The sequence below is a fragment of the Mirounga angustirostris genome, unplaced genomic scaffold (assembly GCF_029215605.1).
Source record: "Mirounga angustirostris isolate CCGP_5_RB_7025 unplaced genomic scaffold, mMirAng1.0.hap1 SCAF_15, whole genome shotgun sequence".
In the NCBI taxonomy this organism is placed as follows: Eukaryota; Metazoa; Chordata; class Mammalia; order Carnivora; family Phocidae; genus Mirounga; species Mirounga angustirostris.
The window spans coordinates 92,470,499-92,713,944 of NW_026991723.1; the positions used below are offsets into that span (position 1 = coordinate 92,470,499).

Here is a 243,446-nt window from a genome sequence, read left to right on the forward strand (position 1 = left end):
CGCACGTAAACTCAGCCACAACGCGTGAGGGGTGCGCGCCCTCCGCCTGGCTCCGGACGTTTCCAGCACCTCACAGAGTCCCGCCCGGACCCATTAGCAGTCACTTGCTACACCCCCACCCCCACCCCCACGAATCTTCTCTGTCTCTGAATTCGCCCGCTCTGGACATTTTCTATCAAGAGGATCGTATAACACGCGGCCTCCCGTGTCCGGTGGCTTTCAGCCAGAGTGACGTTCCCAGGCTGGTCCAGCCGTGGCGCGGGGCTCGTGCGCGTCACTCCGTGTTATGGTTGTGTGGTTTCCCATGGCACGGATGGGCCCCAGGTTTTTATCGGTTTATTCATTGATGGACATCTGGGCTGTTTCCACCGTTCGGTTCCTGTGCCACTCTGAACATTCGTGTCCAGGTATCTGGGTCCCTGTGTTCCGTTCCTCGGGTGCGCACCCACAAGTGGAGTCGCCGGGCCACGCGGTACCAGGCTGGTGCCCACGGCGGCGGCATCTTAGAGCCCCAGCAGCAGCCCGACGGCCTCGGTTTCTCCAAGGCCCCACGAGCACTTGTTAGTATCTGGTTTGTCTCGTTTTGTCGCCATCCGTGGGTGTAAGGTGGCATCTTACGTGGTTCTGATGAGATTTCCCCGGAGACCAATGATGCGTCTCTTCCTGTGCTGTTGACCAGATCACCCCATCACAGATGAGGGAGACGGCGTGCAGAGAGAGGCACTGAGTCACCTCTCGGCCCACAGCTGACGGCCACGGACATGGGGGGCAGAATGATGGCTGCCTTCAGGTTTGGGGGTGGGACAACCCTCAAGGATGGGGGACCCCTCTGGATAGGGGACCACTCAGCTTTGGGGGAAACTTCTGGGATGGCAGATCCCTCGGGGAGAGGAGACCCCTCAGGGAAGGGGATCCCTCTGGACAGGGGACCACTCAGCTTTGGGGGAACCTTCTGGGATGGGAGATCCCTCAGGGAGAGGAGACCCCTCAGGGAAGGGGATCCCTCTGGACAGGGGACCTCTCAGGTTTGGGGGAACCTTCTGGGATGGGAGATCCCTCAGGGAGAGGAGACCCCTCAGGGAAGGGGATCCCTCTGGACAGGGGACTTCTCAGGTTTGGGGGAACCTTCTGGGATGGGGACCTCTCAGGGACGGGGGACCGCTCTGGGTTGGGATCTTCCCAGACCAATCACCTTGAGCACATGACCTCCCCCAGCAGGTCCCCACGCTGCCTCCTGCCTGCCCACCCAAGGATGCAGACACTGGCTGGAGCGGGACAGGTGGGCTTGAGCCACTCCTGCCACCCTGTCTGGGTCCCCCACCCCAGCACCTGGCTCAGAGGACACCTAGACCTGGGTGGCCCGTTCATAAGTGGGGAGGATGCCAGAGCCCCCAGAACCTGTGAACACAAGCCCTGCTTCCCTCACAGCGACTGAGACCTACAAGTTTGGGAAGAAGGCATGCAGGCACAGAGCCGGGGGGTGGTGCAGTTCGGGGGCTGTTTCCTCTGCATCAGTGGGGTTAGCCCTCAAAACCTGAGGGAGGTGGTTTCGTCGCATCCCCAGCTTTGCCCAGCCCTTCATCGGAGCCTGTTCCCCTCACAGTGACCCTGGAAAGGAGGCCGTGATGCTGCTCTGTGCAGGCTCAGAGAGGTTGAGCCACTGCCCAAGGTCACACAGCTTCCCTCCCGCACCTAGCCAAGCCCCAGCTCCGCACCCGGACGTCAGCCCACAGCTCAGCCACCCCACACGTCACGTCCTGCAACGTGGCCGAGGTGGCGCACCCGGACGGTCCCTCGGGAACACGTGGAATTGAGGGCTCGAGGGCTGTGCCCCCTCCCCGGGGATGACCCCCACACCCACATCCACATGCACTCACGCACACGTGCGCACACCCACCCCACACGTGCACCCCTGACTCTGGGGTCTGTGGAACCTGTCGCTTCCTCTCAGGTTTGGCCGCAGACCCCATCCACGCGATGCCCCCCACGACAGCCGCTCCTTCGTCTCCCATTGGGTTCGGCCAAGAGGGGCTCCGCTGGTCAGGAGGGAATCTTTTTATGGTAAAAAATGAGCCTTGTTGCATCAGCTCCGGTGGGGGGGAGCCGCCCCCTCAGGTCGCCCCGGCAGACTGATGAAAATCCTGCTTTATGAAGCTGTGGCTCCCCCATTAATTAGGGGGAGGGGGCCCTCCACACCGCCGCGCACCTCGCCCACAGCGGCCAAAAGCTTGTCAACATTTTCCACGAAGAATGAAAATGTAAATAACTTTCAGATTATTCAATGTCACCAAGGTATGGAAAAAGGTCGCAATGCCGGGTGTCATTTATCTCGTTGTGGATTTAAAGAGCTTTTTTCTATTAAATTTCTTAAAATTAATGTTTTATGTTGCTCAGAGTAATTTGAACAATTATGGGCTTAAAAAATTGATCATTACAGCCCCTGGGATTTAGCGCTCCAGACTGATTCCTTTGAAAACCCATTGATTTATGGTCTCGCTACTCAACCAGGCAAGCCCCCAGGGTTTGGACCCCCTCCTGTCCACACCTGGGGGGGCCGATCCCCCAAGACAAGCCAGCTTGTGGGGGGCGAGGAGGGAGATGAGCAGGAGGGGGAGCAGGTGTGTCCTCCTCTCGGGGAGAGACTTGTCCTTGATTTGGGACTGTCCTTTGAACTTTTGCCTCTTGTGTGAATTTGATATTTAAAACGAGAGAAGACCCTCTATGTATTGGTCAATATTATTATTTATATTATTCACTCATTTACATTTGATAATGTAATACATCGCTGGGTTCAAAGGTTAACAAGTCCTACCCCCCGCTGAAAAAGGTTAGCAAGTTCAAATGGGTCCCGAATCCTCGACATGGTGTCCCCACCCGGGTGCCTCCCGGTCTGGTGGCACCCCTGGTGCCCACTGGCAATGTCGGTCAGGGTCCTGGGCAGAGCCTCCGGCCCTCCACACCCCTCCCCGCTGTGTGCCAGTCCCGGCGAGGACCCCGGAGTCCCCTCCTGGGGAGACGGGGACACCCACACATACCCGACGAGCGGGCTTCGTTGTGGCCTCGGGATGTGGAGCTGTGTTTCTGCCCGGGTGCTGCTCTGTCCAGATGGGGACACCGAGGCCAGAGAGGGTACGCGAGCGAGCACTGCAGGGCGGCTGTGCGTCTGATGGCCAAACACATCTGCTGGGTGCCTGCACATCTCGTGTGTCCCCTCCAGTGCACCGGCCAGGGTCTCATGCTTCCCACGCATGGGCTGGGCTGGGCCCCGAGGGGTCTCAGAGGCTGCCCACCCCCGGCCCGCCGCCCCCACTTGGCTCTGGGATTATCGATGCATCGCCAGCTGGAGCGAGCTCGGCGGGCAACTGCCAACAGGGCCCCGTGGGGACACTTAGCACTTTATTAACCTGTCAGCGCCTAAAAGGTCCCAGGCGGCCTGGGGGGAGGGGCTCAAGGCGGGAGGGGGGGTCAACTTGAGGATTTATACCCGCCCCCCCCCCCCCCCGAGGGCTGCCTGATCACACAGCATCCACCCCTGCACCGCCCGGTCCCGGATCGCAAATTGGACAGGGCTGCTTTCCTTTCCGGGGGCTCCCTATCCCCCGGGAGGAAGTGCGAGGTCAACCACTCCAGGACCCGGCCCCACCAGCCCCCGAGCCATCCCCCTCCCCCACCCCCGCGGGGGCCTGACCTTTGAGCACCATCCCCCAGGCCAATCCGGGACCGCTCATGCTTCCTGGCGCCACGCCTTTGCTCTCAGCGGGTGCTGTCTAATAATGGGCCACCGACCGGTCCGCCTGCTACAGGGCTGACTTCCTTGGTTGCAGCCCAGATGGAATGGCCTTGGGGCCCTTTCTCCCAGCCCCGAATCCCCTCCCAATGCCTCCCAATTCCCGGTCCCCAGGGCTGTCCTGAGTGCCTCTTGGATGTGGGGGCGTGTGAGCCTGGAGCTGCCGGCGACAATCCTCCCAGCCAGCTCCTAGAGAGCGCCCCTCCTCCCTCCCAGCGTCAGGAGGCTCATCCTCCCACCCGCCTCGGTGCCCCGACCGCCCCTCCAGGGAGCACTCACCGCCAGGGGCGAGGTGAGGCCCCAAGCACGGACTCTCTCCTTACATCTCCCCTTGGAGGGGCTGCTACGACTGTCTCCGCTTCACAGGAGGAAAACAGGGCTCAGAGGAGCAGCTCACTTGCCCAGAGTCACACAGCAAGTTAGCAGATGGCTAGGATCGGAATCCAAGTGGGCGAGAGCTCCGGGACCATGTGCCATGAATCTCCTGATCTGCTGACTCCAGCCACCCCCACCCCCACCCCCAGCCACTCCAGCCCCTGCCTCTCCCAGGGGCCGGCCTTCCCCCCAAGGCTGGGCAGGTGGTTTTCCCACCTCTCCTTCCGGTGTTCAGAAGTTTGGCCAAGATCCAGAGACAGAGGGGCCCGGTTCACAGCAGGTGCCATCCCTGACAAGGATGGCCTCCGGCTGTCAGGGAACCGCTCTCACCCCCAACGCCCCCCTGCGCCCGCGCATCCCCAGCCGCACTAAAGACCCGGACCTTCTAGACCGTCACTGACAAATTTATTGAAGTCTTGGAAAGAGCTGATGGTCAGAGAGTAAATAAAAAACACGCGACGTCCACAGAACCGACAGGTAGCTTGGGATGCAGGTTTGCGGGGGTGACTGGGCCTCACCCGCCGCCAGCCTCTGAGTCTGGGTCAGGCGGCGACACTGCGACCGGTGGAGGAGGCGGCCCAATCCTCAGGCAGTTAGAGCCAGCCCCGACAGGGAGGGCCCCAGGCTGTTTGGCAACGGAAATCGTCGGGCTGGGCGTGGCCTGGACTCGGAGGGCCTGGGGGCGGCTGTGATGGGGGAGGGGACGGAAACTTGGTGTCGACGCGGAGGGAGGTCCCCACGGCCTTAACGTGTCGCTCCTGGAGAAGGGCACCCAGGCAGTGGCGTCTCCTCCGACGGGTGGTAGAGTCCAGAACAGAAAGATCTAGAGCCAGCTCCCCCAGGGAAGACCCGAGAAGAGGCTCCCGGGGGAGGTGGGGGTTGGGACGAGAGGGACACGGGCGTGGTCTCTGCTCGGCGGCCTCCTGCCTGGACAGAAGAGGCCCATCTCTGACCTAAAGTGGGGCTCCATCAGGCGGATGGAGCTTGGAAAATAAAGGCATGGTTCGTACTGTGGTTTTCCATTTTAGAAAGTAAAGCATCCTCCAGCCTGGAGACTGGAGCGAGGCTGGAGTGAAGGTCCAGCCTGGGTGGGGGTGACACTTCGTGTCCAGAAACAGCAAGCGTCCAGTTAACTGGTCGATCAAGAGAGAAATCTGCTTGCAAGACAAGGCCTGCTGGGCGGCCCCCAGGCCGGCGGCCCCGTGCCCAAGGAGGAGAGAGGGCACGGACAGGAGCCGCTGGAGTCCCTCTGCTCCGAGGGAGGGGCGCCGGGTCGGGCGCTCTGTAGAAAGGAGCCCTCCTCTGAGGTCCTCATCGTGTCCCCGCTGCCGCCGCCCGTGCCACCTGCTTCCTGCAGAGGTCCAGGGCTTCGGGAGAGGAGGGGAGTGCCACTCCGGGCCACCCAGACAGGGGCAGTGCCGCTGCCCACACCCCTCATGTCCGCTGCTCAGTGGAGCCGGGGGCCTCGGTCAGAACTGGCCGTGGTCAACCTCGTCCAGCCAGGAGGCGGGGCTGGCAGGGAAGTCGGGGTAGCCCCCACTGCTCCCTGTGGACAGGTCGGAGCTGGGTCCGTTTCCTGCCAGCACCCTCATGGGCGGGGGCCCACCTGGGGCCCCCGCGGGCACCAGGCCCAAGCTGGCATCTGGGTATACTAAGCTGGAGAGAAGGGGCTGGGGGCCAGGGAGGCTCTGCAGGGCAGCTGGTGATGGGGGGACACCGTAGGGGCTGCCGGGGCGCAGCTCGCGGTACTGCTCTGGGCCGGCCAGGCCTCCGTGCTCCAGCGGGAAGCTGCCTGGGGCTCCCGCGGGCCTGCCCAAGGCCGGGGTGGGCTCCCCCAGGCTGCTGTAGAGGCCGTTGGCAGGGCCCATTTCGGCCATGGTTGGCTCATCTGCAATGGAAGCAGACAGCGCTGCTCAGTGCCCGCCCCCCTCCACCTCCTGCCCCCAGCGCCCCTCCTTCAGGGGTGACCTGCTCCCGCCGGCCACCGGATAGGCCAGCCCAAGCCTCTCCTGCTCTTAGAACTTACGCAGGGCTCTGCCTCTGTGCTTGTTGGGTTTGTTCAGCTCAGTCCCACCTGGTGTCTACGGAATGGTGGGATCCCCCGGCGGGATCAGGGCCAGCAACAGGCCAGTCAGGACCCAGGGTTGCAGGATAACCCCCAAGGCTGCCTTGGGAAGGGTGGCCAGCATTCCCATTTTGCAGACAACTCAACTGAGGCTCTGAGCGGCAGAGCGAGTAGCCTAAGGTCACAATGCAGCCAGAGAGTCTCTTGCACAAATTGTCTGAAGATAGGCATTAAGGGGTAAGTATGGGATCTCCCTGGTACCGGCGAATGAGATAATCAGATCCCACAGAGCAGGGGTGCCCCGCCCTCTCAGGCAGCCAGGACTTTTTATCACCTACCCCAAAACTGTGCTGCCCACTTTCCTAAAAATCATCGCAAGGGCCAGGAGCCACAGAGGTGGTCTGGACCCTTTCCCCGCCAGAAAGCCTGCGGAGGGACACGTGGGTCGTGGGGGCTGTCCTCCACCAGGGGAAGAGCTGAGCGCCCCAGGGGCCAAACCGGGCCTTGGGGACGGGGCACCGGAATCTAGGAACCGCTGAAAGGAAGGCTAGGGCAGCCCCGACTGGGAGATTCACACCCGCAGGCTCCCGGACCGCGGCGCCCTGCCCTCGGGGGCGGCCGCCCGCCGTACCCGCGAAGGAGACGTCGGCGTCGCTGTCCGGCCCCTCCTCCTGGACGCTGTCCTTGTCCGACTTGGGGCCGCCGCGGGCGCGCTTCATGCTGCGGAAGTACTGGCCCCAGCGCTGCCGGCCCGCGTCCTTCTTGAGCCGCTTTTCCTTGGCGCGGCGGTTCTGGAACCACACCTGCGGGGGGCGGGGGCGGGGGCGGGTGAGCGGCGGGCGGCCGGGCGGCGGGGCGCGGGGCGGGCGCGGGGCGCTGACCTGCACGACGCGCATGTCCAGGCCGGTCTCGGACGAGAGCTGCTCGCGCACGTGGCGCGCCGGCTTGGGCGACGTGTTGTAGGCGCTCTTGAGCGTCTCCAGCTGCTTGGCCGTGATGGTCGTGCGCGGCCGCTTGGCCGTGGCCTCCGCCTCTGCGCCGCGAGGGGTGGGGTGAGGCCGCGCCCCTCCGCCCCCGACGGCCCCCGCCCCGCCGGGGCGCGGCGCCGCGCTGCAGCGGGGGCGGAGGGGCGGCTGCGAGGCGGCCCGCTCCCCTCCCGCCTCCCCCGGCCTGCCCTTTGTTCTAAGGCTGTGGGTAGGGCCGGGTCTTCCCCGTCAAGGGTTTGGGGCGATAAGTCAACTCCACGCGTTTCAGACCAGCCTCCCTGCGTCCCGAGTGAGGAGGCCGCCAAGGCCCCGGAGCCAGGCGTCCCCGGAGGCGCTCCGGGGACCGTCCCCACCCGCCCGGCCCCCCGCCCGGAGGGAAGGCGCTTAGGTTCGCGCCCCTTATCGAGCGTGCTGCGGCGGGCGCTGGACGTGAGGATCCCTCAGCGCCCCTACGGGACGGACCCCAGCCCCATTTTGCAGACGGGGAAGGGAGAGTGCGTGGACTCTCCCACTGACCGCGCTGCTTGGCCGTCTCGTAATCCGCCTTGCACACGAGCCGGCTGTCTTCCATGAGGTAGAACTCGTCCCCCGTGGCCAGCTGCCGCTTGCACACGACGCAGGCGAAACAGTGCAGGTGGTACACGAAGTCCTGGGCGCGGCGCACCACCTGCGTGGGCGGGATGCCCAGCTGGCACGCGGAGCACTTGGTCCCGAATCGCCTGCGGGACGCACAGGGCGCGGCTCAGCACGGCGCTGGCGGTTCCTTCGCCCGGAGCGGGTTGGAGAGCGAGGAGCGCGGCGCTGCGCAGGGCGGCTCAGGAGGGAAGCTCACCCCGGCCCTGCCCCTATTCGCCGGCCGGGCAGCCCCCAAAGAGTCGCGCAGAACACCGAGAAGGGACCCAGAGGCCCTGGGGAGGAGCCCAGCCGCCCTGACCTTGGTGCCGGGTGGGGATGCTGGATCCTTGGGGCAGGTCCCTTAGACCCCAGAGGCTCGTGCCTGGAAAGCACCCCCTCCCCAGCATTAAGGGCAAAAACAAGACTGAAATTAAGAGGGAGTAAATCCAATCAAGTTCTGCAAACTTGGGGTTGTCTTTTTGAGTGACTGTTTCCATGATTTGCAAAATTAATTACTTGGAGAGAATTTAGCTGCTGCGCTGGGCCAGGCCTGGCTGCCCGTGGAGCTTCCCCCCACCCCAGGAGGGGCCCGCCTTGCAGGAGCAGACTGCGTGCGCCCCCGGCCTCCCCTCGAGAGCCCGCGGCCACGCTCACTTGAAGAAGTCGTCCTTGCAGTAGACGCTCTCCCCGCGGCTGAAGCAGCGCTCCGCCAGGGGCGTGTGGCAGTCCGTGCACTTGAGGCACTTGCTGTGCCAGTGGCGGTCCAGTGCCTTCAGGATGAAGCGGTCCAGGATGTGCTGGTCGCAGCCGGCGCACAGCGGGATCTCTGCAGGCCAAGGAGCCGCCGAGGTCAGGGGCACCGCACTGAGCGCAGCCCTGGAGTCCCCTTCCCACTCCAGTCCTCGGGACCCAGGGCTGCCACGGGAGACCCCCTTCCCTGCACAACCTCCTCCCCAGCTTGAGTGAGTGACCGCTTGGCTCCCAGATGTAGGGAGTGCATGGCACCGAAGTCCGCAGCCTGGCCCACAGCTGAAATTTGGGAAAACTGAAAAAGGTTTAGAAGTGTGCCCGTGAGCAGGAAGGGGCCCCGGCCATTCCATTCGGCCAGATACCGTCAACTGCAAAATGTTCCCAGTGAGCACGAAGGGTGCACGTTGAGCTCAGATGAAAACCCCACCCCAGGGGCTCTCTACCAGCCCCCAGAGGCAAGGCACATGTGGGTCCTGGGGTACCCACCCCCCAGTCTCCATTGTTTTTTTGCGCAATTAAGCATCCTTGCAGCTGGAGATCCCTTGTTGAAGCCTGGCTGCCCAGCCCCGCACAGGCACCCAGGTAAAAGCCGGTGTCCTCCCCATCTCTGGGAGCCCTCGCGGCTCCTTGTCCATGGACTGGACAACTGGATCGCTGTCACCACACTCAAATGTCGGTGCCTGACAAGAGTTACTCCGACACTTGGCTCTGCTACCGTGGGACTGCAGGCCTCTGGGGGAACGAGGCTGGGGAGACTCGAGGGGCAGCTTGTGGGAGGCACTGGCCCATGTGGGGCTTTGCAGGGTGCTCACGGGGTGAGTCTCCCTGTTGATTTAGAAAAGGTCTTCTGGAGAGGAGAGAGCCAGCAGCAGGAGCCTGCACAAACACTGCACCCACCTGGCCGTGCTCTCCTCCCCGCCAGAGACCCCTCCGGCTCCAGGCCGGCCCCGCAGTGGGTGGGAGGACCAGAGAAGGGCCTCCCTGGGTCCCAGGTTGAAAGAACCCTGATCGATCGACCTCCCTCGCGCAGCAGCAGGAAACTCACGAAGGACGCGGTCCCGCGTCGGACCAAACCACGGCCCCGGTGCCCGCGGAGCGTGGGGATCCGCCGCGGGTCCCAGGCCCCCTCGCGGGCGGCGACGGCCTAGAGCTGGTGGCTGGACAGGCCCGCGCGTGCGGATTCAGCACCGTGGCCCGGACAGCGCCCGGCGGAGTTGTCCCCTGCCCCGCGTCCTGCAAAAGCCGCCCCCGCCGCGCCCTGCGACCCGGGCCTTACGCTGCATGGCGACTCCAGCCTCGGTGGGGTCTCCTACCCTCAGCACCAGCGGGGCGCAGCGGAGCCTCGCGCCCGCCTGCTGCTCCAGGCCAGCTCTCCTGAGCGATCGCGATCGGAGCCCGCCTCCCCTCCCTCCCTCTCCCTCCGCCCTCCCACCCTTTCCTCCCAGCCCCTGTGGCCAACCCCTCCCAGGAACCGTCGGAAAAATAAATAAATAAGTAGGGGACGGAAGGGACCCCACAGCCTGGATGTAACCTCGTTCCCACCTGCTGGGTCCCTGCCACTCCCCACCCGGCCAGGCCCGCCTCCATCTCCATCCTGTGGTCCCGCGGGCGTCGAAGCCCAAGGAGAACATTGCCGATTGCTCTTCTTCAGGAACCAAAGCGCCTGGGGGGCGGGGGCAGGACTAGTGCAGCAGGGAAGCTGGGGTCTTTCCTGTAGACGGGTCCTGAGGACCAGCCTGGGAGTGGGCCAGTGAGCAGGTGCGTGTGGGTGCAGACGAGGAGACCTCAACTAGGGACATCTGCGAACGGGCTCCAGCTACACTCTGGCTCCTGCATCTGACTCTCTTCCCTGGAAAGTGTGGAGGGTCTGGGTGGGGTTGGCCCTCTCGGGGATCCTCTTGCCCGGTGTTCACTGGGCCGCACGGTTGCTCTCCACATACTCTCCTGATAAGGGAGAGGCTTTCCTAAATCGGTCCTGAGACCCCAAGGAGTCCCCGGCCTGAGCAGTGCGGGGCTGCAACCGCACAACCCACACGGCTCCAGGGGCCCCAACGCTGACTTGCTGCTGGGGCGCCCAGGTGGGGACGTGCTGGGCCCTTGCACCCACGCCCGCCCGGGTCCCCTGTCTCCCGCCACCTCCGTGGCCAAGCCCGGAAAGGAGCGAGGACCTCCGGGTCTCCCCGTGCAGCCGCTCAAGCCTGGGCACCCACCTCGGCGCAGATCCTCCCTTCGCGCCAGAAGCGCCAGCAGCAGGTCGCCGCCCGCCGACTCGCGGCCCGGGCCCAGCTCCCCGCGCGCCTCCATGGGTCCAGTCGCCTGGCGCCGCGGCTCTCCGGCCCCGAACTTTCCCAGGGCCCGGGGAGGCCACGGCTTCCGGGGCCCCAGGCCGGTGTCCGAGCTATTCCCCGCGCTGCTGGGCGCTGCGCCCGCGGGCCGCCCTGGGGCCCGGAGCCTCAGGCCGCGCGGAGGGCGGAGCGGCCGGGGGGCGGGGCCGCGGCGCGGGGCGGGGCCGGGGGGTCGCTGAGACACGCAGCGGGCGTCCGCCGGCTCCGCGCGCCTTTGCGAGGGGACTCGGGGTGCCCAGACGCCAGCCACCGAGTGCCGGGCCGAGGAGGGCGGGGACAGTAAGGGGAGAAGCCGGGCCAGGGCTGCCCGCGGGCGCTTACCCGGGCCCCGCAGCTTCCAGCCCCGCGCCGCGGGCCGCCGGCTGAGCCCTGGCCTCGGGCGTGCACGCGTGCGGGCAGGCTGGGGGTCCCTGGAGGACGGTCCGGGAGGGAGCCCCGTCCCACCGCCGCTTGAGAGCCGGGGCTGGGAGGCTTGGTGACGGCGAGAACGCGACCCGAGACCCAGACAGGGTGAGTGTGGCGTCCAAAGGCTCACAGCAAAGCCACCAGGAGCCAGACACGACCTCAGACCTCCTGGCTGTGACCAGCTTCTGGGCCCCACCGTGGGAACTGCCACCAGAATGGGCCAGAGAAGGGCGATTCTCAGCAGGTACACCCGGTGTCCTGGGCCCAGACACGCGGCCAGGACTCAGGTCAGGAAGGACACTTCCCTCCACACACCGGCTTGCACAGAATGCAGCTCCCACACCCGATTTTCCAGTATCTTGTTCCCAATCCAAAGGGTAAGCCCATAGGAACCACCCATGCTTGCACATAGAGAGACGCACCTACCCCAGGGCAGCTGCTCCTGCCCAGAGGGCACTACAGGCCAGCGCCACCCCCCCCCCAATAATTAAGAAACAGCAGTGTGGGGCCATTGCAGCATGGGGCATGGTGAGGGCAGGGGCGCCGGGCAGTGATGGGGGTGAGCAGGTTTCTGCCAGCCTCCAGGTCCCTCCACCTGGGAGAGTCCCATGGTGAAGGACAGTCGTCACCCTGCTCCTATCCTGGCCTCCATTCGCCTGGTCTGTGCACTTTACCAAGGAGGCAAGCCTGGAAGGATGTGGGCAGGAAAAACCCAGCGTCCTCCTGGATCCCAGCAGACCCAAAGCCATGGTTTTGAGCAAAGGCTCATGCCAAGCGCTGCACCCCTTCCCTGTACAGGACACTGCTACCCAGAGGACAGGGCAAGGTGCACAAGCCGGGGAGCCAAGTGGGTGCTGGGTGCCCTGGGATGTCAGCCGTGGAGTGTCAGCTGCCTAGAGAGACCATGTGGGGTTCGAGTGGGGAAGGGGCAGGCGGGCAGCGGGTCCAGGAGGTGGCGGCCCCACACGCTCAGCATCTGGCTGGCCTGCCAACAATGCCTCCATTATTTTCTAACGTCCATGGCGATCGAGTGGCCCTTGGGGAGGGCGGTTCAGGCGGGAGACCCGCCCAGGGGTTCCAGTTCTGCCCTGTTGGGCGGTGTGGGAGAGCTGAGGGGTGTGGGGTCTCTGGAGGAAACTGATGCCCCCCCACTCCTAGCTGTCCCTCCCCCCAGCAGTGTCTGCAAGACCCCTTCTGTTCTCGGGGCGCTCCACAACAGCCCACGGCCTCTGAAGCCATTACCGGGAACTTCAGGCCCTCTGCCCATGGGATCTGTCAGACTTGCATCCCTCGCTCCTGTTCCCATCTCTCATGGGTGCCACCGCCGTCCCCCCCCCCCCCCAGTGGTTTCTCCAAACTCTCTTCCTTTTTCTGCTGTGTCCCGGCTCCCTCTCTCCCCACTGTCCCTCTGCCTGACTCTGCCATCCTAGCCGTTTCTCCCCTTGGGGGTCGTCTTGCCCAGGCTGGAGGCCGATAGGTTCGCGGGGGCCCTTACCCCGAGTCCCACCGAAGCTGCAGACGGCAGCGGCCATGGGGGCCCCCGGCCGATCTCGGTCTCCCCTGAGCTCAGTTTCCAGCAGCATGGCGACCGCCAGGCCGGAGATGGAGTCCGAGTGGTCCAGGCCACCCTCTTCCCTCCTCCTCTGCAACCCCAGGAGGGCTCAGAACTCCCGCAAAGCCCGGGTGCCTCGGAACCGCGACCCTGTCTGTGTGGCTTGGCGCAGCGGGAGCCTCTGGGGCCGGGCGCTGTCCGCGGTGCTGAAGGAGTCTCCCAGCTGCCCACCTCCCCACCTCCCCAGGGCCCCCACCCCTCCCCACCTCTGGCGACCACGCCCACCACCCTGTTCCCCCAGCCCGCCTCCCCACCATCCCACCTCCCTAGGTCCGCAGTCGCTGTGCCTGCCTCCCCCTGCCCCGCCCACCTCCCCACCTCCCCAAGCTCCTTGTCCCCCACCCCCCTCCACCTCCCACCAACCCTGCCAGCCACTCTGTTCCCCCATCCCGCTTCCCCACACCCTGCCTCCCTAGGTCTGCAATTCCCCTACCTGCCTCCCCCTGCCCCTGCCCACCTCCCCAGCAACCCCACCACCCTGCCTGCCTTTCCCCCAGCCCCCTCCTCCTCACTTCCCCACCTCCCTAGATTTCCAGTCCCTCCACCAAGCCCCCCCATTCCCCCTACTCACTTCTCCTCAGGCCCTTGTCCGCAACCCCCCCACCCCCAGTCCCTCAGCCAGCCTCACCCCACCTTCCCTCCCTTTGCCGGGGCAGGCAGTTTCCACCTGCTGAGCTCCAGGCCAGCCCAAAGGCTTGGGAATTCGAAGCAAGCGGGTGCTCCACCCTGCCCTATAGGGCAGCATCCAGGACTCCGGCGGGTGGCCCCTCCAGCCCCCCTGGCCTCCAGCCGCGGCTCCCACGCATCTCTGGCTCTAGGTGTGACTCAGCACTCAACAGTTGCCGCTGTCCCAAGGGACCTGTTGCACGCACAACCTTCCCCAGATCTCCTGCTGCAGGCCACCCCCACACCCCCAGGGCAGCTGAGGAGGAGGGGCACGGGGGCGCCCCCTGCAGGAACCGCTCAGGACTGTGAGGGGTTACCAGATGGGGGACCTGCACCAACACCAGCACCACAAGGACCCGGAATGGTGGCATGGTCCGTGCCCTGCCCGGCTGGCACACCAGGGGGAGGAGGTTACCTACCAGCTTGCACATGGCCTGGCTGGGAAGGTGAATCCACATAAACCACAGCCAGCAGGTCCCTCAGAAGCCACACAGGACCCGAGTGCCCCGCCCCCAGCAAGACAAAACAAAAGGTAGAAGCAGAAGGAATCAAGAGTTCAGAATCCGAGGCAGCAAACAGGTATCGGGGGCCAAGCCCTGGCTAGGAGGCCATGCTGGGGTGTGCAGGTCCAGGACGGTAGGGGGTGGCCGCGGAGAGCTGTGTCCAGCACTGGGTGGGTCGGGGGCTCCCTTCACCAGGGCTCCCCTGGTGCATCGTGAAGTCGTGTGACTCATGCATCCATCCCCATCACATGTCATTGATCTACCCTGTGACATGTGTGAAGGCTGTGGTCCGGTGGCCGGCCCCCATCTAGATCAGCCCCAAGAAGATAATCTATAATTGATCTTCCATTTTTCACTTTCCACCTGACCCCTGGGCTGTCTTCCAAAAAGCCTCTGGTTCAATACAAGAAACCCCGGGATTTCAGATGCCCAGTCTGCAAACTCCAGAAGGGAAGGAGGGCTCCATTCTCTACCCTGACCCCCTATCACTGCTAGAGCGAGCTCACGTTATCAAAAGAATTACAGGCCTTCCAAATGTCAGATTTATTTATTTTAAAAATGTGCACATTATAGTTCACTTAAATACAAAATGTTCACTTTCCTTAAAGGTGAGAAATTTCAGACGTTTCCATGTCAATTCGCTTTTTAATCAAAATCCTTCCATTAAAAATAAATACACATTTAAATTACCGAACTATTCTATTCATTAGTCTCAATACTTACAACTTTAGAAAACAGACCTTAAACCTTGCCCAAAGGTAGTATCCAGTTCCTAGCAGGCCACTTGAGGCGTGTGGCCACGTTCATACCTGCACACGAGACACATGCCCTGTGGCCGCCTTGGCACACCACCCATCCCTGACTGCTCGTGGTCTAATGGAAACCCGGCCCCTCGGGGAGTCCCAGACTTGTCCCTCAAATAGTGGCGACCTCAAAGTGCAATATTATTATGAACCCCGAGAGGCTGTCCCGTGGGTTTTGTAGGTCACAGCATCCAGCGTTCTGCATCTTCATCCCGGTCCACACCGTGGGCAGAAACTTACTTTAGGGGAAGAAACACAGTGGACACGAACCAGAAGGCAGTTTCATTCATGGTGCTAAGTATTTCCCTTTGGATTCTGTGGGTGAATCTGGCCAGCTTTCAGGATGAGAGGAAACAAGACAGGGTCTTCAGTAACCCAGGTGCACAACCACCAACGAAGCACACAGGCTTCTAGGGGTTAAACATGTGAAAAATGAGAAGAAACCTCTGGAGACAGAGAAGCCACAGAAGCCAAAGCAGCTGAGGAGAGCCTGCAGACCGCACCCCATCACCCGTCCCTGTGCCCCATTCCCTGTCCCTCCGTCCCGTCTATCTCCCATCCCCTGCCCCTTGTCCCCATTCCCTGTTCCCTGTCCCGTCCCCCAACCTGTCCCCATCCCCAGCCCCCATTCCCTGTCCCCTACCCCCATTCCCTGTCCGACCCCCATTCCCCATTCCCTGTCCCTCATCCTGTCCCCCATCCCCCATCCCGTCCCCCCAGCCCCGTCCTCATCCCTTGTCCCTGGCCCTGTCCCCCATTCCCTGTCCCCCACCCCCTGTCCCCTGCCCCCCCTCCCATCTCCCCCACCGTCCCCCTGCAGGAGCTCAAGCTCCTGACAGCTCACCCACTGTCCCCACAGACACGCCCATGGTCAGTGGGAGTTCGTAAACACAGAGAACACGCTAGGCAAAGTGGAAAAGACTATTTACAACCATCCTCGTGACAGGAGCCCACAGACACCTCTGAGCTTGCAGACAAACCAACGGTCATGAAGGATCTCCATGAAAACGGCAGTTTGTTCATTTTGTTTGTTTACATCTCCAGAGGTAAATTTATCTCTAAATGATTTGGGTTTTACAAATAATGTGTTAAAATCATTAAATGGTAAAAAATCAATCACCAAAGCCTGGGGGACCAGGGCCCTGTGCCAGGACCCATCGTAAAACAGCTTCAGGAAAATGAAATTTGGAGTTTGGCCTTGAAGGTTCTGGCCGCTGCACACGTCGCCCCAGGGGGGCCACCGGACATCGCCGCGTCACTGGGCCCTCGGGTCCTAGCGTCTGCTTCGTTCAGCAGCAGGCCCTGCAGCTGCTGGACCACAGGACACAAAGGATGAAGGGGTCCTTGAGAGGTCCCCTGGGGACTCGGCTCCCAAGCCGTGGCCACCCCACAACCCTCCCCTGCGGGGCTCTGCCCTCAGTGCTGGGCACAGGCACTTGGGGACAGCGCGTGGTCACTGAGCACTCTCCTGCCACCAGATTCACAAAGGCACCGCCTCGGCCACCATCCTGTCCCCACCCCCCACAAACACGGCCCCCCACATGGCTCAGCAGTAGAGTTCCTTGCAATGCAGCAAAGCCACAGACCCTCCTCTCCCCTTCCTCCTGCTGCAGACGCAGCATCTGGAGTGAAAGCGGCCTGCAGAGCACGGAGGTGACGGAGGGGTCGTCCTTTGGTTCTGAGCTGCTTCAGCACCACGGGGATGCTCTCTTGCTTCAGCAGAAACAACCAAGCAGCTGAAAAGCACAAACACAAACGAATCTCTGAGAACCAGACTGGCTTCGAGGCGCGGCCGGGGGGTGAGGTGCGCTGGGGGCCGCGCTCCGGCGCCGCTGGGCTGAGGCTGGCTGCGTGAAATCGCCCGGTGGCCTCCCAGTGCACACAAGGGCTCGGTTGTTCTCGGAATCCTGAGCCAGGCTTGCAGAACGTGACGTGCGTCTAGAAACTCAGGATGAAGGCAGGCGGGAAAAGTTCTGTTCGTTTGGCTGGGACTCCCATTTTTTTAGACCTAGAAGAGTAAAAATACAGACATCTTTTGGCTGTTGGATCTATAAAGGCGTCCAGGGAGTACGCCAGGATAGCAGGTGGTCCCACGACGAAGGCTGGCTAGCCCTCCACAGGAAGACCACGTGTCCGACGAGGACTCGGAGCCCAAGACGCCAGTGGATGCGAAACCGGGTCTGACGTGTTTATAAAATCCCTGATCTTTTATTAAAGCTGCAGGTGATACGGTGGGGCTGTTTTCCCAAAGGCGCTTCTGTGGTCCCACGTGGGTCTACACGGACGGCCGGTGATGTCGGACTTTCCATCGCTTGGACCGCACTCGGAAGAAGAAGTACATCACCATCAGAAACAAGGAAGAGGCTACGTACAGCACGACGCAGAGGCTCATGTCCAGGCTGGAGAAGCCCATCCCGAGAAAGGGCACGGCCGCCTCGGCCTCCCTGCGGCCCTCAGCCCCGCTGGCACTCTGGAGTCTCCCATCCAGGCCGAGCTGCGACCCGTCTGGCAGGCGGGGTCTGGGAGGCAGCAAGCTGGGTGGACGGAGACTCTTGGCATGCTGTTCGCCCTGGGGCTTCTCTGGGGAGGCGAGGCCTCGCTCCCGCTCCCCGCCCTGGGGTGGGCCGCCTCCTTCGCTGGCGTCTCCCGGGTCCGCCGCATACGCGTCCACGAGATTGTCCCCGCTGTAGTGCCGCTTTAAGAACAGGAGCACCTGACCCTCATTCCAGCTGTGCAGGCCCTTGATCTCCTCGTGGCAGGCCGGGCAGAGGTCCGGGGTGGGCCACGGAACCTTCGGAAACTTGGGGTCCTCGCTCAGATGGCCTGGGACGGGGAGGGAGAGTAACAGTGGAGGGGGTCTCTGGTGACCTGACCGCCCCATGCCCCCCGGACACCTCCCCTGTCCACTCACCTGCACCGTGACCTCCCAGTGCTCCCGGGCTCATGCCCGTCCCTCCTGCACGGATGCCCGTCCCCCCAGCCCCCCACATAAATGTTTCTTCCCTGGCACCTCTGGCAGGGCCCCGTGGCCACGGCAAGGGAAGGGCCCACACTTGGATAGTGCCATCCACCTGGCCAGACCCCGCTCCCACCTGCAGCTACCCTGCCTCCCTGTGACCCCAAGGCCCCCTGCTTGACGTGCCCCTGCCCCTGCTTGTCCTCTCCCCTCTTAAGGTGCATCTGAGGTCCACGGCCACACAAACCCCATGAGGCTGGCTGTCCAGACGATTCCACAGCACTTCGGGCTTGTGTGGGCCCCTCCCAGACCTCCAAATCCCATCCAGAACTCTAGAAACGGTCCTGGGAGTGAGACCTGCCATGGGAACCCACGCAAAGCCAGCCCCGTCCTGCTCCGCGCACGCGAACCACATCCCACGGTCGACTCGGCCGGCACGACCGCTCCTCTCAACAGCCCCGACCCCCCGGCGCCCTGAGAGCTGCACGGCGGGTCAGCTCCGCACACGCAGACTTGGAGTCAGAGCACCCACATGTTGAAGGTTACATTCCTTCCTGCTCAGCGTCCCGTCACAAAGGCCGTTCCGTCATGGCCACCACCGGCCCGCCACAGGGGTCACGGCTGATACTTCTGTCCCCCTGCGTCAGTGCGTTCGCTCCTCTGGATGATGGAGCCAATGGAGCACCAGCCTGGGGAGCCCCCGGCCACCCACTCCGGGCACATGCCAGGACCCATCGCTTCTCTCATACCCGTGTGAGCGGCACCCCGCCTGGCCCCCCAGCTCCAGCCCTCTGCCACTAGACACGAGGACCACAGGGGCTCTGGGCACAGGAAATGCGCCACACCGCACTCCCAGAGTCCCCCGACCCGACTTGGGGTGCCTTGCCACCCTGAAAGTGCTTCTACGAGTAGACGTGGACAAAACCACGTGTCTGATGGGTGTGAACCAGTGGGGACGCTCTCCTCCGGCCCATGGGCACACAGCCGGGAGGGTGGGGCGGCGCCCGAGGCCCAGGCACCACCCACCAGGGTCTGCACCTGGCAAGATGTGGATGTGCCCACGCGGTGACCGAGAAGGAGCTGCCGGGGCCTGGTGTCACACACCACACACACAGCAAAGCCCAGGGCGGGTCTCTGCGGCCTCCATCCAGAGGCCGGGGGTGGGCCTGGGGGGATTGGGGGGTACAGAATCGAAGGATGGACACAATGACTCGGGCCACTGAAAGCCCCTTCCTGTTGCAGCGCAAGCCCGAGGGGGGCATGCGGGGCTCCTGGGCCGGGACCGCCTGGGGGGAGTCTTGCCCAGCGGTGCCGGAGCTGAGAGCTGCCGGGATAACCCCGTGGGTGCGGAATGCGGTGGGGGCGGGGGGGTGCACACCCGGAGGTGGAGGGTCTCGGAACTAGGGCCACGGTGGAAGCGGACAGCCACGGACGAACCCCCGGCAAGCAGAGGTGCCCTGGCCACGCAAGCTGAGCCACAGCAGCTCTGGGGCAAAAAAAACCCAATTTTCTTTAGTGCTTCAGTTGTAACATGTTTCCTAATACAGTGGATTAAATAAAAACCAATAGTTTATCGGTTTTTTCGACTCATCTCTATTAAGATTTATCCATCAGCAGAATTATTTTTAAGCCTAATTTCAATCTGCCAGTGATTTAGGAGCAGTTTGAATTAACTCTGAGGCGACAGACGTGCCCTATTTGGTTTTTAAACAAAACTACTTTGTGGGGTTTGGTTCACTGAGAGCAGACCGCAGCACCACCAACTCCCTCCTGGAGGCTGATCTACCCCAGTCTCTGCTGTCAAACGTCCGCGGGGGCCTGCAGGGGCTGCCTTCTTGGCAACCCTCCGGGCAGCCACCCACAGGCCCACTCTGCTGGCGCCCGCCTACACGGCCTCGCCCCCACGGCGCGGGCCCCCTGGACCCAGGCTTGGCCACCCCGGGGTGCTGCTGCTTACCAGCCAGGCGGTTATTGACTAAGTTGTGTTTTTTCCAAAGCCAGAGAATCGCTTGGTCTGCGGTTTTCACGGAATCCATGGATTCTTTAGCCATTTCCTCAAAATGCTCACTGCACTCCTTACAGCTGAAGAAGGTGTGAATGTACCTCCTGATGGTCTGCAGCACTGCTTGGGGGTCATCCTCCAAACCTGCAGAGCGACAGGGACAGACAGCGTCAGCACTGTGGGAGCGTGTCCGAGGGCCCTGGGGCTGGCGCTGGTATCGGGAGCCGGAACGGGCCAGGTGCCTGGCCCCGCACGCGCGGGACAGCCCTGCTTGTCTGCACGGGAAGGACACAGGGAGAAAGCAGCACCTCCCAGACGCCCCCTGTGTCCAGAAGGGGCAGCACTGTGTCCCCGGAGAGCACACCCATCGCCCACGTCCGGGCGCAGCACGCACTCCGGGGTGTGCACAAATACCTGGGAAAAACAGCCAGAAGCAACGAGACACCGGGGCTCCTTCCAGGAACGAGAGGGCAGCAGGCCGGCGAGGACCTACCTCCTCTGGAGAGGTTAACCCTCTCCATGAGCGGCAACTCTGGCATCGCCCAGCCACGCGGACCGTGTGCCCCGGAAGTGGGCACACAGACCACCAGGACACACGGTCTGCGTAAAGACACTGTGGATGCGGAGAACACGATCCTCCGAGGAAGCAGCCCCCATCTCACCAAATGAGGACCCTGAGAACAGCAAAAGGGGGGCGGGCACGGGGCTGGCGCCGGCGGCTCCCTTCAGACAGCTAATGCGGGGGATTGAGCCAACAAGCGAGAGACCATGAGATTAAAGCAGATTAAATGTTAGCATTAAAAGAAAGGCAGCAAAATAATTGGAAAAAAAAGACATGCTTTTGAGACGGAATCCGTCTTATCAAGAGCAGGCCCTCGCGGGCGATCTTTCTTCGCCGCTAGCTGTGGTTCCGCTCATGGAGGGCCAGGGCCCCGCTTCTGTCATTGACCTTGGCGGGCCTCACCGGGGTTGGCAGAAGCCCCAGCGGAACGGACGGCCACCGTCACCTCAGCTCGGCGCGTCTCTGAGGGCGGCAGGGGTCTCTGGGGGCGGCGGGCAGCGCGGGTCTGCACACGCAGTGAGGACATGCGGCTGGCCGGCCCTCCCGAGGCTCTCTGCCCTCCCCTCCCCGCCACCAGCTGCCACGCATCCCCGGGTAATCCTCCTTGTCTCTCCCCACCAAACTGCTGCAGCCCGGCCACCCTAATCTTTAGAGTGGACAAGAACCATAAACCCCTACCTGTGGGGGATTAGAGGACGCGGCAGCTTTTTAGTCGATGGGGTTTAAACACGCACTAAGGAGAGGAAAAACCTTCCAAGACCTAATCCAGCAGTGTCCATGTGACCTAGTTCTCTGGGCATGAGACGCACTCCTCGGATATGGCTCCAGCCTGCGCCCCAGAGATCTTCCTGACGGCATGCTCTGAGCCCCTGCAGGGCCCCCTGACCGGCCCCTCAGCAGAGCGCACCCCCCGCCTCCCCCCCAAGGTCCCCGAGACATGGACATCCACGTCACCCTGAGGAGAGCCGGGGTGGTGAAGATTTCCAGAGACAGCACGTGCCTCCTGCAGCGTGACTTTGCTGATTCTCCCAGCGCCAGGCCGACACTGTCCCCACCATGGATCCAGGGCGGGCAAGGCCCATTTGACCAATAGGCCGAGACACAAGATGCCGTGTGCCGGCTGGCTCTGCCTCAAGGTCCCTCCTGAGCGTGGGGCTGTGGGGAGCTGGGCTCACCCCGCAGGCTTCCTGCCTCCTGGGTCTCCCGCCACTCGGCGGGGTCGCCCGCACTGAATCCTGAGCACATAAAACCGGGTCTTTCAAGCCCCAGCGTTTGGTTTGGTTTGTTATGTAGCAAGAGATACTGCAGATTTCTGTCTTACTGGAAAGGATTTTGGGACTGTGGGAGTCCCTGCCTTTACTCAGTAGGATGATCCCTGCAGCTGCCCACTTGAAGTGGCAACTAAAAGGCAGGCGGTCGGGGTGCCCGGGTGGCTCAGTCGTTAAGCGACTGCCTTCGGCTCAGGTCATGATCCCGGGGTCCCGGGACCGAGCCCCTAATCGGGCTCCCTGCTCAGCGGGAAGCCTGCTTCTCCCTCTCCCTCTGCCTCTGCCCCTCCCCCTGCTTGTGCGCGCGCTCTCTCTCTCTGTGTATCAAATAAAAAAATAAAATCTTTAAAAATAAATTAAAAAATAAATAAAAGGTAGGCGATCCACCCCTGTCAGCCAGAGGCCATCTTCATAGGGGAAGTGCACATACAAGAGTCGGAAATGTATAAACACCCAGAACGGCTTTCGCGGCTTGTGTAGGACACAAAACATGACAATTCTGGTTTAGTGATTTCCTGATAATTAAAACTATTAAAGCCAACTTAATCTTTTGTAGCTTTTAACCTCTTGCGCAGGCGGACTCTGTGATGGTCCAGGTCGCAGCTCCGGCTAGCTCGGCTGGCTCGGCCCCTCCCCCAGCAGGCCGGGCTGGCGCGCACGTCACTTCAGCAGAAGTGACCGGCACCACACCAAGGACACGCCCACGGTGAGGAACTAAGAACGCCACTGGCCGACAGCCAGCAAGGCCGCGAACCCTGCCACCACCCCACGAGTGGTCAGGGGAGGGGGCTCTTCCCAGTGCAGACTTCCGATGAGACCCCAGCCTCGGCCGACACTGGGCCTGCAGGCTCGTGAGAGACCAGCAGCCGGGGACCCTGGTCCAGCCCCATCTGAGTCCCTGGCCCACAGACACTCAGAGAAAGCTAAGCTGTAGGGTTATTTGTTTTGCAACAACAGGTAACAGACATCTCCAAATATGCTTCACTTGTGCTCATGCTTTTGAAATAAAGAGAAACTCCTCGAGAGTGTGCCCTCGTTCTCTGACTCAGTCCCTGCAGGTCAGCCGCGCACAGGCTGGTGAGCTCCGAAGCTCGTAGCACCGTGTAAGAAAGATGCTCCCCTCCATGCTCCTTAGCCCGGGCCCCCCAGGTGACATGTCCCCTCCCACACAGCTGCTCACGACACCTGGCAGGCCCCGGCACGGTGAATGTGGCAGGTGGGCTTGGTGTGCCCTGGGCCCGCGCGGGGACAGTTTACCTGTGCTGTCCAGTGCCTCTGGATGGGTCCCAGCTTCAACGGTCAAAGTGTGGAACAATTTCCAGAGAGAACATGTGTAACCCCTGAACTCTGGTCGGCTTCCTTGACATCCAACCCACTTTATATGATTAATAAGGAATATTCCAGAAATCTGGGGGGGGGGAGGGAGAGAATAAAAGATAATTGAATTGTTTAAAATAGTTGATGAATGTTCTCTATCTTGACTGATTGCTGGTTACACAGTGTACATTTATCAAAACTTTGTCAACTGCACATCTTACTACGTGTATATGTAAATTCAATACCAAACAAATGAGAGAGCAGAGTCTCTATTTTACTGAAGGAGTTCTCCAAATAGGGGGATGTGGCCCGCGCCTCTCCTCTCCCCCTGCCCAGGGAGGGAAGGGTTTGTGTGTATCTGGATAAACGAGAGCTTTATTAAAGCATCAAGGATACCCTGGCCTCGTGCATTAGGGTCACTTAAACCAATCCCACCGGGGAAGAGTGAGGGAAAAAGCTCAAAGGTCCAGTGATTCTCAGCTGCAGCAGGCGCAGACCGCAACTGCATCTGTGGTGAGCTGAGGCCCCGACCCTCAGGAGCCACGTGCCTGTAGCCAAGCAGGTGCTTCCAACCAAGCCCACGCCCATGCCCTGCGTCTCCCCACAGGCTGGCCAGCACAGGGCTCGTCCACAGGGCCCGAAGTGCGTGGCTCCCAAAGATGTGCACGCAAACCCTGTACCCGAGGAGCCTGTGCTGGCCTCCAGCATGGGGGGCGGTCGGGGAGGTCAAGGTAAGCGCCCAGCACGTGTCTCTATGCTGCTGGGACGACGCGCCTGTCAGAGCGCCCGATGTGTGCCCGATATGTGCCCGCGCAGGGGCTTGCACGCCGCCCACAAAAGCATCCTGACCAGGAGGATGCCGAGAGCTCGGGCAGGAGGAAGGAGACCTGGCCTGGGGGGCCTCTGGCAGGGCCTCCATGCTTCTCATCGAGCACACAGTTTTATTAGCCTTTTTGGTGTAAGATTTGTGAGTTTACTACAAATTTAAGTAACACAAACGCCCGCGTGCCGCCACGCCCGCTCCGTGTCATGGCACGCCTCCTGTGGCCTTGGCAGACGGGGGCGGTGGAAACCACGGGGCGCAGCGCAGAGGGACACGGGCAGCTCCGCGCACGAGGTGCGTGCGGTGACGGTAGGCTGGGGCAAGTCCCCGAGCGGGAGGGAAAACAGGAGGGCTCCCAAGGACACGAACAGTGGCGCGCGGGGGGTGGGGGGGGGCAGGCTCACCCGCATCTTGTTGTTGACCAGGTCGAGGACGGCATTGTAGGGGATCCTGTCCAGGGGAAGGTTGGCCAGCCACTCCTGCAGCGTCTCCAGCAGCTTCTTGACCGGTGCCCGGCCGGGGAACAGCTAAGCAAGGAAGGACCCACGCTTGGAGACTGTTCGGGGAAATGCCACCCACGGCAGAGCCGTCCCTGGGGACCTAGGCCAGGTGGGGTCTGCCTGACACGGACCTACCGGGTCAGGGTGGGAGAGGCCCCAGGGGTCTCCCCTGGTACTGGTACTGGGGAGGTCTGTCCAGAGCAGAGTAGGGGGACGGGAGGGGCTGCAGCGGGCCCCCAGCGCGCACGGCCTCCCGCACCTCAGCCACCAGCTCGGCGCCCAGCCAGTGACGGCTTCCCAGTGACAGACGGCACGGCCCCGATGTGCCTTATTCATCACATTGTCAAGGGCTCTGCGGTCCGTTCTGAGAGCACCGCCTACTTAGCTATTCGGCGCCTCGAGGTAACGCACGCCCACCCCGCCTACTGCATGCAGCGCGCCCTCCGCCTCCCCCTCTGCGGTCTGACTGCACAGCTCTGTGGAGCAGGCACGTCCCACTGAGGCTTTTGTGCAGAAGTGTGCAATCTGCTGGTTAACTGAACGTCTGCGTCGGCCACGCAGCTGCGGCCCCTCGCAGCCCGGAGAAGCACCGGCTTGGCAACGCGGGGGGCGCGGCCCTTCTCCACGGCACTTGTCCTTGATGCTTCCCAGAGCTCAGAAGCCGGAGCGGAAGCCTGCTGGGGCGGGGACAGCACAGCTCCATGCCGTAGGACCCCGTGTCCCGACGTGCCAGCATCCAACTTCCAGTTTCAGCCAAGCTGTACAAAAACTGCTAATAATTTACGGTCATCTTGACCTACAGAGCTCTACGCCTAGCTGAGGTAGAGGACGAGGAGGAGCCAAGCGCGGAGAGCGCGTCTCTGATTCACTGAAGGCAGAGGAGGGAGGACTGCGGGGCTCTGAGCTGCGACCCGCACAACGGGCACACACCAGTCTACACAACCCCCTTTCTTCATTGGAAACCTATCACGTGACTCATTACTCCGAGTTCGGCCTCCTTCCTTCCATTTCAAAAGTCATAGAACACAAGTGTACAATGTACTATTGAAATGTTGAACAGGAATCACCGTATCAAGCCTCTCACCTGACGTAAGAGAAGGTATTTATTTTTAAAGATTTTATTTTTAAGTTATCTCTACGCCCAATGAGGGGCTCGAACCCACAACCCCAAGATCAAGAGCCCCAGGCTCCACCGACAGAGCCAGCCAGGCGCCCCAAGAGAAGTTCTTTAGAACAAAGCTTATCTTAGAGACAACAGGCACGGCTGTGGTGCCAGATGCAGGGGTAAAAGGCTCTGTCCTTGGGCCACTGTGACCGAGGTCTTCCCCGAGGTGAGAGTGCAGAGGGGCCCCAGGCACCCCCTGGGAAGAGGGATGACCTCCTGCTTCTGCTGCTCTGGCCAAAGGAAATAGTGAGCCTTGGATTCTTGGCCCCAGAGCTAAGAGTTCCTGGCAGAAAGGTAACCCGACCGCCTATCTCCCGACCAACGCTGACCTGCGAGCCACCACCGCTCTGCCCACCAGTGAAGGTGGGGGTGCCGCTGCCCTGGGTCCCGGCCGACCGGGCACACTGCACAGGGCTGGCTGCTGGGCGGCCTCCTCCCCCTCCGGCCGTGACCCCTTTTGGACGTCACGGTCCCAGCCCTGCCCTGACACCTTGTCCGGTCAGCCGGCAAGCAATGACTTGTGCTCTGCCATCCCCAGGCTCAGAATTGGGTGGGCGCCCGACAGGCACGTGGTGACAGGGACAAAGGGACCACAGAGTGGTCATCCAACTGAGGCCGGCTCCGTTCCCCGCAGATCCCCCAGGGCGGCCTCCTGGGCCCCCCCGCGGCGCACCTTGGCGAGGACAGTGACGAAGTCCTTGAGCGTGCGCAGCTCGGCCCCTGCCAGGGACTTGTGGGTGGCCAGCTCCACCCTCAGGAGGTAATGCAGCCCCGACTCCAGGTCCGCGGTGTAGAGTTTCGACCTGAGAGCAAAGACCGTGAAGTCCAGTGAGAACAGCTCCGTTGTGAACGTTCCTTTTCCTTGCACCCATCCCGAGGGAACACCACTCCCCACAGGACGACACCGACAATTCCCCAGCAGCCGACAGGTGTGTGTCTGAGTGAATCCCACCGCCACGGGGCCACGCACACGCCCGCGCATGCAGCCACGCCCCGGCCAGCGCAGGCCCAAAAGGAATACCTGCCTGTCAAATTCTCTCCAAACCACGATTTCGGGATTTTCTTCTTTGTTGGGTTTTTCAGGCAACGAAAGCAATTTTTTCCTCACATCCGGCAACGACTTCAAATAAGAGGAAAAAAACGATCGGAGGGGCTTCCCGCTGCGAGAAAGGGGGCCAGGTGTGGACGCAGGCCAGGGCGCCTCCGGGGGCCTGGCCCCCCTCCGTGGGTGTCTGAGCGCATGCCAGGCACCCAGGCGAGAACACTGAGGGGGCTTGTCCGGGCCCCCCAGCCCACCCATTCTTTGGCATTGGCTGCAGGTGCTGCGGGTGGGAGGGTGGGACACTGGCGGCGCAAGGACCCGAGGTACAGCGCAGTGAGCACCAGGAACAGGGTTCCTCCGACTAGGGTCCTCGGCCAGCCCGGCAGCCTCCGCCAGCTCGAGCGGGGCGTCGGCAGGCGCGTCGGGGGCTAGGGGGCCCTGGACTGGCTGGGGAGGAGCACGCACTCTGAGGGTATGTGAAGGCCATTACTGGGCACCTCCAAAGGAGTTCAGGGGTCACCAACAACATCCGGGGCTCATTCTAATTCCCAAATATCCACGTCATTTGAGGTGAAGAACTGCTACAGATGACACTTTCAATATAAAACAAGAACTTTCCTTCAGAACAAGTGGCATTTGTTCAGGGACACTCCGTCGAGGGTAACACCTGCTGTGACGTGATGTTGGCCAGAGCCCCGGGGGTGCAGGCCCTAATGAGCTCGCTCGCAGAGCGTGACATGAGTGACCCGATCCACAGAGGTCGCCATGCCTACCCTGGCTTTGGCTTCTTAAGAAGAGAGACATACCCAAGGGACTGGGGAGGCCACTTCCCAGCTGAGCCAGGAGCCCGGGGATGGACGAAGCGCATCCTGGCTGGGCTGTGTCCCAGCACACGGAGACTCGCCAAGAGCGGCCAAGTCATCACCGGCTACACCGGCACCTACAGGCAGGCAGGCAGGCCTTCTGCTCCCACAGGAGGCTGGGGCCACGGCAGACCCCACGGGCCTCAGGACCCTGTCTCACCTTCTTGCCTGTGGCCCTTCCCAACCATGCTTCAGGCTGTTCACTTTTTAGTGGCATTCGGTGGATGCAGATGGTGTCCAGGTGGGTTCTGCGGTCTTAACTGTGACGAGGTGCATGGCATCCAGCCCAGAGGAGGCTCCCACACTTGGAGGGGTTCCCCAGATCCCACCAGGTGTCGTAAACACTCCTGAAGCCAAATCACACTTACACGTTAATTAATCCACGCGTCCCATTTGGGTAAATCAAGTAACAGGAGGGAATGGAAGAAACGCCGAGTTTCTCCAGGAAGCCTTTGTCTGTGTTCAGCACTCTCTTCACCACAATGTTCTCATACGGAAGCAGGTCTAAGATCACCTGGGGAAGGAGAAAGCAATGTCACCTTCGCTGCGGGTGGCCGTGTCTCAGGAAGTGTTACCTTGACCAAGCGCAAAGCCGCATGAGCACAGAAAGCAGAGAAACAACGTCATCTGGAAGAAGCCATATTTATCTCCTCTCCAAGCCAGACTGACATTTACATCTTCATTTTTATTGCACTCTCAGGCAACTGAAGGCGATGCCTGGTGCAGGCCGTCACGACAGCCTCGCTTAGCAAGCTTACAGAGGATCATCTGTCAGTGAACCCGCTCCGTGCTTTCTGAGCCTGCACGCCCCCCACGCGCCACCTGGCCCTGAGCTGTCCCTCACACGCAAGGCTGTGCACCAGGCGGTGCCTGCCCCGCACATGACATGGGAGGCCAACGGCACCCCTGGACGGTGCCGCGGCCCCGGTCAACAGCTGATGAACCAGCAGGCTCCGGGCTGGCCGGCCCTTCCCTCGAGCGGCCCCTGTCCAGCTCTGCTTCTGCTGAAGGCACCGGATGGGGACATAGAAGGACCACAGGAGTGGCATCTCAGGAGCTACAACAGCGTGAGAGACGACCCTCGAGCCTGGCATGTGCCACCAAGACAATCAGGCGTGGAACCCGCACCTCTGACTCCTTTCAGCAACAGAATCAGCATGTCCTGAACAGGGGCGTTGCAGAAAGCGCACAGCACACGCCCCACACTCGAGCCGCGGCAGGGCGCCCTCCTGGGAAAGGCCACAGCCCCCCGCCCTGAGGAGCAGTCCCTGCTCAGGTCTGCGTGCAGAAGGGGGGCGTCACAGGTGAGAGAGGCAGCCTTGGGACGGCGTGGGAGGGTGTCACAGGGGAATGCCGGGTCCTGCTGCCGGGGGCTCCTCCTAGCGCCCCCCCAGAATCCTGGTCAGCCACAGAGAAGGTGGCATGACATCGCCACCCAACTTGGAGGGCCCGGGAGGCACGGTGAGGTGGTCGGGCTGCCAACATCTGCAGCCTGTGCCTGAGCGCGTACCAATGGGAGCTCCCGCCGGGAACACACAGCCTCCGGCCTTCACCCCCCGAGCTCCCAGAAGGGGGAGCACGGCTGGGAGGCAGGCAGCACGGTGAGGAGGAACAGCGGGGCACTGGGCATGGGCAGAGCGCGCAGCCCCGCCGGTCAGGTGCCTCCTCCCAGCTCTGAGGGGAGCTCCCGTCATCCAGGCCGGAGTCCGGTACCAGAGGCAGAGGCTTCAGACCCCACGCGTGAAACGAGAGCAGAACAAAGTTCCACCGCAGAAACGATGTTTTACAGAATCTTGGACTTGGCAAAAAAGTTGAGTGTTCCCAACACAGCCAAGAAAAAATCTTGATGGCGATGCTGATGTGTAAGAAATAGAGCCTCAAGGAAAAGAGGCAGCGTGCCCTGAAAGCTGGGTCTGGGGGACCCTCTCAGCCCCGGACTGAGGACGAGGCCGCGAGCCTGCCTGCTTCACCCTCGAGGCCCCTTCTCAGTCTTCTCTGCGAACCGGCCAATCCGCTGAGCGACACCACTACATCCCAAAAATTAACGGGAGCGAAACACGGGAACGCCACTGATCAGGAGGAAGCGGTCAGAACCACAGAGGAACCGAATCACAGCACACGGTGAGACGGGGCAAGACACGGACACGGTACCTCACGGCCGACATAGGAGCTGTTGCTCTCCAACAGGACGGCCACATAACGGCTATCACGGCTGTCCATGAGAGAAAGGACGTCACTGGGCCTTTTAAGAGAAACAAAGCGGCTTTTAGTGCTTCTGAGAACGGCGAGCTGGCCATCATATGCCAGCACCCACATCACTTAATGCAAATCCATATTTTACAACATTAAATTCAATTCCTAACATTCCCTTTTTCACGCAACTACGCACCGAACGGGGTCCAGAGGCGGGCAAGCAGGAGGCCTGTCTCCGTCCGTGTGGTTCTGCAGGAAGTCGATCATTGTCCGCCTCACGGTCTGCAGCTCTCGGTCGGGCCCTGCGGGGAGGCAAGCCGCCGTCACCGCTACGTCTGCTCTGCAGAGTGCCACCGCCCCAGGGCCCGGAGGGCACGGCACAGACTCGGCAGGAGGCACCGACAGCCATCAACAGACCACGGTGGGCGCACACGACAGACCACACGGCGACCAGTGTGGGAGCAAAGGGGCACCAGGAGCCAATCTCACACACACGGCGTGGAGACAGGAGGGAGCGCCTCGCTGCCATCTACGCCAAGTTCAAAACACGCCGGTGACCCTCATGGAGAACGGCCGTCACCGTGGACTGACCCGTAACACACTGGAGCCTGAGGTGGGCACTGGCTCCCCAGGGGGCTCGCTCATAAAATTCATTAGGTGAGCATGTGGTTTGTGACCTTCTCCAAATCTTTTTTGAGTAAAAAAGCTTACTTAAAAAAAAAGAGTTCACCATCAAATTTAACAAGGAAGGCAAAACACAGAATAAAAAGTCGTTGCCGAAACTACAAATGTTTGAGCTCTTCGAGGAAAGACAGGTCAGAGGTGCTGATGCAGATTTGCTGAAGCTGGGGTAGGGGCCCCACAGACCCCATTACGTGGGCTCTCTGGTCTCCTGAGACCACCTTTGCTTTAACGGGTTTATGAGGCGACTGTGACAGTAAAATATAAAGCTTGTCCTTACCTTTAAAATTTTCTCCAGTTGTAAAGTCCTTTGTAAATGCCTTGAAATACTAAGAGGAAAAACACAGAATAAGTAAGAAAGTCTGACTTGGTGTCTGTGCAAATGTTTAATCTTTAAGCAAGAAAACGGCCACCATCTTGAAGAGTGAGAGCTTTAGTTAATCTGCTCCAGAAAGTTCACGTTCACTGATAAGGAGCCGCACGTTTCTGTGCATGTCTGCAACATCAGTGTTTCTGAGCAGAACCGCCGGGGGTGGTTAGTACCCGTCGGAGTTCTGTCAGCTACGCTTCCTGACCCAACAGGGCTGGAAGCCAGGCCACGCAGTAGGCGCTTTCCCTGATTCTCGACATCAATACGCATCCTAACGGTCGGCTCGAGCGACACAAACCACTTACAGGGAGGGTGAGCTGAAGGAAAGAAACTATTAAAATTAAAAACCTTCTTCTCTAGAAGAGATGCTGAAGAAGCTGAGAACAGCAAACCAGGTGAAGATACTCTCAGTTCTCACAACTGAAAGAAAGGTCAGTGTCAAGGATGCGAACAGGACTCCTGTGAATCAGTTAAGAAAACTGCAAATACCCAAGAGCAAAATGGGCAAACGGAAGGAGCAGATGGGGTGACTCAGGGCCTGTGAACACAAGACATGGCCGCGGTCACACAAGGAGGCGTTCTTAGGGGACGGAAGCCGCAGCCAAGGGTGCTCTCTGAACACCTGCTCAGCACGAGAGAGAAGGCCCGGAGCTCACACCCAGCACAACACCCCGTGTGCGGCTAAAACAAAGTAAAGCTCAGACAAGAAAGCCGAGGATGAGCTACGCAAAACTCCGGAGGAGCATCACTGGGTGGGGCGGAGGCGTGGCTGCCACGGAGCCCAGCCACGTGAGTGGCTGGAAAGCATCGGGCTGCAAGCCACACAGAGCACAGGGTTTTAGGAAGACTGGGGGGCCAAGCGTCCTCAGAGGCTGCATGTTTTCTGGGATGTGAACACCGCCCTGAGGCACCCGTGTGCCCGCATGGGACCGAGAGTGCACACAGACCCCGTAGGCACTTCTTCAGAATCTTCTCAACACGTTTGTCTATTCTCTGCCCCCAGGGGAAGAAAGGGTAAAACCTGCCTGAAGCGCCGCCCACAGGCACCCGCCGGGTGTCACTCTGACAACCCGACCCACCACATACAGGGTGCGCCGACGGCACCGAGCCGGACACGGGCCACACACGCAGGGGGGTGGGAGGAGACCCCGGCCCGCGGCCCCGATGGCAGCTCCGAGCATGCCCACGCCCACCAGGTCTGCGGGCCGCAGAACTCACCCTCCTCTGCTGCGGCTGTGGGGTGGGGGCTGGGTGTGCACGTACAGCCCCCCCCACCCCGGCAACATGCACAGCCCAAGAGGGCGGAACGCGAGAGGTGACCCCGTGTAAATGAGTTCCTGCTAAGTCCCAAGTCACATGCCCCAGGAGTTACACATGCAGCGAATGTCGCGGGAAGGCGCCCCTCGGGTGGAAAGCGAGGAGAGACGGGGTGGGAGGAGAGCGGGCCTGCGGGAGAGGGCAGGGGTGCTCACCCGGAAGGTGGGGTAGAAGTGGATGTTGTAGGCTCGGCACACCTCGTGGTTCTCCTCCTCCGCGCAGTCCAGGGCGGCGACGCGGATGGCAGCAGCCCAGTCTGAAAAGCAGAAGCGCGACCCTCAGTGTGGGTCTGGGCCCACATCCACGCGGGCCACCAGCCCACGCCTCCCCCAGGTCATGGATCCAGCCCTCGCGTGCACAGAGCGTTCCTGCGTCAGGCTGGGAGAGGGGGGCAAAGCCTCCACGGGCTGGAGGTGTCTCCCATCACGGACAACACGGCGGACGGACTTCTGCTGAGGGTGCAAGCCTAAGGAGGGTGCTTTCTAACGGGGCACGGCCCTGCCGGACGGAAGCCGCCGTGCTGGCCTTGTGCAGGGCTGCCGAGAGCGCGCCTGCAGATGGAGAGGCCGGCCCTGCATGCGTAGCAACAACACTCCCGGGCACTCGCGCCAACAAGAACCCAAGGCCGCAGCGTCCGAGCCGCGGTCTTTCTGGGAAGTGGTTTCTACTTTCCCTGGATGCCTCCGCCAGACCCTTGAATGTGGTCTCTGGTCCTGGGAGTAGAACTGGAGCAGTTTTAAATATGTATTTTGCCTATCTTTGGTTTTCTCGTGGGAACGTCACCACATGTGAGTATCACGAGGTCACACCAGCTCCGGCCAGGTGGCCTGCTCCCAGAACTGCCCTGCTGCCAGGTCACAGCCGGCGGTGGCCACGGTCACACTGAGTCTCACACACACACACACGCTCTACTCAGGGTTCGCATCTCCCTAAGTTCCACTGGTCAGGAGGCTGCGACTGGCGGTGTGTCTTCTCATCTACTGCTCCGCGACCCCCCGCACTCCCTGTCGAAGACCCTGGGTACCCCCACCGTCGGGGCTGTGCTGACGGCACCTCTGTGTCCCATCTCCTGCAACCTGTGTGCACCTGCATGGTGACTCGAGCCTGATGCTCTGGGGAGATGGCTTCTCAGCTGCTGTTGTGGGTCGGTGACCTCTGGCTCGCTCCCTTCTTCCCGACAGCCCCCCCCCCACCGAACGTGGGCGGCATGTCATCTCACCCCTGCATCATGTATGGACGGGACACTCGTGCACAGAGGAGCCTAGCTCACGGCAACCCTGAGGCGCGGTGCACACAGGGAGACAAGCGCGTGGCTTGGCCCTGTGGTCACCAGTCTCAAAGGCACGCCTTCCCCAGTACCTTGCTCCATTTCCCTAGGATGTTCCGGTTGATACCGCTGAACATCTCCTGGCTGCTCGGGGGGCACCTGGGAAGCAGGACCGAGGAGCGCAGCCGCACCACACTCACTGCCGAGGAGCCCCAGGCGGGACCCAGGCGCTCCAGACACTGGCCTGGAGGCACAGGGCCGCCCGCGGGTGGGCGGGTCCGCTCCTGGTCTCCTGCGCCAAGGGAGCGTGTGTGTATCTCACTGAGACCCCGAGGAGGCCCTGTGCTGCCGTGGGTCTCACAGGACACCACCAGTCCAAAGCAGTAAGCTGGTTAAAAAGCACATCACGCAAGTTTGCCCTGGGTACTGGCTATGGAGGCCTGGAACTTCAGAGGTTCCGTTAAACACGTGCCTGGGAGGAGAGAAGACACTGGCCCTGACGAGATCCCGTACCACCCGAGTACTCTTAGACATGGCAAAGCCCATAGCGGCCAGTTTCCCATCTAACACACCACTTGTGCTAAAAGATCCTCGCCTTCCTCCTCTGTCCTTACAAAAACATTTACCAATATCAACACGATGGGAAGAATCAAGTGGAAAAAAGCCGCAGCTGGCTTTCACCACCAATGACCAAATACTGTTCGGCTCACGTTGCTTCCCTGAAACCAATTCCTGTCCCGGGGCCATTTCAGATGGCTCGAAACAAGAATCACGGAACCTTCCTGAACCACAGGTCACATCTTTCTGGAGTCTCGAATTACATGGAACTACGGAAGAACAGTTAATACTCTCATCCAATTAGTGCAGCAGATGGCCCAGAGCATGCAGCTCAGCGCGGTGCCAGCAACGCCCTCCACGGTGGCGGCCCCAACCCTGCACGCCGCCCCCTCCATGGCGGTGGCCCCCCACCCTGCACACGATGCCCTCCATGGTGGCCCCCCACCCTGCACGCCGCCCCCTCCATGGCGGTGCCCCCCCCTGCACACGATGCCCTCCATGGTGGCCCCCCACCCTGCACACGGCACCCTCCACCCTGCATGCGGTGCCCTCCATGGTGGTGGCCCCCATCCTGCACACGGCACCCTCCTTGGCGGCGGCCCCCCCACCCTCCACATGGCGCCTCCCACGGCGGTTTCCACTGCCCTGCTGGGGGAGCCTTCCCCAGCCTGTCATCCTCGCTTCTCTTCCCATTCATCTTGCCAAAACGCCTCCTGTTTGCTACCTTGTCCCTGTCTCACAAACACAGGGTTTCACTGTTTACTGGGAATTTCCATGACACATTGTCATTTCATGCTTAAGAAAACAAAAGCACCCACTGCCCAGAAAAAGTATGTAAGAAAATGAAGAACTGCCCTAAGGGCTAACACTGAGCATTTGGTAGAATCAATGAATAATCAAGCCAGACCAGGAACAGGGGAAAAAAACGGAAAGAAGGCACTCCAAGATGTTCGCTGTGGTTTGGTTTTCATGGTGGGACTTGGTCTGACTTCTTTGTTTTTCAGATTCTTCTTACTAAGTGTGTCTCACGCACAAAAGCGAATGCATCCCCCGCCCCCCGCGCGCACCCTGCGGCACTTGGGCTCTGCTCGGTTTCCACCCTCCTGGAGTCCCCGATGTCCAGAGGCTCCAAACAGCACTCTGCAGAACAGACACCACAGGTCACGATGCTGCAGGGGACGGTGATCCTGACCAACCCAAGACCACGGCGGCACCAGCCACACTTTAATAACCCTCCCGAGTCTGACACGGCGCGAGAGACAGCGTGAACATACTGGCTTCCCTCGTGGAGGCAAGAACGGCTGTCCGCCCTGCCGTCAACAACCCGCAACCCCCAAAGGCAGCATCGGGTGCTCCTATGCCCCCGAGAACCGGAGGCCGTCAGGCTGTCTGGCACCCATGCCCCAGGCTCAGACCGCAGCCCCAGATCAGAGTGAGGCCTCGAAAGCAGCTCTGCAGCCCCCTCCCCCGTGACTGTGTGACGCAGCCGTCACGTCCACGTGCCCAGCTCTGAGCACACGCAGGATAAAGTCTGTGTCCCCGGGCAGCCGCCAGCAGCCAGGCTCCCGCACCCCCTCCAGACCTACTGTGCTGACTGGGCTGCTTGCTTTCCAGGCAGAAACCCCCCCCGCCGCCCCGCTGGGCCCCAGTATCCACCAGCTGTTCCCACCTACCGTGTTCCCATGATGAGAAAGAAAACATTCTGATCAAGATTGAGCTATGTGATTCTTCAAATTCTAACCTTGTTGGAAAGGGCCCCACGGGGTGGCCTAGCCCTCGGCAAGGCATGCACATCTGCAGGCAAGATCACCTCCTGTGTGTCCTTGGAACCTTCCAGATGGAGCCCCTCACCGCACTTGTACCCTCATCTCTTCCTCATTCACTCCCCCCCTCCCCGCAAGCCAGAGACAGGTCCAAGCGCATTTCTGCCCCAGGACCTTTGCACCTGCTCTTCCTTGGGTGGAACACACTTTCCTCTGACTTGTACTTGCTGCTTTATTCATCGATTTCAACACAAATGTCACCTCCATAGGGAGGCCTGCCCTGATTCTCTGCCCAGGCACAGTTAAAATGGCAAGAAAAGCTCCCCACCGGTCTTGCTTCCAAAACAAAGTCAACTACACGGTACTTTACAAAGCTTTCTTACCAAATCATCTACTGCGGAAGTCTGCTGGGTGAAACAGGCAGGATGTTACAGATGAGGAGGCTGAGGGTCAGAGAGGCTAAGGAACCTGCCCACGGTTCAGAATCAGCTTGCACCACCGTGTCACAGGCACATGGCGCACACGCAACACGAGTGCGCCAACCTGTACATTCTCAAAGTGCTGCGAGGGGCGCCTGGGTGGCTCAGCTGGTAAGCGTCTGCCTTCGGCTCAGGTCATGATCCCGGGGTCCTGGGATCGAGCCCTGCGTCCGGCTCCCTGCTCAGTGGGGAGCCTGCTTCTCCCTCTCCCTCTGCCTGCTACTCCGTCTGTTTGTGCTCGCTCTCTCTCTTTCTCTCTGCCAAATAAATAAAATTAAAAAATAAAAGAGGGGGGCGCCTGGGTGGCTCAGTCGTTAAGTGTCTGCCTTCGGCTCAGGTCATGGTCCCGGGGTCCTGGGATCGAGCCCCACATCAGGCTCCCTGCTCGGCGGGAACCCTGCTTCTCCCTCTCCCGCTCCCCCTGCTTGTGTTCCCTCTCTCGCTGTCTCTCTCTGTCAAATAAATAAATAAAGTCTTAAAAAAGAGTGCTGCGAATGTCTCCCTTTATCCTACAAGCTCCAGAGGAAGACACTCCCTCCTTCAAATCCAGCCTGCTCCCAGCCATGCAGCGCACACACACGCTCCTCCAAACCCTGCATGGTCACGTGTGGAATGAAACCAACCACTTCATCAAACCACTTCCTCAACGAGCCTCTGCACGGTGTGTTTCCTTGTTAAACACATGGAAAACCAATTCCTTAGAAAAACAACTTATCTTTGTCTCGCCAACATATTTTCTACCGCCTCTCCACCCGACTGGGGCCCTCTCCGCCAGGCAGGAGCCATGTTCAGTGGGCGTGGAGCCCCCCCGAGCCACAGGTGTAGCCCAGCGGCGGCGCCCCATGCAGCGACACGGCACAAGGGCTCCTTCCCATTGCCGGCGCCCTTACGGCTCGCCCGGACGACAGGACGCCGTGTGCTCTACAGGGGCGGCCGCGTCACCTCTTGCATCCTGTGCCGGCCTCAATGTTCTGAAAGCACTCTGATCCATGCTACCCCATCTAAGCTTCATGCCCAAGCCTGCGATGTGCCCGTCACCACTCCTACTTTACAGGCGGGAGAACTGAGCGGCAAGGCCCCACAGGGTAAGTGCGGGGCACCCAGTGCTGCCTCCCTCGCCCTGGCCTCGGGGCCGCCCCAGCCCCAAGGAGCCCTCTGCCCGAGCCGTGCCACCCTTTGACTCGGAGACAGTAACTAGGAAATTGTTGCTTAGCGTCACAGAAGCACCGGGTGGCTAACGGTCCTCACCTCCTCTGCCCCTTCCTCTCCACGACATTCGTGACACAGTTAACCTGAGCACTGCTGTTCCAGCTGATCCCCGCGCAGGGTGAGCCACACTGCCGCTCGGCGCTGACGAGGCACCACCCCAGGGGAATGGGGGGAGTTCTCTGCCTGACAAAGGGGATGCCTGGGTGGAGAAGCAGGAGATGGCGCCGAGGCAGGCCGTGCTAGCGACGGGCACCGGCAACTGCAGCGCGCTGGGAGCCGTCCGGGGCAGAGGCCGCCTCCACCTGCCACGTGCCTCCACGTGGACGGCAGCCAGCTGGGACCCGGCCACAGCCCTGAGAGGACCCTGATGGCTCCCCACGGTCTTGGGAGCAAGGCCGTTCTCAACCAGTCCGGGCAGGCCCCCCGCTTTTCCTGGCCCCCCACCCCGCCCCCAACAGCCACACTACGCGTCCTCCTACGTTCTTCGTAGGTCACGTCCTGGCGAGTCCTGGCGTCTGCCCCCTTTACTGTGCTCGTCTCCATTGGCCTTCCAGGTGTCCCCAGGGTGGCCTGGCCTGTCCCAGCAGCAGCAGACACATCTGGAGCAGATAGATGGCAGGCAGTGCCGGATGACATGAGGACACCCGTCTGCAGGCTGATCCTGCAGCCCACATCCTGCTCTGCCTCTCACCAGGTTTGGAGGATCTGGGCAACTTATCAGTCTCGGTGCCTCAGGGCTCCGCCCATAAGACAGAGAGGCCAGATAACATCTCCCCTCTAAGGGGGCCCTGAGGACAGCCAGCCAGCCTCCCGCTCATGGCAAGGCTGGTAAGCGCCTGCTGCTAGAATGTGTTCTGAGCACTCACCAGCAGGGCAGCAGGGGACCCCCACGCTCACGCAGGCCAACAGCAAACTCCCAGTGACCCTCCTGGACGCTGGCGACTGACCAGGGTCCCAGAGGCAGGGATGGGAGGGGAGACAGCCCCAGGTGGAGACCAGCAGGCAGCGGGGGGGGGGCAGCCAGCATGAGCGGCTCTAGAGTCAGGGGCTGGGCCAGTCCTGCGAGGCTGCGGGTCTCGGGAGGGACTCAAACACACCTGCAGGGTGAGGAGTGAACATCACTCTGACCAGCAGTGTGGGCTCCTGGTGGCAGAGACCGCAGAGTGGTTGCCACCCCCCATCTTGGTGCCCACAAATACCCAGGCAAGGCAGCCTTCCTTGGGCTCTGGCAGCCACATTGAGCCAGGTCAACACAGCTCCTCTTCAGGTCAGTCTCCAGCCCAGCACCCGGATTCTGGGTAGACAGAGTGTCCTGACCCAGCCTGTACCCCACAGCTAGTCCAACGTTCACATTCGGCCACCACTCTCGGGCCCCACGGACTTTGGAGGAACTGGGCACAGGTCATCGGCACAGTAGCATCATTCCCCTCGAGGTCCCTGGGAATTAGGGCCAGGGTGGAGGGTGGCTGACCCATCACACGTTGAACCCGAGCCCTCCCCACACGCCCCACCCAGCCCAGGCAGTACACGTCCCCTGCCTACTTGCTGTCCCCACTCGGGTGTCCCAGGCACAACCTCCCAACCGCAATGGAAGGAGGCCTCTTGGTCCTGCACCTCCCTGCCCCCCGGAAGCGGGGAGCCAGCTGTCCTCCCAGGGGCACTGGCTGCTTTCCCAGGTGAGGAGCAGTCGGGGCAGCCGGGCTCGGGGGAAGCGCACGGTCTGGGCTGCAGATGCCGCCACAGGGAAACTGGAGGTGGCCCAGGCTGCAGTCACCAACTCTAGCTTTTCAGCCTCCAAAGCTCCTTCAACTTTCCCAAGCACCTGGGAGGTGGACCCCGCCTTTTGAAATAGGGCACAACTGCTGGTGGCTTAAGAATGAAAAAGATGAAGGAAAAAGGAAAGTCTTGGCTGCCCTGGGTTTTACCCCACCGCTTATCCTCATCACAACGGTGAAAGGGCCAGAGTTAGTGTTACCCAAGGAGAGTGGGCGCTGGGCGCGCCGGCCGCCGCCGCACTGTTCTGCAGGCGCTCCAAGAACACTGCAGGCCCAGGGGGCTTCCCTTTGCCGTCTCGAGACACCAGACGCTTGGTACCTTCGGCAGCGTGAGGGCTCCAGACCCTGCGTCCACCCGCGGCCAGTGTCAGGGCCTAATTTCCAAAAAGCTAGAGGCAGGACTCGTACAAACGCAGGGCAAACAGGCATCAAAGGTGTTCCCGGACTGAGCACGAAGGAGCAGGTCAGGGGCACACAGACGGAGCACCCGACCCACCAGGAACAGCCGCTCTGAGACAAAGCTGGCTAACGCCCAGGAGGGCAGGAAGCCCCTAACCACGGGGGTGCCCTTTTCCACCAGACAGGAACTCTCTGTTCCTCCACCAGATGAGGTGTATGAGTTACGCTGTAGCTTCTGAATCAGAGCCCTTAACCAACAGTGAGCACGCCGGGTCCAACACCAGTACGTCCCCCCGAAAACTAGCCCCTGGGGGAGCCCGTGACACCAGGCCGCGATGACAGGGGAGAGGACACGCCAGCTCTCTTTCTCCATAGTCCCAGGTTTTAAATAAAGTTTCATTAACAGCAGGATGTAGAAGAAAACTAGCCCAGCGTGGGAAGCGGCCCAGGGCAGGGACATCGGCTGTGTCCTGGAAACATACCGGCACCTGCCGTACCCCCAGGAGGGAAGACCTCTCACTTGGCGGGCTTTGACCAAAAACCATCCATCCAAAAATGCCATACTGCCTAGAACGCAGCCTTTCCTCCTGTTCACCAACTGGAAGGTCAACGCCGCGAACCTGTGCTGCTGTGGAAAGACAGGCGTCAGCGCCCCTACGGTTCTTCCCGCCGGATCTGCTGCCCCAGGTCCGTCAGCGCTCCCCGGAGGCGGCCAGCCCTGGTGGGGCTCGCTCGCATCGTCCAATCCGACCCTGGGCAGTCTCTGGCCCTCGGTTCTCCAGGGAGCAGCCAGAGATTTTTTAACATAGAAACCAGATCATATGACCGCCTGCTTAAAACCGCTCTTCCTTCCTGCTGTTCATCCAGCCTCCAAGCCTGGAGCCCCGGGCTCCACCTGCCGCCTGACCCGTCGGAACCTCCCCCGTTCTCCACCGGAGAGCCAGGACGGCTCCACGCAGTCCTCTGGACGCCTGCAGTCCTGCCTATCTCAGGGCCGTGGCACCGGCTGGGGCGTGCCCCTCATCTTCTGAGTGTCACATGCCACCCGAGGCCTTCCTCTGCCACCCGGTGCCAATCCAATCATTCAGTTTATTTTCCTAGGACTTATGACCTACAATTAGCCTCATTTTGTGTTTCTGTTCATGTCTGTCCCCTCCTCTGAGGCACAGGCTCCACCTGGATCTTCCCCGTCTTGTTCACTGTTTCTTGCACCTACCAGGGCCACATAGAATGTACTCAGGACAAGTTCCAGCATGCGGGATCAATGCAGGGCAGACTCTGCTTCTGTAGGGGGCACGCTGGAGCACGGACGGGGCGAGGACAGCGCCACACGCCAGCGCACAGAGGCAGCCGCCGGCCCCAGCTTCTCGGACAAGCTCCACTCCAGCCACAGCACGCCTGCCCGCCTGCTCGAACCCGGGCCGGCTGGCTGAGTGGAGGGGCGGGCTGACACCTCACCAGGCCTTTGTCCATCTTGGAAAGGAAGCCTGCCTGCGCTAGGCGGGAAGGCTTGTGAGGAAAGCAGATGAGGAAGAATTTCAGTTACAGAGACACCAGCAGTCACTGCGCTGGCAGATGGAGGCATTCATGGAAACACAAAAGAGACAGTCTATTTTATCAAATAAAATGCAAACTATTTCAAAGATTTAGCTTCAGGGTACTTGCCTCATTCAACTTGTGCCCTCCCCTCCTCCTGCCTTTCCCACCTGTCTAGATCCCACCATACAAAGGACAGAAACACTCTAAACCAAATGCAAATTGCCTGCTTGGGCAACAATGTCAGGCCACCCCCAACCAAACCCAGGGGTAAAGGGCACCAGCTGGGAGGCACAGTGGCCTCCAGGGGCATCCACAGAAGGAGTCTGCAAGCCACGCTCTGCTCTGCTCCCAAACCTGCCCATTTTCAGTACCACAGGCTTAAAAAAATACCTGTCAAAGACTTGAGCTTCTATGTAACAGCAAACTGAAATTTATTTCAAGTTTACCCTTCAAGCAACTCTATTCTTAATGTATAGGATTAAACCTCGTACCACTACTTGCCAAGTTCTAATAAAATATATTTATAAGTCTAATTTGTAGGCAAGCATCAATTTGTCCTAGAAAATGATTACAGTATGGAGTCATTCCCCTCCAGGGTTGAAGAGGGTGCAAGAAGAGGGTTGTCTGGAAGGTGGAGCTGCAAGGGGGGAGGGGTTCTCCCTCACAGTGAAGCCAGTGTGGTGAGGTTTGCATGTTCCCACCACCCAAGGTCGCTCTTCCACCCCCACCCCCACCCCTGCAGGTCCCTTCCTGCTTGAACAAGGTCTTTTTAGACAGGCTCCAAGTTCAAGTGCAAGTTTAAGCTATACAGGCCTGGGTAGGGGCGCCTGGGTGGCTCAGTCAGTTGAGTGTCCAACTCATGATCTCAGCTCAGGTCATGATCTCAGGGTTGTGAGTTCAAGCCCCGTGTTGGGCTCTGCGCTGGGCAAGGAGCCTACTTAAAAAAAAAAAAAGAAGATACATAAGGCTAGGTAGAAATTAAGCCCACATAGTGACGAGCAGAGGCCAGCACCAGTTATGTAGAAGTTATTGGAGGTGGCTGGAGAGTCCCAGCGTGCTTGGCTCAGGGTCTTCTCGGAGCGGAAGTGGGGTCTCTGTGGTGCTCCTAGCCTAGCGCTGGGTGCAGTGGGTTAAACCAGCTCTACACATAGTCGGGGCAGCCGTTCCAGAGCACCTGATGGGGCACAGCCGTCCCAGACGCAAGCGTCTCTCCTGGTGAACTGCTGAAGCCTCACAACACTGCCATGGAGAGAAGGAAAGCCCCGAGTCCCCCGGCTCCTCGCCCGTCTGGGCTCTCGCACTTGGAGTCACTGAGCTTGGCAGTGCCGCAGTGGGGCTCCTCTGGCCTCGGTCAGCACGGAGCCCGGGCCTCATGGGCATGTCTCACTTGGGCTAACCACAGCTACCTGGGCAGGGGGTGGGGGGCACAACAGGTTTTCCTGGGCCCCTAACAGGTGGACGTCACCCCTGCCTGCCTCCAATCCTCTGTCCACCCTCTCCAGAGTCCAGGCAGACTCCTGGCAGCCTCCCGGGGCTCCCCACCTTGCACACCCCTGCAGGCGCACTGACCAGTCACTCCTGCTGCCATCGGCACCCCTCCCCCATCAGCCACCATGCCCACCCACCCCCACCCCCTGCTCGAACATGGGCCCATGGGGAACACCAAGCGGTCCTAGCTCATCTCCAAGAGGCCTGCGGCCTAGCCAGGTGGGTGGGAAGACCAGACTAGGTGGTGAGTGAGGAGCTCAAGGGGGGCAAGCCAGAGTGGACTCTGGGCAGCAAGAACGAGCACCTGCCTCACGGCCGCCACACATTTAGCCGCGGGTCCTGGAGCCACACAGCCTGTCGCTCAGCTGTGTGACCCTGAGTGAATGACTCAGCCTCATGCGGCCTCCGGGCGTCACCATCCGCAACATGGGTCGCACCAACACCCACTTGCAGGACAGGAAGAGGAGGCGTGTGCTGGACGTGACTGCCCGCCAAGTCTCGGGCTCCCCTTCGAGCCTCACCTAGAATTCCAGGGGCCGTTACAGAAAATCTGCCCTGCTTCCACAAGACTGGAGTAAATGCGAGACCCGTAAGAACAGATGCTGAGGCCTCGGTGACCCTGACACGGACACTCCTGAGTTGACCAAAGTTTCTGCAGAGATACTTCAGAGATAGCTCAGGGGCGGCAAGAGGAGGTGGCATCACAAACTGAGCTAACACCACAGCTCCGGGCTAGATGATTTCCAGGAACACAGCAGGGCTTTGTTTTGCAAAGGATTTAGAAGTGACTGCCCTAAGCCAGATCCACATAAACACTAGAACAACATTTGGCTACGCTTAACAGTAGACCTTTTGTTTGTTAAGCCACCTTACAAGGAAAAACATTTATTTTCAAAATCTTGAAAATGTCAGCAAAGTGCTAAAGTTCAATCTAAATCTTTTAGAAAAACAAAGGTACCCCTAAGCTGTGCGTAGACAGGGCTTGCAGAGCTGGGAAGGAGGAGCCCCACTCTCTGCAGACCACCCCTCACTTCCTGTCCCTTCTGAGCAAATGCAGAGGCCCCTAAGGCAGCAATGGTGGAGGGACAGCAGGGGAGACAGAGGACCCCAGGCAATCTCACCAGGGAGCAGAGCCTGTCCCACTTTCCAGAAGACTTGAGATGGGGTGGAGGAGCGGTGCATTGGAAAAGCTGGACGGACACTCTCCATTTTAAAAGGGGTGGTGAGAGGCACCCAAGGGGGCCCACGCAGTGCAAGGTCTGTGTGCCCCAGGGACTGGACAGCCCAATTCACAAGTGACTGATGGGCCAAAGTAATGACAGGGGGAGGGAAGCCTGCGCTCACACGGGACCACAGGGAACAATGGGCATCTGCTCCCCTGTGGGTGGCAGAGGGGTGGGGGGAGGGTGCTTCTTCCCAGTGATTCCATGGGGAGTTGGCTGAAATCAGGCACAAAAAGGGCCCTGTGGTAGATCACGTGGTAAGCAAAGGCTTAGACTTAGCGGACTCCTTTCCTGAGGAATTCTTGTGTGTGGTGGACATCCACGAGGAAGAGTTCATATGCCGTGTTTCCTGGTGCTCTTGGCCACGAGCCTTTCCTTGCAGGTGTCTCGTAGGGCTGGTGTCCCTGAGAACAGTGACCCTGAAGACTTGGTGCTTGTGCTGACAGGATGCTGGACCCTGTGCCCAGTTTCTGACCCAGAGGGCCTGGGTTGGGGCTGACGTGTTTCTAACAAGTCCCCAGGTGACCTCTCTTTGGGGACCCCAAGTGGGCCACTCCTCCGTGCTGAGGGCTCTGCCCAGGTGCCCCGAAGCCGTCCCCACCCTCTTTCAGGCCACAGCTGCTTTTCACTTTCAGCCACATCTCCCTCCCATCTCAGGCCTTCTTCCTGCCCTGACTTGGACAGCGTCCAATCCTGTTAAGGTAACCTTATTTAGCTAATAGCTGAGTTAATCACACCATTAGGTATGGATTTTACCACTCTCATTTCTAGAAGAAACCTTCCTTCCAAGTTCCAGGGACAATCTTCCAGGCTCCTTACATGATGGTTCAACAGTAGAATAGTTTGCAACGTTCAACGTTCGAATGTGGTTTACCATATTTATGTTTCAGATACTAAACGAGAAAATCAAAATACGCACAAATTAGGCAACAAGTGTTTTGCCACAGATACCCGCATTTGCATTTGCATTTACATATCTGCTTCTGCCACTAAAAAACAAATGACAACTGAAAAGTTCTCTCTGTTATTAAAATGTTTGTTTGTTCCCAGAGCAAAGGCTTTAAGAGAACCTACTAAGGAGGGTGTGTCGACCTCCTCGGTTCCAAACACTGGCGGCTTAAGAAAACAAGAGATCAAAGAAAAAAGCCTTCAGAATCAGGAATCCCAACACCCTGAGATAAGAAAACACAGCTTAAAGATAATCATTTACAATTTTGCACAAAAACCGTATTTAGGCTTTTAAGAAGTTTATGAATCCGTCTGGTTATGAGAAAAAAATCACAACAGAGGAGGATATAAGACTTGGAAACAAAAGTGCAGGAAGAAAGTGTAGCAATTTGTTACCCTCCTGCCCACGGAAATACATACTTAGAGGTTAGCGGAGCACCAGCTAGACTCCGGCCAAACCTCAGTCTTGCTGAGGACAGCTCCGACGTCGGAGCCTTTGTCGTTCCATCTTAAAGCGCAGCCAGCCAGCTGGCGGGGAGGGTGACGCAGACGCCCCCCCGCCGCCCGCCCCCAACGCCCCCGAGCAGGCTGGCGAGGAACCTCGGGGCCGGTCACCAGTGGGCAGCAGGATCGTGTAGTTGGTGGAGGTGCGTCCAGGCACGCTCTGCAGGCCCTGGCCTGCCTCCAGCGCATCTGCATGGCTAAGCGGCCAGCTCCCTCTGAGCATCCGCCACATGGTCAGCTGCCCAGACCAGAAGGGGTGGCGGAGGGGGGCGTAAAGGGCGGGGGGCTCGGGAACGGAGTGGGGTGTGCGTCGGCCAACAGAAGCACAAAGGCCCGGCGGGGGCGCCCCCGCCCCGCCTGCGCGCGTCGGGCCGCAAGGGGGCTTCTGCCGGCCCTGCCCCGGGACCGCCCACCCGCCGGGCGCCCCGGGGCCGGCTGCGAGGCCGGGGCACGGGGGTCGCGCGCGGGCGCGCCTCACCTCGCACGTCCCCGGCCAGGGCCCGCCAGGTGGGCGCGTAGCCGATGCAGTGGCCGCACCACGAGGAGTAGAACTGCACGAGCCACGCGGCCGAGCTGTTGGCCGTGGCCCCGCGCACGCTGCCGCTGTCCAGCACCCACACGGCGTCCTCGCCCGCGCGGTACAGCCGCGCCGCGCCGCCCGCCGCGGGGCCCGCCGCCGCCGCCGCCAGCAGCACGAGCAGCGGGGGCAGCCGCCGGGCTCGGGCCGCCGCCGCCGCCGCCGCCGCCGGTGCCGGTGCCGGGGCTCCCTGGCTGCGCGCCGCCGCCGCCGCCGCCCCGGCCGCCGCCATGTTGGGAGTGCCGCGGCGCGCCTGACCTTTCACCCTGGCAACCGGCGTCCTGTGCGCCGCGCGCGCGCCCGGCCCCGCCCCCGAGCGCCCGTCGGGCCCCGCCCCCTCCGGGCTCGCGGGACTTAGCAGCTGGGAAGGTCCCGCGTCGCAAAGGCAGATCGGACGGGACGCTCAGGTTTACGAGCGCCTGGCTGCTGATCGGAAACTCACTTTTAACTGGGGGCCCTGGGCCTTTTCCGGAAGCCCCACCGGGGGCGCTGACCTTGACTTTTTTTTTTTTTTAAGATTATTTATTTATTTGACAGAGAGAGACGCAGCGAGAGAGGGAACACGAGCAGGGGGAGAGGGAGAGGGAGAAGCAGACTCCCCTCTGAGCAGGGAGCCCGATGCGGGGCTCGATCCCAGGACCCTGGGACCATGACCCGAGCCGAAGGCAGACGCTTAACGACTGAGCCACCCAGGCGCCCCTCTTTTTTTTTTTTAAGATTTTATTTATTTATTTGAAGAGAGAGACACAGCGAGAGAGGGAACACAAGCAGGGGGGGTGGGGGAGGGAGAAGCAGGCTCCCGCCGAGCAGGGAGCCTGATGCGGGGCTCAGTCCCAGGACCCCGGGATCAGGACCTGAGCCGAAGGCAGACGCCCACTGGTCGGTTTGGGGACTTTTCTATATAAGGCTGTGGCGCCAGGCCTCGGTGGGCATGGCGCTCTGTCCTAGCTTCCTGTGATCTGGGCCCATGGTTTAGCCTTACACACTCTATTTTCAACATTCTGTGTCTCCCAACGCCTGTAAAATGCCAGTCCCGAGTATCTGTCACCATTATGGTGTGGTTACACTGGTGACTGGATAGGGTTCCTACCTTGGTCCCCTAGGGGTGGTTTGCTGGGATGCAGATGGTGGGCATTGGTATCAAGAGCCAAATGTTGGTCCAAGGACGGGGGTATCCTCTATGAGGAGCTCCTCCATTCCTGACTTAAAGAGCGATAAGTAGTTGCTCAAATTTGCAAAAAAATGGAAGTGGTCCCTCAACGTGGAGTGAGTGAGAGGTTGGCCTGTGCCTTTGCCCATTCCGTGAAGTTGGCCGGGTCAGCCTTCCAGTTGTCTGGTGGGGATGGACTCCCACACAGCCAACAGTTCTGAGCACGGACTGGTGTGGCTGTGGAAGCTTTTAACAGGCGGAAGGCTGCCTTTTTGCTCCCAAATGTGGGTGCTGGGAGTTACACACAGACAGATGAGTCTGATGGGCAGAAGGCCAAGGCGGCCCGTAGGGCTAACGCTAGGAGAATAGAGGAGCAGGGGTGCCTGGGTGGCTCAGTTGGTTGGGCGTCCAACTCGTGGTTTCGGCTCAGGTCATGATCTCAGGGTCATGGGATCGAGCCCCATGTCAGGCTCTGCACTCGGTTGGGAGTCTGCTTGAAAGATTCTCTCCCTCTGCCCACCCCCCCCCAACTGGTGCACACGCTCACTCTCTCTCTCTCTCACACATAAATGAATACATAAATCTTAAAAAAGAAATAAAGGAGGAGCAAAACCACAGCTTCTGTCAGGGTTCCCACTCCTCGGGAGACACTGCATATAATCCTATGGCAAAGGTGAAAGGCAAGAAAGCACCTAAAGCCATGAATGACCAAGAAAAGCTAATAGTCATTACCTATCTGGCATCAAGGAAAGGTCTGGATTTTTCCTGAAAAGGAGCTTTAAATCTTTTAGAGGTTCATTTCCTTTGGAGGCAGCCCTATTCCCTGGAGTGTATTCCTAATCCTTAACAGGACCGTGGGCAGCAGAGTTGGCCGTGGAAGTCCTGTCTCCTGGGTGAGCTCCCTGTGGTGCCTTTTGAGGAGGTCCTTCGCTGTTCCTACCTTTCCTGCAGATGGTGGTTTCCAGGCACAGCGCAAATGGTATTGGATCCCCAGCACCTTGGAGACTCCTGGAGGGGCTGTTGTCACTTTGTAGGTTCCGTGGGATCCCAACCCGGGGAACTGTCACACTCTTTGTTACTTCCGAGGCTTGCTCTGCCCTACAGGGAGAGGCCTCTACCCGGTTAGTAAGGGTGTCTGTGCAGACTAGGAGAGAGCGGATTCCTCGAGATCTGAGCATGTGGGTGAAACCCATTTGCCAGGCCTCCCCAGGGTAGCTTCCCTTTAGCTGTATGCTGGCGGGGGCTCTTCTTCTAGTGCAAAAGATCTTGGTAGCCATTTTCAGGAGGCTGTCCAGAGTCTCCTCCGGTCCCCTAGGAGATTTTTGTAACTTTTTTCTAATGTCAGAAGTAGACTGGGCGAGGGGCACCTGGGTGGCTCAGTCGGTGAAGCCTCTGCCTTCCGCTCAGGTCATGATGTCAGGGTCCTGGGATTGAGTCCCGCGTCGGGCTCCCTGCTCAGGGGGGGTCGGCTTCTTCCTCTGCCTCTGTGCTCTCTCTCTCGATCTCTCTCAAGGAAATAAATAAAATCTCTCTATATAACGAAAAGAAGTAGACTGGGTGATAAATTTGTCCTTAAGAATAAGCTGCCCCCTGGGGCGCCTGGGTGGCTCAGTCGTTAAGCGTCTGCCTTTGGCTCAGGTTGTGATCCCAGGGTCCTGGGATCGAGCCCCACATTGGGCTCCCTGCTCCGCGGGAAGCCTGCTTCTCCCTCTCCTACTCCCCCTGCTCGTGTTCCCTCTCTCACTATGTCTCTCTCTGTCAAATAAATAAATAAAATCTTTAAAAAAAAAAAAGAATAAGCTGCCCCTGGTAATTATCAGGGTGTAGGTTGGTAAGTTTAATAGTTTAATCAGGGCCTCTCAGAACTTTTCCAATAAGTCTGAGGGGGTTCCTCTCCTTGCTTGACCTAAGAAAGCTGGGCATAATTAAGAGGTCTGTCACAAGTGTGCTTGAGACCCTCAGTAATGCATTGGAAGAAATGTCTGGCCCTCCATCTCCCTTCCTCAGTGACTCCCTCCCCCCCCATCGCCCCCCCGATCATTAGTCGGGACGGCCTGGCTCCCAGTGGGACGTGGAAGGGTGTCAGCCTCCTCTAGAGGTTCTCTTTCTTCTATTCCTTGTGTGGATTCTGCCCCTGGTCTCGGGCCTCCCCCGTCTGAGGGGAGCTCGGATGCAGCCTGGATTCCAAGGAGGGCTTGGGTTTCCCATTGTCCACTGCTCATCTCCATAAATCACAGCCACCCGTATGGCTGATCCTTTTCAGAGGTAGAGAGGGTCTGATTCAGGAGCATACTATCTCTCCAGGTAAGATGGAAGACCTGGCTGTCTTCTATGGGGACCTCAATATACTCATCAGGATCATCCAAACATTTTCCCATGTACTTTTTTATTTGCTTCAACTCCTGGAGCAAGAAGGTGTGGGAGACCCGCGCGGGGTTCCCTCTGTCATCGGGGGCTGTTCCTGCAAGGGGAGCAGAGAGGGGTGACAGGGTGCTTGAGGCTCTGGTTTGTATGGAGGGGGTGCGCTATGCTTTGGTGGAGCAGCTTCCTGTCTGTTTGGTCAAGATCTGACTTCTCCTTTTTATGTCCCTCCCTTGTTCCAATCTGTTGCACCACGGCCAGAGGGACTGGGTCGTTCACATATTTCTTATACGAGCCAGTGCTACCCCGAAGGGTGAAGAGAGCCCACGCATAGGAACCTCAGACCATTTGCCTTGTTTTTTGAACGGAAGAGGTCCAATTGCAGAATGGTGCCATGGTTCATGCTTCCCTCAGGAGGCCATTTTCTCCATCTTCCAGTTGGTTCTCGGGCCATGCACAGGTTCAGAGAATAGCAAGAATTTCTTTCGAGGGTCAGCTGTTGAGGATGCACTCCAGGCGATCGTGAGCTGTGGGGGGCGTATTCCCCATCTACCAAATAAGGAGGAACTCCTGGGCGCCCACAAGAGTCTCCAAATCTTGAGCGGGGCCTGAACAGGACGTCTCCTGCCACCGCGTCCCCTCCTATCTCTGCATCTAGGAGCAGGGTCGAGGCGTGTCTGGGTTGGAGACACTCTGCACCCGCGTGGCCTTTGTTTCCTGTGCCCTCCTTTTCCTCTTCCAGTGTTAGGGTTGGCCTGTGTGCAATGAGCCTCTCCCCACTAGATCCTCAGGTGCACAGTCCATGGCACTTCCCGGAGGGTATCTGCCAACCAATGCCACAAAATTATCATCGGCAGACTGAGTTCTCTCCCCGACTTAGAGCTCCGGATGAGAGCTCGGGGTGTGTGATCCGATTTAGGACCCCGCTCTGGTGGTGTTCCCTGGGGAGGCGAATCAGGGATGGCCCCGTTTGCCCCATCTGCATCCCCTCTCGGCTACCCTACCTGGAGACGTGCCTACGCCAATAACAGGAGCAAAACGCCACCTGCAGAGGGTGCAATGAGCCTTTGCCAGGCGGAAGACTGGAGGCGGAACCATGGGCCAGAAGGGGCCACAGGTGTCATCTATGGTCCCAGAGACGCCCCCATCTATCACCCAGTGCATGATCTCAGGAAAAAACTCAGGGTCAAAGGGATCCAGGGAAAAGCGGGGACCTGTTCACCATGGCTCGGGAAAGAGAGAGAGACTGAACTCTCCTCCAGGCACAGGCACTGGGGATTACAAGCGACCTCTGTTCCAAGGCTCCAGGCACCACAGGCCAAGGGGAGGAGAGAAAGCGAGGACATGGAGAGGAGATCGCTCTGCTCCGCACACTGCGCTCTCGGGATTCGCGTCCGCGGTCCCCTGGGTCGGGTCGCTGTTGTTCCTTTTGCTTTTGGATGCCACCGAGGAGTAGCCTTGGCCAGGAACCCTCAGGCGTCGGGAGGGGGCGCTCCTTCCCATCGAACAGCCTCCGAAGCCCTGACCCTGCACAGAGCCAACATTCCGCGCTCGGGGGACAGGACGATTCACACAGTCCAGGTCCAGCAAGCCTGATCTCAGCCTTCAGAACGGCGGCCGCGCGGGCTGACTGATTCCCGTTGTGTTCCAGCTCTCCAGAGCAACTTTTATAGGGTGGAGATGGCCCGAGAAGGGAAAGGAGGAGAAAAGAAAAAGTGCCTTTGTCGCGGTATTTCTCACCCTCCCTGCGATCCCAGACGAGCCCCCAGAGAATGTCCCCAGCGCCCAGCGAGCGTCCCCCGGATCCGTGTCCGAGGGCGCTGGGGGAAGGAGAGTCCCAGACAGGGCGGCAGCTTTACTGAGCAGAAAGAAGGGCTCCTGCCGGGGTGGGGGGCGGCGGGGGCAGCGCAGCCCGGCAGTGCCTGGTCCAGGGGTTTTAGGAGCCTTCTCTGGGCAGCAGCCCCTGGTGACCATTTTCCCACTGGTCAGTTTAGGGGCTTTTCTATGTAAGGCTGTGACGCCGGGACCCGGTGGGCATGGCGCTCTGTCCTAGATTCCTGTGATCCGGGCCCGTGGTTTAGCCTTACACACTCTATTTTCAACATTCTGTGTCTTCTTTAGGCCCCTTGGTGGACTCTTTGCCCAGTGGCTGTGTGTCCGGCTTTCGGCATACAGAGCCTGACCCACAGATGCTTGTTGGTGCAGCCTTGCTCACGCCCAGCTCCCTGATGACCTATCAATTCCTCAGCTCCTATCAATATGACTTTTTGCTTAATTCAACAGCAGACCTGGTTTTTAATTGCTATTTGTAATTGTTATGCATATCAACATTTTCTCTGAACTGTGGGACCAAAACAAAGAAGAAAGGAAGTGGGTCACCGAGCAGACACGAGTCAGCAACAGTCACTGGCCTGGTCAAATTCTTATGTTTCAGGCCTCTTGGCTCTTCTGCAGCCCAGGCAGAGGGAGGGCATGTGCAAAGGCCCTGAAGTAGAAGGGCAAGCACGTGGAAAGAACAGCTGGAGCAGAGTGAGCCAGGGGAAGAGAGGGAGCCCAGAACCAGCGGGGGGGAGGTCTGGGTGGGGCCTCACTAGTCAAGCTGCAGACTAGGGCCTGCTCAGGGCACCTCACAAACCTCACAGACCGGGCATTTACTGAACGGCAGACATTCGTTTCTCACTGTTCAGGAGGCTGGACGGTCCAGGTCAGGGTACGCAGGGTCAGCTTCCAGTGAGGCCCACTCCCTGGTTTGTGGATAGCCGGCCACCTTCCCGCCGTGTCCTCCTGGGGCCCTTCCTCTGTGTGTGCTCGTGGACAGAGGGAGAGCGAGCTCTCTGGAGCCTCTTCCCATGAGGGCACTAATACCAGGGTGGGGCCCCGCCCGCATGACCCCATCAAACCCTGACCATCTCCCAAAGCTACCTCCTAGCACCAGCACTCTGGGGGTTAAGGCTTCCACGTATGAATTCTGGGGAGACACAGTTCAGTCCACAGCAAACACCCAAAGCCACCTGGAGGGACTGTGCCCCTCCCTCCCCAGGGGCAAGTCCCACCGTCACAACTCTACCCTGGGGCCTGTGTGTCCCCATCCAGGCACTGAGGGAGCCAGAGGGGGGCTCTCTGGGGCAGCCAGTGGGGGTGCATGTGGCCCCACTGAGCGGCCTTTGGGGTTCTCCTGTTCCCTCCTCGGCCAGCAGGAGGCCAGTCACCTGCTCTGGGTGTGCTGGCCGAACCCCCCGTCCTGCTGTGGGGAGCCCTTTTCCTCAGGTCTCGTCAGACAAGTGGCAGCAGGGTGTCCCTCCCCACGGGGGCAAGACAGGCTGTGCCGCTGACACCGTGAGCCCCACTGGAGGCCAGTCAGAACGGCCGTGTAATACTTCACCCAAACCTGCTCTGGGGTGACATCAAGCCAGCCGTGGCCCCCGGCTTCGCCCAGCATGGAGAGACTGCACCACTTCAATGCACATGTCGATTGTAAAATGCAGCCAGATTCAGAAGCATTAAAACAAGGTGTGTGGGGGATTGTATCTTAGAATCCGAGAAATGGGCAGCATCGCAACCTCTGCTGGTTTTCCAGGCCCTGCTCCAAGTCCCACGACAGCCCCTGGCACCGCCCCCCCCCACCGGTCTGCAAGAGGCATCTGCCCTCCCTCCATGGGCGCGCAGGCCGGGCGACGGTGCTGCTGAGGTGGAAACACGCAGCTGAGGGTGATTGTCAGATCCTCCGACACAAGGATGCTCTCTGATTCCACAGGCTTTCGACAGTGGGGAGGCCTGCATCTCGGAGCTGATACAGTGAGGGATTGGTGTTCCTGTTTTACAGAGGGGGAAACTGAAGCCCGGGGCCAAGTACTGTGGTTAAGGGCACACGGCACAAATTCGACAGTGGGGGTCTCCAACCTGGGGGCCCCTGGGGCTCAGGAGGGGCCGGGCAAAGGCGCAGCTCCTTCCTGCTCCCAGGGCCGCCTGTGCAGCCGCATGGGCATGGGCCCCGGAGGGCAGAGCCGCTGAGCCTTTTCTGCACCCCACCGACAGGGCAGGCTCTGCACGGGGCAGAGAGAGGAACCCAGCTGCAGCCCAGACTCCGGAGCAGGCCCTGCCCTCCAGCTGTCGTTTGGTGTCCAGGCAGTGCTGCTCAGGAACACCACACATTCTCAGGAAAACTTCTAGAAGGAGGATTATTCCAGAGCACTGCCACGCACCAGGGACGGAGCCTGGTGGGGACAATCCTGCGTCCTCACAATAAGGAGAGCGGGGACGGTGGACATGGAGGCAGGGGGATGGGGGTCCCTGCCACGCACCCAGGAAGAGGTGGAGAGCAGGATTTGGGACGGACTCTGAGCATCACAGCGGCCCCGCTGGGCCATGTTACAGCCTGGGCGGACGCAGCTGTTGGACGGAGGGCCACGGGTGCAAGGGTGTGTGTGCACGTGCCCACGATCCTGTCCTTGTGCCCCAAACCTCTCGTCCCATTTGCAAACACCACCGCCTGCTCCCAGCTGTGCTCACGGGGACGTGGGAAGGCCATTGCTGGGGGCAAAGGTACGCTGTTGGGGGACAAATGGAGAGGAACAGCTTGGGGTTTGATGCCTGGCAGAGGGTGGGCCATGTGGGACTTGCAGACCTTCTTCTGGGGCCCAGATGCTGCCTGGGGAGCCGGCACGGACAAGTCTGACCTCCTCAACTGGGTTTGCTTGGGTGCTCATCCAACAGCCAGACAACCTGGCCCCGGTGGACCAGCTGCTCACTCACCTCCCACCCCAGGGGGCCAGGTGCCCCGGGCACAGGACAGCACCACCCTGAGGGCGCCGCAATGTTCTCCCGGAGCGCACGCAGCCATCGCTGCTCCACACCTGCCCTCCTGGCCCTTAGCTGTATTTTATAGGAGCGGCTGTTACGGCCACTCAGGGTAAGGGACGAAAAGGCCTCGTAAGCTGGTCTGGTGGTCTGGGATTTGAAGGACTGAAGGCACATTCGGGGGCATTTTATGCAGGAGGGTACGGTGCAGGGCAGCTGAAAGAGACAGATCACTGGAAAATTAAATGTGGGCTTTAACTGGGAAATAATCACTTCCTGTGAAAGATAATGACTTCTCTGGAGGCTGGTATCAAGATTTATCGGCCCACGAGGTTAGTAGGGACTGGAGCCAAGGCGCGTGAGGCCCTGGCAGCTGCAGTCCCGGTGTGGAATTTCGCCGGCTCAATAGACCCGAATGCTAGAGCCGCGCTCACACTCGTGGGGCCGGCTGAGACTGAGGGCATCGGACACCATCCACGGTGCTGAGCTGAACAATCCAAGTTACTGTAGAGCGCGGCTTCCCGCGGACCCCGCTGTCCTGGGCATGGCGTGTCTCCAGCCGGCACCTGGGGAAGGTCGTTCGGGAGGGTCCAGCTGGGAGCACAGCCACCCCACGGCGACCAGAAAGGGGGCGATCGAGTTTGAGGCAAATCTGCAGGGTTTTGATGCGGGAGATTTATTACCATGCCAAACGCGTGTGTGTAAAACACATAACTCCTCTCACACGGCCTCGTAAATCCAAAAGGGTCAGCAATAAATAGAGAAAAATAAAAAATTACAGACTAATTTGTTCAGAAAACTAGAAGGAAATCAATAAGAGAGCTGTAGCTCAGAAGCTGTTTGGAAACTGTGTCTACAGAGCGGAACACCTCCCCCCACCCCCCATCTAAGCCTCTCCTGGGCGAAGGCAGTGTGAAGTGTCTTAGCCCGTGCCTCCCCGAGCCCTGAGCCAGGATGAGCCAGCGTGTGACAAGGGTGGGTCTGGCCAGCAGCCAGCCTGGACGCGCGGCTGCCCCAGAGCTGGGGCCTGATGGAGGGCTGCCTGGAGGAGGCCCCTCTCCAGAGCTAGAAGGTGGAGGGTGCAGGCCGACCTCGGGGCTCTGCCAGGCCAGCTTTGGAGACATCTCCCACCTAACCTGCAAGTCGCAAAAATCTGGGTCTTCCCAGGGGTCCATAAATGCAGTCAAGCGGCTGAGTTCCTCTCTTAAAGCTGGGGAAGCCTGAGGCCCTGGATGGGAGGAGCCAAGTCCTGACGGATCAGCACCCTGCCAACACCCCTGAAGACCACCTGTGTCCCCGAGGGCTCATCCAACACTGACGGCCACCAGGGAAGGGGCTCTGGTGTCTTCCAGAAGGTGTCCTGAGTGCTCAGGGAGGCCTCGGCCCACCTACAGCCAGAGGACAGGCCGAGGCTTGGCCGGTGAGCTTTGGCCCTTGAGCAGGCCGCTCCTCTAATCTGCACAGGTGGGCTGCCCCACACGCAGGCCTGGGTGTCAGAAACCAGCAGAGCTGGGGGTGTGAGTGCAGATGTGCCCCCCGCCCACCTCCACCCCGGGCTCTCCCACGTCCCCAGAACCGCGCTCTCTCCCCTGGCCTTTCCGGATGGCTCTCCGTCCTGGCAGGTGGTCTCGCAGCCTGGCGCCCGGTTCAGCCTGGGAGCTGCTCCCCTCCCAGCTGCTCCAGACTGTTCTCTCTCAAATCCGTGACTTCCACATCCATCCTGGGCCAGCCGGCCTCCAGACACTTCCCACATAACCCTTCACCTTCCTGCCTCTTGAACTCTGTGGAACAGGGGCCCTTTCAGGTGCCTTCTGGAAGCAGTGGACCCAACATCCAGAAGAATGCAGAGCCCACTGCAGTTGACGTCATGCCAGCGCCTGGTCCTCGGCCTACCGTCGGGTGACCACCCTCACGGCCAGCGGCAGGTGGCTATTCTGAATGGCGGTTCTGCCCTCGGGGGTCCAGGCTTCCGGAGCCTCCCACATGTGCCAGCACATGCAGGCACAATGACACGGCAATGTCACGGGTCTGTGTGTCACCACAGGCCCTGCACTGTCTCCTCAGGAGTCTCATCTGTCTCGGGGACATGCCGGGTCAGCCTCGGGGACACGCCAGGTCTTCCATTAGCGGGCCACCGGCTGGGCCATCTCCGAGAGCACAGCCAGCGAGTCGCACAGGATCCTTCTGGTGAGCTGGCTGGAGACCAAATCCACCACCTCAGCTCTCTCCATGCCGGGTGCGTCCACCCAGCGGCCTGCGCCCAAAGCAGGAGCCGGGTCGCCCTGCCCGGTGCCAGACGGCCCCGTACCTCCAGCCGCCAACAACACTGGCAGACCCTCCCCGGCCTCGGAGGCCACTCTGGATGGGCTTGGGGGCTGCACTGGCAGCCTTGGGAGCCCCGCCACGGCATCACCTGCCCCCCCACACAAGGGGGACCCTAGCCAGCGAGCTGGCTCAGACCACTGGCTGCCCACAGCCTGGGCTCCCCCATCACAACACGATTCACCCAATTTGTCCCTAAGGCTTCCACCCTGTCTGCCCACCTCCAGGCAGAGCCCTGATTCCTGGGGCCCCGGGGACAGCGGCTCAGGCAGGCCCTCCTCAGACAAGGAGGGCAACTCCCCAGTTTTGATGGAGGCGTCCTCCCCGGGGGAGCCCAGCGAGCCCCCAGGAGACAGGGCATCTTCAGGTGGGGGAGGGAAGTCTTCTGAGTGGAGGCTGGTGGCGTTGGCCTCCCTCTCTGCTGGGAGGGTAGGAGGCAGAGGAGGGAGGCTGGCGTCCCTGTGGGTGGAGGATGGAAGGTCGGCACTGCCGTAGGACAGCACGTCGTCCACGGGGGACAGGATCTCAGGCAAGACCCCATTGGCCAGGGTGGAGCAGGCTTCCAGGGAGTCTCCCCTCCCCCTACACCCAGGCGCCCAGCCCTCGGGCGTCCGGGCTACCAGATCGCCAGCGTCCCTAGGAGGAGCCCGCAGGTTCACGGGGACTTCAGGCTCAGACCAGGCCTGTTGGGGTTTCCCGTCATTGGATAGTCTCAGGTCAGCGTCCCCGGGCCCCTGTGGGCAGCCATCTGAGGCCTGCAGAGGCCCAGTGTCTCCTCCTCCACCAAAATCCACCGCTTCGGATGCCAAGGACCCCGAGGGAGAGGAAAGGGGCAGGTCTAAGTCACTGGAGGAAGATTTGGATGGGAGTGCCATGCAGGCAGCCTCCCGTGACACCTGTTTGGCTCTTCCTGTATTTAATCCACTGATCAGGCTCCCACTGGTTCCAGAAGCTTCCTGCCCCTCCCCAAGGCCCAAGGAAGGAGGTGCAGAGCAGGGCGCCCCGCCACTTTCCAGGTGGGATGAGCCTCCCGCAGGGGAGGAGCGCCCCGAGGCTGGCTCAGCACCAGTGCCTGGCTCCAGCAGGTTCTCCTCGTCCCAGAGCTCGCTGGACGCCTCTGACAGCTCTGACCCTGACCTCGAAGAGGGGGCATCCGGGAGAGGCAGCAGCCAGCCTGCCTGCTGGGGGCCTCCGCCTGGCTCTGGGCCTCCTGCGTCCACGGGGGAGCCGCGCCGGGGACCGGCCCCGCTGCCCTCCACCCTCTCCCGGGCCACCTGCCCCCCGCCGTGGTGGAGCCCCCAGGAGTCCTGAGGAGAGAACTCCCCAGACCAGCCAGGGTCTGCGTCGGGGGAGTCGGGAGGGTCCCCAGCTTCCCAGTCTGACAGGGAAAGCTGTACCAGAGTGGCAGACACCTTCTGAAACCCCTGAAGAGAGCGGCAGGATGGCCCGCTCACAGAGGAGGAGGCACGGGACCCCAAGCAGCTCCGGGGAGCGGACTCAGACTCAGACTCGGGGCCCAGCTCCAGGGGGCTGCCCGCACGTGGGCTGGGTGGCGCGGGAGCTGCAGAGAGAGGGGGTTTGGGGGTGAGGCCCACAGTCCTCACACTCTGTCACCCCTGCGGCGAGGGCCAAGCGGCAGCCCGCACCCCACGGCCCCTAAGCCAGGGGCCCCAAACCAGAAAAGCCCAGACAGGCGGAAGAAATGCCCACAGCGTCAGCGCGGCTGAGCCCCCGACCACACCCAGCACCACACGGAAGGGAATCACGTCTGGACATGTCCAGCCTCAGAGCTGCCGCTGCCTGCAGAGACTGAGAGGCTGGCCCTGACTGAGGAGCCAGTCTTGGATGACCCTTAAGTGAGGATTTGCTGTTCCTTGTGCAAGGCGGGGCCTTTGCGGGGGGTGGGGGGGATCACCTGGAGCAGCGGTCGGCGGGGCGGCTTCCGGCCGAGAGAAGGGGTCGCAGGGGTCCTCCTGCCAACAGCTCTCTATCCTGCAGGCATATTTGTGGGCATGTCCTGGGGGCTCCCTGGAGAGGGCCCCATCCCCCCAGCCTCCTTCTCACAGCTCAGGGCCTCTGCAGGGCCTTCAACTACCTCATAAGCTTGACAACCGGCCTGCCAGGCATCTGCCCCACTAGGGAGGGACCGCCAGAGCACAGGACTCCCCGGGTGGGGGCAAGGGGCCCTGTGTTTAGGGGTTCTGGCCTCAGTCCCTGCTGGATCAGGTCTCTGGGGGTGTTGCCATCTGAGAGGCTTGGAGGCTCAGAGGCCCTGGAAGGGCCCCTCCTGCTGCCCCCACCCCTGGGTCTTGGGCCGATTCACCAGGTGACATCTTTGTTTCCACAGAGGGAGTCAGACTCAGGAGGGCATGGGGAGGGCTAGGGGTGCACAGGGGGCCCAGGCCAGGACAAGGGGCGCCAGGAGGGAGTGAGGATCTCTCCGGGAGAGGACAGGCATCTCCATGTCCCAGAGCCCTGACTCCTGCCCAAGGGTCCCGCCGGCCCAGGCAGCTCTCCAAACCTCACACCTCTGTTCCCCTGACGGCCAGCTTTCCATCTGCTGGACCTCTTCCCTGGGGCTGTTGGCAAAATCCAGCCCCAATTCCGACCCTGCTGGGCTCATGCTGCCTTCAGCCACCTGCTGGAAATGTGTTGGAAGACCACAGCCGGGTTGTGGCGTTGGTCCGTGGATAAAGCTGCTGTGCTCCTGTGACTCCAGTAAGGAACAAAGACCATCCCCTTAAAGATGGCCCTGGAGACCCCCTTTTACCAGATTACCCGCCCCCTGTGGACTCCAAAGACCCTTCAATGGACGAATCCACCTGGGAAGGGCCAAACAGGCCCCATCCCAACCAAACCCTCATCTGGTGGAAAGGGTGACACCCCCATCCAAAGCCACATGGTAGAACCCAACAAAGCAAGGCCAGGCCTCCACTCTGCCTGCAGAGGGTGCAGGGCCAAGCCTCGACTCACGCTGGCTTCCGGGGGGCTGCAGGGACCCCCTCTGCCCAGGGAGTGCCGGTCCTGGAGTTTCTGTGCACGGCTTTCCATCAGAGGCCGGGTCTTCTCCTCCGAGGACAAGGGCTGGGGGTTGGGCTGGGGGTCTCCTGTGAGGCAAAGGGACCGTGAGCATTGACGGGCACGGGCCGCAGGACGTGGACGGCACAGTGTCCAGGAATTCTGAAGCCACGTGAAACACTCAGCCTCGGGAAACGGGCCCACCACCTGAACTGGCCCCCGTAGAGAGAGGGGGAGACTGAGGACAGGGAGGAGCACCCCTCGCCGGACCACCCACACTGCCCAGACAGGCCCACTGAACCCAGACATGGAGGGAGAGGTGGGGGATGGCCCGGTCGCACTGCTCGGGCGAGGCTCGCCAGGATGCAGGCCTTTCTGACCTCAACCCGGTGCTGCCCCAAGTGGCTGGGCCCACTGACAGGATGACCGTTGGTCCTCGGCTGCCTTGCCTGGTTACCTTGGCTCACGGGGCTCTGGCTCTCCGCCAGCCGGCCCCCAGCGTCAGGCCAGCTGCGGGCCACAGGCGTGTCCTCTCCACACACCCGCCTTGGAAGCAGCTGGGGACTATCTGTGGCTGAAGTGGCCTGGGGCGGGGTCCCGTCCTCCTGCCTGGTGGGAAGGCTGCAAGGCAGTGAGTGCAGAGGGCCTGTGACCGTCTGTCCGGGCTGTGCCCTCCCCGGGTGATGAGCCCTGACCGGACACTCCCCGAGGGGGACAGCATGCGTCCAGGGCACAGCTGTGGACGGTGGCCGAGGGGGCAGTGCGCGGGGGAGGGAAAACAGGGCCCGGGCCCTGCCCACCAGGCATCTTCCCAAGTGGGGGCCATTGCCCCCAGATGGGGCCATTGCTGGGGGCTGACAGGGCACAGGGCTGGGGCGGGAGGGAGGTGTCTGTCCTCCAGCACAGGGTGTTCTGTCAAGATTTCTGCATGGAGACCGGCCACTGGACAGACCTGAGCTCTGGGATGCCCAGCAGGTCGGAGGCCTGGATGCCACACGCCCAGACCCACTGCCATGCTCTGGGCACACAGACCGGCATCAAGAACCCCCCTCCCCCATCATCACAGCCTCAAGGAGGCAGCTGGGGGGCAAGGCAGACCCCTGGACTGAAGGTCAGTGTGGTGCGGAGGCCTGCTGGGACACGGCCACCACTCTCTGGCTTGCTTTGCTTCTGTTCACTACAACTGGGCACAGCAGGCTGCCCCGCCAGGGTGGCCCCGAGCGTCTCCCCCGAGGCGGTCACACCCACATCGGGAGTGTGAACAGGGAGTGGGGTCATAGGGCCATCCCTAGTGCCTGTAATCTTGAGCCTTTTTGAAGGAGGAGACAACTCAGGGGCTGGAGCTCTGACTCTGGGGCAAGGCCTGGGAGGCAGCTGTCCACACCGGGGTGTCCCAGACACAGGCCCCTGCCTGGCCCCAGGAGCAAGGACGCAGAGGACAGAGCAAGGGGGCTGCTGCACCTAAGCCCATCACCCACCCCTCAGTGCCGCCTCGGGAGTAGGACAGGCTAAATAACCCGGAACGGGAGCCCCCTTGCCCGTTAAAAGGCTCATCGTCCCTCCCACCCCCTCCCCACACCCAGGGTCTCAGGCCAGGAGCCCTGGGGGGCGCTGAGTGAGGGGAGTGGCCCACGGGCACTAGCTCAAGGATGCACCTGGGCCCTGACCCACTCCGAGCTCTGCTGAGCTCCCCTTGTCGGAGCAAAAGAATGAAGTACCTCTGTTCTCTGCGTGGCGTGACCTCCAGCAAAAAGTCAAACATCTCTCTCAGTGAGGGAGAGAGTGGTTATAAAATCCGAAATTTTTCCTTCTTTGTACCCAGCTTCTCTGTTCCCTGACCCTCCAACAGTGACTATTGCCTCACTGGTGTGATGAGAAAAGCAAAGGAGGCCTCGCCCCCTAGGAGGACGGCTGGCTCCCACGGGGGCCCAGGCCTGCCCCCCGCCTGCGCTCACGGCCCCGCCCACACAGCCTTCCCAACGATCCCGGCTACAGGGAGGGTGCAGTCAGCCTGGAAGCCTCTTCAGAGATCCCCGGGCCTGGCAATCCATAGCAACGTGAAGGGTAGATCAGTCCATGCTGAGACTGATTTGAGATGGGCTCTCACAGGGAAGCCAAGTGGGGCTCATGGCTGGGCAGCTGAGTGGGCCATGACCCCCTTGTGCAGTGGAGGCCTACAAAAGGTCCCGCCACGTGGGAAGAGGGCTGCCGGAGGCGCCGGGGCTCCCACAGGCAGGCCGGGGTCCCTGTGAAGGCCGCTCCTGGCGGGGGACGATGAGCCCCTCCCGGCGTGGGGGCTGCCTCCTGCGTCCTCACCCCCAGACTGCTGTGATTAGTCTGCCTGGTGGGCCCACAGCCCTGGGGCCATTTTATTTAAGACAGAAGGGAAGGAGGCATTCCCAGTGTAGGGATGGACAACACTCCTGATGGGAAAAGTAGCTCCCTCTCCCGCACAGCAGGGCTCCGTGTCAGGTGGCACTGGGCATCGGTCGCCCCCGCCGCCCCCTCGGTGACTCAGCCTGGGCAGGGCCCCTCTCGTCGGCCAGGAGAGGCCCTTTTGCTGCAGAACGAAGCCAGCGGCCACGTGGCCAGCCTGTGAGAGAAGGCTCAGCCGCCTCAGCGGGCAGGACAGCCCCACGCCGGCCTTGGAGGGGCTCCTGGCAGCTGGGGGGGCCACACTGCCCCCGAGCAAGGCCCGTCTACTTGCTTTGTCTCACTGCTCCCTGCATAGCCCGGGGATGGTGGCAGCCCTGTCTCCGTTTCACAGATGAGGAAGCGGGCTCAGGAAGGGAGGGCACCCCAGGGCCACACCATAGCCAGCAGCCCCGCTAGGAACGAACCAGCGCTGTGCTCCTCCCGCTGGGCCAGGGCCGCTCTGGCCTCTGCCCACATCCCCATGGGCCAGCCAGCGGGAGCAGGGCCCCCTCGGGGTCCCCAGGGCCGCCCTCCCCTCAGCAGGGCTGAGAGGTGCAGGGCCCGGCAGCCATGAGCACAGGGGCCACTCAGCACGGGAAAGGCTTTTAATGGTGAGCATGGGGCCAGGACTGCCGGTGACAACTCACTGTTGGGCGCCTGGGCTCTCAGGGCTTCTCCAGAGGTTGGGGCTGGTGGGGCTGCCAGGCCCAGGTGGTGTCGAGGGGCACGAGGAGCCCTGTGCCGGCCCCTCCGTCTGAGCAGGCTTGACTTCGGGGCCAGACCTCTGAGAAATAGCACAAGGGAGCCGTGTGACACACACCTGTCTCACCTGCTCTCAGGCAAAGCAGGGGGCAGGCTTCACGTGGCGAGGCCGCTGGTCGCCCAGTGTGTGGTACTGAAGCAGGTGTTCTCAGCAGCTCAAACAGGTGGTTCTACCCTCCCAGCAGCCCTGCATCCTGTGCTAATCACCCCCAGACAGGTGCAGACATAAGGCCCAGGGCTGGGGATTCCTTGCCCGAGGCTGTCACCTGTCCTGCAGGTCGGCCTGGGGCAGGGCGCACACCACCCGGCTGCTCATCCCGCAGTGTGACTGCTAACCCATAGAACCCAGTTCATTCCATCCTCACCCCACCAGGTGAGGCCATCAACATCCCCATCTCGACAGAAGAGACGTGCAGGCTGGGGACGGCTGCCCCGCTCCGTGTCCACACAGCCTCGTCCATGGGACAGCTGGTGGGGATGGGGATTTGGAGCAAGGACACCCCTGCTGCTTGGGGTTCCCCAAGGGGCTGCCCCCCTAGGAGCCCAGGCCACCCTTCCTTCTTGCCTCAGCCGCCACCAGCCCTGGCCCCATCCCCAGCTCTAGTCTAACCCCCCCCCTCCACTGGGCTTCTCACCTCCACCCCCGGGCCTGGAAGGGTGGCTTCCCCTACCATGGGGGGTCTGGCTCCCCTTCCAGAGCCTGACGAGGGCTGCGGTATCCAGGAAACCTCCTTGGCCCCCGCAGGAGGTGGCCGCCCCTCCTGTCCTCCCGCTGCATCTCTCCCCAGGCCTTCCCCGCTGTGGGTCGCAGGCATATTGACGGGGGTCCTGCACTGTCCCACGGAGCAGCCAGGGGACAGGTGACAAGCCTCCAGCCTGGGGAGCGCGCCCACCTGAGGCGGCCTGGTTCGGGCCTCGAGCTCCTGCTGCAGGTGCGCCAGGGCCGTCTGCAGGCAGAGGATGTCCCTCTGATGCTGTAGGAGCAGCTTCCTCTCCTTGTGGGAGAACAGGTGAGTGTTCCGCAGGCATCGGATTTCTCTCTGAACCAGACAGAGGAGGCGTCAGCCAAACCCCCAACCCCACACAAAGAGACACCCACGTGATGAGCGGGAAAAAGGGGTGTCTGAGGGGGCAGCCCAGCTCCTGCGGGGCCTTCCCTGAGCCCCTCCAGGTGCCCTTCTCATCCTGCTCCAGCAAGTTCGCCCCCCATGGGTTTGGCCAACAGGAGGCTTAGCAGGAGGCGGGAGGGAAGGTAGGGTGTTGTTCCCTGGGCCCCCAGGGCTGGATTGGGGCAGGCTGGCTGCACCTCTGCCCTCCCCCACTCAGCCCTCCTTCTCTCCAGGCTCTGGGCACTGCCCCCACCCCCTGGACTCGTCCCTTCATTAAACTGTCCACAGGTGTCCTCTGGTCCCTGCTTTGTCTCTGAAGGCACACCCCTTGGCAGAGCCACCTGGTCCGGAGCACATGCTCGGGTCTTTGCACACCCACCCCGGGAGGGGGCAGCCTTTATAGGTCAGAAGAGGAAACTAAGGCTGGGCAGAGCTGGGCCCCCTGCTCAAGCCCCAGGGGTCAGGGGCTCAGACCACCTGGTTCACCACTTCATTGCCATGTGATAACTGGAGCCCCTTCTCAGCCCCCTTCACAGCTCACGGCCATGCTGTCACCCCATTTTTCTGTCTGGGTCTGCTCCCGTTGGCCCCTCTGCCTGGAATCCCCAAATCCCCCACCCCACCTCCTTGGCCCATACAGGCCGTCTGGAGGGAGGGTTTCTGTCAACCCAGCCCCACCCCTCACTGCCCCTCTGCGGGTCCCTGAACAAGGCAAGCCCCCTACACTGAGCCTCAGTTTCTTCATCTGCATAAAGGGGGCTAACATGGGTCCCACCACACAGCGGCCCCTGGACACTGGGCTCGGAGCACCTAGTGAGCCCCTCTGTGGTCGTGCACACCCCCCCTGGCCAGTGCCGGCCGCGCTGACGCTCCTGCAGCCCCTGCAGCAGACAATGCTGTCATTCTCCCGTTGGCGAGGCTCCAGGAGGCCACGGGGGCAGGACGGCAGGGCCACACGGCATCCAGGCCACGCTGCCCCCTCTGGCCACCGGATGCTCCCCTTGCACCACGGGGTCCTGAGCCCCCTGGGAGGGTGGTGACGGCTGGGGAATTATCATGGTGTGGTGCAGAATGCTCACACACCAGTCAGGAGCGCGGCAGGACCAACTCGGTGCTGGTCACCTGCCCACCCCTCGGGGCTGTGCTGGCCCTTACCTGCTCCTGCTCAAGGCTGCTGAGGGCCTGCAGCTGCCTCTCCACCAAGGCTGCCGGCACCGTGGGGCTCCCCTTGCTGCCCAGACACCTGAGGGAGGAGGCAGGACCCACTGCTCACCTGGCATCCACAGGTGGGTGTGGAAAACCGCAGACACGGCCAGCCCCGGCCAGTCATGTGGACCTGGGACAGCCCCCGCTCACAGCCGGGACAGGCTGGGGGAACCCGGGGGGCCTGGAGGCCCGGCCCGGGCTGTCACTCTTCCCACCTACTCTTCATGACCACTTTCGGGCCTGACAGACCGAGGGAGGGCAGCGCCTTGCACTCTGGAGCCCCAGCCCACCCAGAGGGTCCTTGGGGGGGGGGCACCATGGAACCGCACACGCACAGCCTGGCATGCTCTCCAACTGTCGGGAGGACCTTCGCTGGGGTATACTTTTTGGAAGCCAGTGAGGGACCATCAGGAAGCTCTCCATGCATCAAAATCAGTGCATCAAAATGCATGTCACGGACACAGCCCGCCCGCTCGCAGGCATTTACTTTAAGGGGAGTCTCTCCGCCTGTTCAGTGTAAGGACGCAGAGCGGGAGGCGGCTGGGGGGCCCAGCCCGGGCCGGCTACAGGAGCTGGGCGGCCAGCCCGAGCGGGACACCCTGCGAGTTGTGGCGGGCAGGGGCGCGCGGGAAGCTTTTCCTGACCCAGGGTGAAACTCAGGCTAGAGAACAGCACTTGGGTGAACTCCCAATGCGGGTCAGCAGCCATAAGCGTGTCTCCCTCAACAAGGCTGCTAAACAGGCGGGCTTCCCCGGGAGAGGCGGCACTGCGGGTGGTTTCAGTAAGTACGTATTTGTTCTTGGGGCTTCACTGCCTTAGCTAACTTCCCGCAAATACCCATCACTACCGGGATCGGTACAGTCCGTTCCCCGCAACGCGGTCCGGCCCGGGGCTCGGGGGCGGGGCCCGAACAGGGGGCGGGGCCGGGAGGCGGGAGGCGGGGCCCGAGCGGGGGCGGAACCGCGCGTGCGCTCACGCTCGCTGCTGCTCCAACCAGGCCAGCTCGGCGCACATCTTCTCCTCCAGCGCTTTCTCGCGCAGGCGCAGCAGCGCAGTCTGGTGCTGCGCGCGCAGCTCCTCCTCCCGCAGGCTCAGCTCCAGCATCTGGAGCGTGAAGTGGCCCGGGGCTCCGGCGGCGTCGGCGCTCCAGGGCCCCGCCAGGCTCCGCTGGGGCGGGGCACATCGAGCAGGCCACTCCTGGACCAGCTCGCTGGGTGGGAGCGGTGCCCAGCCCAGGGGTGGCCGCCGCCTCCAAGAAGCCCTCCTGGACTGCCCCGCCTCACTCATTCCCCCCCACCCCGTAGTGTCTCCTTTCTTGAGGCGGAGTACCCCCCTCCCAACTGTGAGCTCCCAAGGGCAGGGCGGGGTCCTGCTTGTCTTGGTCTCATGCCCAGCCCTGATCCAGGCTGAGCACTTGTTTGTGCCCAAGAGGGTTGGGGAAAGATGGCTGCCTGCCCTGAAATGTGCAGCCTGAAAGGTGGGGGCCAGCCTGCCTGAAGAACTTTGTTGAAATGCCTGCTCTCACCTACCGCCCCAGGCATGAGGAAGGGGCTTGGGCAGATGTCAGTGGGAAGGGTGGGTGATGCCTGTGGCAGGGAGTGCCTCCCGCAGCCCAGAATCTGCAGCAGAGACGCCCTGGGTGCAGGCTCTAGGAGACGTGGGCCTCAGCACTCAGCCCCTGATGGCCCAGGCAGGCAGCTGGAGGATTTGGGTCTGAAACATGCTGCCAGTGCCTCCCCTGGACCCCCCTCCCCAGGGCACCTCTCCCTGTACCTGGCGGGTGGGGTGGACCCGAGGGTAGAGCCTGGCCAGGGGCAGCTGGGAGGGAGCTTGGTCTGGTCCCACTTCCTGCGGGGGCTCTGAGGACAGAAAGCAGTTGGTGGTTGGGTCATGTGGGGGTTCCAGGGGCCTTTTCTCCAGGAGGGCCTCTCAAGGTAGGATGTCTGGGGTATTTAATACCCCCCACATACACAGCTTCACACCAGATCTTCACAAAGCCACACCAGGGGAATTTCACCATCTCCTTTGTCCCGATGCAAGGTTGTGTATGAACCCCCTGATCATATACAGGACAAGACCCAGGGTACAGGGGCCTCGGGGATGACTTAGTTCTGCTGCTTCACTTCCACAGAAGGAGAGACTGAGGCCCAGAGACAGAGAGTGACCCATCTGAGGTCTAGCACCAAGCAGGTGGGGTGACAGCAGAGCCCAAATTCCGGGCATGAGCAGCTCTCTTGCCACTGAGCACTGCTAGCTGTCCTTCAGTGCTGGGTGGGATGGAAAAAGGACTCTATAGTTTTAAAAAGTTCATTTGAGGACTTGTGCTTCCCACCAAGAGAGTAAAAGGGATTGGATTGTGGATTTATTGTCCCACTAAAAATAACTTTAAAATGCAACAAAACAAAAAAATGACACGTATATGGGTGCCTGGGTGGCTCAGTTGGTTAAGCGACTGCCTTCGGCTCAGGTCATGATCCTGGAGTCTCAGGATCGAGTCCCGCATCGGGCTTCCTGCTCAGCAGGGAGTCTGCTTCTCCTTCTGACCCTCCCCCCTCTCATGTGCTCTCTCTTCTCATTCTCTCTCTCAAATAAATAAATAAAATCTTTTAAAAAAATGACACATATACACATGTATACATATATAAATGTTCACACACACATACGAAGGAACAATTTTCCAGACACTGGACATCAGGCAATATAGCACAGTGATCCCTGAGAGACAGAAAACAGGTGAGACCCCTGATTGTCACAGCTTACTGCCTTGAGAATGTTTCCTAGGCTGCGGTGCAGGGAGGGGAAACTGAGGCAGAGCCTTGCAGACCCCTCGAAGAGAGGAGATGGAGCTGGGAGTCTAGAGAGACCCAGGCAGCTAAAACTCATGGAAGAAGGACCAGAAAGGAGAGAGCCACACAGGGAGAACCTGGAGATTTGGAGTGTCCCCCACAAGCCTTCTGTGGGAACCATGTGAGGAAGCTACCCGTGCTGGGGAGAGAAGCATCAGGAAGGAGCAGAAGGCCCAGAGTTGCACCTGTCTCCACTAGCCAGGCTGGAAAACCTCATGATCCATGGGTCTTAGGGCAGAGTCCACAGAAGCTCCTGCCTTGGTCCCAGACTGAGCCCTGCTTCATAGCCACCTGGCAATTATCAAAGCAACACCTGGAAGGATCCAGCTGCATCCAAGTAACTGTGTTCCAGAACAAAGCTCACAACTGTTTGTGGGAGCACATAAATATAGCACCCAACAAGGTAAAGTTCAAAGCGTCCAGCAGGCATGTGAAGAAGCAAGAAAGCATGACCTATAACGAGAGTAATCAATCAGTGAAACCGACCCAGATAGTAGAATGAGCCAGAGAAGGACTTTAAAAGCTTTTATAACTATATTCCCTATGTTTACTAAGTTAAGTAGAATCAGGGATGATATAAAAAAGTGTCCAAATGGAACTTTTAGAGATGAAAACCCAAATGCTTGAGAAGAAAAAGATGCTGAGTGGGATTAGTGACAAATCGGACACCGCAGAGGAGAGGAGTAATGAACTTGAAGGCACGGCAGTAGGAATTCTCCAAAAGGAAACACGGAAGAAAAAAAGAAACACACAGAAAGAACTGAAGGTGGACAAACGTCCAGGCGAGTGGAGGCAAGGTGAGGACACAGAAGACATGGTGGCCGGACATTCCCCAACACGACGAATACGATGCACCCGCAGGTACAAGGTTCACAACACACCCCGAGCACAAGAGACAGAAAGAGAAGCTACACCAAAACCCGTCATATCCAATAGCTCCAAAGCAGTAATGAAGAGAAAGCGGGAAAAGCGGCCAGAGATAAAAAGCGCCTCCTGCGTGGGAGAAGAGTGACCCCAGGTTTCTCGTCGCAAACAGGGCAAGCCAGAAGGCCAGGCAGCGTGTCAACTGGAAGGAAAAACATCCACCTGGAGTTCTACGTTCAGCAAAGGATATTTCAAAAACAAAGATGAAATGAGTTTGTCCTTAGGCTTTACAAAAGCTCAGAGAATGTGTGACCGGCACCACCAGAAATGCTAACGGAGATCCTTCAGGCAGAAGGACAGTGAAGCCAGAGACAGAATCGGGTTTACACCAACGAGATCGAGCATGGGAAATGGAGCTGTGCAGACACCTTCAGAGGGGACAGAGTGTTTCCAACAGTAAAGGAGACTCGTGGAGTTCCTGAACCGTGTAAGGTAGATGCCGACGGCAAGAACACAAAGCCCGGGAAAGGGAAGGAGAAGCACCGGGAGAGCCTGTCCGCAGGAGGAGGGGAGGCATGTGGCTGAAAGCCGGGCCCCTCTGCCTGCCCCAGGCGCGGGGTCGGACGCCTGCCGTGTGCGTGGTTTTGAGGACTCTCACCTGCAGAAGCTGACTTGTCCTCCTGACTCTGCTGTCCTTCCTGGGCACCCTGGGAGGGTGTGGCAGCGTCTCTGCCCAGGGCTGGCTGTGATCTGTGGGGGGAGAGTGCTGGAGACACAGCCCCAGCAGCCCCAGCCGCCCGCGCCTGTCCAAGGCGGCCGGCCCGCCCGCGGCTATGTTGGGAGGCTGTGGCCAGCCCCACCTGCGGCCCCACCTGGGTCTGGCGGTCGCGGTGTCCAGAGAGGTTGTCGGCTCCAGGACTCCACACACCCGTGGCCGCTCCGAAGCTGAAGCCGAAGCCGAAGCCGGTTCTGGCCCGGCCTGGGTGGAGGGTTTCTCCATAAGATGCTGCAAGAATAGGAAGGTGGGGTGTGTCGTGGAGGCCCCAACCTCAGAGGCCTCCTTTGTCCATCCTCCACATGGGGCTCACGGACCCCCTGCCCCCCAGACCGGGTTGGATGTGGCAGCGTGGGGGAGGGCGGCAGGTGCCGAGCAGACGCAGAGCAAGGCCGGGGCTGGAGCACCCCAGACTTGGGGGATCAGACGGCGGGAGCCACAGCCCTGCACCCCAGCTGCGGCAGCTACAAGCACTCAGCGGGTGTGACGCTGGGAACGAGGAGGGGCAGGGGAGAGCTGGAACCTGGGCGGGTGTGCGTGCTGCCCGCACACACAGGCGCATGTGTGTACCTGTATGTGCACATGCTCCCCGGGCTGGGGCACCCTCCTGGCAATGCCTCCCCAATGTACTGTGAGTACCTCCCAAAGTCCCCCAACCGAAGACACAGAGAAGGTTGACCACATCCAACCAGATCCCAGATGCCGGCCGCAGGGCCAGGTGCCATCTGTATTCCCCAGAACAGCGAGCGCAGGGGGCTGGGCAGAGGTGGTTCGGAGATGTGGGGCCCCTGCCCCTCCTGGCAGACCTGCCAGGGCTGTTGAGCGCCCTGCACACATCAGCTCGTGAGCTCCAACAGAGGGCCCAAGACTCAGGTGCCGACGCACCGGGACACAGGCTCAGGCGGTCATCTGTCCCCTCAGCCAGGTGCCCCCAGGTTAGTAGTGGGCCAAAACGTCCTGCTTCTGCTTTAAACTGAGCGTCTGTGTGTGGCCCGCTGAGCTGGCCTCTGGCAGGCAGCCATGCTGTCCTCTTCCAGGCTCCGGCAGGGCCCACGGTTCAGGTGGCACTGTGTCCTCTGCAACCTCCCCAACTTGACCTTCCACAAAGGCACGTGGCCCCCACGCAGCCAGAGAGCCAAATCCACCCAGGAGGGCCCCGGGCTCGGGTGGGCAGACGGGGTGGCACCGCCCCTTGGCCGGGAGTGGGGCATGCCTGGGAAGAGCCCTCGGGCCCTCAGGATGGGCCGGCTGACCTCCAGTTGGTGTTTGAAGAGCAGCTGGTCCAGGGCCTTCTGCGTCTCCCAGACCTCCAGCTCTGCCTGCTGCCGCAGAAGGGTCAGCACCCGTTCCTGTTTCTCCTGGTTCAGCTGCAGGGACGGCCCAAGCCTCAGGATTCCTGAGGGGGCCCACACGGCTGCCCCATGGCTCCCAAAAGCCCTGAGCCCCAGAGGGCAGGTGGTGCCCCACTTCTCGGAGGGATGCCCCCAAAGCCCCCCACTCAGGCCTCTCTGCTCAGCCTCTGGGGGGCGAGGGCTGCTCCCCGCTCACCCCAGCCAGGCAGGCCTACCGGGGACACAGCTGTCATCAGCCCGATAGGATGGGGGCAGGACACACCTGCAGGGACTTGAGAAAGCTTGGGGACTTCCAGGGGACGTTGGCAAGGTGCCTGGAGCGCTGACCTGCAGGAGCCACAGAGAAGGGGCAGCTGAGCGGCCTCAGCCCTCGGCCTGCAGGAGGGCAGGCGCCCGACTCCCAGCACGGCATCCAGGGAGGGCGGACGGGTGCAGCCTACGGCAGGGGGAGGCAGCTGGCTGCTGGGACTGCTCCACCTCAGCTCGGGGTTCGTGCTGCCTGACCCTCGGCCACACTCCCCCGGGAGCGATGCCCGAGTCTGCAGAGACATCGGGAGCCAAGCAGACAGACCTCCCCGGGTGACCTGGAACAAATCACTAGCCCTTCAGAGCCTCAGTGGGAAAACGAGGTGCCCCCCCCGCCCCCACTGGCGGTGAGAAGCCCGAGCACATGCGGGATGGACGGACGGCAGCTGCTGCCATGGAGTCACGGTCACAGCTGGGCAGGCCCCCAGGCGTCCCTGGGATTTCTGGGGCCGCTCCAGAGAATGAGCACGGAAAACTCAGCCTCCCCGCCAGGGTCAGGGAGTCCCCCAGGGCAGTGGAGGGGTCAGCTCGGGCTCTGCACACCATTGGTGCTCTGGGCCCCTCTGCGGCTGCCTCCATGGTTGGAGGGGTGGCTGGCTGCACCCTCCTTGGCCCGCCTCCCATCTTCTGGGCCTGGGCCTGGTAGGGGTGGGCAGAGGAGGGCGTGTGGGCTCCCTCCTGGGGCTGGTGCCCTCCTGGTGGCTCTTGTATGACCGTCGTGACTGGCCAGTGTGCAGGGAGAATGCCGTCCCCTGGATGGTGCTCCTCGTCCAGAGCAGAGTGGCCGGCTTTCCACGGCTCCAGCGGGAGCGGCTGTGGACCTCAGCGAAACCAGCCCCAGGGCATTTGCGCAGCACTGAGAAAACTCTGAAGCACCAAGGCGGGGGGAGAAGCAGGGGCTCCGGCCACCTGACGTGTGCTGAGCGTGGGGCAGCCCTTCCGTCCCGCCTCCACGGGGAATGGAGACCCACTGGGGAGAATGGCTTGAAGTGTCTCTTCTGAGCTGAAGTTCCCTCAAGAAGGAAACATCCTCCTCTGCTTTTGTTTTGTGGCCGCGGAGAGAAGCTGGAGCCAGAGAAGATGCCCAGGACCCCCCAGGCCCTGCCAGCCTGAGCGCCCACGGACCGTCCTGCGGGCACCCGGGAGGCTCGAAGGCTGGGGGAGGGGTGTTCCTCATCATCTCTGGCCCCACACGTCAGCACCCCAGACGGTCACCATGGAGACACGGGCTCCGTGGCCCTGAGCTCTGAGCTGTCCCCGAGGCGGGTGTGTCACGACAAGCGTGTTCTCAGTTATGAGGCTGAGCTCGGGGAATCAGGGCCTGAAGCTGGAAGGAGCTGACAGGACACCGCGCCCTGGGTGGGAGGGCCCCCAGCCCGGAGCTAAAGTCTCCCTGTCTGGCCTGACCGCCGGCCACCACGAGCACCACTGACATTAAATGAAAAGGAACTAAACCTAACACGCCCCCCTTCAGTCCTGCTGGCCCCGTTTCCCTGGCTCGACAGCCACCGTGGCTGACGGCTACCATACTGGATAGCCCAGAATCTAGAACATTCCCCTCCTTCCAGAAGGTCCCACCAGACAACATGGTCTCGAAAGTAAGTACTATCGAGTGATGCTGGTCTAGACGTTTGTCTACTGGACAGCGCTGCCCCCAGCAGGAAAAACTGGGTCCAAACCCCTGTTCTGCCACCGATTGGCTCAAGGTGATGGTGTCTCTTTGAACACCAGGCTCCTCCATAAGCAGGGGCATGAGGATGGGACCCCCCCAGGTCGCTGAGACCGGCGAGACCCACGTGTGCACACAGTCCCTGGCCCCGGCACTCAGGACGCTCAGGAGTGCTTCTCCTCCAGAGCAGAATGGCCCGGCTTTCCATGGGTCGAGCAGCTGGCTCACTCACTCTTGGCAAACATTTCCCAGGCACACGCACATGGTGGGCCGCGGCTGGAACTGCAGTGAGAGCCAGACCCTCAGGTGCTCACGGCCCACAGAGCAAGCTACGACCGGGTAAGCGGCAGGACCCGGCCCAGACCAAGTGTTATCTGGGAGGCTTCCTGGAGGAGGTGTCAGATGAAAGCCCAGCACACACACTCTGGGTGTGCTCGTTGCTTGGTCTCTGGCTACCTGAGATCCTGCTCTCAGCCACTCTAGGCGGGGGCAGCTCAGATTTCAAATGGGTCCTGGGGGCTGCCTGCAGCCTCAGGGTAAAGAGATCCTGCCAGAGAATTTCAGCACAGAGATAGGCCCTGCCCCACTGACAGTGTAAGGAGGGACACAGGAGGGACCAAGAAGCTGGGGTGAGCCTCCACCCCGTTGTCCATCCTGGTCCCGCCCTCCTGGAGAGACAGCCTGGAGGCCGAGCCAGGGAGAGGAGCAGGTTTTTCCGGAAGGCTCAGGTTCAGCCTGTGGAAGCTGCCGGGTCCCCTGGCCAACAGCTCCTCCTAGACCAGACTCCGAGGCTCCCGGAGGGCTATTCATGGACATGGCACGGGGCAGGGGACTGGGACAGCTCTGCCCTGTCTCCTTTCTCTGGAAGGCATGGCCAGTGTGGGGTGGGAGCCCTCAGGACCCCGAGGCCCCACAGCAGGTGGCATGGAGCCCCCTCTAACTCTGCCCAGCCCCTCGCCCAGCTGAGAGGGGCCTGCGGGGAGGGGCAGCTCTGCAGGAGGGCCTGTCCTTGCCCTGGAGCCCAGGCGACCCACTGACCACCGCCCCCCTGAATGAGTCCATGAGGAAGCTCACCCCTGGTTGTGGGAGTCCACAATGCAGCTATTTTGTCCTTCCAACCAGTGACTGATGGTTTTCCCCTTGGGATGCAGAGAGGGTCCCCTTCTCTGCCCTAGCTCCGCTCTCATGCCCCTCCCCGTGGGCTCCAGGCAGGGCTGCCTGCCCCCCGCAGATGTCGACCCCCCACATGGGCAGACACCACGCAGGGAGTGCAAGTGGGGGGGGGGCACGTGCGCCGGGCATCCCAGGAGGGCCGGAGGGACGGGGCACTGCTAACCAGCAGCAGTAAAAGTTGAGAGCCCCGCAGTGGCTGTCCTCAGAGACACGTGCCTTCTGCCTCAACTCCGAGCTTCACGTCACCCCATTCGACAGTCGAGAGGCGGGGGCCACCTGTGTTCTCCCAGCTTTCGGGAACATAAATCTGTGCCCCGGTTCCTGGGAGCCAGGACCCCAGGTGTGGAGGTGATGGACGGGGGGGCCATCTCCACTGTTCCCTGAAGCCACTGAAGCCAGTGCCTCCGGGGTCTTCACCCCAACCTCACTGCAGGGACGGCAGCGCTCACTCCTGCCGGAGCCTCTCAGGGGGGCCTCTGGTGCCGGGGCCCCCACCGTGGACGTCCCTCCCAAGAGCAAGGAGCCACTCCGGCTGCTCGGCCCTGCAGGCATGGTCAATGGGGCCGAGGACTAAAGAGAGGGCTGCCCACTCTGGAGGGAAGGCCAGAGCCTGACCCCCTTTGCAGGATCCTGGCCAGGAGGCAGCCACCCCCAAGCGACTAGGACTCACTCTTGACCCTCACAGCAGCCAGCCATCCCCCAGCTCAGCCAGCCTTCCAGAAGGGCAGCAGGGGATGGACCGAGTGCTGGCAACTGCATCCAAGCCCTAATCCCGGCTCATCCCTGGGTGCCCCTGGGCCTCCCACTGCCCCTCTCTGGGCCACACTTTCTGGGACTGGAAACACGGTGGAAACCTCTACCCGGAAGCTGGTCATGAATCCTTGTCACTTATCGCTCGGAACCTGACATGCTGTGTGCCCTGCCTTGAGCATCTTCTGTTGCCTCCCCCACTAAAAGCAGGTGCCTCCAGGGCTGGGCCTGATCTCGGGCACCAGGCGCAGCAGGTGCTCAGTGGATATAAGTTGTAAGAGCAGGAAGAGGAGCAAATAAATGAATTAGCAGGCTGCTAAGGCTCCTGGTGCCTCGGGAGATGGGGAGACGCGGGGCCAGGTGTGAGGCTCCCCAGCAGCCCCCACCACAGGCTGGAGAGTCCCCCAGAGCACGAGGCAGGGGAGGTGGGAGAGACTGGTCACAGGATGAGGATGGCACAGAACCCCACCCCCACCCCCAGGGGGCCGCCTTCTACACACATCCCCAGCCGCTGTGCCAGGACCCTCCAGCTGCCCCTCCCTGAGTGGAGCACCCCCACAGCCCACCCATCCCCTCAGCGCACCAGGCAGGGCACCGCCCCACGCACCCCTGCACCCCCCGCTCTGCACCAGCCCTGTGGTCCTGAGCAAGTCTCCTCATCTGAAACCCAGGACAAAACCCTTCAGAAGCAAAAGGAAAGGCAGAAGCCTGGGCCCGCGGGTGCTCGAGGAAGAGGTCCGGGAGCAGGGCCGCCAATGGCCCCCACTGGACCAAGTATCAGTCACAACAGAGGCATGGCAAGAGCACATAGCAAGCGGCTGGGTCCCGAAAGCCTCCAAAAAACTTTAATACTGATGCATGGACGCTCTCCACATAGAAAAGGATCTCTCTACACCCGCAGGACCGCGCGGGAGCATCAGGCAGTGGAGGGGGTCCCCAGCGGACCTCCCCGGCCACCCGGCCAGCCAGCCCAGGGCCCATCCGCAGGCTCGCCCTTACCGCAGCCTCGCGCGGTCCAGGGCGTGACCAAGCCCGCCGCCCCTCTGGCCGACGGCATCTCCTCCAGCTGCAGGGAGCCGCAGGTGGGGTCCAACATGGCCGGCACCCCGACTGAGCTAGGGGCACACAAACACACATGTGAGCAGAGTCGGGCAGGAATATTCATGCAGTCTGAGGCAGCTGCAGGGCTTGGGGGTGGTGACCCAGCTTCCCTCAGCCTGAACACGCAGCTCTCAGACCCACCAGGGCTCGGGCTGAAGCCAAGGACCAGAGGCCTAAGGGGGATGGGCCTGTGACCAGAGGACCAGGAGGGCAGCAGTGAGCAGGTGGCACCCACGGATGCCAACACCAGCAGTGTCCCCCAGCTTGGGGGGGCGTCATCTGTGAGCGGTAGCATGGGCTCTGCACTGGGACCCCGGGGACCAGCAGCCCTCGGGAGCTCAGACGGCTGAGCCTTGGCTTCCACCACCACTGCACTGGGACCAGAATGCCCCTTGCCTGGGAGCCCAGGCCTGCTCTGGGTCTGCTCCCGCGCCAGGCCCTTCAGGGGAAAACGGCCACTCTGGGAATGAGGGGCACAGAGCATGTTCTTCATCTCTGTCGTTCCCTCTACCATCTGCTAAGGGGCACTGCCCACCAGGCCCAGAATGGAGACATACCAGCCCTAACCCTCACCGCCACCTGCTCATGGCCCGAAACGCTGCCCCGTCCCACAGACGGAGCCTGAGCCGGCCAGGTGCCCGAGGACGCAGGGGTCACAGCCGGCCAGCTGGACTCGGAGGCCTGTCCCCGCTCAGGCCACCCTAAACCCCTGCCCTGAGGCTGGCCAGCACATGTCACTGGCAGGACTGGGAGGAAGGCGTCAGGCTGGGCCTTTCCCGAGACAGCGGTAGGCCAGGAGAGCCCCGCCCGGGACACGACCGTATGAACGGGGCGCCTGTGTCTGCAGTCACACAGCTCTGCCTCACATCACGTTTGTCCCCCTGGCGCACAGCGACTCAGGACTGCCTGAGTGACTAAGGACACACCCGCGGGCCGTGGAGACTGAACGGGGGGCATGGCCCTCCTCCAGCCACCCCAGGTGTTTGCGGAGCACCTGCTACGTGACCGCCCGGCCCCCGCCCCTGCAGCCCCTGGCCTTGCAGGGGAGACGGCTGGGAAGAGGGTCCTGGAAAGAGGGAGCAGCCCTGGGGAGGCAGTGGACGGGCTGGGGGCTGAATCCAGGTAGACCCCGGGATGGGGCGGGGGCTGCTGCGGGAGTGCGTGACCATCAGGGGACGGGAGGGGACAGGAGAGACCAGGTCGCTGCAGGGGCACTCAGCGGCTCTCCTTGAAGGGAATGCCCTCACAGCCATTGCTCAATAAGCCAGGATCGGCAAACACGTCCCATAAAGGGACACACGGCAAACATGTGGGCTTTGCAGGCCACCCAGCCTCTGCCACTGTGGACACGACTCGACTCTGCCGTGTGAGCAGGACTGCCACCCCCTCGCGTGAAGGATGAGCGTGGCTGGCTGCCCATCCAGCTTTGTCCGTGGACAGGCAGGGGCCCGCGGGCCCTGTGGACCTCGGGCCTAGACTTCCCAGGGCATTAGTTCTCAAACGATCCCAAGGACTGGCCTCGTGGACTAGGTCCAGGGGGACCGGGGTGGGCTGGGGACTCTGCATGTCTAACGAGTTCTCAGGGCACAGTCTGAGAGCACCAGACTAGAAAATGCCGGGAAGGAAGAACCTCCCACGAGCTATGTGATCCTGACATGTCACTGTGCTTCTCTGAGCCTCAGTGTTCCTGTCTGTAAAATGGGAATGAGAACACATCTCACAGAACGCTGATGGCACTGCCCAAGGTGCAGGAGGGCCCGCGGGTGGGGGCAGGAATCCCGCGGGGGCGTGCCCTCGCCCACCCTTCCTTCCCAAGAGGCTGGGCCCTTGGAGGGCGGAGCCGGCATCCTCACCGTGCTGTGCTGGGGACAGGCTGGGTCCCCAACCAGACGGAGCCCCACGGTCCCAGCAGGGAATGGACAGTGTGGGGCATGGTCCCACCCCAACTCAGAAACTGGCCTGAGAGGCATCAGGACGGGCCAGGCCCTGGGTCTGGAGAACTTGGGGGGCACCAGCTTGGGGCAGCGGAGGGAGGGCCACAAGCTAGATGAGGGGCACAGAGCTGCGAGCGGGGAGCAGCAACTGCTGTTTTGGAAGGGACAGGCCAGGCAGCTTTTCTGGACACAGAGGGGCCCGCAAAGCCCCTGGGTGCTGATCCCTGCACAGCAAGGCTGCTGGGTCGTCCAGGGCGCGACTCTGCACAGCCTGGTCAGAGCCGGGGGCGCCAGGAAGACGCAGCGCCCGGGTGTGGGGTCCCCTGGGCAGGAATGCCCGGCGGTGTGAGCTGCTGGGCCTGCGAGGCCCTGCCCGCCGTCCAGCAGGGGGACGCGCAGATGTGGGGTGTCCACCTGGAGCCTGGGCACCGGGTCAACCTCTGGGGAGTCTCCCCTCCCTGGCCTCTCCGGGTCTGGGACACAGGGGGTGGAGAACCAGCAGTCCAGCCCAATGCTGCCCCCTGCTGGCAGCCATCCTTCTGTTCCACCAACTGGACTCAAAGGGCCTGCATGAAGGGGCCCCCAAAGGCCTCAGGCCGTGCTGGGGAGGAAAGCCACGAGAAGGTGCAGGGTCTGTGGAGGGGTGGTCCTGAGCACCTAGACACGGGACACAGGACCTGGGGGGAGGACCCGCCGATCACACAGGCAAGTGTGGCAGACAGTGTCCAGCTGGGGCCGGGAGGCCGTGCAGAGGAGTGTGGGGAGGGGCGCATTTGGGGGCTGCCCCCCCATCAGCGGGGACCTTGGGTCAGGGGCCCACTGCCCACAGCCCAGCCGGAGTGGAGTCTCTGAGCCACCGTGTGGCCGGCGCCTGAGCCGGCAGGCCCTGACCCAGGTCGTGGGGCTTCTCGCGGTCGGGTCAGCAGCTGTGTCAGACCCAGACCCCTGGGCACCGGCTGTGCATTGCCGCTGGCTCGTGGCCTGGCCGGGGCGCGGGGGGTGTGGGGGGCGCGGGGGCTCACCGCCCGATGAAGGGGCCGAGGGCCTGGAAGGAAGCCGTGTTTCTTGCCAGCCTGTTATCCAGCTCCAAACGCCCGTCCTCAATGAAACCTTGGAGAGATGGACCCCAGGAGTTGGCAGGAGGGGAGGAACCCCTGGCGGGTGGGGGTGGGGACGGAGGGGGGCACCCCCAGCCCCCACGGCAAGAGGGGCCTGGTGGGCCGTGTCCACTTTCTCGCCCCTCTGTGGGAGGGCCTCACCCCTCCCCTCGCCAGGGCCAGGGTGCTGACAAGGTCTACAGCTGATGGAAGATTTAGCGCATGACCAGGCTCTGCCAGGACGGTCACCAACGTCCCCTCAGGCAGCCTGGACACCTGCCTTGGTATCGTCCTCATTATCTCCCCTTTAGGGAGAAGAAGCCGAACCCTGCCCCTCGGGGGCAGGGGTCCCCTTGGCCACTGGCGGGGCCGGTGGTCGCTCGCGGCCCGGGCCCCAGCCCTACCTCGGGGCTTGCTGTCGTAGTGGCCTCTTGGGCTGACGCTCTGTCGCCGCTCCCAGTCGGGGCTCCACGGCAGAGTCCCGCCATCCAGGAAGCAGGTAGGAGGGACCAGTGTCCTGGCCGGCAAGTCTGCCCAGTCCCAGGGGGCCCCTCTGCTCCTGTTGGGCACCAGGCCTCCAGAGCAGACCGGGGCTGTGGGCACGGTGCTGGGGCGTGAGAGCGACAGGTCTGAGACCGGGTCCCCGAGAGTGTCCGGTGCCTCCGACCTGTGCAGCTTGGCTGTGAGGATGTCAATCCGTTGCTTCAGGACGTTGGCCATGGTCTCCAGCGCCTGTAGCCGGGCCTCCTTGTGGCGGAAGTGCAGGGGCCCCGGTGTGCCCAGGTGCTCGCTCTCCTCGGGGTCCAGGTAGATGCACACGCCTGGGCGCGGGGGCCGGCTGGTCAGGTCCTGGAGCTTCCGCATGGGGGCACCATCCCAGACGTCCTGGGGGCCGTCCACCTCTAGAGTCTCAGTGCGATTCAAGGCTCTGTTCAAACACAGGCAGAAGCTGCAGGGAGAGAGGGCAGAGGGGGTCAGGTCCGGCACATGCGTCCTCTGCTGCGTGTTCAAAACACGTGTGTGCAGGGGTGAGCCTAGCGCAGCTTCTTTGAAGGAGCGCGTCCATTTACAGTGACTGTCTCTGGCCGGAGGGGTGGCTACGGGCCTCTATGCATGCAACAGGGACCACACACGGCCTGAGAAAGACCGAGTTCTGGGGTTTAACACCAAGAGCCTGGGCGACAAGAGAAAAAAAGAGCTCAACCAAAGTATTTCAAGATGCACAACTTGTGTGCATGGAAGGACACAGTCAACAGAGAAGGTGGCCTCCAGGAGGGGGGACATGATGGCAAACCCCAGATCTCATAAGGGTCAATGCCCAGACGTATGAGGAACACCTACAACTCAGCAACAACAAAAACACCACTTTTCCATAAAAAGGAAGGAATTCTGACACTGGCCACAACGTGGATGAACCTGAGAATGAGGGACCAGTCCCCAACGATGGACTCCCAGGAGGCCCGAGAGGAGTCAGATCCACACACATGGGGAGCAGGAGTGGGGGCGGGGGGATGGGAAGGAGGTTTAACAGGACAAAGTCCAGTGTGAGAAGATGACCACGTGCTGGGGACGGACAGAGGGTACGGTGCACAGCAGTGTGAACGCACGGACTGGCACTTAAAAGCAGTGAAGATGGTCAATCCATGTTATGTGTACTTCCCTACAATGTCTTTAAAATGTGGAGGGAGAGGGATGCCTGGGTGGCTCAGCCAGTGAAGCGTCTGTCTTCGGCTCAGGTCGTGGTCTCGGGGTCCTGCGATCGAGCCCCGCGTCGGGCTCCCTGCTCGGCGGGGAGCCTGCTTCTCCCTCTGCCTCTGCCCCTGCCCCCTGCTTATGCTCTCTCTGTCTCTCTCGGTCAAATAAACAAATACAATCTTCAAAAAAATAAAATACATAATCGTGAAAACAACGAAAACAAAAGAGAACAAAACAGAAAAGGAGTGTTGGCAGAGCACGGAGAGGCCGGCATCCTCCTCCGTTGCTGGGCGGGGGGATGCAAAATGATGCAGCCGGTGGGAAAACCACCTGACAGCTCCCCAAAAGTGAAACGCAAACTTCCCCTGTAGAGGTGCCCGGCGAATCCACTCCCACGTCCGTCACACGAGGTGGGTATTCAAACCATTCATTCACTGCAGCCCAGAGGGGGTGGCCCAGATGTCCACCAGCCGGCCGATGGACACAGCGTGTGGGGTGTCGTACCCCACAGTGTGACACTGTGGAGTCTTATTTGGCCGTGAAGAAGGAAGGAAGACCTGACAGCCACTGCAGCAAGGATGAACCCGGGGAACACACCCCAAGGAAGAAGCCAGACCCCAACGGCCACATCTGCGGGACTCCACTCATGGGAACAGTCCCCGCAGATGCCTCTGCGGAGGCAGAACGCAGGCGGGCTGCTGGGGAGCTGCTGAAGGGTATGGGGTTTGCTTCTGGGGTGCTGAAATGTTCTGTGAGCAGAGCGGGGGATGGCTCGATGCCCCTGCATCGAGCACTGTAAATGTGCTGTGGGAAGCGGCGCCCCCCGTGATCACCCGCTCTGGGCAGAGGGAGCCCCACCTAGCAACGGCAGCCCCCGCCGGCCTACCCACCTGCCCGGGGCCTCCTGGTCCCCCAGCACCATGCCGGAGGTCACCTTGCTCCACTCCAACACAGGCGACCCCAGGCTCCCAGGAGCTTCCAGGCCCTAAAGCAGAGGAGAGCACAGTGAGACCTCCGTCCCGGCCGGAAGACCCCGAGACGGCTCTCTTAGCCCCAGGACTAGCCCTGCCCTCTAGAGGGGCTCAGGCTGGACCCCATGGGGGCCCCCTCTCTAGGGCTGGGGCAGAGGCAGTGGGTCCCTCCTCCACCAGCCCCGGGGAGGCAGGCATCTGGGGCTGCCAGGAGCTCAGGGGCTGAGCTGGCTGGCACCGCGTCCTCACCCGGGCCCAGCTCCTACCCTGGATGGCGCACAATGCGGGAAAAAGGTCACAATGCCGGGGTTCGTCTGGGAGACCACAGGGACGGCTTTGCCGAGGACGGCCTCCCGCTGCTTCCTGTAGACTTCCTGCAGCCTCTGGTTCTTCAGCTCGAGCGCCCGCACGGCCGAGGCCTTCTCCTCCAGGGCCTGCCGCCGCCGTGCCAACGTCTTCTGGCGCATGAACTCCCGCAGCGCCTCGGTGCTGTAGCGGTGGCCCAGGGCCCCCCGGGGCTTCGGGCAGGGTGGTGGCACCCACTCCTCATCCTCCTTCCCCGGGGCACCCCTGGCGGGCCTCAGCCAGCCGTGCTCCACTCCGGAGGGCGGCAGGAGGGAGCCTCTGTCCTTGCACGGGGTGCTAGCGCCCTGCGTGAAGGAGGCGCTCTGGGACCGCTGGCCAGAAGGGCTCCAGGGTCTTCGGGCGGGGCTCTCCCAGTCTTCATGAGTGGCCCAGGTCCGCGGGGGCCTGGAGGCCTGCCCGGCCGAGGCGCTCCAGGGCCGCTGCGGCAGGGAGGTCAGCCTCTCAGGGGGGCTCCCGGGCCTCTGGAAGGAGGGGTTCCGTCCTGGGGCCGCTCTGGTCCGCTGGGGATAGGACTCCCACCCAGCCAGGGTGCTCCAGCGATGCCCAGTGGGGAAGCTGCCAGGCCTCTCTAAGGAGGAGCGCCTCCCCTCCATCCCTGCTTGAGGACTCTTGGAGAAGGAGCCCCGCACGTCTGGGGTGCTCCAGGGGCCCCACTGCCTCCTCCCCGCCGGGTCCTGCAGCCACAGCTTTGACCGCCCCAGCTCTGGCCCTCCCCTGGAGTGGCGGTGCCGGGCCAGCTCCAGCCCGGCCTGGATTTGCTGGCGGAGGTCTCTAAGGACGGCCATAGCGTTTTGGATGGTCATGGGCTGGTCGCAGGAAGCCAGGTTGGGTGCGTTGGCAGAGAGCTGCAGGTCACCTCGGAAGGAGGCTGGACTGGGCATCCGGGGGCAGACAGGGGAGCTCTCGGCAGCTCCAACTCTCTTGCTATCTCCTGCAGAGACAGGTGGTCACAGGTGTCAGGAGCCGTGGGGGCCCAGGAGGAGCAGAGCCCGCTCCCTGCCCCAGGCACCCTCAGCCCTGCTCCCAGGGAGCTCGCCCCTTGGCCCTTACAGGCATCATGGACTTGGACACTGCACCTCTGGGTGTGGGTGCCTCATATGGGTGACTCGACCTGGCACAGAGCCACCCACTCCGGACTTGGTGGAAACAGCACGACTGGGTGACGTGTGTCTCCTAGCGGAGCCCCTGCCGCTCCCATCCTGCATTCCCTACCATGGGAAAGCCTAGGTGGCCGTGCCCTGCCTCCCAGGAGCCTAAAACATGTCTCTCAGGGGCAGAAAACCTTTCTTTGGCTTTTAAATATAATGCTTTCTCCAAGTCCCGTCTGATGGCAGATCTGGAGGGCGTTGGACAGGCCGCTGGGGAGAGGTTGCTCCTGCACCCGACGCCACCACCTTCCCCTCCGCGCCCACCCCCTGATGCCCCAGCAGAGCAGGGAGGAGCACAGGCCGGGGTGCCAGCTACCTAATTCCGCGGTAGGGGCCTGGTCTCTTGAGGGAGCCTTGCTCTGGAGCCCGGGGAGGGCGGGACGGGGCCCAAGCAGGGCCCTCACCAGGGCTGGTCCTTTCCTCCAGGCGTAAACACCAACCAACTCAGAATCTTAAACAGAGAAAACGCACACACAGCGGAGCGGCCGGGGCCTTCCGAATGCGGGCCCAGACAAGGAGGTCTTTGGCCCCGGGGAGCCCACGGAGACTGCGTCACACGCTCCCAGAGGAGCTGGGGCGAGCCTCAGCCAGTGGCCAGCAAGAGGCAGGGCCGAGTCCCAGGATGACCCTGGCCGGTGACCTGACTTCTCTGACCCTGGGTAAACGGGGTAATAAAACCCGCTCCCCATGGCTTTGCCTGTAAAACCAAGGCCACGGGCCCAGGTGCACTGCACATCCTAGGTCAACGCCAGCCCACACTAGCAAGGACCGTAGTCATGAGGAGCCGCGAGTGGGAGGCTAATGCTACGCTGGCCTCTGCCCTGAGCCGGGGAAGGTCTTTGCTTTCTTGCTGCTGAGGCTCCGCCTACGAGGGGTCCCAGGGAGCACGGACACAAGCGCCCACCGCCTCCCAGCCACCAATGAGCTTTTGTTAACAAACGTTGTCGCATAAGAAACGTCATTTATCAAAGCTCTTACTTCATAATCCCAGATTACGCCCTCCAAATGCCAACACCAGCCCCACGGTCACTACAAACCAGGTTGCTGGCGGAGGCCAGAGCACCGGCCAAGCTTTAGCTCACGCACACACACGCAGACACAGAGACCCACGCATAGACTCAGACACACGCATACGCACACATGCACACAGACACACAGACACACAGACACACAGACACACACTGCATCTCCCCCAGGGCCAGCCCTGGGCAGGAAACTGGACCTCCCGGGCCAAGACCTGTCCTGCCTCCCACAAAGGGCCTTGTTTTTGCCAAGCAAGGGGCCTTACAGCAGGGACCATGCAGAAAGCCGACCCCTCGGGGCAGGCAGCCAACAGGGTCAGAGACCCCCACCACCGCCCAGACCCGGAGATAGTCACAGGCTGGAGCAGCGGCCCCAGGAAGGGGAGGGGGCTGCACAAAGCCACGCCCTTCATAGGCCACGCCTGTAGGAAGGACCTCGGCCGCTCCCCAAAGCCGAGGCCCCTGGGACACGACCCAAGGCTACACCACCTTGCAGTCTTGCCCTCCAGGACCTGTCCCCAAGGCCACCCCTCCACAAGCCACACCCCTCCAGCGAGGGCCCCTGAGGCCACGCCCTCCCACACCAGGCGCCTGGGACACCTGCAGGTAAGAGCCCGTCTAACTCTGGCTCTGTCGATGACTAGCTATGGGCCTTGGGGAGTGACTTTACTTGGTTTCCCCATCTGTGAGCACCGCCCCACGGGACCACAAACATGAAAGTGGTCACTCACTGCAGGGCTCGGGCCGGGAGGTGTCAGGATTCTGCTGGCTCCAGGCAGAGTCAAAGGCCAGGGCTGAGGCCGGCACTGCCCAGCTGGACACACTGGGGTCTTGAAAGGCACCAGTGGGGTTGGGCTCCCCAGCAAGGCTCCTCCGCCCTGGTCCCCCGACACGGCTGAACTGCACAAAATTGCCAACGTGGCTCCCTCCCTGGGGATACCACGCAGGGATTCTCCCCCTGCCCCCCGCCCCGGGCGAGAGGGCTGCCCGATGGCCAGGCCCCTCCATCACCGGTCGCTCATCCCCCATTAGCCCGCCAGAGGGGTCCGGGTCAATAAATGGGTCCTGATGGGCACATTTTTTTCTTCTGCCGAGCAGTTTAATGGCAATTAATTTTTTTACGAGAGGATTTTTAATCTGTGGAAATGGATGAAGTCCCCAAGTGCCCTGTCAGAGCCCCAGGGCCGACCTAATCTATGATAAAAAATGCAAAGTGAGGTGCTATAATCTGAAATTAAATATTGGGCTTCATTTTCCGTCGGCCCGGATGGATGAATATTTTATAACTATTGCGATTTAATTTTTTGTTAACTACAGCAAATTCCTAATTCATCCAATTCCCAAGTCCTGTGGCTCTGACCTCTGACCCCAAGCTCATCTCTCCTTAGCCCAGCTGTGACTTGGTCACTGACAGAAACTAATGGTCAAGTCCGTCAGGGTGACACGGTGGTTACGATGATGGATGCAGCCTGTGGCAAGCCCTCTGACCCAGTGTCGGGCAGAAAGCAGGTCATTTGTCAAGCGAGCCATTAAAATAAAGCTGAGGGGTAGGAGGAGACAACGATGCAGAAAACTGTGATATCTCGTGCCTTTTCCGTGGGCCTTCTGGAACCTTCTCCGTGGCTCCCAGCATCCCTCACTGTCAGGTTCGAGTGGAGGTTCTCTCTCCTCTCCAGTTGCTTCCTACCCTTGCTGAATAGATGTGTCTGCCCCAGCGGCCTGCGCTGCCCGCCTCCCTCAAGGGGCCCTGAAGCCAGCGTGGGGGAGGGAGACGGTCATGGTCCCGCCGGAGCCGGCGCTGCCCCCAGCGGAGGTGGTGGGTCTGAAGGCGCGGAGCAGAAAGACGGCGCCGGGCACGGGCAGAGCATGCGCCGCTGGGCTCTCTCGGGTGAGCCGCACAGGCCTGGAGCTCGCTCGCCCGCGTGGGCCTCTGTGAGCCTCAGCATCCCCACCTACAGGATGGGGGCCAGCCCGTCTGCGGCGGAGGAGGGCCGTGAGGGTGGCCGAGCTGGGGTCCGGGGCGTGCAGCTGCTCCGCCTCGTTCCCCACACACCACGCGGGGCCCTCCTGGGGACTGCTGGCTCCGGGGCAAGGGCGCGGCCACAAACCTATCCGGGCTGGACAGCTGGGTCTCCGCCGGACGCCGCCACCCCACCACCCGCCCAGGCCCCAGGGGAGAGACGCCCCGAGTAGAAATTCCTCCGGGACCTCAAGCCCGCCACCGTCCCCACATCTTCCTCGGACTCTCCTGGGACATGGTCGGCCAACGCGCCCCCTGCATGACGGCTCCATGTCCCCAAAGGGCTGGGAGACTGTGGACACGAGGCCAAAGGCCTTTGCTGCAACCAGGGCCTCAGTGAAGCAGGTGTTGTGGGTTTGCTGCTGGGGTCCAAATCCCAAACCAGGCAGATAGGGAAAGCCCTCCCTCCTGCAGAACCCCCCGCTGCTGAAGGCCGCTGCACGGCGGCTCCCCGGGAATGGCACAGACGCGCAGCAGACACATCTGTCCACCGGACCCTCGCAGCCGCCCTCCATCACTGCTGCGTCTTCACACGTGCGCGCAGGCTATAAATGTGTGTGAAGGCACGGTGAGTGAGCGGCCCTGTGTGCTTGGAGACCTTCGCAGTCTGGGGGCTCGGGGCTTTTGTGGGCTTTCCGTCCATCATGGGGGGTGGGCCCCCAGGGTCTGCGGTTCCCCGAGATGCGGACGCCAGCGCTGCCCTTCCCCCGTGCCCTGCAGACCCACCCCCCCTGCCCAAGCCCCTGCCGATCCCAGGTCCCCAGGCCCACAGCAGCCCAGGCCTCTGCTGTCCCCGGCACCAGAAACCATGCGCCAGAAAGCCGCGTGCCCACCTGGTGAGCTGGGTCACAGACGTTTACCCCCAGGACATGTCGTGGCCCCAAATGGGCAGACCTTACCTTTGTCTTTGGCGGCTCTTCTGGGGATGGGTGATCTGGGGGCCTTCTCCCTTTTGCAAGGACTACTTTGCATCCTTCTGGCTTTCTCCCGTGGAACTTCAGGGAGGGGAGAGGAGGAGGGAAGGTGAGCAGTCACATTCACGGGGATAGCCACGCTCGTGGACCCGGGCTCCTATGGAGCAAAGCACCTGTCCTGCCTGCTCCCTGGGTCTGTGCCAGAGCGGGTGGCTGAGTGCAGGGCCAGAGGGACACCCTGGACTGCCTGCCCCCCAGCAGGCCTGGGCCCGCCACACCCTCCTTCCGGGGCCCTGACTGGTCACAACTTCCCGGAGTGCCTGGGGCCGAGAGCCCCTGAGGACAGGAATGGCCTCCCAGCTGGGTCTGCCCTGCCCATCTCAGGCTGACCTGCAGCCCTTGTGTTGACTCAATGGGCTGTCAGGGAGCAGTGGCCAGCCAGGCTGGACAGGGGCCCAGCGGGGGGAGGTGGGATCAGAGTGAGGACCACAGGGGCTTTACATGGTGGGGTCCACCTGGCTGGACAGGAGGGGACATGGAGACCCCAAGGGGGTGGAGGTTGTCCGAGTCCCTTGGCAAGCACAGTGGGCCGGCAGGAGGGGACTAGCTTCCCGAGGCCCAGTGCTGTTTGGCCTCGGTGTCTCTGTCCACGGCCGGGGTGCAGCTGTGTTTGGGGAGCACCAAGAAGCCCACCAGCCAGTGCCGTGTGAGCAGGGCCAGCGGCGCTTGGAAAAGCCTGGCCCAAAAGGACTCTCCAGGCCTGGGCCGGTCCCTCCATCCTCGCTGCCTGGAACCTGCTGGCAGGAAGGGCCTCCAGCACCCTAATTCTGTAAGATCCACTGACACGAGGCCCTAGAGGAGTCAGACCCACAGACAAGGAGAGGGGGGCGGGGGCCAGGGGAGGGGACAGGTCTGTGTGTGACACAGAGCTCAGTCTGGGAAGATGACCATGTTATGGGGACAGACAGAGGGACGGCTGCACAACGGTGTGAACTCACGGACGCCCCTGAGCTGTGCACTTACTAGTGGTGAAGGTGGTAAATCTTATGTGTACCTTACCATAATTTAGACCTAGGCCCTGCCCCAAGCCTGCCTCCAGAGGGTTCTAACAGGAAGGATGAGACGTGGCGGTCAAGAATGGTGACCGATGACACTAGATGCTGTTGAGTCCCCGAGCGACTAGCGGCCAAATCCTGACCTTGGCTGAGGAGCCCCAGTGGCCTCCGTGGGGTGGGGGTGCTCGGGGACCTGAGGCCGTTGGGGTCCCCATGGGTGGAGGAGGAGAAGGGCAGGGTGATCGCGGTGAGCCACAGTGGGCCTGGGCACCTGGGTGGGGAGCGGCTTCCGCCCACGGCCAGGCCAGAGCTGGACGCTGCCGCCTGGGCTCGGACCGGCAGGCCCCTTGGCCCCGGCCTGCATCTGACTCCGCTCACACACCCAGCTGGGGCGGGACACGCGCCCGAAAGGTACCTGCGGCTGGTGCCCCAGGGGTCCCGGTCACATATTGACCCGACCTGACCTGCCTGGTGCCACTGCTGCCCCCTGGCCCCCCAAAGACCCCAGCAGCCTCAGGCATCCCGGGCAGCCTGACTTCTGCTCCCGAGCCCGTCCCCTTGCCCCACTCCGGGGCCTCCAAAACCTTGCTGGAATGAGGCTGCCCTTCTAGACTAGAGAGACGTCCTCCTCCCCGCTCCCCATCCTGCAAACAGTACTGGACTGCCAAAGCCCAAACCCACTGGGGCTCTCTGCTTAAAACCCTCCAAAGCAGTTCCCAGTGCCCATGGCCAGCAGTGCAATCCAGACTCTTTAAATGCTACCGCCCTCTGGCCCCCAAGCATGGCTCCTGTCTGCCTCTCCAACCTCACCCCTCCTATCTGTTGAGTGAAGGAGGAAGCCAAACCTTCCCTCAGCCCCTGGCCCCTTCCCACTGGCAAGAAGTCTGCCTACCCATGACCGAGCCCTTGGCACCTCCCAGGCCGGGGAAAGGCTCAGCCAGGCCCTGTGGCTGGTATGTGTCCACACAGTAAAGACGTCACCCATTCTGTGCAGGAGACCCCCTGCCCTTTGAGCCCCGGGCTGCCTTGCAGGGCCTGCCCACATTCCTTCCCTGAGGGGGAAGCAGAGGTTTAGAGGAGGTCCCGTTCTGGAGAATGGCAGGCCGGGTCCAAATCTGTGCCTAGCCCTTTCGTGGCGGGGGCCCTCTCTACTGTCCTCGTCTGAGTGGGATCATACTAGCGCCTGTCATATAGAGGGAGGGAAGCCGCAGTGTCCAGAACCGAGACGCGCTGACCGCCGCCTGAGGGTCCGGGCTGGGCTGCCAGGATGGCCAGCCGTGCAGCCCCTCACCTGAGGCCTGGCGCCGGGGCACCCCGGACGGCTCGCACCCCTGGCCGGGGATTGCCTTGTCTTCCACTCCACATGGAGCCACACTCAGGGCGCCTAAGCCTGGAGAGGAGCAAAAGGGGGCATCGTGAGGACAGCTTCCGGGAGGGGTTTCCAGGACAAGGCCCCCATGTAGCAGCCACTCAATAGCCTCCAAAACAGCACCTTTGACGGAGGCCCCAGGCCTGAGTGCCTCCCACGGGGCTGGAGGGGGGTTCATCGGCTTCCTGGCCTTCCTCCGGGGCTCTGACTTGGAGGCTCTGTAGAGGCGCGAGGCGCTGGACGGTGCGGAGGTGCCCAGGGAGGCGCAGCTGGCCTGCCACTGGGCCTGGGCCCGGATCTTGTCCCGCAGCTGCTCCAGCCGCGGGTTGCTCTCTCTGGGCTGCCGCCGGGGCCCCAGCACCTGGGGGGGCCTCTCCTTCCAGGGCCCGGGGGGAGATGTGCAGGACTCGTGGCCCCCAGAGGAGCCAGAGAGGCGGCCTGATGACACCGAGCTGTCCCCATCCTTGGCCTCCTCGCCTTCCGACCACACCGGGTGGCTGTGGACCTTCCCCCGGGCGCCTAGCTGCTCAGTGTGGTCGGACCAGGCCACGTGGGGAGCTCCCTGCAGGTCACCGGGCTGCTGGGAGGGCCTGGGCCACCTCAGGGCAGCCATGGCGTCATCCTCAGCCACAGGCGGACGGAGCCCGGATTCCCTGGGGACAGAGAAGCAGCCCATGAGTCTGGTGTGGAGACCTGGCTGTGCTGAGCAGAACATCTCAGACTGTGCGCCCCCCAGTACCCCTCCTGCTCCCTCACTCTCCTGTCTCAGGATGCCCATGACCGAGAAAGGTGCAGGGGGGCCAAGAAAACGCCCCCAGGCACGCCCCCTCTCCGATCGCTACCTCGAGCCTTGCAGGCAGTCACCACCATCAGCACAACTGACAGATGGGGAGACTGAGGCTCCGGAGAAGGCACGCAGCGGGGCACGCTGGCCCCCAAGTCCTCCGTCGTCACGCTGACCCGGATGCCCTCCCGGGGAAGGAGGCTGTCCCTCACAGGTCCCCGCCTGGCCCAGTGGGCAGGCACAGACACGTGCAGCCGCACAAACACTAGCTGGGTTGGCTCTAGCCCCTCAGGTGGCGGGTCTGCCCAGGGCCCTGAGGAGCCAGAGTGAGACGGGGAAGTGCCTCTGGTTATCTTTGGGGTGGGGCAGGATCATTTCTCCTGGGCCGGCAGCCAGCATCCCCATGAGCAAGGTCGACATGGCCACAGGGCCAGGTCGGGGGCAGAGCCCAGTGAGCTCCCAGTCACCACCTGCCTGGGGTCAGAAGGTGCTTTCACGGGGCAGCCCGCCGGCCTGCAGCCCGGTGTCCATCCTTGCTCAGGATGGGCTGGCCACTGCCGGCTGGTCACGGCCTAGCCCAGTCCCCTGGCCCACGATGGAAACCCTCAGGATAGTCGTGGAAACTGGGTGGGCATGGTGGGCTGCCGGGCTCTGGGCTCGCAACGGCCTGGGGGGACTTCCTAACGAGCTGCCCCGCAGCAGGGTGGGAGAGAATTCTGGGCGGCCTGTGACAGCATAATAACCCCATTGTCACTCAGCGACAGAGCCGAGGCCTTCGACTCCTGCTGGGGCCATGGACAGGCCCCCCACCATCCTCCCAGGGCATGGGAGCCTATAGCTGTGTGTGTGGTGAGTGGACTGGCCAGGGCTGGGGGCGGGCTCAGCCAGAGCCAGGGGGCCCAGTGCAGGGCTGGGGGCAGAGGTGGGGCTTGACCCCAGGCTCAAGCTTCAGTTCCGGACGGGGTCAGCCTGGGGGCCCCGGGAGAGAGGAGCCAGCCCGGACATGGTCCCAGCAGCTGGACGAGAGGTTCAGTGCTCCAGCCCGATGCCCACTGGGAACCATCTCCCAGGCCGCTGCCTTTGGCTCCTCGGGGTTGGTCAGGGGAAGCGGGCCCTGGCTTCTCATCTCTCCCTGGCAAATGCTCAGGGCACCCTTTGGCCCACGGACATACTAGCTGAAGATGCCTGAGCCCCAGGAGCCCCAGGCCTGCCTCCTTGGCCCTGCCCTCCTCAGAGAGCACCCCAGCCTGGTCCACCTGCAGTGGGGTCCTGTCACCTTCTCGCCGACCCTGGCAGGGCAGTATGGTGGGAAGGACTCGGACTCTGCAGTCAGCTGGCTCTGAGCTTGGCATGGTCCCCCGAGGAGGAGAGCTGCCCCTAGCCAGCTGAGTAACCTTGGGTGACCAGAGACCCCACCCTGCCCTGCCTCTGGGTATTGTGAGCTTCTGGTGAGTTCACTCCAGCAGGAGGGCGCTAAGCAGGGCGGCCCGTGTTCATGAGCAGTGGGATGGCTGAGCTGGCTATGAACCCTTCGTTTTCAGGATGCCTTAGAGAAAGGGGGTTTGCAGCAAAAGAGCTCCTAATTCCAGGCAGAATGGAGAGCCTCTATGAGGCTTATTCTAAGAGCCTGTCCTGGGAACCAGGGATGCCTGGAGCCAGCTGCCACTGGGACAGGACACGGGGCGGGGCCCTGAGCCCAACGGGGTCCTGGTCATAGGGACACGGCCCCACATTCAGCCACCAGCAGGAGAGAAGAGTCACCCCAGGGACAGGCCCTGCCTGGAATGTGAGGTGCTGCCCCTTCAACCCCAACAACCCACTTCTCCTGCAGTTGGGATGAGGGGAGGATGCATGTGCCTCAGACCACAGAGCCAGCAGAATCCCAAATCCAGCCTATGGCCCCAGGGCCCTCAACCACACCTGGTAGCCTAGACTGATGACACAGCTCTGCAGGCGGGTCCCCTTGCCAGTGGCACCGAGGCCACCATCCAGCTCTGGCCAGGAGTCCAGCCCTGCCCCAGCTTGCCTGCCCCACTGGGGACGTCGCCTGGTGAGGCCAAAATGCAGTGGGTCCCACCCCATGTTTCTTTATGGGATGTTTGTGAGGGGTCGGCATGGCAGAGGGCTGCCCCCGGGGTTTGGGAAAGCAGGCCCTTCCAGGAGAGCCACAGGGCACACGCGTGTTCCCGTGACGTGTTGGGGATACATGGGGCCTGCAGACGGCTTCTGCTACATGGGGGCTGGCAAGCTCGGGGGACATCACCAGGGGGTGACCACGGTGTCCCCCACACCACCCTTAGAGGCTAGACAACCGAGGAGACTCCCAGAGACAGCTCAGCCTTCCCTAGTTTACAGAGAGGCTCCCCATTCTGGAGCAGAACCCCCTGCAGCCTCCACTGAAGGACCCCGCGGTCACTGCAGCCCCCGGGCCTCCGCTGAAGGACCCCGCCTTGGCCAGGCCCTGGGGCGCCTACATCGGCTAAGGTCCTGGGGCGCATTCTCCCCAGCGTCCACCTGACGTCCTCAAGGACAGCGGGAGAGGGTCATCCTGAGCCGCGGCGGCCGGAGCCAAGCCCGCGTCTCTCTGGAGGTCAGCTGGTGGCCCCGGTTTCCCACGAGCAGGAAAGTGGTGGGTCCAGAGCCGTGGCCCTCCGCAGGAAGCAGCTGTTTCATAAACACGACAGAACAGCCGGCTGCCATACACCAGAGTCGATAAAAGCAAAATCGTGAAACGAGTGTGTGACGGTGTAAATAACCCCAGCGTCGCGGCAGCCCCGTGAGCTGTGATAAGCCCAGAGCCCCCTCCCTCTCCTCCTGCTCCACTGGCCGCACCCCGCAGGCCTGCTTTACCAGCCCCCCTCCAGACCGGCTCCCAATTGGGAGACGTGCTAGCCCCCGAGGCCTCTCCCTGCCCAGGACCCTCGATGGACCCCTGGCCCCAGCCCCCTGGCACCTACTGGGGCGACCACAGCTCTGTGAGCCGGGCCCCGGCCAGGGCCCCAAGCAGCAGTGTGGGTACCAGAGGCCACAGCGTGGGGTGGGGAACACCCGCACACAGGTCAGGCCCCCGCATCTCTACCCTAAGCAGAGGTAGGCCCAGCTGGAGGCTCCCCTGGCTGTGGCATGCACCCCCATCCTGACCCACCCCCCGCCTCCTCGCTGGCTCACAACCTACAAATGCCACCCCCACTGTGTCCTGGTGCCCACTCCTCTGCCCCCACCACGGGGGACTGGGGACAGCGGGGGGCCGGGCTGGCTCCCTGCCAGAGCCCCCAGCACGGCAAGGCCCTTTGTGGTTTTGTCTCCCTGGCAGCGGTCCTGTGGCCCAGGGTCCCGGCAGGGTCAGAAGCGGGGGCGGGTGGGGAGGGCCACAAGGGTGGGCTTCTTGGCCTGAGGCTTACTGTGGAGAGCAAGCTAAGCCTCCGCACGCCCCCCTGCCCGGCCCCTCGACATCCCAGGGGCCCGCTGCTGAGCTCAGGCAGGTTATTTGCTCATCAGTGAAGTGGGAAGAGCACCAGCCCCCACCTGGTAAGGTTTCTTCTTTGAGGGTCAGAGACACAGGGAACACAGAGGGCTCACGGGGTGGGGGGTAGCCTGGGGAGGGGGCTGACTGAGGAAGGAAAGCCAGCACACCTCTGCCCTCCCCCAGCCCACCCCGGAGCCTGGACCGCCAGCCCAGGTCCACACCACTGGCCCGTTCCGTGAGGCATCTGCCCAGTGCAGCCAGAAACCGGCTCACCAGGGCCCCTGCCCCTTGCCCCAGGGGGGTGGGGGGCAGGGGGGGCCTATCCACAGCGCCCACAGCCCACTGCACGGTGCAGACCATGCTACTGTCCTGGCCCGGGCACTGCGGGGCTGCTCCCATGGCCTGGGCTGCCTGGAGGGGTGGGGTGGGCAGAGCGGGCTGGGGGCCTTCCTCCAGGAGCAGCTTCTCACGGCTCGTCGCCCGGGCCCCCAGCCCCAAGCAGGTCGAGCAGGCTTGCGGACAGAGTCCGTGGACCGCGAAGGAGAAGGGCCCACCGTGCCCACAGCCCCGGGCCCCAGGGTTTGAGAGCAGAGACCGTGCCAGCCCCGCAGCTCGCACGGGCCTGGACGTGGCCGTGACACCGCTCAGCCTCCCGCTCAGACCCAGCCCCGGGCATTCGGTGGTCCCTCAGCGAGCACGCCCGAACCGGCCTGTACCCAGACCAGTCTGCAGCCGCCACACGCCCTGCCCGCACGCCGCCCAGCACCACGGGCCGGGGCGGGGGCTCGGAGGTCCAAAAGGAAGCACTTGGGAGGCTGACCCGGGCTCGGGTCATATCTGGGGAAATGATATGCAGGTGACAAGAGCGTCTGTCATATTGGGCCCTGCTGCACAAAAGCACACGCCTCCCGTCTGGTACACACCGGACAGACACACGGCACGCATGCACACGCGTGCACACCGCCCAGGTCTGCGGAGCGGGGCAAGCAGGGCCGGCCTGGGCTGCCGAAGGCTCTGTGTGGGAGTCTGGCCAGGGCGGTGTCCCCCAGTCTCTGCCGCCCACTTTGCCCCAACAGCCCCAGTGTCTCCACAGCCGCTCCCCAGAAGCTGATGGACTCCTGGAAGCTGGTCGGGCCCCCAGGGTGGCAGATGCGAGGGCGGGGACAAGGTGACACAGAGCCAGCGATTTGGGAAGACAGTTGGCCGTTGGGAGGAGGGCGCCATCAGGGAAGCCAGATGGAAGCCCTGGTGGGCGAGGTGGGGCAGAGATAAACCCCGCAGACCGGCCTCGAGCAGCGGGCTCTGCGGGCAGAGGAATGAAATGAAGGCTGTCCACACCCCCATGGCCTCTCGGCTCTGGCAAACCCCCCACCCCCGGCTACACAACCAAGACCCATGGCACCGCCGCCCATGAAACCCACTGCGCAGGGAACCCCGGAGCCACCATCCACTGCTGCCAAGAGGGTCTCACGGCCACACCCACAGAGAGGTCAGAAGGGAGCTCCGCCGGCCCCCAGGCCCTGCCACCTCCTCGTCCCCCCGCCCCGCACGGCCACCCTCAGGCCCGCTGGGTCACTTGTGGAGACCGCTTGGGGCACCTGCCAGGGGCCAGGCCCTGCGCCCAGGGCGTTCCCCAGGCAACCTGGGGCTCCTCCCCAAGCCGTGAGGAGGGCATTGTCACCTTGCCCACAGTCACACAACACAGAATAGACACCTGCCCTCAGCACCACCTCCTCCAAACCGGGAGCGAGCAGAGTAGACCGGGGACTCTGAGAAAGGACACCCCAGGGACCAAAACCATCTTCACACAGCTCAGAACAGTTAACTCAGGGCCAGGGGTCTCCTACCGCTGCCTCACCCTGCAACTGCACTCCTGGATGGGAGCCCTCCAGCAGGACCGGACGGCCTGAGGGGCCCTTTGTCCAGGGAGTTAGCTGGACGGGGTCCAGGCTGAGCCAGCCTCATTGTCAGATGATGGCCTTGCCAGGTGGAACCAATGCAGAACCACCCATCAGCCCAATCCGGGCGCTGGAAGAGTATTTATCACCCCCCGTACACACGGGGAAACTGAGGCACAGTTCATCAGGGGAGAGTCTAGGGCTGGCCTTACAGCAGCACCAGGGCCCAGAGGCAGGGCAGCTCGGGGGGTAGGGCTCGTGGGCATCGCACGCCCGGGCAGCCTGGCTTTGCCCCTGAGGAGCCCCCAAGCCCCCAGAGGCAGCCCCCAGGCAGGAAGACCCCTCCTCAGGCAGGACAGAGAAGGATGGCTACCCTGCACTCAGCCACGTCCATGGAAGAAGGAAAAGCTGTCCCCTTCCCAACCCGCCCGTGCCCCCACGCACCCTCCCCCAGGGTCCTGGGGCAGGCCAGCCGGGCTCAGGTAGGGCCCCCCAGGGTACTCACCAGCTGGCAGGCCCCAGACCTCCGTCTGCGGGGAGGGCGCCAGGCGGGGGCCGTGGCTCGAAGGCCCGCTGCCAGCAGAGCACAGACACGGGGCACTCTCACCTCCAGGTGCGCGGGAGGTCGGGCAGGAGGCTGGGACGCCTGCCCTGATGTTGCCAGAGAAACCCAGGCGTCCATCGTGCAGGCTCCTCCTCCGGGCTGGCTTCCGGGAACCCGGTGGGGGCGGGGGAGCAGAGCCTCACCTGCACATCCAGCCCACCTGGGCAGGGGACACACACCCGGGGCGCTCGTCCCCATGGCAGTGGGGGCAGGGCAGGAGGCGGGCAGGAGGCAGGTACGCTCTGGCAGGAAAGGAGGATCTCCAGAGCGGTCCAGAGCCGCTCCCTCTCAGCCCTCCTCCCCTGCTTTCTTTCTCTCTCTGCCCCCCAGGGACCACCCGGGGCTCCGGTGGTGCAGTCTGGCAGCTAGGAGCCGGGGGTGGGGGGGTGGGCCTGGAGGCAGACAGGGCCACCTGGCCCTTCAGAAGCACAGTGTCGGGGGTGGGGGTGGGATGGCTGAGACCCTTCAGGCTTCGAGACAGCGGGGAGGTGCCCAGTAGGGGGAGGCGGGAGGAGGCAGAGCCACTGGGAAGTCCAGTTACCAAACTCAAAACCTGAGAGTCTCCTGCCTCCTTGGAGCAGGTGCAGCTCCGGGAGGGCCCCCCGGGTACTCACCTTGGCAGTGGAGGGACAGGAGGGTCTTGGGGGATCCTGGCCATGCATTCTGTGCCTGGACCTGCGTGTGGGTCTTGGGCTTTGGTCGTTTGGCTAAGATCTGTGCCCGCACCCACCGTCCTTATGCGAGGTTTTCAACTGCAGGTGCATGTCGGTGTGTGGTCGAGGCTGTGCTGCCCACACCCCTTCCCAGCTCCAAACTCGCACCTGCAGGGGCCCGGGGAGCCTGGGAGTCCCGGGGCCAGGCGGGCCCCCTGATGGGAGTCAGGGTCCTCCCCAGTGCAGCTGACATGGCGCCTTCTCTCCATCATGGCCAGGGGACCCAGCCCCCCGTGGAGGTCCCCCAACCCTTGCCGTCCCTACCACCCCCCTACTCCCAGAAGCTAGGTCTTTCCCTCCCAAACAAACTCTAGTAAAAGTCTCCTTGCAAAAGATTCCTCTTGGTGTTCAGGAAATTCGGGTTTGGGGGCAGAGAAACTCAGAGCAGCCTGGTCTCTTAGAATCTGAGGGGTACACCTGCCCCCCAGAAGCGGTATGGGGGCAGCAGCCCCTCGGCCCTGGGGAGTTGCTGGGCACTGTCCTAAAAGATCCAGGCACTTGGCAAGGCCACCTTGGCCCACAGCTGGGCCTGCCAGGCAAGACCACGCCAGGGGGCAGCTGCATCCTGGGGCCCGAGGGTCGGGAGGGCCATGACCCCGCCTTCCTGACCAAGCTCTGCACACTGGCTGGGCCGCCTCAGCCACCACGGCCCAGAGATACCTGGCACCCGGAGGCGGGCGGTGGGTACCAGAAGGGACACACACACAGGCGGCCTTTGTCTGTGGATGTCCATGGCAACAGGGCAAGTCCAGCTGGCCTGAGGTGGCCGAGTTCTGTTACACAGCCCGAGCTGACTGAGACACATGCCTTCTAAAGTATAAGTCCTAGTGTGCAGCTGGGCCGCGAGCCCAGTCCTGGGCCTGGCACCGAGCACGGCCATCGCGAGCTGAGTCTGGCCGGGCCACCCGGGCAGCCCGCGTGAGACGTAAGAGTCTCAGGCAGAGCCGTGCTTGAGCCCGCGGTCCAGGCCCCACGGCACCCACCACTGTGGCACAGAGCCCTCAGCCTGGCCCTCCGGGGAGCCGGCACAGCCAGGCAGCTGAGAGGGGAGGGTGTGCCGAGCTTGGGTGCCGGATGGCCCCTGGGAGTCAAGCAGGAGCAGGTATGGCAGCACGACCCTCTAGCTTTGCCCCTGGCCACCCTTTGTGTGCAAGAGAGATGGCCGGAGGGCAGTGGCGGGTGGCCTCCCGGCCGGGTAGAACCTCAAAAGGAAAGGAGGTCTGGGCAGAGGCCCGTGGTGTGCGTGCAATGCACGAAGGTCTCCCTCTCCCTCAGTTTCCTGCCCACCAGCCAGCACCGGCCGAGAAGCGACCTGAAGCCGCTCAGACGCGGCCCCGCCCTGCCAGCTGGGGTCACCAGCTGCCTCGGTGCTGGCCTGGGGGGCAGTGGCCACATTGGCAGAGAGGGAGGCCACCTGTGGGCCCAGCACTGTGAACTCTTAGGGAGCAAGGTGGGTCAGCTTCCCTGCCTCCAAACGCCCAGCCTGCCAGCACCCAGGGCGGCGCTGAGCCCCTGAGCTGGGCACCAGGCGACTCCGCTGAGCCCCTTCGTTCCGAAGGACAGCGGCTCCTCCTCACAGGAGGGGGCTCAGGGCCTCAGCCAGCACCACCCCCTGGGGTTGCAGGCGTCCAACCCTCCAGCACGGGATCCCCTGTGACACCGCACCCACTCTCATCACAGCAAGGGAGGGCACAGCCGGAAGTGTCCGCCGGGCCAGACCCCTGTGAGGGAGGGCGCCTCGCCCAGGATCTCCTCGTGGGGCTGCGTCCCCAGCAGGAAGAACAGCTGGGCCTGGGGACCGAGGGCTGGGATCAAGGTCTCCCTCAGCCAGGGCCCCGCAGGCCCGGCCACACGGCAGTCTTCCCTGCCATCCGACAGGTGCCGGCCCCTGATGCACGTCGTGCACCCCAAACTCTGCCTTGGCCTCCGAGTCCGGAGAACCCGACCTGCCACAGGTGGGGCCAAGATCAAACTGGTCACTCTGAGGGACGGGCGGGCTGTGCACTCCAAACCTTTGGGGCTGGCCGGACCCTGAGAAGACCCCTCCATTCTCCGGCTTGGGAGGATGCGGAAGGAGGGGGCTCTGTAGGCACCCCCATTCCCTGGCTCTCTGCCTCTGTAGGGTGGGGGGCCCTCAGTCCGGACCTCCAGCTGTGGGGTGTCGCCTCCAGAATCCAGCCTCCCTGTCAGCTGCTTCCCTCCCTCTCCTGTCCTCTGTGTCTTTATGAGCTTATAACTTAACAAAGAAACTCATTACTGTCATTTCAATGGGGCTTCCAAGGGGATCAAAAGTAAATGCATGTGGTTGTTTGTCCCCAGTGGGTCCTCTCCCTAATTTCCCAATCAGCCTGGCTCTGAGCTCTGACCAGTCCCACAGGGAGAGGGAGGGACCCTGGAAGCCTGGGGTCCTGTGTCTGGGGAGGGAGGCCAAGGACTGGTCTCTCCTTCCTTCCTTCTGCTTCTCTTCTCGACTGTTCTGGGCCAGACGCTCTTTCCGGAAATGTCCGTGCTCCCTTCTCTGGAGGCTTGCAGTTTGGGGGACCAGAGTGGTAGGATGCCAGATGCCTTTGGGGCTGGGGCCTCCCTAGGGCCTCATGTGGACACCTGCTTTGCTACACGAAGCAGCTGCCCCCCGCCCCCCTCCGTGTACGGCAATCATTGCCCCTAGATGGATTAGGGTCACTGATGCAGGGGCCCCACACCACGCGGTGCACAGCGTCTCCAGCATCCCTCCCTCTCCTGCAGATCTGACCAGATGATTTGGAAATTAGGGAAAGGACCTGCTGTCCTTCTCCCAGGGCAACTGGGAAGAATCAAGCTGTGAAAAGAACCCCACCCTGAGGCCACAGAGGGCTGGAGAGGAGGCAGCCTGGCTGAGCTTCCGGCATAACCCGTGGGAGGAGGGGCCGCGAGGATGCAGGGTTTCCATGGCAACTGTAGCTGCGGGGAACCACAGGGCAGAGGCCCAGGGAACAGACCCCATGTGGGCGAGGGTGAGGGGGGTCAGGTGGGGGCCAGCAGGAGGTGTGGTCCCCCTCTCCTGCTTTCCTTGGGCTTCCTCTCTGCTGCTGGACAGACGGCCGGACATTGCAGGGGGACCCCACTGAGGCCGGCTCCTCCTGGCTGCCTTCCCAGCCGCCTGCCGCAAGTCCAGGCGTAGGTCTTGCTGACACAGGGAAGGGGTGCTCGGTGCTTCTTGAGATCGTCTGTGGTAGCTGCCCCCAGTCCCACTGTGCCCCGGAGAGCGGGCTGCCTCCTTGCTCGGCCCCAAGTCCTGTGCCCTCCACAGCTGCCCACCCTGCTTCCTCGTGCCAGGCGAGCCTGGCATGGCATCCTGCCCGCTGCCTTCCCTGAGCCCCCATCCTCACTGTGTAGTGGCCACGGGCCCCCTGAGCACCCCTCCGTTCTCCCCCCCAGCCCCGTGCCGCTGGAACATGCCACCCCTCCAGCCTGCCTGGCTGCCCAGGGCGTGGGTGGGGGTGACCGCGTGTGAGGGCAGAGGAAGGGCTGAAACTGGGGTCCTTCTTCCTTGACACCTGGCAGTAGGTGGGGCCTTCAGGGAGTCTGGCTTCCACAGAGAGGCAGGTGCAAGTGTGCATGGGGGGCTCCCGCAGCACTGAGGGGTCCCACGGGACCAGGCTTCCTCCTGGCTCTGTGACCACACCCCAGATGTGGCAGGTGGCACGCAGGTGGTGAGCGCCCAGCACTCAAGGGCCAAGGCTGGGGGGTGGGGGCGGAGAGGAGGTGGGTACCGAGGGTGGAGGCCCCTCCTGCAGGCCCACTGCAGCCACTTTTCCAGGTTCCCAGCTAGCAGGCCGGCCCAGTCCCTCAGGCTGGTGGCCTCAGAGGCCCCCAGGCCCCCTCTGGTCTTGCTGCCAAATGGAGCACCTGGGCCAGAGAGGCAGGCAAACGCCTAGCTCACTGGCCCCACACACGCAGTCTGTGCCCTAAGAGGGCCCTGCGTCTGCCCAGACCCCTGGGCCAGGCAGGAGGGGTCAGGCCAGGCGGTGGGAGAAGGTCAGTGCAGGAACGAGTTTCCCAGTGACAGCTGTCCCTTGCTGAGGGTGCGATGTGTTCTAGGCCCAGGCCAAGGGCAGCACTGTACCCTCCAGGCTTCCGTTTGAGAGAGGAGAGACACCCAGGGAAGGGCTGGGGCCCCAGCTTGTGAGTCACCGAGCTGGGCCTGGGCCCGCTTCCCAGCTTGTCCCCTGCTCCGGGGGCAACGTCCGCACGGGCCTGGGGCCTCCCAAGCTCCACACTGTCCCTGCATTCGAGACAGGCAGGGTCCCCGTGGACAGAGGTTTTCTCCCTCCCCGGGGAGCCCAGGTGCTCGGCTTCCATGGGACGGGGGGGCGAGGGGGCAGCAGAGTGTCCACCAGCGAGGGCCTGGTCAAGGAGCGGTGGTGCGGCCACGGACAGATGTCACCCAGCCCCGCCCCCAGTCATGTCTGCGCAAACCTCTCTGTGAGGCCTGGGAAGTGCTCGCGGGGCATGTTACGTGGCAGTGAGGCCACAAAACCAGGTGACCCGAGTCATGGAGCAACCACTGAAAGTAAACACCGGGAAGTGAGCGCGGCTGGGGCCCCCAAAAGACATGCACCTGGTGTAAATGTGACCCACTTTGGAAGAAAGGGTGAAGGACCTCAAGATGAGAGTGTCCCGGGGTCGGTGGTGCTGCATCCGATGGTCAGTCCTTCCAGAGAAGGGGACAGGCCTGTTGAGGACGGAGCAGAGGTGGAGGGGTGCCTGGAGTCCGAGGCGCCAGCACAGGCAAGGAGGACGCTCCCCCGGAGCCTCAGGGGGGAGTGCGGCTCTGGGGCCCCTTGACTCTTCAGGCCTCCAGCCCTGAGAGAGAACAGCGTTCTCATCTTAAGCCACCCGGCGTGTGCTCGTCTGGACAGTGGCCCCAGGAGAAAACACAGAGGGCTTCACCCCATCTCGGCAGAGCGCGGTGGGCACTCACAGCGCCTCACTCACTCTCCTCCCGTGCTCACCGCCCCACGGCCCCCGGGGTAAGTGCCAGCGGGTCAGCTTGGCCAAGGTCTCGGGGCAGAAGGGCTGGGGGTGGCTTTTAACCTCGGTGGCACTCCTGGAATGGGGAGCTGTGGGCAGAGAACGCCTAAAAGGGAAAAATCCTCTGCCTTTTCTATTTGCCTTCGGGGGCTTCCTTGGATTGATCTGGGGCAGGAGGTTTGCTTTCCTCATTCTGTCTGTTTAGACGCCCCCTTCCACCACACACCAGTGTGGGTACCCGGAGCCCCCAGACTATCCGCTGCAAGGGTCAGGCCTCCTTCTCTCTCCATCTCTCTGTCTCTGTCTCTGTCTCTGTGTCTCCCTATCTCACTGCGTCCCCCATCTGCCGGGCCAGGGGGGCACAGATAAGCAGGGGCAGGGTTTTCGTCACCGAAGCCGAGGCTGAGCCCGCACAGACCGACCTGCCGCAGGCAAGCGTGTCCCGCCTCACGTGGCTCCAGGGGTGTGAGCCGCAGGAATGCCACGTGGCCAGGTGTCACGGATGCCGTGGGTGGTGGACGGCCTCCCTCGGACCTCCAGCTATTTCCTGGGCACAAGTTCTCCTAGGGAGGCACTGGGCGCCGTGGGCGGGCAGAACGTTTCCTGCCAGCTCCCCACGGCACGAGCCTGTGACCCCATCCATCCCCACCCCCGGCAGACCCCACTTTCCGAGGACTTTTGAGGGGCCCGGGGAGAGAGGAAACGGCTGTGGGGTGACCCATGGGGACTTTGGGGCAACGGGGGAGGACACTCGCCCTGCAACTGTACGGGAGAGTAAGTTTCTTGTCAGGGTAATGAGATCATGGGGAACGCGGTAAATCTGAGAGATCTTACTTAAGCACGCGTGTATACCCGGTGTGTGTGTGTGTGTGTGTGTGTGTATGTCTTCTCCTTGTCTACCTCTGCGCTCTCTAGTTGGGAATCCATGGCAGAGGTTGGCCAGGAGCCTGCAGGCCCCGCGTTGGGCTTGGCTGCTCCGCCCGCAGCCCTGGCAGTGCTCCCAGCCCCCACCGGGCCCTGTGGGAGCCGCCTGGCTGCAGAGGTGGGAGCGGAAGGCAGGCGGGCCTGGGAGGCCATGCCAGCCACAGGGACATCCCCATCTACCCCCGGCCTCAGCCAACAGCTGGGGGGGCAGGGCGCGCCTTGGAGGTCACACACCTTGCTGAAGCCTGTATGCCCATCCTTTGTCCCTAGGACAGCTCCAGGCAGCCTGGATGGCCTCCGCCAGCCTGGCCTTCATCCCCGGCCCATGGGGAGCCTGGAGAGTCCACCAGGTCTCCCCACTTCCAGAGGCTCAGAAAGAACCCTGCAACTGTCCACTGTCATCTCCTGCCAAGCGTGTCCCAGGGACAGATCCAGGGTGCAGATCGAGGAAGGGGTAAGACAGAAAACCAGGGCTTGACGTCAGCTCCCCTGCAGCCCAGTCCGGAGGCCTGGGCCACCACTGCCCTGTCTGCTTACCTGTACAACAGGAGGGGCGTGCCGACGAGGCAGGATGCCAGGAAGGCTGAGTGGTGGAGGGCAGGCATGTGGCAGGTGCCCTCGGGTGCTCGTGGCACAGATGCTGACGCGTGCTGGCAGTAAAGCCTGGGCCCTCTGATTGCCGTGCGTCGGCTCTCGAGACCGGGTGCCTCCTAGATGGGGTCCAGCATTACCGTCTGTGCCTACCCATCGTGTTCCGTCCAAGGATGTGTCTGGACAGGAAATCGCTTTTCTTCCCTCTAATGCTCCTTTGGGAATGAGGCCCCTTAAGGATGGATGGATGGAGGGGGCGTGCTTGCGGCATCCCATGGGAGCACTCTGTCCGGCTGGTGCACCAGGCATCACAAAGTGGGGTGGCAGTTACGAGGCAGAATGTAAAGAGGTGCCTCCCCCACCCCAGGAGGCTGGGGAGGGTGAGCAGAGCGAATGGGGGGAGGCCAGGTGCAGCACCAGTGGGAGGCCGGTGGTGATGGAAGGATGGTGCCCTCCAGGAGCTCCTCCTGGCCCAGACCTGTCACCCAGGAGCCCCCTGCTCTCCATGGACCAGTGATGCGCTCCTTCTCACAGGTGGGGGCTATGTGGGCAATGCAGGTTGGGCTTGTTGCCTGGTCCCAGTCCTCATCACGTCCCACCTCCTTGCACGGGTTCTCTGGGCAGGAGAGAGTTGGGTCTCGACAGGGGAGACACACCTCCATCAGAGCAGCAGGGCTGTCCCGATCCAGCCAGGACCCAGGACCACCATCAGGGCCCAGTGGGGACCAGGCACACTTGCTCAGGCAGAGTGGCCCCAATGCCGGCGCTCCCCAAGCTCTTACAGTGTTCCAGGAACGGCGACTCGCAGCCTTCACGGCCCCTGCGGGACTGAGCCACTGAACCCTATTCACGGGTGGCAGAACCAGGGCTCAGAGAGGGAAAACAATTTGTGCCAGGTGACCTGGTGGGGGGCCTGTCAGCCTGAGCCGTTGGCCGGCTCAGCGCACAGCACCCCCAGAGGGTCCCAGCTCCCCCAGAAAGCTCTCATATAAAGCGGAGACTCTTCCAGCCCAGGGACCCCGGCTCCCCAGTCTGCCTGTTTCCAGGAAGGAAAACAAGATGCTTTCCCCACAGTGACCGCTACGGGGCCACACGTTTCTCCCTTATTCTGCCATTCACATCACATAACTCCGAGGGCCTTCTTGGCACCAGTCCCCTGGCCGCAGACCCAGGGGACCCATAGGGGCTAGCAGCCGTGGCCTCCTGAGGGCGCTGAGCTCAGGCCTGCCATAGGTGGGGCCCCAGACTTACAACGATGCCAGCTCTGGAGTCACCCCAAGGACACAGGCCTGGGGCTGTGGCAGATAAGGGTGGTAGCCCCGCCCACGCCCCCCCCCCCCCAGCCGGCAGCACAGCCACAGCAGGGAGCAAGGCCTTGCCCAGCTCCTGTGGTCATGGGGGAGGGCGAGTAGGATGGGCCGCCAGGCAGCCAGCGCTTGGGCACAGATGGTTCTCATTCCCGCTGCCTCTCTTCCGAAGGAAAAACAAACTAGCCCCAGGCCAAGAGGCCCTTTTTTATCTTCTGTTTATTTTTGTTGCCATTTGCCTTTGCCTGTGGGCTGCATTCTGCTGAGGGTCCTGCGGGGAGGCCCTGGCATTTCCCTGACCTTAGGGCAGCTCTCCTGGGAAAGTAGCCCACTTCCTGCTCCCAGAGTCGTCGCTGCCCTGTTGGGCCCCAGTGACTTTTCCAGGTTCTGGAGTCCTCTGGCTGCACCAGGAAGGCTGGGGCTGAGAACCACAGGACAGAACCAGGTGAGACCCAGGTGTGCCCTGCCCCCAACAGGCAGGTGCTGCCCTGGGGAAGCCCACAAAAGCCAAGAGTGGGTGGCCGAGAGCCCCAGGGCAAGCTCTCAGCAGGCAGGGCTCCCAGGCATTCACAGAGGGGTGGCTTCCGCACTGGGTGTGGGGGGCGTGGGGGGCATGGGGGGCGTGGGGGGTGTGGGCACAGTGTCCTTCCAGGTGTTCAGAGTCATCCACATTTCACCAATAAGACCAAGGTTGGGAGGGTGAGGTGGTCACCCCAGCTTTCAGGGGTGAGAAACAGCAGGGTGGGGAGCTCCCCAGGCCAGGCCACGCAGATCCCCTGGCCCCCTCTCCTCCCAGACCAGGGAAGTCACATGGGGGCACTTCGCACGGGGGGCCCAGGACGGTCGGGGGTTGCCATCAGCTCCCCAGGTGTCTCTGAAGTTGGCAGAGGGTCCTCCCCCACGGCCAGCACCCCACTGCCAGTCTGGAGAAGGGGGTGGGCATGTTGGGGCTGGAGATGAGGAGGGCAGGGGACCACCAAGGAGGGCTGGCCGCCTGCCAAATAAAGGCAAGGAGGCCTCATGGCCCCTCGTGTGGGGGTGGGGAGGCCGGCCGGGCTTCACTGCCACCCAGGCCCCTCGCGGGTCCCAGGAGAACCCGGCGGCCCAGCGGCCAAGCCGGCGCCCGCCCCCGCCCTCATGTCCGTCCCCCCCCCCCAGGGGGAGAGGGGGGCTGGGGGGCAGGGGGCGCGCCCTCTCAGAGGCCCCGCCCCCCTCCCCGGGCCGCGCGCAGTGGGGAGGGACCCGCGGCTCCGGCTCCAGCTCGGTCGCGCCCCCTCCCCGCGCGGGCGGCGGTGACATCACGGCCACGGCGGGAGGGGCGGCGCCCCGCGCGCATCACTTCCTCGGCGCCTCCCGCGGGCGGGCGGACAGACCGACGGACGGACGGACTGACGGTGGACGGCGGACGGCGGACGGGGGACAGGCGCAGGGTGGCGCGAGAGGGGGGGTGTGCGCCCCTGGCCTTCGGCGACCCCGGCCCCATGGCCTGCCCGGCCCCGCCCGCCGCCGACGAGCTGCCCGGCCCGGCCCGGCGCCTCTACTCCAGGTAGGCTGGGTGGACCGGCGGGGCCGGCGGGACGCGCGGGGACCCGCGGCCGGAGGCGGGAGGCCCTGAACAAAGGCTGCGGCGGGCGCGCAACGTGGCGGGGACGCTCCCTCCCTGCGGGCTGGGCTGGCGGCGGTGGAGGCGCGGGGGAGGAGGAGGGGGTGCTAGGGTCGGGGCGCCCGGGGTGGCGGGTGCTGGGGTGGGGGGCGCCCGCGGTGAAGGAGGGGATGCAGAGGAAGGGGGCACCCTGGTGGCGGGTGCGGGGGAGGAGGGGGCGCAGGGGTGGGGGTTACCGGGGGTGGGGGCCCTAGACCTCCTGAAGCTTGTGCCCTTCTGCGTCCAGGATTAGCGGGTGGCCAGGATGGTCGGCTGGGATGGGCTGCGGCGTGCTGGACCCCCCCTCAGCCCCCCCACTGCCCTGGGACAGGGGGAGGGAGACCTACAGCTTCACCAGCTGCGCTCCTGACAGCTGGGCCCCCTGGCATAGCAGGTGTGTGGAGGGGGGCTGCCAGGAGCTCCCTCCCAAGCCTGGCACCACCTCCCCATTGCCGCGGTCTGGGTTCTTGGGAGGCAGCATGGCTGAAGGGACTGGGTTTCGTCATGGGTGGGGCCTTGTCCCCCATGGGCCCACCATGAATCTGGGGTTCAGGGGACTGCAGGCTTGAATCTGGGTTGCAGAGCCAGCCAGCCAGTTGGGATGTGCCTGCCTAAAAGGGCACCTGCCTCCGGGCAGATTCGTGGATGATGCCTGCGGTCTGTGCTTTGTCAGAGATGACACCTGAACAGCATGCCCGCGCGTGCTGACTCTGGGCCTGTCGGTGTTGCGCACGGGGATGCCAGGTGCCCGAGCTGGGTGGGCACAAGGTCCTCCCGGGGGAATGGACTCTGCCAGGGATGCCAGGGGCCCAGTACAGTCAGCACGAGTGCCGGGCAGGGACAGGCCTGCCTGCCTCCAGGGCGCCTGACGGGTCCCCAGCTTGGATGGACATCATCATTCCTGGGACCTGGCGGCCTCTGCAGCTGCTGAGCCTTCAAGGGCCTAGCCTTGCCTGAGAGGATTCTCCAGCCCCGCTGGGCATCAGCAGCAAACCTCTGTTGCCCCCCCCCCCCGCCCCGCCCCACGTGCAGAATGAGGCCCTGGTGGCGAGTGAAAAGGAGGCCTTGCCGCTCCTCCCACCTTGGTCCCTGTGCCGCTGGTGAGAGACACAGCCCCCATTGTGTGGTCCCAGGATTGAGTGCCGAGCCCCCCGGCCTGGCTCCTGGGCCCCATGTAGGGGAGGGGTGTGCGGGGGGTTTGCTGGCAGCTGACGCTGGAGGCCTGCCCTAGAGGATCCCCTTCACAGCACCCTGGTGGGAAGGACAGGAGTTGACCCGGCAACTGTGTGTGTGTGTGCACGTGTGTGTAGGGGTGTCAGCCCTGGGAGGCCCTGCACAGCTGAGCATGGGGTCCCTATCGTGCTAGTCCACACCCACAGTCTCAACTTGGGAGTCTGGGGTGTGGGCCAGGGCTGGGGCCCAGCAGTAACACGCCAGACAGGACCCTGGCCTGGGGGAGCTGTCCTTGGCAGGGACAGAGCTCAGAGGGGATGCTGGGAGAGGCCCTGAGCCCAGCCTGGCCTCCTAGCAAGCTGAGAACTGAGTTGAGCTCGAAGGGGCAAGCCCGGCACGGATTTGGGGTGCGCAGCCCCAAGCCCTCCTGCGGGCCCATGAGGACACCCCGGGGGAGTTTGGCAGCCAGCTGTGGGCAGGGCGGGAAGGCAGGGGTGGGAGTCGGGGAGCCGTGTGTGGGAGCATCCTGGACGGACGGGGGCTGTTAGCTGGAGAGGAGGGGCCGCTTCCTCGGATCCAGCACCCTTGGGCCACGGCGGCTCGGGGCTGGAGGAAGCCGTCAGAAGGTCGTCCACCCCCTCGCACTCGGGCCAGGGAAGCCCACCTGTGGCCAGGCAGCCGAGGGGTGTGGGCAGCCCAGCACATGGGTGCCCCATGACAGGGTCCGTCTGGTTTGACCGCTCTGCAGATGGTTGTTTGGGGGAACCTCTGGGCCAGGGCCAGCCCACTCCCAGCAGCTCCCTTCCCGTGCCAAATTCCTGCCTGGTGACATGGGGGTCTGGGGACATGGGCTTGGAAGGCACATTGAGAGGGGCCTGAGCGTGAGTGTGCCCGTGGGCCCAACAAGTCCCTAGATGGGGCCCTGGGGAGGGGACCGGGTCGGGGAGGCAGAGGCAGATGGGGGCAGTTAATGCTCAGAACTCTCCTCTACTGCACGCGGGCCCACTCGCCTGGAGCAGGGGTTGGGGAGGGAGGGCCCGATGGGCCTGGGGGAGGAGGGTGCAGGGGGTGGGCAGGTGGCCAAGATGCCCCTGAAAGTGGGGAGGCCCTGGGGGGTCCTCTCCCCCTCCCCTTCAGGCCAGCAGCTGAGTGCTCCTGGAGTGGGTGGTGAGCACCCCCACCGGGGGGTGACCTGTTAGAGGTGTGCCCCAGAATAAGGTGGCCAGACAGGGGCATCCTCAGGAGCGGGACAGGCGCCCTGCCATCTCCCCATCCCCATGCAGCTCCTTCCACCATATCCCCAGGCACTGGCCGTGGCTGGGCGTCTGGGGAGTAATGACCTGGCCCCAGGGCTCCCTAGAAATGCAACCCCCGATGCCTTCCCAAACTAAGTGACACATATGTCCCTCCACCAGCGATTCCTGTTCCCACCATGCTCCCCGCCCTATGCTGTCCTGAAATCTCCTTGTGGAAGGGAGTCAGGATGGCTCTGCTTAGGGGGCAGCGGGATGGGGGTGAGCAGGGGTCCTGGAGCATCTGCTCGGTGGCCCAGACTGGGGGTGACATCCCTGGAGAGGGAGGACAGTGACTGCATTTAACAGAGAATGGGGCAAAGGGGGACACAGCCCCCGGTTAACCATGTGGGGTGGGATCTAGGGGCCTGGCTTGGAGACCAGCTAAAGTGGTCAGCACTAGAGGACTCCACAGAGGCTGGTAGGGCAGATGGATGAGGGCAGGAGCCTGATGGGGAGCAGGGCAGTTTGGTCCAAGTGAGGCTGGGCTGATGGCTTCTCCTGGGATACTGTGTTGGATGCCAAGGCCAGGCTGGAAGGGTGTGGGCATGATGTGGTGGCCAGAATAGTGAGGTTGGCCACTGGGGAGTCGATAACCATTTTATTAACCGGTAAGCCTGTGGGTGGACGACAGGATCTTGGCAGACGGTATCCTGTCTCCTGGCCACTGTGGTCTGGCCACTGGGAAAGCTGGCCTGGTGGGCCCCTGTGAGGAAGGGTACGCTGTGCAGTCCCAGCATCGGGGTGGATCCGTGCAGGGGGATGTGGCCCCACTGGGTGGGCCAGGCCTCCACAGACCCAACCCAGAGGTGTGGGGTCTGACCTCTCCTGGGAAGGTGGAGGACTACAGGTCAACAATGAAGCATCCATTTAGCCTGGATGACAAATCCCAGGTGGGGAGGCTACCCCTCCCAGGGTAAGGGTGGTGAGGCTGCCGGGAGCGGAGACCACAGCCCTGGGGGCCCTGCGAACTCTGGCCAGCCCAGCCCAGAGCTCCAGGGGGTCTTGTGCCCTGAGAGTGGAGCTCTTGGTGGCCCATGGGGTGGATAGGCCCCAGGCAGCCCTGCTGGGTGGATGTGTGGCCAGTGGGCAGGAAGGCCAGCTCCACACACTGGCCCTGGAGTTGGTAGCCCAGGGCGGCTGCAGACCAGTCCATCCCTGGTGTACGTGGGCACATGCCAGGCGACAGGTCTGCAGAGGTGCTGTCGGGACAGAAGCGCCAGAATCTTTTTCACTGAGCAGGGAAGTGGGCCTGGCCAGGCTGGGTAGGTCTCAGGAAAGACAAGAGACGGTAACCTGCCCTTCAGGCGGGCCCTGGGAGGCAGAGTAGGGGGCCTGGGATTGATCTGAGGGTGCAGGGTTTGGCGGTCCAGTGTGTTAAGAGGAGCCAGATAAAACGGAGGTGACCCAGGCCCGCCCTATACCTCTCAGCGGAGCTGTTCTGAGGGGTAGACAGGGGGCATCGGCCGAAGCCTCTGGGCAGGGAGCAAAGTACTCGGTCTGGACACTCTGGAGAGCAGGCAGCCTGGGACCAGATCCCCCCACCTCTGTCCTCACCTGCCTGGCCCCTCCTGAGACTCAGCCCTGCCAGACCCCTGCCCACACTGGGGGCAGGGCCTCCAGGGCTGATGCTGGCCTTGAGATCCTGTATCTGGGAGGCCTTCGCCCTGGGCCCCCCATCCTCCCTCTTGTTCTCGGGTTCCTCCATCTGCTCCAACTCCAGGTAGGTCCAGGGTCAGAGGGAACCCCAGAACTGCAGCCCCTTCCTCTTCCCGGGTCCAGAGCCGCACAGCCTTGGAACCCTCTGCCACCCAATGCCCGTTGCCGAGCTGGGCAAGTGGCCTGGCAGAGAGTCTCCCCCCCACCCCGACCCCCCCGGGCCCTGCCCTCCCTGCTGACGATGCTGATCCCCGGCTCTGAGCCGCCCTGATCCCTTGATCCACCTCAGTCCCCGGGAGGCCCTGCACAGCCTGCCCAAGGACCTGGGGTCTCTCGGAGCCTAGGACGCCAGAGCCTTTGGCCCACCACGCTGGGGTGGGCAGAGGCTGGGGAACCACGAGGCCGGTGCCTCCCCGGGACCAGCAGCCAAGGCGGGGCGGGTGTTGGCGGGCCAGGAGGGAGGCCTGGAGCCCCGCCATGCCGGCCGCCTCCACGGAGGGCCAGCCTGTGGCCCTGAGCTTGGCGGAGAAGGCCGTTTGCAAGGTGGTGTATGGCGCGCCCCGCCCCCGCCCCCTGCTGCTGCCCGTGGGCCTGGAGCTGTGGCTATATGTGCAGAAGATGCGTAACCTGCAGAGGAAGAGGTGCGGTGGGCACCCGGGCAGCTGGGAGCTGACCGGGGCGGGGGGCTGGAGGTCAAGGTGCGTGGGAGGCTCTCGGGTTCAGTAGAGGGGTGGGGCTGCCTGCGGCCTCTCCAGGGGGTGTCCTCCCGTTCCTGGGGCCTGGGTTAGACCCGCCCGTCTGTGACTCAGCATGGCTGCGCCGGACACCCCCTCAGCGGACCCCCCCGCCCCTGCCCACACCAGAATCCTCCTTTGCCGTGGGGTCCCGGCAGGAACACGGGGTCGGCGGCGGCCGCTCCCCAGTCGAACCTATCAGAGCCAGCAGGGCGAGCTCGGCTCCGGATGTGGCAGCATCACAAACCCCAGCCCCCGGTCCTGCCAAGTCACTGGGAGGAGAGGTCGGTCCCCCGCGTCAGACGGCGTGGTGCCCGGCTGGGCAAGGACAAGCAGGCCTTGATTAAGGAGCCCCATGCGTGGCAGTGGCCACGGGGGTGGCCTGCTGGGGCGCTCCCGCAGCGTGGCATCTGGATGGCTCTTCCCAGAGGGTGGTGGGCAGGAGGCCCGAGGCTCTGGCCCCCAGCTCTCGGAGAGGCCCCCCAAGCTCTGCTCAATTCTGGAGGAGGCAGGCAGGCCGGTGCCAGGTCCCAGAGCCCACCCCTCCCTGGAGGAGCGGCCCCGATGCTGGGGAGTCGAGGCTGGGCAAGGTGGGGGGCTTCCCCAGCAGAGAGCTCTGAGCCCGTGGGGTGTTGGGCGCTGGGCTCAGCGTCTCGGGGCTCTGGCTGCACCCCGGCCTGTTTGGTGTGTGGTGTTGGAAAGGTTTAAAGCGCCCGTGTTCTTGACAATGCAGGGGTGAAGTGGGCAGGGCACTGTGGTTTGTATCAAGGGGTGTTTGGTTAAATGGTTGAGAAGCACTACCATAGACAGGTTTGTTTGTTTGTATGTTTGTTTGTTGAGGGGAGATGTGCGTTCCCCCCTGTAACTGCCGATCCCTTCATGGCTCTAACACAGCCCAGAGGGGTGGGTGCCTTGGGGCACGAGGGCCGTTTGATGTGGACGTTTTCACTTTCCCGTAGGCTTTCCACGGACCCCAGTAATCGGGGTTGGCCCTCGGCCGTGCAGAGCGTGCCCCCCACTTTTCCAGGGCTGCGTGTAGGGTCACCTGCCAGGGTGCCCTCCAGCTTGGGACCCCACTCTCCCACCCCAGGGCAGGGCAACGGCCTTGAGCCTAGAACCCGTAGGACCAGCCGGAAGAGGGCGGAGGAGAAGACCGAGGCTCTGAGTGGTGATGTGGCCTGCCCAGAACCCCACAGCAGGGAGGGCCAGAACCAGGGCCAGCCTGATTGAATGACCCCCACACACGAGGCTCCCCTGACAGCCATGTGCTCGGGGCAGCTCGTCCAAGGCCCAGGGGCCCTGGGGTCGCCAGTGAGCAGGGCCCAGGCTAGCAGCTGGGGGGCCCAGACCCCACCTCAGGGGCCAAGCAGGGCCCAAGGGTAAGGGGCTGCTTCTTTGATGCCCCTGGCCCAAAGGTCGGGGCAGGAGGGGTTGGTGAGCCTCCGGTGAGGGTGCTGGTGGTCACGTGGGGCCCTGGGCCCTTGGAACTGGGCTGGGTTCATGGCCGGGGACCTGGAGCAGTTTCCCGGGGGTCGGGGTCGTCCTGGGATGTGGTCCTGTCTCGTCCTCCCGCGGTAGTGCCATGGGGGTGGGGGCTGCTGCTTGTCAGGGGGCCAGCTGAGCGCTCCTCAGCTCTCAGGGCTGGCTGACCCTTGGCTCGGACGCAGCCATGCCTCCCCCAAGAATGGGAGGCGAGGACAGAGGATGCCTGAGCCCGCAGTCCCCCATGGAGACCTTGGAGGGCGGGGGCGCACTCTAGGATGAGGGAGGGGTCAGGTCCTGCCCCTCTGGCCTTGGCCAGCTCTCCGAACCTCTCTGAGCCTCGGTTGTCCTTGGTGAGGCTCAGGGCCCGCAGCTGCTCTGGAGGACGGATGTGGCACCGGGCCCAGGGGTGGCCCTGACCCAGGCGCCTGAGATTTCTCGGGAGGCTGTGTTTGGAGCTTGGCCACCGTGGCCTGAGGGTCTTGCTGTGGTCACAGGCTCACACCTTTGCCGGGGGCTCCTGAGCCCTGGTAGCGAAGGGCGGGCAGTGAGGTTTGGGCACTGTGTGCGCAGGCGTGGCGTGGGTCACCGCCGTCCCAGGGCCTCGTGGTCCTCGTGACGACGGGGTGGGGAGCACGCGTCCCCTGCGTGACTGCATGAGGGGCGAGCTGTGACTTTTCTCCCCTCGCCCAGGATGGAGGCCTCATGCCTGGAGCTCGCCCTGGAGGGGGAGCGTCTCTGCAAGGCCGGGGACTTCAAGGCGGGCGCGGCCTTCTTTGAGGCTGCGGTGCAGGTGGGCACCGAGGACCTGAAGACGCTGAGTGCCATCTACAGCCAACTGGGCAATGCCTACTTCTACCTGAAGGAGTACGCCCGGGCGCTGGAGTACCACCGACATGACCTGCTGCTGGCCCGGTGAGTGCGGCCACCCTGCCTCAGCGAGCTCAGCTCCAAGGGACCCGAGTGGGTGCCCCGGGCCTGGGAGAAGGGCTGTGGTCCGTCTGTCTGCCTGTGTGTGGGCGTGGCTGTGGCCCGCTATCCCGAGTGTGTCCGCGCGCGTGGGCCTGCCTGAGAGAGAGTGGAGCTTCTTGGGGCTCCCGCCAGCCGTGCCCACAGGCCCTTCCCCGGCCGGCGAGCCCCAGATGGTGTCCTCAGCACCTGGACAGCTTGTTGAAACTTATTCACACAGCCGGGTCCCCACTTCTCCCCGGCTCTCCCTGTCTCCATCCGGGCACCTGCCCAAACCCAGAGAGCTGCAGGCTGGGCCCCGCAGAGAAGTGATACCAGCTGGGCTCCCTGCCGGGGGGCTGCCTGAGAGGGCCCTGCCCACCAGCCACAGGACCCCTGCCCAGCATTGCCCCAGTCAGCCCAGGGCTGGTCCTGCCAGGCCAACCCCACCCTTGCCTGGGCTCCCTGCTGGGCGCAATGTCCCGCTCACTGCTCCCTGCCCTCCAGGACCATCGGTGACCGCATGGGGGAGGCCAAGGCCAGCGGGAACCTGGGCAACACACTCAAGGTCCTGGGCCGCTTTGACGAGGCTGTCGTCTGCTGCCAGCGGCACCTGGACATCGCCCAGGAGCAGGGGGACAAGGTCGGTCAGCGGCTCCCTGGGGGGCGGGTGCTTCCTTCCCCCGTGGGAGGAAGATGGGAGGATGGCCCGGCCTGGCTGCCCAAGGTAGAGTCCCTAGCCCCCCATCTTCCGTGTCAGCCCTTCCTCTTACCGACCGCCCCGCGCTGGGCTCCAGAGGGACACCGGCTGGCGTGGCAGCTGGGGATGGAGCAGCTGTGGGCCCAGGCCTGTGCGGACACTTGACTGTCCTGCTCTGTGACCTCCCCCCGTGACGGGATGACTCGCCCCAAGTCACAGCTCAGGGGGGCCAGGCCCGGCTCGGAGCCCCTTCCTCCCCGCCCGGGTGGCAGAGACGAGAGGGTGCCCGCGCCAGGCGTGGTCGCACCTCCCCTGCTGAGTCAGTCACTCGGGGTGTCCTCGGAGAGAGGCCATCACCTGCGAGCTCCCCTCTCTGGGTCCTTGCCTCGGGGGCCGCAGGGACCAGGGCCAGTGAGCTCCTCGGGGGCCAGGTCTGCAGAGGGTCCCCCAACCTCGGTGCCACCCCCAGGTCGGGGAGGCGAGGGCGCTGTACAACATCGGCAACGTGTACCACGCCAAGGGCAAGCAGCTGTCGTGGACCGCCACGCAGGACCCTGGGCACCTGCCGCCCGACGTCCGGGAGCCACTGCGCAGAGCCTCCGAGTTCTATGAGTGAGTGGGCGGGCAGGGGTGCCAGAGAGCCAGCAGGCCACGGTGTGTCCACGCTTTCCGTAGCGCTTCCTGAGCCCCTGCTGCCGGCCGCAGGGTGGGGCAGCCGCCCCAGGCACAGAGCGCCCACATCTGGGCCCATCAGCTCTCCGCGGACCCCCCATATGGCGACAGCGGGTCAGCTCTCCTTCCCCACCCCCGACCTGCACCTGCCCTCAGCGTCTGGTGGGGTCCACCAAGCCCCCGGCGTCCCCCACACATCCGTCATCCACAGCAGCGTGGAGAAGCTGGCGTGGTGCTAGAAAGCATTGGGCTGCAAGAAGGCCGGGGACATCAGGCCGAGCGTCTGTTTGAGGGAGCCTCCTGGGGCAGGCGAGCCCCTGACTGAGCCTCGGAGCGCACACGGCACCCACTGGGGCGCGCCTCTGGGAGGAGCCGAGTGGAGGCCGCCGGCTCATCACCCCCTAGCCTGGGTGGGTGGGTGGTGGGTCACGGGGCCCCTGCTTCCCGTGCACTGAGAGGGACACGGCTCAGACAGATGCGACCCCCAGGAGGAATCTGTCCCTGGTGAAGGAGCTGGGCGACCGGGCGGCCCAGGGCAGGGCCTATGGCAACCTAGGCAACACCCACTACCTGCTGGGGAGCTTCATGGAGGCCACGGCCTTCCACAAGGAGGTGAGTGCGCCGCGGGGCTCCCCAGCCGCCTTGCTTGGTCTGCGCTTGGTGCGGGGTCCCGGGCTGCCCTCTCTGCACACGCAGACATTGGGCTGGCCGCCCTGGGTGGGGAGGCTGTGTCTGCCATCCGCCTAGGTTCCCGGGGCTGCTCTGTGACCACCCAGGCCTCCGGTCTGTGTCCTCAGCGCCTGGCCATTGCTAAGGAATTTGGAGACAAGGCGGCCGAGAGGAGGGCCTACAGCAACCTGGGGAACGCCCACATCTTCCTGGGGCGCTTTGACGTGGCCGCCGAGTACTACAAGTAGGCAGGCCTGCCCGCCCGCCCCCACCCGCCCAGCCCAGCCCGGGGGAGGGGGGCCACCTGGGCGCCAGCCTAAGGTCGGAGGTGAGCCTGACCTCCCAGCCTCCCCAGGGGCCAGGTGGGGGGTGTTCTGGGCCACCCCAGAAGGGCAGACTGACAAAGCCCATGTCCTGGGGCTGCCAGGGACAAGAACTACCATGCCCTTCACTCGGTAAGTGCCGGCAGAAGCCGCCGTGTGCCGGGGACACAGCTGGCCTTGGCCGAGGGCCTCCCAGGGCCAGCTGTTGGGGGAACCCCAGGGCTGTCTTTGCTCTCCACGATGGCTCTGGGGTGTCGGTATAATTGCTCTTATACGGACTCAGAGGGTAAAGACCACGTGGGCTCCTGGGCGTCCCTGGCTTGTGCTGGGATGCTCTGTGAGCCGTCTGCGTCCTGGCCTGAGTCGCAGAGACTGGGTCACCAGCCCCGGGTCCTGTGCTGAGCCCTGACATCCTGAGTCAGGACCCCGAGCTGGGGTGTGCTGTCCCCCGGTCCTCTGTGGAGATGCCCGTGGGACCCTGGGGCTGAGGTCACTGAGCAGGTGGACTGCATCCCCATCGCCCACTGTCCACCCCTCAGATGCGGGCCCCCAGAAAAGGGGGTGCTGGAAACCCTCCTCCTTGGGGCTGACCCTCTGCCCTCTCCGCAGGAAGACGCTGCAGCTGTCCCGGCAGCTCAAGGACCAGGCGGTGGAGGCGCAGGCCTGCTACAGCCTGGGGAACACGTACACGCTGCTGCAGGATTACGAGCGCGCGGCCGAGTACCACCTGCGCCACCTGCTCATTGCCCAGGAGCTGGCCGACAGGTGCGCGCGGCGGGGACGCGGGGGCACGGGGGGTTAGGCCTGGCCCCGGGGGCTCCAGACGGTCCTTGTGGCCTGAGCAAGGACCGCTGCCCTGCCGCTGACCTCCCTGCCGCTGACCGCCAAGCGCCTCTGTGCAGGGCGGCCCGCCTGGCCTCAGCCTCCCTCCGCTCCGGGGCCACACCGTCCACTGAGTGGGACCAGAAGAGACCGGGTGGGCGCTGGGCCGGCCGCTTGTGGCGACCCTGGGGTGGGCTGGCTGGGGGTCGGGCCCACGTCACCCGGTCCGTGGCCCCTTGAGCAGCCCTGTGTCTCCCCAACACATGGCCACACAGACAGGTGTGGGGTGGGCAGCGGCCGGGGCAGGGGCCTCAGAGCCGCGGGCCGTGCGCCCCTCGCAGGGTGCGGGGCGGAGAGGGCTGCCCGCGGGCCGCCCTGTCGGGAGGCTCGAAGTGGCCAGCCCTTTTGCTCTCGTGGGTGACGATGCTTTGGAACCAGATGGTGACGGCCGTGGATCATTGAGTGCGCCGAGCCCCTGGGCCTGCACTTGAGTGGTTACATTTACATTTACATTTTGTGATTTTTTCACCTTAATTAGAAGATTAATGACCTGAGGATCATTATGACCTGACCCCAAGGGTGGAGGGAGCCACGGGGGCAGGGGAGGGGGGAGCCTCACGGCTGGTAGGGGCCGAGTGAGGCCCCACCAGGAACTCCAGGCCCGCCCACCGCGCTCCTGTCAGGATGGGCCCGACCACCTGGAGGCTGGTGGGCAGGCTGGTGGGCCGCGGGCTGCACATGTGAACTCAGTTTCCCGCCATGGCAGAGTGGGCGAGGGCCGGGCGTGCTGGAGTTTGGGGAACGCCTACGTGTCCATGGGGAGCCCGGCACAGGCCCTGACTTTCGCCAAGAAACACCTGGAGATCTCCCAGGAGGTGAGCCCGGCCTGCCCTGCGGCCAGTCCCCAAGCACTGCCCAGCCCAGCTGAGACCAGGCCAGGTGCCTCTGTGCCCTCTGGCTCCTCCCTGGATGCTCCTCCATCCCTTCTAGGCTGTTGTGCTCTGGATGTGCCTTCAGAGGCCCGGTGGCGGCTTATCGGCTATAGCCGGGGGTGAGGGGCGGGGAGCAGGGGCCTGCTTTCCACCCGTAAAGCGTCAGCGTTCCCTGTGTGCGGGCCCACGATCAGGTCCTGTGTCCCTGATGCAACCGGGCCAGGCCAAGGTGGAAATGACCTGCCACAGGCAGCCCAGGAGCACAAAGGCCTGGCTGCCCCTGGGCTCTCCCCCTGGGAGCCCCCAGCTGGACACCTTCCTGGGGATGATAGGGTCTTCGAGGGCTGGTCCACCCAGGTTCCTCCTACTATGGTCAGATTGTCTCGGGTGGCCTCCAGCTTCCCAGTTCCTAGCCTGCCCCCTTCTTACCTCAGTCCCATCCTCCTTGGCCCCACTGATGTCACGTCCCCCCAGCACACGCCCAGTACCCTCCCAGACCCACCATAGCCCCATGCCTGTTGTGGGCAAGACCCATAGGAGCCCAGGTGGTGGGGCAACAGGGAAGCTTGTGTCAGGAGAGTCCCCACGGCCCCCTGAGCAGAGGCGGGGGCACGCCAGTGGCCCCAGGGCTCCACTCGAGGTTGGGCCGTGGCCTCCCACTATTCGGCTTGTTCTTGGGCAGTGCCCTCACTCCTCTGCAGCAGGGTCCTCCTGTTGAGCTGCTGCTCGGAGCTGGGGGCCTGGACGGGGCCGGAGGGGTGCATGGGAGGCTCCAGGGACTGAGAAAGGTGGAGTCTGGGGCAGGCCACCTGCTTTTGGGAGTGGCACAGGGCTGGCTGCCTGAGGCCCCAGGCATTCCTGGGGTGTGAGGGGGGCTACCTGGGGCCCATGTGGCCACCTTACCCAGGGACAAACACCCAGACTCCATCCCTGAGGCATAGTGAGGCCCGGTTCCCTTGGAGGCCCAGGGCTCAGGGCCAGTCTGCCGGAGCCTCCCAGCCCACCTGCCCACTAACCTGGCCCTGCTTGGCTGTAGATCGGGGACCGCAATGGGGAGCTCACGGCCCGCATGAACGTGGCGCAGCTGCAGCTGGTGCTGGGCCGGCTGACCAGCCCCGCGGCCACAGAGAAGCCGGACCTGGCTGGTTACGAGGCCCAAGGTAGGCTCTCGGGCTGGGTGTGGCAGGAGGGCCACCTGGGGTGCATGGGGTGCAGGCTCGTGCTTGGGCTTCTGGGTGCAGTTCGCCGGGAGGTGGACTCTGCCCCCAAGCAGGAGAATGTCGGACAGAGCTGCCCAGTAAGGGTGGTCCGTCCCTGGGGGTGTTTGCCTCGGCACCGCTGCTTGGCCCTGCTCCAGAGCGCCCAGTGGGGGTGCAAGGTGACCGGGTGTCCAGGGTGCTCAGGGCACCGACGGAGGGGCCCTGTTTCCCCGGGGTCAAGTCAGGAGTCAGGAGATTGGAAAGCATGGGGAGAAAAGCGTTCAGGGGCAGAGACGGTGTGGACAAAGGCGTGGCCTGAACGTGAGCTCTTCAGGCCTGTGCTTCCTGGTCTCTGGGGCAGTGAGGGCCTGTCGTCACCCTGAGCCCCGCTGGTTTATCACCTGGTGACACCATGGCCAACAAGGAGGACGAGGACAGGGCGCTCACTGCTCCCGTCTCGGTGCTCCACATGCTCCGGGCTGAGGGCTGGGCCGGGGGACCGGAGGGGGAGGCCGCATCAGCCAAGAGGCGGAGAGCCGTGCTCGGGGTGCTAAGCAGGTGAGGCCCGGGATGAGCCAAGGCAGCTCTAATGACCTCATTCGCGGGCTGCCGGTCGCCCCATACAGGTCAACATTGTTAGGCACACAGGGGCACGTGGGAACAGGATGTTCCTTGCAAAGCAAATGGATAAGTATGGGGTCCTGGGAGGGGGGCCGCCCTGAGCTGGCTTCCCAAGTGACTGTAGGTGGGTGTGGTGCAGGCTCCGAGCAGGGAGCTAGCTGCCCCCTCCCCGCCTGCACGGACCCCAACCTGTGGTTCTTGAGTTTGGGGGGAGTCACCCCAGTCCCCTCGTGGCTGTGTTCCCGGGGGTGCCTGCCCTGCCCCAGCCTCCAGAGCTTCAGGCCTGCTGAGGAGGAGGCCGGGGAAGAGGCTCCAGGTTGTGGTGGAGGGGCTGCAGGGTTTCCCTAATGCTGGGGGTTTCTAAGCCTGGCCTATCCCGGGAAATGGGGGGCATGTGTCACTCCCACTCGGGGTGAGGACAGGAGTGAAGGTGCAAAGCCCTCTGGGACCCCCAGTCACCCTATTTTGGGGTGCTGTGGCTGAAGGGGTGGGGGGGTGGAGGAGGGCTCCCCCTTCGCCCCCCCACCCTGCCCCAGGATGTATCGGACGGTGCCGACCCTTTGGGTGGTGTCTTTCTGAGGGTGGGCAGCTCTGCTTGGAGCCCCTGGCCCTGCGAGGCCCCCTCTGAGGAAGCCAGCAGCAAGTGGGGGCAAGGCTGGGCCGGGCTCCTGGAAAGGCTCCCACGGGGGCGCAGCCAGCCCCAGGTTCTCCTGCCATTTTCCCTTTTCTGAGCTGGGGAAAGGCAGGGCACATCACGGGTGAACGGCTGGGCTGTGCTGGGAACAAGGCAGCTTCTGTCCTCCCCAGGCCGGCTCTGCTGCCCTGCCCAGTGCCCAGACCTTTCCCAGCCAGGGCCCCCGGGAGTCCCCTCCCCGCCAGGCTGCCGCCGCCACACGGGCCGTTCTCCAGAGTGGCCCGCTCAGGCCATGGAGGCAGGTGTGCGGGCCCTGGGCCGCTCTGGGGGCCTTCAGGCCCTGGGGCTCCCTGAGTCTGGGCAGCCCTGGAGGAGACCCCCGCTCAGGTGAGCCTGGCAGGGGCAGGGCCTTGTGGCGGGGGCACCACAGGGCTCCTGCAAGGGCAGGTTCCGTGCATGCACACGGAGCGTGGGTGGTGGCCTGGCCCAGTTTCCAGAACTGACCCTTCGGGGTAGGGATGGGGCACTTGTGTGTGTACAGCCTGTCAGTTTGTGGGGGGCGCTGAAGGGGGCCAGGGGAGCACCGGGGCGGGGCCGCGGTGGGCGGGGCGTAGCTGGCTAGCCAGAGGCCAGGACCCAGCGGCTTTTCTTCCCTGTCCTGATGAAAACAAGAGCCCTTTATGCAGCTGGAGGACCCAGAGCCTGGCGCTGGCTGTGGCTCAGTTTGTGGGTTAACCTCACCAGCCTTGCAGGCCCCATCCCAACAGAGACCCCAGAGCGAGTCTGGGTGGACGTGGGCCCCTCCTGCCGCTGCTGCCTGGGTCTGGGTCAGTCCCCTGAGGTCTCCTGCTGTGCCATGCCCCTGCCCTCTCTGGTGAGGGGCCCAGGGTGGATGGGTTTGTCAGATGGAGATCCCACTGCACCCACCCGGGACGCGGAAGCATGATCAGTTCATAAGAGGATGGAGCCAGCCCTGAGCCCTGGGGAGCTGGGCCTGGCTATCTTCTGTCCCACAGGGTATGGGCCGTCCATGGACACTGCGTTTGGCCACCAAAGCGAGTTGGGATGTACAGAGTGAATGTCTGAGCCACAATTTCGGCTGCAGGCTCTGGCTCTGGCTTTGCCTAATCCTGGCTAGCTGACCCAGTGATTTGACCCAGCTGTGCCCCATGGTCCTGTCCTGGGAACTGGGCCCACTGGTTGTCCTGAGGATAGTGCCTGGCAGGGATGAGGGCACTCCCTGGGGAGGGCTGAAGATGTGGACGCCTCCCTGTCCCTCTGCGCACTCAGCACGCGGCCTGCAGCCCGCTTGCAGGCCAGGCCCCTGTGACACACAGCTGAAGACAGGCCGCCGGGGGTCCTAGCTGTCCTCATGTCTGTCCCTTCTCTGGCTGCTCCTGGCTCGACCTTCCGGAGCTTGCCAAGTGGGCCTGACCTCTCATGTCCTGACCCGGGCTCTGCCCCTCCAGGCCCCGTGACTGTGGCTGGCGGTCTCTTTTCTTGAGCCCCGGTATCCAGAGTCTTGGGAGGGCAGCGGGCATGACGGTGCCTGGGGAGCCACAGACAGGGCCCCGCATAATAAACAGGAAACTGCCTGCTCATCATCAGGGGGTGAGACCGGCCAAGGCGGCCAGAGGCGACGAGTGTGTGGCAAACAGTAGTGAACAGATAACACGCTACAGGTGTTTGGGAAGAAGGAACAGCCGTGAGGCTGGGTGTGAGTGTGCGTGGGCCGTGTGGGGCCGCCGTCTCCGTCAGCTCGGGCTGCGGAACGGAACACCGCAGAACAGGCGGCTTAAAAATATGGATATTTACTTCCGATGCTTCTGGAGGCTGGAGGTGTGAGAGCAGGGAGCCAGCGGGGTGGGGTCTGGGGTTGGAGGAAGCTCTGTGGTGTTTTCTTATAGGGGCACCCATCCCAACACTGGGGTCACCCTCATGACCTCGGCTCAACCCTGATCACCTCTCAAGGCCCTGCTTCCTAATGTCATCACGTTGCGGTTTGAGTCTTCAACGTGGAATGTGGGGGACACAAACATTTGGTCCATAGCAGTGACATCTGAGCAAAGACTTGGAAGGGGAGGGGGGAGTGAGCCTGAACTTAAATGGAGGACAGCAGTGCAAAGGTCCTGGGGCCTGGGTAAGCCTGGCTGGGAGGAGCAATGGGGGGGGGGCTCCTGTCCTGTGTAAGCCCCTCCCCATGCCAAGGGGCCCCTGCAGGGTGAACAGAAGAAGATCTAACTCAGGCCCTGCGGGCATCTTTCTGGCCCGCCCCAGCATGGACAGGGGGCAAAGAGAGCAGCAAGATGAGGAGGGGTCAGATTCTGGGTCTGTTTTGAAGGTGGAGCTGCTGGGATTTGGGAAGAGATTGAAGGCAGGAAGGAGCTGGGGGACACAGCCAAGCAGTTAGAAAGCGGGGTTGCCCGCCTAAGTGGGACAAGCTGCACATGGGAGGGGCACATCGCGAGCCTGTAGGGCAGAAATGATGACGAGGGTGCTGGTCAGACTCAGGCAGGAGTGGGGTGGTGCTCAGGGAAGTTTCCAGACCTTGCCCTCTGGGGTGGGAAGGACGGGCAGTGTGCCAGCGTTGCTGTGGGCTGAATGCCCCAGTGAGGGCAGCCCACGCTCCAGACAGAGGGTGCCTTTAGCCAGACTCAGAGGGCCATGAGGGGACCCACCCTGGAGCCGGACACACACTGGGTCTCAGAGGGGCATTTCAGCCTCCACCGCGGCCGGGGCCTGACTGTCCAGCCAGGCGGGGCCCAGCAGACAAGCTGGGGACATCGAATCAGGCCCCCGGCTATCAGGGAGCAGCCAAGGAAGGGGCCGTCAGCCGGCCCGTGGCGGGAGATGGAACCGGCTTGTTGCTGGCTGTGGTGAGTAAGGGGCCACGCACAGTGGCCTGCCCATCCTGACAGGGCCACTCGGCTGTCCCGGAACCGAGGTGCTCCTCCGTTACAGCCACAGCCGGGCGCCACCCCCAGGCACCAGTCGGTGTGGGACGGATCCTACTGTCCCTTCAGAGCTGCCCGTCTGCCGGGGTGGGCGGTCCACCCTGTCCAGTCCGGGGTGGATAGATGGTGTTCGGGTGGGTGCCCTTATGAGGAAACAAGCAGAGGGGACCCCCTCTCTGGGCCTGCTCCAGCTCCTTCGGCCGCATAACACGAGGCCAGGCTGCGTGCCCAGAGACGGTACTCCCTGGCTTGGCACCTGGGCAATGCCTGCTGGCCAGGGGCTGTGTGCGGGGGGCAGGGGCAGGCCTGGCACTGACCACAGCAGCCGAAAGGATGGGGGAGGGGCGGCGGACAGCCCCAGATCCTGGGCCCAAGGAGCCACTGGCCGCCGTCTCCTGGTCAGGCTGCTGCAGCTGTCCCCTCCCTGGACTCCCGGGACAGCCGCCACCGATGCCCTCCTCCTCCGATCACCGCTTTTCCACCCAAGGCCTCTAGAGAGTGGGGAACAGGGTGTGGCTTCCTCAGAACCCGGAGGCCAGGACAGGGAGAAGGGCTGGACACCTGCCCCGCTCGTAGGAAGCCCTAGGCGTTTGGTTTGCGCTGGTCTGAATGACGCCCGGAACCGGCCCCTCTCCCTCTGGGGACCGTGTCCTGGGCAGCAGGTGTGGGCCCAGGCTGGGGTCGGGGTGCCGTGCTGAGGGCTCGCTGCCGCTCTCCGCTGTGGGTGTCACGCGTGGAGCTCAGCGCCATGCTGGGGTGACCACGGGGGGCCAGCGTTCCTTGCCATGCAGGCTGCGGGCGTCCACAACACGCCAGGCCCTGTAAGATGCTTCCCACGCGTTCCCTCTGCATTGCCGGCGACAGGCCCGCGGCCCGGTCTGACCAGTCACTGAGCTTGAGGGAGGGTAGTGGGTCCAGGGTCCGGGGCTGCCAGGACAGGACCCCCGGAGCATCCGCGCACACCAGAGGCCTCGCTCGCTCTACCTGCCGCGCTTCCTTACCTCGCACAGCCCCACCCTTGCGCAAGGGCCCCTGGGGCACCCAGTGGGTGTGCAGCTGGAGGGGCGCTCGGCAGTGGGGGGACTGGGCTGTCCACGTGCGTGTTGGTTGAGGGGTGAACAGAGTGCCGTGGATCAGGGTCTGAGGCCCCATCTGCACGGAGGTAGGAAGGGCATTCCAGGAGAGGACTGCACGGAGGCCGGTGGGGAGGCCCCAGGCACGGGCAGGAGCTCAGACACTGGGCCTGTGGGGAGTACCAAGGCCAGACCCCGCCCAGGCCCTAGAGGGTCTGCCCCATCTCCACGCCTGACTGCTTGTCCAGTCGGGGGGTGCAAGGCCATGTAGACGCTGCGTCTGCCTCCCTCGGGGACCGTGAGATGGGAAGTTCCCCTGACAGCCCCCGGAGTGCAGGCTGACAGCCCGACTCTTCCCAGAGAGCCCTGGCCTGGGCCAGCCCACCACTCGGCCAGGGGTCAGTGCCAGGCTGACCGGGCCTGCTGTCTTCCAGGTGCCAGGCCCAAGAGGACACAGAGGCTGAGTGCAGAGACCTGGGGCCTGCTGAGGCTCCCCCTGGAGCGGGTGAGTGGGGCTCAGGGTGGGCAGCTGGGGCCCCTGGGGCCGGAGGGGCAGCCACCTGCCATTAGAAGTGGAGTGCGGCAGCGGGTTCCTGAGGCTGGGGCAGCGCTGGCCGAGCTGCCCCCACCCACCCCGGCTCTTATCTGTACCCATCCCCGCCATGGGAGACCAACGTGCCCTCTGCAGCCTGAGATGCTGGACCAGCCATCAGCCCCCAGAGAGGCCCCCACAAGGCCCTGTCCCCTCCCACTTCATCCCAGGGTCCCACCAGCTGTGTCCTTACACAGTGCAGACACCCCAAGCCCCACCCAGCCATAGTCCCCAATGTCCTGTCTGCTCCCTGCCCACTCAGACTCTGCCCCGGGGGGAGCAGCTAGGCCTCGGCAAACCCCCAGCCGACTGGAAGCTGGGCAGGGTAGGGCTCTGGGCCCACTCTCCACCTGCCAGAGGTGGGAGCTGTATAGCCCTGCGGGAGTGAGCTAACCTCTCTGAGCCTCTGGGTCCTCCAGTGGGGCTGGGTTCGGTCGGGGGTTCTGTTGGGGAACAAGGCTTGGGGCTGCCGTGGTCACTTGTTGCTCAGCGTGGGGCCAGCCCCTCCAGCACCCTGCCCTGCCTCTCCTCCCCCAGGCCCTCACCTCCTCCTGCCCCGACCCGAGTGCCGAGGTGTGTGTCTGTCGACAGGGCCCTGCATCCGCCAGCCCCCCTTAGGGTCCTGCGCCGGGGAGCTGACAGCCGCGCCCATGCCTGGCCTTCCTCCCCTCCCCAGGAGCAGAATGGAGACAGCCACCAGGTGGGGGAGTGGCGGGGGCCGGGCAGGGACGTGCTCCCTCTCCCCATGAGGAGCAGGAAGTACCAGGAGGGGCTGGAGGCTGCCGAGAGGCCCCGAGAGGGCAGCCACTCCCCGCTGGACAGCGCGGACGTCCGGGTGCAGGTGCCTCGCACGGTAGGCGACTTCTCGGGTGCCATCCTGTGCAGCAGCCCTGGGCCGGGCCGGGCCCCCCACCCCCCGGGCCGGAGCGCAGGGCATTCGGTGCAGAGACAGCCTGCCACAAGTTGCATCCGGCCTCGGCAAGGCCCAGGCCACAGAGAAACTGGACCGATCGGCCTCGCCGATGGGGGTCTGTAGCACAGCCTTGGGGGGCGCAGGCCCTCGGGCCCGGCCGCAGCCCTGTCCGGGTACACAGCATTCAGAGGTGGATGGACGGCCGGGGAGCTGGGGGAGGGACGGATGGGCTGGGGGTCGGATTCAGACCGGTGGGGCAGAGCGCCGGGGGCCTCCTTCCACAGGGGGACACTCGGCCAGGGGTCAGTGCCACCTGGCAGGTGTCCCCCTGTGGAAGCCGGCCAGGCTTTGGGAGGCCCGGCCGAGCCCAGGTTCAGAGGTCAGCCTAGAATCCCCCTTCCCCCTCATGCAGAACACCTGCGTCCAAATCTCTGGGAATTAGTCTAAAAACAGTTTCCTCTGAGGGCTTAATGAGCACCTTCCCAGCCTTTGAGGGGCGTGGGCGCCGTGCTGGGTATTCTTAGCCCCAGATGTCGCTGTGCACCCATCTTTCCCACGAGCCTGGGAGGGCCTCTGCCAACCCCGTCTGGCCCCGGCACGGCCCTCCAGCCTGCCAGTCGGGTGCCAGGGTCGGTGCCCGTGGAGTGAGATGACGAGAGGCCGCAGGAGAGTGGGGCTACTGCCCACACAGTGTGTTTGGGGCCCCCAGCCTTCAGTGCAGGGGCCTTGCCACCATCACACGGGGCTTTGGGGTCTGAGGTGTGGCTGGGTGAGGTCGAGAGCCCCGGGAGCTCCTCCTGGGGCAGGACATGGGGAGCAGGGCTGGACCCGCCCCAAAGGTCGGGGTCCACCCAGAAAGCACCTGGTAGGGGAGGGTCCCAAACGCCAGGGAGCCACAGCAGGCTTTGGAACAGGAAGGCCTTTTCCACGTGGTGACCTGGCCCTAGCCGCCGCGGCGGGGTGGGGGGTGCCTTCTGCCAAACGCGAATAGTAGCCAGCGCTCAGGCTTGCCACGCGTCATGCTTTTACAGCAGCCCCAAGAGGGGAAACTGAGGCACAGGGCAGTGAAGAAGGTGGCCTGAGGGCACCCATCTAGGAATGGTGGAGCTGGGGTTCCAAGGCCAGGGTCAGCTCCTGGAGCCCCAGCTCTGCCCCTCGGAGATGTAGCAGGGCTCCGGGCCATGGGGGCGCCTTTGGAGGAAATTCCTACGGCAGAGTGCCAAGGCTGGCCACAGCTGGAGGCCTGAACCCCAGTGGCAGGCTGGTCCCCCCGCCCTGAAGACACTGGCCCAGCTCCCCGCTGTCAGAACTGCGGGCCGGCCCTCCTCCCAGGGCTTTGAGCTCCCTGTAGGAGCGGGACCGAGAGGGCCCTGGGGGCTCCGCATCCCCGTCCCGTCCTCGCCTCCTGCCGAGGCTCCCAGCCAGTTCCCCCGACGCCCCAGTGTCGGCCCCACTGGGCCCCCCGCCAGCCTGAGGAGGGTTGTCCTGGGGGCCGGCCAGAGGCCAAGGCTCCACAGACCGCCCAGTGCAGGGAGGGACCCCGTGGCGAGTGGCAGGGGCAGGGAGGGCGCTGTGGGTGGTGGTGGCCGCATGGCCCGTGCCCGTGGGAGAGGCCAGCATCCTTCCGGCTCCTCGGGGGGCTGCGGTGGCCCCAGCCTCGGGAGTCAGGGCTGAAGAAAGAGGCCGCTTCTCCTGGGCTGACCCCGCTTTGGAAGGAAGCCGGGCCCCTGTCAGCAGGAACAGTGCTCCCCAGACAGGTTCCATCGCCCTCGGCCCTCTGGCCCGACCGCCCGCGGGCCGGAGCAGGAGCCCTCGCGCTGGAAATAGTCTCCGAGTGTTTACAGAGCGTGTGCGTGCGCCCGCCGGAGCGAGGGAGCGCTGTGGGGGGCCGGGGCGGGGATGGGCCCCCCCCCCCGGGCCTATTTAAGCCCTGAGCCGACAGGGACAGCACAGAAGCCACACGGCCGGGCTGGGGATACTGAGTAGCGCGCAGCGCCCAGCCCCTGCTGCTGGATCCAGCGTGAGTGTGGGGCCCCGGGCTCGGGGAGGCTCGGGGAGCGCTCGGCCGTGTGAAGCTGGACGGGGGCGGGGCATGGGGCGGAGTGGGGCTGTCGGGTGCGCCCCAGCACCTCTGCACCAGCCCGGCTGTCTCCCCCAGGCAGGCAGGGGTGCGAGGAGTTGGCGAGACCCAGGGCTGGAAGTCCTGCGGGCCAGAAGGAGCCAGAGTCAGGGGGCAAAGGAGAGGCTGGGACCCAGGGTGGCATCCTACACGAGGGGAGCAGGGCCTCACCCTGCACACCTGTGGCCTCAGCCCCACATCCCCCCCAAAACGAGGGAAGCCCCAGGCCTTCACCGGTGGCCCAGACAGCTCTGCTCTTGGGCCCTCTCTGCCCCCACCCCAGCTACAGGGGTGACGAGGCCAGGAGAAGCTTCTGGGCAAACAGCACCTACTTCAGCTCCTTGAGCCCCGAGCGCAGCGCAGGGGAGGTTGGAGGAGTGCTGGGTGCCCATGTGTCTAGAGAAGAGGAGCCCCAGGGCTACACCTTTTCCAGGAGGGGCCTGGCTCCATTCACCTGGCCCACAGTCCACCTGGGGTCCCCTGCAGTGGGTGGTGTTGTGCTTACCCCCACCCCTGGCTGAGCCTGGGGCCCCAAGTGACCAGTGAACAGCCCTTGACCTTCTGGGGAGGCACCTGCGCAGCCCCCACCAGAGCAGGGCTGATGCTCGGCCCTGACCACCCCACCAAGTGCAGCCCCACCCCCCCACCCCCACCAGGGCCCCTCTGCACTCAGCACCAGCTTTCAGTTCGCTCCGGGCTTTGCAGGACAGCAGAGCCCTGAGTTGGGGGGATCTTGAACTACCCCAGCCTTGGCTCTGGGCCTGCCCTGGGGGACAGGGGTGGGGTCCTCCGAACTGCCAGCTGCTAGCCCAGCTCACACATGGGCTGTGTCGGGACCACCCACTCAGCTGCCCCTCCCTGGGTCACTCTTGGCCTTCAGGGACCGTGCCACCCTGGGGGCCCAGGCTGGGCCTGTCTGGGGGTTCCCCAGCCTGCCCCTTGCTTCCTTGTGGCCTTGGAGGTGTGCAGGCTCCCTTGCCCCAGTATCCACCTCTGCAGTGGGCTGGTTAGGGGTCGTCAGGAGATCTGGGACCCAGCCAGCTGAGAGGCGGACAGGCCAGGGCTGGGCAGGGGACACTGGTGTCAGAGGGGAGGTGAAGGTGGCCTCTGGAAGCTGCCCCATCCACCAGCCAGCCCTCAGCTGGGACCTGACGTGGTGAGGCTGGTGGGGGGACCAGCCCTGGCCTCAGCCCTGGACCAGACGTGGTGAGGCTGGTGGGGGGACCAGCCCTGGCCCTGCCCTCCAGGCTCCCCTCCTATGGATGTGTAAACTGAGGCCCAGATGGGGAGTGTGTTTGCCAGTTGGGACTCAGCCAGGTCCAGTGGCCTGGTCTCCCACTTCCCATTCCCCCCTCCCTCTGAGAACCACCGTCCCCTCCCTGGTCCCATCAGGAGGGTTTGCCTAGACCTAGCGGGTGGCCCCTGGGTCAGCCCTCCCCACCACCCAGGCTGCACAGTGATGGCATCTCCCAGAGTCTCTGTGCTCCCAGTGTGTCCAGGCTCTGCCCCCCAGCCACCCAGAGCAGACCCTGGGCACCTCAGCCAGCATGCAGAGGGAGAGGCTGGGGGATGTTAGCACCTCCTCTTTAGCCCGAACACCCCACACCCGGAATCCTGGCCGCCACACATCTGTCCTCTGGGCCTGCCCACGGGTGTAGCACCCAAAGCCCAGAAGGGGTGGGACTGGGGTGGAACACAGGAGCCCTCACCTCCCCCAGCCGTGGCTCCTTGCCTTTGGTGATATGACCTGACTTTGCCGGCCCCGGATCCACCACCACTGCTGCCAGGGCCCTGGCACAGACCACTGTAATATGTAAAACGGCAGCAGGGCTTCCTGCCTACCCAGGGTCTAGTCAGGCACTCACTACTGGTTGATTTGTCCATTTGGCAGACACCGGTGAGTGCTGTGCTGGGTGCCTGGGCCCCAGAGGGGCGGGCACAGGTGGAGCTCGTGGCAGGGGCTGACACAAGCGTGTGACAGAGTCCCACGGGGCAGGGGCTGGGGGGCGTGGGGCACAGGGACGCTGCTGGGAAGCGGTGGTGACCGGGCTGGGCGGGGAGCGCTCCAGGAGGGCAAGGAGGGGTTGGGTGGCAGGGTGTGGGAGGCCTGGACAGGGCTGATGCCGGGAGAAGGATGGGCAGGTGGGGCGAGGGTCCTGACCTTATCCGCGGCTGAGCAGCTCCCTCAGTGGTGTCCAGGGGTCTGAGGGCCTGGTGACCAGAGCCGGGCCACTGTGGCTGGGCCAGAGCCAATGCTGACTGCCGCTGCCCACCCCCACCCCCCCAGAGCATCCCTCGGGCCCCATCCTCCGACGAAGAGTGCTTCTTTGACCTGCTGAGCAAGTTCCAGAGCAGCCGAATGGACGACCAGCGCTGCCCCCTGGAGGAGGGCCAGCCTGGGGCCGCCGAGGCCACAGCTGCCCCCACCCCGGAGGAGAGGGTCGGTGAGTGTCCCCCGTGGAGCTCCTCTTGTCCTTGCCACGCTCCCTCCCTGCCCTCCACCACGGTGCCCCTGGGAGCCCTTGTTCCTGGGGGGCGGGGCACACCAGCTTCAAAAGTGCCCCTTGTCACCGCCTCGTCCCCCGCCTCGCCCAAAGCTACATCCTGGGAAGCATGTCATCATCCCCGCCCTCTGGAACATACCATGTCAGGGCGCATGGCGGGCTCTGAGCAGGCGTGGGAAGCCAGGCCTTCCTCCCATCACCGAGGAGTCCCCGGGGGTGGGCGTGGGGCCTGTGACAGGGACAACCCAGGGCAGCTGGGGTCTGGGGCCAGCAGAGACACCCCTGGGACCCCCATGCCCCGGGGGAGTGTGGAGGGCGGGGCTGGGCTCAGGCTGACCTGGCCCGCGGGGGGGCCCCCTCCCTCGACCTTGCCCCCACAGCCCAGCCCTCGCTGACGGCCTCCCCGCAGACCGAGGAGCTCTTGGACCTCATTGCCAGCTCCCAGGGCCGCCGGCTGGACGACCAGCGGGCCAGCGTGGGCAGCCTGCCTGGGCTGCGCGTCACCCACAGCAACCTGGGCCGTCTGCGCGGGGACGGGGACCCACAGGAGCCGGGGGACGAGTTCTTCAACATGCTCATCAAGTGCCAGGTGGGCCTGCGGCTGGGGAGGCTGGGGGTGCTCACTGCCCCCCACCCCTGCCCCGAGGTGGCCCGGGGCCCCTTCGCCCTCGTGGCTGGTGGAGGCTCCTGACGCCTGCGGCGGGCTCTGGCCCGTCCATCTCAGGCTGGCTCTGCTGGTGTCACCGGGTGCCCTCGGTGCTCAGACCTGAGGCCCCTTCCTGGGCTCCCCCTCCCGAAAGCCCTTCTCATCGGGCAGGAGCTCCAGCTGGGGGGCGCCGCCATGGCGGGGTCTGGTCCCCTGCGCCCCCAGGCAGGGCAAGACGGCAGAGGGGTTTCAGGGACTTCATGAAAGGCTGCAGGAAAGACCATGGCCTGGCTCACACGGGACGGTGCAGTTTACAGATGTGACCTTCATTCCTACAGAGCAGAGGAAAGCGTGGCCCCGGGCGAGTCCGAAAATCCTCCAAACCAGCCCCTGCAGAAAACCCCCGAGCCCCTGGCCCATATGCCCGCACGCTCCAGCAGCTGCACCAGCTCCCAGCCCTTCTGCTCCAGACCCTGCACAAAAGCCCAAAGGCCCCCTCGGCCCCCTCGGCCCCGCCCTGGCCCCCTGGCCTGATGGCCTGATGGGGGGCCCCAGGGAGCTCCGCACCTTGGGCTCAGGGAGCTGCGGCCCCCAGTCCTGCCCCCGGGACTCCTGAACACATCCCTGTCAGGTGGTGTTGGGCGCAGTACGGAAGGCCAGCCAGCAGCCCCGTGCCCCGGCCTGCTCACCCCGTGCCTGGCGGTTACTCAGCCCTCCCTTCTTCCCGGGGTGGCCTGGGCAGAGGCTCTCAGCACTGCCCGCGGAGCTGATTTTACGGGTAGATGCAGGGAGAGCCGCTCGCTGGCCAGCAGCCCCTGCCTGGCCGTTGTCCCTGAGACCACTGGGCCCACGTCCTAGGCCGGCCCTCCAAGGTGGGGGAGGCCCAAGCTGCCAACCCACGTGTCTGTGTCCGCCCAGTCCTCCAGGATCGATGACCAGCGCTGCCCACCTCCTGACGTGCTGCCCCGCGGCCCCACCATGCCTGACGAGGACTTCTTCAGCCTCATCCAGAGGGTGCAGGCCAAACGGATGGATGAGCAGCGGGTGGACCTCGCCGGGAGCCCCGAGCAGGAGGTGGGCGGGAGCCCTGAGCCCCGGCAGCCGTGCCAGTCTGGTGCCAGCTAAGATCCTGCAGCCACAGCCAGGCTGGCCCCACCCCTACTCCTGGCCTCGGGGCCGGGGGGCGCGCCGTCCTCTGTGATGCCCACGGCCCCGCGAGAAGCCCATTCCTCTGGAGGCCATGGCTGACTGCAGGCCCTCTGGCCCTTCCCACTGTGGCAGATGCGGGGCACACAGCCCCCACGCTGTCCCCCTCCCAGGGTGGCAGGCTCAGGCTGGGGCTGCCCTGGGCGGGTGGGCATGCCTCTGTCCTGGACCAGCTCCCCGGCGGGACACGGCTTTCTGCAGGCCTGCCCAGCCCGGCCTTCTCCCTGCCCCGTCCCTGCCCCAGGTCCAGCCTGCAGCTTGTTGGTTCCAGACCCTCCATGGCCTCTCCCTGCCCCGCCCAGCTCCATCCCTCCATCCTGCCCGGCAAATGTGAAAACTGCTGCCTCCCCTAAGCCCCCAAAGGCCGCTCAGAAGCCTTTGCTGTGCGGCCTGCCAGCGACATGGACGTTTCTGTCCTCCCAGAGGGGGTCCCAGGGATGACAGAGCAGACGCGCTTGCCCCAGTCCCGGCCTCTTGCGCCCCCCGCCCCCGCCTCCTCTGGGCTGGAGAAGGTGGAAGCCTGTCAGAAAGCCTGGAGCCTGATGAGGCAGTTGATGCAGGCCAGGTGCCCCCACGCACGGTTGCTGGGCCCTGGCTCTCGGCCCCCAGCCCCAGCTGGCGCCCAGTCCTGAGCAGGGAGGCAAGGGGACGGGTGGGGATGAGCCGTGGCACCCCTCAACTCCAAGCCCCGAAGCCCAGGGACAGAACAGGCCTGGTCTGGAACGCCAGCTGGCAGCCAGGTCTGCACCCTGACCACACCAGGGCCGGGGCGGCCGGCAGAAGCTGGGGGGGTTCAGCTCGGCTCAACCCTGGGCCCCCAGGTGAGCACCCAGCCCTCAGTTGGGAAGATGACATCACTGCCTTCTCCTGTGGGAGGGTCCAGCCCCCACACATCGTCAGCCCACGGGATTGGGCAGGACACTGCCTTGGCTCGCCACCAGCCCTCTGGCGAGCTCCCGGCCCCACGCCATGACCCCACAGCCCCCGGGGCATGAGGGGCACCTCCTCCTGAGGTGGTGCCCCTGGGGTCCTCGGTCTTTCTCCAAGGCTCTCCAAGCAAGGGGAGGCAGCCGGACCCCCACCCCGCAGTTCAGCCTGGGGGCCCCGGGCCCGCTGCGACCATGCTCTGAAGGGTGTGGGTGGGAGCCCGGGGGTGGGGTCAGAGGCCAGAACAGAGGCTTCTCCTGGGCCGCCCCACATACTTGAATGTACATGCATATTTATTGCTCATGCGTGTTTGCCATGCTGTCAGTGGGTCCTTTCCAACCCAAGAGGTACATTTTTTTCTTTTTCCCAAAAAAATAAAGTCTGCCAAGTGAATGCTGTCTGTGTCAGAATTAGTGCTAAGGATGAGGGGATGTTGGTCTTTTGGGGGGGCCCCAGGTGACTGACCTTACCTGGGTAAGCAAGCCTGCACCGTGCAAAGGGCCTGGAGCCACCAGCCAGCCACTTGGCAATAGGTTGGTTCTGTTGTTTTCCGCCCTGGGAGTGGCTGTCTGTCCCAACTGGACAAAGTCACACATTGTCCAGGTGCGCACTTGCTTTTCCAGGCCTGAGTCCTCACGGGCTGCAGACCTGTGGCCCACCCGCCCGGGACCTGCTCGGGGCCCCGGAGCAAGGGAGGTGTAGAGCGCCCACGACCTCACAGCCCTGGCACCACCGGCCGATGGGTGCAATGGAGCCGTCTGCGAAGAGGGGGAGCACACCCCAAGCAGACACCCAACCCCACAGCTGCTCTGTGGCACTGTGTCCCCAGGAGGACAGATGCAGGGCCCAGGAAGCAGGCGAGGCAGGGGGTGCCTCACTCACCTCACTTGTGGTGACCCGCTCGGCCTGGAGCACCCCACCCGACCGCAGGAGGCGGCACAGCATGGCGGGAGTGGGGGGTCGGGAGACCCCCGAGGTGAGGGTGGCGTGGGGAGGGCAAAAGCTGGTCAGAAGGGAGGTCTGCAGGTAGGGGCCGCAATCAGGACACGCCCGCACAGGGAGGCACCCCCAGGGGCCCCGGGGGACTGTCACTAGAGCCCCCGGCCCAACAGTTCTCGGTGCTCTGGGAATCCTGGCGCCCTGAGAAGGCTCTGCAGGCAAGTACCACAGGGTGCCACGTTGCCTCTCTGTGGTTCCAGGAGCTGTGGTTTCCCTGGGAAGCAATGGTGTGAACCATCTCAGTGGCTCTGGGAGTAGGAGCCCCCCTTATTGGCTGGTACCTGTCCATGGAGTGCATCCATGGGCGAGTCTTTCACTATCTCTAGGCACTAACCCAAGAGGGGCAACCTCACCGGGGTCAGCAGGGCCTGGACGTCAAGCATCAGAATACAGGAAATAGAAATATGGTCTCTACCCATGTCCACAACCCGGGCCTCAGTTTCCCCATCTGTGAAGGGCGGGATTGGCCCAGGCTGCCCTCCTCTGTCCAGGTCTGCACTGTCAGGTCCGGCGGGGACCTGGGGACGGTGAAGCAGTCAGGCACAGGGGCTGGCTCAGCCTCCAGGCCGACAGTCTCCACAGATGACACGGGAGGCTCTGAAGGGGAATAACAGGCGGTTGTTAGCCAGGGGAAAGACAGGGGGTAATCGAGTTAAAGCACCCAGTGCCAGCGCCCCGGAGAACAACGGCAGAGCCCGGGGCGCTGACGCAGGGCAGCAGTCAGCTCGGATCCTGCCAGGAGCTGCGAGACCGTGGCTGGTGATTAATAGTGAAGGTCACACTTCTGCAAATACACGCGCTCCCATAAACACAGGAACATCCTGAGCAGGCCGTCAAACAAGGCTGGGAGACAAACCGCACGCCCCTGGGGGGAGGGCACCACGTGGGGCATGTGGCCCACCGTGATTCCCACCCTCCTCGCCACGGCGGCCACCCGACCCCGCTGTGGCCACAGGGAGCTGCCTGATTTGTTGACTCCACTTGGCCAGCAGCCAAGGGTCAGGGCCGAGGGCGGCTGTGGCTCACCAGCGCTGTCCAGGAGGTGTCGGGGGAAGGCAGGGGGCACAGGAGGAAGGGGGATCTGTAGGACCTCCCCGTGTCTGGCCAGAGGAACAGGACCCATGGTGGGTGCTGCTCCCCAAGGAAGAACAGTGGCTGATCGGCCATGCCTTCCAGGCACCCGCCCCAGACCCAGCAAGACCGGGGCCCCGGCCTGCAGAGCACGTCCGCGCCCCCCCACACCTGTCCCACGTCTTGTCTTCCTGCCCTTCCTCCTGACAGGGTGTCCCATTAGCATCTTCATCTGATGGGAAGGCGGAGGTTCAGAAGGGCAGAGGGACCGCCCAGGGCTACCGGCCATGGCCGGGGGTTGGGGGCTCAGGCTCCCTGTCCAGCCTCCCCCCACGCAGACACAGCCGCGAGCGGCAAGTACAGGGCCCGTCCTCTGTGCAGAGCGACAGCGCAGGACCAGGACCAGCACCTGGCGGAGGCTCCTCGGAATCATTCTGACTCCGGAACCAGGGACAAGAAGAAGGCCCCACGCCCCACCATCTCCGAGTGATGTGTTTATTGATAGAAAACAGGCCAGCCCGGAAGGGCCGAAGCATCTTCTGGAAAGCAGAGACAGAGTCAGCTGGGCTCCGTCTTGCCAGGATGAGTGGGGTCCTGGCCCTCGCCCCCTTCTGGAGCAGTGGTGGATTTGGGGTTCCCGGCAGCCTCTAAAACCAGCTCTAGGGCCCCCTCACCAGCCACTCGGCACACCTTCTCCCCTCTGGCCGCCAGGATTTCTTCAACGTTCCTGAGAGAGAAGGCATCACTCTCAGCCCCGAGCCCATCTGGCACCTTGGGTCTTCAAGTGCACCCAAGGGCACCCCAGGGCCAGGCTGGAGCCGGAGTGTGGGGCCCCACGCTGGTGTGGCCACGAGGCGCTGCACGCTGACCTCACGAGCCCTTCAGAGCCCCCAGAGGCAGCTGCTATTACTAACCCGATCTCAAGCGGAAGAGCCCCTCAGAACGGCCCAGGAGGCTCCTGCCCATAAGGGGTACACTCCGCCTCACACACACCCCCAGTCTGGTGTGATGACCGGCCAGCCAGAGCGGGCAGAGACCGCGAGTGACGCGCTAGGGCCCTGCTCCGGAGCTGACACTCCGCACATCTCTGTGGGGACGAAGCAGCCACACGATGGAAGGGTCTGTGCTGCAGGACTCAGCCCAGCGTGCCCCTCACTTCAGGGGCGGCCTGGAGCCCGGACACGGACAGGCCGGCAGTGAGGGCAGAGGTCCGGCAGCGAAGCAGGACCACAGGAGGCTGGTCCCATCCCTGCCCGGGCCGTTTGTGGTTTCCCCGAAACTCAAACCTAACAGCCCCTCCTGTATGCCCAGGCTGGGGAGGCAGGCTCCACGAGCCTCCCGACAGGAAGGGAGCCCCGCGGACGCGGGCTGGGGCCCCAACCCCAGGGGGGCTTGTCCCCCCACCCTGCCCACGGGGCCTCACCTCTTCCCGCCCAGGTCTGAGAACCAGCCCAGGTTGTCGGCGATGACGTGGTGCTTCTGGCAGCCGGGGCAGGTCACGATGACAACTCCCCGGTGATAGGCCAGTTTGGAGATGCGCTTGGAGGACCGGCTCCCACACACCTGCGGGACACCCGCGGCCCAGGTGACGCCTGTGCCTGGCCCCGCCCCTCAGGAGGACCCCGCCCCTCTGATGATTAACTCCACCCCGGGGCAGGGCCTCCTCCTCCTCCCAGACAGCCTACCTACCCCTGTGTGCCGGGCCTGCCCCCGAGGACAGCTCCACCCCTCTCCCGGAAGGGCCCCGCCCCCGAGGACAGCTCCACCCCTCTCCCGGAAGGGCCCCGCCCCCGAGGACAGCTCCACCCCTCTCCCGGAAGGGCCCCGCCCCCGAGGACAGCTCCACCCCTCTCCCGGAAAGGCCCCGCCCCCGAGGACAGCTCCACCCCTCTCCCGGAAGGGCCCCCCCCCGAGGACAGCTCCACCCCTCTCCCGGAAGGGCCCCGCCCCCGAGGACAGCTCCACCCCTCTCCCGGAAAGGCCCCGCCCCCGAGGACAGCCCCACCCCTCTCCCGGAAAGGCCCCGCCCCCGGGGGCAGCTCCACCCCTCTCCCGGAAGGGCCCCGCCCCCGAGGACAGCTCCACCCCTCTCCCGGAAGGGCCCCGCCCCCGAGGACAGCTCCACCCCTCTCCCGGAAGGGCCCCGCCCCCGAGGACAGCTCCACCCCTCTCCCGGAAGGGCCCCGCCCCCGAGGACAGCTCCACCCCTCTCCCGGAAGGGCCCCGCCCCCGAGGACAGCTCCACCCCTCTCCCGGAAGGGCCCCCCCCCCGAGGACAGCTCCACCCCTCTCCCGGAAGGGCCCCGCCCCCGAGGACAGCTCCACCCCTCTCCCGGAAAGGCCCCGCCCCCGAGGACAGCCCCACCCCTCTCCCGGAAAGGCCCCGCCCCCGGGGGCAGCTCCACCCCTCTCCCGGAAGGGCCCCGCCCCCGAGGACAGCTCCACCCCTCTCCCGGAAGGGCCCCGCCCCCGAGGACAGCTCCACCCCTCTCCCGGAAAGGCACCGCCCCCGGGGGCAGCTCCACCCCTCTCCCGGAAAGGCCCCGCCCCCGAGGACAGCTCCACCCCTCTCCCGGAAGGGCCCCCCCCCGAGGACAGCTCCACCCCTCTCCCGGAAGGGCCCCGCCCCCGAGGACAGCTCCACCCCTCTCCCGGAAGGGCCCCGCCCCCGAGGACAGCTCCACCCCTCTCCCGGAAAGGCACCGCCCCCGGGGGCAGCTCCACCCCTCTCCCGGAAAGGCCCCGCACCCGAGGACAGCCCCACCCCTCTCCCGGAAAGGCCCCGCCCCCGGGGGCAGCTCCACCCCTCTCCCGGAAAGGCCCCGCCCCCGAGGACAGCTCCACCCCTCTCCCGGAAGGGCCCCGCCCCCGAGGACAGCTCCACCCCTCTCCCGGAAGGGCCCCGCCCCCGAGGACAGCTCCACCCCTCTCCCGGAAGGGCCCCGCCCCCGAGGACAGCTCCACCCCTCTCCCGGAAGGGCCCCCCCCCCGAGGACAGCTCCACCCCTCTCCCGGAAGGGCCCCGCCCCCGAGGACAGCTCCACCCCTCTCCCGGAAAGGCCCCGCCCCCGAGGACAGCCCCACCCCTCTCCCGGAAAGGCCCCGCCCCCGGGGGCAGCTCCACCCCTCTCCCGGAAGGGCCCCGCCCCCGAGGACAGCTCCACCCCTCTCCCGGAAGGGCCCCGCCCCCGAGGACAGCTCCACCCCTCTCCCGGAAAGGCACCGCCCCCGGGGGCAGCTCCACCCCTCTCCCGGAAAGGCCCCGCACCCGAGGACAGCCCCACCCCTCTCCCGGAAAGGCCCCGCCCCCGGGGGCAGCTCCACCCCTCTCCCGGAAAGGCCCCGCCCCCGAGGACAGCTCCACCCCTCTCCCGGAAGGGCCCCCCCCCGAGGACAGCTCCACCCCTCTCCCGGAAGGGCCCCGCCCCCGAGGACAGCCCCACCCCTCTCCCGGAAGGGCCCCGCCCCCGGGGGCAGCTCCACCCCTCCATACTGTCCTTCGCGCATGGGGAGCCTCTTCCCGCCGCGCCGGCCAGCACCAGATGGGGACCCAGCTTCGCACCCGTCGCACGCTCACCTTGCAAGTGTAGACAAGCTGGTAGTGCGCGGCCCCGGGCCCCGGCTCCGAGCTCAAACGCCGCCAGCCCCAGACCCCGGCGCCGGCCTGCCTTCTCCCCGCAGCCCCCGGACCGCCCCCGCGTCCCCACAACCACCTCAGGCCCGGCCCCTGCGGCCGCACGCGAGTCAGTAGCGGCGGCACGCGGCTCAGCGCAGCCCGCAGCATCCCGCCCTCCGACCTCGGCTGCCCCGCCCGCCCCGCCCCGCGCGGCTGAAGCCGTGCCGCCGCCATCTTGGAAGCGGGCACGCGGCGAAGGCGCCCCTTTCGGCTTCCGTCCGCCGCCCGGCAGACCGTGCTCTGCTGCCCCCTGGGGGCGGGAGGTGCGCGCGCGGCTGGGAGGTGCACGCGGGAGCGAGGCCAGCGGAGGCTAGGGTACCGGGACCCCGGTCGTTTATTTATGGAACTGCATTTCCGACACTGCCGCACGCAGAGCCAGAGCACGCCTGTGCGAGTCCCCGTGCGTGCCCGCCGGCGCGCCTGGGCGGCTGCGCCCCTCCGGCTGGGCGGGCGTCCTCCCGGCGCGCGGGGCTGGCTAGGAGCCCTCCGTGTCGGTGTTGTCGCTGCCCGTGGTGTTCTCCCAGTCCACCTCGCCCTGCCTCGAGCCGTGCTGCATCTTCCTGAGGGCGCGCTTCCTGCAGGGGCGAGCGCATGTCCGCAGGGCCGCTGCGCCCCCTCCCCGGCCAGCCCTCCCGGGGCCCGCCCAGGGCCGCCCACCGCGCACCTGCGGTAGTTCTCGAAGCTCTCCTTGAGGCGCCGCCGCTCCTTCTCGGGGGGCTCCCCGCCGCTCGCGCCTGCGTCCTGGGGGAGGAGCGCGGCTCAGGCTCCCGGAGCGGGGCGTGTCCCCGCCCCTGCGACCGCACACCCCGTGGGGGACTGCGGTGTGCTGTCCCGCCTCTCGGAGGACAGGACAGAGCGGGCGCCCAGCAGCTTGGCCTGCGCTCCGAGCCCACAGTGCCCGCGTCCTGCCCGCTCCCTCTGCCCACTGCCTCATCCAAGACGGGGGGACTCGGCTTCCTGTCCCAAACAGTGCACCCCAAGAGCCCACGGGCAGAGACCCTTGCCATCACCCCCAGGCATCCAGGTCGAGCAATCAGCCTTCCCGGGCTCCGTCACACGGAGGCCCATGCCAGCGGCGCCCTAGGGCAGCAGGGACCCCAGGGCAGCCTTACGCTGGAGGTCAGTGGAAGCTGCTCCTCCTGCAGCGCCACGAAGGGCTGCTGTGGGCTGTTCCTGTTGGCCGGGCCGCCTAGAACGGAGAATTAGGCCTGTCGGTCCTACCCAGCTGCTGGGACCACGCTTAGCATGGCCAACACCCGGCCACCTCCTGTCCCCTGAAGCTGCCAGGCCAGTCCTGCATCATCTCTTCAGTCATCTCTGGGGGCTCTCACTTCAACCCCAAGAGGCCTCCCATTGTGTAGACAAGAGGACTGGAGCTCAAAGATGCCACTGCCCACTCCCGACGCCCTCTAGGCAGGCAGAGGCAGCTGGAAGCCCACCAGGCAGTGCCACGCCATCGACTCTGCTCCCGGGTGGGGGCTGGGGCACTGCAGCAGTTGGAGCAGAACATTCCAAGCTGTCTGGTCCCCTCAGAATTTGCCTCAGGCTCAGGACCCTCAGACAGAAGCTGCTCTTATGGGCTGGCTCCCCTAAACTGGCCAGGATGGGAGACTGGACATCTCGTCTCACTGACCTCACAGGGGGAGACCCACACCCAGGTCTCTCCCTGAGGCTGGCACCTTCCCTTCCTCGGCCTCTGACCCGGAAGCCCGCCCCAGCTCCTTCAAGGGGCCACACCACCCCTGGGTTGGGGCTCCCAGGGTCTCCCCTACCACTCACTGCCTGCTGGGTCCTGCCCGCCTGTCCCCATGTTGGGCTCCGTGTCCTGAAGCTCAGGTCCCTGGGCAGCGTTGGCCTGGCCTGCTCCCTCACTTCTGCACCAGCTGGTCCTCTTTTGCCTCCCTTGGAGGCTGGTGGCAGGCCCGAGGCTGAGGAGGTCTGGCTGGCTTCCCACGCCACCTCCCTGCCCGGACCTCCCCACCTCCCCTCTGACAGCCACCTTCAGAGTGAGCCCCTCGACCCCTTGCCACCCCTCAGGCCATCTCCCTGCCACCTCTGCCTGGCCCTGAGACACGCCCCCTTCCCCTTCTGTTTGCACCTCCCACATTTGCTGGCCGACTTCCCCTGCCCCCTGCCCAAGAGGAAGCTCAGGGAGAGCAGGACGCCTCAGCTCTGCACTCCTGGGCCCAGAGTGGGCTCCCATGGAGGGACGCGCTCTCAACATACACTCCTGGCTCTTGTTTGCTCACTGGGGAGCCTGGAGGGTTACTCGTCCCTCCAAGCCTCAGTGTCCCATCTGTAAAGTAGGGTTGTGAAGGATCAGTGGGACAGGGCTCTACCCTGTCAGGACTGGCGCCAACTAAGGTGACAAGGCCAGACTCGGCCGTGAGAAGCTGCCCCTCCTTACCTTTGTCTGAGAGCTGGACGGCCTCCAGGTCCAGGGGGAGTGAGAGCTTCCAGGGAGAGAGAGAGACGGGCATCCAGTTAGACTGCCACCCTCCAGGGACCCACCTAACTTGCCGTGCTGTTCCTCAGAGACCTGGCAGGAAGGCCCACCCCAAGGGCCACATGGCGGCCGGCCGCCGGCCCGCCCAGGTGAGGCCTGGGAGGAGAGCAGCTGGCCCAGCTCCCACAGGGGACGGTGGCCTGGAGCCCACCCTGAGGCTCACACTCACCTCCTGGGAGTTCCTGGGTGAGCTGTCCTCCAGGTCAGAACTCTGTGGTCACAGAAGAGGGGTCGGTCAGCAGGCTGTGGGGAAGCCCAGCCACCCCCAGGGCCTGGGGTGGGGTGGGGCTTGGTGAGGGGTCCCCGGCCAGCCCCTGTCCTCAGGCCCCTCTCCAGCCCACGGTTGGCCCTGGCCCCCGCCCAGAACACCCCTCCCTCCCCCTCCTGACACCCAGAGTGGCCTGCCGGGAGGAGGGCCCCTTACAGAGGACAGAAGGGGCTCAGGAAGGCCTGGGACCAGCCCAGGGTCACGGTGGAGCAATAGCCGAGCCAGGCCTGGACCTGGGCTGCCTGGTGTCCCCTCCTCTGGGCTCTGGTGTCTCTGGGGACACGCTTGCCCCTGAGGGCCAGGGCCCTGCGCTCTACTGTGGCAGGGCTGCAGCTCTGACCGGCGTGCACCACAAAGGCCCCCCAGCCCCTGGGAGGCCCACCAGGACGAGCGTGTCCAGCTGCTGCCGCTTGAGCCTGCCCTCCACGGCCAGCAGCTGGCCCTCACGCTGGAAGAGCTGAAGCTGTAGCTCGTCTGCCTTCTCGGCCAGCTCCCGGACCTGCTTCCGCAGCACGTCCTTCTCCTGCAGGCTCCGTGAGTGCTGTGCATGCAGTTCCTCCCGCGTGGTGATGGCCTGTGGGGACGGCACAGGGCAGGCTCTGTCTGGGAGCTGCGTGGCCGCTGGGAGACCCCAGGCCGCCCCCGCCTCTCAGCCCGCGGTCAGTGCTTCAGGGTTTGCAGGAGCAATAGAGTTCCGAAGGACTCCCGGAACGTGAAGATAGAGCCTCCGGCTCAAATCCCAGAATAGCCCCTGCCGTCCCTGCGCCCTCCCCGAGTCCTCCATTCCAGTGCACGTCCAGCACGGATTGACGCCCTTTGCACGGCTTTTATCAGTCTGCCGTGTAACTTGGTACCAAGAACATGGTTAATGGCCATGTCATGTGCTTTATTGCGCCCATCCCCTCCACGCTCTCCAGCCAGACCGCACCTGAGGACACAACTCTGACCACACCGAGCGGCCTGCTGGGAGCCTGCCCGCTGCCTGGAGGCTAACCCACATCCCCTGGAGCCCTCGGCCCCAAACAGCCAGGATTTGATGAATCACTGAGAATCGCCTTCATTTGTGTCCCTGCTTCCGACTTAGGACCCACCGGAGAGAATCCCAGTCGCTCACTTGGGCTGCCCGGCCCCAGGTCCCTGGCTGGTGGCCTGCCTTCCGTGGCTACAGCGCTTCCCCTCCTCTGCCTGCCCCGAGGGAAGGTGGCAGCCGGGCCCCCTGGCCTGGTGGTGCTGCTTCCCGCTTCCCACTACCGCGCACGGGGAGGCTTTCCGACGTGGGACTGCAGGCCCAGAGGCTCCGAACACAGGCTGCCAGTCCCCTCCCGAAGGGCACTGAAGCATCGGCCATACCTGACCAGAAAGGACCCCGCGTTACGTGGCGGGAAGGTGGTGGAAAGCAGTGATGGGGATACAGTCCACACGGGCTCCTGCCTCCGGGCCCCAGGAGCGCAGCCAGCCAGCCCAAGTGCCAACGGTGTTTGAAGTTAAAAAAGCTGTTTGCTGGGGTGCCTGGGTGGCTCCATCGGGTGAGCGTCCCACTCTTGATTTCGGCTCAGGTCATGGTCTCGGGGGTGGTGAGATCGAGCCCCACTCAGCGGGGAGTCTGCTTAGGATTCTCTCTCCCTCTGCCCCTCCCCACCACACGCACTCTCTCTTGTTCTCTCTAAAATAAATACATCTTTAAAAAAATAAAAAAGCTATTTGCAAACAAGACAGCTTCCTTTCTTGTAAGACAAAAATGAAACTATACGTATATTGAAAAGAATCTGAAGGTACAACCAGCCAGTGGAGTAGTTTTCCTGGCAGTGGGAGAAGGGGTCACCTTCATGATTGTTCACATTTTTCAAGGAGCTCTCGGACAAGTGCCCTCCCCTGAAAGGGCAAAGGGCGAGGCGCCGCGGCTGGGGGGAACGCGCCCCACCCTGGGGTGGGAGGCGGCGAGGTGCCTACCTGGTCCCTCTCGATGGCCACCTCCGCCATCTGCTGCAGGATGGCCTCGATGCGGTCCTTGTACATCTTGGAGTCCTTCCGTAGGACCAGGCACTGCAGCTCGAACATCTCTTTCTCCTCCATGCACTACGGGAGTCAGCAGCTAGCCCCCACCGCCCGTTCTGGCCCCTGGTCAGTCAAGCCCAGCAGAGGGAGGGGGAGGCTGCTTGAGGCCCTGGGTCCCTGCCAACTCTGAACTTCCAGACCAAAGCCTGGGGGAGTACGGGCCGGGAGTGGGGTGAGGAGGCCAAGCCCCTGCACCTCCAGGAAGGGGTGAAGTCGGGGTGTGAATTCCAGGGGCTGCGTGCACACAGGGCAGTCCCTCAGCCCACCCGGCCTGGCTTGCTTGGCCCAGGCTGAAGTCCACCTGCCCCGGCGGCATACCCGGGCACGCAGAGCCTCGCCCTGCCGCAGGTCCTTGCGCAGAGAGAGGATGGTGTTGGCTTGCTCTTGGTGGTCCCGCAGTGCCTGTCGCCAGTCCTCCTCCAGCACCTGGATGTAGGGACTGCTCTTGTCCGGCTTCCCCTCCTGCGGGTGGTGAAGGGGAGAGAGTGGTAGAGAAGCAGCTAGACTAGAGGGGAGGCCCCTCCAGCTCCCATGAGCACTCACCCCGCCGGCACGGCGGCCCCCGGCTCCCGCACGCGCGCCCCACCTGCAGGGTGGCCTCCAGCTCCCGCACGCGCGCCTGCAGCAGTGTCTTCTCCTGCTGCAGTTCCCACATCAGCTCCTGGCTGGGCCGCTGCTCCATGGCGTGCCTGAGCTTCAGCGTGTGCTTGCGCTCCACCCTGCAGTCATCCTCCGCCTTCATGAGGCTGTGCTTGAGCCGCTCAATCTGCGGGAAGACCCCGTCAGCCGGCCAGCCTCGCCCCGCGCCCCCCACCCTCCCGCCATGGGTGCCAGGGCACCTCCAGCTGCAAGTCGCGGCTCCGCATGAGCGCGGCGCCCTTCTCCTCGCTCTGACGGGCCAGGCGCATGGCCAGGTCGTAGTTCTCATCCTTGCAACGCTTGAGCTCGCGGCTGCCCGCCTCGCACTCCTCCTTGAGCCGCTGCACGCGCTCCTGGTGCTTGCGGAGCAGGCTGTCCTTCACCCGCAGCTCCTTGATGAGGTCGTCCTTGGAGCTCAGCAGCTGGGTCAGGTCCTGCACTTTCCTCTGCAGCTTCAGCACCTCGCTCATCAGCAGCTGGGTCAGGCCCGACTCCCCAGATGCGTCTGCAGACAGCTGGGCTGCGTCAGAGGGCCCGCCCGGCCCACGGCTGCCCTGCTGCAGCCCCTCCCGGGCTCCAGGCTTGAGGGCCGGCCACCCCACTGCAGGAGGCTCGGGGCCCGGCCGAGGGGCCACCCAAAGGTGCTGGTGCTCCCCTTCAAGGAAGCAGGCAGAGCTCCTGACTCACCTTGCGGCCCTGTCCCCGGCCCAGCCCCAGGACGGCAGCCGTGAGGCCAGGCACCCTCCCCCTTCGGCTCATTTTGTCACGATCTTGATTGTGAGGCAAGAGGACATGCGTCCAGGCCAGGGAAGTGTGGCTTCGCCTGTTGCTGGGGCCAGCAGACGCCCGTCCTTCCAGGAGCCGAGGCTTTGGTGGCGTCAGGGGGGTTCTGACCCAGGAACCATGGGGCCCTCTGTCCCCCACCCCAGTATGGGTCCGCCTTCCTCCAGCAGAGAGAGAAGGAGCAGGACGGAGCTGCTGCAATCCAGTGTGCCCCTTCCACCTCCTTTTGTCCCCAGTTTATCCATCAGGAGGCCAGCCATCAGCGGCCTGCCTGCGGGGCCCCAGGCCTCACCGATGATCATGGAGAAGACACGGGTGGGCTCCTTGCCCGTGACCTTCTTGTAGAGCTGTGGGTAGTAGAGCTCCAGGCTCTCGAGGAAGGCCACATAGCCCTTGTGGCCGGTCCGCTGCAGGATGTCCAGGAGCACGCCTGAAACCCACAGGACCTGGCTGGGGCCGTGGCCATCCTGCCCACCGCCCTGGGCTCTCCCCGGGGCCTCTGCTGCGCACGGAAGCACCACTGCTCCCAGCAGGAGGGACAAGGTATGGGGTGCTGGGGAGTGCCCATTCCCGTGCCCGAAGCTCCTGGATGAGGCGGCACTGACCCACTTTCCGCTTGCGGATGACTAGGTTGGGGTCACTGAGCACCTGCTCCTCATCGTCGGGGTTCAGCACCTTGCATTGCCTCAGGTAGGGTGTGATGCGTGAGGGGTCGATGATGGAGATGAGCTTCACGCGGAAGCTCTCCAGAGCATTCCAGCACTGGTCCTCGTTCTCGTAGTCTGACATGGCGGTGGCCACGGCTGTGGTCGGTGGGAGAACTGCTGGGAGGGGCGGCCACAGGCCGGGACCGGCTGGGGGTGTCCAGGACAGGTGTGCGGCCTCACGGGTCCCTCCTCGGTGCTGGTGCTGTGACCTGGGGCACCAGCTCAGCCAGGGCAGCCCTCCCTGGGCCCTGCTGCCCGCCCCCCGCCCCCCCGGCGCATGGGCTTTCCCCGTCCCTGGGTCGCCCTGATGAGAGTGGGGGAAGACGTGGAGGGCTCCAGGGATGGGTGGCGTCTGAGAACACTGCACGCCCCACACCGTGGCCCTGCTCTGGACTCTGCACTCCCCATCCCGGAAGTGTGGGGCTGGCAGGCCACCGCCTCCTACCCACTGGCAGCGCCCCCCGGGCACGTGTGGGGAGGCAGGCACCCAGGCTGGGGCGGCAACCCTGGGACGGTGACCCGCCCGCCCGTGCGTGCCAGGCAGGGCTGTGGGGGACTTCCTCCTTCCTGGACCTGGCGGCCGCTCAGAGCTTAGCCCCACCGCCTCCTCCTTCCGGCAGCTGGCTGGTGGTGCAACAGTGGTCCAGGCGGCTCGCTCGGGAAGGGCGACTGCGGACCGCCCACGGGGGAGCCAGGCCCGCTGCATCGCCCACGGCCAGCCCCAGAGCCGCTCGGGCGCCCTCTGCAGGCTCTCAGGTCCTGGGCACCAGCCACCGCGGGGCTCCTCTCCCCTCCCAGATGAAGCCTGTTCCCAGGCGCTCGGGCTCCCCAGCAAGGGGGCCATCCGTGTTGGGACCACCCACTGCTGCTCCCTTCCACCAGCGGGGGCGGGAACCACTCTCTGAGGCCTGGGCCAAACCAGAAGCCTCCTCCTGGTGGCGGGGACGGAGACACTGACCCGCTGCCGCCCCAGAGCGCCCTCAGCCGGCGTGGGAACATGGTTTCCAGCTCAGAGGGGCTAGACCACGCTCCCAGAGGTCCAGGTGGCAGCAGGCGGGGTCTTTGCAGGAGTTTCTCCGACTTCCCGTGGCCCTCGGTCATCCCATCCAGCCAGACACACACACCAGCACTCGGTGGGTGGCCCTTGGAACGTTCAGCCCGCTCCCCGCCTCTCCCGCCTCAAATCCACAAGTCCCACACCGGACACCCTGCTGCTAAGTCCCCTGAGACGGACCAGCAGGTACCACGTGGCTGTGAAGGCGGACAGGGCAGAAGAGTTGAGACCACTTGCTGCCCTTCTGGGGCAGGTGCCCCAGCACCCGGCTCCCTGCCCCAGGAGCCCTGAGCAGAGAGGCGTCTTCCTGGCACCTTCAGAAGGGGCAGCAATCCCACCTACCTCAGGGTCCTGGAGGGGCACCTGCACGGTGGGGCGCTGGCCACCCTGGGCCAGCCCGATCCGACGAACAGGAGGAGGTGTTGCAGGCCGGCCGGCAGAGCCCAGGAGGAAAGCTGTGCACTTCCTGATGGTGCTGGTTAGCTCCACGGAGCCCGGCAGGTCTTGCCCAAGGGAGCCGGTCCCTGGGCCTGCCTTCTGATTCGTCTGCCTGGCAGGGCCCGGGAGGCGGGGCGGAGGAAAGTGGAAGTCTCGCTCAGAGGCCTGGAGGCCCAGCCCTGGTGCCCACTAAGTGGAAGTGTGCGCAAAGACCCTCCCCGCAGCCGGAGGAGGCCAGTGCACCGTCCAGCCTGCTCTGGCCTGGACGCAGGCTTCCGGAGGCTTCTCCAGCAGGGGCCGGCTGGGGCCCAGCAGTGCAGGCAGCCTGCAAGGTGCAGGTGGGGATCCCAGGGCTTGGGGCCCAACTCTGGGCTCTCCGCCAGGGGCCCACACACGCAGCCGGCCAGCAGGGGCCTTGATCACATGAGGGCTGCCGTGTAGCATCAAGAGGGCACGTGGCTGGAGAGGCCGCTGTGGCCCACAGGAGGCCAGGGGCCCGGCCACGCTTGCCCCACATGGCCACCAGCCCGCACCACAGCTAGCCCAGCACACGCCCGTCCCTTCTTGGAAGTGTCTCCCCTCAGCAGGCTCTCTCCACCCGGGACACACGGGACTGTGACAGCCGGCTCCCAGGACCCCGAGGCGACTCCCCGTGCCCCCCACAAACCAACCCCAGGCCAATGCCTTGCCGGGGCAGCTGTGCCGGTTGGCCGGAGATGCCGGCTGCCAGGCTGAGGCCACAGCTAGGGTCCTGACCAGGGCTCCCGGCTCCACCTTCCCGAGGCAGCTGCCGCTCGCCTGACCGGCCCCCTGCCTGTGGGCTCTCCATCCTCAGTCCCTGGGCTCTGCCTCCAGCGCATCTTGAATCACAGGGCGGCGGGTAGCCTGCCCCACCCGGCCCCCGCAGGTCTCTGGGAGGACAGAGGCTGACATCACACCTCCAGAAGCAGGCAGTCCTGGGCCTGGAGCTGTGACCACCGGTGTCCCCCCGTTTTGCAAAACGAAGCTAATAAAAGGTGTCTCCCTCATGGTGGGGTTTGTAAAGATTCAACGACAGAAACATCATGTTCTTCATATCAGAAACTAGAAATCAGTAACAAAAAGCTAACTGGAAAATCCTTAGACATTCGAAAATTAAACAGAAACCTCTAAATAACCACAGGTCCAAAGAAGCCCCTAGGAAAAGTAGAAACGAGCCAAGAAAGCACTGGGCACAAACTGAAAAGTGAAAGCACTTTCACGGGGCTGTGTGGTGGTGGGTCAGTCCCAGAGGGTGCGGTACCCGGGGGAGGGTCACACGTGGAGAACACAGAACAAAGCCTCTAGAACCAAGTGCCTCAAAAGGCTGCCCACCAAAGCCAAGGCTGAGCGCCCCTCAGGCAGGGCTGTGGATGGTGCTGGGGCCTGGCCTCCTGCCAAGCAGCAGCCGCTCGGGAGGAAGGCGGCCTGGCCTGGGGCCACTGCACCACTTATCGGTAGCTTGACTGCCGCTGGTTCCAGGCGCCCACCTGGGTTAGCCGTGTGGGCAGAAGGCAGCGAGGCGGGTCCGCCCCAGTCCCCGTGGCCGCACCAAGACCAGCGGCCACCTGGGAGCTCGTGGCAGGCCCCGCGGTCTGAGCCACAAGCATGTCTCGTGGAAAGGGCACCCCACATCCAACACTGAGGCTTGGGGTTCAGGGGGCTCCTCGGATCTCAGGGCCCAGCCCGCCGGCTCCCGATGCGGCCAGAGGAGGCCCCAACCCTCTGCACACTGCCCGGTCTCTCGGGGCAACATCACAAGAGCCTGGCGGCTTGCTTTTTAATAAAAAAAATAAGCCATTCCTTTATTCCTTCAAACATCCCAATTTGTGCCTGAGGACCAGCCAAGCCCCTCTGGCCTCACGGTCCCTGCTAGCGGAGCCTCCCCAATCTCCAGCTGCTTTGGCTTTCTCCGGAAGGGTCGGTGAGGGGCTCTCCGGGCAGGTGGGCTCACCAGGGTCCAGCACGGCTCCTGCCTCCTGGAATGCAAAGATGCTCTGATGGTGGGGACCCCCAGACTCCCAGCCAGACCCCATGGACGGTGCTGCAGGGCAGGAACCAAAGCTGGCACCATGCCCCCTTTGAGGGCACAGCAGAAGCAGGTGGGCTGCCCACCTGCAGTCCACACAGCGGCCATGCTGAGGGCAGACCCTGGGGCCTGGGTGGGCTTCCAAGGGACACCCCCGCCGTTGGCATCCCCTCTGTGGACCCATCTGCCCTATTCCAGGAGCCAGGACCTCTCAGGGCACAGCCCCCACCATGCTCAGGGGAACTGGCTCCTGTCTCTGGGGACCTGTGGACCTGGACAGAGTCCTTCCCCCCCATGGGTTCTCCACCCCATGAACTCAACTAATCTGTGCTGAGGGCCTCCTTGGTGCCTGTTGTCTGCACACTGGGGCCCCAGCAGCAAAAACTACGTTACTCTCCGTACAGGCACACGTTCATGGCAGAAATGACAAATATGCATATAGACCGTGTCAGGTGTAGAGAGCAGAGTGCCATCAAGAAAAATGACGCTGGGACAATGGCACTCCCTCAGGAGAACAGTCCTAGACTGCATCTCTGAGGAGGTGATCACTGAGCAGAGATGTGATCGGACAAAGGGAATGAGCCCTACAGACAGAGGAGGAGGAAGCTACGCAGAGGGTCCAGCAGTGCAAAGGCCCTGAGGCACATGTGTGCTAGCACGAAGGAAGCACCAGAGCCTGGGGTGTGGAACCCAACGGGTGAGGGGGATTAGATGGCCCGTCCCCCGGGGGCCTCCACAACCCCGGGCCTGCCCCGAGAGGCCTGTACATACCCACACCCCACCTAACACCATCACACTTGACGCGAGCTGCTAAGGGCCAGCCTGCCCTGCATCTGGACAGCTGTGGTTCCCACGTGCCCAGAGCGGAGCCACGGGGAAGGCCCACGCTTACCCTGCGCTCACACCAGCCGCCTCCTCTTCCGGGCGTGCCAGGCGTGCCTGGTTTTCAGCACATCAAGGTTGTCAGGACCATCCAGGCAGGAAGAGTCAGAACCCTGCCCAGGGTCTGGGGCTCCCTGGAAAAAAAAAACCCAGGCAGAGGACAAGAGTGACTCCCTAGCAGAACAGGCAGGGAAAGTGGGGGCCGTGAGGAGTCACACCAGGGAGGAAGCTGCAGTGCCAGGGACATGCAGCTCCCCAGACCTGTCCCCGCAGAGACACTGTGGCTTGCAAACGAACTGAGGCTCCCGCAAGAGAGACACGGCCACATGCGGGCTCTGGCTTCCCACCAACCCCCCAGTCCCCTTGGTGACGCTGGAGAGCCAGCCTCCCGTGTCCCGGTTCTCCCAGCCAGGCTGGCAGGGCGGTGCCGAGGAACGCAGGTGGATGACAGTGGAGAGCCTGCACGCAGGCCAGGGGACAGGAGGCCCTCCCCCCTCACCAGCCACAGACGCTGCCTCCGCAAAGCCCCAGCTGGGGAAGGGCCACCCCCTGCAGGAGACCCCACAACCTCCCTGACGTGACACACAATGAGGTGGCCTGGCTCTCCTGCTGGCCCCAGGAACAGGGCCAGAGGACACGTGCTGGGAGCCCCGTGGGCACACGCAGCCACAGAGGACATAGGGACACCTTCCTGCATGTTTTGTATCAGGCTTCTGGCTAGGGAATAAGGAAAGAGGTTTGCCTCCATGGCTCAGAAAGCTCTTTTGGGGTACATGGTGCCAGAGGTGACAGCTAGAAGGACACCTCGGTGTCCCCAGATGCGCAAGAACAAGCGCAGGCCCACCTCTGTGGAGTTAGCACCCCAATGCAGAAGCCCGTATGTGCGCGGGGAGCACAGGGCCCGAGGTCACCCGCTCCCTCAGGCAAGGCTTTGTAGTGGGGGCAGCAGCCCCAAGAGGGGCCAAGGGGCGTCGTGAGTGTAGAGGTTCCTTCCTGTTTTCCACACTGGCCTCAGGGAGGGCCACATCCACACAGACTGAACAGGCCTGGAGCCAGCTTTCTCCTCCCCAGCAACCAGTGGGCCAGCCCTACTGGCCAAACTCCCACCCACAACCGGGTGGGGGCGCTGCAGACGGCCACGGGGGAGCAGGGGGGCGGCTCTGTGCCCACGGCCGCCTACCTGAATGGGGATGGTGGCTGCCGGCCCCGCCCGAGGACCACTTGGGGAGCAGCCATCAGTGAGCTCCAACTCCCCCAGGTCATCCTCGCTCTCCGGCTCGGCCCTCGTGGCCACCGACAGGGTGGTGGGGACGCCGTGGGGAGACAGGGTGGCCAGGAGTGCGGGGAGGGTGAAGGCTGCCAGGAACCGCGCCTTCAGCAGCAGGTAGGCCGGGCTGTCCTGGAGCTGCCTCTGCACCTGTCCCAGCGAGGCCTGCAGGCCTCCGGCTGCCCCACTGGGCACGAGGGAGGTGGCTCTCCGCTCCAAGGCCTTCTTGTGCAGCAAGAGTCCAGACAGGGCCCGCAGGCTGCACAAGGCTGGGGGCTGGTAGGGCAGCCTGCTCCCTAGCGGGGGCACGCACACCCCCTGCTGTCCCCTCAGCCAATCCCGCACGGCTGCCTCACTCTCCTGGGACAGGAGGTCCAGGTCCAAGGCACCCCTCTCAGGCCCAGGCCGGGGTGGGGGTGGCCTCTCTAGGCCCAGAGGTCCCGTGAGTCCCCCTGGGCCCAGGTACCCCAGTGTCCCTCCTGGGCCACTCCCAGGGCTAGTGCCAGCTTGCAGAGGGGGCTGGCTGGACCACGGGGGTTTTGCCTCAGGATGGTCAGCCAGAAGTGTGGCCTGGGAGGGTATCCTGGGCACAGCTATTTCCCTGGCCACTTGGGCCTCTCCGGGGAAAGGTCCCCCAGGGGCACGGGCCACGTCACTGCCCACTTCCACAGAACTTTGGGATTGGCAAGGCATCGGAAGGGTCGAGAGGTCTGTCCTGGAGAGAGAATCTGAGTCTGTGTCCACGTTGGCCGGGGGCTGCCAGGGGTGGCTCAGCCCAGGGGGCCTGGGGCCCTGGCCTACCTGCATCCCAGGCAGGGAGGACGGCAGAGTGACAGACAGTCCCTTGGGACCAGAGGTCCCTGCCGCCCCAGGAAGGCCCACCACGGCTGGCACCGGGAGCAGCCCCTGGGCTGTGAGCACCCAGGTGACAGGCAGAGGCGTGCTGGCCGCCACGTGAGGCCCACCCTTGAGGGTGCCCAGAGCTGGTGGCAGGCTGAGGGGCTGGAGAGGCAGCTGAATGGGGCTGGGGGCTGCCGGGAGAAAGAGTGGTGCCTCAGGCAGGCCCTGCTTCCGGGACGCGGCTGGGGCCTGAGACTGTCCCAGGCCACCCTGATGGCCACTCACAAGGACCCGGCTGGGAACTGGAGCTCTGGAGGCAGCAGGGGCAGCCTCTGTGGAGGCCAGGGTGCGGTCCAAGACTGGCAGGGTGGAGGGTCTCTCGTTCTTGCCTGAAGTACTCAGCCCCACTGCTGCAGGGATCCCAGGCCCAGAGAGCGCCGTGTCTGTGGCAGCCGGGCCCGGGGCCTCGGGGGTGGGGGGGGCCTGCGGTAGACGGGGCTGGAGGACCAGTGGCGAGGACAGCAGCAGCTGTGGTGGGAGAGCCACGGCGCCTGGGGCGGCGGCCTTCCTGGCCCGGGCCTCCCGAAGCCGCTTCTCCCGCAGCAGCTCGGAGACGGTCTTGGGCTTGGGCCGGGGGCCACACGGAGCGGGCGGGGGCGCTGGTGGGCTGGACTCGGCATGGCAGGGCTGTAAACCCCTGCTCCCTTTGTGGCCGGTGCTCTGCTTTGCAGCTTCTCGCGCTGGCGGATTCCCGGAGCTGCGGCCTGCAGAGAAGACACAACACAGATGCGGATGAGCTCCACGCGTGCGGACTGCAGACGTGCCTCCCCCATGTCCCATCGGAGGGCCGTCCTGGAGGGTGGGCGGCTGCTGGGAGTACAGAGCAGGAGCTTTGGCATCTGATCTGCATGTTCCCAGACCTCCTCGAGCTCCTGCTGCAGCCAGGGCAGCACGGCCCGCCAGGTACCGGCCACCAGCCCCGCGCCTTCGGTATCTTCAAAACAACGACCACTGGGCACCACCGCCCTCCTCGCGTGGTCTCCCAGCCCCCAGAGCCTCGCACGATGCTGCTGGTGTGGGGAGGCTGGTGGCAGCCAGCAGCAGAGGCCCCTCCTGGATGCCCCGGGCTGGCTTATGTGCGGAGCAGGTAGGAGCTCGAGGAGCTGCCTCTGCCCACTCCCGCCGGCCACGCTTCTGCCACTGCCGTGGGATTCGGACAAGACCTATCACCAGGGCCACAGCTGTGCTGGTCAGAACCCGAGATCCAACACCCCTTTCCCATTAGGTTAGATAGTCAAGGCAAGAGGACAGACAATACCTGCAGGGTTCTGCGACGAAGACATCTGAAAAACAAGAGTGTGCGTCTCAGGGAAGTCCCAGGGCCCAGACCTGCTCTTCTCCACCTGCAGCAAAGCCTTCCTTCTGCTCTCACCTGCAGTGGGAGCAAGGCCCAAGCACCAGGGCCGGCCTCCCTCCCTCCCCACATCCTCCTACAGGCACCACCGGGTGAGCTCATCACAGTGAAGTCAGGCCTGTGTGGGGTTTGAGAGAGAGGCAGGGGCTTGGCTCCCCAGGCAGAAGGACTTGGGGTCTCTGGGGCCTGGATGGCACCACAGGGCCAACCTGGTCGTTCTGTCATTCCCTTCAGAGTTGTAACTTGACCCGGGAACGTGACCTCTCCCACACCTGGCATCCCACCCCAGCAGGGCCAATGCCCAGAGCAGTAGATGCCCAAGAGCTTGGAGACCTCCACGCAGGGGCGGCACAGTACCAGCTCTGCCCCCTCCCACCCCGACATGTTGTGAAGCCCTCAGGGCTCCACGCAGATGAGCAAACACCTCCTAGAAGGGTTGCCGTGAGAGGCCCAAGAGCCAGGAGGGCTGCTCTCAGGGGCTGGACCAGCCTCCCCTCCGGGGGACCCGGGAATGCCTCCTGTCTCTTACTCTCTGGCTGGACAGCTGCTACCCACCCCAGCACTGGCCCTGCCGCGTCGGGAAGAGGAGGGAGGGTGGCAGAGACCGGGTGCTCACCCCCTACTTCTCACCTGTAGGAGCCCAGGCACTGGGTCCCGAGTGCCAGCCTGGAGCAGGGCAGGGGTCTGGGCCTTCCTCTCTCGAACGACCTCCATGCACCCAGCAGTGTCAATCTGGAACAGCTGAGGGACGCGTGTGACACGTGCATGGCACACACATGACAAGAGCCTGTCCCCCTTCCCCGCCCAGGGCTAAGATGACAAGGGCGTCTGCGATGAACTTGAGCCGGCTCTGACCACTGCTCGGGGTAGGTCCGGAGTCCAGCACAGCCCCTCAAGGCCATGACCCCTTTGCTCAGCCCCCGCCTGGCCTCAGGGCCCAGGGGCATCGGAGTAGAGCTCCCTCCGGGCCGGGGTCTCCTTTCTCTGAGCTTCCATTTACGCACTGGGGCTCCCAGCACCCCCGTCCCTTCTCAGGATGAGGTTTAACTGATGGTGGCAGGGACGGGGCTGTCCCTTCCACAGCGGCTGGCCTGCTAAGCGTCGCAAGCCACTGAAAGGCCCTTTCCAAGGGTCTAAAACTTCAAGAAGTTAGACTTTAAGAAGTGAATCCATCTTCACCCAAAGAAAACCAAGCACAAAACAGGAAAGCTCTGCCTGCGGGGCTTCTCACCTGGATAAAGATGGTGAACGCGGGAGTGCTGGCCAGCTGGGCGTCTCGCAGCTGCTTCCCGATGCCATCGGCTGAGGGGACAAGCGCACACATGTGCGGTTACCAAGGCCCCTCTCCCTGAGGCCCCAAAGAACCCCACATCCATCTGCCGCCATGCTCAGCCAGAAGGAAGGGCAGGAGCCCAGAGGGCAGGCCGGCCCCGACTGGCCTTTGAAGTACCCCCCCCGGCCCGAGAACACAACCAGCTCTGCAGAAACCTGCACGCAGGCACCGCCCACCCGAGCCCCGAGAAGACCCTTGCGAAGGCCCAAGTGGCTGGTCATTCCCACACTGTCCCTCGTGTGCTGAGCAAGAAAGAGACAAAACCCAAACAGCCCTCCAAGGGCACGCTTTCTAGAAAGACGAGATCGGCACACGGGTCCCTCCCCGTGCACCCTCTCCCCAGCAGGATCACCCCGCATCTGCCCTGCATCTCCCCGCCGGGCCCCCCAGGAGGCTCTCAAAGGAGCCCTCCCTGGGGCAGTACCTCGGGTGTGCATGGCGGCAGGCCTCCGGCGGGTGCAGGGCAAGACAACGTCGCCCACCCACGGGCTCATGGCCACCAGAAGCTGGCGCTCAACGAGCCTCCTCTGCAGGGCGTGTCCCCGCCACCGCCGCCTGTTCCCGACCGTCCTGTGCCACAGCCGCCGTACATGGGGCCCGGCCACACCGCTGTCACTGGGGCTGGCCCCCAGGGACGGGCTGAGCGGGCACGGCTGCCTCAGTTTCTCCTTCTGTGTAAGGAAGAAAGACACCTGGGCTTCCCAGCCAGGCTGAGCTCCAGGGCTGCGCATGGCCCCCCCTGCCATCCTCCACTCCTTCCCTGGACTGGGGAGGGGCCCTGGGCCGACAGGGCAGTGGTAGCGGGGGGTGGCGGGGGCTCCTACCAGAGCCTGGCGCCAGCGGGCTGTGTTGGTCCTGAGCACCTGCAGCACGCTCTCCAGTGGCACCTTCAGCAGATGACTCCCACTCTAACGAAAAGACAGCGTGAGGCTGGGCGCGTGGGGGGCCCTGGCGCAGGGCCTTCAGAGACAGCACGCACGCCCCTGCGCCCCGACCCCAACGCGGGGGGGGTGGAGGCTCTCTGAAGCATGGCGGCCTCAGGCGGGTCCCTGAGGCCTGGCCACCCACACGCCTGCCCGGCTTGGCTGCAGCCAGCACCAGCAGAGGGCCCCTGCTCCCCCGGCCAGCCCCCAAGCTGATGGCACCGCGTGCAGTCTGCCCGGCTGCCTGGACAGCCCGCTGTCCCCTCAGGTGCCCCAGAATCTCCAACCTCTCCCAGGACAGGCCAGCCTGCTCACCGCAACTCCGCACATGGCCAGAGCCAGGGAGGCGGCCAGGGCCCGGACACCTCGGACGCTGACTGGGACAGGCATACACAGGGCCAGGGGACAGTGGGACCCTGCACGGGAGAGGTGCCTGGACTTCCGCAAGCCAAGGGGACACCCTCCTGCTTGCTGCCCCCGCCCCACCCCTGCTCGGGGACAAACAGGTCAGAAATGACTCCAAGTCTGCGGGCCCACCCGGCAGAACCCCAAGCAGCTCTCCTGCACGGCCCATAAAGCAAACCTGGGGAAGCAGAGGCTGCTGCCCTGGACACGAGTCTGCTGAGGACCAGAAGCCAATGTTCTCTGGAGCCAGGACGGGCGTCTGCCCCGCCGCAGCCAGGAACGCAGCTGATGCGAGCGCAGGCCGGCCTGCTGTGCCCCAGCACCAGCTGGGTGACCCCCGAGCAGCCACGTGGGGTGCACTGGGGTCTGGGGCCTACCTCGTCTGCCGGCTCCTCTGGGCTCGAGAGGCGCGTGTCCGCCGAGCCTGGGTGCCTGATGCCGCTCACGCTGGTGCCGTGGGTCCCGGAGGGAGTGTGTGCCTGGCCCGCCTCCTCTGCGGGACCCGAGGCTGTGGGGCAAGCAGCTCTGCTGGCCTGAGGCTCGCTGGAGGCCCTGGGAGGGCTGGGGGGGGCGGCACGGCGTCCTGGCCAGCCCCGGGCTCCCCCTCCGCACGGCTCACTGGCGCTCTGCCTGGCAGGCACCCACAGGTCCATGTCCGGCACAGTGTGCTGTGCGGACGGCAGCGCCTGGCCACCTGCCCCGGCCTCTGGGGCTTCCTCTGGCTCCGAGTCCTCGCTGTCCCCGCTGCTGCCGTCCTCGCTGCTGCTGTCCCCGCTGCTGCTGTCCCCGCTGCTGGAGCTCCACCGCACGCTGCCAAGGGGCCGCCGCCGCCTCCTCCCCCGACTCTGCTTCTTCTGTGGGGAAGGGCTACTTGGAGGCCTCGGCCGCCCAGGGCTCACGGACCAGGGACAACAGGCAGGCAGGCCAGCCCTTTGGGGAGAGACCCCAAGCAGGTTTGGACACGGCGCGTGGGGAGCACGGCACCCCGCTCCCCCGAATGCTCTGAGGTGACAGCAGCTGTCGGAGAGGCCGGGGCTCTCTGCCCTCGGCTTCCGGGAAGAAGAGATGCCAGGGCCAGAAGCCAGACGTCCCTCCTCCCCTCCCCGCCCGGCGGTGATGCTGGTCCCACGGGTACAGGGCCTTCGACTGACTTTTGATAAAGCCTCACCCTGACCATGATCTTCCACTTGCTCAGACACTGGGAGCCCGTCCGATGGGGTAGTTCAGAAGCTATTTTTGCCCAGTGACCTACAAAAGCAAGACAACGCAGAAGTTGCTTCCCACGGTCTTTGATGACACGTTTACAACCTGAACGAGAGGCTCTTCTCGCAGACGCGCAGTCTCCCGCAGAAGACCTGCACCGTGTTCCGTGAGAACACGCGCTCCGCTGCACGCTGCTCCCCACATCGGAGAAGCTCTGTGACAAGCGGGCCTTCAGATTCTCAACGGATAATCAGCCCTTTAGCAAGACTCTAGAGAACACACACACAAGAGGAAAAAAACCATCTGCGTTTATGTAAACACGGACCCTGCGATTCTGCCACACCCCGGCTTCTACACCAAACACGGCAAATTATTCTCTCTCCCGACCCCATGGGGGGAGGACGCTGGGACCTTGTTTTCAGGGCAGTGTGACTCCGTGCCACACTCAGGATTCTGCATACACCTGAACTTGGCAATGCCACGTCTAGGGTCTGTTCCTAAGGAGATGCCGCAGATAATAAGCAGATGCAGCGACCGAGCCCTTGGCTCCTTCCAGCTCGGCGGCAGAAATGAGAAACAACGGAAACGTCCGTCAAGAGATAGGCGGCTGAGGAAGTTCTGTGCTCTTCCTCAAGGAGACAGGATGTGGGTGTCGACAACAACGGGAGAACACAGGACACGTGAAGACAGAAGAACATTCACAACGGACAACAGAACGCTAAGTGAGAAGCGGTGGAATCCGTGAACTCACACCGAGTGACTCAACTTTAAAAAAACCTGCCCTAGAAAAGGGCCCCGAGAGTGGGCTGGGCAGGTGCACGTGGCCAGCAGCAGCCACCTCCAAGACAGGAGTGGAGTGACGGCGCTCCTGAACTTTCCAACCCGACCGTTCCGCAGTGCGCAAGGGGGAAAAGCTGCTGCCCACTGAGCTGGGGAGAAGCTGGGGACAGGGAGGCAGCTGGGGTCTCCGCGAGCCGCGCCTCCTGGGGGCTCAGGGCCTGCAGAGGCCCAGGACTCACCAACACCGTACTTCTCGATCAGCTCAAGCAGCTTCCCCTCCTCACTTGCGTTCCATCGTCCCTTTTTCAAGCTGAAGTGCAGTCGTCTGAGGTACCTGAAAGCGGGAAGGACACGGGGGTGTTTCGGGCACCAGAACGCCCTCCTGAGGCTTTCCACGTTCCCGTGGCTGTCCCCACGCCGGCAAGGGCTCCTGAGACCCGGCACCAAAAGCTCAGGGGACGAACAGAAAACACAGAATAACTGAACTTCGTGAAAATTAAAACCTTGATGTGTCTCACAGGATGCCAGCGAGAAAGACGGGCAGATGAGGCCTCGGATAAGGGACTTGTAGCCGAACACGTATCAACTCACACTAGCCCGTGACACAAAGACAACTTGCTTTTTTAACTGAGCAAACAACAAAAATAGACGTTTCTCCAGAAAAGACACGCAAAGGGCCGGTCAACACACACAGACGCTCAATGCCAGGAGCCGTCAGGGAGCCGTGAACAGAAGCCACTGAGACGCCACCTGACACCCCACGCCTGCCGGAGCCGGGGCTCCCGGGGGCTGGTGAGGGTGTCTCCCACGGGGGCACAGGGTGGGGCTGCCGCCGCGGGAAACCACAGCATCACATGCCCTGAAAACCCCACTCGCAGGCACACGTCCAAGAGCAATGAGCGTGCCCGTCCACAGACGCTCCCGTTGCCAAGGCGAACCCACGGGGGGTGTGTCGGGACTTGGTCTGCTTATCTGTTCAGTCCTCTCTACACCCAACGCGGGGCTCGAACCCATGGCCCCAAGATCAGGAGTTGGGCGCTCACTGACCACGCCAACCAGGCGCCCTGGGGTCTCGTCATCAAGGCCCAGCGGTACCCTAGCGTCCACCCAGCTGGAGAACGGCTTCTGTCGCTAACCTCTTCCTCCACTGACATGGTCGGCTCCTGCCGCGCGGCCACCGTGACCCCTGTGGCTATGACCACGCGTGCGTAGGTGCCCGTGTGAGGCCCGGCTCCCGGTTCCCGCGGGCGGGCGGGCGGCAGTTCGCCGGCAACACTGCGGTTCCACGGCTAACTGCCCAAGGAAGCGCCGCAGCTCGTCCGCGGCACCCACACCACGCACGCTCCGCACCCTCGGCTGCACCTGCCCTTTCGTGCGGCCTTAAAACCACCGTCCCGATGCGCGACGTGGCATCCCGCGGCCGCTCTCCCCGTGTTTCTGCAACGACTGACGACACCAGGCCGAGTCTCGTGCGCTCTCTGGAGAAGGGTCTATTCGAGCCCTCGTCCCTTCCCTCAGTTGTTTGTTGTTGTTGTTGGGAAACGGCGTTTCTCTGGGGGGTGGTCACAGCGTTCTGAAGTTGCCTGGGGGTGCGGCTGCACAGCTCACCGAGGACAGTAACCCCCCAGAACCACAACCCTCATGGGAGTAAGTTACACAACATACAAATTAGGTTGTTATGAGCCGTTAAAAAAAAAACAGGCTGAGAAAAGAACGTCGCCAAAGCGGCCTTCCAGAGACCTTGTCGTCAGGGGTCTGGAACAGGAGCTCCAGCAACAGGGTCAGGGAAACGCCCCCTGGGCCCCCTCAGGTTGAGCCTGTACAAAAGTCTGGTTCAAAAAAACCAACAGGCATCCTGCTTCCTGACCAGACACCCCGGCTACGCAGGGCTCCCAGGCCACCCCAGCTCTGCCAGCAGAACCCCTGGGGCCACAGGCTGCTCGCCCACCCTCCGGCCTATCCGGAAGCAACCCCAGCAAGGCCTCCCTCACCCAGCGGGGTCCAACTCACCGATCTCGGCACTGGGCATCGCTCCTACCTGGCACCTCTTCCCGGATTTTAAACCAATCCTGCTCCCCGTATTTGGCAACTGCTCGAAGCAACTTCTGCAGGAAAGGACAGCGAACGAGTAAGGCCTCTGCAGGCAGCCGTAAGCTCCCCAGCCCGCATCAGTCCATTTCAGAAGGGACAGTGGGCGCCGAGGCTCACATCCCAGAGGACGGCTCTCCTTGGCTTCTACGACCGTATACTCACCGCGTCTTCCTCTGGGGCCCAGAACCCCTTCTTCAGGCTGGGGTCCAAGCTCTTGGTCCACCGATAGATGAGCTGCATGGAGTCTCTCCCTTCCATGTAGTAGACAACTGGGGACAAAGGGGCCTGATGGGCACCGCGCTTCCTGGGTCACTCAGCAAGGAGCTGCTCTGGTCACTAGGTCACTGGGCCATGGGGTGCGGGGGCTGGGTGACCCCAGACGTCCCCCTCCAGCCCCTCATGCCTGTCATGACTGAGCTGCCTCCACCCGTGAGGGGCCTTGGGTCTGGAGGCTCGCGAGCCTCAGCGGGGAGCACAGGGAGCAGGGCCCACGCAGACACTCACTTCTCCGGTAAGGGATGTGGCTGCCGACGCGCATCTCCTGGACGAGCTGGGTGAGCAGGCGGTCCTCCTCCCGCGTCCACTCCTTGCGCTTCAGAGCCTTGTTGTGCTGCTGGTACTTCTGCAGGCACTGGAAGGCGCTGCGGTTGGTCTTCCAAGGCCCCAAACCAAAGCAAAGTGGGTGTTACTGGGTATGCACCCCCCGCAGAGGGACGGCCAGGGTGCTGTGAACCAACAGCCTTATCGCCCCTAGCAGATCCTGAAGGGACAGTGGAGAGCCTGACAGAAGAAGGCCGTGGAGCACCAGTCTGCACATTCACAGACACACAGCGTGTCCAGAAAAGTCCGTAACGCTGCATTCACAAGACCCCAGAGCGACACTGGACTCCTCAACGGGCACCGCCAGCTCAGCGGCCTGGAGGAGGAGCCTCCCTGCAGAGCTCGCGCCTCTGACGACCTAAGGGCTGCTCTGTGGCCCTAACCCTGGGGCCCCGACGGGCCTCTTTGGGGTCGCCACCCCAGGGAGAGCTCTGCAGTGACTGTATCTCGGCTTCCATGTGGGCTCCAGCTCAGCACATAAACCACCAGTCTCCACGGCAGACGCGGTCGCCCAAGCCTGTCCCCTCACTTACCCCCTTATGGGGAAACTATTTCCCAAAAGCTAATGAATGTGATTTGAACTCTCTTTTTTCCTGAAGAAAATCCTGGAGTTACAGAGAACACGTACAGTTGGACGCATGCAGTCCACATGCCCATGAGGTTTGGGTTTGGTGATGCCTTTTAAGACACAACACCAAAAGGCTGGTCCTTGAAAGAACGGATCAGCTGGACTCAGCTAAGACTGAGACCTTTCGCTCAGTGGAAGACGTCAGAAAAATGAGAAGACAGACTGCAGACAGGAGGAAACGCTCGTAAGACGTGTCTGGTAAGAACTGTTATTCCAAATACACAAGACTTTAAAACTCAGCAAGGGGCGCCTGGGGGGCTCAGTCAGTTAAGCGTCTGCCTTTGGCTCAGGTCCTGATCCCAGGGTCCTGGGATCGAGGCCTCCATCGGGCTCCCTGCTCCGCGGGATGCCTGCTTCTCCCTCTCCCACTCTCTCTGCTTGTGTTCACTCTCTCTGACAAATAAACATTTAAAACAAATAAATAAATAAATAAACTCAGCAGGAAAACAATGATTAAAAATAAGCCAAAAACCTACACAGACACTTGGCCAAAAAAGACACGCAGATGAAAGCTAAACCAGCACGTGCTGGTCATCACGGAGATGCAGAAGCAAATGCGACACGAACACACGCCTGCAAGAGCAGCCCAAGTCTGGAGCCCGGACACCGCCACAGGCTGGTGAGGATGCGGGGCAGCAGGACCCCTGCTTGTGGCTGGGGGTGCACAGCACGGGTGGCCACTCTGCAGGACAGACCCAAACATCCTCTCAGCATACAACCGCTCCCTGGTGTTTAGCCAAAGGACCCGAAAACTCACATCCACACGAACGCCTCGGCACAGATGTTAACACCTTCACAACCGCCAAATCCTGGAAACGACCAAGATGCCCTCAGCAGGTGGAGGGACAAAGCGAGGTCCATCCAGAAAACGGGGTGTTTTTAGTGCTAAAAAGGAATGTGTGGGCAGGCCGGGAAAAGGCCCGGAGGCACCTCAGCTCCCGAGAGGGGGAAGCCGTGGGGACAGGCCCCCAGCTCCAGGCGGCCCTGGAAGAGGCACAGCGGGGGCGGCTGAGCACTAGTCTGCGGGAGGCCGCCCCGCGGACACGTGTCCCCGTGCGCTGTCCAAGCGCACACAGGGCAGCCCCCAGCAGCACAGCCCTGACGTGCACGTGGCTCTGGGTGCGGCGGGGGGTCAGCACAGACCTGTCCTTGGTTGAACAGAAGCACCGTTCTGGGAAGGGATGATGCTGGTGGGGGGCGAAGGACACAGGGGAGTCTCTGCACCTTCCTCTTGCTTTTACTGAGAACCAACGCTGCTCTAAACCAAAACCCTAAATAAAGCCCCCAAATGAAGAAAACAGAGACTAAAAATGACTTTAAAAGCCCGACTTACCAAGCGTATAAAGCTGTGTACGTGCACCAGGTTACTCAGCAGCCCAGTACGTGAAACACAACCAGCAAAAACACAAGGGGGGAGCGTGCCTGAGGCCGGCCCAGCGCTCTGGCCAAGCGGCTCCACAGACTAAGCTCGGCAGGACAGACAGACCATGTGCCACCCCAGGATCCATGCCGGTCTCTGCGCAGCTTCGGTTTCGTCAGTTCGCTGCAATCGTGTGCCTGTCTGTGGAGTGATCCATTCAAACACGCAGACTTTACTCCTCACCCTCTCAGGCCGTGGGCCAGTGAAATTCAAACCAGAGCACAACACAAGGATTCCTGAGACACTTAACCACGTACAGACGAGAAGGACCTCCCTACGCAAACTACGGTCTGAAGAGGCAGCAAAGAGTCCTAGTTCACAGTGAGCTGTTCTCAGAGAGGCGAGCTTCCAACACCTTCACAGTGCAGACAGGCTGAGTGAAACTCTTGGTCCTCACTTTAGAAACGAGGAAAACACCACAAGGGCCCAGAGGAAACCGGGAAGAGTATTCCCCTCAAAACCCACCAGGACCAACTCCTGAGCTTGATGGAAATAAGGAACGATCCAGATAAGCCAGGCCCTGGGAGGGAGGCGGAAGATGGGTGAGCACTCAGAGACAGATGGAGGCTGAGGAGCCAGAAGCCTCCAGAGACCTGGCCCAGAGAGGGGCGGAGAGGCTGTTCTCCCTGCAGGCCACACCCTCAAGAGCCGCATGATGAAGCAATCTGCTAGCTCCCAGTGCTGGGCTGTGACACCCAGCCCGTGGTGACCCCAAGCCCCCCAGCCTCCCAGCCGTGCACCCGAGGCCCCTCCGGTCCTCACCCCCAGCTCCTTGGCAATCTTCTGCCACTGCAGATGGCCATGCTTGGCTGCAAGGGCCTTCAGCTGGTCTACCTCCTGCCCGCTCCACTCCTGCTTGTTGATGCTCGGGTGCTCGCAGTTCTGCCAGAACTTCCGGATCTCCTCCGCACTGCGGCCACCCTCAAACTGCACCAACAGAGAAACCCAAGCTGCAGGGACTACTGCTCGCGGACGGCTGGCGGCTTGGCACCCGGGGAGAAGTGGGGTCCCAGTCCAGGTTGCCAGGACTCACACACCCGGAAGTGGGGGTTCGGCTCCAAGCATGAAGCCTGAACCTTCACACTCATCCGTCTCTGAAAAGGCAGCTCACCCCAGCGGGGTGGGCCTGACACTCGCCTGACCAGAGGCTTCGCGGCAGGTCTGGCGGCCACCAGGGACTCAGCCTGACTGCCTGAATCTGACCTTGCCGATCCTAGCCCACGCCCTCGGCTGCCAGGACGGTCATGAGCCGCCATCAGCCCAGTGTTGCCCAACTTACGTTAACGTTAGAAATCTTCTCCCAGTCGTGGCTGTCCAGCCTGTTCCCCAGCAAGGCCTCCTCTGGGAGTTGCCTGGAGACAGGGACAGGCTGCCAGGGTCACGCCGGGCCTTCCATGCCTCTCCCCAGACCACAGCCTCCCTGTAACACCCAGCTCACCGAATGTCCTGGACTTCCCTCTCCGCCTCCCTGCTCTGCTTCTCCAGGACCTGCCTCTCTGCCTCGCTCGTCACCCTACTCCGTTTCTGGTGCAAGTACTCAAGCCTACGGGGCAGGCAGAGACACCAGGGTTACCCACGTCACGGCTGTGCTCTGGGTGGGCGGGGGGGGAGTAGGAGTGGGCGTCTTGGGGCCAGCGCAGTTTCCCTGAGTACCCAGGCATGCACATCACTCCACAGATGAAGCCGCGCGTCAGGGAGCACACACCGGAGCCTGGCTCCGACTCCAAGCCTGCCTTGTGCAGGCCGGAGGCTGCCCGGCTTCCCGCCCACAGGAAGCAGCGACACTCTCGCTCTTGCGGTCACTGCAGCTGCCTAAGACACAGACGGGAACTTAGACCGCGGGTTCGACGTCCCAGCTGCCTGCCTTGGACCCGGCACGCAGGGAGGTGTTCTGCGGGCAGCCTGGCGACAGAGCCAGGGCCTACTTAAGCCTGCAGTTGCCCCTTCCGGAATCCAGGGAGGAGGAAGCCACCCCTGAAAAATCCTGACCCACACATCAAGCCGTGAGACTAGGGGCAGCCCCTGGGACCCCTGGCCCAACCCCAGGTGCTGTGATTTGGTCACATGGTGTCACCCCAGCACAACATAAAAAGTCTCACAAACGGTCCGCATTCAGAACAGAGAAAGTGCCCGAGCTGCGTGACTGAATGAGGCCACTCGGCCTGCCCAGTTCTCGCATGTCCGACCTTGAGCCCAGCTGCGTCTTTGGGGAAAAGTTCCAGGGATCAGCACCTCTTCTGCTGGGAGCAGGGGGACGCGGCCACACTGAGTGCCTGTGACAAAGCATCCAGCCCAGGGAGGCTGACGTCCGTGGCTGTGCTCAGACTTACTTCAGTAACTTGGGCTGAAGCAGGCGCTGCAAGCGGTCGCTCACCACTGATCTTCGGAGCAAGGCCTTTTCCCAGTTTTTCCCTGACAAGAAACAATGACATCAGCAGCGCCTTCCCCTACTTTCATGTGAGGAAGCTGTGGGCACAGGACCAGGCCAAGACCACAGAGCTGGCAGGGGGGCCGGGCTGTGGGCCCAGGGCCCTCTGTCCAGCGAGCAGGATGCCCTGGCCCAAGCTCACAGCTGGGCCCCCGGGGCTGGGTGTTCAGGGATGAAAAGGGAGACCAGCGAGCTGTGGGGACGGTGGCCCCACATGGCCGGGGACAGGCAAGGGCTTTGAGGGGCCAGTCCCAATAGTTAGGGCCCAAAGGAGCCCACAGAGCCACAGGAGGGCGTCTGAGGAGAGGCAGGGCTGTGGTGCTGAGGCCCCGGCCAGGGCACTTACACTTAGTCACCAGGAGCTCCTCGAAAGCCTTGATGCCCTGGGAAGCCTTCTCCCGCGTCTCTTCATTGGCAGGAGGCCCCTGCCGGGCAAAGCAGTGTCACACCGTGGACAGAACCAGGTATGCGCACCTCACGGGCCAAGCATGTCGCTCTGGGGCCTCACTAAGACTCTGGAGCCCTTTCCCTCAGCCTCCTTGAGCAGCTCGGCCACGTGGGAGGCCTGGCACCAGACACCTGGGCCCAGAGCTACTCCCTGGTGAGTGGCTGGGGGCCGTGAGGAGCATGGGGTGGGATCAGCGGCTCCACAGGACCTCGCTACCAGGCTGCCACGATTCTGCCAAGCTGCCCCACCCATGGTGCCACCTCTTATGGAAATGCCCCCGGGGTTCGTCTGTGAAGCAGAGGTCAGCTTGCCATATTCCAGGGCTGGAGACCCTTTCACCACTGGCAACCAAAAAGAATTTGAAAGAGGCTGGAGAACATCACCCCGAACAATCCAAAGGAATTCACAACACCCACAGCAGGTATGGAACCGAGAGCTCCTTCCCATGCAGCCTGACTCCCCCTCTCTGCCCTCCCTAATGAGAGCTGGGCTCCTGCTACTCACCACTCCTGTCACCCTGTCCTTGAAGTAGGGCTTCATGAAGTGCCCTATGTACAGATTCGGAGGCAGGCTCTTGCCGTCCTTCACCTTGGAGGCTTTGGATCCTGCCAGATCACACATGATCTCCTCCTGCGGCAGATACAAGGGGCCCATCTGGGGTCAGGCAGCAGCGACTCCCTTTGTGAATGGGACCCGGGCAGTCAGGGAACAGACACAGCTCAAAGCCCTGTTCTGGAGTGTCTGGCCATGGGGGTTCTGAGGGCCAGGCCCTCTCCTACCTGCTGCTCCTGGTTCTGGGCCAGTAGGAGGCTGACCTCTACCAGCCTCTCCTGGATGACCTCCTGGTAGACCATGTTCAACTGCAGGCAGGTCTCTGGGTCTTCAGGAAGGGTCTTTTCCTTGGGGTCATCCTCACCATTGCTGGCCTCACCCCACCTCTCCTCTTCCTGGTTACAGGCGGGAAACTGCAGGTGAGGAAGGAGGCATGCAAACGCTGCCCCCCCCCCCGTGACCCAGGGCGGCACAACGAGCCTCTGAGCTCACGCTCCGGTCCCTGGGCCAGCAGGAGACCACCCTGATGTGGGACTATGTCCAGCATGTGCACGTTCCACAACTTAAAACAAAGAAAACAAACATCTGGAAATATATCTCAGGTGGGAAAGTATGAAAAGCTAAATACTATCCACTTCCCACAATAAATATTTCTATGGAACTCAAGGCTCAGAACGGGCCCGTGTGCCCTCGTCACTGGCAGGGGACGGTGAGCCCCAACACGTGTGAGGACGGCCGCTGCAGCACCAGCAGGACTAAAACCCAGGAACAGCGGGCGGGACTGTCAGGTGAGGAACTATAGTAAATCTAAGCCAGGGGCACTACCCGGCCGTTAAAAATCAGAATCAACCCTGTACCTGCTGTCTTCGTGAAAAAACAAAAACAAACTAAAAATTCTCCAAATTAACATGAAATTCTAAAATAAACAAAAAGTAGCAATAAAAACTGGCCTGACTGAGGGACTATGTGCCAGGCACCGTCCTGGGCAATCACACGCACGGACTGACCTGCGCTGTGAGTACCCCACTGCACGCTGGAAACTGAGGCACAGACAAGCAGGCTACAAGGGGCCAGACCCAGGCAGCACGCTCAAAACCTTCCACGTGTGACGCCATGCCCAGACACACACGTGTTACAGAGAGCTTAGGAAAGCCAGAAAACACAAACGCCAAACCTCGGACAAAGGTTATCCCAGGAACAATTCTAATTCTGGTGGCAAATACTTTGAGACATGTCACTTCCGGTAACACATGCACAGAAACACCGAGATGTGCTCACAGCACCCCCCCCTTGGTCTTGGGCCCACTGGCAGGGTGGAGTCTGCCTTGGTGGGCACCACAGACAGCCCCGGCCAGTAGTTACCGAGCCTGGGGAAGCAGCAGCCTCTGAGTCCTCCTCTGGCAGTGAATCTGTGGGAACACAAGCACACCGTGTGGGTGACCGGCAACAGGACTCCGTATCCGCTAAAGAGATGACCAGCAGGTGTGGCACAGGGTCTTTCCTGATGGCCACAGGCGGGGGAGGGGCTGAAAGGCCTCAGGACAAAACGGGACCTTCCTTCCCCAGCAGCCGGTGGCTGAGCGCTACTCACTGACTCGGCAGGAGAGGCCCTGAACCGATGGCAGGGTCAGCCAGAGAGGGAAGACGCACCAGGGCCACGAGGGGAGGCCTCGAAGGAGCCAGCCCTGTGCTGGGGGTGCTGGAGTCAGTCGGGGCGGGGGCAGGGCCGAGGCCCTGATTACAGGTGAAAGGCAGCCCTGGCGTAGTCCGAAACCCTGAGAAACAGCCTCAGAGCTGCACCTGGTGCCGGGGAGAGGCCTGAGGGCCCAGTTTCTCATAGATTCCGACCGTGCGGGCAGGCCTCCGACCAGAGCTGCGGTGAGGGGCCTCAGGGCCAGGGGAGCACCGAGGGCAGCACGTGGGGGTGACACTCTGCTGTCCAGCATGGTGGCAGCGGACAAGCTGAGCTCTGGAACCTTCTGGCTCCCAAGGACAGCCCGCCAGCCTCCCGAGACCGCGCTCACTCACAGCCAGCAGGTCGCGGCCAGCTGAGGAGGAGCGCCTACAGGCCGCCTCGGGGAGGAAAGGCAGAGATCAGCGCGGCCGAGCACCCCGCTCGTCTGGAGGGCAGATGGACGGGGTCCAGCTGTGGCCTGCGAGAGCTCACCTGCGTCAGAATCCAACGTGAGACCGGACTCCGAGACCCCCACTGCGATGCCCGAGGACGTGGGATCCAAAATCCTCTCAAGCTCCGCGATCTCCTTTGCTATCTTCTCTCTCTCCGCGTCTACGTCCATGACTCCCGCCTGCCGCTGGGACAGATCACAGGATTTCAGGGACCGTCCTTCCCACGTGCAGCCCGGGGGGACGACAGACGCCCACCGAAGCCGGCGGCCCGCTCGGGGGAGCCCTGGACCACTGACCTGACACCTCCCCCCCCGAAGCACCCAGGCTGCTCCCCTAGGCGCTGAAGCCACGTGGGCGTGGCCTGCCCGCTCCGAGCCCGTGGCCCAGGGGCCGGAGAGATGCGCCCGGTCTCCGTCTCCCCCCGCCCGGCCGGGCGCCGGCTGCAGACGCGGCGGGGCTCACCGCGAGGGCACCCCAGGACAAGAACGAGCCGCAGGCCCTGGGAAACCTGAGCCCGGGCGCACAGCGGCAGGCGCGGCCGGCCCGGGGACGCAGCTGGCTCGGTGTGGCGCCGGGAGGCCGCCCCGAGGGCAGCGGCCCCGCGTCCAGAGGCCGAAGGGGTGGAGGGCCGGGAAGAGCCGGGGGCTCGCGAGGCTTGCACGGACCCGCGGCCGGAGGCCAGGCCCGGGGAGGACCCCGCCGCAGACCGGCAGCCGCAGCCGCGCGCTCGCTGCGCACTCGGGGTGGACGGCGCGGCCCCCGCCCTGCTCCTCCCGCCCCGGCCCGCCCGGCGCCGGCCAGCGCCGCCGCCCCCCACGCTTCCGGCGGCCGCCCAGCCGGAAGTCCCGCCCCGCGGCCGCAGCGCGGGGCACGCCGGGACGGGGCCGGCGAGCGGGCGCCTGCTGCCCCCGCGCGGCCGCCCTCGGGACTGCCGAGCGCTGGCGGGCGCGGGGTGGTCGGCCGGGCGGGACCTCCGCGCCGCCGAAACTCGCTCGCTCGTGTCCGCCGGTGCTAACTATGTCCGGGGCTGTCGATGCGCAGCCAGTGAGCAAAGTGGCCAACGGCTCAGTGCTGCCGCGGCCTGGCCCGGGGCAGCCGTCGCCCAGGACCGGAGCCCGCCCCGGCCCCCAGCCCCCGCGCCCAGCGCGTACCTCCAGGCCGTCCGGGAGGCCGCTCCTGGCCGAGCGGGGCCGGCCTGCAGTTGCTCCTCCGGGGGGCGTGTGCGGGGCGGGGGCAGAGCAGGGGCGCCACCCGCAGAGTGCGGTGCGTCTCTGGGATGGGGGGGTGCTGGCTGGGGCTCGGAAGAGCAGCCGGGGGCCGCTGGAAACCAGCAGAGCGCCTTCCCCCGGTGGACAGAGCAGGCGGAGATTGCAGGCCGAGGCGTGGGGCAAGGGACGCCCCGAGAGCCAGATTGGAGAAACGGACGGGTTGCACGGGGCCTGGAAATCCCGAGGCAGAGCTGGACGTCCACACCATTTAAGTCTCTTACGGTGAGCACTCCAAACACGGGGAACAGCAGGAAGAGCCTGTGTGTGCACCGGGCCGCTTACTTCACCTAGACCCTTCGGCACCCGCAGCCCCCCTGCCTGCCCTTGCAGAGGTCAGGGCTGGCTCTAGCGCAGCATCAGTAGGTGGAACACCCCAGGGGGCTCTGGGTGCACACCCCCCACCCCCTTAAAATGCTGCGCCCGCATGCAGGGCTGTGGCTGGAGGCATCCTCCCAGGAAGCCCCGTTCCTGCATCCTAGCACTTCCCTACTAGACCGCCAGAGCTCTGAACCCGCTTCTCACCAACAGGCTGGAGCATGAGGTGACGTTTCCCAGTTTAAATGTCTTTTTAAAAAATTCAACCATGTGACTGAAGAATGCTCCAGTACTAAACTCCACTCTGTCCAACTCCAAAACATGCAGCTCTGACGTCGTGTGTGGGCCACTTCGGTCAGGCCCAGGCAGCACTGCTCTGAGTCTACCCTTGACCCCACAGGCCACGGACAGGCCACGGGACTAATGCTGAATTTATCAGCACAAATCACTGCTTACGACTAGATGCATGCCCTAAAGCCAAAGGACAGTACCATGATTCTCAAGCATAAAGACCTGGTGAAGTCAGAAAAAAAGGGACAGTTCATAGAAGTTTTACAATTTATTAAATAGAAAAGCTGTCAATTTGAACAGGAGGAAAAAGGGAAGTTTATTCAAAAAAATAACATCTACAGAAAAATAGGCAAGAAGGCACATAGTGCATGTTCTGCCTTCCCTACGTGGGGGAGCAGTTGGAAAGGCACCGTGGACAGCCTCGTGCTAACACAGGGAGGCTCTGCACACTCTATCTTCCTGAATTCTAAACTTCATCGTATAAAACCCCACTTGAAACATGTATCAAAACCCTCCAGCCAAAGCAGTTTTTCAAACCCGAAGGCCCACAGGTGCACTGAGATCGCTGCACACCGTGGCCCACCTGGGTGACCCGGGGCCCCGCGTGGGGCATCCGCGCTCAGGTCTGCCGGGGCAGGCACTGCCTGCAGGCCCGCAGGAGTGGACTCCGAGCCAGCGGGGGCACCAGGTGAGGTCGGAGAGGCACTAGGGCCCTTCTGAGGCAACCACTCACCGCGGCTCCCCTGCTTTCTCTCCTGTCGAAATTAGGACGAGCAATTGACTTATCTTATGATTGACGTTCCAGAATGACAACGGAAAACACTCATTATAAAACTGTGGTTTTCAGGTTTAGTAACTTCAAAAAATCATTGGCTTTTATAGAAACGTCTTCCGATAGAGCGTTAGTCCATGGAGTAGCAGGAGCTCTCCCAGAAGGCTTGCGGAGAAGCCGGTGCGGCTCTCATGCGGGGGTTGCTTCTCCCTGCAGCAGGCTGCTCACACTGTGCGGTCATGAAATTAGCACGTCATGATAAGTATCTTTACTACGGTGAGGACGACATATTTAAAGACACAACGGCATTTCCAAATCCAGTGAGCAGGGACGTCCGGGTGTGAGCAGAGCTGTGACCTGGAAGCACCTCAGGGTTCTCAAGAGTCCTCCTCCTCATCTTTAATTTCAGAAATTCTGTCTATAGATTTAAGGATTTCAGCAACAAGATTCAACGTTTCAGCTCCAGAAATCAGCTGCCTAAAATGGAAACGTGGATGTTACGGGCCTGCTACTGCGACAGTCCGACGGTCCCGACAGAAGCCAGAAAGCAGGCCCCGGGGTGGAAAGCAGATTCTGGCAGCTGCCGCTCTTCCCCGGAGGGGCCCAGCCCCGTGGCAGGCAGACGGGGCGCTCACGGGGAGCGACAGAGCGGCCATTTCCGGGGGGGGTCTCCTCCAAACTCATCTGCTTCTTATGATGGGAGGGAAACAGTTATTCCTCTCCGTGCAGAACTGAGGTGTTCGGCAGGTGAAGGAGCTGGGACTCTGATCTGTATGAGGTTAGTGCCCTGATAAAACCAGTGATTACCACAAAGACGGTTCGAGAGCCTGCTGGTGCGGCACATGACATGTAGCCTCGGGGTTACCAGCACCATCAAGTGCACTTCTGCTCCCGGAACCCCGTCCGCCGCACACGGTATGGTCATGGTTTCAAACACCAAGCTGAAGACCCGCCCCCCCAGGCCTGCCGGCCATCTCTGCCTCACCCCTGTCCCATGTCCAGGCACCCTCAGCTACCCCACACTCACTTTATTGAGGAGTGAGCAGTGTTCATGACGACGCGGAGGTTCTGCAAGGCCACGTCGGTGTTCTGCTTCACCACCGTCAGGCTGGCGCCCTGGCCAGACCGCAAGGCTTCATTCTCACGCTTGAAGTTAGAGACCTGTGCCTGGAGGTGGGCGAGAGCAGTAAAGCGCTTTGACAGCTGCACGGGAGAGCATCTGAAATGCAGCACGAACCCAAATGAAGCCGGCGGCCTTGGCACAGGCAGTGAGGGGATGGGGGCTGGCCCCCACGGTGGGCATCTCCTGAGGGGGCTCTCGAGGGAGCCGGGCTTCCTCTGTCCTTCAGTCTGCCCTCAGCACTCATTCACAGAAATGGGAAATTCGTGCCAGGCTCCGTGCTGTCCCAGACAATACAGGACATGCCCACCACCCTCCTGCGAGCAGAGAGAACAGGGCCGGGGGGGAGAGCTGGCGTGGCCTGACTGCGGGAGCCACCACTGTTGGGAGGCTCCTGGACCCTGTGCCCATGCTGTCCAGTCACCTGGAGCAAGCTGATCTCCTGTTTCAGCTTCATGACGTGGTTTTCTGCCTTCACAGCCCGTTTCTGTCACCAAAAAAAAAGGGCATCAGCACCGTGTAACACGGTGAGACACGGATATGGAACAAAGGCGGGCTCTGCCCCCACCCAGGGGCCTTCGGCTCTCACGACCCGGCAGCTCGGCCCATTGTGAGGGACCCCTCCTGGCGCTGGGCCCCTGTGGCTGACAGCAAAGGAGGGGGCACACCCGCTCGTCACAATGCCCCCCAGCCCCCCGTACCGTCATCAGCTCCAGGTTCTGCTCCACCTGCTGGACCACTGACTCCAGATCGTGGTAGTCACTTTCCTCCTTGATCATTTTGGCTTCCAGCTTCCGCTCCAACGTCCTCACCCTGGGGACAGAGAAGACCAAGCTGTCGATCACTCACGCATCTCATTCTCAGAATTCATCTGAGAGGCAGTTAAGTGGGGCGGGGCAGATGAACACCGCGAGGGCGCCGGGCCTCAGTGCGGCCGATCGGAGGGGTCAGCCGCAGAGTGCGCTCCTCAGCTGGCTCGCCATCCAGCGCTCTGCTGCTTTTAGCAAGCGCCTGGCCGGGGTGGGCCGGGTGTTTGAAATCAACTTTCACTCAGCACACGAGAACGACGTGGGATGCTGACAACCCACAGACGATGAAAGCCAAGCTTGGTTCCACCGCCATCACTTTGTTATTGACGTTTGAAGCGCAGCGCTGACTCAAAGCTTACGTACATCTCTGTTTGAGTCTCAGAGAAGCTCTGAACCTCAGTCAGCTTCCTTCTCAGCTTAGAATTTTCATCTTTCAGCTGCAGAAGAAGAAAATCCTTATTAGAAACTGTGTCTCACTCAAAAGGAGTCTGCACCTCTGCAAACTGGCTCTGGAACTTCTCAATAAACTAACATTGTAGGGAGTTAACCTACTATTTGCTTATAGAGAAAAACCACGACTGGAAGAATCTCCCTTTAAAGGCCTATGGTCACGGACACCAATTTTACTCCTAACTCTCTTTTAAGTGATGATCATTTCTAAACAAATTTCTTCTCAGAACACAGCGAAACGTCCCTGAGCCGACGCCTGAAGCAGACCCCTTCCTGACTGGGGGGGCCCTTGGAGGGTCTCCACGGCTCCTGCCTGAGATGGGCCGCACCCCACCGTCCCGCACACTGCTCTTCCGGGGGCACGTCACTCGCGGAATCTGTCAATTCGGGAGACCGCCGCACAGGGGCTCTGGCAGACAGCCGCACCGCAGACCATCTTGTCCTTGGAGCCAAGACCCCAGGCCACCAAGGCCGCCGGAGGCTCCGGGTCACCTGTGAGTGCGCTGCAGAGCCCCCTCACTTACTGCTTCATAGCTTATCTGCAGTGTCCGGAGATGCCTGTCTCCCAGAGACTCTCCATGGGCCGCGAAGTCTGTGCCGGGGCTCCCTGCCGGAGAGGCGCGAGAGTCAGAGTCGCTCAGCGTCCACGGGGGCAGCGTCTCGGGCGCCACCAGCTCCGACGGGGCAGAGAAAAAGGAGACGTATGTGCTGCAGGGTGACGTGCTGGCGGTGACCCCAGAGGAGCGGGTCTGCTCCACAGTGGATGGCAGGTAGGCCCCGTTCCACCCGTCGTCCTCATCCTCGTCTTCGTCCTCGTCCAGAAGATCGCCAGCCCCCGTAGGGTCTTCAAAAAATGGCTGCTGATATTCTAAGCCATACCCCACGGTCTGGGAGGTCGGGGAGTTGCAGCCGAGTCCCAGTGAGTGTCTCGTGGCTTCCTAAAGAAAACAGTCGGAGGCACAGCTCAGACCCAGAAGCCTCTGGAGGCCTGTCTTCTGAGGGGCTCAGCAGTGGAACTCCCAGGAAAGAGGAGGGCCAGGAAGGATCCCAGCAGCTTCTCCACCCGACTTTCCCATCAGCGTTAGCTGCAGGCTCCCTTTGCCCCCCAGCTCCTGCAGGGTATCCCACGTCGGAGGAGAGATGTCCTTTGGACGTTTCTCTGTGTACGGTCATCACAGATGATGCCTTGGATCTACCTTTGAATAAATCCTGTTGTTGGCTGTATCCTCTCCTGACAGGCTGAGGTTCTTGGTTTTCAGAAACTCTTTAAAGGAGAATGGATTGGCCTCTGCAAGATCTCCAAGTTTATCATCTAAAACAGTATGATACAACACAATTGCAAAACGTCTCCCAAATCATTGAAAAGAAACTTCCTTATTAATTTCTTTTTCTAAAACACAACCACATCTAAAATCAGGACTGCCACCCTCCTCATCCCACCAGAATTCAGTGACACTAGGAAATGAAAAACCTAGCCAATAAAACTAAAAAGTTTTTAAAGATCTACTTTCACATTCTGAATTCTCCTTCCCAGGGGCACCTGGCTGGCTTGGTCAGTAGAACGGGTGACTCTTCACCTTGGCGTAGAGTTTACTTATGAATTCTCCTTCCCACTCCCAACCCCCTGGTTCCCACTCCTTGCTGCCCATGGAGACCACCTGGGGATCTTTGGGATGACAACGCACCTCCACTCCCACACAGACTCAGTTAGTTGGCCTGGGACATAACCTGCGCTGGGGGCCGTCCAAGAGTTCCAACAGTGCAGCCCGGTTGGGGATCACTGCTCCATCTCTATCCATTTCCCTGCTCACCCATCCTTCCCTTCTCTCTTTCCCTACCTCCTTTCCGCTCTCCCAGCAATGACCATCTGAGCCCAGGCGCCAACCTTGTGCAAAGTTTTCTAGCCCGTGCTGCCTCTTCAGACCCCTTTGGTGTGCCTTCCCACATCTCTGTCGTCCTGCCCATCAGGCTCATCTGTCCTTGTACCCTCTCTCTCTCTACCCTGGGGCCAAGACTGAATCTGTGGGACTCCACCCCCACTTGGCACACTAATTATATGCTGTCAAACTGACAACCAGCCACAGGGCATGTGTGCTTGGCGCTTTGTGCTGGGTAGAGGGAAGAGAGGATTGCCCAACTACCCTACCTCCAAAATGTGTCTCTTGGGCTCCTGGCAGACCTTGCTTCGTACATTTCCCCTTTCCGTAGCCAAAATCTGCAAAGAGATGTCATCACCTTAACGTGATCACAGAGGCCTCTGTGACAACTTGTTTTCAACACAGGGTCTCTGTCGCAGTGATTCTCACAGGCTGGGGAACTTTCCAAACACAAGCCCCCGGCTCCTACCAATGGAGACGGTATGGCTTCCATGGGCCCTGCCACGTGGGATTCAGAAAAAGCTCCCGGTAGGCTCTGATGACCAGTGTGGCTGCGCATGCCCTCCTCTGTCTTGTGAAACCTTCTGAACACCCTCACGGGTTGCGATTCTCCTCTGAGACCCTGATGAGGCCCCACCTAAAGGCTCGCCCCACACCCTGGAGAGTGACAACGAACCGAAAAGCCGGCCACTGCCCAGCAGCTCCTTTGCCTCACCCCCCCACCCCCACGGAGGAGGTGGTTTATGGTGCTCCCGCTGGGCGTACCTCTTCTGGCACTTACCCTCCTACACTGGGAGTGTCTGTGCTGGGGAGGGGGCCCCCCACGGCCAGACTGCGAGCTCCGAGCCGGCGGGGCCGCTCTGCACCTGTGTGCTCCCAGGGGCCGGCCCACAGCGGCACTCGGCGCCCCATCGCTGGGTCAGGGAGCGAGTTAAGGCCACAGCGAGGTCCCTCCGGGCAGTGCCGGCTGGGGGCTCCCTGAGGCTTGTCTCTCACCTGTGTCTCCCACGGAAGCTAGCACCGGGCTGGGCACATAGCACATAAACGTCGGCCGAATGCCGAAGAAGTGGGAGTCCAGGTCCCTGCCATGGGGGCGCTCACAGTCTAGCTGGGGGAGACAAGACCGGCGCTCATAGAACGCTGGAGCTGCAATAACAACGAGAGCGATTGGCCGCGCGGCCCGCCTCACCTGCAGCCCGGCCCGGCGGGGCGGCGGCGGCCCCGGGGCCCGGCGGGCTCGGCCCCGCCGCCCGGCCCGGCCGCTCACCGTCCGGAATGACGAGGCTCCGGGCTCGCGACAGCGGGGGGACGCCCGGGCGGCGCGCATAGCCCGCCATCGCCGCGGGCCCGGCGGCGCCGGCCCTCCCTAGCCCGGCAGCGGCGGCTCCATGGCCCCGGCTCCGCCCCGGCCGCGGCCCGAGCCGCCCACCCCGTCGCCCGCCGCCCGGCCGCCGCTCCCAGCCTCTCGCCGCGGCTTCCGCTCCCGGCACCGGAAGCGAGCGCCCGAACGCCGGGGGCCGGCGCCGTCGGGGCGGGGCCGGAAGTGACGACAGAAGCAGGGGGCGGGGCCCAAGATGGCGGCTCTGGTCGTGGCGACGGCGCGGCTGCTGCTGCGCGGCTCGGGCTCGTGGCGCCGCGCGCGGCTGAGGTGAGCCGGCTGCGCGCGGGGGGCCGGCCGGGGGCCGGGGCGGCGGGCGTCCGGCCGGACGCGCAACCTCTGGCTTCCCCACGCGCAGACGCGGCGCCGCTGGGCCGGGCTCGGGCTTCGGGACCCCGGCCTTGCCTGCGAGGCGCTGAGGGCGCCTCCCCGCCGGGGGCCCCGGGTGCGGGCCCCGAGCCCCATTCGCCTGGCCCCTCCCGGGCCGCTGGGGCCCGTCGGAGGCCACGTGCCCTCCCCGCCCGGCCCGGTCCGGCCCGGCCGCGGGCCCCTCGTGAGGCCGTCGCGCCTTCCCCGCCCCCACTCGCTCCCCCGCCTTCGTGGCCTCGGGCACGTCCCCTCGGGCCGCAGGTGGGGGCGGCCGCTGCGTGTGCGCCGGCGCGGGGCGCGGGCAGAGCGGGAGCGGGCGTGTGGACGCGTGCAACTTGGGGAAGTGGGCTCGGGCGACGGACGGGGCGGCGGGCCGCAGAGAGGAGGAGCGAGCGAGGGGCAGCCGCTGGCGGAGGCCGGAGCGGGAAGCGCAGAAGCCTTGGCCGCCAGGGGCCAGGCGTGCTGGGGCGCGGGCCGGCGGCCGCTGGGCCTGGGACCCTGCGGCGGCTGGAGAGCGAGCTGGAGTCCAGGCCGGGGCCTCGTGCGCCCGCGCAGGGGTTGGCTTCTGCGGGCTCCGGCGGGGCTGCGTGGGCCGAAGAGCTTTAAGGCGCCGGCTGCCGGCAGCGTGCGGGGCTGTCACGGTCTTCGGAGAGGGGGAAGTCAAGGCCCGGGGCCGAGCCGGGGTTTGTACCCAGCGGCGGTGTCCCGGTCACACCCGTGTTGTCCTGGGGTGTGTTAAAACGAATCTACAGAAAGGGGCGCACCCGGTTTTGACGTGGACAGGACGTGCCCGACCGGGCGCAGACGGTCGCCGCAGGCTCGGTGGCCTCGCGTCTCTTGTAACTGGGTCTCCCCTCCGTGTAGGTCCGGAGCCCCTCCCCACAGGCCGTTCAGCAGTGGCGCTGCCTATCCCAACATCCCGCTCTCATCCCCCTTGCCCGGGGTGCCTGAGCCTGTGTTTGCTACAGTGGATGGACAGGAAAAGTTTGAAACCAGAGTCACCACGCTGGATAATGGGCTTCGCGTGGCCTCCCAAAACAAATTTGGACAATTTTGTACGGTAGGAAGTAAGTACTGTTGCTGGTGGTGTGGGTCATCCCGTTTGTTTTCACGCCCACGTGCCTCAGCTGATTGTTAGGCTTTATACGTCGTCTGTGAGTTGTGTTCGGAGTGGGAAAGTACGGCGTAGACCCTGAAAACAATACACAGAGCATGAACCACCACGTTGGCGGTGGGCTTTTCCCCCTTTCCACCTTCATAGAAATCTCACGCTTTTCCACCGTAAACATGAAGCATCAGCTCCATCAGTGTCAACGTGGGTGTGCAGCTGTGGGGACGTAGCCCAGGTAGTGGACACATCATCACCCTCACGTAATTAGGTCAGCCTGTCTGATCGCGTTCAGTTTTAAAGGTTTCTCTAGATTAAATCCCCCTAAAACCTCCCCTTTTCAACGTTTGGTTTAACCTGTCAATTTTCTTTTTATTGCCAGTTCTTATTAATTCAGGATCAAGATATGAAGCAAAATATCTTAGTGGAATTGCTCACTTTTTGGAAAAATTGGCATTTTCGGTCAGTGTCCTGTTTGTAATCTTTGAGCCTATACTTGAGAAGAATCTGTCAAGTTTTAATTTTTTTAGAATGGTTATTTTAATAAGTGACTAAGCTGCTAAGATAATCCTACTGAAAGATATTTAGGTTAAAAGATAACTTGATTTCACATGTTTTCGAAGTAAATTTTTTTCTCAAAGAACATATTTTAGAGGTTTTTTTGGATTGCGTATTTAGGTTTACTTATTTATCTTTACTAGTCGACGGATCGATTTAACAGCAAAGATGAAATTCTGCTTACGTTGGAAAAGCACGGGGGTATTTGTGACTGCCAGACGTCAAGGTACGCCGTCGTATTTTGCATCCACGTGGAACTGTGGTTCTTATCTTTGGTCAGAGTCCCACTGAAACCTACGCCCTGGAGAGGCTTGTGGAGGTTAGGGTGAGAAGTGAGCCTGGCCTAGGCCGGGTTGGGTGGAGAATTTGGTGGGGGAAATATGCAGGCAGCAGCACTTAGAGAAGAGAACCCGTTGGAGGGCCAGGCAATACCCAGAGACTGCCAGCTGGGCACTAGGGATGCAGCCGGCCCTGTCCCCAATATGCTCGCGTATCTGGCAGAGGGCTGCACCCCAGGTAATGGACACAAGAGCCAGAGACCGAGACTGGTGGGGGACAGGCAACTAACCTGGTCTGGAGTCAGGAAAGGAATGATAACAAAGTCATCATTGGACTGGTCTTGGAGGAGTTTGCCAGACCGACTGAGGGGAGGAGGTGGCCCAGAACAGCACGGGGAGAGGCTCAGCCCGGAAGAGGCAGTGGTCTTTTTGGGGACAGGGGGAGGTTCAGTATGTAGCCAGCACACAGATGTAGGGGCGCTGTGGATAGGGCAGGTGGTGTTTGTCTGCCACCTGTGGCCTGTCCCCCAACCGCATAAGGCCATGCATACTACATGTTGACCGTGAGTCGGGGCAGCTGATGCTCAGGAAGCCCGTGATAAAAGGGCCCCCGTGGCAGGGGGCCTGTGCTTATGGAAATGTCTCAGGATGGCTCTTGTCCATCTTGGCTGCACAGCTGCTGTCACTCCAGTGCATGCTGGAAGTTGTCCTGTAAGGTGGGACATAGCGAGTGTGTGCTGGTCCTCAGTGCAGCGGGGGGAGTGGCCCCCGCTGGTGTGTCCCTGTGGTGACCTCAGTGCCTCATGTCGTTGCTTCTTTCCAGGGACACCACCATGTACGCTGTGTCTGCTGACTCTAAAGGCCTGGACACGGTGGTTGGGTTGCTCGCTGATGTGGTCCTGCACCCCAGGCTCACAGGTGGGCCCGGGGCCGCATGAGGGGGCTGGGGGCTGGGCCCTTGGGAGGCACGGGGAAGCGCTGCCCCTGAGGAAGAGCGTTGTATGCAGCCCTCGAGGTCAGCTACCAGTGAGTTGGCACGATTTCCTTGGAAATAACGCTGATGGTCAGAAAAGTCCTTCAGTGAGCTCAGTACTTTGACATAACTGTGCTTTTTAACGTTCTTAGTTAAATTGGGTCTTTCATTTCTCCTTCTTTTTTTTTCCTTTAAAATTTAAGTACTCTCTACACCCAACATGGGGCTCAAACTCACAACCCGGAGATCAAGAGTCGCATGCTCCTCTGACAGAGCCAGCCAGGCAGCCCTGGGTCTTTCACTTCTGAAAGGCATTTCAGACTGTCTTTAAACACCAGGCTGGTGTGCCACCAGAAGCTTCCACGTCCCTGTGTCCATCCCCTTCCTTGGCCTGGTGGTGGCAGGACTTTGAATTCCGTGCCCGCAGTGGACCAGAGAGGGCCCTGCTGCCCGTTGCTGCTGCCCTGGCTGCGCTCTGGTCACGTCAGCCTGGCCTTGTAGTCCTTCCAGTACTTACTCCAGGTTGCTGATGAAGTGGCAGCCGTGATGCCGGATGGTGCCTCTTTTGTAAGCACCTTCCCATTCCACATGACTATACTCACGGCAGTCCTCTGGGGAGACGGGTCGGGCCTGAGTGCCTCTCCTGGGAAGGAAGCCGGGGCTCGGGGCACGTCCAGGTGGCTGAGCCGGACAAGAGGCCCAGTGCCTCTAGGCCCTGCCCCCTCGCTCACACAAGTGCCCCCAGGTCTACCCCAGATGAAGGCCGAGGAGACTGCCGGTGTCTGCAAGCCGATGACCCTTGGCCCAGCCTGGCAGCCTAGGCCCAGTGCCATTTCCCTCCTGGCTGGTATGGTCTGAGCCTTGTCTGGGTTCTTTGCAGATGAAGAAATTGAGATGACACGGATGGCTGTCCAATTTGAGCTGGAGGACCTTGACATGCGGCCTGACCCAGAACCGCTTCTCACAGAGATGATTCATGAGGTACTAGAAAGCCCGCCAGCACCCGCCTCCGCCTCCGCGGCCCTCCCAACAGCAGCATAGTTGAGAGGGCCCATCTGCCTTCCTGAGGCCATTCACAGGTTATAGGTGTGGACAGAAGATTCTTAATTCTCAAACCTGCAACTTATGCAAGTTTTTCACATTCTCATTCTTACAGTAATAAGGTCTTGATCCATTTCCAGAATGATTTTTTTATTTTAAGTGGGGTTTTTTTGAGACTTCGTTCTGGAGAGAGAGATTTTACTGCTTTTGTAAGCAAACGAAACTGCTCTTGCCAAATTAGCAAAGCTAAGCAACTGTGGGCTTTTCCTGCCACAGCTGGGGTCATGGCAGGCCCAGCTCCGCAGGGGGGAGACCTGGCCGTGGCCTCTCTGCCACCTGTGTTTCTCCTTTCTTTTGTTAGGCTGCTTATCGGGAAAACACAGTTGGCCTCCACCGTTTCTGCCCCACAGAAAACATAGCAAAGATCGATCGAGAAGTGCTTCATTCGTACCTGAGAAATTACTACACCCCTGACCGCATGGTGCTGGCTGGAGTCGGGGTGGAGCATGAGCACCTGGTGGAATGTGCCAGAAAGTACCTCCTGGGAACCCGACCGACCTGGGGATGTGAGAGGGCTGTGGACGTCGACAGATCGGTAGCACAGTACACTGGGGGGGTTGTCAAGGTAAAGCCGAGATCGGGTACATGTACTTTCTTTACTTTGTTTTTGGTATGTTCTTAGCTTTATCGCACAGGTGTTAGAATGAGCTGTGTATTCTTGGCTTTACCGTAATACACGTTGTGGTATCAGGGCAGGACGTGTTCCTTGTTTAAAGCTGAGAGCTTGTTAAGAATGCGTTTAGGGGCGCCTGGGTGGCTCCGTGGTTAAGCATCTGCCTTCAGCCCAGGTCATGATCTCAGGGTCCTGGGGTTGAGCCCTGCATCGGGCTCCCTGCTCAGCGGGGAGCCTGCTTCTCTCTCTCCCTCTGTGCTCTCTTTCTCTCCCTCTCTCCTCTTCAAGTAAATGAGTAAGATGTTAAAAAAAAAAAAAAGAATGAGTTTAGTTTCACTGGAAGGTTAAAGGATCGTTCTTTCTTCTAGAGGGAGTTTACTGATGTTCGTATATGATTTCTATAGAACCATGATGGGGTCTTTTGCCTTTTTTTTTCCCTCAAAGTAGGCTCCACACCCAGCACGGAGCCCAATGTGGGGCTTGAACACACAACCCTGAGATCAAAAGTTGGACACTCAACTGACTAAGCCACCTAGGTGCCCCAGTAGAACTGTTTTTAGGCTGATCTGGCCTGAGAGGTTTTTCAGGCCTGCTTGTTTTCTGTGTGGGTACACTGTTCACTTTCTTTGCTTATAGCTGGAAAGAGATATGTCCAACGTCAGCCTGGGCCCTGCCCCGTTCCCCGAGCTCACGCACATCATGATAGGACTGGAGAGCTGTTCCTTCTTGGTAAGTCCCAGCCGGGTCCTACCACATCCGAGAGCCAGATGTCACCTCCCGGCAAACCTCTGCCCTCATGTCTCCCGCAGGAGGAAGATTTCATCCCCTTTGCCGTCCTGAACATGATGATGGGGGGCGGCGGCTCCTTCTCAGCTGGTGGGCCCGGCAAAGGCATGTTTACCAGGCTCTACCTTAATGTGCTCAACAGGTAGGTTGGATTCTTTTCACCTGGCTGTCCCCAGGGTCACCAGGCCCAGCCGAAGGTGCTTTTGGACTGTGACACCACCTTCCAGGTGTCCCTTTGTCCCTGCTCCCTACAGGCACCACTGGATGTACAACGCAACCTCATACCACCACAGCTATGAGGACACGGGCCTCCTGTGTGTGCACGCCAGCGCCGACCCCAGACAGGTGAGGGCCAGCCCCAAAGCGGGCGGCCTCTGCTTCCTGTGCAGTTCGTGTCTCAGGATACAGAGCTGGTTTCTCGGAGCAGGGGTGTCATTGAATTGGAAGAGACAGACTGTTAGGTCCAGATCACACTCTTCATCTGTACCTTCTTCCCTAAAGGTTCGAGAAATGGTGGAAATCCTCACAAAGGAATTTATTTTAATGGCTGGAACCGTGGATGTGGTAAGTATAGCACAGAAACGACACAGAGCCGACTCCAGACATCCCCACGGTGTCGGCAGGTTAGAGAACACAGTGTGGGGGTGGCTGGCCTCTGTGCTCCCAGCACCGCCAACATCCCAGCCAGAACAGTGCAGCCCCGGGGTGAGCCAGGCCTACAGCTGAGCTCCTCCCCTGCTCCCTGGTCTCAGCACCGAGAACAGTCGTTGCCCTGCCAGCACTGGGCCTGCTCACACCTGCCTGGCCCTGGCCCTCCTGGAAGAAATGGTGCAGAGCGGTCTCGAGTGTCCTTTTCAACCACCCTGCAGAACCATGGGAACTAAAGCCACGTCACACAGGATGAGCAGGCCTCTCGGGGTGGTTCTCGAGCTCTCTCCTAACTTCCATTTGACGTTTTGTTTTGCTTTTTTGGTTTTGTTCTGTTTTTAAAGATTTTAGGTTTAAGGTAATCTCTATCCGTAGCATGGGGCTGGAACTCACAACCCCGAGACCAAGAGCCACGTGCTCTGTGGACTGAGCCTGCCTGGCACCCTGAACTCCATTTTGTGTTTTAACCTGAGTCTTTGTTTCCTCGTTTGTTTGGCTTAGTTTTTGTCAGCTTACGTATTTAGAGATCTTGTTTCTTCGTGGACCAGCCCTGGTACAAATAAGCAGGTTCCGTATGCACGCGCATAGAAGGCCTGGAGGAGAGCCCCAGCGTGTGGGCTGAGTGCCTCTGAGGGTTGGCGCACGGCCTTCACCTATAGATCTTTCCTGCTCGGTCCCTGCTTTTTGCAATAATCACATGCTCCCTTTTTAGTCAGAAAAAGTTTAAAAAAAAAAGTATTTCAAAAAAGTAATTTTACAAAAATGTATTTAAAAATCAGTTGGGGGGGCTCCATTAGTGGCCTGCTAGGAAGTACTTCCCGTTAACGTGAAGCTAATTTGAGGTAAGTTGTAAGTATTTGCCCGGAGTTGGCAAAGTAGAAAGGACTCGTCTGCAATCAGGAGTCTTCTTGCTTAGACGGTGACACGGAATCTCCGCAGCTGGTCTGTCTTGCAGCACGTGTGCTGCTCTGGCCGGCCCCTCCGGTCTCTCACCCAGCCGGTTTCCGTGCCCTCCGGTTTCACGCTGAGCTTTGTGGATGAAACTTGCCGAAGTCCCAACGTCGTCAGTTTCACCCCTGGTCAGAGAGGCTCCAGGCCCAGACTTGGTAGATCGAGCTGGTCCCCTCAGAGTTTCCCCGGGGGCACAGGGAACAGGGTTGCCTGGGCCCTGTGCCTGGGTTCAGCGTGGAGCCCCTGACTCTTGGATTTGTCTTCTTGTGACGTGGCCTTGACAGGGCGACGGTGTGTGAGCTGTTGTGAACTGAAGCGTGTGACTTGGTGGTTGAATCCCAGGTGGAGCTGGAGCGGGCCAAGACGCAGCTGATGTCCATGCTCATGATGAACCTGGAGTCCAGGCCTGTGATCTTTGAGGACGTAGGGAGACAGGTGCTGGCGACCCGTTCCAGGAAGCTGCCCCACGAGCTGTGCGCACTCATCCGTGAGTACCATGCTGGGGGCCCAGGTCGGGCTCCCTCCTTTTCCTCCCAGGAGACTGCCACAGACCTGTTTACTCGTGGCTCCTGGACCCGTGAGCCCTCACCCTGGACCAGCCCTGCCTCGGGTCCCTGAGTACCGACCCCTGTGGCCCCAGCTTTTCACCCCCTATAAAGGGGCCTTTCACCACTGCTCCGGGTTTCTAAGCTGACTCGGTGAGCTAATGGACGGAAACGCTCCACACGGGGCTCGTGTGGTGGCGCCCTCTGTGACTTGAGCCCAGGTTTCCATGGCCTCCTGTGGGTGAATTGCAGGAAGTCCTTGAATTTCCCTGTGTGTCCCGCTTTGGGGGACGAGTCTATGCTTCCATCAGCTCCTCAAAGGGTCCGTGACCCCACAAGGGTTAGGCCGGTGGTTCTTTGGTGACGATTGTTAACCTCGTGGCGGCTCCAGCATGCATCCCGTCCGCGGGTGCATCCTCACCCCCCCGCCCCGGGGAGCCCCTCAGACCATGGAGCACAACAGTACCCGATCTCCCTAAGGCCTCGTCTTCTGTAGCAAAACCAACCTACTGGTCAGTGTGTTCCCACGGTGCGCTTTTCGTGCCCACACGAGCTGTGGACCCAGGTCCCTCTTGGGGAGGCCAGGCTGCGCACGCGGCTGCCCCCCTACGAACCCCCGCAGCCCCTCCATGTGGGTAGCTCTGCAGACAAGGAGCTGTTCCATTATAGATGTGTCAACTTCTCTGGGCAGGCACACGTCTACATTTGAAAATTCTTTTAAACCACTGGTACTTCTCCGTTTACCAAGAAAAACCTGATACTTCACCCTGACTCACAGTATAGTCCCCACAGCTGAATCTGGACCCTCTGGAGTCGGCAGCCCAGCCTCAGACCCCCAGGGCCTTGAGGGGCCGCAGCCACACCCGGAGACGGAGTCCGTGCAGGAGGCGGGCAATCCCCTGAGGTATTTTTGTCCCCTGTGCCAGGCAGCGTGAAGCCGGAAGACATCCGGAGAGTTGCCTCTCAGATGCTTCGCAGGAAGCCCGCAGTGGCGGCCCTGGGCGATCTGAGCGACCTGCCGGCCTACGAGCACATCCAGGCGGCGCTGTCCAGCAGAGACGGGCGCCTGCCCAGGATCTACCGGCTCTTCCGCTAGAGGCCGCCCGACTGCGGCTGCGGGAGTCGCGTGTGATCGTACATGTCTCTGGGTGTGAGTTTAGTGCAAAGACTCAAACGGTGCAAACCATGGGACTCTTGAACAAATTTAATGTCGCCGAGCACAGCTCAGTTTCTGGTTCTTTGCTGTTGAATAAGCCACTCGGTGGAATAAAGGTTTGCCCTCACTGTGGCTAGAAACCAGCGAAGTGCAAGAAGGTTCAAGGCAGACTGCTGTTGGGGAGCAGGTCAGCGTTGTTCCTGTCGTCCTGCGCCCCTGGAGATCAGCAGTGCCGCACTGTCTCCCCACAGTCAGCCCCCGGGGCAGGGCAGGAGCCCCTGGTCTGCTTCGTGGAGCGTTTTTCTCAGCACGGTTTTCCTTCACCCTCAGCAGCATCCCTGAAACAGGGCTGGAAGTGGGCAAGCGGGGTGTCTCCCTGAGGGTCGTCCAGTTGGACCCAACACTGCGAGGCCTCTTGTCCTTTAATTGTTCTGATTGCGGGCATGTCTGAGCGCACAGGACGGGAGGCGGGGTTCTCAGATTCGGTGGCCGGTCGGGGGAGCAAAGCCGGGAGCGTGCTGGAGGGGAAGGCGCTGTCAGGAGTGCCGCAGGGCCCGGTGAGTCTAGCAACGTGGGCTAGCTTTGTTAGCTTTGTGGTTCTCCAACGTGAATGCGTGTAGAGTCCCCAGGAGCCCACGTGGGCCACCTCTTGTAGCTGCAGGGCCGCTGCTGTCCCCAGCCCTTGGCAGCCTCGGCATCCTCGGCCGCACAGGCAGGAGGGCAGGGCTATTCCGAGGAGATCGACTCGTGAATGTTACTTCAGTTATTTAATCCACTTATTCTGCCGGAGCCCATCATCCTGTTTAGGTGCCTTTCTAGCACACGTGCCAGTGACTACCTTTGCGGAGGGCGGGGCACAGCGGGGATGCCAGGCCCTCCATGCCCGCTGGGGTGGGGCCCAAGGGAGATGAGCCTGAGTTGGAGGGCAGGTGGGCAGCAGTGTGGACTATCTTGTCGTTTCTGTGGTTACCCCAGGGGGAGGGCAGCACCCAAGGGAGGTAGAGGGCAGGAGCTTGGCCGCACTGCAGGCATTCAGTGGGGTGGGGGGTGCGGGGTGGGGGGCAGAGCTCGGGAAGACATGAGGCCCGGGTGGATGTTGGTCAGAGCGTTTTTCTGACCAGAAAAGCTGAAGCACTGCCCAGACCCAGGGTCTGGAAGCTGGTGCTAACCCGCCTGTCCTGCTTCCCCACTGGCTTCTCCCTGGACCCTGTCATGGCCTGGCCCCTCTGCTCCCCTCGGCATGCAGCCACGCCCCCTCCCCATTCTGGGCCCCACGTGGCCCTCAGGGCTGGCTGCCGCAGGCTCAGCAGGTGCCCAAGGGAGGCCTGGCGTGAGCAGAGTGCGTGGAGGCGATGAGAGCCGGGTCTTGAAAACCACCCTCATGCTTGTGCTTCTCGATCTCGGTGAAGCTGGTTTTCAGACTGGCCCATATCTGCATTCATCTGAAAAAAATTTTTTTTTTTAAAGATTTATTTGAGAGAGAACGAGAGACAGAGAGCAGGAGAGGGGGGAGGGTCAGAGGGAGAAGCAGACTCCCCGCCGAGCAGGGAGCCCGATGCGGGACTCGATCCCGGGACTCCAGGATCATGACCTGAGCCGAAGGCAGTCGCTTAACCGACTGAGCCACCCAGGCGCCCCTATCTGAATTTTAACCTTTCTAAGCGAAACCTGTTCATCTCAAATCTCCTGGCTGCTCTTAAGGGAGTATCCTGACTGGACCCGTGACCCCTCAGGTGTGTGTCACGATCCCCACAGACACGAAGCCCCGTCTCAAGCCAGACTCCTCCATGCTGCACCATCGCTTTGTCCTGTTGGTCAGAGATGGTGCCTGGGAAGATGCATAAAAATGCCTCCTCTCCAGGCCCCCTCACTGCAAAAATCTGTAACAGACGTTTTCAATTCATGATTCAAAACTCAACGGCACATTTCTTTTGAGTAAAATTTTATACAATCTCGTTTCTTGAAGTCCGATGGGGTTGACTGGACCTTCTCATGAACAGACTCTCCCCTCTGTGTCAGAGACCGGGTGTGCCTGGCTCCGTGTTGTGGAAGTTGGCACTAATAAAGGGGGTACACATGCCCTGTGGAAGTGACTTCATTTCCTCCACTCAGGTCTGGGGTGTCCCCTTCTCCCTTAAAAGCCCCCCTCCAGCCAGCCCCATGGTTGGGGTGGCAGCTGGGTGCAGAGCAGGTGGCTCCGGGGAGCCACGGTGTACCCTGAACTTCCTGCCATTGAACTGGACACCCTTGTTTTCTGAGAACATCAGGAGAATGGGCTGAGTGTACAGATGATCTCTTTCTAGGACTCAATCTTTGGCCAGAAAGAGCTTAAGATTTAATATATGGATTTATTTAAAAATATAAATATGGAAAAATAAATAATTTGAAAGACTAGATTGAGTGCCCCTTGGTTTTCCCACATTCAGAGCCTGTCTTTAGAAGCCATCGTGGGCGATCACGCACTCAGCCCTCAAAGAAAGAAGAGATCCGGAATGTGGGGGACACCCTAAGCTTCCCCTGCTTTCTCAGGCCAGGAAGTGCGCTACTTACGTTCATGCTGTTTGAGGCTGGTCACGTGTATGCAAACAGTCTTAAATCACCAGAACCAGAAGAGGACAGGGAGGTGGCTTCATGGCTGGATGGGCCGGGCCAGCCCCCCAAGATCAGAGGCGGCCCTGAAACAGGCCAGGCCTCCCCGTCCCAGCGGGACTGTGTTCCCTCCTTGGAAGTCGGCTGGCTCTGGCCTGACCAGCCGGGCCTGGGCTTGGTCCTCAAGTGCACTGGTGGGACAGAGACCACCCCCCCCCCCCCCAGCCGCCTGACCCTGAGCAGCTTACGTCTTTGGTACCGGGCCCGCTGTGCTCAGAGGGGGAAGGGCACCTCCCAGTTTGCACTGGAGGGGCTGCTGGGGGGCTGCCAGCCCCGGCTCTGGGTGAGCGGGTGGCTCCAGGCCCTGCCCCACCCAGACGCCTGCGCCCCGGGACCACGCGTGTGGCCGGCGTGGGGCCTGCCGGGACGTGCTGTAAACGAGCGTGGCTGGTGTCGTTCCGGGCGGGGGCACTGGTGCCTCGGTACCACTTGGCCGGTCTTGCTGGCCTCCCCGTGGGGTTCTGGGTCAGAAAGCGTGTCAGTCTCGAGCAGTGGTTCGTCGGCAGCCCAGAAAGGGGGAGAAGTCCCACACAGCAACCTCTTCCGTCTTTAGGGGCTTTTGATCAAGTAACCTCCCGGTGGAGGTGCCAGAGGTCCTTGGGCAGACCTCAAGAAACAGTACAAATAGTACTCGAGTGCTGATTCTTCAGTGCCTGCTGTCTCTGAATTTCTTTGGAAATCCGTCTTTTAATTCCTATCAAGTACAGTTCTCGGTCAAACTTGCCGGCAGCTAGCGGGATGCTGTGGAGGAAAGGGTGTCAGCCAGGGGGGCCGGCTGTTTCCGCAGCCTCCAGGAGGCCGACTCTGCTGCCCAGTCCCTGCGGGCCGCTGGGACCCGCCGCGTACCGCGCGTGACCACTGCCGCCCGCGAGCAGAAACCCGTCCGGAGCCCGGGCCAGGCCCGGCCGCATGCGTGTCACAAAGAGCCGGCCAGCCCTGACCCTCACTTCAGAGCGGGAATCCCGCCCCCCGGCCCCCGGGGCCCCGAGGGCGGCACGCATGAGGACATGTGGCCAGGATACTGACTTGTCTCTCCCCGGCCTCACTTTCACCCGGAACAGGCCGTACACGGGGCGATGGTCAGACGTCTTGATGCCAGGGCAGGAGGAATACTTGATGGGACAGATGTCACCCTTGTGGCGGCTTCGGTACATGACCCGGTCCTGCAGAAAAGAGCCCACAGACGGGCCCGGATGCTGCACAGTTTCGCTGCAGGGCTCGGCCTGCGTGCCTGTCACCTCGGCTGTGCCCGAGCAGAGTCCTTGCGTCAGAACCCCGCCCCCCCAGAGCCTCTTCCCGGAGCCCCTCCCCCGAGCCCAGTGCGGACTTGTGTCCGGGGACCCAGTGTGGAGGGGGTGGAGCCAGGGGCTCAACCAAGTGACAGCGCAGGGCGTGTGCCTCGCTGTCCCGGGACCAGCAGACGACCCTCGGAAGGGCCTTTGTCGGGGGGCACCGCCCCCAACCCCAGCAGTCTCGGAGAGGTGCGGTCACTAGCCCGCAGCGGCCCAGGCCCGAGTCTGACCGCACCCCACAGGCCCCGCGGCCCGCGGCTGCTGCCCTCACGGCCAACCTCAGTCCTTAGCCCACGGTTCGGAAGCGCGAGCGGACCCAGACCTCGGCCGCAGAGCCGGGCCGGCGCCAGGGGCGTGCTCACCGTGTAAGAGGGGGTCCTCTGCTTGGAGGTGGTGTCGTAGGAGTCCTTCCCAATGTCGAACTTGTATGATGGAAGGAAGTGGATGTCCGGCTCCTGGAAACCCCTGAAGATGGACCCTGGAACAGTCACAGCCCACGTCAACCCCGCAGGCTGCGCCTTCTCGGGGCTGGGGAGGCCACACCTCCTCCCTGAGACCTGACCTTTCTTCATCTCCTGGGTGAGCTGGTCATGCTGGAGCAGGGCAGACACCTTCTCTCCCAGGTCCTGCTTCAGGATGGCCTCCACGGCCACGCGCCCACCGCTCAGACGGAAGTTGAAGTCTCCAAACCAGAACACCCCATCGAACCGGGTGGTGACATCCGCTGGCCAAAATGGGAAAGCGTGTGAGCCCGGCCCTCCGTGCTCACCATGCCTTAGCGACAGGGACTGGTCTGTGTCTGGCCAGAGCCACAAGCAAGGACTCCTCAGGGAAGGGGGCGCAGCCCGTGGGGGGGGGGGGGGGTGCCCTGCAACCTCCTGGGTCGACAGTCGGGGTCACGATTCTCTCTCAAACAGCAACAGACATCGGGGACACGTGGCGCCCTCACGCTCACAGGAGCCCACACTTGCCACGCACGCTGCCTCCGCCAGGGCGCCGTCCCGCGGGGCAGCCAGGGGGTAGGGGGGGTTTGGAGGGGGGGCAGGGGGGAGGATGCAGAGCCGGGCTGGTGAGGCCGGGCTCCTCGTGAAAGCAGCCGCCAAATGCGCTGACAGGGTCACAGCTCGTGAGGAGCCCAGCGCCAGGCCTCAGCGGTTTTATTTCCATTGGCTGGTGACTTTCTAGACTTTTCTAACCTGGATTCTCAAAAGCTCTCAAAGTTTACTTTCACTGAAGTACCCAGAGAAGAAGGCGGCAGCGCGCGGACGGGGGCTCACCAGCGTCGGAGCGGAAGGGGCTGGTGTCCGGCACGCTCCTGGGCAGGGCCAGGCCCTGGACGGTTCTGCTATAGTCCAGCAGCCTCTCGCTCACCTTCCCGTCCCCGGCTGTGAGAACAGAGCGTGGGGGGCCTCTCCAGCGAGGCTTGTGGACACGGGACACCTGGCGCTCACCGCCCCCAGCCCGCTCTACCCCAGCGTCTGCGGCGGCCCGCCCCACCGGGTACTCTCGCCCTGAGCCCCACGGCCTCCCCACACCAGCCCCCTCAGCGCCCAGCCCGGAGCCGAGCGCTACCGGAGGACACGGTCACGGGTCACGCGGGGCCTCCGCCTTCCAGACTCTCCGGGCGGACATCGGGGGAGCGGTGTCCCTGGCGCCTGGACTTACAGGTGAAGTGGGACGTGATGAAGAGGAAGGAGGTGCCGAAGAAGGTGAAGCTGACGCCCAGGGCGCCCTTGGTCTTGATGTGAGATACGATGCGCGTGGTCACCGTGGAGCTCTCCACCTCTGCGGGATGGAGGGGCGAGGCTGACACGGCCGCCCCTGCCCGCCCCGCGCGCACCCGCTGGGTGGGGGTGCCCAGGGCGCCGGCGCAGAGCAGACTGGCCCGCCTACCTGAGCAGAACCAGATGAGGTCCCTGCGGATGAGCACGGACATGTAGAGCGCCCCGTGGGCCGCGGAGTACAGTGTGACGTAGCGGGGGCCCAGCGTCTCCTGCAGGCGCGTCTCCCACTCCCGCCTGCACAGGGAAGCCAGGACAGCCTGGCAAGGGGGCTGGAACCTCCCAGACCCGCCACCCCTCACCCCGCAGCCCAGACAGCCGCGCCATCGGGCGTCGTCCCGCAGGGAGAGTGGCGGACCGACAGGCAACACGAGGGCCCCTGGGCGGGTTCCAGGCCGGTGCTCTCCCGCTACCCTGGGGGCCGGGAGCCTGGCCCCTTCCCCTCCTGAGGGGTGGGATGCCCGGGTGCTGCCGTCACCCTGCAAACCCCAGGCGTGCTGCCGGGGCGCTGCGGACCTAGGACCCCGCGGAGGGGTCGGCTTGAGCCAGGGCTCCCGCAGCTCTTCACTGCCATTCTTAGATCAGCGGTGAGTCAACAAGAAGTGAAGCTCACTTGTTCTAAGTTCTCTGAGCGGCCCACAGACCAGGAGGCGGCTCTGGCGGGCAGCCCCGGCCTGCTGCGGCCTCGGCCTCGCCCCACACGGGGCTCTCGGGCCGCAGCAGCTCCAGGCCCGAAGGCCCACCTCAGCGCCGCCGCCAGGGGCCGGGGGGCTGACGGGCTGGGCAGACGCGGGGCAGGGGTGCACCCTACCTGTCGGAGCAGCCCTCCTGGACCCCGACGACGTACAGGTCCTGGGCGTAGTCGGCCTCGGCGGGCAGCAGGAGCTCGTCCAGGTTTGGGGGCAGCTCCTGCGAAGAACCGTGTGTAGTGAGAGGCTCCCGCAGGGCCAGCAGCCCCGGCCGCTCCTGCAGCTCGGGGACCAGCGCTGCCCGTGGGACGCGTCCAGGGGAGCCTCAGGTCTGGGCAGGCCGCCCTCCACCCCAGTTGGTCACCGCCACGCCCGCGTCTGTGCGGCACCCTCGCCACGCGGCCCGTGCCCCCAGGTACACTCCGGGTGGGGGGGTGCTGCCCGGGCCGGGCGCCCCGGTCCCGCGGGCGAGCCTTCCTCCACCCTGTGGCTGCATGTCGTGGCCTCCAAGCCCTCAGGGCCCTGGACGAGAGCGCCGTCCCGTGGACAGGCACGGTGGTGTCCCAGGGACCGTGGTGCCGCCGGCCTGGGCACCTGCCTCCTTCAGCCCAAGGGAGAATCACTTCTGTCTCCTTCCGGGGGCTCTGTCGTCAGGGCCCCTGGTTCCTCAGCCAAACTCTGTGCCGGTGGCAGCCCCGCCTTGTTTCCCCCGCAGCGCCCGTCGCCCCGTGCCAGCCTGGGGCACCACCGTACGGAGGGACGTGCCTTCTGTGATGTCACCACGACAACCAGGGGCGTGCTAGGCAGTCCACGCCCGGCCCCCAGAAGTCAGAGCACATGCGGGGGACGGAGACCGCCAACCCGGGGACAGTCCTTGCCGCGAGGAGGGAGGCCCAGGGGAGACGGCTGAGCTGGAGACAAAGCCACCCACACAGTGTCCAGGGGGCCCCAGAAGCACAGGCCAGAGATGAGCGCGCAGACCTCTGGCCTGTGCGCGGTCAGGACACAAAGCACCGTCTCGGCAGAGCGGCTGGAGGCCTCCGCTGTCACCTCCTCACAGAAGCTGCTGAGTGAACGTAACCCAGGGTGACCCCCAGGTGACAAGGACCAGACCAGGCTGTGCAGGCTCACGGATGGTCATGGCCGGCCCAGCGGTGGGGTGTGGACAGGGGGAGGTTGTGTGTGGGGGCGGGGGCTCTAGGGAAATCTCTGTTCCCTTCAAATCTGCCCTGAGCCTAAAGCTATCCGAAAAACAAACATGCACGTGTAAGAAAACCACGTGTTCCGCCCCCAGGCAGTGGGGAGGTGGGTGAGGCAGGGGCTTTCTGGGTGACCCAGGTGTTGGGCTGAGGCCAGGCAGACGGTGTGCGGCGCGGAGGCCCCGGGAGAGAACCCGAGTGGGAGTGGGCGGCTTACCTTCTGGCCCTGCATGTTCCAGGTGGCCACGAAGAGGGCCATGTTGCGGTCTGGGAAGTACCGGGCCAGCTCCTCTGCCCCCATCAGGGCCCCGCTCGCCAGGAGACTCCCCTCCAGGTAGCTCCTGTGGAGAGAGGGCAGCCAGAAGTCGAGGGTCTGAACGGGCAGACCCGGGGGGGGGCCAGGTGCAGGGACACACCTGCCGGGCACACCTGCGGCCTCAGGCCCCCACAGTTGTGTGGAACCCCAGTTTTCGGGAGGCTCTCCCAGAGCTGGGGCTTCCTTTTTTTTTTTTTTTTTAAAGATTTTATTTATTTATTTGACAGAGAGATAGAGAGAACAGGTAGGCAGAGGGAGAGGGAGAGGCAGGCTCCCCGCCGAGCACGGAGCCCGATGCGGGGCTCGATCCCAGGACCCTGGGATCATGACCTGAGCCGAAGGCAGCCGCTTAACCGACTGAGCCACCCAGGTGGAGCTGGGGCTTCCTGAGCGCCCATGGGTTGGCAGGAGGCACAGCACGAGGGTCCACTGCCCTCTTGGAAAGCCCGCTGGGTTCACAATTCTACAAACACCAGCACACATTCAACTTTTCGGTCACCTCCTGAGACCAAGGACTTGAAGGTGACATCTGGGCTCTTGGCCCTGGACAGCAGCAGCCTGGGGTGACGCGCACCCTGGGCCAGGGGCTTGCCTCCACCTCAGCATGGCCCCGGGGGCCCTGGAAGCTACAGGGGGCACGTCCACCCTCACGACAACCGCCGGTCACAGCCCGTTTCAAGAGTTCCGGAGCACAGCGTGCACACGGTTACAGCCCCGCCCCGCCGCCCGGCCCCGTCGGCGAGCCCGTGCGGCCCCTGAGCTTCATCTGGGGACTGCGGAGTCCGAGTGTCCTGTAATTTTCACGTATCACGAAACAGTAGCCCCGTCTTCTCAACCATGGGAAAACCGTCCTCAGACGACGGACCGAACAAAATCAGGCCAAGACTGCGTTTGTGCCCCTGTCCAGCCGGTGGCCTCGAGGCTGCGCTCTCCTGCACAGGTGGACGAGCCCAGCACGTGCACACAGGCCCGGTCACCCATGTTAGGGCGGGACACCAGCCTCCCTGTGTCATCTCTCCTCTTGCACGGTGTCCACCTGTGGCCTTTCTCCACTCGTCTGTGGTCCTCCTTTTGCTGGGAGCTCTCCTTCCAGAACTTCTTCCAACCCAGTTTGAGATCAGTCAGGATGCTCCTGGAATCAGTACCCAGGCAATGGCCATTCCTGTGTTTGGTCATTTTGTCTCCTAGGTCTTTTAGTGCCATCCATCTGCTGCAGACATGGACCAACAGTTCCCCCACCCAGTGCCATCCATCTGCTGCAGACCCTGACCACCCGTCACCCCCAACAGAGTGCCATCCATCTGCTGCAGACCCTGACCACTTGTCCCCGCCGACCGAGTGCCATCCATCTGCTGCAGACACTGACCACCCGTCCCCCACCCCGGTGCCTTCCATCTGCTGCAGACCCTGACCACCCATCCCCCTGCACACCCAGAGGGCGGCTCCATCGTCTCCTGGTCATCTCAGAGGCTGATCAGACTTCATTCCCATGTCCTGGCTGATGTACCCCAATAAGCTCCGTGGGTCCTATCCCTACTCCAGTGACACCAAGATGGTGGCCTGATCAGTCCACAAAAACAGCCCTCATCGTCAGCCATCACCCTGATGGCCGCATGCAAATGAGGGCTCTTTCGAAGTGCTCTTTCCAGCACCGGGTGGCTGGTTGTTCCTTCTGAGGCCCCCCCCTTGTTTCCCAGCAGGCAGGGCTGTCCAGTCCCGTCTGTCAGGGGTAGGCCAAGGGCGCTGTGTGCCAAGGCCTGGCAGCCGGGCACTGCAGTGCAGGAAGACGGGGGGCAGTGGGCTGCAGAGGGGGTGGGCTCCGAACACTGGGGGGGACCACCGGGTGCGGCTGATCACACCTGGCTTCCGCCCTTCTCCCCACGCCGCGCCCCTCCACGCTGCCCCGCATGCGCCTTCCCCGCCGGCCTCCACCTTCCGGGATGCGGGAGAACCTGTCCCCTGCGGCCGCTCGGCCCGGCCCCGCCACCGCGGCTTACCCGGGCTTCATGACGCACGGCTCGTTTGGCAGCGTCCTTGAGAAACCAGCCCCATGTCCGTTAACAGACACCCTGAGTACTTTCCAAGCCTCTGACGGCTCCCCACCCCGCGCCCCGCACCGTCCACCGCGGGGGGCCGGCCTGACAACGGGCGTCTCCGCTCTGACCTCGGCCCGGTCCCGCCTGTTTGTGGCCAGTCCGTGAGCTAAGAACCGTTTTCACGCTTACCAACGGTTGGGGGGAGAACACCAGTGTTCGTGACGCAGGAAAACGACATAAAATCCAAACGTCGGCGCCCTGAAACGAAGCGTCGCGGCCCCACAGCGGGGGTCAGCTTCTCCCCGCCCCCCACAGACGTGCGCACGCCCACAAGGCAGACACGGACCCTCCGGCTCTCCTCGGAGGAAGTGTGCTCACGCCTGTTCCGAAGCACACCGAGGGGCTGAGACGGGGTCTTCAGGCCGCAGAACTGGGGTGAGGGATCCCCATCAGCCTGCTGTTTGCTGCTTGTCTGAAAACAGTGAATCGAGGCCCGATTCTGAGACGGGATTCCCGTCTTCTGGAACGAGCGGTGTGCGTGCGTCACGCGCCGCTCCTGTGGGGGTGACACTGCCGGGACACGAAGCCTCGCCGGCTTCCGGAAACGCTAGCGGAGAAACCGGTTCTGTCCGGCACGGCTGGGCTCGCCACCGGCTTCCTCTGCTGCCTGACCCTCAGAACCCGCGCAGGGGACCCTCGGTGGCCACGGGGGCTTTGCAGCGTGGTTAGTTAGTTAAGGATGGCAACGTGGGAGTGTCCCAGACGGAGGGTGGGCGCTAGATCCAACGACCAGCGCCCCCGTGAGAGGAGAGACGGGTGAGGGCACAGGCCGGAGGGGCACCGGGGCCACCGGGAGCTGGAAGGGCAGGAAGGACCCTCCCCTGGAGCCTCCGGAAGGAGCGCAGCCCCGTGACACCGGGATTTCTGACTTGAGGTCTCCAGAACTGGCAGAGAACACAGTCCTTTTGTTTCAGGACTTCTGGTTTGGGGTCATGGGTCATGGACACCAGCGCAGCGACCATCCCACCATCTGCCGGCTCCGTGTCCAGCTGGGCTGGTGCTGGCCTAGTGCGGACTGGAGAGGGCAGCAGGTGGAGCGGTGGTGAGGAGTTTGGTGAGGGACGTGGGGCCAGGGCCTCACCTGGGGCCTCGGGTGCCGTGCTGGGGAGTGGGTGGTGCGGGGGCCCCCAAGTCAGGGCCCGTATGTGCTTAAACAAGCCGCCGAACCCTGGTAGGGAGCAGGGGCCTGGGCCAGGTGCCAGGAGAGTGGCAGCGGGGGCACTGCAGTGTGAGCCCCACGACTGAGGTCCCTGGGGAAGAGCAGACTTAACAGGCTGGGCTCGGAAGTATCTGGGACCCCCGGTCTGCTGGCTGGAGCCAGGAGCACGCGCAGGAGTCACGAGCGAAGGAGAGGCATCGGGGCAGAAGCGCCTGGCTAGGTTCTTTGGAAGCTATAAAAGAGGCAGAACGCGTTAGCTGCTAAGGTCCCGTAAAGACTGGAAACCAAGCGTCCTCTGTGGTTGTGGGGCCAAGTGGGAGCTGATGGATGCGGGGTGCTCAGCAAACAGTCCGAGCCTCAGAGAAATCGCGACACTCCTGGAAGCAACGTGCAGCCAATCGGGCCCTGTGCGCCCTCCCTGCAGCCAGCGAGGGCCCAGGGGGCCCCCCTCTCTGAGGTCCGGGAGTCCCCCTCCAGCTATCTGTCCCGGACGGCGGCCTGGCTGGCGCACAGAGCCCCGCCCCGGCTGCTCGCGCTGCAGGCCTACAGCACCAGCCGGGGCCCCGGGGGCCCCTCCGCGTCGGACTGGGGGAGTGACAGCCCCCCTCAAGGCTACTTGGCGGGGCCCTGCGGCCGCACAGACAGCAACGCGGACACCCACACTGATCCAGGAAGCTGTCCCGACGCTCAGAACCAGAGAGAGCCAACGAGGTACGGCGTTGCGTGCAGAAGGTCATGGATGCCTCTGAACCATGTTTCACAGGCACGCGTGCCCTGAGTGCTGCTGAAACACGGAGGGAAAGTTCTGGAAGGGGTGCCCCTCTGGGAAGGAATAGCCTCCACATCACACCGCACACGGTTTTACGAGAAAACCTTCACGTGCTTCTCGAGGAGGGTGCCTGCGAACGCTCGAACAAGCCACAGAGGATGCCCCCCGCCCCCGTCCCCCGGGTGCCCTACCTGCTCCGGACGTCCTTGGCGCGGATGGGCGCCAGGAGGCTGAAGGAGGACTTGGCGTCACAGGCCAGGGGGCTTGGGGGCCGGCCGGGGCCCAGGCTGCTGTGGGCCCGGAACAGTCTGCTCTGCAGGCGGGGCTTGCAGTCAGTCTGAACCAAGTCCACCCTGTCTGCTGACCGCAGGGAACTGGAGGCCACCTTCTGGCCCACAGCCGGCAGCCTGCTGGGGCTCCCAGCCAAGGCCCCGTCCCGGTGCAGGAGGTCCAGGGAACTGCCGATCATCCCGGAGAGACAGTGACCCCACGAGGAGGGGCTCCCTCCGGCGCTGCCCTGGGCCCTGCGGGATGTGGGGATTTCCTGCAAGGAGGTGCTCAGGCAGGGTGGGGAGTCAGTGTGGGTGGGGGGCCTGGGGACCTCGTCCTGCAAGGAGCCCCTAGAGGGGCTGGCCCCACTGCGCGCGGCCAGGTCCTCCTGGCTGGTTCGAAAACGCCGCCTCCTCCATGCCTTCTCGTCCAGTGACAGAGCTCGCTCCAGCCGGGGCCTCGTCGGCGGCTTTGGGGTAAAGGGTGTGGCCTTGGCTTGTGGGTCCTCATTGCTGATTTGTGCTGGAAGGTTCAGAGGGAGCACTGGGCTCTTCTCAGGGCCCTGACCGTTGTTGGTAGGCGGGGACCCTGGGTGGGCTTCGAGGTCTCTGCCCGTGTTTGGAAGCTGTCCCTTGAGCATTCTGTCTTCAGGCTGCAGATGCTCCTGAGCGGCAGGCTGCGGGGGAGATGCCTCTGAACGGCCCAGGCCCGCTAACGTGGACAGTCCAGGGGCCAGAGCACAGATGCTGGCAGCCCAGCCCCCCGGCCCCGGGAGGCCCCAGGACACAACTCCCGCTGGGCGCTGCCGGTGAAGCCCGGGGTCAGGGATGCACGGTCCGACGTCGGCGGGCAGCCACTGAGGAGAGAAGGCGCAGGGGCTCCGCTTCAGGCCCGGGGCCGGCCGGGAGGGGCAGGGCCCGTTGCTGCATGGCTGGGAGCCCTGAAGTCCCGCTGTCTCCCACAGGAACCTACAGGAAAACCTAGCTATTGGCCTCGCACAGCCACTCACCCATGCCAGGTGAGTGCTCCCACGGGACCGCTGCGGTACAGGGTGACAGAGCGACAGGCCAGCAGCAGTCTAGCAAGAACACACATTGAGACGTTGGCCCGTCGCCTCCTCCTGGGAGGTGGGTGCAAGCTGGCACCTCTCAGGATGGGAAGCCACCACACCGACCGGCCTGCCCCTCCGTGGGGCGCTAGGGGTGACCAGGGGAGAACCACAACCCCAAGGTCAGGGCCAGTGCGTGCAGCCTCCAATGGGGGAGGGGGGTCCCCGCGCCCTCACTCACCTGCGTGCCCACCCCCATCGCTCCTCCCGCAGACCCCGCCCCAAGAGAGGTCCCCTCTGCAGGTCGGAGGCCACGCCGCCGCCAAAGGCCCCAGGCTCAGAACCTGGGAGCCAGTGAGGCCGCCGCGGGGTCCCCAGGGCAACGACCGCCGCGCAGGCGGACCCCGCCCCCGGCCCCTGTCCCCGCCCCCACCCAGGGGTCACCCCACGCCCTGGACCCGCGCGCCCGCCCCATCCAGGGTCGCCCCGCGCTTGGGACCCGCGCCCCGCACCCCCGCCCAGGGGTCACCCTGCGCCCCGGATCCGCATCCCCGCCCCCGCCCAGGGTCACCCGTCGCCCTGGACCCGCGTCCCCGCCCAGAGGTCGGAGGCCCCGCACGCCCGCCCAGGAGTCACCGTGCGCTCCGAACTCGCGCCCCCGCCCCCGTTCAGGGGTCACTCCGCGCGCCGGATACGCGTCCCCGCCCCCGCCCAGGGTCCCCCCGTGCCCTGGATACGAGTCCCCTCCCCTGCAGAGGGTCGCCCCGCGCCCTGGATCCGCGACCCGCCCCGCCCAGGAGTCACCCCGCGCTTCGGACCCTCGCCCCGCATCCCCGCCCAGGGGTCACCCCGCGCCCCGGACCCGCACCCCTGCCCGGGGTCGCCCTGCGCCCACCTCTCTGCGCCGCCCGCTCTCCAGCCCGGCGGGCCCGGCCGCCGCTCCCCGGCAACGGGCGTCTGGGGGATCGCGGGCTTGGCCCCACAGCGGCCCCTGGCGGCCGGAGGACCCAGCGCGCCCGCGAGCGCGGAAGACGCCCCTCCCCCACGCCGCGGCTCCCCAGGCTCCAGGGGTGGGTGGGCACACTGGGCCGGGCCTGCCCAAGGGACGCACCTCGCTTGCTGCCGGGGGGTGGGGGGTGGGGGGTGGGTGTGGGTGTGCGGGGGGGGGGGTTCCCTCCCCCCCCCGCACGCCCCCCCCCCCCCCCCGCACCCTGCGGAGAAGCCCCTCTTGCCCACACCCACAGGCAGGGACCTTGTCCCCCCCCCCCCCACCACCACCCTTGGTGACCCACAGACAAAAGGAAACAGATGACGCGCTTGCGAGCGCAAAATACTTTATTTACCAATTTGCAGTGTAACAAGTTGCATCTAGGAAAAATAGCAGCTCCCGCCTGGCCCGGGAGGGAGCTTCTTGAATCAAAAGTTGCTGGCAGTGGGCACAGGCAACGGTGGGCAGGCCAGGTGGAGGGAGCTGGGGGGCGCCAGGAGGGTCTGGGGTCCCAGGACCCCACTGAGTGCGGACCAAGGGACACAAGACGCTGCTGCCCGGTCAACCAGCCCCAGCCTCTCTCAAAGTGACAGGAGCAAATGCACCCGGACGTGCACGTGGGTGACGCCACGGGAAAGCCTCCCGTGGCCCTTCCTGGATGACCCAGGGCCCCCGGGAAACGGGAGGCCTGCGCGAATTCCACAGTTATACCATTTCTGTACTTAGATTTAAAACACCAAGCAAACTATGTTCCCCAGCAGAACCTACAGAAATTACTTTCTAATGATTCTTATAAATATTTAAATCTTTTCTGCAGTTTCTTCAGAGCTAACAAGAATGTGAATAATTTTCAGAACAGTCGATGAAGCCATAAAGCTTGGAGTCCAGGGGGAGGGCTCCCCCTTTGTGGTTCAGGTGGCTGGCGGTCGGCACACGACCTGCGGAAGATCTGGCGTGGGAAAACGGAGGCAGAGCCTCGGACTCGGAGCACGTGCCAACAAAGTCCATCTCCGCCCTCTCTCCAAGATGTCACCAACCCGAGAGGACGTTAACCAGGCGAGAGAAGGCAAGTGGATGGCGCCGTGAAGAGCAGTCACGACCGAGCACAGGGTCGATGATCACACAAAGGTCGTGGCAGCCCCTCACGGCTCTCTGACGAGGAGTCTGATCAGGCTACGCACGGACTGAAAACCCCCAATCCAATCTGTTACAGTGACAGTTTTAGTCCTGGTGGATTCACGGGGACCAGTCCCGTGTGGGACGCAGCTGTCGGAGGCAGGGCCGCCCCTCGCAGACGGGCAAAGCCAGGCCCCTGGGTTGCGTGGGACATGAAGAAGCAGCTGGAAACGTCTTTGCTACCGGACAGAGATGCACTTCAGAGCCTCTCTCAAAAGCTAAAAGAACCCTTGGGGGGGTGGGAAATAAAGCACGGTTAGGTTTGCAGAGACACCTGGGTTCCTCAAGAGCAAAGTCTTTCCTGCAGCAAAGATGCCTCCAGCCTTGCCCAGCACAACGCTCTTCACAACTGAGACTGTTTTACCCTTAAATCACTGTTAGGTGAACGAAGGAGCCAAGAGCTCCCCGTTTCGGGCGGCCTCATACAGGAGCTGTGCACCTGACCCTGGCCACCCTTCACAGACGGTGGCGGTGGAGGAAGAACAGGTACAGTCACGGTGGAATGAATCACTCCTGTGCCCATTCGGGAACACAGGGACGTTGCAGGCGATCTGTTGGGAGTTCTTGGGGGAGCATAATAATGATTTCAGGGTTCCAGATGCTACTCCAGGACGGGAACTCTTCTAGCTCAACGCTGGGTATTTTCTCTGGCCAATCCTCCCCATCCTCGAGCATCCTGAGGGGGCCGAGGCCTAGGAGGACAAGGAAGAGCGCTGACTTCCATGCGCCCAGCCTCCGAGGCCGGCAGCATCCCGGGAACACCCGCGAGGCTTGTGTGTGTGGGACCGTCCACACGGACCCACAGGCAGCCCCTGGTAACTGACCCGGTGGGGACCAAACCGGGCGGTCTCTTTAAAGGTGTCTGCGGTTTATGGGGCGCCTAGGTGACTCAGTCGGTTAAGAGGCTGCCTTTGGTTCAGGTCATGATCCCAGGGTCCTGGGATCGAGCCCCGCATCGGGCTCCCTGCTCGGCGGGGAGCCTGCTTCTCCCTCTCCCTCTGCCTGCCGCTCTGCCTACTTGTGCTCTCTGTCAAATAAAAAAAAATATCTTAAAAAAAAAAATTTTTTTATAAAAAAAGGGGTCTGCGGTTTTGTCAGGTGGTGGGAGGGGAGGCCAATGCTGGCGGCTGCCCTGGGAGAACCCGTGGGCAGCACACAGGCATTTACCTCTGCCCCCTCGCAAATCCTAGCGAGAAGGGACATCAAAGAATTCACGTAAAGCACAGGCTACAAGATGGAGGTAACAGGACAGAAAAAAAACACATCTTGGAGCAGAAAAGCAGATGCGCGGCGGCCAGGTTGTAACTTGAGTGGGACGTGGTGGCCCTGAGGTTGGGGTGGCGAGGTGCCGAGCGCCGGGTGCAGAGGGAGCAGGTCCGGCCATCCCAGGCAGTGTGGGCAGGGGCCGCACCAGGACACCTGGGCTCAGGTGAGAGTTTACATCCTGAATGCCAGGACGACCCCTCCCCCCTCCTCGGCTCTCCCCAAACTGGCAGCCGGTCTGTATACTACGGGCAAGAACTGGGAATGGAAGAGAGAGAAGGCAGAGGGAGAGAACTACAAGGGAACATTCAAGAACATTCCCCAACTGCAGGACATGGGCTGGCAGGTGAAGGGCGGCCAAGGCCAGCACGTGGGAGTCAGACCCAGACCCACGGCGCAGTGTGTCAGCAGGAAAGTGCAGGAGCCCCCGCTCGGCCAGGAGCAGGGGAGGGGCAGATGAGGGAGCAGGGGCAGCGGGCGCAGTGGGTCGGGGCACGGGCTGGGGGACGGGAGGGCACTGACCTGTGCGAACTGAGCAGGGCTGTAGAAGGGCACGGCTGCCCCGGGAGCGGCCCCTGCAGGGGGGTGGTCACTGGGAGCCTGAGAAACAGAGGGCCCATGTCAACAGAGTGCCGTGACAGCGGTTTGCGCCCTTTGTGAACACAAGACACTACTCCTGGGGGACCCGTTACAGTGCTCTAAGTAAGCCACCGAAGCAGGTCGAAGACACTTCTTGCAACACTGGATTTAATTACGTCAAGGTTCACGGGAAAACGGTAAGACGTAAAGCCGCATGCAGAGAGAAATGCCTTAAAACCAGAACATGCAGGAACGAGGAGTGCACGGCACCAAGACGTCCCATTAGCGTCGACTTTAAGCAGTTAGTAAACATTTTTGACTACTTCAGACCTCTGGTATCCAGCTGTCAAATCCAGGGTTTTAGTATGCAAATAAAAAGGTCACGTGAAGCCTTCTACTGAGCCAATGGAAACGCGTCGTTCCGCGATACACAGAAAAGATGAGGCATTCCTTTATCTCCCGCCCAGACTGGCCGAAGGACAGCTTCCCGCCGCCCTCGGCCTGGCCTACGAGACGCTGTCGCGCGCTCGGTCAGAGAACAGAAGTCCCTCCTGCCCCCGGCGGGCTTCTGAGACCCACTCACACACGGCGAGCCTACGCCGGAGGCCGGCCATGTGGAAAAACCAATCCAGAAAGAACACAATTACAAGACTGCAGTCGTTCACTAGGAACATTTTGGGGTCCACATGCTCGTCAGTGCATCTGGACGGCTCCTGACCCCGAGGGCCCTGGGAGAAAGGAACACTGCATCGTCTGGCGTGCGGCGGACGGGGAGGCAGTGGGGCTCGTTAGCGACAAGGGCACGGCGGCCAGCCAGCACAGCGCGCTCAGAGGGAACACAAGGCGACCCAGTTCAACTCGTGTTCAGTGAGAACCGCCAGCCACAGGTACCTGATAAAAATGCTGGCTTACTTCACGTGATAATGAACTCATTGAACTACAGCGTGAAAGCTACAAAACAGCAAGAACACACACAAAACACAGACAAATAAAAAATCAACATGCATGTTGCTGCTCTAAGCAGTCAGTTTAACCCCAGAGAGCTTCATGAGGCCGTTAGAATCAGTACAGTCCAAACGGGAGAAAAGCCAGAGTTAGCTTAAAACGCCTACTTTCGTGGACAGTTTTTACGAAGAAAGCGCCACGAGCTGGGGGCCTTGGGCGGCCCTGCCGTGTGAGCGGAGCCTGGGGTGTGTGCTCCAGCCCTGCTCGACGTGGGGCTCCCGGGCGATTCTGCACAGACAAGGGGGGCTGTCTGCTGTGCGGACACACCCTGCGGGCTCTAGGAAGCTGCTAAACCGCCTTTTCCGACTCGTCAGCACTCGCTTTTAGAAGAAGCAGCCACTTGGACCATACACACGAGTGAGGTGCCGGGCCCGGCTTCGGGGAAGGCCCTCTCCTACAGGCGCGCCTTACCTCTCCTCCCTGGGAGCCGTCCTCACGGGTGGGTGGGAGCTCAGGGCCGGGGAGCGACGCCGCGGAGCCGAACGCCTATCAGAGGAAGAAGACATGCAGTCCTCCCCACTGGGCGGGACGACGCGACCCCCCTCCGGCCCCGGCGCCGAGGCGCTCCGCTCCGTGTAAAGCATCCCTCTGAGCAGCTGCAGGGCCCACGGGCTCCACCGCGGACGGACGGCCCATCTCTAGGGAACACGGACCCTGGGCCCCGCGATGGCATTATCACCCCATCTTCGAGCAGGAAACAGGCTTTGAGGAGTTACGTAACCCCTCACGTGTTAAGCAGCTCATTAAATGGGGAACCAGGCTTGCAATCCACTGTGTCCACCTCAGACACCAGACTCTGAATAATCCTATTTCACGTGCAAGTTCCCAAAATTAAAAAACACCTCTTTACGACTATGATTTCAGTAACCACGTGCACATGGTTATACTCTGCTTCTCTCGAGGACCTTCGTTCAGGGGAAAGAGACTTCCGACAGACACAGACTCGGCCCCTGGGTGCACAGCGGGCCTGATGCAAAGGTCGGGGCCAACTTTCCTGGGCGGGGTGCGGGGCAAACCCTCACCGCCCTCCTGCCTGTCCTGTGGCCCCGCTCACCTGGGGCTCTGAGGCCGGCTCTAGATTGGCCGGACCCCCTGCAGGCGCCTGCCCTTCCCTGCTGGCCCCCTCTGCAGGTGGGGCTTCCTCTGCGTCTGTGAAGGAGACAGTGCGGGAAGCTGTCATTCCATCCAAAACACTGCTGGCCTTACATTTCCCACAGTCCCACTCGTGCGGGACAGGGAAAGAAGCCCGTGAATGAGCAGATGAACCCAGGCTCCCTGCACATCGGCCGGGTCACTCTTCTTAAGGGAGATGAAAGCCAGAGGCTCTCAGAAAAGAGGTCAGAGGTCAGAAGGTCCCGTGGTGCCTACCTGGGTTTGGTCCAAACAAGTGAGCAGGAATCGGGAGCGGGGCAAGGGGAGCAAAAAACTCAGCAGGAGCAAGAGCTGGTTCACTCCGCTGGGGCCCCCCCGGGTTTAAAACATCCACGTAGCGTGCTCTGGTTCCAGCTGGGCCGGGAGAAGCAGCAATTCAGGTCATCGCACCACATGACTCCGCTCCCCGGGCCCCCCTTCCCCGAGCGGGAAGAGCATGCGGGAACGCGGCTTTCCCCACAGCACAGCCCGGCTGCCACCCGGGGGAGGTGCCCGTCCCGCACTTCAAAGCTACCAGCTCAGGGGCTGCTGAGCAGGGCTCTCACGCTCTAGAGAAGGGGAGCTCTCCCTGCAGACTTGCCCCGGAAAACCAGGATGCCCTCTGCAGACAGACAGACCTCCATCTGACCTATACTTACGGTCCCTAAGCTCTGGTATCTCTGGAGAACAGGCAAGTTCTCAAACCAACTCTGGTCTCCGCCTTGACTTTGTTACCTGCTTTCCTAGAAAACATGTTCACAGAGGCCCTCGGGGGCCCTCCAGGACCAGGGGGCGCAGCGAGCGGAGCCTTGGGGAGCGAGGTTGGTGGTGGGGGCGGTGCCTTCTTCTGCGGAGGGAAAGCGGCTTAGAGACCCTCCTGCGGACCCGAAGCCGCCGAGGCGGCACGGGGAGCCGGGGCCCAGTGAAGCGCGAGGAATTCTGACTTACCTCCTCCTCTGGCTCATTTACATCCACCCATCGGTTCTTCTTTTCATCCCAGACGATCTGCCACGATTGTGAAAAGTAACAGAAGACGTCAGGAGGCAGAGCTGAGCAGAAGCAGCACCTGCTTCCTCCCGACACGGCGGCCTCCGGGAGACGAGACCCCAGCCTGCTCGGTGACCACCGTGCGCAGGAGCCTGCACGTCCCTCAGGGCCGCCCTCCACGACACTCACCGATTTGTTCTTGTCGTCTGGCAGATAAGCTTCTGTCCTTTTTTTCCCAGGAAGCCAACGAGAGAACCAGGATTCACTACTCTAAATGCAAAAACCATCAGAACCACCTTGAGGACATGGTGCTGGGTGAGCTGAGCCCGGCACAGAAAGACAAACCCTGAGGATCCACTCCCGGAGGCCCCAGAGGAGTCGGACCCACAGACGCGGGAGCTGGAGGGGGTGGTGTACAACGGGGACCGAGGTGCAGTCTGAGAAGACAAGTCCTGGAGAAGGGCGGAGAGGGCAGCTACACAGCAGCGTGCGCCTAACGCCGCAGAAGCATGCCCTTAAAAATGGTTAAAATGGTAAGTTTTATGTGTATTTTACCACAATTAAAACATCTGAACAGTGTGCCTTTTGGAGCTCTTCCTGTCTAAATGCCAACAAATGGCAGCCTCTGGCATTCTCCCGGACTGAGCAGTGGCCAACAGACTGGGAATGTCCTTGTGGGCCCCCCTCAAACACAGTCCCCCGCCCCATGTCCTATACTGGGAGAAGTTAGGTGTCAGGGACGCTTACTTCAATCCCTGCAGGCCATACTTCAACTAAAACACAGACCAACACGGAAGCAGCAGGTGCGCATGCTCTCAAACCCCCCACACCCCGAGCTCCGCAGCGGAGGACGGCACGGGTCTGCACGCTCACGACTGGTCAGCGTGTCATAGTCCGGCTCAGGCTCACGCACACTCTGAATAAAATTTGCGTTTCCTTACGATGGCTCATCATTAAGGGGCACCTGGGTGTCTTAGTCGCTTAAGTGTCCGACTCTTGGTTTCGGCTCAGGTTGTGATCTCAGGGTCATGGGATCGAGCCCCACACTGGGCTCTGTGGGGAATCTGCTTGGGTGTCCCTTTCCCTCTGCGCTCTTCCCCCACCCCATGCTTGCTCTCTCTCTCTCTCTAAAACGAATGGATAATTCTTTGAAAAAGAAAAGACGCAGGGTGCCTGGGTGGCTCAGTCATTAAGCGTCCCTTCGGCTCAGGTCCATGATCCCAGGGTCCTGGGATGGAGGCTGGTGTAGGGCTCTCTGCTCGGCAGGAAGCCTGCTTCTCCCTCTCCTGCTCCCCCTGCTTGTGCTCTCTCTCTCACACTCTCTCTCTCCCTCTCTCTGTCAAATAAATAAATGAAATCTTAAAAAAAGACACTAATGGTTAAATGAAATCCGATACGCTGAACTATATGAAAATTAAGAACATGTCCTGCCTAAACTAACGTTAAGAGTAAAAAGGCAGTCCGCAGACCGGGGCAAGAAGATACTGGTGAAGCCCACATTTCAGAGGCCAGCAGCACACGGGAAAACACACAGGTGGTAACAGGTACACGAGGAAGGTGCTCGGCGCACTAGCTTGTGAAGCAAAGCGACACCAGGAAGGGCCACGAACCCCCGCCGAGAGGCTGCCGTGGAGAGGCCCGAGCCTGTGTGTGCGGGGACAAGGGCCTCCAGGCCAGTGACAAGGAATGACTGGGCCTCTCTGGCTCTGCTGGGGGAAGGTCACCTGGCCCAACCGCCCAGGAAAACTGCCTGGTGGCACCTTCCCACGCTGGACGCACAGCTGTCCTGGGCCCTAGGCACGCCCCATGAGAAACAAGTGCTTTCACCAACAAAAGACAGAGAAGAACGCGCATGTGGCTTTTACAGGACCACCCCAAACTGAAAAAAAGGCCAATGTCCACTACTGAGAAAAAAAAGATAAGTAAAATTGTAGCATCTGCATACGACAGATACTATGACACAATGGTTTTTAAAGATTAACCCCCTTTATAAGAAGTTCTGGGACAGGTCCCAAAGTCGGAAGAGGCCACCCTCTGGGGGTGCGTTCTGACAGGCCGTGGACACACGGGGCCTCCTGGTCCCGCTGCAACTGTGCCCTGGCCAGTGGTTATGTGGGGACACGGACGCTTGGAATGCCTTTGCCCCACCGCCAGCGTAGGAGGAAAGCCGTCTGTGGGAGCTGCACCCCTCCCCGGGCCCCGGGCCCCCACCCTGCTGAAGCTGCGTCACCTTCTTGGGCTCCTTGGCCTCTCTCCTGGCGGCCGGCGCAGGTCTCTTCACTTCGGGAGCGGCTGTCGGCGGCTGCAGAGCACTGGAGCTGGTACACTCCCAACCCGGGGGGGCCTCAGGGCCCTGCGACATCCTGGAGGAGCCCTGTCCCAAGGCAACATGGGGGCAGGCTCGCCTGGGGCACCTCCCCAGGAGCGAGTGACGCGAGCAGAGCGGGGAGGGGGCGGGGGACAGCTGCCCCTGCCTCCGGCCCTGCTCTCACAAGGCGCACGGCAGGACTCCACACAGGGGTGGTGGGGCCCACTGGGCACTACGGGGCTGGCAGAAGGGGGGTACACGAGCGCACCAAGGTGACGCTGGGCACAGAAGGGGAGGGGGCATTTTAAAACACAGACTTGTTTCTTTTCAAGATACTTATCGCTGAGCGAAGACCCTGTGTTCCATAACCTCTCACTTTACATGAGAACAAAGCCCTGTCCTGGCGGAACGCCTAGCGGAAGTTTAAAGTACAGCAAGCGCCTACGACGGCGTGCCCACGGAGGCCCACGGAGGCCCACGGAGGCCCACGGAGGCCCACTGTGCGTCAAGACGGCTTCGGGACGCACTGCGCAGAAAAGCACGTGTCCCTCCCGGGACAGCAGCAGAAGCGCTCTTTCTACCAAGCGCGTCTGAGAAACGCAATGAGAACTTCAAGAGGAGCAGTGACGCTGCAGGGATCCCACTGCCCGGAGAGGCCTGCAGGACTGGGGAAGGCTCTCCGTGCTGGGGACGTCACCACCGGCCACACAGCCTCCCGACAGGGGACCGTCTGTGCACCTCGAAGCGGCCCTCCTCGCGGCAGGGGTTCACACCACCTTACGCGTGCTCTCCTGCTGAGGAGCAACTTAAAGGACAATCTTGTGGTTTTCACTGTTCTCCTCTGACTACAACTGGAGAACAACAAGTTCGGGCTGCTAATTAACGCAACTTATGGAAAACAAAGAGCTCGGGGGGGGGGGGGGAGTGGGAGAGTACCAGAGGAGCAAAATTTCCGCCAAAACCCTCTTCTCTCAGCTCCGGAAGCGAGTTTCTCCCAAGCGTCTCCGGCGGCATCACCCCTGTCGACAGAAGAGAGGCCCACTGTGGTCTCCGTGTCGCGGACACAGGACAGGAGCGGACATGACGCACTCGCGACACAGCACATCTTCCCACGGGGCCACGGCCTCCCACCACGGTGCGCGGAGTCCGGCACCGGAGACGTTCTCGAAATCGCTTCTGTCTGAAAGCTGGGTGTACGTCTGGCTTTGTTCAAGGGCGCAGAGCCGCACAGCAGGCGCGAGAAGCCCCACGTGGGACTGCGGGGCAGGCTGCGGCCTGGGCTCCCCTCACGGCCAGCCCGCCACACCCGGACACCCACTCGCACCCCACACGCCAACACGCAGCTGAGTCCCGGAAGACAAGGCACTGGTATCAACGACCCCTCCAGCCTACGGCTTCCAGAACCCCTCGTGTACGCCGACGAACAGAACCTGTCTCAAGTTCTAATCACCTCCTTCAACGCCAAACCCAACAGAGCTCCTCTCTCAGGACGGCACGGCAGCAGGCCTACCTGGGTCCTGGCTCCGGGCCTCCTGGGGCGCGTGCTCACTTCCCTGCAGAGGTGGTGCGCCAGGTGGCAGGCCAGGCCCCGCGAACGGAGCCGCAGGGTCGGGCCCAGAGGGCTCTGGAAAGCCAAGGGCAGCCCCTGGGGGTCCACAGCCAGGCCCCAGCTCAGCAGGGCCCGGGGGTGGGGGCACCGGGAACAAGGGCACCCTGGCGGGGAGGGCCGGCTGGCCGTCGGGGAGGGCCGGCGGAGCTGCACCAAGAGAGCGGAGAACAGAAGCCTCAGGTACTGGCGCTAACTCCGGGCACCTGAAGAAGCTAAATGGCGTCACTCAACAGCTTATCACGTGTCCCTTCGTGTGGCCACGTTTCTTTTGTTACGGGATGAGAGAAGCAGTCATCAAAGCAGAAAGTGCTGACGATGCCAGGGCATCGATGGTTTGGGGAAAAGCAGAACATACGCTTTTTAGGGACAAGGGGAGGACATCATTAAATGTCACGTGTGGCCTGGGCCCTGACCCCTGACGAGACCCCAACACAACCTGGGGAGCAGCGGCCTGAAAGAGAGTTTGGTGTTCACTGAGCCCTCCCTGCCCCCCTCCTCCCTGCCCCCCTCCTCCCTGCCCCCCTCCTCCCCCTCCAGGGCTCAGCAGGCCGCCCACCCACTCAGACCCGACAGGCTCAGCGAGGGAGCGAGCACGGGGAGAGGGAAGGCTGACGTGCTGGGAGGACGTGTCCCCTCCACTCTCCTGCAGGCAGAACGGCGACGTTCCACGTTCGGAAGCAGGGGCTGCGAGGGGAAGGCGGGAGGCCCGCTGCTTCTCCAGCCGCACGGGGCTCACCTGAAGGCAGCAGCCGCACCCCCTGGCCCAAGTGCTCAGCGCTGGGCACGGGCGGCGCCAGCAGCGGATTGCCGGTGCCCGGGCCCCCTGGCTGGGCGGGTGCTGGCCCGTCGTACTGCCCCGCCTCGGAGCTCGGGGTGCTGGGACAGCGCTGGGGGAAGGGCCCATCCCGACCCCACGCCGCGGCGCCCTCCTGAGGGAGAGAAATGGCAGGCATTGCCAACAGCCCAACACGGCGCTGCCGACCCCGCCGACCCGCTGTGTCTGGGCCTCAGGAGCGTGAGCGCTCTGACCAAAGTGCACACCCCTAAAATCGTACCGTTCACACCGAACGTGCTCGGTGTGAAAACGACGGGGGCGCAAACCACACTTATCAGCATGTCTCTGACATCCTGTCCCCTGAGACTGAGAGCACACTTCACACCTTGACCTGCTTGTCCACACACTGCAGCTGGACCAACCAGGCGGGCTCAACAAAGGCCTCCTCCTCCGGCTTCTCCCTCAGCTGCGGGTCAAAGAGCCGCAGCTGGGACGCGATCTGGACACACACAGGGAGGAAAGGGCCCTGTTACTATCTGGCATGACAAGGAAGACCGTGTTTTCAAAACCTACCATCACCTGGAACAAAAAGCATCTTCAGGGTCCGGTGGGATACTTCCCATCACATACGGTTTCTGAAGCATGTGGTGACCTGCCCTGAAACCTCGAACGTACTGCCAAGTCACTGGAAAGGGCGCGTGGGACCCAGACTTCGCCCTAGCGAGCCCAGCAGCCCGTGTGCACAGAGGCCGCCAGCAGCCGGGCCCCCCAGAGCAGACTGCTGCCCCCAGCATCGACTACACAGGCTTGGCTTTACTGATCAAAATGCTGAACACTCTGATGGGCGGTGGGGGGTGCGGGGACAGTGCAGGATGGGGGTACGATGAAACCAGGTGGCCTTGAGTAAACAGCTCCTTCCTGAAGCTGTGGGAAGGAGGACTTGCTAATTATTCTATTTCCCTAGACGTCTGAAACTTCCCACAGTAACACTTTCTCAGGTTATCACGTGAGCGCGTTTCCCAGAATGAAGCTCCTCGGGGGAGGGGAACAACGGCATCCTCGCGCCCTGGGCACCGGCCTGCCCTGTCCTGTTTGTGCCTCACTCACTCCTGCAGGCTGCTCACACGGTGTCTGTTTTACAGAGCAAGAAACCGAGGCTGGCACTGGAACAGCCTGGACCCCAACCCAGGCTGCTGGACTCCGGAAGCTCAGGCTGTTAACCGCTAGATTCAACCGCCCCACAGTGAGTTTCCTGGAGATGGGGTCCTTCTTCCTTCAAAGCTTACGGCCCAGCTTCTGTAGTGGGGTGAGGTCTCTGAAAACTTCCTAAGCTAACACACAAAACACCCAATACCTGCCCAAGAACACCTGAATTTCTAAGCTGTTGAAGAAGGAAGCCCCGAGTGTCTACATGGTCACAGCTCAGTCCCCAAGTCCAGTGATACTGATGCGCCCATGGGGTAAATGCTGCTGGAAGGACATTCGAGAAGACGTTACCTGAACCAGCTGGCTGATGAGCACGGGCGAGTACTTGTGGGGCTGCAGCAGGATGCTCTTGGCAATCACCTCGCAGTAGTGGAAGGCCTGTGTGGCCAGCCCCATTTCAGCCAGGCGGCAGGAGTAGATAAACTTGAACACCTGGGACAGGGGAGCGCAGCACAGTCATCCCGACGTGCCTCCCCAGCCCCTGCGTCACCCGACAGGCCCCCAAGCTGGAGCTACTCCGACGTCTTGTGCACCTCACGTGTCCCCCAGCCGTCCCACAGCACTGAGCCCCGTTCCCAGAGCACTTTTAGATGAAAGTTGCAACCAAGCTTCTTAGAAACTCACTTTTCCTCTTCAACACGCTTACGAGGCTGGTCACGAGGGGCTCGTCACCACGAGCGCCCGGGCCAGCCAGCAGGGCAGGACGGCCGTCCCCACTAACACTGCACTACACAATGTTTACACCCACGCGCCCCCAGATCAGATAACACTCTCCCCAAGACACTAAAAACCGTAGAAAGTACTGGAAACCACATACTCAAGAAACATTTTAAATGCAAAGGAAATTCTCAATTCAATAGGGCTTACTTCTCAAGCATTACAGATGTCTCCCTAAGATTTCCAAAAACACTACCACTTTTTGCGTAAGAGCTCAAAAGCCCTCAACAACCAAAGACTTGCTAGCACTGACCACCCCACTCGTAAAAACCACGGACCAGCGTGGCTCCAGCTTACCTGGAAATTGGGGAAGGAGCAGGTCTGTGCCCCAAGAGACTGGGCATATTCATAGGCTTCTGTCCTCTGAATAGCTTCATTGGTTGCAAACTTTAAAAACGGTAAACTGTTGAGGAAAGAATTTTAATCCTTGAGCAAGGCACCCAGAACCACGTCACGCCACGTGATCAACACCTTGCGATCAAGGTGGGAGGCTGCTGCCACCGGGTGCGTGTGCGCCGTTTCTGGGTTAGCTGATGGAGGGATGTTTCCTTTCTAAAGGAAAACAGATACCTGGACGTTCCTCACCTGTGGTTCGATCCGATTAAGACGAGTTTTGTGGTTTTCTTTGTATAAACCCCCAACCCGACCTGGGCCATGAGGTAGCAAAAGTGTGCAGCATCTAAGAGACCTTTTGAAGCTGAGGAAACATAAAGCAGACCAAGACTCAGTGACTGCGAGTTCTACCAGAAATCTCAACACGTGGACAGCAAACACCAGAGAGGCCACACAAATGGAAAAGCCCCGTGGCCCTCCACACCCCAACAGCGGCTCTCATGCCCAGGCGTGCTGGGCGCCCCCACCTCCATGCCCGCGCCTGCATCTGACCTACCCAGAGTGTCGCCCATGGTGGCCATCGCCCTGGACTCCACATCCACGTTGCTGCTCAGGTTGGACAAAACCATAGCAAGATGTGGCCTCCAATCTCCCCACTTCTCATCTCCGCAACACTGAGGTCAGAAAAAAGCAAAACCAAATAAACCCTTATGCTTGAAGAGAGCGTCGCTTTTATCTCGTCACGGGTGAGCTCACAGAGCACAACGCAGAAGCCTGAACGAGAGAGAGCGCAGACCTTGCGGCCTCGGGAGGCAACCTGTCACAGGAGCGAGCCCGGACAGGCAGCAGGGCTGCGGGGACCCTGGGGAGCCCCCGCACACTGACCGTGGACGCAGCAGGCATCCGCCCCGACATTAGCTGGTACACTGTCTGCAGAGGGTCGTTGATCGGAAGACTGTTGGCGAACCTAGGCAGATACGAGGAGAGAAAGAGCTAAGTCGGCCCTGTTTTTAAAAGACAAGCAGAAACAAGCCCGGTTTCATCTTGGCCCTTTGATGACCGTCGGGTGGGTGCCCGGCCCAGGCAAAGTGCACAAAGCCCAGTAGTTGAACAAAAGAATAAAGGAAATAAAGACTAAGGAATTCGTGATGGTTTCACAAAGCACAGACAACTCTGCAGTTAAGAAAATGTTTCCAAAGCCCTCAGCGGTCCAACAGCAGGGAAGAGGGCCCAGCAAGCCCGAGGCAGTGGGACAGCAGCATGGTGCAGAGAACACGCCCCAGCTTTCTGTGACAAGGGCTGCAGGCCACTGCGCTTCCAAGAGCTGCCCAGGCAGCGCAACTGGGCCAGCACGACGTGCCCAGAAACAGTCTACACAGCAAGATTCTCTACCTGGTCATGACGCGGGCGTGTGTCCGGCTGTCCATCTTACTTGCAAGTAACAGAGCATGACCCCATAAGGCATTTTTCATCGCAGACTCTAAAGCATCCTGCAAAGCATTTTAGTGGTTACCTGAGTTATCAGAACAACTTCGGTGACATACGTGAGCAGAAGCAACAGCCCGTGTGTCGTTACACATGGTGGGGGGGGGCAGGGGAGAGGGGCCGGAGTGCACGTGAAGGGAGGTGTGAATCACGGGCCTGCCAACACATGCGCCCGGTTCAGACAAGATGGAGAAGCCCGCTTCTCCCAATCTGCCCTAGTTGCAAAGTCCCTGTGGCAGCGGGTCTGCGAAGACTTTGCTGCTTTGGTATCTGCTAGCAAGCAGCCAGCGTACGGAAGGAGCACACGGATGAGGAACAAGGACGAGCGAGCAGCAGTCCTGCCGCCTCGGACTGTCCCTTCCACTGTGAGCAACGCCACCGGCAAGCATCCCCAGTTCCAGAACGACACATGAGGCCTCCACGAACACCATCCCAACACGGACAGAGCCTTTACTAACGCGGCCTCCCCTGCGTCCAGAATCATCTGGGGTCGCAGTCAAGAGGACAGCCTCCTCAAGGAGATGGACGTGTCGCGGTGGAGGAAACGTTAAGCAAACCTGACAGAGTCTACAGTTCCGATCCGTCGTACGATGTCCACGTGAAGACTGTTTGTTTACCAAATACGAGCTTCCGGAGCACAACATGACATCAAAGAACTAAGAACTCCGGGCCCGTGAGAGCCCAGCCGCCAGAGCGCAGGCGCGGCCATCCCTGGGCCTGCACAGTCCCGGGGAGCTCCCCCAGCGCACGCGCTCTGTGGCCTGCAGGGCCTGGCGCCCACCCAGCGCCCACCCCGCTGAAGAGATGGTGAACGCACGCCTCACTGCGCGAGGACAGCCGGCTTTCTGTCCTGCGCACGGGTCTGTCCCTGAGAAGTATAGGCAGCAGGGGCGCGGCCGAGCACAGGCAAGTCTACCACCCTGGCGACCCCTGGAAGGGAGCTCTGCTACCGGGAGCAGGCACTCTGGACGCCAGATGCCCTTCACAGAACGAGCCCGCGGCGCCGGCTCAGGGTGCCGCCGCGCCCGAGGGCAGGACCGTGCACGCCAGGGCCCGCGCAGGGCCTCACCTTCTTGCGACCATACAGAAGCAGCTCCCGGAACCTCTCGGTCTCCCGTTCAAGGGCACTGCTGCCAGCTGCCTGGCTGTCAGTGAGGAACGAGAGCTGGGCCTCCCCGGACTCCTCTTCCTCCGCTTGCTCCACGGCCTCGTTAGTGAAATCAATCAGGTTGGCCTCGTTGGGTGACTTCCCAGGAAGCCACGCGGTTTTGTGGTCTCGTAACAAAAGCTCCGCGAGGTCTGTTCCCACCACGGTCTGCAGGGGCCGCGGGGGCAGGAAGAAGAAAGCGCGTCACCTCACACGGAACTTACTGCGGGGGTGCCGGGACGGGTGAGGCCCCCAACAGGACTCCTCAAATGGGCACGTGAAACTCCCACACGCACAAGCCACTGCTCACGACCTGGCCAGGAGCAGGACGGACAGACCACAGACGACCCGACAGGCTGACAGAGGCGGACCCAACCACACGCCCTTGAGTTCCCCTCCCCGAAACCACCACCAAGACACTTCCTGAGGGAGCGCCTGGATAGGGATGCTGCTCCCGTCCCACAGCTTGGCACAGAAATCCCGCCCAAATCCACTGGGCGGGGGGGGGGGGGGGGAGAGACGGGACACGGAGGCCAACAGGAAACCTACCCCGTTCTGTCTGCACAAGAGAACAATGAAACTCCAAAGGAGACTTGCAGACTCTTTGTCAATTAAATTTTCGTTCTGCAAACATTTTGTAGCTTTGTTCTGTGCAAAATTAATAACATCCACTTTATGGGTGTCATCTCTGAAAAAAGAACACACACTCAATGGACAGCAGCAACTGCATCTGCGAGGCTAGGTGCAGCAGCCGCCTCCGCACGGCCGTCGTGGGCTGCTGGACGTGGGCTGCTGGACGGGCACGTACTTGCCGAGTGGTCCTGGGAACGAGCGCAGCTCCTTCTGCTCCGGCATGTGCTGCAGCAGGGTCTGAGGCGCAACGGGTGGGGGCAGAGAGAGAGCAGCTCATGGGGGGCAGGTGCGCATCCACCGGCTCCCTGGACCCCCACGCCCTCACAGCGTGCCGGCCTGCCTGCTTTACTGCCGTGATTTTCAAACTCTACGTCTCCCCTCCAACTGAGGCAGGGCCCTAATACATGCACAGAAGAGGCCTGCCAGGCCCACAGAACAGGGCCCCCCACCCCACCTGCCACCAGATCACAAAGCTCCTCTACCCGTGACCAAAAGCCACAAGATGAACACGAGCAGGGTCCTCCCTGCTAAACCAGAAACACGAATAAAGACAAAATGAATATGCAATGAAACGAAGTCTAACGTAACACCCGACGCAGGTACTCAAAGTCCTGACCTCTGAGGGGAGAAACGACCCAGCACAACAAAAAAACCTATGAACTAAAGATTCATGGGAAAAAAACATCTTCCAAGGTCACTTATTCAGAGGGCTGTCCTGCGATGCAGAATTTCTACTCACGCAATTACCTCCATGCTGTGAATTTCAACCAATGCAGGCTGTCCTTCCGAAGGCAGATTTGGAATCACTTTAATGAGCTGACCCCCAGGACCGAACCTGGCACAGACATGAGGCACTGAGAACTTCTCAGGAGAAGTTGGTCTTGATGGAGCTACATTTAAATAAAGTGAGAAAGAAACAATCAGCTTGTCACTTTTTAATGCTTCTGGACCAGGAGCGCCTGGGTGGCTCAGATGACTGGGTGTCTGCCTTCAGCTCAGGTCAGCTCAGGGTCCTGGGATCGAGTCCCACGTCGGGCTCCCGGCTCAGCGGGGAGTCTGCTTCTCCCTCTCCCTCTGCTTATGCTCTGTGTGTGTCTCTCTCTCTCAAAATAAATAAATAAAAATCTTAAAAAAAAAAAAAATGCTTCTGGACCAGATTAACAGTACAGATTTTCAAGGTGCCCATATGGCTGGAATCCTACGTTAGACTGGTCACGATGACCTGGCTTTCAACTGGAAGGTAATAATTATTAAATATCCCATCAAAAAGGGGAACTTAGGTATGTGTCAGAAGAATGTTTCAGGGGCGCCTGGGTGGCTCAGTCATTAAGCGTCTGCCTTTGGCTCGGGTCATGATCCCAGGGTCCTGGGATGGAGCCCCGTATCGGGCTCCCTGCTCCACGGGGAGCCTGCTTCTCCCTCTGCCAGTCCCCCTGCTTGTGTTCCCTTTCTTGCTGTCTCTGTCAAATAAATAAAATCTTAAAAAAAAAAAAAGAAGAATGTTTCCATTGTTAAAAACGAGAACTATTCTCTTCTAAAACAAAACTTCTTTAAAACAGCCCCGTGCGCTGAGCACAGGCTACTCGGAAGCAGCGCCTGGCCGCCAGCTGCTCAGAGGCCCCACCGGAGCATCCGTGTCCCCAGCTCTCTGCAGAGGCCGGCTCCTGGCAGTGACGGGCATGGGGCACCGACAAGGACGACGATGGCAGGATGCCTGAAGTGCAGAGAGATTTCCACAGGACGTGACACACGCTGCTGCACTCCTCTAAGGAAAAGCATTTGATGGGACACCTCCAAGAGGAGCTGAGAACGTGGCACTGGTGGTAAGTCCACGCACAGGAGCTTTTCAAGGGGAATCAGGAATTCCCGCACACAAACTGCTTACCCAGGTGGCCAGCGCTGGGGAACACAGCGCCACCACCCCAGGAAGCTGGCAGGGAGCCTGTCCTTGGAGCTTCGCTGACGTGGCCACTGTGGACAGGCCAGGCAGCTCGCAGCCGCTGTGCCAAGCTCTGCGACTCACAGCAGTCGTATTCTGTAGAGAAGACCAGGCCAGGCCACTGCCGACTCCCCTGCGAGCTGAAAGCTACTCCCTCCGTCACCCGGGGCTCGGGAGGCTGCCCCAGCAGTGTGCCTCGACATCCCTTTGCACCTACGAGAGCACAGGCCCCAACCACACACACACACCTTGCTCCGCGGTGGGCCAGCCAGCGTCGGCAGGGTATCCGTACTCTGGGAAGCCCTGGGCACTGCCGAAATCGCTGCCGTAGGCGCCGTAGGCATACTGGCCAGGCAAGGAGCCGGGGGGGTGTGGGGCCTCATAGGGAACAGCAGTCACACCGTGATTTCTGTAAATCTGACTCTGAGAAAACATAGAGCAAACGGGAAAAATCAACTCCCGGCAACGTGGGGGCTCGGGCGTGCGGTCACGCAGGAAGGGAGGGGGAGAGGGCCCCCACCTGATGCGAGTGGGAGCTGAAGCTGCTGCGCAGGCTCTGGGCTGAGCGCTCGCTGTGCACGCTGCGCCTGTCCACCTCTTCCCCGTAAGGGTCCCTGTGGGGCTCGGGGTCGTCGTCAAAACTGCCAGTGAAGCGAGGGTCATACCTCCAGGGGTCATCGTACCTCTCGGGCCTGGTGGAAACAGGGACAGAGGCGAGGAAAGGGGAGTGTGGGTGGGTGACTCCAGGACGACGGCCTTTTGCTACCCCACAGTGAGGCCCCACCATGTCGTCACCACCCCACCAGGGTGGTGACCCTCAGAAGACCAGTCAGAGCCTACCCTTGGCAGAGTGGCCACATCCCAAGCCCAAGTTCAAATCCCTGCCTTCAGATCTGGAGAAACATCCTTCAAGTTCACGCTGCGTGCGGCCACGCCTCTCCCAGACCCAAGAAGAAGAGGAGCCGACTTCCAGCACCTGTGCCGAGGCCAGTTCCCCTCCAACAGCCCAAGTGGAAACTGCCAGGAGGGCCTGGCTCATCCTTCTCTTTCAGACAGTGACCCCAGTGTCAGCTGCTCACCAGGATCCCAAACACAAGTGCAGCTCGGGTAAATGACAGACACGAGGCCAGAGACGCAGGAGCAAAGCTCTGGCTATGAGCAACCCTTCTTATCAAAGTGCACTGTACCAACCTGTCGCCATAAGCATAGTTTTCTTTCCTGTACGCATCGTATTCAGCATCATACCAGTACCTCCGGTCACAGGTGCGGGGATCCCTGAATCTGGAAGCACAGTGGTACCGGTCCCAGCGACCTGGGTCTGTAAGCGGGGGATTCAGGGTTGATTACAGCAGGCAAGGGAAGACTCTCCTCTGGCCCTTGGAGAGACCACACCACCCCAGGACTGAAGCATGCCTCCAGGCTCTTAGACGAACCAAACCTTCCTCCCACAAATCGGCATGCCCTGGGAGAGTGTTAACTGTGAGACAGAGGGGCCGGGTGGTATCCCGCCTATTTATTACGTGTAACACCTAACGGCCCCTGGCTGTTCTCTCAACACACGTGATTAAAAAGAACCCCAAAACACGCTAGAAGGTCATCTTTGTTAAAATTTCGTTCGTAGTCACGACCTTTTAACACTTAATCCTGGGACTACAAATTTCCCTCGTGTGTCTTCTAACGTGACCCAGAAAGTTTTAAGAAATACCCCAAAACTAAAATATTTTTAAAAATATACATTAATATTATAAACTAGAAGTCCCACTTTTGGCAGGTATGAGCAGAATTTACGTCTACAGCAGTACAATCGTAGAAAGGAAAGAGGCCTGTGGGAAGCAGCAGACGGGGCGGCTGTGCCGGGATGCCTGCGAGGCTGCGGGCCTGGGACCCTGCCCAGCACCGGACAGCAGGCGCGGCAGGGCCACCGACGGGCACGCGCTGCCTAGTAGGAGCGCGTCAAGACCGGCAGGCAGCACCTGGCACGGCCGGGACATCTGACGTCCACACCGCGCAAGTCGGGGCCAGCCACAGGAGGTCACTGGCACACCACACGTGGCCAGTGCGACCCAGGAGCTGGTGTTCCATTTTATTTATTTTAATCAATTTAAGTAGTCACATATGGACAAGGCCGCTCTGGAACTACTCACGACGCTTTGCTAGAAAGTCAAAGGAAACTACTAATGTGATAAAGAGACATTAACACTAAACCAAATCGTAATTTCCTAATGAAAAATAGCAATATAATTATTTCCAGGCACAGATTATTTTCAACTACTTCGGCTCTTGGATTAAAAACATACGAGGACTAACAAACGGGGAAGTCTCCTAAGAAACGATCACAGAGCGCAGCTGCGCACCGGGACGCACCAGCGGTCAGCCGTGCAGAATCCTGAACGTACCTCCGTAGTCGTACTGGCCGGAGTAATAATCCGCATAGTGGTCACTCTGACTGCTCCATCCACTTTTGGAATTGTAGTAACTTTCGGGGTACCCTTGCCTGAAAGCACACACCACACGGTTAAAAAAACTCACCTACTCGCTTCTTAGACTAGGACAAGACGTAAGGCCGTACATGTGATTGCCAGAGCATCGGACACTCAGCAAAACGCTCTGGTCATGAAAAAACACTCATCGGCAGATCCGAAACAGTAACAAGGAGATGATGGGACCCCCTCCCACACAGCTAATTAAAAATCATCTCTTGGGGCGCCTGGGTGGCTCAGTCGGTGAAGCGTCTGCCTTCGGTTCAGGTCATGATCCCAGGGTCCTGGGATGGAGCCCCGCATCGGGCTCCCTGCTCGGCGGGGAGCCTGCTTCTCCCTCTGCCTGCAGCTCCCCAACTTGTGCCCCTTCTTTCTCTGACAAACAAATAAAGAAAATCTTTAAAATCCATCTCTTAAATACCTATTTAAGTGCCATGCAGAATCAACGAGCTGGCCGCCCTCTGTGTGCTCAGCACTGTGTCCTGCATGGCAAGGCCCAAATAGGTTCTCAAGTTTCTGGTATCACACTTAGCAGGAGCAAAACGCACTGAGCTGTCAAACCCATCCACACAGACCACGTGCTGTGTCCTTTGGACGCGGGACGGTGTGCGCCCAGGTGCAGGGCTGCGGCTGGCTCAGCCCCTGGTGTCAGTCTCTTGAATGTGACCGGTATGAGACCTGAAGCGCGCCTGATTGAGACCAGCCTCAAAGACCAAGCTACAAGTCTGACTGTCAGCGCACAGAAAGCAGAACTTAGCAAGGTCAGCTGTCAGAACTTCTGGGCAGTAAGATTCTTGTTTTTTCCCTCCAATAGAGTGAGTGCAAGTGAGAGGGTGAGCGTGTAGACACAGTGAATGTGGGGAGAGGGGTAGGGGCAGAGGGAGAGAATGTCAAGCAGATTCCATGCCCAGCCCAGAGCCCTGTGTGGGGCTCAATCTCGCGACCCCGAGATTAAGACCTGAGCTGAAATCAAGAGTTGGACGCTTAACCAACTAAGCCACCCAGGTGCCCCTGGGGCAGTAAGATTCTTAGAAGAACTTACTAGCATTTTTGTTTCTTAATAACAAGTTTTAGACAATATTTGACTTTTTTTTTTTTTTTTTTTTTAAGATTTATTTATTTGAGAGAGTGAGAATGAGAGAGAGTACATGAGAGGGGGGAGGGTCAGAGGGAGAAGCAGGCTCCTCGCCGAGCAGGGAGCCCGATGCGGGACTCGATCCCGGGACTCCAGGATCATGACCTGAGCCGAAGGCAGTTGCTTAACCAACTGAGCCACCCAGGTGCCCGACAATATTTGACTTTTAAAATGTAACTTTTCTCATGTCCCTTCAGGAATGTCACCCAGCTGAGCCTGGGGGCTTGGCTGGCACAGCTCCTGGGGCAGAGGCGGCCTGTGAGGAGCACCCACTCCCATGGCTCAGCTATAGGAACAAGGGCCCTTCCCAGGGCTTTGGAGGAGAACCCTTAGACCCCACCTATCTGCAGAGTGGGGGCCCCTGAGCACACCTGCAGTGGGCTCAGAACAATGATCTGACACAGGGCAGGACCAAGAGCATGCCACCTCCTCGCCGCCCTCACCAACCAGGCCCATTCATCCATCAGCAAAGACACAGCCACACAAATGAAAGACATGCTCCCACCGCAGGCAGTTCCTGCAGGGATGCGCTCACACCAGGCAGAAGCACACACCGCCCCCCAACCGAAGCAGGGCAGGAAGGACAGGGTGTTCTCCAGAGGTGTCACAAGTGAGCGGTGAAGACAGCACGAGAACAGAAACACTGCAAGACGGGACAGAACCACTCCCGTGTAACCTGGCCTAGCCTCTGGTTGGATGACTTTTCAACAGCACGGGGCCACCTTGAATTCTTGGCCTCTTAGAATGAAGTACCACATTAACTTGCAGGTGGGCAAGCAGACAGAAAACTGGAATGGCAAGATGTGCGCTGGCTGCACCCTCCCCCGTGCTTACGGGGCTCTAGAAATCACCTGCCTGTTGCTTTCCCTGAGTCAGAACACTTAACTTCAGAAAACCTCACCTTCTAGGTGCCATACAGGAGCTAAACCCTCGGGAACTTTCTTACATAAAGCTCCTAGAAGTATGGGCCACGTGCAGGTCAGGAATGCACAGAGAGGCCAGCTCAACAGGCAAAGGCTCACAGAGACAGAGCCTTGTCTCCAGACAAGCTATCAAAGCCTTGAAGGACCAGCAACAGGACCCCAAGATTTTGAAAGGCAATGCACGCACAAAGTCTCCATCAGCAATCAGACCTCCTCTACTACAAGTTCAAGAAACCATGTACTCTTGTAACAAAACCTACACCTGTGACCCATCCTTCCTCCAAGCGGACGATGAGCGAGTACAGGTCAAGGCTCTGGAAGGCAGGCAAGGTCGTACCCGGGAACAGGCCGCACACCCTGCGGCTCCGAGTGGGGGCTGGGACCCGCCTCAGCTCCTAGTTGGCTGAAGGCGTGACGCCCGTGATCTTCCAAAATCCCTCACCCAGGGGCGCATGGGTGGCTCAGCTGGCTAAATGTCTGACTCTTGATCTCAGCTCAGGTCATGATCTCAGGGTTAGGAGATCAAGCCCTGCGTCCGACTCTTGTGCTTATCAAGGAGTCTGCTTGAGATTCTCTCTCCCTCTGTGTTCTCGCTCTAAAATAAATAAATAAATCTTAAAAAGAGAATCCCTCATCTATAATCACAGAACGAGACGTGCTTGGTCAGCGAGAGAGAGCAGCAGGCCGGAGGTGTGCGGGGGCCTTCCGCCACAGGGGCAGTGCTGCGAAGGGGACGTGGGCAGGTGTTCTGGCCCAATAATCAAGCACCTCTGCGGTTAGTAGTAGGGAAGCGTCTGCACGGGCAAAGCTGCCCCAGTCTAAGGGCCCTGAACACCCAGTCAGCCAAATGCCAGAGCCACGTGCGCGCCTTGGCCGTAGGAGGAGCAGCTGGCCGCAAGAGGACCCCGCCAAGAGTCTGCCCTGACCCAGCACTGGCGGACAGGACAAGGTGGCTTTGGGGGTAGGGTGGGGGTGGGGCCCTGTTCCATTTCAAAGTGCTCCTGTGCTCTGCCCGTGCTGAGTAAACACAAACACAGGATAGGCTGGTATAGCTCTTTACGAGTACAGTCTTCCTCAGATCAGTAAGTTACTACCACAGCCAGCAACACGGACGTCCATCACCTGGCAGGTGGCCGGTCTGAGCAGTGACTTGCTCGGGAGCTGGGTCGCTCAGGCTCGGCGTAGCGGTAGCTCTCAGCATAGGCAGACGCTGCACTGTCGTGGGACCTGTACCTGGGCTCATACAGGCCATAGACGTCCTGCCGGAAGAAGGGTTTGTGCGACGTTAGAGACCAGCAGAGACACAGCATGTCGAGCAGCCAGCACTAGCTCTAAACGGCACTGATGATGGCCCTCTAGGAGGAGCGCTGGACGTGGGGCTTCCCTCATGCACAACAGAAAGCCTACAATCTGAAATCCACAGCCACAGGCAGGTGGCAGGATCTTCCTCAAAGGGACTGCCCTGCTCCTGCTCAGGAGATGGCCAATGTGTCAGCGGCAAACCCTACGGAACCATGGAGACTCTCGAGGGCTCTGCCAGGCTTCTAGTCCCTGAAGTCTCGAATGTGGAGATGCGATGACCCCACAAGTTTGTGTTCTGTTTCAGACACCATCTCAGGTAAGCAAAATAACCAGGGTTTCATCTCAGTGGGTCCTGGAGCCAGGGGAAGCCTCAAAGAGAGGATCACATTTTACTCTCATGAGGCTTTCGGCTCCATTAACGGACTGATGAATGGCCACGGCTCTGTCTCTAAGGAGCGGCCATGCGCAGACCCGAAGCAGAGATGAGGCGATCCAGGCATGAGACAGAATCAGCCCTTTGGTCTACGAGCCTGACTCTCTGCCATCACCTGAAGAGGAGAAATCACGTCAAACAGACTTATTCTTGACCACTGCTGCAGGCTGTGGCAACAAGGCCAAAGGGCAGCAGGGGGCGGGCGCCCACGGAAGCGTGCTGGGCTCCGGCTGGAACTCCTGGGAGGCACACGGAGTTGCTACACAAAGGACCCAAAGCGGTACACTGCTCCCCTCACGCTCTGCCAGCCCCCGTGGGCTCTGGGCGCATCGAAAATCAATTTCGGTGCGTGGCAACAGGAGTCCTTGGGGCTCCTTCCAGAATCTGGAATTTGCTGGTCTCAGTGCTTAGTTGTGCACTATTCATACATTCATACGTTCCCAAAGATGCCAAAAGCCTACAAAGGAGACCCAAGCCTCCTGTCAATGGGGGCTGCCGCCTGGCCCAACCCCACCAGCCCTGCACACCCAGCCGCCTCTGACTGCAAGGGCCCCAGGACGGCCAACCCCCCTGCCCAGCAGAACCGTGCTTTTCAAACTTGAGGTCCACACTCCTGTGAACTCAGCTACTTTGGGTGATGCTGGGCTGGGACTCCAAGTCACAAGAAGCAGACAGCGTTCCAATGTGTACGCTTGAACCATATGGTTTCAAAGTAACAGGACTGAACAGAACCCAATTTAAACAACATTCGTGCACTTGGGCCACGGTGAAGGGCAAGGCTTCCGCGTAGCACAGTGGCCGCCCCCACCCCGCTGCTGCCCCTCAAGGAGGTTATGGAATTTCATCCCCCTTGGCTGTTTTGCTAGGATTATATTCCAAACCTAACATTTTCTCTAAATGTTTTTATTCTTGAAAAGGGACTTCAAATACTATACTTCCTGTTACTCGTCAGGTAGATTTTTCACATCAAAACCACACCGAAGCTTGCAGAGGCTATCCCAGTTTCCCAAAGTGTGCAACCCACAACTCAAGTTCTACAGAGAAGCCACCGGTGGGACAGGGAACAGGTGGCTTCTCAGCCATGTAAGTTGGGGGATGCCACGTGAAAAAATGAATCAGGTATTGCACGCAATGCAATACACAGGCATGCAGAGTAAACTTCCAAGAGACGGGCCGCACCGGGCAGAGCGAGCTCCGTGAGCGGGGGGCCTGCCTCACGCAGCGGCGCCTGGAACCGGCACTCTGCACGGTGACGGCACTACTTACTTCTGCGCTGAGCAACAAAAGCCTGCCAAGGAGCACAGCTCGAGAGAAAGGAACCACTGGTCACAGGATTCAAGCCCAAGAGCTTGAGCGTACCTGGTAATAGAGGGGGGCCGGGCCAGGCTCCACCGGGTATGGCGAGGGGTAATGGGACTGGTAGCCATCGTACAGGGGTCTGTAATAGTAGTAAGATGTCAAGTCTGGAAGAGGCGGCTGCAGCCAGTGCTGGTCCGACCGCATGGCTGCCTGGCTCGAGCTGGTGGACACGACCGATGCGCTGGAGGACCGAGGTGGCCGGGCCGGCAGCGGCTGACCTGTGTCAGCTGGAGCTGGGCTTGCGGGTGGTGGGACCAAGTTTTGGGGCTGTCCCTGCAAGGGTGGACTTCCTGGGTTTGAAGTTTCTGAACACGTTGCTTTGGGCCCTTGTGGAAGAGGCGGTGCTGGCTCCTGCTGGGCTCTCTCTAGGCCACGCTGGTCCTGAGCGTCTTTTGTCACCTGTTGGTAGAAATGGTCTGAGTTATGTGGCCCAGGCCCAGGTTGTCTCGGATGACTGCTGACGGTGTGCCGACACGCAGAGCTGTCAGCATGGGATGGGCTATACATCCTTAGAGGATTTTCCAAAGTCCTATTTAGTGTGACGTCTGGGGCTCCAGGAGTTTCTTCCCGATGACTGGAGTGATCTGCCTTACTACCAGTAGGTACTGAGGTAGCGTTTGCAGGGGGCACTAACATCACGCCTGTGCTTCCAGCAGGGCTACTAACCAACTCAGGAAGAACGTTCTCTGCATTATCAATCTTTTGGCTTTCTGAAAGCAAGTTCTTTGGAACTAGATGAGGTGGCGGCTGAACCAGCAAATTAGCAGGCTGATTAGAAACTATTTCCGAAGTACCAGGAACTTGTGGAAAACTACTGTGCGTGAGACTGCTAGGCAGAGGTGAGTGGGTGAGAGCGCCAGCCGTGATCCCAGACACAGCAGCACCATCTCCAGAGTCCCCCCCCACAGCCCGGCTGCTTGCCGAGGGCTTATCCCTGACCACAGCATCTCTCCAGGGCTGATTCTTCTCGTTAGGACTCGATAAGGACACAGAAAAATTAATGGGCTGAGCCAAATTATAGCTTTGATCAGGCTGGGCAATCAAGACTGGTTGATTCTGCAAAGATTCAGTGGGCGGTGAGGACAACAGACTGGCATAGCCGGAACTTGCCTGTGATGGGAGGGCCTCCTCTTCTCCCATCTTGGGAGGATTCTCAAGGTTCTCAGAAGCACAGATGCTGTCCCCACTCAGCAGAGGGAGGCCGGAGCCCGGCTCCTGGGACTGCGGAGCGGACACGCCCTCATCTGGAGGCTGAATCACTTCCGACGGCTGGGGTTTCACAGGCACGTGCAACACAGGAGCAGCCGGGGCTAGAAGGACATTGCCTCCAAAATCTGGCAGCTCGTTCTGTGCCCACAACGTCGTCACTGGGCTCTCACACTTCAAAGCTCCCTGGGCTCTGGCCAAAGGCCTTTTCTCCGCCGCCAGGAGCACAGTTTCCAAGGGCGGTCCCCCGCTGTGCAAGAGCCCGTGGCCAGGCTCCACAGGGACGGAGAAGGGTGGAGAACGGGCCTGGAGCGTGACCAGGGTCTCCATGTTGTCCGGCGGCTGCTCCAGGTTGCCGGGGGAGGCGTCGGGTCGGGCAGCAGCAGCCCCACGCTGCTTCTGGTGGGCAGTGGCCCCTCTCACCTCACCTACCACATTGGCACGATCAGCCTCGACGGGTCTTACTCCAACTAAGTGCGATTTCACTGGTTCAAAAGAACTATTTGCACTTGTCTGAAATATTCCAGTGGGTTTTGGGGGGCTTGGGGTTGAGGGCTGGGACCGGCTGCTGTGGTGATTTTGACTCACGGTGGTCTCGTCTGTCTCTCCTCCCACAGGAGAAGAATCAATTTGCTTAAAAAAACTCCCCGAAGACTCATCTTCAGGTTTTCCAACTTCCTGCTGAATGAAAGTGCCTACCTCTTGGGGCCTGGCTGCACTCGGGAGATTCCTGTGGTTCTTGCTGCTGTAACCGGCTGACGCTCCATCAGACCGCACAGGGTGCAGCGCTGAATCCGGGGCCTCGAGATTTGGGCCCCCACCTCCAGCGTGGCCCACACCACCAAGCCTAGGGACGGCTGGCCCGGGAAGGGGCCCGTATCTGACCTGATCGCTTGGGGAGGAAGGGTCCAAACTCAGGGGCTCACTTGGCAGAACTTCCTGATTTTGAATGAATTCTAGGTCTTCCACATTCTCAGACTGCACGCTGCTGGCCGTGCGCGCCCCTGCCCTTGCTGTGCTGCCCCACCCGGCACCGGCGGCGGCGGCGGCGCTTGCTGCCGGGGGCCGATCAGGCTGGGCGCCTGCAGACTGAGAAAAACAAGGTTGTGGGAGTCCTCCCTGCTGCGTGGCCTCATTGGTGGAACCTTTGGGAAAGGCCTGGTAAATGCCACCTGCTCCCACATGTGCAGGAGGATGACCAAGCGCGGGGCTGGGGGAGAAGCCGTCGAAGTCAGACTGACCAGCAGAGCCTGTTTTTTCAGAGGAGAGATTCTCCTCATTTTCTGTTTCCCCACCTTGGAAAAACATGCAGAGAGCCCCAGAGTCCACTTCTGACAGGGCTCGGCTGGTCCCGGCCCCTGGGGGGTAGTGCAAATGGCTTTCTGGGCTATTTCCCTGAGCGAGGGGATTAACGAGAGCGAGGTCTGGCAACTGCTCTTTATTCACTCCTGGATTTGGCCTGAGCTCCTGGCTCGCCCGAGTATTCCCAGCTCTAGAATTTTGCCTGAACGCATTTTCAGGATCAAAGTTATTTGTTGAATGGTTTCCACTTTGTAGGTAGGCCGCCTCGTTGCTTCCATCACTGGCTAAGGGTCCTGGCAAACACACCAGTGGGTTGAGCTGCTCGTGGCCAGGACCATGATGTGGGTTGGACGGAGCAGGGAAGTGAGAAATGCTGGAGGCGTGAGGCACCGCGTTCTGAACAGGTCCTTCTGGGCGGGGCCAATAATGTTGACCTGAGGGTTGTGGGCCTCCCTGCCCTGGTCCCCACTGCCCTGGCATTTGCTGACGAGGCTGAGGGAAGAAAGGGGATGGTGCTAATGCTGCAGCACTGTCATGCGGGTTCTGCCTACTCAGGGGCCTATCGGGCCCAAGCATGTTCGTGTGAGGATGGCCCCCGTGAGAACTGTCAACACCCGCTCCTGGAATATACTGAGGATATGGCAGAGTCTGAACTTCGGGTTCTGAGCCGGAAGCAACCTCGGCACTCCTGTTCACCTCGGGCTCCGATGGAGTTGAAGGGGTCAGCACACTGGAAAACAGACTGCCATCTGCTCTGGGCTGTGACACTGGTCCTTGGAGGGTATCCCCAGCATTTGTGTGAGGCATAGGCAGACCGGTGCGCTGAAGGAACGCTGGTGGGGCCGGGCCTTGCAGAATGGGTGGGCTACTTTTGGACGAACTGCCCAATGATGTATTTAGTAGCGCCTGTCTACTAAAAGCAAATGGATCCGTCACCGGCTGCAGTGGGCAAGTTATCGGAGCCACGGGTGCGTTATTATTTGCCTGTCTCCTATATGGTCTGTTGGACCAGAACATGCTCTGAGGAGTCCCAGCTGGAGGTGGCCCAACCACACCGGATGGGGCTGCCTGGGGAGGTGGCTGCATGACTGATCTTTTGCACAATTAGATGCTGCTTACAGAAAGAAGCAGGATATAGGTTTTCCTTAATTTGAACTGAAAAAGAAAAAGAAGAAATTAGCATAAAATCCATATATTCAAACTCCCCAGCCAGAATTAGGAAAACTAAAAAAACAGAGAAAGGCTGGAAACAACTTAAGAGTTTGCATCTTCAGTCCCTCAGCTCCTGCTCTCACCCCCCTCCCGCCCAGAACTGCGCCCCAGAGGGGCTGCTGCGTGCACAGGCAAGAACAGGGAGAACACCGGATCGGGATGCAAACGCGGGCTGTGCCTGGAGCTCACTGACTGACTTGACACAAGTCACTGCCTTCTCTGCGGTTCAGTTTTGTAGCCCAGCTGAACACCCGTGTGGAATGCCTGCTGCCTCCGTGACGCCCCCACCCAGAGGGCAGAGATGAAGCACAGCTGAACTGCTGCTCTGACTTACTACCAGGTACGCTGACATCGCCCCATAAATTATCTCCAGATCCCGAAAGAGCCAACTTCTCTATTAAGACTGCATATATCATACTTCTCACAAAGGTTAATATTAAATCTTGAAATGAAAACAAAAGTTTAAAATTTGTATTTCCATTCTAATGAAAGAGCGTTATAAAGTACAGAGTAATACAAGCTGAAAAATCTAAAATATACTAAAATGCCTTTTATGCTCCCGTGCAAAAGCCCTCATTTTCTGTGTGATGACTGCCTGAATAGCATTAGCAAAACAAGTTGCCTCTGACTGCCAGAGCTGTAACAACTATCCCTAGAATGAAAACCCCAAGTAAACTTAAAGCAGTTTTAAAACTGACCAACTCGGGGTGCCTGGGTGGCTCAGTCGTTGAGCATCTGCCTTCGGCTCGGGTCATGATCCCAGGGTCCTGGGATCGAGCCCCGCGTAGGGCTCCTTGATCGGCAGGGAGCCTCCTTCTCCCTCTCCCACTCCCCCCTGCTTGTGTTCCCTCTCTCACTGTGTCTCTCTCTGTCAAATAAATAAATAAAATCTTTAAGAAAATAATAAAGAAATAAAACTGACCAACTGACTTCATTCAGAAGTTTTCAATAATAGAGTGCCAAAAAAAACTTTTATAGAAAACAAAGAAGCAAAATCATCTTTACAGTGTTTTTTCTTGCTGGTGCTAGTGGTGGGTTTTTTTCTAAATAAAATACGTTAAGCATAATCTTGAACAGTTAACCTGTACTTCTAAGACAAAAACCCAGGTACCATCTCTTTACAAATTCTTTTTCTATGTGTTAAGTCCTTCCCCCTAGTACCACCCTCACAAACAGGGTAAGTTTAGCCAATCACGGGGGTAAGTAAACACCAGAGGGAGAAATCGTGGAAGGACTCCAGAGTGTAACCCACACGTTTCTGGAGATGTACAAAATTTTTGCTCTTGGAAATCTTTCTGATAGCCAGATACAAGAACGCACTTATGAACGTGTTTTAAGTAAAACTATTACAAAGGAAAGCTCCTATGTCTCTCTGGAAACTAGTCCTAGGAATCTATTACTTCACTACCATTACTGCCCACACATGCTCTGTCCTAGGCCAACAGGGAACCCCTTCTGACTGAGGAGCACTCCGAAACTCACTCAAATTTAATGGACTATATTAGGAACAGCATTGGAGACCTCACTGGGTTATAAGGAGCCATTTCAAAACAAAGCACATTTACAGCTCAGCTTTCTATGGACTTGTTATCTGCGCAACAGAGGCACCCAGGACACCCCCCAAGACACGACTTCCTCCTTGTAAGGCTTCAGCAGAGGACCCTCACCATTCTAAGCAGCTTTAAAAAAGAAAAACCACACATGGCAGAGGCCCAGAGGATTACACAGCAGAGGTGTAACTGGGAGAGCACGGCTGGATGTCCAGCTGAATGGCCCCGGGCACACCCCTTGTCTTTTTGTGACCCTGTCACTTCATCTATAAAGTAAGAGAAGCAATATGACAATTTCTAAGGTTTCTTCTGGGTTTCATCTTACAAAGTTCTACTCACAGAGATTCTGGGATGCCTTAATCCCTACTGCTATTTAATAGGGAAATGTTATCAAAATGTAAATTTCACAGGTTTATACTTACATGCTTTCCTTGAAGAAACTTTCTTTAAAAACTATTTTCTCAACTCCCAGACTAAGAACCATTTTATAAGCAAACACTATCACTCTCCTATAACGTAGAATCCCCTACTCTCCCCCCTACCCATAATTGAGAGCTTTTTACCAGTATGCCAATCTCATTTGAAACAATCTTGAACATTATCCTTTTAATCTTTTTTCTCTATTCACAAACAGAAAAACTGCCTATCACTTCTCTCCTGACCCCAGGGAACTTAATTCCAGCCAGGAAGTCATCCTGCACCCTCAAGTCATCTAACTTTTTTTAAAAAGCACTATTTCAGAGACACCAGCTGCTGTTCTTAAAGATGCATTACTCATAAACCTAGCTCTTCAAGTAGACTGCCTTGTAGCTCTCGGAAATACTTAAGCACACCTATTTCCAATATAAATTCCTGACTGTGGGACCAAGACACTTAAAGCCCACTCCTTATCCTCAGAGCTGCGGCCTCAAGCTACGAGTGTGTAAACCAAGAGGAGTGCCAGAAAGAACCTGGGAGTCTACCATTTGCCTTCAATCTCCCTCACGGCAACTGTGAGTGTGATGTCCCTGTCAGACTATGAGACACTCCACTCAAAGAAACCATAAACTCCAACTTTCCTAAGTACAGAATCAAACACATTTAGAGAAAGGGGAGCCTAAACACTGCTAAAAATGACAAAGATCCTAAAGCACGCACTGACATTCAGGAAAGAGCTTTACAGAAGCAAGAAGGAATCATTAAAATCGACACACTACCCTAAAGAAAGCTTTCTGGATGATTTTGGGACCTACTGCTATTTAGGGTGAATGAATCACAGGAACATGCCTCTTGCCTTATGTTTGCAAGATAACACCACCCAGAACCCTAAGAAACGGCATGGGGGGAAAAAAACCTGCAGGGAGCCTGGTTCTGCTGCAACTTGCAAAAGTATCAATGTTAGAAACAACTGTGTGTGACCTGGTTTGCTCCCTGCCATATCTGGGGTGGGAAATACCACTCAGGTTAACATCTGCACACACGGGCTTAACACATAATCGTAAGCAGCTCGTGCCCAATCTCCAAGCCATTTAAAAGTGTTTTCAGGGGCGCCTGGGTGGCTCAGTCGGTTAAGCGTCTGCCTTCGGCTCAGGTCACGATCCCAGGGTCCTGGGATCAAGCCCCGCATCGGGCTCCCTGCTCCGCGGGAAGCCTGCTTCTCCCTCTCCCACTCCCCCTGCTGGTGTTCCCTCTCTCGTTCTGTCTCTGTCAAATAAATAAATAAAATCTTAAAAAAAAAAAGAGTCTCTCTCTGGGGGCGCCTGGGTGGCTCAGTCGTCAAGTGTCTGCCTTCGGCGCAGGTCCTGATCCCAGGGTGCTGGGATCGAGTCCCTTAAGCGACTGCCTTCGGCTCAGGTCGTGGTCCCAGAGTCCTGGGATCGAGCCCCGCATGGGGCTCCCTGCTCCGCGGGAAGCCTGCTTCTCCCGCTCCCACTCCCCCTGCTTGTGTTCCTGCTCTCGCTCGCTCTCTGTCAAATAAGTAAATAAAATCTTTTAAAAAAAATAAATAAAAGTGTTTCCAGGTGAAGCAGCAAAACTGATTCTAAGTGGCTGTGAGATGTGCCCACTCGACTGCAATTTTATTCCGTAGCCCTCTAACCCGTAATGTAAAACACAAGCGACAGACCTCCGCCGCAACACCTGTCACTGCCGCGAAATTCCCAACGGGCAACAGCGATGCTCATCGGTCTCCTCACCAGCGCGGCCCAGGAGAAATCGCTCAACCGAGCAGGCGGAACTACTTCAGACGCTGCCAAGCAAAGGACACGCAAAACTGCTAAAGAAACTCGTACTCGTTTGTGCTCTTTAAACGTTGCGGGTCTGGCCTATCTGCCAGCCACTGCAACGCAGCCCTCCGTCCGGGCCCCAGGGCTAAGCCAAGGGTCAACACGGCCACCCGACGGGCACTTGCCACAGCGCAGGCCGTGCCTGCGGGGCCCCGTCAGTCTGCCGGGGGCAACAGAGGCGCAGAAGGCGGCCGGCGGGCCGCGCACCTGGCCCAGCCGGGCCCGCCCCGCGCCCGCAGGTCCCCACCCGCCCCCGGGCCTCTGCCCGACACCTGGCGGCACCGGGAGAGGCGCCGTCCGCTGGGCTGGGCCCGGCCCGGCCGCTCCCCTCCGCGCGACCCCGGCCCTCACCGGCGCGCCACGGGGCGGCCGACGCTCCCGCCGGCCCCTCCGCGACCCCTGGGCCAGCCGCTCAGGAGCAGCCGGCGAGAGCCGGCCCGGCTGCGGCGACGAGCGCAGACGCGACAGCCGCAGCAGCCATCTTGGCACATCCGGCTCCGGCCGCCGCGCCGCCGACGTGTCCGACCGCGACGTCAGCGCGCGCCACGCCTGCCCACCACGCCCACCGGCCCCGCCCATCGCAGCTGCTCCCGAGACGCCGCTCCCCGTACGCTAGCCCCGCCCCCTCCCTCGCCGGCCATCCATTCGTCCGCCCCGCTGGCCCCGCCCTCGCCCGCGACCAATCTCTCGGCGCCCATCCCGCGGTCCCGCTCCCTTGGCCTCGCCCCCGCGACCCGCCCCCCCGCGACCCGCCCTTCGCCCACCTGCCGGGCCGGGCGCGCGGACGGCCGCTCGGGGACGTCGCCCTGGGTGCGCCCGCTCTTCCTCCCAGCTTTTTCTCGTCTTGGGATGGGAGAGAGTCGGGTTCTCCAGTCAGGCCCAAGTGAAGAACCAGTCTCGAGCGGCCGAGGCCGAGAACGGCTACTCGGCGGCACCGAGAAGCCGAGCGGCGCCCCAGCGCAGGCGCGACCCTCCCATCCTGCCGTTGGACTGCCTCCAGGGCTGGAGCCCGGCGGAGGCGACCGCGCGTGCGCCGGCCGCCGGGGCGGGCTGCGCCTGCGCACCTCGCGGCGGCTCACGGGCTGCCTGGTTACGGCCCCTGGTGGCTCCGGGTTCCAGTTCTGCCCGGGAAGTTCGTTTCGGTCCGCGCCCGGCCTTCGGGAGGCGGAGCCCTGGGAGTCGTCCTGTAGGCAGCCCCGCGGCCCCGGCCACGCCGCGCCTACGCGGTGCGGCCGCCACCCCCGCGCACGCCCCGCTGCTCCTGTCCTTCTCCCCCGTCCGCCCGAGCCCCTCCGAGGCCCCGGCTCTTCCCCGGCGGGCAGCGGCCGCCTCTGCGCCCGGTCGCGGCCCCCAGGCCGCGTGGACGGAAGCCAGGGCTCCGTTCGGCGTTCCGCAGCCGTTGAGCGGGCACTTGTGTGCAGTGGACAGGCCGGGCCGCCGCGCCTGGCTGCTGCTCCCGGTGGATGGCACCCTCCGAGCCCTCCCGTGGAGGGTATCCTCTTAGGGACGAGGCGGTGCCGCCGTGTGTGTCCACATTTCCCCAGTGAGGAAGGGAGGTTCAGAAGGTGGGAAGCAGTCGGCCCGGCCCGCTCACCTGCACACCTGCCTGGCAGGGAGAGGGGAGAGTAGCAGCCTGCTCCCACTTGCTCCAGCTCCTTCCAGGGGGCGGGAAGAGTGGCGGGGGTGACCATCCGATTGCATTCCGCGCCCCCCCCGCCCCGTGGCCGAGCTCCCAGCGGCAGCTAGTGCAACAGCAGCCGCTGAGGAGGCCTGCCTGGGGGTGGAGGGCTCCTTGGTCACCCTGGGACTCAGGAGCCCGGGAAGAAGGAAGGAGTGTGCTGTGACGTTGGCGGGGAGCAGCCACGCTGTCAGGGCCCCAGGGGGTGCCCGGGGAGTTTCAGCCTATCTGACGTGGCCACTCGGCTAAGCTAACATTTGCCTTGCAGAAATCAAGGTCCCAACCTATTTCAACACAGAGTTAGCAAGCGTGGGCTGGAACTCAGCCCTGGATCGGCCGCCCTTGATTCACTTCCTCCTGCAGTCACTGTGGCCCAACAAACCGCTCTGCAGAGACAGATGTCACTGTTAACCCCCGTAAAAGGGGGAAGCAGAGGCAAAGGTGCAAGGGCCCATCCCCTCCTCCCTCCCGTTAAGCCCCTGGAGTGGAGGCCCTCACGTTCTTGGCCCTCCGTAGCCTGGTGTGCAGGAGAGAGGTCTAGGCCCACAGTCGAGCCAAAGGTCATGGAGGCTGGGCTCTGAGTCACAGGTCCGCCGCTTGTAAGCTCCATCACATCCTCAGCGACCTGGAGTCCAGGCGGGCTGAGCACCTTGACAACGTGCTGTTGACGCCTCTACCTGAACAGCAGGCACAAACTGGGCTGTCCTGGGCCTGTCAGCGGCAAATGGGCACAGGGCGACTGGCTGCAGAGCACGTAGGGCCCGCGCCGATGGGGCGCACTGCTTCCCTTTGCCTGCAGCGCGTCCCTCATTCTGTCCCTCCTCCCTGACTCACGGAGGCTGCATACAAATGCCACCGCCTCCCTGAAGCCCACCTACAGGGGCTAGAGTCAGCCGCTCTTTCCTGAGGGCAGAGTTGTTTGTTCCTCATGCAAAGCTCAGTAACAGGAGCTGTAGTCCTGTTACCCAGAGCACACGGGACCCAGGGCTACACACTTCCCAGGACTGTGCTCGTCAGCCCCTCGCAGTAGCCTGCACTGTCCAAAGAAGGCTGCCGCTGAGCGCCTGCACGGGGGGCTGGGCCGAGCTGGGATGGGATCTAAGTACACGTTAGAGGCCAGGGTGCCAAGAACATCAAATGGCCCACTGATAGCTTTCTATCACACATTGAAATGATAACATTTTGGGTATATTGAGTTAAATATACTATTACATTTTATTTCATCTGTTTCCCTTTTTTTAACATAGCTCGTCAAAAGTTTAAAATTCCATAAGTGCCTGGCATATTTCCATTGGACAGCGCTGGTCTAGACATTGGGCACATTGTGGGAGGGGGTCAGGCCCCCTCCCCCCAGCAACCCCAGCCTGGGGCTGTAGCTCCCTAGATTTTGGAGCTGACAACCGACCATTTCGGTGATTGTGGGAAGGAGCCCTTGGAGGGGTACCCGCAGTCTCGGTGTAGGTGAAGGGTGGTGGCCCATGGCCATGAGCCTCTGCCCCTCACTCCTCCAGGGCATAAAGTAGCTGCAGTAGAGTGGTTTGTAAGTGGATGCTTTTAGGGCGGTCCTGCTCCTCACCAGGTGCTCTGCTCAGCCTCTGACTCAAGCCCTCCATCCCGGGCGCTGAGGCTGGGGGCATGGGAGGGGGCCTGCTTGACTCAGCCTGGAGAGAGCAAGGGGCTGCCTCCATGAGACAGGGCTGGCTGAGTGGTCCAGGGAAAAAGTGCATTAGGGCTTCGAGGTGGAAAGTGCTGTCAGGCAGGGCTTCTGGAAGAGGAGGCCATACAGCTGAGCAGGTCTGAATGGAGAGGAAGGGGACATCAGTTCCTTCAGGAGAGCACAGGTCCGGGGGCAGAGAGAGCTGGGTGTCAGAGCTTGTTCTGTGGCCCCCATGGTGTGGAGCGCCTGTCAGTGGTGTGTGGCCAGGCCGAGAATAAGCAGAGGGAGGCACCTCCATGGGGGCAGCTGGGGTATAAAGCACTAGTAGAACCATCCCAGACCCCTGGGGTGCCTTGCAAGAAAAAATCCACATCCAGGCTAATCATAAGCATGGCACCGTCTCTCTGGTCTCTCATCTCCAGCATCTGCAAACGTGCCTGGTACCTGGCAAGCCTCAGAGAACTTGTTTTTTCCTTAATCGTTGAGCCAAGTACACATGTAAGGTGACATAAGTGAGAGCGGTGTCCTAGAAAGCACACGAAGGATGCTAATTCCGCAGAGAGTCAGAGCCAGGCAAGAAAGGGAGTTGTGTCCCGTTAGCTGCAGCAGGGCCCTGGAAAAAACCGAAAGAGACCTCCTTCAGCAAACTGTATGCATCGTTGGCTGAGCCCTACTGTGTGTCAGGCACTGCTAGGAGCTGGGGCTGGGGCTGTGGGACTGACAGGCCGGGCCTCCGCCCTGGGGAGCATGGACACTGGAGAGCTGCAAATGTGTCCAGTGTGGTTGGGGGCACCGTGGGGGCACCTGGCAAGGCCTGGGTCCCACCTGCTGGTGACAGGGTAGAGCCAGGGGTGGAGAAAAAGGCGCATTTGTGGCTGAAGCGAACAGAAGCTTCTGGAGTGGCAAGGGGCAGAAACATGGAGAGTGGGAGGTAGCATCAGGGGGGTGTGCCTTGCCTGGGGCTCTTCAGGCCTTGCACTTGATTTCTGAAAGCAAGTAAGCTCTCAGGGGCTCCCCACCAGGAGGGACATCGCCAGTTTGGCCTCCCCCTGGCTCTGGCAAGGTGCTAATGAGAGCCAGGAGCCCAGGAGGTGGCCTTGGGGCCCCAGGGGAGAAGTAGGCTGCTGGGCCAGACTGGTGGGGAGAGTTGAACCTCAGGCGACTCCCGAGGGCAGGACCCAGCTCTCTTGCTGCACCTGCAGCCCCCCTGCACGGCACCAGCACCCCACATCAGCCGAAGGCGTGCACACACACAGGAGGGCAAGAGCCCCGAGCCTCAGGAGTGACTTGTTTCAGGCGTGGACTTGGAGGCCTGGGGGACTGCAGATTGGGAAGACAAAAGGGCCGCAGTGGAGCACCGAAGAGCCCCCAAATCTGCCATTGCCAAATTCCAGGTTGGCTGCGGTACTAACTCGTGAGCATCAGTGTTCCCGTCTGGAAAGTGACGGGGCCGAGCCACGGAGTCTCCCTGAATGGTTATGAGAAAGTGGACCGGAGCAGTCACATGGCCCTGGCTTAAATGGGTGCACTTGGGGAAGTCCCCTGCCTCTTTAAGCCTCAGCTTCCCCATCTGTAAAATGGGATAATAACACAGTGACGGGAGGCCGTGAGCAATTTGTGAGCTGCAGACAAATGATGGAAATCCCCATGGGACCACCTGCTTGCCGAGAGGGGGCACTGGCAGGATGCTGCCAGCAGGGGGAGGCAGAGAGCCACCCCTGAGGCCGCCGGCCCAGCAAGCTTCGCCTGGGAAATTCAGGGTACCACCAGCACCAGGGACACCGTGGGCTCCTGTAGGATCTGGCCCCGGTACAGCAGGACAAAAGATTCTGGCTCCCCACATCACCCCCAGACCGCGGCCCTCTCCAGGGGATTATTCATCTCTGGACTCCCCCTGCCCCGGGGAGCAGGGGTTGGTCTGCTGAACACAGCAGGTTCTCCATAAATCCTCCCTGAGTTGAGCTTAATGGCACAACAAAGAATGTGTATTTCTCGAGCTCTGTGCTCAGTGATTTCATCCTCACAGCTCTGGGGGCTGGAGAGTGCTTCTTTCCCATAAAGAACCCCTGTGTTCTGCATCACCCTGTCCCTCGCCTGGTGTGGCCAGCATCCTTCCCTTTTCTCCACCCTATAGACAAGGAAACAAGGTAGAGAGCAAGTAAGTCCCTTAAGGTTACACTTTCCTAAGGCCAATTTTTAGAATGAAGAAATGCCCAAACAGGGTGACTAAAAGCTCTAGTGTGGTGCGTTTACTCTTTGACCATAGATGCAATGCAACAGAACTAGACTGCCGGTAAGTATGGCCATGGAAAAGCATAGATTTGTGATAAGCGCTGATTACACATCACGGGCTCTCTGGTCCAGGAACAGGTCCAGGGTTGTATGGAGAACGTCGAAATCCAACCCTGAGACGCTTTGCACACGGGCCCTGTTGCACCAAGAGCAACGCTCTTGTGGTGCGCATGCCGGACGGGGAGGGCGACAGCAGCTACTAGATGGGGCTGCTGCCTGGCTTCAGGGAGACCACACGGGCACGCGTGGGGAGGGCGACGGTTTTAGAACTCGTCATAACAGCCGCTGTGCCATTTCTGCGTCCTTATGGCGTGCCAGGAGCTCTGCGTCCGTGACCTCACGGGCCCCCTCCACACGCTCAGGAGGTCAGCTGCGAGCCCTTCCTACTTCAGCCCTGAGAACACTGAGGCTCAGAGGTGCCGAGTCACCTGCCTCTGGTCCAACAGTGGCCACGAGGAAGGCGAAACCAAGATGCCACAAGTCAGGGAGTGGGGCCGGGCACACAAGGTGCTCAACCGGGGTGGTCCCTCAGTCTGCCAGGAGGGCACGTCCGCCGGGGACCCGCTGGGCGTGGGGACCCTCTTCAAGACCCACGGGACATACAAGCGTGTGACGGCAGAAGAAGTCCTGAGCCAGGGCTCCCCAAACCCATTGGCCCCGCCAGCAAACACTTCGGGACACGGGGCTTCTGGTCTCGAGTGCCCCGGCATCCAGCCAGACCGCATTGCTCAGGTTCCTGTTTGAAACACTTGGAGAGAATAATCCTTTGGCACTGTGCCAGGGACCCCTGCCGTGGGGCCGTCCCGCAGGGAGTGGCCCCAGGAAGCTCTCCACCGCCTGTCTGTGCCCACAGCACCAGCCCCTCCCGCGGGGCTCTGGGCTGTGGTTTCCAGATCGGACTCGCCCATGAAAGACCCACCACCGGTCCGCGGGGAGACCAGGGCGGCACGGCGTGCAGATGAGCTCCACCACCGAGCCCCGTCTCGGGCCGCCGACATGCTCTGGAGGCTGCCGGTGCCCACGGAGTGGCGCTGAGCCCTGCAGGCGTCGTGGCGGCCCTGCCAGTCTGTTTGATCTGTGGGCACTGATGCCGTCCCCTCCTTGCTCTGGCCAGAAGGGGGCAGAGCCACATTTGGGCCTCGCCCTGGAAGAACGAGGACAGGACACCACGCCGATGTCGTGTCTCAGGCTTCGTGGCGCTGACAGGTGCCCGGAGGCCACCTTGGAGGTCAAAACCTGCACCGTCCTGTGTGGCGGGCATGAGCCACGCGTGGCAGCTGGGCACGTGGCCGGTCCACACTGAGGTGTGCTGAAAGCCCGAAACACACACTGGGTCTCGAAGACATAGGCTAAAAGAGGGATGTAAACTATCTCATTAACTACGTCGATTACATGTTGAGATGCTAATATTTTGGATATATGGGATTATCTAAGATGTATTAATAAGCTTTTTGGGTTTCTTTTCACATTTTTTATGTGCTACTGGGATATTTAAAATTGCATCTGTGGCTTGCGTTATATTTCTGCTGGAAGGCGCTGCTCTGAAGGTAGTCCCCCGTTCCACCCTTCAAAGGAAGGAAGCCTCAGGGGGCGGGCGGGCGGGCAGCTCTTGTGTTGGTTTCACGAGAGTGCAAGCCTCCCGAGGAGGGGGAGGGTCCGAGAGCTGGGGGGCTGGCCCTGTGGCCCCTGGGACAGGCCTTTGGCCCCCCAGTTTTGTCTGCTGGGGCCTGCCTTAACAAAGCACCACAGGCCCGGTGGCTCAACAGAAATGAATGTCTGCACCTCTGGAGGCTGGACATCTGAGACCCGGGCGCGGGCAGGGCTGGTTCCTCCTGAAGCCTCCCTCCTGCCCTTGTAGACGGCTGTGTCCTCCTGCGTCCCTGCTGGTGGTCCCGTGTGCATGTCTGTGTCCTCATCTCCTCATAAGGACACCGGCCAGACTGGAGTAGGGTGTACCCAAACAACCTCACTTTACCCTAATTAGCTCTCCCAATACAGCCACATCCCAAGGTCCTGCAACCTCGGGTCTCAACATAGAAATTCTGCAGGGTGGGGGGTGGGGAACAGGATTTAGCCATAACAGATGCCCTAAGTCAGGGCCCGTGTCCTCTCTTGGAGGCCCGTGGTGTCTAGATGGGGGTCCTTCTGAGGGTGGGGACTGGCAGAATAGGCCGGCTCAGGGTGGACGTCAGGGAATGAGGACCACGGGGTAGAAGGAGAGCCCACTGGTGGTGGGGGCTCTGGAGTCAAGGAGCAGGTTTGGACCCCCAGGAGAAAAATGGGTGGGAATCTCAGCCAGTGCTTCCAAGCCAGGCGGGTGGGGACGAGTCCCTGGGGAGGGGACTGCAGGGCGCACAGGGCAGGACAGGACAGAGCCTGCAGCCAGGGTGGGCCTCCCCCAGGACCCCGTCTGCTGGGACACAGGCAGGGCCCCGGTCTCCGGCACGCCCAGTGTAACGCTCCAAAGGCCCCGTCCTCCTCTGTGGGCTTCCTTCAAGCTGCCAGGGGCTCCGGTGACTTTGGGAAGCATCAGGACCCCCGAGGCCCATCCTGCCACATCAGTGGATCCCATGACCCAAATAAGCTTCTTGGAAACTTCAAACACTGCTGGGAGTTCTTTCTCTCTTCTAAAACAATAACTGAGATAAAACATAAAAGTGGCCATTGTTGGAGTGAACAAATCAGTCACATTTAGTACATTCAGAATGCTGTGTGACCGGGACCCCCATGCACCCCCACCTTTCGTGGCCCCAGCTGCTCCCCAGCAGGCAGGCCCTGGGGCCCCCACTCCGCCTTCAGTCTCTCTGGGTTCATCTGTTCGGGACAATGATGTGGCCTTTGTGTCGGTTCCTTACACTCACCCTCCTGTGTTTGAGGTTCTGTGGTGCTGTGCTGTGTGCCGGGCTTCCACTCCTCTTCAGGGCCGAATAATATTCCATTGTGTGCACTCAGTCTGGATTCTCCGGACAAACCAAACCAATAGGCTGCATGTATGTATCAAGAGATTTCTGATCAGGAGCTGGCTCATAAGATTATGGAGGCCGAGAAGTGCCCAGATCTGTGGTCAGCAAGCTGGGGCCCAGGGACAGCGGATGCTAGAGGTTCCAGCCTGAGTCTGAAGGCCTCAGAACCAGGAAAGCTGATGGTTGTTTTCGTCGGAAAGTCAGCAGGCTCGAGACCCAAGGAGAGCTGATGCTTCCGTCCAACGTCAAAAGCAGGAAAAGAGCTGTGTTCCCGGACAAGTGTGAGCAGAAGGACTTCCCTCTTACTCAGTCCTTTTTGTTCTATGTCAGCCGTCGACTGATTGGGTGCGGCCCACCCACGTTGGGGAGGGCTCTGCTTTACTCCACCCACGGATTCAAATGTTCATCTCATCCAGAAACACTCTCATGTTTGGCCAAATGGCCCAGCCAAGTTGACACATAAAATGAACCATCGCGGCGTGACCTACCACATTTTGTTGATCCACGCGTCAGCTGATGGGCGTTGGGCTGTTCCCACCTCCTGGCTGTTGTGAATCGTGCCGCTGTGAACAGGTGCATGTGTGGACTCGTTTGGTCCATTTGCACTTCTTTTGGGTGTACACCTAGGAGCAGCGTCGTGGGGCGCTGGGAGTTCTGGGGGCAGATTTCAGACTGGGTCTACTTTCTCCATACACAACAGTTGGGCCACTTACCATATTCCATTTCCTGGAACCTCCTGTCCCGTCTACACAGCCCAGGGCCCGACACTGTGCCAGGTGGGAACGAAGCCTCCAAACTCAGCGAGGAAATCTTGGGCTCACACTTGTGCTTGGGGAGGCCGGGCCTGCAGGGGCGGGCAGCACTTCGCAGCAGAAGGGGGTGTCAGACTTCCGCTCTGTTAATCTGGTTTGAATCCACTTAGCTGGGGTGGGGCCGGGTGGAGGCAGGAGGGAGAGAGAGCGGCGTGTGTGGGTGACTGGCAGGGGACAGCCCTCTCAGCAGTACTCCCTGGGCTTCACAGAACCTTCCCCACTCCCTCCATCATCCCCGCAGTGCCCCTGCTCAGAGGCTTCTGCGGCTCCCTTTGCCCTCCTGCTGGGGTCTGGATTCCCCACTGTGGCCTCTGGGCCCCTCCCTGTGCACCTCCTGCCTGCCGTGGGCTCCCAGCTGCCATCCCTAGGTCGGGTA

The 243,446-nt window shown here is 62.1% G+C and overlaps 10 protein-coding genes across 56 annotated transcripts; 2 read left to right on the forward strand and 8 right to left on the reverse strand.

Moving 5' to 3' along the window:
* Positions 1–5,621: 5,621 nt before the first annotated feature.
* On the reverse strand, positions 5,622–12,911 carry LHX3 (LIM homeobox 3). 2 transcript variants are annotated; one of them, XM_045882037.1, is made up of 6 exons: positions 12,824–12,911; positions 8,483–8,654; positions 7,730–7,932; positions 7,109–7,260; positions 6,859–7,030; positions 5,622–6,050 (listed from the first exon to the last, which is right to left on the reverse strand). In XM_045882037.1, the coding sequence occupies exons 1-6, from the start codon at positions 12,909–12,911 to the stop codon at positions 5,632–5,634; spliced, it is 1,206 nt and encodes a 401-aa protein (XP_045737993.1). In that variant the 3' UTR covers positions 5,622–5,631. The 2 variants fall into 2 exon arrangements, with proteins under 2 accessions (XP_045737993.1, XP_045737992.1); XM_045882036.1 differs by lacking the exon at positions 12,824–12,911 and adding an exon at positions 10,789–10,898.
* Positions 12,912–17,100: 4,189 nt separating this feature from the next.
* On the reverse strand, positions 17,101–45,932 carry QSOX2 (quiescin sulfhydryl oxidase 2). Its single transcript, XM_045883502.2, has 12 exons — positions 45,602–45,932; positions 32,127–32,227; positions 30,565–30,613; positions 29,800–29,905; positions 29,562–29,652; positions 27,779–27,924; positions 26,531–26,665; positions 26,179–26,308; positions 24,245–24,367; positions 22,958–23,108; positions 19,826–20,014; positions 17,101–17,735 (listed from the first exon to the last, which is right to left on the reverse strand). Exons 1-12 carry the CDS (start codon positions 45,930–45,932, stop codon positions 17,188–17,190), a joined length of 2,100 nt encoding a protein of 699 aa, XP_045739458.1. The 3' UTR covers positions 17,101–17,187.
* A 10,199-nt stretch (positions 45,933–56,131) lies between these two features.
* CCDC187 (coiled-coil domain containing 187) lies at positions 56,132–96,783 on the reverse strand. The gene is made up of 24 exons (XM_045881905.2): positions 96,750–96,783; positions 90,151–90,364; positions 89,391–89,920; positions 89,190–89,288; positions 86,829–86,924; positions 83,204–83,338; positions 81,640–82,670; positions 81,293–81,387; positions 79,112–79,656; positions 78,633–78,720; positions 75,575–75,690; positions 70,940–71,004; positions 70,539–70,692; positions 69,415–69,556; positions 69,209–69,300; positions 66,614–66,699; positions 65,817–65,944; positions 64,790–64,877; positions 63,419–63,565; positions 62,411–62,547; positions 59,806–59,957; positions 59,304–59,437; positions 58,857–58,968; positions 56,132–57,891 (listed from the first exon to the last, which is right to left on the reverse strand). Exons 1-24 carry the CDS (start codon positions 96,781–96,783, stop codon positions 56,132–56,134), a joined length of 6,180 nt encoding a protein of 2,059 aa, XP_045737861.1.
* Positions 96,784–104,640: 7,857 nt separating this feature from the next.
* On the forward strand, positions 104,641–133,396 carry GPSM1 (G protein signaling modulator 1). Of its 9 annotated transcripts, none has more exons than XM_045883505.3 (14): positions 104,641–105,012; positions 113,243–113,464; positions 114,005–114,140; positions 114,667–114,809; positions 115,358–115,481; positions 115,667–115,782; positions 116,471–116,626; positions 117,450–117,558; positions 118,652–118,775; positions 124,531–124,601; positions 125,365–125,541; positions 130,008–130,164; positions 130,605–130,813; positions 131,789–133,396. In XM_045883505.3, the coding sequence occupies exons 2-14, from the start codon at positions 113,244–113,246 to the stop codon at positions 131,993–131,995; spliced, it is 1,950 nt and encodes a 649-aa protein (XP_045739461.1). In that variant the 5' UTR covers positions 104,641–105,012; position 113,243; the 3' UTR covers positions 131,996–133,396. The 9 variants fall into 9 exon arrangements, with proteins under 9 accessions (XP_045739461.1, XP_064435163.1, XP_064435164.1 ...); XM_064579093.1 differs by lacking the exons at positions 104,641–105,012; positions 131,789–133,396 and adding exons at positions 105,889–106,113; positions 131,209–131,782; XM_045883503.3 differs by lacking the exon at positions 104,641–105,012 and adding an exon at positions 105,894–106,113.
* Positions 133,397–135,554: 2,158 nt separating this feature from the next.
* Positions 135,555–148,850, reverse strand: CARD9 (caspase recruitment domain family member 9). Of its 9 annotated transcripts, none has more exons than XM_064579085.1 (13): positions 147,104–148,850; positions 145,606–145,803; positions 145,293–145,430; positions 144,418–144,722; positions 144,165–144,344; positions 143,897–144,040; positions 143,474–143,599; positions 141,906–142,097; positions 141,425–141,466; positions 141,157–141,202; positions 139,414–139,490; positions 136,497–136,636; positions 135,555–135,800 (listed from the first exon to the last, which is right to left on the reverse strand). In XM_064579085.1, exons 2-13 carry the CDS (start codon positions 145,787–145,789, stop codon positions 135,632–135,634), a joined length of 1,743 nt encoding a protein of 580 aa, XP_064435155.1. In that variant the 5' UTR covers positions 145,790–145,803; positions 147,104–148,850; the 3' UTR covers positions 135,555–135,631. The 9 variants fall into 9 exon arrangements, 6 of the variants coding, with proteins under 6 accessions (XP_064435155.1, XP_064435154.1, XP_064435151.1 ...); XM_064579084.1 differs by having other exon boundaries at positions 145,606–145,821; XR_010407582.1 differs by adding an exon at positions 139,862–139,938 and having other exon boundaries at positions 135,662–135,800; positions 145,606–148,850.
* A 144-nt stretch (positions 148,851–148,994) lies between these two features.
* SNAPC4 (small nuclear RNA activating complex polypeptide 4) lies at positions 148,995–169,410 on the reverse strand. 5 transcript variants are annotated; one of them, XM_064579076.1, is made up of 25 exons: positions 169,050–169,410; positions 168,628–168,766; positions 167,823–167,869; positions 166,688–166,855; positions 166,413–166,538; positions 165,807–165,885; positions 165,363–165,444; positions 164,471–164,575; positions 164,312–164,384; positions 163,795–163,959; positions 160,889–161,036; positions 160,547–160,653; positions 160,304–160,398; positions 158,533–158,627; positions 157,479–157,558; positions 156,489–157,164; positions 156,221–156,321; positions 155,807–155,890; positions 155,407–155,653; positions 154,881–154,951; positions 154,280–154,390; positions 153,554–153,638; positions 151,309–152,999; positions 150,139–150,262; positions 148,995–149,196 (listed from the first exon to the last, which is right to left on the reverse strand). In XM_064579076.1, the coding sequence occupies exons 2-24, from the start codon at positions 168,755–168,757 to the stop codon at positions 150,146–150,148; spliced, it is 4,683 nt and encodes a 1,560-aa protein (XP_064435146.1). In that variant the 5' UTR covers positions 168,758–168,766; positions 169,050–169,410; the 3' UTR covers positions 148,995–149,196; positions 150,139–150,145. The 5 variants fall into 5 exon arrangements, with proteins under 5 accessions (XP_064435146.1, XP_064435147.1, XP_064435148.1 ...); XM_064579077.1 differs by lacking the exon at positions 169,050–169,410 and adding an exon at positions 168,884–169,043; XM_064579078.1 differs by lacking the exon at positions 156,221–156,321 and having other exon boundaries at positions 156,688–157,164; positions 168,628–168,772; positions 169,050–169,409.
* A 1,304-nt stretch (positions 169,411–170,714) lies between these two features.
* Positions 170,715–176,966, reverse strand: ENTR1 (endosome associated trafficking regulator 1). Of its 4 annotated transcripts, XM_045883512.3 has the most exons (10): positions 176,757–176,914; positions 176,486–176,635; positions 175,759–175,827; positions 174,809–174,924; positions 174,137–174,550; positions 173,526–173,599; positions 173,055–173,166; positions 172,778–172,840; positions 172,261–172,400; positions 170,715–171,710 (listed from the first exon to the last, which is right to left on the reverse strand). In XM_045883512.3, exons 1-10 carry the CDS (start codon positions 176,824–176,826, stop codon positions 171,611–171,613), a joined length of 1,308 nt encoding a protein of 435 aa, XP_045739468.1. In that variant the 5' UTR covers positions 176,827–176,914; the 3' UTR covers positions 170,715–171,610. The 4 variants fall into 4 exon arrangements, with proteins under 4 accessions (XP_045739468.1, XP_054365472.1, XP_054365471.1 ...); XM_054509497.2 differs by lacking the exon at positions 176,486–176,635 and having other exon boundaries at positions 176,757–176,965; XM_054509496.2 differs by lacking the exon at positions 176,486–176,635 and having other exon boundaries at positions 176,679–176,965.
* A 32-nt stretch (positions 176,967–176,998) lies between these two features.
* Positions 176,999–199,172, forward strand: PMPCA (peptidase, mitochondrial processing subunit alpha). 5 transcript variants are annotated; one of them, XM_064579113.1, is made up of 13 exons: positions 176,999–177,137; positions 178,101–178,303; positions 178,727–178,806; positions 179,046–179,128; positions 180,004–180,098; positions 181,034–181,134; positions 181,556–181,819; positions 182,504–182,596; positions 182,677–182,795; positions 182,908–182,998; positions 183,155–183,217; positions 184,595–184,739; positions 199,138–199,172. In XM_064579113.1, exons 1-13 carry the CDS (start codon positions 177,064–177,066, stop codon positions 199,155–199,157), a joined length of 1,431 nt encoding a protein of 476 aa, XP_064435183.1. In that variant the 5' UTR covers positions 176,999–177,063; the 3' UTR covers positions 199,158–199,172. The 5 variants fall into 5 exon arrangements, with proteins under 5 accessions (XP_064435183.1, XP_045739470.1, XP_045739471.1 ...); XM_045883514.2 differs by lacking the exon at positions 199,138–199,172 and adding an exon at positions 185,724–186,096; XM_045883515.3 differs by lacking the exon at positions 199,138–199,172 and adding an exon at positions 185,728–185,868.
* Positions 182,676–200,189, reverse strand: INPP5E (inositol polyphosphate-5-phosphatase E). Of its 5 annotated transcripts, XR_008506790.2 has the most exons (12): positions 200,117–200,189; positions 198,095–199,141; positions 193,781–193,904; positions 192,487–192,584; positions 191,788–191,912; positions 191,560–191,679; positions 191,172–191,279; positions 190,457–190,618; positions 190,257–190,372; positions 189,629–189,765; positions 188,504–189,343; positions 182,676–187,395 (listed from the first exon to the last, which is right to left on the reverse strand). XR_008506790.2 is itself a non-coding variant. In XM_064579105.1 (11 exons), the coding sequence occupies exons 2-10, from the start codon at positions 198,811–198,813 to the stop codon at positions 189,651–189,653; spliced, it is 1,674 nt and encodes a 557-aa protein (XP_064435175.1). In that variant the 5' UTR covers positions 198,814–199,141; positions 200,117–200,189; the 3' UTR covers positions 187,879–189,343; positions 189,629–189,650. The 5 variants fall into 5 exon arrangements, 3 of the variants coding, with proteins under 3 accessions (XP_064435175.1, XP_045739473.1, XP_045739474.1); XR_010407593.1 differs by lacking the exon at positions 182,676–187,395 and having other exon boundaries at positions 187,879–189,343; positions 189,629–189,845; positions 190,257–190,359; XM_064579105.1 differs by lacking the exon at positions 182,676–187,395 and having other exon boundaries at positions 187,879–189,343; positions 190,257–190,359.
* Positions 200,190–200,538: 349 nt separating this feature from the next.
* SEC16A (SEC16 homolog A, endoplasmic reticulum export factor) lies at positions 200,539–234,674 on the reverse strand. Of its 15 annotated transcripts, XM_045883526.3 has the most exons (34): positions 234,020–234,192; positions 233,509–233,631; positions 227,245–229,797; positions 226,135–226,533; positions 224,163–224,299; positions 220,899–220,996; positions 219,694–219,820; positions 219,023–219,194; positions 218,751–218,925; positions 218,449–218,598; positions 217,311–217,453; positions 216,739–216,800; positions 216,480–216,618; positions 215,853–216,098; positions 214,691–214,788; positions 214,184–214,265; positions 213,855–213,972; positions 213,551–213,662; positions 213,263–213,368; positions 212,540–212,680; positions 211,428–211,541; positions 211,004–211,196; positions 210,169–210,414; positions 209,595–209,677; positions 208,581–208,724; positions 206,540–206,620; positions 206,312–206,368; positions 206,099–206,210; positions 205,601–205,738; positions 205,287–205,381; positions 204,644–204,718; positions 204,119–204,178; positions 203,171–203,248; positions 200,539–202,077 (listed from the first exon to the last, which is right to left on the reverse strand). In XM_045883526.3, the coding sequence occupies exons 3-34, from the start codon at positions 229,726–229,728 to the stop codon at positions 202,009–202,011; spliced, it is 6,534 nt and encodes a 2,177-aa protein (XP_045739482.1). In that variant the 5' UTR covers positions 229,729–229,797; positions 233,509–233,631; positions 234,020–234,192; the 3' UTR covers positions 200,539–202,008. The 15 variants fall into 15 exon arrangements, 13 of the variants coding, with proteins under 13 accessions (XP_045739482.1, XP_045739476.1, XP_064435139.1 ...); XM_045883520.3 differs by lacking the exon at positions 234,020–234,192 and adding an exon at positions 234,433–234,674 and having other exon boundaries at positions 226,135–229,797; XM_064579069.1 differs by having other exon boundaries at positions 219,754–219,820; positions 226,135–229,797; positions 234,020–234,193.
* Positions 234,675–243,446: the final 8,772 nt, after the last annotated feature.

Bases quoted from the DNA above. Each gene is read 5' to 3' on its own strand.
- CCDC187 (XM_045881905.2), bottom strand. From the start codon at position 96,783: ATGCACCTGCAGTTGAAAACCTCGCATAAGGACG. The intron at 86,925-89,189 runs GTGAGGGGCTGC...CCCTCCCTGAAG, and splicing joins GCCCCGGCGCCAGGCCTCAG to TTCCACGGGAGAAAGCCAGA. The intron at 64,878-65,816 runs GTGAGCGCACGC...CTCCTCCCTCAG, and splicing joins TGGTTGGAGCAGCAGCGAGC to GTGTCTGGGCAGCAAGGGGA.
- CARD9 (XM_064579081.1), bottom strand. From the start codon at position 146,551: ATGGCCCCCTTGCTGGGGAGCCCGAGCGCCTGGGAACAGGCTTCATCT. The intron at 144,723-145,292 runs GTGAGGCCTGGG...AGCTGTCTGCAG, and splicing joins TGTCTTCTCCATGATCATCG to ACGCATCTGGGGAGTCGGGC. The intron at 144,041-144,164 runs GTGGGGCGCGCG...CACCACCCGCAG, and splicing joins AGCTGGAGGCCACCCTGCAG to GAGGGGAAGCCGGACAAGAG.
- SEC16A (XM_045883522.3), bottom strand. From the start codon at position 229,728: ATGCAGCCACCTCCCCAGGCAGCCCCATCCGGTGTGGTTGGGCCACCT. The intron at 212,681-213,262 runs GTAAGCTGGAGC...CCCCTGTCCCAG, and splicing joins GCTCCTTCCCCAATTTCCAG to GTGTTCAAGTTTATCTACTC. The intron at 205,739-206,098 runs GTAACAAAGTCA...CTCCCGGCCCAG, and splicing joins CATGTTTTCTAGGAAAGCAG to CTGGAACCAGAGCACGCTAC.
- PMPCA (XM_045883514.2), top strand. From the start codon at position 177,064: ATGGCGGCTCTGGTCGTGGCGACGGCGCGGCTGCTGCTGCGCGGCTCG. The intron at 177,138-178,100 runs GTGAGCCGGCTG...CCCTCCGTGTAG, and splicing joins TGGCGCCGCGCGCGGCTGAG to GTCCGGAGCCCCTCCCCACA. The intron at 178,807-179,045 runs GTCAGTGTCCTG...TATCTTTACTAG, and splicing joins TGGAAAAATTGGCATTTTCG to TCGACGGATCGATTTAACAG.
- SNAPC4 (XM_064579076.1), bottom strand. From the start codon at position 168,757: ATGGACGTAGACGCGGAGAGAGAGAAGATAGCAAAGGAGATCGCGGAG. The intron at 166,856-167,822 runs GTAACTACTGGC...GCCTGTAACCAG, and splicing joins CTGCTGCTTCCCCAGGCTCG to GAAGAGGAGAGGTGGGGTGA. The intron at 165,445-165,806 runs GTAAGTGCCCTG...GTTTCTTGTCAG, and splicing joins GGAGCTCCTGGTGACTAAGT to GGAAAAACTGGGAAAAGGCC.
- INPP5E (XM_045883517.2), bottom strand. From the start codon at position 198,813: ATGCTCAAGGGACAGCTTCCAAACACGGGCAGAGACCTCGAAGCCCAC. The intron at 193,905-198,094 runs GTAGGGCACCCG...CTCTCTCCACAG, and splicing joins GCCAAGGACGTCCGGAGCAG to GAGCTACCTGGAGGGGAGTC. The intron at 192,585-193,780 runs GTAAGCCGCCCA...GGTTCTTCGCAG, and splicing joins GGAACATGCAGGGCCAGAAG to GAGCTGCCCCCAAACCTGGA.
- GPSM1 (XM_045883507.3), top strand. From the start codon at position 110,811: ATGCCGGCCGCCTCCACGGAGGGCCAGCCTGTGGCCCTGAGCTTGGCG. The intron at 130,165-130,604 runs GTGAGTGTCCCC...TTGCCCCCACAG, and splicing joins CACCCCGGAGGAGAGGGTCG to CCCAGCCCTCGCTGACGGCC. The intron at 130,814-131,788 runs GTGGGCCTGCGG...GTGTCCGCCCAG, and splicing joins ACATGCTCATCAAGTGCCAG to TCCTCCAGGATCGATGACCA.
- ENTR1 (XM_045883512.3), bottom strand. From the start codon at position 176,826: ATGGCGGGCTATGCGCGCCGCCCGGGCGTCCCCCCGCTGTCGCGAGCC. The intron at 175,828-176,485 runs GTGAGAGACAAG...ATCTCTTTGCAG, and splicing joins AGCTTCCGTGGGAGACACAG to ATTTTGGCTACGGAAAGGGG. The intron at 171,711-172,260 runs GTGAGTGTGGGG...TTTCCATTTTAG, and splicing joins ACTGCTCACTCCTCAATAAA to GCAGCTGATTTCTGGAGCTG.
- QSOX2 (XM_045883502.2), bottom strand. From the start codon at position 45,932: ATGGCGGCGGCCGGGGCGGCGGCGGCGGCGGCGCGCAGCCAGGGAGCC. The intron at 26,666-27,778 runs GTAAGTGTGATT...CCTTTCTCGCAG, and splicing joins ACGCGTGGATTAATTAACGT to CGGGAAGCCCCTCCGATCGT. The intron at 24,368-26,178 runs GTGCGCCGCGGG...TTCCTTGCTTAG, and splicing joins TCGTCACTGTCCTCGCCAAG to CTGTTCCCCGGCCGGGCACC.
- LHX3 (XM_045882036.1), bottom strand. From the start codon at position 10,882: ATGGAGGCGCGCGGGGAGCTGGGCCCGGGCCGCGAGTCGGCGGGCGGC. The intron at 7,933-8,482 runs GTGAGCGTGGCC...TGCGTCCCGCAG, and splicing joins TGCAAGGACGACTTCTTCAA to GCGATTCGGGACCAAGTGCT. The intron at 7,031-7,108 runs GTCAGCGCCCCG...CGCCCCCCGCAG, and splicing joins TGGACATGCGCGTCGTGCAG to GTGTGGTTCCAGAACCGCCG.